General features: G+C 38.1%; 1 long non-coding RNA gene across 1 annotated transcript; it reads left to right on the plus strand.

Moving 5' to 3' along the window:
- The first annotated feature begins 11,162 nt into the window (after positions 1-11,162).
- LOC148107048 (uncharacterized) lies at positions 11,163-144,351 on the plus strand. Its single transcript, XR_015723160.1, has 4 exons — positions 11,163-11,568; positions 11,945-12,027; positions 127,133-127,271; positions 143,935-144,351. It is a non-coding gene; the product is annotated as an uncharacterized LOC148107048 (long non-coding RNA).
- Positions 144,352-288,358: the final 144,007 nt, after the last annotated feature.

Here is a 288,358-nt window from a genome sequence, read left to right on the forward strand (position 1 = left end):
CCTCATAATATTTGCTGTTTGGTTCTATTCAAAGACTCATATCAGCCATGTTTTTATAAACAGAGATTTAGAGTAGGTTCTTAACTGAAAGCTACATTATTATAATTGATTCCAAATTTTTAAAAAATGCACACACACACACATCTAAAACAGCTATAATTAGAGCAAAATGCAACCCCGTCTTCTTTATTGGGGATCCATATTGCTGTCATTATAAATGTCACTTTTCAGCACCATGTCTCTTACCAAACAGAACTCATTTTGAAATGCCAGTTTTTTGTGAAAAACTTTATCCGTTTGTCCAAATGGTATTTGGACAAGACAAGAGGTTTTTTTCCTTTGGGTTCATTTTCAGGTTGTTAGCCTAACCTAAAATAGAGCTTCTTTAAAAGTCTGCCCAAACGTTTACTTAAAACAGAGAAGGGACAGCTGAGTGTTGAGTGGTAGTGTTACATTGAGTGAAGACACGACTGTAAATAACTCTGCAGTTTGGAAATGAATGATGCTTTTGACAGAGACGATTATGTCGTATTGACAACATTGATGTCAAACGTGGAGTGAAAATATGAGATTGACTATCAGCAGTCCCCACCAGTGATCACTTGAAATAGCTTCTCTGAGATAAAGAAACAGTAACAAATGCATTCCTCCCGTTCCCTCTCCTTACACTCTCGCCTTCCCTCAGAGCTAGCTTAGTTCAGTTCCATTATGGGGGAAAGGGGTCTAGTGTTCGCACTTCATCAAAGGAGGATCAAATACTCTTAGCTGTTTCTTTTTAAGTTAATCGTTTCCAGGGCATCATTAGTTCCTTTCCCCTCTCCCCAAAAAGGGAAGCCACAATACCTAAGAAAAAATGTCAAGTCCTGAACTTCTATAGAAGTAATTACCATTTCCAAGTTAGACCTGACATATCTAAAATAAGGTCTTTGTCATGAAAACCTCACATGGGGTTCTGCGCAGGCTTCAAAGTCATTGTTCACATAACGGCTAATGCTGGCTTACGTTTCTGGGTGGAGAATATTCTGCATGGTAAGTTTTCCAGCTTGGAAAAATGTTATATACTGGAGAGTCTTGATGAGCAAATAATTTTTTCCATGCCTATCTCTCCATTTCATTCATTTGTTTTATCATGGAGGCTCTTTGTGTTTTTATTGAATAGAAATTATGCTCTTTTAACATACACTGAAAATGCTTGCATTCTTTAATATTCATATTTAAGCATGTAAAATAATTTTCATATTTATTAAAACTAGGATACAGCGTAAGAATTAATGGACCATATTTACATGGTACAGTCAGACAAATAACATTTTATATGTAAGCTCTCTGAGCCAATAAATCTGGACTTGGTCAGAAGAATTTAGGGAGGAATTTCTGAGGGCATAGAATGTCTGTGAGGAAAACGTTTGGCCCCTCATTCTCAGAAGTTACAATGGGATATTTATCTTGGCACGGAGCAGTGTTATACGCCCTTGTGTTAATCCTGGCATTGTAGCCTCTCTTGCCACCTTGAGGCAATGATGCGGGTCATCCATGGAAGGCACAGTTCTTACAATAGGTATGACCTTTCTTGTCAGGGTGGGGAGACGGATGGGTGACTTTCTGGTTTGTTTTGAAAAACAAATGGTGTGAGCTTTCTGTAAAAGGATATGTGACTTTCACATGGTAAAGAAAGTATCTGAGGCTAGAACCAAATTCTTTAAAGCAAGTACCCCTCTGTGGAAATGTGTGTCAGTTTTTGAAGGCTTCAAGCTTAGTAAGGGATTTATGAGTTCACTGTCAAAATCACTGACAGAGAGATAGTCTCTTCATAGAGTGAAAAATAAAACCCGTCAAGGAGGAAAACCCTAACACATTTTACTTAAATGAAACAAAGTAATTCATTAGTTAAATGACAATAGTTGATACTCTATTTCATTAAAAAGAACGCCCTGAAATATAATTTAATAATTGACCTTTGCCACAAGGTTCTATAAATACGAACGTGTATTTTGTTTGTTTTTTACCACGTCTTAATCTCTTCATGATAGGAGACTGATGGGGTGGAGAAGACAGCTTTCGATGTAAAAGATTATCTAAAGGCTATCTTCTTATAGGACGAGTGTATTTCTTTTCATTTCTAAAGTAGTACTTGTTAACTAGGTTTTGCATTAGCCGCTAGTAAAATAACAAGTATTTTTGCCCTAGACCTGTCTCGTTATACACAAATATGGGAGACCATTCATGCCTGTGGACTTGCTCATTTTACCTCCGCTGCCTGGGTCTCAACTCCCTTCCCGCAAGATGACAGAACCGAACTAACTCACATCCACGGTCCTTCGGGCTCTAAAATGGTATCAATTTATGATCCTTAATGAGAGAACATTTTCGGTATATATTCTCACAGGAATGCTTTTCTGTTCTAAGCGGAATTTGTCATTATTCTTTCACCTAATTTCCTGTTTTGAGAGAGCTAATTTAAAGCTCCCCTCTTTACCAACAATTGCCTCTGTGGAATTTGTCTCCGTTGTGTTTAGATGGTTTTGTTCATGTTCGCAAAGTACGAGAAGATTTTGTGCGCACCTCCTAGGTTGGCATTTTCTTTCAACATCTTCATTGAGCTCTAGTAGGTCAGAGTGATGAGAGAATTTATATTTGTTCAGGTTTATAAAATGGGCGTTTTAAAACGCCTTGGCTGGTATTTCTCTCTCCCCTGTCCTCTATTCTTTCAACTATATTCAAGGACACCCACAAGGGGTCCGGGCTGTGCTTGAATAGACATTACTAAGTGGCAGATAGGAGTTTTTGCCCTTATGCTTACCATGCAGTGTGGATACAAATAAGTTTATAATTATACTAGGAATGACTGGGAGAAGATACAGACAAAGTAAGCATCCTGAGAGAAATTATATTATGGAATTGAGAAATACCTGTTTTAGAAGGTGACCTTAAGTGGACTCTTGGTGAGAGTGTAGGAGTTGGCCAGGCAGATGGTTCAGAGGGAAAGCATTGTTCTTGGAGGCAACAGCATGCGTAAGGACTGAACCAGAAAATGGTTGGTGCCTTCAAGTTGCCTACTGTAGAATAATAGGAGTTGAGATTGGAGTAAATCGTATGGGAATTTTGTGTTTAAGAGTAGGGTGACCATATAATTTATCATCCAAAATGGGATACTTTGAAGAATGAAAGTGGACCCTGCTGATAATTAAGCTAGGACAACAGGCAGAGAACAGGACGTGTCCCCAGAAAACCGGTACAAATTGTTACCACTTTAAGAGAACAGAAACACAATTAAATCCTTTAGGCAGAGGAGTAATACAATTTGATACCTGTTTTTGAAAGATCATCCTGGTTACTGTGTGCAGACTGGATTGGAGGAGGACAGAAATGGAGGCTGACTCTTGCAATTGTCTAGATGAGGAATGAGATGATAAAGAGTGGACAAACTTTAGATATAAGTTGGCAGTACAATTGGTAGATTGGATTGTATGTAGGAAGGGAGAAGAAGGGGGTTGTCAAATGACTCAGGGTTCTATTGCGTATAACTGAGTGAATGGAAGTGTGCTTTATTAAGCTATGATACAATTAAAGAAGCAGATTTGGGGTAGGAATGGGGAAAGATCAAGGGATTATTTGGGAAATCCTTAGTATGAAGTGCCTGATGAATCTCCAAATGGAGGAGTCATGGAATAGCAAGCTACATGGAAGATGAAAATCTATGGGTTGTAAACATTTTGGGTGTCACATACAGTATGAGAATGTCTGAGGATATCAGGAAGGGGTAAGGAAGTGATGAGAAAAGATGGCCCAGGACTGAGTCCTGAGGACCACAAAAATTAAATTATTTAATAGGTAAAGAAAGAAGGAACAGCAAAGTTTTTGGACAATTAAGGGGAAGTGTCCTGTACACTTTTCGGGAGGCCTCAGAGGAATTCATATCCTTACCCCTCTTGCCACACAGATCCCGATAACACACTTCTATTGCTTTTCTTACTCTACTAAGTCCCTAACACCTGCCCCCTTGGATCACCTTTCGAATCAACTATTTGCACACCAGTCCTCACCTTGGGCTCTGCTTTGGGTATGAGAAGGAAGAACTAAAGGAATAGAAATATGACCAGGAGAATATAGGATTGCAGAAGCAAAAAGGCTGTGTCAGGAGGGAAGGGGTGGGAAAGGATTTTGAACACTGCTGAAAGGTTGAGTAATGCAAGAACTAGTTTGATGATAGAAATCGGTGGTGATCTGAGAAGGAGCTGGGATTGTGGGGGTGTAAGCAAGATTGCCTTGGGGAAAGTGGAGTTGAACTTGGGTCTGAAGGGAAGCTGAGAAATTAGATACTAATTGGGGATGTGGAATCAAGGGAATTTGATTTGTTTTGATTCTCCTTTTTTTTTTTTTTTTTTTTAGAACGTAGGAACTGCTGATGAAAATGATCCATTAGAGAGAAGTGGAAGAAATAGGAAAGGGGATGGTTATCTGAGACACGGGACAGATAGGATTCTGAAAGAAAGGTTGGCTCCTCCTTCATAGTAAGAGGGACGATGAGTGGATGGCCGCACATACAGATCTGGTAATGAGGAGGTACTGTGGAATGTATTATGTGGTTTCTACGTCCTCAGGGAACTTTGAAGCAGGTGATGTGCTGAGAACAAAAGAAAGTTGGACAGTAGGAGGCACATGGACAAGGTGCTGACCAGTCGCTGTGGTGGTTAGGGGGGATCACTCTGGTCTCTCAGTGTTGAATGAGCATTTGAGGCTGGTGACCATTAATGAATCAAACTCAAAGCTTCTCTGTTGTAAGATTCTTGTCCAGCAGTGTTTAGCTCCATGGATGCTGGCCTGGAGGAAGCACGTTGCTGGACTCATCAGTGGGGGTTACAAACTGGATGTGATGGAAGGAGAAAGAGCCCAGGGAATTGAGAGTATTTGCAAAAGAGTCATTCTAAAGAAGGGCTCCGGAACGAGGGCTATTGAAGGAGGGAAGTGAATTCCTGAGGGGGTTGGTCGATAGAAATGAAGCAGTAAGGATAGAGGATTGCAGTTCTCTGTGACATCAAAGAATGGCCGTAGTGGGAATGCTCCAGAAGAACAAAGCTGTGATAAGAAAAGAGGACCTTTGAAAGAACGACCCTGCTTGTGGTATGGGTTTTGGTGATGAGCTCTGTTAGGTATTACAATTCTCTCAATTCCTACAAATTCTGTCCTGTGTTGTGATAGGGCCACACAGGGATAATGTACGTTTTATTTTGTCTTTGAAAAACCACCTTTACCTTTTCCTTATTTGTCAAAGGCACTCCTTCAAACTGGGCTTGGATTACCACATTATCTGTTCCTGGAAGGCGTCATGAATCGGATTCGGTTTTTTATGACTCTGGGAGCCATACCTGCCTCCTTCTGCTTTACCCTGAGACTTCAGGGAGAGACTACGTAAAGGAAACCCTGATACTGAAAGCAAATGTCATTATTTCCTCACAGGAGTTTATGATGTTCAATTCCAGCAATATGCTAACTGTCATCTTATGTTCTCTATATGCCAAACTATTGACTTGTATGTAACTGTTATTTTTTTTTCCTTTTCCGTGTGCGGTTGCTGGAAATGGCTTCCCTCTGTTGTCTCATATTCCTCTTTGAAAGATGGTTCAAACCCTGTCCTCTCTGCGCTATCCAACTTGACTTTTCCTGAGCTTCTTCTCAGTCTTGTTAGTCATTCATCCTCTGTGCTGAAATAGAATTTTATACTTTATTTTTGGTCTTACTTTATTATAATAATTTATTTACGTGACTGTCTCTTCACTTGACTGTGAGTTTTTTTTTGAAGGCAGGGAACATGTTTATTCATCTCTGTTTTCTGAATGCCTCGCCTAATTCCTGGCATATTTTAGGTGTTAAGCAAATATTTGTTAAAAAAAATTAAGAAATGAACTGATGAATTCCATTTACCTTTTTATAAAGCATGCAGCCATCACTAACAACCATCATTATATGAAATGGCACACACAGTCATAAGCTTGTTTGCTGACTCTTACATTGTTGACTGTCAGAAGAAAAGTGTCACCAAACACGTTTTCATAATGAAGCAAATCTATAATCTGGCATTTAGAACTGCTGTGCTGCTGTGGACTGAGTGTGGATTAGGAGGTGGAGAGAAAGGGGAGATGATGCAGTTCTTCCCAATTTATTTGAGCGCAGAGGAGCGGAGATTAAAATGCAGAATGGCAGTCAGACTGAAAGGGCTGATGAGATCCTAAATACACCCCTCAGGCCGCAGGAGAGCCCGAGGGAGCCATCTTGGGAGGACTACAGGCCATGAAGGGGAGGGAGAAACTAGGCTTCCCACCACTAAAATAACAGGAGATAAAATGAAACCCACTTATCTGATTTTAGAATTTTATCTGGACATAGAAACCTTCAAATTATTTATTTATACATAGAGATATCAAGCTCTATCTACTTCCACTCCAAAGGGAACTCTTAAATAATCAAATAAAATGTTGAGGTTTCCTGCCTGAGTTACTCAAAGAGGAAGAAGAAGGAAAAAAAAAGACACAATAGGTTTTTGAGATACTCTTTTCCGAACAATATATTCTTAAGTGCGTATCAAGAACTATTCGTTGTTTTATTTTATTCAACATAAAAAAGGCTCACTTTTTACTAAGTCCGTTTCTATGCATCAAATCTATGTATTTTTAGTTTTACACAAGCCTAAATACAAATACTTCCTTTTATCTTTGTGTTGTAGACAATGAGACATTGGCTAAATGAGAAAATCCTTCAAATAGGTCAATTTTCACTCAAAGATGGGGTTTAAATGTTCATTTTAATTTACAATAAAAACATTTTAAATTATTTTAACCACTTATGTTTAGCATACATCTTAGATACTTAAGTAACATGCTTTTAATGGTGCCAATCTTCCAGTCACACCAGCTTTATTTTGACTTTAAAAAGATATTTCCTTTTTAACAGAGTAGCTTAAACTATTAAATCTGTTACCAGCTTCAGAAGAATGATGGGGTAAACGATAGCTATTTTTCTACAGGGGAAACCGAGGGAGACAATTTGAGTTATCAGAGGCCATGGCCAAAACTTGGGAAGTATATAACTAAATTTGGGTTTACAAGACACAAAGGCAAATTAATGATACAAATAGATGTGGATTCCCTGGTGCCCAGACAAGTAGAGTTTTATTTATGGGTCTGTCTTTGCTTCTTTCTTCTTTATAGAGAGTCTAGGTTCGGAGATGAGGGAGAGGTAGCATCTGTGTGGCTTTAGAATATTCAAGAATGATGTCAGATTTACATTCAACAAGGAAGAGGGAGGAAAGAATAAAAGAGAATGACAAAAAGAAACAGGAAGTTAGGATGGTAAGGAGGAAGCAAAGAAAGAAGGACAGTGTGAGGGAGAGATCTATGCATGGTTGGGATTTTAGGGTTCCAGGGTTCACATCCAGATCCCAGTCCAGTTCCTGATCAAATGGGCCCATTTTCAACAAAAGGCAAATAAAATGTCTCCTCATGACAGTCAAATAAACACGTTCGTAAACTGGCTTTATTTGGAGTGTCAAAGAATAATGACAATAATGGCAATATGTACCTATATAGGCCGAAGGACAAAAGGGAAGTTGAGAGCCGACATGAACAATCGCCAGATATTCCAGGCTGAGAGGCAGAAAGTAAACCTCAGAATTGGGTCTATGCGTTGGAAGAGAAGGAAAAGTGAAAACAAAACCAAAACCCAAAACAATGCCTTGAATAGTCTCTCCTGATTCCCGTATTTCTAAGCAGAATAGAGGTTAACTTCCTAAATGTCAAATTGTTGCTTCCATATGGTTGATTTTGTACATTTATTGGGAGATTCCTGTCTGCTTTGGATTGCCATGCCAAACACGTGGTCAGTGTTTCCTCATGGATGTTTTGTACCAATCACCAGGGCACTTGTGTGCATTCATTGCAGGATGAAGCACCATGGAATATTTTTCCACATCAATTCCATTCACCACCCTAGAGGTTTTCCACATTCATGTGGAAGACACATCAGCACCTTTCCTTACCTTCTTCAACCTCAATGATCATCTTTCCTCCTCTTCAGTCACAGTTCATGGCTTAGAACGGCTGTTCAGCCAGCACATGGTGAGGCACTGGGTGCGAAACTCTTTCTGCCCCAATGCTCCCACCACCCCTCTGCCAGTCCCTCCATGCCCAAGACCTCTCCAGAATTCTTCACAGTCCAGATCCCCAGTCCTGGGTGGAGGAACACCAACCGTCTGCTCCAGCCTAAGGGGCGACCGTGCCTCACCTCTCCACAGCGGTCACGAAATGTCTGCACGGCAGTCCCGTCCATGGCCATCCACACAATTTTATCAACATCTGAGACTCCTTTGCCTCTAAGATTATATGCGCTAATTTATACTCTAATCCCCCAGTTCTGTCTTTCCACTTTTTTTTTTTTTAAGATTTTTTATTTATTTATTCGACAGAGATAGAGACAGCCAGCGAGAGAGGGAACACAAGCGGGGGGAGTGGGAGAGGAAGAAGCAGGCTCACAGCGGAAGAGCCTGATGTGGGGCTCGATCCCAGAACGCCGGGATCACGCCCTGAGCCGAAGGCAGATGCTCAACCGCTCTGCCACCCAGGCGCCCCTGTCTTTCCACTTTTCTTATTCCTTTGCTCTTCTTTGTCTGTTCTGAGCCCCCCACTCCCTAGAGTTGGCTCCCGGACATTGGCTTTCATCTACCTTCACTTTTTTCTCTATTAAATCTCCGTCTATTACTTTAACTCCATTTTCTCCAACATCATCCTTTTTTTATTGCCTTGTGCTTCCACTGCATCTGCTCTGTAAAATTTAAATTAAACCCACAATCCATCTTCTCTGATCTTACAACCACCCAAGCTTCAGAAGAAGAGAAAACCTAGTGAGCGTACAGAGCGTGAAGCCTCAGCGCCACTGAGGGGTGGTGTTACAGCCCCTCGTAAACTCCCTTGTCCCTTATTACTCCAAATTCCGACCTCTCCTCTCGTGCCTAACCTGCCTCCCAGTGTAGCAACTTCACTTTCACCAGTGATCTCCCCTATTTTGGGGAGAAACTTAGTGTTCTCTGACAGGAATGCACTCATCTTTGCATTCTGCACCTCCGGTTTCTGGAATTTTGACCACTTCTTTGTGTCCTTCCTTTCAGAGCCAAGGGAAGAAGTTTCCCTCCTTGGTCCAAGGCCAGAACCTGCCTATAGTTTGTGTGTGTGTGTGTGTGTGTGTGTGTGTGTGTGTGTGTTTTGTTTTGGTCTATTTTATCCTTTCTGTTACCTCTCAGTTTCTCCTCCAACAATGACTCTGACTTTCTTCCCCTGCACTGGGTCCTTTCTCTAAGCCTGCAAATGTGGTCATGCACATTCCATTTAAAAAAAGAAAGCCCAGCCCTTCTCTACCTTATGACTCCTCTTGCTACCACAGAGTTTGTCCTTTCACACCATCATTTTCGTTATTCACCCAGCTCCCATTTACTCTGCAACCTCGTAAGTCATTGAAATCATTCTAATTAAGGTCACTCGTTTTCCCACTTGTCAAATACAGTGGACTTATTTTATATTATCTTATTTTGTTTTATTTTATTTTATCCGACCATCTGAAGCATGTGACATTCTTGATAACTTTCTCTACCTCACACCCTTGACCTACAATATCTTCTGCTTTACTTTCTTTCTGTGTGACCACGCGAGTCTTAGCTTCATCCAGTTCATCTGTGAACGAAAGCATTTATATTCCCCTGGACTCTATTAGCCCTTGCTTCTTCAAATGTTTCTGGATGATCTTATCTGTGGCAAAGTTTTAATAATCATCTGGATGATATTTTCATCTGTCTATGGAATATCTCCAGCTAGCTAATGATGATGGCATTACAAATAACAGCAGTTATTAATATCCCTGGTATTTATGAATCACCTCCAGGCACTGTACTAAAGTCTTCTCTTATATTAACTGATATACGTATCAAAATCCCTGAACTTTTCCCCCACTTTTACATCTAAGAGGTAAAGCAACTTGCCACATCACACAGAACGTAAGTGGCAGAGATAGGCTTTAAACCCAGCTTATCTGATCCCAGAGCCCATACTTGTAACTAAAAGCTAATTTTTACTAAACCTGATATATGCAAAATTTAACTTATATTCCCCAAATTGTTCATGTTCCTGTATAAGCTGTTTCAACAAACATAATCATCAGCAGCAGAACTTAAAGCAGAAAACTTGAAGTCATGTTAGATTCCTTCCTTTTCCAAGCAGTAAGCCACTATGTCCTGTTAAACTTTTATACTTCTTCTTTATATTCTCGTCTAATGGTACTCAGTTCAGTGTCTCATTATTTCTGTCCTGCCCCAGTCAAAAAGCTTCCCAATTGGATTATGCACCTCCTTCTAGGCTTCGTCTTCCAATTTATTCTCTAGGAACTATTCATCTTCTCATGTCATATATCTGATTATACCACTGTCCTGATAAATCCCTAATGACTCCCCATATCCTGCAGCCATGTTTCTCAGAGTGAGTTTTGTGTATCCCCTTCCATCAGAATCACCTGGAGAGCTTGTTAGAAAGCAGACACTCAGGGGAAAAAAAAGAAAGAAAGAAAAAAGAAAACAGATGCTGAGGAACCACACCAGGATTTCTGAATTAGAACTGATGGTGGCAGGACCTAGACTGTATTTTTAAAGATTTATTTATTTATTTTAGAGAGGCAGGCAGGAGGTGGGGGTTGGGCAGAGGAAGAGGGAGAGGGAGAGAGAATCTTTGGTAGACTCCCTTCCAAGCGTGGAGCCCCACGAGGGGTGGGGGGTGGGGGGCTGATCCCAGGACCCTGAGATCATGACCTGAGCTGAAATCAAGAGTTGGATCCTCAACCGACTGAGCCGCCCAGGCGCCCCTAGACTCTGTATTTTTTTAAACATATTTTATTTATTTATTTCAGAGAGAGAGGGAGAGAGAGCACACACAAGCAGGTAGAGGGGCAGAGGGAGAGGGAGAAGCAGGCTCCCCACTGAGCAGGGAGTCCGACATGGGACTGGATCCATCCCAGGACCCTGGAATCATGACCTGAGCCGAAGCAGACACTTAACTGACTGAGCTGCCCAGGTGCCCCGTAGACTCTGCATTTTTAACAAGCTCCCCGTGTGATTCTTTGTCACGCTAAAATTTCAGAGATTTGGCCTCTAGATCAGGTGCAAACACTTCAGAATTGCCAATAAATACCTTCTGACGCTACCTTCTCTTCCTCTGTTTCTCCCGGCTCTTTCTGCCCCTGCATCAGACTTGTCGCGTGCTCCCTCTCATGCCAAGCTTTCCGAGGTGTTGGTCACTTCATATTTGTTTTGTCTTCTACCCGAAGGTCCTTTTCCCTGTCTGTCCGGCAATTCATGTGAATGTGTGTGCTGCATACCTTGAGTCCTCATTAGACCGAAGGTGTCTCCCAGGACACTGCAAGCTGTAGAGTTACCAGAACTGTGTGTCCTAAAATCTCCATTTAAAATATACCATTCCAAGTTCAGCTCGTGTGAAAAACCAAAGTATGGCTGAGAACAATGGAATTAATGTGCATTTGGTATGTACTCAGTGTGTAGGTACTTGGATCTTTTAGCAATTTCTCTTCGGCTCGTGACTGACTGTTTGGTTTGTGATTAAGCTTCCTTAAGGGGAATTTCATGTTTGTCGGCTTTTTCTACAAATGAGCGCACCAATGGAAGTGGAAGTCAAAAAACGCTATTTTGATCACCAACCGAAAGCTCTAATTAGAGAAATATTAGGAGTAATTTAATCGAGATCTCTATATGGTTTATGTATATAGCTGTCTCATACCCCTGGAAATACGAATAATCCAGGAGATGGAGAGATGTGGGTAATGATGTTTATGCCCTTGATGCTGAAGTAAGCTTTACTTGTCACAATTTGCCTATAAATGTGTGATCCTCTCTTTACAGATGAGAAGATCGTGGTCAGAGATGCCAAGAGACTCGGAAGAGTCCCCTAGCGAATAGGAGACAGATCTGGAATTCGAATGCAGGTATGTTTATTCCTTCTGTTATACCTGTGTTGTCTTATATTGGAGTACATGTGTATGGAGATTCTGCCTTGGTAAGTAAAACCTTGGACATTTTTTTTTTCCGGTGATGAATGGAAATGTTCTTTTGGGTTTTTCCAGTAAAAGACCATTTTGCTCACATAAATTAGTTTGCTTCTCCAAGTTTTAGAAAACGACATTAAGGATAATATTTTTGTGGACGTTTTTCGAGTGGATCTCTAAGCCTTCAACCAGCACGGGGAAGAGTCCTCCACTGCCCACGCCTCAGTGAGGGCTCCATTTGATGCCATTCTCCATCGGCCAGATTGGCCACCTGACCGGGGGTAACATGGGAAAAACAACCTTAAGGGCTAAAAGCAAGGATTTCCCTACACCCTTCCTTCCCCTCCCGTCTCAGCAACCTCTCCCTTCCCAAACCTCATCTCCAGGAAACTGGGACAGCTGGTGATCCATCTCATTTTCCTCACAGTTTCGTGCTGACTCTGTCACCAAGCTGTGCATTTGCTAGAACAGTTGATTTTCTTTATAAGACTGATGAGGAAGAGAAAGCAAGTCTTATGCATTGTTTCTCTTAAGGTTCATCATGGGGTGTGTGTGTGTGTGTGTGTGTGTCTCCCCCTAAGTGAGGGGAAGCTATTAGGAGAGAGCCAGATCTCTTTAATGAGCCTAGAGGTAATGCAAAATTCATGTGTTTTCACCTGCAGCTGGGTAAAGCCTGGTGCACAAACAGAAAGGGGGAAGGCAGAAAGGGTTGGTTATTTATGATTTTGCTGAAGCAGGTACCCTGGCTGCTACTGGGCATCCTGACCCACTTCTTCATTTTTTAGGAAGAAGTGGATACTTTCAATGGGAGAAACTCAAGCATCAGATTTGCTCCTTGGAGCATTAATAAAAGGGCTCAGTTAGCTTCATCTCATTATTTTACTATGAGTATTGACTTTGGCCTAGAGTCATGTATAGATAAAATGGTGCAAGGGCTTGTCCTAAGTGATTACTCAGAATTACAAATCATTTCACGTGTAACTGAATACTGCAGTCTAGCTGGCACCCTGCCCCTTGCTTCTCCCCCTCCCCTTTCTCTAATAGGAGCGCAAATCCAGCTTTGTCTGAAGAGGCAATTAATCTTATTCACTGAAAGCTGAATTTTAATTCACCACCATGTGGAGGACATATCTGCCTATCACACAGAATTAGTTTAACAGAGAATTTAGAGGAAAAAAAAATATTGGAGGTCTTGGCATTCTTGAGCAGGCAAAATATCTTGTAGGTACATTTCTTCATTAGCCATCTACATGCTATGGATAAGCTGCTTTTTGTACTAATAACTCTATTAGAGTAAACTGGGTTGATTGTGTATTTGAAAATGGCCGGTTACGTTTTATTTCATGTAAAACCAAACAAAACCAAAAAAACCCCGCAAGGTAGGTGTGTTTTGGGAGGAAAATGAACCTAGGTAAGAAAGATAAATTCTAGTTTTCTAGAGATTCTCAAAGGCGATTATTTTTAAGGGCACGGTTTAGAGATGATCTGAAAAATAAAGGGACACATAAAGATCTGAGAAAGCCTGTATTCATCCGCATCAAGCCCTATGCAGTAGTAAGTGGGGTGGTACAAAGTGGCGGGATCGCCCGCGCTGCAAGGGAGGTGCTCGTGTGAAATCTGTTTGGCAAATACGAGGTGTTTCTAGGGCTTCTGCACTATACTTTAGCAATTTTCCACTGAGCAAGACCTCTGTGTTTGGTCTGAGGTTTGTTTCCCATGTAGACGGGATGCGTGTGTGTTTAAACTTCCTGAAACAGTTTCTTAATTCAAGTTTCTTAATTTGGACCAGAATAGGACTTAACACATGCCCCCGCTTAGTTAGATATCAAATCGCCATAAGGTCAGAGAACACATGGGCTCTGGTTTGTACTTCTATGTAACATGGCACTGCTCAAGGCTACCTCGTGGTACAGGCAGATATCAAAACATGTAACTGTCTCCTCCCCAGTGGAAGAGGGGATTTAATAAAGTACAACTGATCTTGTAGAACAAATAATAATTAGTATAGCATAAATCTTAAGAGTTTACTCTAAGGGAATTAAAAAGGTGCTACTGGCTCTTTTTGTGGCTTTCTCTCCACTCATGATGGTCTCCTACCCTTGGAGTTAACCTTCATGATTCCTTCCATTGCCTCTTCCAGAAATGCATGATTGAATACTTACTAACGAGTTAAGGACTCAGGAAACAATGGAACTTTTTTCAAAGCTTGTCCTAATGCTCCAAAAGGTGTGTGTGTGTGTGTGTGTGTGTGTGTTTGTTCTGTCGGTGGGTCTGCAGTGAGAGTGGACCGAGAGCAGGGAATCAATCATATTCAGTGCGCCTAATGGTCACCAAATGTCATGGTGTAACTATTAAAGCCCAGGGCTGGGAAGTCACACAGCTTTATTGCCTTGTCAAACCATGTGTGGTGCTGAAACTGGCAATTATTTTTAAAGGAAACAATTTTAAAATTCAAGGTTTTTACATTATTACCAGAAAATACTGCTTTACGTAGTGTCGGTGCCATAAAGATGGATTTTTGGAATCCCTTGTGTAAACTTTGCATTATCTGTATAACGTTTAGAATTTAAATTACGCAGATTTGGAATTTGGATATGTGAACGCCCAGAAGCACATGTTTGCAAATAAACACTCGCAAATGTTCCAAGACTTAAATGATGCATTGAACGCGTAGCGGTGTTAGTGTTCATCCAGTATTTATTTACTTAATTTTTGGTAAGGTCTGCTACTATACGAGGTGCTTAAGCTTATTTTGAGAGGAGAGGTGGTCTTTTGCATTTTTTTCTGATGACTTTATGGTGAGATTTTCAGTGTTGCCACTATTTGACCTGGAAAAAAAAAGGGGGGGGAGAGAAAATGAAGAGTCCTCCCTTTCAGTATTTCTTGTTGCTCCTCGAGGAATACGAAAATATTCTCTTTCCATTCCTCACAGACATGACATTAAGCCTACACACTTTAAGGGAGCTTCTGGGCGATCTTCAACTTGCCCCCTCATTTCTGCTTGGTGGGGCTCATCAGTAGTGTCCTGTCCAGCACGAAGGTGAAAAAGCCCTCCATCAGCACCTCCTTTTGAGTGGAGGGCTTATTTCTCCTGTCTTTTTCTAAAGATGTGAGTTCGCAGAATTCTTGATGAGATCCCAAATAAGTAGGTATATTTCCATGCAGAATTTTTCCTTCCAGGCCTCTAATTCTCTATCTGGATTGTTCTGAACATTCCCAAATTCTGTCCTTTGGCAGTCTGTTTGTGGAGGCAAAATTGAGGTTTTAATGAATATAAAATAAGTTAACTGCCTTCAGGGCTAAGTAAGTTCCATGTACAACCTTATGAAGCAGGTTCTGTTCTAGGTGGGAAACAGCTCCATGTGTCCTCTATTTTGCTCAAAGTCGAGGGGATAAGATTTGAACAAAGACCTTTTGACTCTAGATCTCATTCTTTAAACTACTTTGCTATCTTGCCTTCTTATAAGCTATAGAAAATAAATTCCAGTGTTTTCATAAAGTGACCAAAATAGAAAGCAAGGAGACTACTAAAGTCAGTAAAGGAATGTCTTTCCATATCTTCAAATTGCTAGATCCCATCTCTGTTGTAGCCGTGAGTGGAGATTTTCAGATGATTCCTGGAGTCTCTCAACAAGAAAGCCTAGGAGTGTAAGGGCCTCCGATAAGGACCAGCCTTCTCTAGTACAGGACAATGGATTGCTGGGTTTATGGGTACAGACTGGGAGTGTTTGTTAAATTCATTTGGAGGAATGTTAGGCTGTTTTGGGTTGGTAATTCATCAGAAAACAAATATCCCAAACAGTATGGGGATTTAAAAAAAAAAATCACTATGTGTATGGTAAGTCTGAGGCTGGGGGATCTCGGGGTTGGGGAATCCAGCAGCTCCACCACACCACTAGATCCAGACCCTATTCTTACTCTGCCATCCTCAGCATGACGACTCTTACTCCTCTGGTTCTCAAGATGACCACTCCTCTCCAAGCATCACATCTCTATACACCAACACCAGAGGCAGAAAATGCAGCTGCCTGTGTCTTGTGTGTTTTTGTTACAGAAATCTTTCCTGGAAGTGCCTCTAGAATATTTTCCCTCCTGTACCATATATTGTCATTTACAACTTGGTTGCCTATCTACCCTAAGACTCATCACTGATAAAGAGATTGGAATGCTTCCCTCTGATTAACTTAAATACAGTTTTAATGATTTCCTAGAGCTCTTGTGTGAAGGGCCCCAGAACAAATCGAATTTCTGCCATCGGAGTGTCCATAGGGGAAATCAGCTCCACTGGGTGTCCCAGACAACCCCAGTGCTGCAAAGGGGGAAGAAATGAAGCTCACGGGAGTCAGGAGACGCTCCTTCCTCTTCTGGTGTCCCTCCAGCACCCTCTACTAACAAAGATGAACCTCGTGCCAGCTGGCAAGGGAGAAATGTTCCAGTATCATAAGCAGGCAATGAAGGGTGGCTTTGGAGCTGAGAGGCAATGAATTGGTAACTGGCACAGTTGGTTTGGCTGTCCAATGCTAGCTCTTTAATAAGGGCCTTCTGAGACACTGACCATGTGAATGCCCAAGGAGGCTTTATGAAAAGAAAATTTAACACACAAAATATTTAGCTGGAGAACTTCTTTCAGAAGTTCTTTTGTGGGTTCTGAGAGCGATAGCTATTTTTTTTTTAACTCCTAGAAATAGATTAGACATCCCTAGGTCTTTTACATGTAAATATATATGAGATGCATAAAATTTCTATGCACATGTATATGTATTATAGGTCTGTAATTTTTTTAAAAGAAGATGAGGAAAAGAGCATGGAGAAATTATTTTCAGTAGGAAAGTGGGTAACTTTATATCAGAGTTCGAATGATATTTCCCGAAGTCTTAATGGTTGAAAAACAAGTTGGAAAGAAGAAAAGACAGAAGGAATATCAATGTGTTCTGGATATTTCATCTGACAGTCTAATAGCCTAAGGTGTGTCCTAACTCCTGTCCCCCTTGTAATGCATCTGTGGAGAGAAGACACGTGGGCACTATGCTAAGGTTGCATCAAATATTTACCAAATGCCTCCATGTGCTGTGCACTGTGTCGGGCGCTGGAGTGAGGAACAGCGGGCGTGAAGAAACAATAGGAGGGAGCAGGAAGGTGAATAAAACTCGAGATGAACTTCTGGGCCTTAGTCCTGGACAAAACACACAGGCTCTGTCAAGATCTGTGAACTGTAATGCACTAATACATAATTTTTTCAGGCGACCCAGCTGGAAATAGTAGGTGGGAGGGGTTCATGGCCTTCATTATTGTTCTACGTTGTCTGTTGCAGTTTCCATAACTGAGTGCTCGTAGGGAGGGGCTTCCCAGTGGAAAAGACCCCTGATCTTTATTTCCTGCCCTTCTTAAAAGATCTTCAAGCCAAGAAAGGACTGTAGAGACAGCTCCCTTTTTTAGATGAGTCTGATTGTCCTCAGTCCTGCAGTTCCTTAAGGCAGATGGAAACCCTGTCTTCTACTACGAGAAGGCAGCTCCTACAAGATCATCTGAGCAGAGCCAGAGTTTTAGTTGAAAGAAGGCTTAGCTCTAAGAATATTTGTATGTAAAAAAGCTTCTGCCTTATGGTGAGATCTAATAAAGCTGTTGTTTATCCCTTCCATTCTCTGGACCATTTTTAAATAAAAAGGACTCAAATTGATACATCTAAATGGCTCTCCAATAAAATGTGCCATAGACCCTGAAGAGAACTTCCCAGGAGAAGTTCCAGGGTTTTAACAGTATCTGTATCGTTGGAAGAAGTAAAGCCTCCTAAAGTGACTATTTTGAATACTCGCCTATACAATTACTCAAAAAGTGATTGACTTAATTTATACTTCAGGGGGACATCTCCTATAAAACAGATTCCCTTTCTCTCTATATCAGTACCTGGTTAATGATCCGGCTGACAGTGGTTAGAATAAAGCTTGTTGGATGCCTGGCATGTAAGGAAATGAAATATGGGGAAATGGGAACTCTGCTAACATGGGCAGTATCCAGAATGAAAAGGAGAATGTGGAGGGAGAGTGGGAGAAGAATAAGAGGAAGAGTGGAGGAGATGAAGAAGATAAGCAGAAGTAGAGAAAAGAAAAAATTATTTTCTGAAGTTCCAATGGGTTATTATGAAAGTTACAAGGATAACGACTGAAAAAGAATTCCAGGTATTTGTATGAAGAGCGAGCCCATGGAGAGAGAACACCTTTGAGAACTGTTGGCAACAGAATTTTAAACGATATTATACTTATCGTGAAATTGCACTGCTTCTACTTATTTCATGGAATATATGCCTTTGGGGAGTCTGGTTAACATAGTTTGGTTGATTATTATGTTGTTTTAACATCCTGTGGTGAAAGCAATCTGGCAAACTAGCCGCATTACAGGACAGATCCTAAGGAAATTTACCAAAAGAAAGCAAGCTGCTCTCAACACCGTTTGTACTTGGTGGCCCAGTTGAGAACATGATTGGAAACCCTTCAAGAGCTTATACTGCGATAATCTGTCAAAATACACTGAACATTCAACTTGTAGGATGCTCAGTACTTGTTATTATCCATTTATAAATATCACGTATGGAACTCTGATTGCCATTTCAGATGTGCCGAATGCAGAGGTTAATAAGGTCTGAATCCTTCTTTCAAGGAACTTAGAATTTGGCATGCCAAATAAACTTTAGGCTTCTGTAAGAGGAGATAAAACCCAAAAGCTATGCTTCTATGGTTATTAAAGAGTCACTGGGTCTTGGAAGTTATTTTTCTCTTAACCTAATAATTCAGTGTGGCATGTGACTTACTAATAGGACTTACTAGTTCGATCCTGTAGAATTTCTCAAGTTCTTAGGCATTGGTTTGAAATAGTCTGACCTGAGACTGGGCAGCAGTAAGTGGAGAGTGAATATGGGGCAGGGAGCTACAAAAGAAATTCTTTTTAGCAATTCTGTTTGACAGACTTTTTGAGGCTTACACATTATGTATCAGTAGTGGATCAGAGACTAGCCCAAGGAATGATGGAGAGTTGGCGAGAGATACCGTGCAGGACTCTGGGAGGAGGGTGTGTGGCCCAGGTGATCTGAGTTAGATCACAGAGATGAGGATTCTCACTAACAAAGACACCATTGCCTCTCTTCAGCGGGCTCAGGTTCTGAAGGCCTCAGAGCTTGGATTCCTAGAAGCAGGGGGAGAAAAGAAAACAACCTTTTTTTTTTTTTTAAGATTTTATTTATTTACTTGAGAGAGAGAGAGTGTGTGTGTGTGTGTGTGTGTGTGTGTGCGCTCGCGCGCAGGGGGAGAGAGGGAGAAGCAAGCTCCCCGCAGAAGGCAAATGCTTAACTGACTGAACCACCCAGGTACCCCACAAACAACTTTTAAAAAGAATTAAAAGTTACTAAAGATGGCCTAGGAGCACCTGGGTGGCTCAGTTAAACATCGGACTCTTGGTTTCAGCTCAGGTCATGGTCTCAGGGTCGTGAAATTGAGCCCCACGTTGGGCTCTGTGCTGAGCTTGGAGCCTGCTTGGGATTTTCTCCGTCTCCCTCTGCTCCTTCCCCCTGCCCACCCTCTCGCCCACGGACCAGGCTCATGTGTGTGCTCGCGCGCGCTCTCTCTCTCTCTGTCCCTTTCTCCCAAATAGATAATAAATAAAATCTTTAAAGATGGCCTAAACAGCTCCTTGAGATGGTGAATGTGTATTTCCAAGTTGCTTGCAGATGTGTTTTTTAAACACATTGTAGGGATCTGTTATTTATGCTAGATTTTTCTATTAATGAATCTGTATTTCATGTTTCTGAACACTGGCATTTTTTCATTGTTACTTGGAATTATGAGGACCATTAATTCTGTACCCAAAAAATCAGATGGTGATGATATAAGTTAAATAAACATAGAGGAGGAAATCTAAATAAATGGATTTCAGATAACACATAGGACAACACAAATGTTTCAACAAAAGAATTTTTTTTTAAATTAGAAGGTGCAAAGCACCCCAAATTTCATTTTTTTCCCCCGTCTCTGTTTTTCTCCATTTCCTTAGAACAAGGTTTAATGTGCTTTCACCCCTGAGTACATTTTTTTTTCCTCCTTTTGCAGGGCCAAAGACAAAACACATGTTAATACAGTAAATATACTTAGAAACTATAACTAACTTTGGTTATTTTTATAGTTCTATTTCTTCAGAAGATTGTATTTTGTGGCAATTCCTTAAGAAAATTAACTGAAGTCCTTAGGAATATTGACTGAGGCTAAGTCTCTATTAGAAAATCGAAGTTTCTTTTATTCCCATCTGTGGAATTCGGGCATAGCATATCCTTGCTGATGGTACGTAGTAGCTATTCTGTAAGTGTATATTGAATTTTCTAAGTTATAATAAGAAAAAAAAAAAGCTCAATCCAAATAGACAGTTTTCTATTTGATAAAAGATAAGAGCTTTTGTGTCGTGGCTGTTGCTCAATTATGTAGATGAGTCCAAATTTGTTCTGTGGCACAGACACTAGATGATTTAAAAAACATGTTTATTTTCTTTTTTATTTGACCTTCTGAGTCAATTAGCCCCACCTAGCTGAGTTATAGTTCAATAAAAGAGAATTCTGAAGATTTTCTTTGTTAGTTTCATGTTTGAAGTAAACACCCTGAACCTTTTGTAAATGTAATGATTTCCTCTTAAAACTCACTAATATCATAACTATACTAATAAAAGCATAATGTATATTATTAGGTCTGAACTCTTGGCCATGAGTATCTGTACATTTTTAGAGATGGTCTGTGCACAAGTGTCATAAATGACCATTTTATAGATAGATAATGTTCTTAATCCATAATTCTTTATTGCTGATGGTTATTGCATTAGATGATGACCCATAGCTATTAAGAGTCAGTTTTTAATATCACAACCATTTAGAAAGGTTAATGGACTCAGTTTTGAGACTTAACCTTTGGATGCTGCAGGTTAAGAGGTTATATTTGTGCACTAAAATGCCAGAAAATATCTACTTATTTTCATTCCTCAATGTACTCTTAGGAGCATGGTTATGTACAGTAACTGTTATTTACCAATCAAGCTGAAAGAAACAGTGTGTGACATATAAGATAACAAGTTTCTAGAGCAGTGAGATTCTTTTAAAATATACATTTCATATTTGGCTTCTATTATTTTTCATTTAGACACAGGAATTGAAATGTGAACAGATGTAACCTAAATCAGTTGAGGAATATTTATTATGGCTGTTCAAAAAAAATAGACGGAGATTATAATTCATAGTTTTCTTGGCTAGTTTGGAAAGTTCACATGCATTGTAATGGGGAACGGGTTGTTTAGGGAAGTCATGAATTCCTTATGGATGATACCTGTCCACAGCCCAGAATTTTTAGAGGAATAAAACAGTGTCTATGTGGATTCAGTTTCATTTCAAAAATCTAATTAGGGTTCCATGGTGACCATTTATCATGTATTTTTGCCACCCATTATCCATTCTTCTTCTTAATGTCACCTTGATTCCCTTTTATTCCATTAATTCATTGTGACTTGGCTTTGTCGGAGGAAGAGTTCAGGCACTTCCCTTCTATTATGGAAGCCAGAAGTGGACTGTGTAAACAGTTACAGTAACGGCCCTCAATGAATTACAGCTTCTCGTATTCAGGCAGTTGAGTCTCCACTCCACGTGGACTCTGGGCTTGACTGTGCGATTGGTCTTGGTCAACAGGGCACAAGCAAAGACCGGAAAAGTGTTTGCACATTAGGCTACCCTCTTTTGCTTGCTGCTTTTGGAACCCATCCACAATATGAACACGCGTGGGCTATGATGGATGAAGAGGGACCCTGAAGTTTGCTTCTTGCAAACTTAATCATCAGACATGGGAGGGAGGCCATCCAGGACCAGTCAGTCCTCGGCTGATCTGCCTGTCCCCGTTCCCAGCTACTTAAATTCTCACTGACTCTCTGAACCTCTTGATGGTTTTCCGAGAAATTGCCTTTTGCTAATTCAGCCGAAATTGGTCACTAATACAACCAAGAATCCTAAATAAGATAGATTCTTAAATTGGGACTTTGAAATGCAAAGGGATTACTTGATAATTATAGAAAGCCACATGAACCTACTTATACGGATTCACTTAGGAGTTAAATCATGGGTGAAGCATATATATATATATATATATATATATATATATATATATATATATTAGTTTTGGTTATCAAATATTCCTTACCAGGGAACAGTTGATAGAACTTGTTGTACGTCTGACAGTGACTTTAACTTTGCCACCTCTGGGTAGGAATCTGAATTTCCATTTCTCGTTTACTGATTGTGTGTGTTGTGTGGACCTCAGTGTGGTAGTTACTCAAAGAACAGCTACACTGTTTCAAGACTTCATGCCCTGAGAAGCATTCTCTCTCCTTCCCCCTCGACTTCATAGATAAAATTGGCATGTAACATTGTATTAGTTTAAGGTGTTCGCGGCATTCTTGTTACTCTCCTACTTTCTTGTCTATTTCCCCCTTTGCAGCACGACTCTACCTTCTGTATCCCCCACTATGGTGGGATTCTGCTCCTGCAAAGTGCCTCCCAATGTTGCTTTAACATTGTCTCTGTGTGTTCTTTTGCATCTGCCTTGAGCTGGTCATCTGCGTGGGTTATGCTACTGGAAACTTCATATAAAGGCCCTATACAGTCCGTGAATTATCCTGAAAGATAGGGCACATTAGTGGGTTCTTTCATCCATAGCTGTCCGTATAAGCTGAACTACATAATTATTGATAAATGTTTGTTTTTACCGCTTCGACAAAAGCCATACCTCCTTCTCATTCTATTGCTTTAGTTCTTCAGTTCTAAGCTGGCGTGGATGGGTGACTAAATTGTGGCATGTGTGGATGCATGCATTTGTAGTGAGAAGAAAAGGACTCTTAAAGCGGATAGCCGTGCTCACTGCTTCATAGATAATGCCCAGTGAATATTAATTGACTTGAAATGAAATGAAGTAATTCTCTAAGATTGGAGAATGGCCCTCATTTTAGAACAAAGGAACCTAGAGTTTCTGATATTATGTAACCACTTCCACAGTAAAAGGGAAAGAAAGTTATTCCCTTTTGATGAACAGATAGGCATTCGGTCACAGGAGATGAGGGGCCATAGGAAGACTGAGAAGAGTGATATGAAATCTATCCAAGAGAAAAGGAGGCCTTGGAGGTTAAGTAACATTTCCTTTTTTTCCCCAGCACCGCTCCACCAAAGCTATCACAATCTAGTCAAAGACTGTAAATTTGGTATTTCGCACATTAGAAGGTGCATTCAACTGACAATGCTAAAAAATCCATTTTTACAACTTAACAGTTTCTGTCAACATTTAAAAAATGTTTTCTGTATCCATTTCTTGGGAGACTCATAAAGCTGGCTTTCCTGAGTGTTCTTGGTTTCTGCTGTTTGTTCATTCTTTAACTATTTTTTCCTTCCATTTCAAGGAAAAGCTGTTGGGCATTTTCTCACCTTCTTTGGCTTCAGCTGTGATGCTAGGTGATTCCAATATAATTAGGTGAGATTTTTATAGGCCCTCAAAGGCTAACAAAATAATAAATGTGGCAGTTCAAATAATAGCAATCAGCAGGTCAAGCAAAAAAAAAAAAATCCTTTGGACTGAGATTGACAAACCCTAATGTTATCAGAGTTTGGAAATGCAACATAATTTCTTGTTTCCTTCTTACTGCTTTTGGCTTTTTTTTTTTACTTTTTTTTTGTGTGTGTGCTGCATAGGGATATTTTCATTCTGCCTGTTACTATTTTTCTCATTTACATTTTCAATGCATATAGAGTCTGCTTACTAAGAAATAAAGACTCCCATATTACTGCAAAACGAATCTTTTTCTTGAGGTTATATTTATTGTAGATTCTCAAAGGACCGCGATTTCTCTAACATTCCTATAAATCAAGACATTAGAAGTAGTTTAAAATGCTTTTTTTATCCTTTCGATTTTAAAAGTAATATGTGTTTATTGCAGAAAATTAAGATACTACAGAAAGGCACAAAGAAGAAAATGACTATCCTTTCTCTAATAATAGCTACTTTTATATCCTTCTAGTCTTTTTTCTGCGACTAGGTGCGTCGTGTATGTAACCTATCTAAGTGAATCATGGTTACGTGATTAAACATTAATACATTTCTTGCCAATTCACACAAGGGTTTATAAAACCTCGAGTATTAAGATTGCAAATGTAGTCCTTTTTATAATTACCACATGACGGTAATCACATTTCTGCAGTGCGGATGGGGGTAAAATGGTGCTTCGGGTATGAATAGCTCTTGCTGTTTTGGTGGGGGCTTGTCATAAAAACTAACGACAGCATATATACGATGAGAAAGATTTCAGGTGGCCTTACAAGTAATGTCCTATAATCTATTTTGATATTTAGTTATTTTCCAAACGACTTTAAGACCGTTCACCTTTCAATCCTCACCTGGCATCTCTTTCTCAGGGAACTCTGCCATTCTCCCTATGCTTAACTGGTTGAAATCAGCAAAAATAAAGCCCACAGAATTTTTCCTTCCTTTCTTTTACTTTTTTTTTTTTTTAAACCAAAGCTTTCTTCAGTTTCTTCCACCAACACTTAGAAATGGGGCTTCTGGAAGCTAACAAGGCATCGTTCCGTAGCATGCCGTAGCCTCCCTGTCTCCCCCACTCACTGCTAACTCTTTTGTTTGTACAATATTCTTTTATTCTGAGCAATATAACATTTTAGTTCTTGTAATAAATGCCTTCACGTGAAGCAGTTCAGCTCGGAGAATGTTATTAGACTGTGCTCCCAGGCAGCACACCTCCACACGATCAATACAAAGCTGGGCCTCAGCTCATTCCCTCTTTGCTTAAATTCCCTGCAAATGTGCAAGAGAAGCAGCAGAGGGTGTCATCAATCACAGGCCACTGTGACATATGCTGAAACCTGACCAGGGCCGAGATGTTTTAATAAGGCATCCATTAAAACCCTCAAATAAATTGCAATTTGAAAACAGAACATAATACCAGCCAAGTTTTCCTCATCCATCTTGTGGCATGTCATGTAATGTAATTGCGTTGCTAATTTATCCAAGAACTTTCTCAGTACACTGTTTCGTTGGCACCGCTTAATTTCCCTGTAGACTATTTGTGTGTGTGTGTGTGTGTGTGTGTGTGTGCGCGCACACACATGTAAGACAGAAAGCAAGAGAACAAGCAACTGGAAGAGAAAAAAAAAAAAAGACAACCCACAGAAACTGCATTTATTTCTCTGTGTTCGTGTGTCTGTGTGTCTGTTGGTTCCTTGGAGGAAATAGTCATGTTTCTGCTTAGCATGGCATTAGAGAGCTAGTCAGCAATTTGAAGTGTTTGACGTTTTGTCAATGACCCCTGAGCATCCGGACACAGCTTCACTGGCTCTGGCCTACAGCGGGACCACCCCCTTCCCCCGTTCAACTTGCCATTGGGTTATACCCCCCCCCCCAGAGTGGATCACTCAGAGTGCCTGTGGATCCTGTCAATAAATATCGATGAAAGTGTTTAGGGGCCACTTAGGATCACCACACAATGACACTCACAGCAGGACGGGACTGATTTTGGTTCCCTAGCTCTTGGGTCATAAGTGAAAAGTTTTGACAAGGGTGAGAAAAGTAAGCAGTTATAAATCAATAGAGAATAAAAAAGTATTGCTCTGGAATAATGTCAGTGGCTGCATATACACACGCACACACACACATATATATAATTTTTTTTGAAAGAGCTTAGAGGAAAGTTATAGGCAGGGGCTCATATAGATTGCTTTGTCTTCTAAGCATCAATCTAAAAATAAGTAATGCAATTCTCCATGTAGGGCTGCATCAGCAGATCCCTCACCTTTATTTATTCTTCTGGGTTTTCCTAATCAATCTGTTCTCTTTTTTTCTCTAAAAGAAGCCATTGGGAAGGCAGAGGGTGAATCCATCCCACACATTCCATCTATATCTAGGATGTCACAGTAACCAGGATGCCAATCAAATATTGGTTTAAAACTGTCAAATGTCTTTAAGCCTACCGTTGTGAAGGATGAGTTGTTGAACTAATGACAGAGGAGAGAAGACAGTGTGACAAAAGGGGAAAAATCCACCACAAATCTACTTGTGTAGCTGCTGTTTTAAGATTATTAATGAAGAGCCAAATAGTTATTTGAGATCCAGTTTAAAAAAAAAAAAAAATTCAATGTCAAGTGTACCAGTCCATAAGCTAACAGCCTCCCTCTTGCAGTAGATCCTTCTGCCTGAAGCTGTGTTGTAAGTTGGCCCGAAGAGCATGGCGACATTCTGATATGCAACCTGCATACAAACCATTCTTCTCCAAGGCTCCAGCTCATCACCATGCAAACTGTTAGACAATCACGGAGTATGAGAGGTGCCAGGGAGAGCCGAATTAGTTTCTGCTTTCTGCTAATGGATGACCTTTCTGATTTGGATTAGGTGCTGAAATTCACTTAGTCCGAAAGGCGGGAGAGAGGGGAAAACACCTAAAATAATTTTCTCTCCCTCCAGAGAAGACGCCTGGCTACCACCTGCCCAATAAATGTCAATTGGGTTATTTCTTAAAAAATAAGCAGCCCGATCCAAAAGCATTGGTGAAGGCTGGGTTGAGAGGGGCAGGGGAGTAGGAGTGAAATTGCTTAAAAATATAAAAGCAACCGAAAGCCGAAACCAAAACATTACAAATTAGACATGAGGATGGTTAGTTCTTTCCTGGGAACTTTAACACCTCAGGGTTCTAAGTAGATTCTTAAAGCTTTACTGAAATTTGAGCTGATTTATTATGCTTAGGAGGAATCATGTTTGGTTTCTTATCGTTGAAAATATTTTGAGGTTTAGCTGAAATTTGTTTGGAATTGGGAGCGTAATACCCCAAGCAACATTCAAGGGATCCGAACCAACAGGAACTGGAATGTACAAAAACACTGTTTCTTTCGCTCCACGTGAGCCTGGTTTGCCAACTTTCACATGCTTCTAATGTTAGCTCAAGCTTTCTGGCAGTCCCATTGTAAGCTCCATTTCACACACATCCTCTGCTGTTTTGGCATTTGAACGTTGGCCTTCTTTTTATTTCCTTGTCCAGAAATACAGTCACTTAAAAAAACAGCATAATTATTATTAGATGTGCATTTTTTTTTTTTTTAAGTTCCAGCTTGAGATGGATTCTCTTATTTTTCCACGATATTTCGCCGCTACCTTGGAAATGCATGGCAGGAATAAAACAGTAAAGACACAGAGGACACGGACCTTTAATTCCTCTCGTGTATTGCAAGGGCATGAATGAAATGTCAGTTCCCAAGCTGATTATATTGCTCACGTTGGCGAGAATGGAATAATTGTGTCCTACCCGTGGTGGCAGAAATGTATACACAGGGAGATAAAATTGTAAGGGGACAGACAATATAGGGTAAGCACATGTACAGCACAAAAGAATTCAATCGGGTGGATGACACAGGTCTTCGGCCTTTGTGGAAATCAATGAACTGCTGTTTAGGTGTCTTTTTCAAAGCACGGGGACGTGGGAAGGATAAAGCCTTGACTCTGATCCACTGAGGCTTGCTCAGTTAACCCTAGGATATTTTTAAGAGAGTTGATTTGTTTTCTTCTTCTTTTTTTTAATTTCCTTTTTCTCTCCGCTCTCTTGAACTGATTTACAATTCCTGCATCTAGTGCTGCCTTTAGCTGTGTGCCATTACTCAGCTACCCTTTTTGTAATTAAATTCTGCTTGAATTGCTTATAGGCCTAACCTCCCTCCTTAACTTTAATCTGTGACCTCCTGTTTCTAAGTTAGTTAGCGACGTTGTATTGGGCGCACCGTGAATAACCTTTCCTGGCCGCTGAAATACCTGGGTCTGAATTCAATTTGAGGTTTCATCTTCGTACAAAATTCCCCGCAAACTCACATGCAAATTCAAAGCCTGATCCATACAAATCTTCTAGCGATATCATTCTAATTTCAGAAGCCTGGTGAGATGAAGCCATGTGTTATGTTATAAACACCCCAACAAAAGAACTGTGATCTTACCATGTTATTTTTTCCCCCAATGTAATTTTGTAAATGTTGTTGATTCTGCCTCAGCATTTGGAGACTCTTGCATGTGTTACTCTTCCAAATTCCCTGCTTTAAATTCCCTAGAGCCCCATAAGTGCTGGGTTTCTTAAAGAAATAGGTTACCGTCACCCCGACCCTCCCACTTCCCACTCCTCCAAAAACAATCCCCGTACAAAAGTGCCAATAAACTAACTCAGCCGCATACAATGATATTGTCAAGAAAACCTCAGGAGAGAACCATTTAAATTTCATGGCATAAATCTGAGCTCTTGGCCAACCTTCCGTTAGCAAGTAGCAAGTACAAGTCTCATGCTAATTCTCCACCAAACCTCGAGTTTTATGAAAGCTACATTTTATCTGTTTGGTTATTTGCAGTCACTCCAGAGTTGGAAAAGGAATATTAGCACCACTCACATTTTATTGTGGGAGTCACAGTACTTGGTTGACCCCCCTTTCAGGTCCTATTGAATTTCCTATACAAAGGAAATGAAAATGTTTTATATTTAATACAGCAGCACATAACAAGAGGCTTAGTTATTACAGAGAGCTGCAATTTTCTGCCTTTGTTTCAGCTATTACTGGGGAGCTGAAATTTCCAAGCACATTTTTTATGATTTGTTTATTACTGGCTTTAGAGATGACAGTGAGGGGGAATGCCACCCTCATGTTACCTACTCCACAGAAAAGGCTTTTGTTTGGACTTTTGTACCCCACGAAAGAGTGGCCCAGCTTTTTAGTGATGGCCCTGTTTCCTGCAGACAGGTCAGTTTTAAGAGTCTATGAAAAAGGAACGTGGCAGATCACAGATGGAACAGAGGGCATTTTCCTGGTTTTACTCCCCTGTGCTCTGGGGTCACAGTGGTGAGAGAGGACTCTGCTTGGGCTCTTGGCCTGTGCCAGGCCCTGGGGCTAAGCACTTCACCTTCATGATCCTACTGCACTATGACAGGGGTGACAGCCGGAGAGCAAGTAGGGACTCTCGTTACTCTCGTTCAGCTCTTTCTGCACATGAGGAAACTGAGGCTTGGGTGTTCTGATTTGTTCAATGTTGTCTAGGTAGTAAAACGTTGGTCGCACAAGTTTGGGGCTCAGGTCTGTCTGATTCCAAAGCCAGCTTCTCCTCCTTCTTTGGACAATACTAATCATGTATTCTGTGTTAATTTTTAAAAAAAATTTTAGAAATTTACTTGCCTTGCTGCTGCTTTATCTTAAGACTGAAATTGATTTTTTTCAAAAGTAATATAACACACATAGCTTTCAGCTAGACTTACCGATTTTGCATATTTGTTTTCTTTCTCCCCCCCTCTGCAAATATGAATACAAATGCATGTATCTGTGTATGTGTTTATTTCAAATGGTTTTTGCTAAGCCATCTGAAAGTAAGTTGCTGTCCTTAGGATACTTTAGCCCTAAAAATAAGAACATTCTCTCATTTAACCAAAGTGCCATTTGCCACATCATAAAAATAAGCGTTCATTCAATAGTGTCAACTACAACAGTCCGTATGCGAGTTTCCCAGATTGCCCCCCACAGTGACTTCTATTACTTCTTCTTTTTTTTTTTTTTTTTTTTTAAGATTTTATTTATTTATTTGACAGAGAGAGAGAGACAGCCAGTGAGAGGGAACACAAGCAGGGGGAGTGGGAGAGGAAGAAGCAGGCTCCTAGCAGAGCAGAGCCTGATGCGGGGCTCGATCATGCCCTGAGCTGAAGGCAGATGCTGAACGACTGAGCCACCCAGGCGCCCCTCGTTACTTATTTCTTGACCAGGGTCCAATTAAGGACGAGCCTTCCCTGTGGACTCCTCTACACACAGCCTCTGCAAAATACTGGATGTAGAGTGAGATCTTCACAAGTTACAATTACAAAGCAATGCCTAAGTATAGCTATTCTTACAATTCATAGAATATCATGCTAGGTCCATGCATGCTTAGGACACTTGCTGCTCTGACATTCTTGGATCTGATGATTCTTTGACACTGGCTATCTAGAATGGAATAATGGAATAGTTCAGGGATTCCCTCAGCCATTCTATAGTCCTTTCCTCTCAGAATTAGTTCTAGCTACCATATTCTGCCTCAATCTATCTTCTTGCTTAAATGAGTCTAAACTCACCTCAGCAAATCCCTTCCTAAACAGGTAACACAAACATTCCAGGATTCAAAAAGTCACTATTGAGGGAGAAGAAAGGGGATGGAGGGGGGAGGGGAGGAGTTAGAAACCAGAAATGGGAGAGAATGTGAAAGAGAAAAACAACCAGAATCGAGTTGATTCAACTTAGAATCACAACAACATGGTAATAATGGCCAAAATATATTGAGTACTTCTCATGCCTGGAGAAATCATGAGATTTTTAAATGTATTTCACTTAGCCTTTATAAATTTGCAAAATAGGTTACTGTTACTTGGTCCCCATTTTACGGAAGAATTACTAAGTATTACAAAGGTTAAGTATCTTGTCTAAGGTCACCTCGATAATAAAATGCAGCTGTGCTCAGGTCCAAACTGGGGGAGGAAAGCAGAGAAGAAGGGGAGCTAAGGCATGGCGACGTTGGCAGAGATCCAGTGGTCATCTTCTTCTCCTACGGTGACCTTTGTTCCCGAAAGTTCTTAGTCAACACCACCTGAGCCTCTGGTCAAGAATCTCATTTTTTCTCTACATCTGCTACCACAGCTTTAGTTTCAGCCAACTCCATCTTTTGACCAGAAGCCTGCAAAACACCTCTCGGTGGATGCCCTGCTGCCAGCCTCTCCCCCCTTAAGCTTCTACACCACAAAACGCTGAGACCGTTTGCTCCTCTCAGTGATCTTTCAAACGTGTCACTCCCTTGTTTGAAATTATTTGACTACCTGTCACTTAGACCAGGGGTTCTAACCCTGCCTGCATGTGAAAATCACTTGGAGAACTTTAAGAGACCCTGGTGGCCAGACACCACCTCAGAGATTCTGATTTGATTATTCTGAAAGGGTGGGCTCCGGGGGAGGGGGGGGTATAAGATAGATAGATAGATACATAGATAGATAGATATGGCACCTAGTCAAACTTGAATTTCAAGTCAACAATAAATACTTTTATTATAAATGTGTTCCAAATTTTGCACTGGACATACTTATAAAAAAAAATTAAAATTCTGATTTCACTGGGTATTCTATATTCTTATTTGCAAAGTCTGGTTATACATTTGTGTGCATTGTGAGGGAGAGAAACCATAAGTATTTGAAAAATTTCCCCAGTTCAGTCATGCGTACCGCTAGGGTGGAAACCACTGGCTCACAGAAAATCATTACAGATGAGATAGTATCTAAATGCCTACTCTTGGCGTAAAAGGCTCTATGGACTTTGGCCTCTACTTCCTTTCCAATCTTACCTCCTCTCTCTCTCCACCCACACACACCCTCCTAAATGCCACATACTTCCTTATCTCCATGTCTGTGTACATTCTATCTCCCGAGGCTGGAATTTCCTTTCTGGACTGTTGGAATGCCCAGTCGTCCTTAAAGACCTGAGTCTAACTTGCATAGGTGAAGGGAATCGTGTGGTCCGGTCTCCACCCGCAGAATTTTGCCTGTGTGTCTGTTGTTCCGCCTATCCCTGCTATTGACAACGGTATGCAAGGTCTACTCCCTTTTTACTAAGCACCATGTTAGTCACTGTACATCGAATATCTCAAACTCTCACAATTAAAGTATAATCATTGGTTCATTTGCATATTCAAGTTAATAACAACTGACTTTGTTGTATGAAAATAGAACCTTTCCAGCAAATGCCAAACATCAATTTTGAGCAGAATCACATGTGTTATGCTCTTAGTATACGCTAAAGTTACATATATTAAATACAGCATGTACTAGAATTGTACATTTTTTACCAAGCTTTTTTTCTCTCCCTCCTACCCACCAGCCAACTGAACAAAACAAAACAACTTGGTCAAACACTTGTCTCCATGGCTTCAGCATTTAAAAACATGTTTGTATTTCTAATCTCCCCAGCTACAACTTCCTAGGGGCACTACAGTTTCCCTCAATAACGTTATAGATGTGTCATGTATTTATGTAAAGCTTAAAATGTTATCATATTTGATACTATATATTTTGATACATTTTCCTTATATCTAACAATGTTAACATGCCTTATAGTAAAATTTCATTATTTTGGATTCTATCAATAATAATAGATTAGAATTTGGTCAGAGGTTGTGTTGTGGTTACTTCTCCCATTCAGTGTTCATTATGTCAAATAACCTCTTTTGGAGTTGGAAACAGAGGGAGAAAGGTAAAAATCTCTGCTGTTTCTTAGTCCTGGAAAACCTAAAACAGATTTCGAGTCGAGTAATGAAGGAAAAACCCAACCGAAGGAGGAGGAAAGTCAGGTGGTCACAGTTACCCCAGATATGTTATTCACATTTGCCTGTTCCTTTTAAAAGTAAGGAGGGCACATATTGCATGGTGCACTGGGTGTTATACACAACTAATGAATCATCGAGCCTTGCATCGGAAACCGGGGATGTACTGTAGGGTGACTAACATAATATAATAAAAAATCATTATAAAAATAAATAAATAAATAAATAAATAAATGGCAAGTGGGGGGAGGGGAGCAAGATGGTGACTTTTCCTAGTTGAGATCTGGGATTTAGAGAAGCTACTGACAAAATTATTGATTTTTTTAAAGATTTATTTATTTTTTAGAGCGAGAGATGGGGCAGAGGGAGAAAATATCCAAGCAGTGGGAGCAGACTCCCAGTGAACACAGAGCCTGATGCGGAGCTCAGTCTCATGACCCATGAGATCAGGACCTGAGCTGAAACTAAGAGTTGGATGCTTCACCGACTGAGCCACCTAGGCGCCCCCAAAATTAGTGATTTTTAGTAGATGTTTTATCAACTGCCATTTGACCTTGTAACATTTCTCACCAACTTAGAAAGCAAACCAAAGTTTGCAATGTAACCCAAAGTTTTGGTTTGTCACAGGGGAAACACATCCTGCTTCACTGAGCTCTTCCCCGTTTTAGATTTCCCTTTTCCCTCTGGTAGTGTATATACGGCCACTTCCCTATAGGTGCTGCCAGGCGGTGTCAGGCTTGTGCTTGAGGTAAGCCTTCCTAATTTTATTTGTTGGTCAAATGCTTGCGTCCTCGTCAGGTGGCTCTCTCCCTAAAGACAGAGACTGCCGTGGGATGTCTGCATGGCTCAGCTGGCTGAGCATCTGCCTCTGGCTCAGGTGGTGATCCTCGGGTCCTGGGATCGAGTCCCACATCTGGCTCCCTGCTCAGCGGGGAGTCTGCCTCTCTCTCTCTTCTCCCGGCTCACGCTTGCTCTGTTTTTCTCTCTCTGACAAATACATAAATCTTAAAAAAAAAAAAAAAAAAAAAAAAAAAAGACTACCATTTATTCTAGTGGCAAGTATCATGCTTACCACAGACCAGGTTTTCAGGATGTTCATTTGTTCAAAAGTTGATACCGGACATTTGTTGGAATATAAGCTACAACTAACAAAGTTGTTATGAATTTGAAATAACAAATCAAAAAAAAAATGGTTACCTTTTAATCATGAGAATTTGAGATATGCAATGTAAAGTACCTGATTAATTGCTTAGCCAAAGAACCCAAAAGAAACAAAAAACCAACACGTGCAATTCGTAGGAGTAGTCAGAACAGTAGAGATGGACATGGAACCCTGCAGGAGTATTGAGGACTGTACATTCACTTTGCCTACGGAAGTCAGATTTGGGTCTTAGAGGATGACTGGCAGTTCACCAAACAGACCAGAAAGGAAATCTCAGGTTTGGGAGACCGCATGTGTGAGGTCATGGAGATTAGAAAGGATCTTGTGTTTCAGAGGGTAGATGTGGAGCACGAGGGATAGAAGAGGCTAAACTTGAAAATGAGGCAGGGACAAAGATACCTAAATGGCTAACGGGCCCATGAAAATGTGCTCAGCATCACTTGTCATCAGGGAAATGCAAATCAAAACCACACTGAGATATCACCTCACACTTGTTAGAATGGCTGTCCTGCAAAAGACCATGAGGGTCGGTGAGAATGTGAAGAAAAGGGAGCCCTCGTGCACTGTTGGTGGGAGTGTGAATTGGTGTAGCCACTGTGGAAATGAGCGTGGAGATTCCTCTTGTTTAAAATAGAGCTACCGTATGACCCGGGAATCCCACCTCTGTATATTTTCAAAGGAAGTAAGAACAAGATCTCAAAGAAAGATCTGCACTCCTGTGTCCTCTGCACATTCATCACAACAGACAAGATCTAGAAATAACGTAAACATCGGTCAACAGATGACTGGGTAATGATACGAGGTATGACTGGATAGGGAAGATGTGGTATATGTGTATGCACATGGACACACACACACACACACACACACACACACACACAACATGGAACTGCCACACCATGGATGGACCTTGAGGGCATTATGCTTGTCAAATAAGTCAGACAAATACTATATGATTTCACTTATATGTCAAATCTAATGAAGCCAAACTCCTAGAAACAGAATAGTGGTTACCAGGGGCTGGTGGGGGAGGGAAATGGGGAGAGATACCCAAAGGACACAAACTTCCAGATGTAAGATGAATAAGTCCTGGGGATCTAATCTACAGCATGGTGATTATAGTGAGCAATACCATACTGTATATTCGAAAGTTACCGAGAGGGTAGATCTTGAACGTTCTCACCACAAAAAGGAAATGTTACTTATGTGATGGTGATGGCGATGTTACCTAATGCCATAGTGATGATTTGTCTATATGTAAATGTATTAAATCTATGCATAATGCATGTTAAAATTATACAATGCTATATGTCAATTATATCTCAAAATAAGAGAAAAAAAGTTATAGGGTCCAAGCTTTGTGAACATTTTATACCATAATAAAGAGTTCAGATATTACTCAATTTTTCCTATAAGCCAGTGGTTTCAACCCTGGATGCACACCTAACTGTATGTGTTGGTTCAGTAAATGATTAAACACTGATCTTTTTCTAGACTGAGAGGTTATTTTCATCTGCCTAATATCCTGACTTATTTGAAGACAAACCTTTTGGAATAATGATGATAAACATCATTTAGGTTTACATAGTCATTTATACCTTTCAGAACAAATAACTTACAAGGAAAAATAAATGTTTCGATCCTCAACATCTTTGTGAAATAGATAGGGAAGGTGTTATAACTACAAATAAAAAAAGTTAAATAACGTGGTTCCATGTAGCAAGCAGGGGTGCTATTAACCATCTCCTGCCTTGTTACCCACTCTATCTATTTAACATGGAATTATAATGCCAATAACAGAGAATATTTTATTTTCTTAGAAGTTGGTCTGAGAATTCCTTGAAAGGGAAAACCCACATTTTTGGGGACACTTTCATGATGAACCTTTTGAGATGAGCCTGAGACTCTTAAAGAATATGCTAAGAACACGAAAAATGGTTTCTAAATTGTTTTCTAAGGTGAGTAGTGTCTGATAGTATCAGGGCTTTGGTTTAATGAACAAAGGTATGCAGTTTCAGGATAGAATTTTGATCCAGATGAGCATTTCTGTACATGATAAAGGGCAGAGGCACTTGGGGTAGGAGATTGTCATGTCTAGGAAGGAAGAAACAAGACCCAACAAGAGCTGATCACTTAGGAAGACAAATCCGTCCCATCTCATGACAAAAAGATCTGAAAACAGGAGCTATGCCTGGCGTGGGTAGCTTGAGCATGTATGATTGGAATCTTCCCTTAATCATCTTCGCTTGTACACACTCCTTCCTCATAATTCTGTGTGGCAGCTAAAAATGAGAATGAAAGAATACCTGGCATTGGGTTGCCGTAACACAGACAAACGGTAGCTGTGTGACCAAGAAGACCTCTGTTGCCTAAAGCGGGGCAATGACACTGAATGCGTGGGATCATTTCAAGGTCTCAAGTAGTGGTAAATTACGTGTGGAAGTTAGACTGAGATTGGAACCCAATAGCATGTTATAAACCAGGACTATAATTATCGATGCAGCTAAGCTATCTGCACTGACCGGTCATAGGAATGTACATACTAAGGTCAAGAGAGCCTTGGAGCTGGCGGCCTCAGCATGTCTGGCCGCAGCCAAAATGAGCAGACTGGCTTCAGTGCTCCATTTGTGTGTCCTTCTCTCCTTCCCCTGCCTTCGATCATTGAGCTCTGCTCTTCTATTTGTAGGCAAGGACTAAAATCTCACGTACGCTAAGGTTTTAAGATACAAGTGGCTTACAAGTTTCAGTGATATCTTTCCAGGGGTTGGAAGAACACTTATGGGTGATGAACGTAAAATGAATTTTTGATAGGGGAATGATGCTAGGCACCAAAAGTTGGGTCAGTGAGAGTGAAAGAAACACCTCGAGCCCTTAAAATCATACCAAGCAGGTAGTCCCTAATCTTGTGCATGAGATCTGCATGGTTCCATTGCTAGGGTTATATTCAAAGGGTCTTGCAGTCACGTTATCAGCCTTCCCATAGCATCCATGTACTTGGGACGTGTGCCTTTCCAAGGTCTGTGTGGCAACCACAGTTTTAAGAAATATCAATAACCTGGTCTTCAGCATCTGTGTGTATTTTGGGCTTGCAATGGGTCTGTGGCTGAAGAAGTATCCTCGTTATTCTTTAATATCTCGTCTTTACAACTGCCCCCTCTGGGGCGCTTGGGTGGCTCAGCTGGTTGAGCATCCGACTCTTGATTTCAGCTCAGGTCGTGGTCTCAGGGTCATGAGGTTGAGCCCCGCGTTGAGCCCATGTAGCGCTCTGCACTGTGTATGGAGTGCACAGATCAAGATTCTCTCTCTACCTCCCCCCACTCGCTCTCTCAAAAATAAAAAATAAAAAATAAAAAATAAATAAAAACTTCTTCTACTTTATAAGAGAAAGTCTTACCCCTCAGCAGCCTGGCCCCCTGTTGTAAAAAGCTCCATCATACCAAATGAAGCAATACTTTTTAATTTTTAATACTGTCATCTGGGAAGCCTCTTGTAGCCAAAGTGACAAAAACCTAAGGTCTTTCTCTTCTTTAAACATATCTTTATTAAGAATGGAGAATGACATTAGAAAGGGGCCCTTTGGCTCAGGATGATATGCTCTAATTCACGTGTATTCGTAAAGTGGGTGGCAGAAGTTCTATTTTCTTCCACGAATCTTTTCATTTTCCTTCAAAGAATGAATGATTCTCATTAGAGAGCCCTTTGGGAACAAAGCAAAGAGAGAGACTGTGAGAAATACAGAGGGGTCAGGAGGTAAGAAATTTATGGCACATCTCCATGCCTGATCTGTCCTTATGCCTACCTACTTACCTACCTCATGTGACTTAGAGCTAGAAATCAGAAGTGAGATGTTGTCACAGTGATGCATCATAACAGCGGGCCTTTTTTCCATCAAAAGGTGATTTTGATTTGATTGGTTGGACAATAAAAATTGGCTTTGCCAAGTAGGTTAAAGGGTGAACGTCTCCCAAAAATGGAATGAGATAAATCTTCAGCTCCATTTTTTTTGAAAAAAAATATTCAAAGCATGTGATAAGATGAAAGCATTTTATTTAAAAACACATTGGCAAAGAGGAATTAAAATTAACGTTTTTATTTTCCCAATCTTTTTTGAGTGTATCCAGACTGAAACAAAGTGCTTCAAGTAAAGGAATAGCAGGAATAATTAACAGTTATTTGATCGATACTGGTAAAGCCTTCTTGGTCTACTTCCCAGAAACTGAGGCAATGAATGTCTCTAATGACTGGGTGACAGAGTCTTTCACAAGGCAAGTTGTTTATAATTCTTTGCTTTCAGTAAAATTAAAGGAGTCAAGTTGTTAGCTGATAGAGCACTAGAAATAACTTTTGATAAGTGACTACATGATATTTTGGCATATAACTCAGAGGAATACTGAGAATTGGGTTACGGTGTTATAATTCCTTCTATTTCCACCCCTCTGTTCAGGTGCACAAGGTTTTTCAGTGTTCATAAGTGAGGAAAGGAATAGAATCGATGTTCAACTCTGTTCCATTCTGGCAGTGATAGTCATCCGTAAATAGAAGAATCAATTGCAAATGAAACCAGACCTGTCCCTCTCATTGATAAATGCATCTCCAGTGAAGTTTATCATATATAATGACTTATCCAGATTTATAACTTACTTCTGCTGTTTTCATTGGTTTACTCATATGAGTATTTGTAATGATAACCAGGTTGGAAATTTTTTTTTTAACTTAGAGCCATACACCAAAGGAAAATAAACATGATTTTGATTTACACACATTTTTATTTTTTATTTTTTTATTTTTTTAAAGATTTTATTTATTTAACAGACAGCCAGCGAGAGAGGGAACGCAGGCAAGGGGAGTGGGAGAGGAAGAAGCAGGCTCCCAGCAGAGGAGCCCGATGTGGGACTCGATCCCAGGACTCCGGGATCACGCCCTGAGCCGAAGGCAGACGCTTAACAACTGAGCTACCCAGGCTCCCCTACACACGTTTTTATTACAGAGAAATAACATAGAGCAATCAAAAAAAAAAAAAAGCCTTCAAGGATAGAAATATATGTGTTAGGATAGAATGTAGTGGGGAAATTAGAATAAACACATAATCAGAGGAGAAATAAGGAAAGCTATAACATTTCTGACTGTTAAAGATAATCTCACTTATGTATTTTTTTTTTTTAAAGATTTTATTTATTCGACAGAGATAGAGACAGCCAGCGAGAGAGGGAACACAGCAGGGGGAGTGGGAGAGGAAGAAGCAGGCTCCTAGCGGAGGAGCCTGATGTGGGGCTCGATCCCAGAACGCCGGGATCACGCCCTGAGCCGCAGGCAGACGCTTAACCGCTGTGCCACCCAGGTGCCCCTCACTTATGTATTTTTAAGGAGGTTATGGTAGATTAAAATCCCAACAGTATTTAGCGATTTTTTGAAGTGTCAATATTCACAGCAAACCAGAAATTTTATGCTCTTTGACTGTTTAACTTGCTATGAGAAGTTTTAGATATCAGCTTAGAAATAGATTTTCACTATTTCAGGGATCAGAAGAGAAAAAAAAAATACCATAAAGGGAAAGAGTTGTGAAACTGAGTTGTCTTCTCCTTTTTCCTATTAAGCGAAGTTCTCAAACTACAGATAGGTCCACACCTAACTGTTTTTGTAAAAGCAAGTGCAACACGTCTCCTGCTATAAGAATGTGCATTAAAAATGCACCTGGGTAGCTATGTACCAGCACATTTTTAGAGGTACCGAGGTTGGACCAAAACCAAAATGTTTTCTGGTGCAATTATTTTACATTACTATGCAAATATTGCTAACAGAATCTTAGTCCCCAAACATTCACTATTTAGAAATAACACACAGTGAGTTCTTCCGAAGATACTTCCCTCCCTGGTTCCCTTATCATTTTTTTCAAGTGGAATACAATGAACATGATTAATATAAAGTTTAATGGGATTTGGCCACGGTCCAAATATATACTAACCAAGGGGAACCAGGGATTTGATAATGTGCTGACTCCACAGAAAATCCCTTTGCTCCTATTAAGAATAGTTGATTCGGGAGTAAAGGATGAGCAGCCAAATTGTATCCAGATGTACTAGGAAATAGCATCTTCATGAATACGGATGCAACTAGAAGTGGTCACCTATAAAGATTTTAAAGACCACATCAAGGTGCATTGACTGAAGACGATAAGACTAAAGCCTTGACTAAAGACAGACGAATGAACCGAAGGGCTGTAATATTAGTATTCTTAACAATAATAGTAGCCAACAGTTTTCTGGCCTCACATTGTGCTTGTCCTAAGTGCTTATCAGATACTATTCTGAATGCATTGGTCACATTAACTGAGGTAACACACACACACACACACACACACACACACACACACCTTGAGTTGGACTAATATCACTTTCCTTTTACTGATGGGGAATCCAAGGCACAGAGAAGTTAAGTAACCTTCCAAAAGTCACCCAGCAAGTAAGTTGGCAGAGCTGGGGTTTGAGCTCAGGCTGCCTGGTTCTAGAGCCCAGCACTCAACTTTTCCACTACATATTACTTTATGGGAGCTCTGCTGCCGTAGACAAAGAGATCTGTACTTCTCGAAGGTGGGTTTTTAAAAAATATGGCAAGGGCAGATGGAGGCGGGGGTTTAGGATAGTTTGGCCCTCTGCCTAGAATTAAACATTCGCTAATTTTCTCTTGCTCTCTCCTGTTTCTAAGTAAATTGCTATACACCCTTATTTTATTATCATTATTTCTATCTGGCATGCTGTGCAAGAACATCACGATTTAAAATATCTTAATAACAACCCAGAGAAAGGGACTCACAAGTAATGTTTAGAGAGAAAACAGATGGCCACCAAGTGCAGATTCTAACTTCTTATATTTTTGTATGGGGAATAGTTGTGGTTGGTAAAAGGTTATGCTAATAAGCAAAATGTTCTTGTATTGTTATGAGCTTATTATTTAAAATCATTTCTGAGATCTGTAAAGTTGTTAAAATAGTAACCAAAGTGGATTCTGGCAAAATACACTCCGTCTTCCTGAGGACGATTGTCTGATTGAAGCAGATCCTTGAGACTCAGTTGAACACCCGAATGGAAGATTAAATGTCACCGATAGGATGGAGCAACCTGCCTTCATTTGGGGCGTGTGTTATTAGCTCATATCTGAAAATACCAGGCTTCTTGTGTAAACCCGGGCCCTATGCTGAAACTAATTTTCAATCCCTGTAAACTTCCTGGGGAAAAGTACCGTAAAGAGGGCCAGGAAACTTGAATCCAGGATCCCGACTCTTGAGGCCTTTCTTGGTCACCTTTGAGCCCAGTCCTGCAGTGTCCCCAGGGCAGCCACCCCTCCCCCACACTTCCCACTGCTGGCTGGAGTCTCCGTCTCCCGCAAGTCCATGCCCTATTTAAGAGCCCCCGATGTCCTTTCCTTCACCCTTTCTGCATGACAACTGTTTCCTTCCTGTCTTAGCTGTGGAAACAGTAATTTTAGATTAAAAAAAAAAAAGATAAGTCATCTCTAAAACCCCCTATACAATTCTACAAGAAAGGATTTATTCCTGTTCCTGATCTGGCCTTGTTGGTGTTATCCGCCTAATCCAGCTGTAGTGATGTATTGTCCTGGCTGCCTGCCACACGCAAAATTCTACCTCGGGACATCCTGCTGGAGGCAAAAGGCCAATCTGGCCTGTTTCTCTGCAGCTGGATTGACAAGCCAACCCCCTAGGATGATGACAACGGTATATGTATATACAGATATTTAGAAATACACATACTGTGTGTTTATCTGTGTGCATGTGTATACAAGCACACATCTATGGTATCTGTGCCATATATGCTGTGAACTGTCTGGGTTGTGTGTACACACACACACACACACACACACACGTGCTCAGATTCCAGATGTTCTGTGAACTTGCTATTTCTGGTCTGATATGAAATTGGTAGCGTCCAACCTTATTTTTTGTCCCTCTCAGTCTGAAAGGACATTGCCCCCTCGACAAGGTACTCTCAGAGCGTTACTCTATCCTTCTCTACTGAGTTGGCGTGTTTTCACTTTGCGAATCTTTCAAGCACTAACACACCTTCTGACGGGCAAGTGGCAAGCGTGACGTTAAACACCAAGCTTTGTGTTTCTGGGCTACCCATTCACATGCCATTTTATTTTTATAAGCGAGGAAAGGAAATACCAGTCTAAATAGATATCGACGTAAACCTTCAACTTCCAGACCTTGAGGTTTAACGTGGATTTGCCTCTACTCTATAAATCACTGTCCTAGATTCTACTAAGTGGAGCTAAGCAAGCTATTTCAATGTTTTGTCTGACAACACAGATGCAGTTTGGAAACAAGTGAAGGAAAAAAAAGGTTACAAGTCCTGGAGATTCTTGGACGTTTCTCTAAATCTCCTATGCAATTAGAGAACGCAAATTTGGATGAATTTTAACAGATTAAAAAGAGAATTGTAATGAAGCCAGGATTTCCTCTTGAAGAATTTTTATTCAAAAAGTGTCTGGGATAACTGTGCACAAAGGCAGCAATGTGTACTTTAAATGAAAACACAGTGGGAAGCAAAAGGTTAGGGCCAGAAAAATGAGAAACATCCGAAATACATCTTCCTTGATAAAAAGATTATTTATGTGTGTAAATATATATTGTAAGTACTTTAAATACCAAAATAAGTCCATTAAGTAACTTTGAATACAGTACGTGGCCCCCACACTGTGCAGTTCGACATGTAGGCTCTCCTCTTAATTATCTTCGTTAAATTTAGCAGCTCTTTCTATTTGAGACTATCATCTGATGATGAGTCATTTTGGAGTTTTTCCTCTAGAAATAATTCACAACAGAATTTTGGCTTTACTGAGGCCCAGTGCTTGTGTTTGAATCTCATCCACGTGACCTGTTTTTTCACTTCAGTGACGAAATGAAAACACCCAGGTTATGATAGCGACCTGCCTTCATTTGGGGCGTGTGTTATTAGCTCATATCTGAAACGGACTTGCATTCCACTAGCATTCAAGGTCACGGTGCCCGGTTGGGGTCAGAACCAGTGTCGGAAACTCTATTTTAGGGAGAAAAACGTGAACCAATTTGAGAAATTGAGCAATGGAAAAATGAAGGTGGAAATAAATACCCATCTGTGAGTAGAGCAGAAACACAAAACCTGGGGCGCCTGGGTGGCTCAGTCATTAAGCATCTGCCTTCGGCTCAGGGAGTGATCCTGACGTTACGGGATCAAGCCCCATGTCAGGCTCCTCCGCTATGAGCCTGCTTCTTCCTCTCCCACTCCCCCTGCTTGTGTTCCCTCTCTCGCTGGCTGTCTCTCTCTGTCAAATGAATAAATAAAATCTTAAAAAAAAAAAATACAAAACCTAAGGACAATCTGAAGAGTAAGGGAGACTTGGAGGATGTGATTGGCCATCGTATCCTAGCGACATCCCTCCTTCACTGTGGCGACTGTCTGTATAATGCACAGTCTCTAATCATATAAGGCGAACTCACATTCCCTCTCCACTGCCAGGCCATGTTTTCTCCCCCAAAAGACATTTTGGACCCTTCAGCAAAGACCTCGTTCCCTCCTCAGTGCTACTTCTGTGCTTTCTGCGTGTACCCGTTGCTGTACTTACCACCCTCTGTGGTCATTTTATTATTTACATGTTGTTTTCCTGTACGTGACTGTGAACACCTCGGGGGTGGAAACTGTGAATCCTAGTACCGTGTCTTACTCAAAATAGATGTTTTATGGATTGATGGATCGATGGGTGGTTGGCGAATAGTAACAATACCAAGCTGAATGCTTGACACTAAGAGTGAAAAGACTGTGCTGAGACATGTCATATCAGCTTTTTCACTATGGCTTCACTCAATTGCCTTTCCCTTCAAGTGGGGTTGAGAGTAATGATTCTGAATGGCACTTCCTTAAAAAGTTCCCTTTTCCCTTTAAGTCAAGTTAGGAGTAAAATTTCAAGATGACATTTCTAAATAACTTTCTTTTAAAAATATGATTACATAAAGCATTGTGAAGTCAGTTAGAGGATTTTATCCTCCTTTTCAAAATAAATCCCTACAATGAGACGAGGGCCCACCAGGGAATGTTCCTGGCCAGGGAAGAGCACTTCATGACCTGCTGAATAGATCTGAGACACATTGTACAGGTGCTATGAACTTCAAACTCTACAAATGATACTTAGACTGTATCACTGTGTTTCCCCTATCTCATATTGTCTATCGTATCTATTATAGCTAAAAAAAACTAATTTCCAACCAAAACTGAATTTTTTTTTTTTGCTCATCTTGGGGGATGATTTCGAAGTGGTACATAAAATACTACAGCATAAAAGAACCTGATTTTGACCTGATTTTTAAAATTTATTTATTTATTAGAGAGTGCACACGAGCAGGCCAGAGGGGGGAGAGGGAGAGGGAGAGAGAATCTCAAGTAGACTGCATTCAGCATGGAGCTTGACGTGGGGCACCGTCTCATGACCCTGAGATCATGACCTGACCTGAAATCGAGAGTCTGATGCTTAACCGACCAAGCCACCCAGGCATCCCTTAACCTCATTTTTTTTTTTTTTTTGAGCTTTAAGTAACTGAACAATTTTTTAGAGTATTTGCAATATCCCTGTAGTTAAAAGTGTACCTTTATTTGGGATACACGGTTTATTTATAAAATATTCCTCTGCAGTTCTCTTTTATATTTGCTGCCAATTGAAAATGAAAAAGGTAAGCATTTTACTTGCAGTATCATGGACTTTCATTACTATTGCAATCGCCACTGATCAGAACAAATATGTCATTCCTATTTATCAAAGAACTCTGTTTCACCCAAAGTTACATAACAGTTAGCTGAAAAATTAGATCCTGAGTCTTCCTCTCCACAAAATATCCTAATATGGGTCATTTGACCTTCAACTATGATTGATGACCGTAAGGATATAGTGAAATCTGCATTTGAATTTTTTGAGATTATTTCCAAATAGAAAAAAAAAATAACAAAAATGTGGGAGTCAGAACTTTATTAGGTTTTCAACACTGCCCACCAGGGTTATTAATTCAGCTTCTATCTTCCTCGAGCCCATACTCCAAAGCCTCTCTTCTCCAAGCACAGCTTCTATTCTGCCAGGCTTATGGGCATGTCATCCCCATCACCTCTCCTATCTTGATGTAAGAAGATCCCATCCTCCTACTCAAGGCTCAGATAGCTAACTACACTGTGTATCCCATGCCTGCCCCGCCCCAGTCTCTAGCTCCCTCGGGACCTCTCTCTGTCATAGTGCAGATCAAACATTTATCTTCGGCCTCCATCTTCCCACCAGCATATCAATGTGTTTATGTCTTTCTAACTTTAAAAAGCCCTCTAGCTACTGCACCACCAGTGTACTTACCTTCACAGTGAAAGTATTTAAAACAACAGCATCTGTCACTTGACCTACTTTACCCTCTCTTTCTTCCTGAGACACATTGCAGTCTGGTTTCTGAGGCCACTAGTCCAAAAAAAAAAAAAAAAAAGGCTTTATCACCTTGGTAGGTACAATGGATGCTTTTCAATTATTTCCCTTACTATGGCTGAACTGGAGAAAATAAGTCACTCAGCCCCTCTTGACGATCATGCTTGCTTTGGCCTCCATGAACGGTGTTCTCCTTCTTCTCAGTTTTCTTTTTTCCTATTTCTCTAGCTATTCCTTTTCAGTATCTCATGTCCTCCTCTGCTCTTATCTATTCCTCAATCCCTGTTTTCCTTCTTGTCTTCTCCTTCTACAAGTCACTCTTCAATGACCATCCACCTCCACTTCCATGGTTTCACGAACTGATTCCACAAATATGTTTATGACAGAGAGTAGGCAAATGAACTCCAAATCTGCATCCCGAGTCCTGACCCCCTTGTTGACCTCCAAACCAATATTCCTATCAAAGTCCTCCTGTTTCACGATACCATAAAAAGGGCCTACAGGCACCTCAAGTTAGGGACCCCTTGATAAATGTAGGTACAGAGCAAGAAATGGGTAACTGATTACTGAAGAAATGATTGAATTTCCCATGACTCTTTTCAGGAATTGCAAGACTCTGAATCAGAGTGGAGGGCAAAGTATAAAAGTAAATGTTCAGTTGTGATGAGCTACTCAAATGAACACTGAAGGGACATATTTCACAGCCTCGCATTTAAACGTATGTCAAGTCCCAGTTCTACGTTTGCCCAGTGAGGTGACCATAAATTTCTTCATGTATTCATTTAGCAAGATTTGATGATGATTATGTGCCTGGCATTGTTTCGGTGCTGGAGGACACATTATTGACCAAAACAGACAATTCCTGACATCATTTTCAACCTCAGTTTTCTTATCTGCAAAAAAAAAAAAAAAAAAAAAAAAAGTGTATAATTTCTACATCAGAATTTTATGAACATGAGAATATGTGCAATTATGTTGGCCCATTAGGCGGGTTCTGAATGCATGTAGGGCTATTGTAAGATTTCACCTGTGTAATTCTGACAATTGGGCTTTAGCCAACAAAATTAATTCTGACCACACCAGGTCCTTAATTATTATTATTATTATTATTATTATTATTAATTTATTTATTTATTTTGGGGGGTCCTTAATTTTTACTGACTTCTGAAGCTCTTATTGGGTGTTAGAGGAAGTTTGTCAATTGAACAAAGTAAGGTGAAGTAGAGGGAGATATGCCACTGGATTTTGCTGGTTGAGACTCCCCAGATGCCTTTTTTTAATGTCTGGCCTAGAATTTCAAATAATAGTAACAGTAATGATGATAATAATGTTCCCTCCTACTTATATACATTCCATGTGTCTTCTCTTTTGTTCAGGTGTCTCTAATACATGAGAGAACCTACAAAGGGGGTAGTACTCTTACTTATTATTACTATTTTATGAAAGAGAAAATTCAGGTTCAAAGAGCTTGGTCAATGAATTAATGGCACATTTAATAGATACAGGGGTAGGATTTTAGTCTGGCTGTTCTGACCCTGAGCCAGTGCTTTTCCCACTGTACATCGCATTGCCCTTGTGACTATTATGCTTCTCTCACACATCTTTACTTTGGCTTGAGGGCCCAGTTCGTTCTAAGACACTCAGTTGCTGACTGCTTTAAACTGTGTGTATGCTAATGGACTTCAGCCAGAAGGCCGAGGTCAGGGCAGATCAAGGTCTACTGGAGTCTCTGTCCTCTAATCTATTTCTAAACCCTCCTTACAGCTCAGGGTGGGATTTTTCCATTTGCTTTAATGTCCTCCAGTAGCCTTCAGAATCCTGTGCCCTTGTGGCTCTGCTTAACTAGACCATGGAAATTCAAGGATAGAAATCCTTCATCTTTTTCCCTATGGCTCCTTCCAGCCATTTTAATGACAGAAAGCACCATCCTAGAGAGACTGGTTCAGGATTGTAACATTAGTCTCTGTTCTGGGCTAAGGCTTGTGCAACGGACTGGCCCCTAGCTCCAAGTGGTGTTCTTAGACCCTGCTTCCTTGAAATTCTCCAGGGCATGTTTCTCCAGGTCCCCGGCTCTCTGAACCCTTGGTTTCCCTGACTGTTGACTCCACGAGGCCTTGACCTCTCTGAATGGTGGTGTCCTGAACTCACTTCCTGGCTATCGGTACACCAACACACACACAGCTTAACCCTTTCACTCCTAATCCATCACTGGTCGACCACGTATGTCACAAATCTGAGAGTTGAAATAGTTTTTCAGAGTCCCAGCGGTTTCATAGTTAAGACATTTTTGCTAAGGTGTAATTTATATGATATTTTGACAAACTGTGTGTGAAAATTAAGATCTTGTATGTGATGACTCAAAACCCTGAGTATTAAGAAAGACCAACTAAATTAGTGCTTATTTTTGTAAGGTGAGTTGTACATGTTTGGTATTCACTTTCCACATTTATGATAACTAAAGTAGAATATTATAACTGCTTGCAGTTTCCTACAAAACTCTCATAGACATTTTCTGTGTTAAGTACCTACAAGTGCTTACTTACAAAGTGCCCCATTAGTGGTCCACTTTGTGGGAGTTTAATTAGTAGGTTTGAAAAGTTAATTAAAATACATATTTTATAAACATAGTTTATAACACAGCACTTCCTGCAATATACGTTGAAGCTTGGCTTCTGCAGACATTTTAGATAACGAAACTACAAGAAGGAGAACCTGAATTTTAAGAACTATGAATGTGTAGTCATGCTGCCCTCTGAGACATCCTTGTGGGTTACAGAAATTTGATGACAAACAGAGAAGTTTTTTTTTTTTTTTTTAAATCCCTGTTAAGAACTAGTGACGTTCAAGAATATTCACCACTTTTTAGTTTGTAATAGTAAAACAAAATTGTCTAAATGCCCGACCCGTGGCGGGGGGAGGTTCAGTTTTTGAGGGTAAGGGGTAGAAGAAGACCTATAGCTGTAATCTTCTGTAGGAAGTCAAAGGAAAACAAGATCTATTTAGATCAAAGACTAGATGTTTGTTAAAAAGCATCTCCATTTGTACAGCAGATGTTCCATATAAAATGTCTCTGCATATATATTTCAACCCCAGCTAGTTATCTGGAATTTAGCCTGAAGTCAGCCGGGACTTGGAGACAAGGTCCAAGATAGTCTCTGTTGAGTGATAAAATAGGCGAATTCAGATGAGACCTAAAAGAAGCAGAAGAACAAGAGAAGTACAGAAGGAGAGAACAGGATGAGTTATGGAAAAGTGAAGAAAAAATAACCAGATGGTGTGGAGGTTGGCAGAATTCACTTGTTTTAAGGACAATATATAGCCTGAACTTTCATTGCCTTTGGTGAGCTCCATTTGGCAGTGCAAGGTTTACTCCAATTTATCAAAAGGTTCCTTTCCTATTGCTTCCAGGAAAGAGTGGCATGCTGTTGTATACTAGTCCCACTTAGGCATGAACTATAGGTAAACCCTACATGTTATAAATAACAGGATTCAGTGAAAGAACACATATCAGGGGTGCCTGGGTGGTGCATTCGGTTAAGTGTCTGACTTGTTTTCAGCTCAGGTCCTGATCTCAGGGTGGTATGTCCGAACCCCGCCTCGGGCTCAGCGCTCAGCAGGGAGTCTGCTTGAGTTTCTCTCGCCCTCTGCCCCTCCCCCCATGCTCACTCACATGCTCGCTCGCTCTCTCTCAAATAAGTAAGTCTTAAAAAAAAAAAGAATGCGTATCATTAGGAAACCTAAATCTTAAAATAAATACAATTTATTAATGAATAAATCAAGCAGAACATTTGTTAAAATCATTTACATTTATTTTTGTGGAGGTTGGGAATCACCACTAACCCCCTTTGCTTTGAAGCAGATAGGACACTGAACAACATTCTACATATCACGGTGATCAAATAAAGCTGAGAGGACTCAGATCTTAGCAACTGTAGGTCTTAACTGCCTCGTACCTGCGGCATAATGTGCATACATCTGTTTCATACACGTGTAAAACGTGAGCACACTTTGAGCACCTGTTTCGTCCGGGAATCTGATAGACTTCCAGTGGCATCTGGGAACATAGGACAGAGACTGAATGGGTGAAGGAAGGGAGAAAAGGAGAAGGAGTTGAGAGGTAAGAATGGACATTTTTTTTGTAGGAATTTTCACATGGAAGGTAAAATATTATTTCCCTGCTAGGATCTCATCATCCTTCCGTGTTACTTAACCCCTCAGTGTGCTCTCGTTGAGTGCCTCTTTGAGGGCTACCCAGAAGCTCTGACCTGGCTGGCAGTGGAGAGAACGGCTGGTTTAGAGGCTGGCTCTGAGAATGTTCCAACAACATGCTCTAGACGGCACCGTGAGGCATTTAGGTCCTTTAAATGGTAAAGATTGCCACACACCGGGCTGGAGTGTGACTAAGCTTTCAGACCTTCATTAGCCTGTCAGCTCACCTGCTCTCTTTATATTGCTATTAATGAGAGACTGTCCCTAACAGAGAGAAATGTTTTCCAGGGCTTGGTATAAGTTAGTACATGCCTTGATTTCTTTTTCTGAACATGATAGAGGTAGTATCGAATGATGCTTCAAAATGCAGCCTCAGGGGCCAGGGTTCAAATCCTGGCTTGGCCAGTTTTAGCTGTGCTTGGACAAAAATTAACCTCTCCATGCCTCTGTTTACTTATGGAACTGGGAATTAGAAGCATAGTATATATTTCTTAGGGGTTTTGTGCAAATGAGCTATTAAATGCAAAGTGCTTGGAACAGTGAGTGATACATGAAGTGTACTCAGTGAACACTGTTACCATCATGCTCCTGTGTCTTCTGTTCTCTCCTGTTCACTTTTATGAACATATTATTCATGAGAGTTAGAAATGCAGTCTGTGGCCATCAGAGTTTCCTCTTTCTAGAAGGCATCATTTAATGAGCACTTTCTCTTCGTCTTTGGTCAGAGCACCAGGTAACCTGAGAATGAGTACATCATTAACATTCTCATGCTGGTTTTCTTTGCCCAAAAACAATTGGATAGAAGTCTTTAGGGAGAAAAACTGAGTATTTGATGAGGTCAAAATGTCACAAGGAAGTAAGATATTTGCTGTGTGTACAGCTTCAGAGGAAGCTGGCCCATTTTGAAGTGAGGTCCTTTAAATGGTCCTTTTAAGAAGGCGTCAGGTCTCAGGAAAGATGGTGCCACCAGCACACCGCCACCACCACCTCCACCGGGAAGCCTCTTTGCAGGCTCACACCTGTGAGGCCATAACCCGTACTGCTGGCAGTCTACAGATTTTTGTCCAGAAAAGAGGTTTCTAAAATTTATCTGCTTTGGAATATCTAATACCTTTTAGTTTTTATGACCTATTACTGTGTTCTTTATCTGTCCTACAATTTATTTGTAATATGTTGTCTACCTATCTTTGTGTGAGCAGTCACAAAATAAAATGGCCCATATCATACCCTTAGAACAGCATACTATTTCTAGCATGTTTGCCAATATAAAGAGAGGATGAAGAGATAGAAGGTAATGTTTGTTTACTGAGGGGTGACCATGTGCCATCTATCCTATTTAATCTTCATAGAACTCAGGGAACTCTCAGGGTCAGAGAAATTAACTGACTTGGCTAAGGTCTTCCCGCTCATAACTAGTCGAGCAAGTTCAGGTGTGCAGGGTTCCAAATCCTTTTTCATCTCTCTGCTCCACCATTGACCTCCTACAGTCTATTCAGGTAGCACGTTAGGAGAACTTCACCTTGAACAGAACAAAAGCCAAAGCCTTTATGCTTGCCTAAGAGATCTGCTAAGTCCCGGACCTCATCTCCTACAGCTCTCTCTGTCATAAGTATTTGTTCTCTTTGTGTTCACTCCGACATGAATATTTTTATAAATAACGTAAATTTGCAGCTATGGGAATAGAAAGATAGAACCTGTGAAAAGATGTTATGAAGGCTCAGTTTCTGATACTAGGATAAGACAGGGGATGGGAATGATATATGCAAGCCTATGTGGGACAGAAGAGAAGGGAGCAACAACTCTCCTACACCTTAAAAGATAGGAGCAGTAAGGATGGTGGGAACGGATACTGTTAGCCTCAAAATAGAGAAAAACAGAAAGATACGAGTTTTTAATCCTTATATTCTATAATCCTTATGTCTGGTGTAATAATGCATGACTTCTTTCTCACTTAATTCAAGTCTGTAATCAAATGGCATCTTCAGAGAGGATTTTTCTCACCATTGTATTGAAAACAGCGTAGCCTGCCATCACTTTTTTGTTTTTTTTTTTGTTTTATTTATTTATTTAGAGGGAGAGAGAGGAAGGGGAAGCTGCCATCACTTTCTAATACCTTTCCTGCTTTATTTTTTAAAGCCCTTTTACTTGATGTTGCATTAACTTTTTTACTTACCCACTTTGTCTCATCACCAGCTCCATGAGACCAGGGATTTGTCGGTATTGCTTCTAATGGATCCCTACTGCCTAGAGGAGTCCCTAGCACATCAAAGGGATTAATAAATATTTGTTGAACGAATAAATGAGTCAAAAGGAATTTGTGGTGGAAGTGAGAGGGACAGTTGAGGCACCAAATGCTGACTTTCACTTAGGCTGAGGGAGCTGCTCACACTCGAATGCTTGCTTGATGGCAGAACGAGGAGCGAAATCCACACCTCCTCAATTCGTGGTGCACTGATCTTCGGGTTGTAACAAGTGGCCTCTCTGTATAATAATTCAGTCTATTTTGAGAACAGTGTACAAAAAAAGAGTCCCAGAAGTCTCTTTTTCAGTAAAATAAGTATTACTCTTATTTTTAGTAGTTAAATCTAAGTGCTCATATTTCGATATTGCACAACTACTCAGAGTACCTTAGAAGAGCAGAATGGAAGATCTGTGGCTCTTCCCCAGGAGTGTTTTCCTAAGAAAACATTAATGTGGATGGACTATATAATGAACAGCAAATTTGGGAGATGCTAGAGGGATGAATGAATCATCTCCTATTAATTGAACACTTATTCGGCACTGAACATGGCACTAGATGCCTGACACATATTTCAATCCTTAGTCCTCACAATCCTGCAGTCTCATTTCATAGGTACAGAAGCTAAGGCTCAGAGAGGACATGTCACAGCTACGAGGTGACAGAACCGTTTTCACATGAAATTCTCTAACTGCAAAGCCTTGATGCATCCCACTATTTCATAAGACAAAAGTCATTTTGGATACGTCCTCTGAGGAACCTCAGTGCCAGCTATACTGTAGATGTTTAAAACGTTCAGAATAAAAAAAGTTGGAAAGAACTTTCAAGATCAATTTTCCCAGGAAGGAATCTATGACTAACCCTTTGGAATATGACTTTAAGAAATCTCTTAGTTCTTTAGAAGCAAAAGTGGACAGAGACTGAGGCCCCTCGTTGCTGGTTGTTCTTTCACTACACCATAGCCCTTCCGTGTTGGTTATTATGAATATGACGCTTCGAAACCTGTTAAATTGTCTATATAATTACATACCTAAGATTGTATCTTGAATGTGCAAATTATTTTTATTTAGTAGCATTCCAATTCAAATTCTTCTTTCACCCAGGTAAACAACAAAGTTAAAGCTTGGTCTGAATAAAAAAAATAATAATAAACAAAATTATTTTAAAATTGTACCTGCATCTAACAAATGAACCCTACAATTTGTACAAAGGGTCAGATGTTGCGGATGTATCTGTTTACATGTTTTATACACATCTGCATGTATGTTATACACAAGCACACACATATAACCTGGCAGTACTCCCTCTGTGATAGAAGGATTACGTAAGCCCAAATGGTGAAGAAACCTACTTAAATCCTCAGGCAAAGTTAACGTTACCGGGGAATTGTGGTGACATTCTAAGTTCATATTTGCTTTCAAAAGACAATCATCCTGGAGACTGTAAAAAAACGCTGTCCCCAACCAAAAGATTATAAACCAGGTAGGGATGCCAAATGCAGTTCACACAAAGCAGTTACAGTAAAAGCTGTGAGTTTTACTACTGCTTGGGGAATACTTTACACATTCACTTTTCCTCTATGAAAGGAACTTGTGCTAAGAAAGCATTGCCTTCTCTATGCACATGGAAAACGTGGGACACCTGAAGAAAGGGTAAAAAGGCAGGTTAATTTCTGCGTGAGCCTGGTCACATCGTTTTAAGGGTCAAACACGTGGGGGGAAAGTAAAGTAAAAGCTTTTTCATTTCTGAACTGGCTCTCCTTCCTTTGCATTTTCTTCCTAGGGTATAATCTGATTCAGAACAGGAACATACAGTACAGTTAACATTCAACTTTAATTGCAACGAGGTGACAACATACTGGGTAATGAGTTGTTTATGAGTTGTAGATGTGTTTACAATGAGTTGACAACGTGTTGGATAAAGTGTTCTTCTAAAGTTGTAGCTCTATTTACAGTGAGCGGTGGGAGATGTTCATTAGTTGTCGATTTGTTTGTTTACATTGTTTTCGATTTGCAATTGCTATGAAACAAATTGCACATTGATGAAGGATGATTGTTTGTGTGCCTTAATGATTTACTGTAGTAGCTTGTCTGAAAAAGTACTTAACTCTGCCTCCTCTGTCAGTTTCCACTGCAAAAGCTGCTCGTCACAATAGTTTTATTAGCACAGCGTGGACCATTTGTAAGAACATTATGCAGCTAAGAAATCTCAGGACTTTGCTATTCAGACCATTGTATTTGAGCCAGCAGACCTGAACTGAATTCTTTCAGCTCGGTACACATTTATATCTTTTTAAGTTATAACATGATTAATAGTTGGTTCTCAAACTCCCAGCTACAGAAAGAATTCTACAGATCCTTTGTTAAAGCAAGGGACTGCTCATTTTCAACCTTAACTTTGAACCACTAAATTCTGTGAAAAGACTTTAACAACAGAATCAGACTAATTTGAGGGTTATAATACAATTTTATGAAATATATTTTAACATACTCTAAGACAAGAACAGTGTGGGCCCTCTGTTTAAAAACTCGTAGTAAGCCAGTCTGAGCTGTATCCATATGTATTACTTCTATATCTTATGTATTGAAAAGCTTGTATTGATAGAAGGGAAGAAATGAGAAAAGGAACTTACTCCACCCACATCTTCACCATCTCAAAATTCACTCTGTCCCTTTCTACATGTACAAGACCCATATGTATTCACATAAGGAAGGCGATGTACACTGTGCTTCATTTAGATTCCATTCAGACATTATGATAAATAAAGCCATCTTGTAATAATTTGAATGGAAAAATTATGAGCCAGAATTCATGGGCCAAGCCAAACTAAAGAACTTGTAGTCTTCAAACCATCAAGAATGAAATACTGTGGTTAATACCTGGGATTAAAAAAAAAAAAAAAGAAAAGAAAAGAAAAAAAGAAAATTAAAGGAGAGAAAAGAAGCCATTAAAAGCAAGAATAGGGGCGCCTGGGTGGCGCAGTCGTTAGGCGTCTGCCTTCGGCTCAGGGCGTGATCCCAGCGTTCTGGGATCGAGCGCCACATCAGGCTTCTCTGCTGGGAGCCTGCTTCTTCCTCTCCCACTCCCCCTGCTTGTGTTCCCTCTCTCGCTGGCTGTCTCTCTCTGTCAAATCAATAAATAAAATCTTTAAAAAAAAAAAAAAAAGCAAGAATAATAGGAGTTCAGTGGATGGTAAATAACATTCACGTTTTCAAGGTATGTAACATACTATCTTGTTTAATCTACATAAGGGCAAAAGTAGATTTTATCCCCATTTTACATATAAAGCGATCGAGACCAGAAGCCTACATTTTTATGCAAAATCTGTGATTTATAAATGCTGGCTTTACTTTTCTTAAATACATGGAACAACAACTTCTTACGGAACGTCCCCATTTAGCATAGAAAGCATGTGATAGAACCTGATGACTGCTTGGAGTCTGACATCTAGAAAGGACAGAGACATAACCCAAATGTTCTGATTCAGATCTGGTGGTGTTATTGTGAGTTCCAGTTCTCTTTTGTTTTTATTATGCTAGAAGTAAATCAAAACATGAGCCAACACTTTTCCTTGTTTAATTCATAGATAGAAATCTAGTGATTTTTTTCTTTCTTTCTCCTACTGGTATGCTATTTGCTGTAATACATTTCCCTCCATTTGGGATTTCTAACTTGGGGAAAAAAATGGGAAATTCGATGAAATTCCACAAAATTGGTGTTCTCCTAAACTCTTGACCCTCACTCTTCAGAAGCACCCTGAACAGAAAGACCTGTTAAGTCTCATTATCATCCTTGTCCCGGAAGAACCTATTTTTGCCTCTAAACCGGAAGTCACCTCTGTAGGCATGATTTTCCATGCCTCATGAGAAAAAGGAAGACATTTTAGTAGTTGAAAATGTTTAAGCTAATAGGTACGCTAAACAATTATTTCTAAAGCTAAAACTCTAAAGGTCCGAAATGCTAACTTAGGCTTTTGAAGACCATGTAAGGGCTCTCCTTGACTAGCCCCATAGTGCCAAAGAAAACAGAAAAGCTTGCATTTCCTCTTTCAGTGTGCCATTTACCACTGTGAGCTTCAAAAAAATAAATTCTTCGTGCTTTCCAACATGCTGACCCTAAAACAAATCTGTCATTGGAATCTAAAGAAAAGGCCCTGGACCCAGTGCTGAGGTGTCGCTTCCAGGGAGTCACGTTAGCATATTCATGTTGGAAAGGATTTCATCTTGGAGGCTTCTGTTCATCTACCCAGATACTTTGCAAGTAAAAATGCATGAAATTTAAACCAGCTTTTCACATGGCCATTTTTTACGGCAGACCATTTCAGCAGTGTAACAGGGGTAGACACCTATAAATGTATAATGTGATGGATTCGATTGTAATGCAGCCTGGATACATATGGAGGTAGTGTTTGCCCTTCAGTGCAAATCCATTTTTATGTCGAAAGGAATCCATTGAAATTAATAGGGCATTATCCAAGCAATAAGTAACATTGTATATACAATGCAAAAATTTCTAGCAGGAAGACAAATTTTCTCTAAATAATGTGAAAAATAACCATGCTAAGAGATAGTAAATTAGCGCATTAAGAAATGGTGAAGCTTTGAGTACTTTTTAAAAGAAAACGGGAGGGCAGATGACTAAGATCTTTAACCTTCAGTGGAATAATACCTATGAGCAAAAGAAAATGCATTATTTTTCTAAACCTACGTTTATTTTGGACACAGGCACACAGGTTTACGATTATTAGTAAATGCACCAATGTCACTGCACGTATTTTGACTCTCTAATGCAGTTTGCTTGGCTGATCAAGCAATTATTTTATTCATTCATATACGTATTAATTTAGGAAATATTTTCAGCATTCCTGTCCTGCACCAAAAAAGCAAGTTAAATGGGGAAGAGAGTAATAAATGCAGCAGGTATGGTCTTTATGTGACTGTGTTAAAGGGTGATCTTGTCCATTACTGAACCTGATTTATAAGCTTTCCTCTGAAGCATTATTTTTAATATTGAATTATTCCTTGAGTCCCTTGACTATTTTTATATTTCATCTTCTTATGCCCAGTGTTTCTTAAAACATGATATGCTCCTATACTTTTGTTCTTAATTTTTATCACTTTATCTAGTTTTTTATTGTTGAGTATATTCGATTTTCTTCCCCCCCGCCCCCTCGCCATCCCCAAGAAGTATTTTCTGACCATAAGGAAGATAGGACACCCAGCCCTCAGCTGGTCCTCTATACTGAGGGTGGGGTGGAAAAATTAATATGTATAAACTACTGGTTGGCTTCTTTCTTTCTTTCTTTCTTTCTTTCTTTCTTTCTTTCTTTCTTTCTTTCTTTCATTCTTTCTTTCAAGATTTTATTGATTTGAGAGTTACAGACAGTGACAGATAATGAGAGAGCGCACAGGTGGGAGGAGAGGGAGAAGCAGGCTCCCCACTGAGCAGGGAGCCCGATGTGGGCTTGATCCCAGGACCCTCAGATCATGACCTGAGCCAAAGGCAGATGCCTAACCCACTGAGCCACCCAGGTGCCCCAAACTACTGATTTCTTAATTCCTCTTGTGCTTTACAGAATTTAATGAAAAACCATTAAAGGGCATTGGGAACTGGAGTTATATTCACATACAAGCAATATTTCTTTACTTTTGCTGTCAATACTAAGTCACTGATAGCCACTGGCCAGATCCGGAATGACCAGACCCAGGCATCACTTGATTAGGACAACTTGGTAAATGGCATCTTTCTAGTGGTCAGGTGCTCAAGAAAAGGAGGGCTACAGACATTTGCAAATGGGAAGGACCAGTGGCTGTAGCTAAGTGCTGAGTCCGGCTTTCTGGGGCATCAGGTAGGGGCACGCAGGAAGCCCAGTACCCATCAGGAGAGCCAAAGCAAGTGAGGAAAAACACAAAATATAAATGGGCACAAACAAGCCACTTGACATAAAACTCTGTACCTGAAGATTCAGAGAAAAGATAAATTCTCTCAAAGCAGGTTGATAAGACATCCAGTGAGTTGGTGGAACAAGGGGAGGGAGAGACAGCAGGGAGTAGGACCCCCCTGCCAAAGAGATTGTAAGCAGCAGGACAATAGGTTATAGCTGAAGCCCACTCAACATTTCTTCCTTCTGAACAAATTATACAGGCTGATGAGTATGACCTGAGGATAGAAGGATCCACCTCACTGCCTTTCTCAAACCCGAAAGAGGGCTCTTCCTTAAGATCTGTGAGGTGAGCACCATCTGGGCCTTAACTGGCTGCTTGAGTCTTGACCTCTTCATTGACCTTCAGGGCAGGCACACAGCAACGAGGAGACTTGGTATCAACATGTCCCTCCCTCGTTAACCTCCTGCAATTTGCACACTCTACAATGTATTTCCAGCTATTTTGTTGTGGGGGGAATTGCTTTTTGGACTCTTTAAGCTACAAAAGTTGTTGAACCAAACATCAGATATTTATTTAGAATCAATAAAACTGATTCTGCACTGGGGAAAGGGTGAAATAAGTACAAGCTTCTTCGAAAAGGCAGTTATGCCACCTGCACTTTTGGGCTTGTGGCCCGCTGACTGAACAACGGGACCGCTGGCTGGTCAGCTAATCCACGCTCACACGGAGCCAAGGATTTGCTCCAGCGCTCAGACCTTTCTCACAAGGCTGTAGAAGAAGTTTATGTGGCACTTCATACACCACGTGGGACAATTGAAAAGAAGAATTATCCACTCGTAATGAGATGTTTTACCAATCCCCCAAATGTTCGTGAGCAGAACGCAGTGTGCAGGGACAGACCCTCTGCAGGAAGCCAAACAAACAAGTCGAGGGTGGGTCATTTTGGAAGAAGGCAACTTGTTTTTTGTTTTGTTTTGTTTTTTGTCTTAAAGCGATGTGAGGAATTGAAGTGATTTTCCTGGTTGATAAGAACGTGGAAAGTTTACTGGGTATGGAGAGAGCGAGGCAGGATCCAGCTCGAGGTGCCCCAGGGGCCAGACCACCTTTCTATGGTACAGAGCTGTGGTTTCCAAAGGTGTGCTTAAGAATCACCTGGAGATTTTCTAAAAATGAGGCATCCTACACTCCACCTTCAGTGATTCTGATTCAGTCGAACTGGATTTTGGTACAAGTATCCGTATTTTTGATAAAATATTTCATGTGCTGCTTTAAGGTAGCACTTAGAGAAATACCAATCTAGAGGCTTGCTGGAGTTGACCCTGATTTCTGCCTGTAAACAATGTGGTGCACACTCGTCAGTAGTTTGTAGAAGTTTCCTGAAAGTCTCACTAATGGACATTGGTATAGAAATATCTCTAGGTCTTTTAGGAAAGGAGCCACTTGTAACCACACAGATCTTCCCAAGTAATTCAGCTCTTCAGTTTCATATTGAAAAGTACAGAGTCAGGCTTCAAGTGATAGCAGGTCTGGACTAGAGAGAAAAAGATGTGCCATCTCCCCTTAGAACAATGGAAACCTCGACAAGTAGAATAAAAAGGCCAAGTAGACGATCCGAGATTTCATTGTGAGAAGAGAAGAGCTATCCAGCAGTAGACCAGACTATTTATCTGAATTTTTCTATACCCTTTAAATATCAGCTTTTTCGATGTTACTTTTCAGAGACTGTGACCTTTTAAGAAGTGAAAAAGCACCAAAATGCTATACAGTATATTGAAGCAGTTTATCAAAATGTCACCCAACAGTTGATGCCAATTGCTAACAAGATATTGTGTTTCCTTATTTACTTGGCCAGCTTACCTAATTATGGCTGTTTTGGGGTATCTATCGATGGGCTCTTTCTGAAGAAAAAGTGTCATTTGAGGCAATCTCATAGAAATATATGAAAAGAGAATATAAAGTAAGGGAACACCCCCAATGAGAATTATGGTAGGTAATAAAATTTGCCTGTTTGCATGGATCCCTAATTTATAGAAACACCTCCATAGCATAGCCAACACAAATCTGGATAATTGCCAATTACCTATGCTGTGGTACCTTCCAGAAGTTATCTTGGTATACAGCTCAACAGAAAAATAGGAAGTGCCTTGGAAATTACTCACAAAATGTGAATACCACATGTCAGAATCGGTGAGCTTTGGAAGAACTATAAAGAGCTTTCATTATTTAGGTCTATGAAAGCAGAGGAAACAGAAATATATCTAATAATGTGAGGCAACGGAACCAGGAAATTTATAAGAAGGTTTAATCTGTGGATTTAACTTAAAATATTGGGCCGTGTTCAAACTGCGACATTAAAAACATTACCTCTGGCTGTAGTCATGATCACTCGGAGGTCAGAAAGAAAAGGGTGTCAAACTTCCCAAGGTTTTTAGACAAAGGACTTTTAATGAGTCCCTTCCCTTAAGCTTTCTTTTTTCTTCTCTTATGCGGACATGAAAGACAAACCTTAACACATTCCACAATCAATGGAGAGGCTGCCCAGCGCCACTTATCTTAAATACTGTATTAATCTTATTTATTACCCCTTGGCTGAGGCTTTAGATAATTAAGTGGGAGTAGGTTAGTCCATGCTCTGTAGGAATGCTAATAAAAAATTCCAAATCACAGCGAATGAAACAGAATGAGACCCAAACTCACGGCTCCGGATATTATCACCGAAGTGTTACTTGGCTTTGGAAGCTACAGAAAATCTGAGGTTTCAAAAAGCATCTTGCGTTCTGTCTACAGTGTTCACTAGGTTTGGAGAACTTCCTGGGGATGAAGTCTGGACACGTCTGGTTTGCCTAGTTTCAGAGATTCCCCAGAGGTTTATACCCAGGGCTTGTTTATACCCGAGAAGAACAGTATCTGCAGGGAAATTGGATCTTGAAGCCTTTAGGACCTACCTACCCAACGGCTACAAACCTCTTGATGAAGGACCCTCTTGAGCAGCAGCTATTCGCGTAATAAAATAGAAGACATTGGTGTGCACTGCAAAGAACGCTATGCCTTAGAAGTCTTGCATTTCAAATCCTCTTTGGATCATAAATTGCCTGAGCTTCTGTGGAATAAATACTGGGTGAATATGCGGAACTCTTCTAGCTTGCTTACGGACGCAGACTTTGCCACCAGGCAGACCTTTGATTTGTCTGAAAAGAGAGAATTCAGGAGCCCTGCTGGGACGGGAAAGTTTTACGCTGGGTTTAGAAACACATGGCGAAAAACCAGAAAACAAACTTGCTAAAGCTACTTCGGATGGCCGTCAAACAACCATAAAAGCTATCCCAGGACTGGTGTCTTAGAATAAATTCTTTAGTCAAATTAACATCTCTTCATCCCTCAGTAGTACTTCTACCTGAAAGTCACTATGAGAGAAATACTCAAGTAGCACTTTAAAACCAGTTCCCCCAAAATCAGATTTGGTATAGTGTAAGGGTGCTCTGAAGTGTCCTGAACATTAATATTTTAGAATAAAACTCTTTAAAATAATAACACATAACACACACACACACACACACACACACACAACCCCCAAACCTTGGGTACCGCTCAACTGCAGGAGCTCAGATCTGTATGTCCTATTGAGCTAAGCTACCACGGTGACACAGTTTCATGCCTGCAACATTTATGGGGCTGAACCCTAGAGGAAATTAAATGAGGTAAACAGAACCAGTCAAAGTCGTTTAAGGTGCTAAATTCACTATAACAAACCCAGCACCTGCTTGGGCACATTTTGGGAGCGGGTGGAGGGATACAACTTGGGCTTGAGATTACTTCCCTTATCTGGAAGGCATGACAGACTCTATGAACTCACACTGTGACTTTTGTCCAAAACTACCTGAAAATGTCAACTGCTACTTTGGAGATCAGCATTTTATTGAACCTATAATTCTTTTCTTTCTATTTCCCTCCATGAGCATAATTGCATTTAGGTTGCAGTAAGAAAGAGAAATACTATTTATTCATTCATTCATATATAAAACCATTTATAAAACTTGAAGAATGTTATAAATACTGTTAAAATGAGCTGATCATTTACATAATTTTGATTCTAAAAATGGTGAATTTATTCAACCTACTTCTTTGAACGTGGTCTGCGTGCAAAATGGCAATTCTAGCTAACAAAAATCTGTAGTAAGGTTCTGTACGGTGTTGCTTCTTTCCTGAGAATGTTGAGAAGGGACGGTGGCTCACTTAATCATTTTCAAATATTCAAATTAACCATGAAAGCAGCTTCAGGATCAGCTATTAGAAAATATAATAGGATGCAAAAAAGAAAAAAAGAAAAGAAGAATAACAATACAGTTAACCTGGCTTACCCACTAGAATGCTAACCTCCTGAGGACCCAGGGAGTGTGAATGAAATGGATTCTATAGGATAGGTGTCAGGTGGTGGTATGGACTGAACTGTGTCCCCTAAACATTCCTTTGTTGATGTCCTAACCCCCAGAGTTGCTGGATTTGGAGATAAGATCTTTATGGAGGTAATTAAAGTTAAATGATAGCATAAGGGTGGGACCCTAATCCTGTAGGACTGGTGTCCTTATAAGAAGAGAGACGTGAAGGATACATACACAGGGAAAAAAAAAAAAAAAGACCATGTGAGGACACAGAGGAGGCCACTTATAAGCCAAGGAGACAGGCATCAGGAGAAATAAAAACTCACCATATCTTGGTCTTGGACTTCCAGCCTCTAGAATCGCAAAAAACCCAAATTTCTGTAGTGTAAGCCACCCAGTCTATGGCATTTTGTGATGGCAACCCAAGCCTACTAAGGTAAAGCCCATGGGTGACCCTGGTATTCTCCCTTGATCCTGCACATGGTACCTCCCTGTCGTGCCTTCCGTTGTAAAAGGTACTCCTTTTTGTGGACATGTGATAACAGCAGATACTCCGGGCTTGTCTCCTGTTGCTCACACTGACTGTTTGCCTATGTAGCTACCGTGAGGGCCTGGGTGATTCTATAGCAGTCAGAAAAATGCCTGTGGGCTGTATTTGGACACCAGAGCCACAGGGGGCCTTCCCGGAACTCTCAGTTTGTTTTTTGAGACACTCCGAACAAACTGACAGTGCCTCACACTTTTTATTTGACTTATTTTTATAATAACCCAACTATCCCCAGAAACCTGCCCCCCAAATTCGAATAAAACTGGAATTTTATTCTTCTAACTTAAGATGCATCTCAGCATAATGTTACAACCAAACAAAATACTGTTCCGAAGCCTTCAAAGTATTGCAAGTATTTTTAAGATACACTTGATGAATAAAATATTAGCTTCAGGTGTACAACAAAGTGATTTGATATTTGTCACAACCACTAGTTACCATCCATCACCACCCAGAATTACAATTTTGTTTCTGTGCTGAGAACTTTTAAGGTCTACTCTCTTAGGAACTAAAATATGCAATACGGTATTACTAACTATAGTCCCATGCTGTACATTAAATCCCCGTAACTTATTTTACAAGTGGACGTTTGTACCTTTTGATCCCCTTCACCGACATTTTACCCACCCGCAGCTTTTTTTTTTTTTTTTTTGGTTTAACCTATAAGTGAGATCATGCAATATTTGTCTTTCTTCAAATTATTTCACTTGGAATAATGTGCACAAGATCCATCCATGTTGTCACAAATGGCGAGGTTTCCTATTCTTTTATGGCTGAATAGTATTCCATTGTGTGTGTGTGTAGCGTCTATGCACATGTATATATTATGTGTGTGTGTATATGTATATACATATGATATATGTAAATATATGTAAATCTTTATCCATTCATTCATTGATAGACACAGATTATTCCCGTATCTGGCTATAATCTGCAATGAACAGAGGGGTGCACATATCTTTTGAGTTAGGGCTTTTGTTTCTTTCAGATAAATACCCAGAAGTAGAATTGCTGGATCACGTGGTAGTTCTATTTTTATTTTTTTGAGAAACTTCCACACTGTTTCCCCATAGTGGCTGAACGAATTTACATTCCCAGCAACAGTGCTCTTCATCCACATTCTGGCCAACACGTGTTATTTCTTGCCTTTTTGATTATAGCTGTTCTAAGAGGTGTAAGTTGATGTCTCATTGGGTTTCCATTTGCATTTCCATGATGATTAATGGTGTTCACAATCTTTTCATGTACCTGTTGTCCATCTGTATGCTTTCTTTGGGAAAATGACTATTCAAATTCTCTACCCATTTTTTAATTGGATTTTTTGCTATTGATTTGTATGAGCTCTCTATATATTATGGATCTTAATATGAGATATCATTTGCAAACATTTTTTCCCCACTCATTAGGTTATCTTTTCATTTAGTTGGTTTCCTTTGCTATGCAGAGGCTGTCTAGTTTGCTCTTAGTCTCATTTATTTTTGCTTTTGTTGCTTTTGCCTTTGGTGTCCAAAGAATTATTATTAAGATTAATGTTAAGGAGCTTATCACCAATGTGTCTTCTGGGAAATTTATGATTTCAGGTTGTACATTCAAGTCTTTCATACATTTTAAGTTAATTTTTGTGTATGATATAAGATAGTGGTCAAGTTTCATTCTTTTGCATGTGGCTGTCCAGTTTTCTCAACACCATTTATTAAAGAGACTGTCCTTTTTCCATTGTATGTTTTTGGCTCCTTTGTTGTAAGTTATGTATAAATCCATATATATATATATATATATACACACACACACACATGGATTTATTTCTTGGCTCTCTATTGCATTGACTTATGTGTCTATGTTTATGCTAATACCATACTGCTTTAATTACTATACCTTTGCAATATAGTTTGAAATTAGAGACTGTGGTGCTTCCAGCTTTGTTCTTTCTCAAGATTGCTTTGGCTATTTAGGATCTTTTGTGGATCCATACAAATTTTAGAGTTCTTTGTTTTATTTCTGTGAAAAACACCATTGGGGTTTTGATAGGGATTGCATTGCATCTGTAGAATGAATATTTTAACAATATTCTTCTAATCCATGAGCACAGAAAATCTTTTCATTTATTTATATCTTCTTGAGTGTATTTCATCAGTGTCTGATAGTTTTCAGTGTACAGGTCTTTCACAACATTGGTTATATTTATTCCTAGGTATTTTATTCTTTTTGATGCAATTGAAAATGAGATGGATTTCTTAATTTCTCTTTCCGATAATTCATTATTAGTATGTAGAAAGGCAGTACATTTTCGTGTATTGATTCTGTATCCTGTAATTTTACTGAATTTGTTTATTCTAACAGTTTTTGGGTCGACTCTTAGGGTTTTCTGTAAGTAATATTATGTCATCTGCAAATAGTGACAGTTTTATTTCTTCCTTTCCTATTTGGATGCCTTTTTTTTTTTCTTGCCTGTTTGTACTCGCTAGGATTTCCAATACTATGTCGAATAAAAGTGGGGAATAAAAATCCTTGTTCATTTCTGATTTTAGAGTAAAAGTTTTGATCTGTTTACCTTTGAATGTAATGTTAGCTGTGAGTTTGTCAGATAAGTTTACTATCTTGAGGAAGCTTCCTCCTATACCCACTTTGTTGAGGGTGTTTATCATAAATGAATGTTGAATTTTGTCAAATATATCTTCTACAGCTATCTAGATAATCATATGATTTTTATCATTCATTTTGTTAAGATGATGTATTACACTGATTTACATGTGTTGGACCATCCTTACTTGCTGGAATAAATTGCACTTGATCATGGTGTGCGATGCTTTTTAATGTATTGTTAAATTCAGGTTGCTAATATTTTGTTGAGAACTCTTGCATCTATGTTCATCAAGGATGTTGGCCTATAATTTTCTTGTGGTGTCCTCATCTGGTTTTGGGATCAGGGTAATGCTGCCCTCATAAGTTTGGAATTGTTCCCTCTTCTATTTTTTGGAAAAGTTTAAAAAATCCTGGTATTCTTAAATGTTTGGTAGAATTCACCAGTGAAACCATCTGGTCTTTGATTTTGTTTATTGGGATGTGTGTGTGTGGCTGATTCAGTTTCCTCACTAGTAATCAGTCTGTACAAATTTTCTATTTCTTCATGATTCAGTCTTGCTAGGTTGTATATTTGTAGGAATTTATCCATGACTTCTAGGTTGTCCAATTTGTTGATATATAGTTGTTCATATTAGTCTTTTAGAATCCCCCTCTTTTATCCCCTGGTAGTAATTGTGGCACCTTTTATTTCATTTCTGATTTTATTTGAATCTTCTTCTTTGTGTGTGTGTGTGTCCAGCTAAAGATTTGTCAATTTTGTTTATCTTTTCAAAAAGCCAGCTCTTAATTTCATTGGTATTTCTTGTCATTTTAGCCTCTCATTTATTTCTGTTCTGACTTTTATTATTTCCTTCCTATATTATTTATTAATTAAATTTAGGCTTAATTTGTAATTTTTTTTTTCTTGTTTCTTGATGTAGGGATTTACTGCTAAGAGCTTCCCTTCTAGAACTGTGTTTGCTGCACCCCATAAATTTTGGTGTGTTATATTTCCATTTTCATTTGTTTCAAGGTATTTTTTGATTCATCTTTTTTTCAGTTATTCTTTGGCCCATTGGTTATTCAGTAACGTGTTGTTTAATATGCACATATTTGTGAATTTTCTAGGTTTTTTCCCTTATATCTAGTTTTGTATCGCTATGGTCACAAAAGATGTTTGATATTATTTCAGTATTATACATTTATTAAGACTTATTTTGTGGCCTAACATACGATTTATCCTGGAAAATGTTCTGTGTGTGTTGGAGCAGAATGTGTGGTCTGTTGCTTTTGGATGGAATGTTCTGTATATGTCTGTTACATCCTCTGGTCTAATGTGTTGTTTAAGGCCAATTTTGATTTTCTGGTTGATTTTCTGTCCAGATGATCTAACCATTGATGAAAGTAGATATTAAATTCCCCTACTATTATCACACTGCTGTTTATTTCTCCCTTTAGCCCCGTTAATATTTGCTTCATATACTGGGTGCTTTTATGCTGGATGCATAAATATTTACAAATGTTGTATCCTCTTGTTGGAATGCCTCCTTTATCATTATGTAATAACCTTCTTTGTCTTTTATTCGAGTTGTCATTTTAAAGTCTATTTTGCCTGATCTAAGTATAGCTACCACATTTCTTTGGTTTCTGTTTGTATGGAATATCTTCTATTCCTTCACTTTCAGTTTGTGTGTGTTCTTACATCTGAAATGAGTCTCTTGTAAGCAGCATATATATGGATTTTGGTTTTATTGTTGTTGCTATTGTTTCTGTTTTTTAACCATTCAGCAACTCTGTCATTTGATGGGAAAAATTAGTGCGTTTACAGTTAAAGTAATTATTGATAGGTATATGCTTGTTATTTTGTTAACTGTGGCTGTTCGTAGTTCATTTCTTCTTTTGCTCTCTTCCTGTGTGAGTTGACGGTTTTCTGTGTGAGTATGCTTAGGTTCTTTTCCTTTTATCTTTTGTGTATCTACCATAGGTTTTTGTATGTGGTTACTATGAGGCTATAAGTCTTTATTTGGACTCTCCTGATGAAGAAAAGAAAATGGGGGGGGGGTTGCATCACTAAATATAATACAAAACTTCCTAAGAATCTTTTTTATCACTTTTGTCCCGGATTTCAATACCATATGGTAAATGCCTTAAGAGTTAGCATAGTAGGCCTGATACTGCTATTCTTAGAAAGGCCTGCTTACAAGATTGGCTTATATCTGTTACCTTGGATATCAGGAAGGCTCGCATCATCTTAACTGATAAAAATGGCTCACTCTGCCTAAACTCATACTGAATAACTGTTTTCTTTTGGGGAGTCTGAAAATTGTGCCAGGCAGAGGATGCCTATGTGACTAGCCACCAGTAGAACCCGGGGCACTGAGTCTCTAATAAGCTTGTCACAATTTGTTGCTGGAGCAATTAAGAGCACACTGTTCAACTCCAGTTAGAAAGGCCTCTGTAATACTTGGGCCTTATTTCCTCTGGATTTGCCTAATGTGCCTCCCCCTTTCCCCTTTTGTTTTGCCTATCTTTACTCTTTAAAAACAATCATTACCACGAGTACAACTCACATACAGCATTCTCTTAGAGAATCATCAAACCCAGGAGTGGTCTTGGGGATGCTGATACACACTCTAATCTCTTTTTTCTCATTTCCCTCCTGAGATTCTAACTGTGCTCTTCAAATTCAAAATACAAATTAATTACCAAAATGGCATTAGAAAAGCTGTGGAGTAGAAAGCCTCAAACTTCCCTTGCAACAAAAGCAGTGATTTGCTCTCTGGAATCCAATCAAGACCTTACCACAACCAGGGGAATGCTCAGTGAAGGAAAAAAAGCTACATTTCAGTAAGAGAACTCTGTGCTGTTTAACTTACCTGCTACCATTACCTACTCTCTAGCAGAATGGATAACAGTGAGATTCAACTATATGGTGTCTATAACAAACTCGCATCAGATACAAAGACACAAATCAGTTGAAAGTCAAAGGATGAGAAAGCACAATAGGCAAAACATAATCCACTTATTCCACTGTCCCACTATTTAGTTGGTATTTTTAGGTAATGCTGAATTTGTGTAGAAACAACCCAAAGTCCATCAACTTATTAATGGATAAACAAAATATCATGTGTCCATACAATGGAATATTATTCAGCCATAAAATGGAACGAAGTTCTGAAGAATGCACAGCATGAACAAACCTTGAAGACATTATGTGAAATGAGAGGGGCCAAATTAAAATGGAATGATATCATATGTTGCTTTTTTTTAAATAAAATATACAGAATTAGTCATATCTGTAGAAATAGCAGATCAGTGGTTGCCAGGAGTTGGGAGTTGAGGGAAGAATGGGGACTGACTGACTACTTGATGACTACTACTAGGTTTCATTTTGGGGTAATGAAAAGTTCTGGAATTGGTTAACTATGATGGTTATACAAGATGGTAGGTATACTACAAGCCATTGAATTGTATATGGTTAAAATGGTGAGTTTTAGGTTACATGAATTTTACCCCAATATAAATAATATAATTTAGCCTCTCTTAGCTTTTTTCAGTTCTCCTCTTCCTCTAATTATGATTCAATAATCACCATGAAGTTTTGGAAAGCAATAACAATAATAACAGCAATAATAACAGCTAACATTTTAGGTTCTTATTTTGAGTCATGTGTTCTTTTTTATTTTATTTATTTTTTTTATAAAACTTTTTTATTATATTATGTTAGTCACCATACAGTACATCCCTGGTTTCTGATGTAAAGTTCGATGATTCATTAGTTGCGTATAACACCCAGTGCACCATGCAATACGTGCCCTCCGTACTACCCATCACCAGCCTATCCCATTCCCCCACCTCCTTCCCCTCTGAAGCCCTCAGTTTGTTTCCCAGAGTCCATAGTCTTCTTTAAATTTTTTATTTTTTAAATTATTTTTTGGAGGAGAAAAGATACAATATAAATTTTCTGAGTATAGTTGACACACAGTGTTACACTACTTTTAGGTGTACAACTTAGTGATTTGGCAAGTTTATACATTATGCTCTGTTCAGCAGAAGTGTAGCTGCCATCTGTCATCCTACGTCACTAGTCCAGTATCAGTGACTATTCCTTATGCTGTGCCTTGCATTCCTGTGACTTATTCATTCTGTAACTGAAAGCCTGTATCTCTTTCTCTGTTCCATCCTTTTTGTCCAACCCCCATCCCCTCCTCTCCGACAGCCATCAGTTTTTTCTCTGTATTTATAGGTCTGATTCTGCTTTTTATTTGTTTGCTTTTTTTTCAAATTCCACTTATGAGTGGAATCATATAGTATTTATCTTTCCCAGTCTGACTTACTTCACTCAATATCCTCTAGGTCCATCCAAGTTTTCTCCAATCACACACAATATTCCTTTGTGTGTGTGTCTGGGGTGGGGGGTGTATGGGTGTATCACATTTTCCTTGCTCATTCCTCTGTTGATGGACACTTAGGTTGTTTCTATATCTTAGCTATTGTAAGTAATGCTGCAATAAATACAGGGGTGCATAAATCTTTTCAAATTGATGTTTTCATTTTCTTTGGGTAAATACACAATAGTGGAATTATTGGACCATATGGTATTTCTACTTTTAATTTTTAAAGAAAATTAAATTAATTAAACTCCATACTGTTTTCCACACTGACTACACCAGTAAACAGTCCCATCAACAGTGCTCAAGGGTTCTTTTTTCTCCACATCCTTGCCAACACTTGTTATTTCTTGTCATTTTGATTGTAGCCATTCTGACTGGTATGAGGTGATATCTCATTGTGGTTTTGATTAGTATTTCCCTTATGATGAATGATGTTGAACATATTTTCATGTATGCTGGCCATGTATATGTCTTCTTTGGAAAAATGTCTATTCATGTTCTCTGCCTGTTTTTTAATTAGGTGGGTTTTTTTTTTTTTGGTGTTGACGTATGTAAGTCCTTTATATATTTTAGATATTAACCTCTTATCAGATACATCATTTGCAAATATCTTCTCCCATTCAGTAAGTTGATTTTTGTTTTGTTGATGGTTTCCCTTGCTGTGCAAAAGCCTTTTATTTTGATGTAGTCCCAATTGTTCATTTTTGCTTTTATTTCCCTTGTCTCAGGAGGCAAGGTCTGACAGCAGGCAAGCAGCAGAATTTGGATTCAAATTAAGGAAAAATTGCATTCTAAACAATTTTTCTTTGTAATACTCTCTTCCTAGACAAAAGGGATACTGGTGAAACTACATGTGTGTGTTTTGATATTTTTTCACACTACAAATTCCTAAGGTTTCATTGAGAGAATGATCTGAGGGATAGGTACAGAGATTTGGTGAAAGTTATCACTACTTTTTGACACCAAAACATCTTTGGAATAAGTTTGTGTACAACCAGTCTGTCACCTCCTCGAGTAAGCTTCCTCCTGCAGTACACATCCTTAGAGTGGGTGGCCTCTGACCAAAAGCTTTAGGATCTCAGTGATCTTACTCCAGTGGACCATGGTAGAAAAGATTGCAGCCATCTGTTATTAAAGATCTTATTGTTTTACCTATGAAGTTTCTGGAATCACCAGGATATAAATCTCCAGAATTTATATTAAGTATACAGAAACCCCCACCACATGCAAATAGATATGCACTTTAGAGAGTGAGTTAAAGAAAAAGTTGGGACATGGGATAGGCAGACAGAAATTGTATTTAAATCTGTATTTAAAAGAAACAAAGATACGCATTCTGTATAAAGAAATTATTTTGTTTTTTAAACATAAATGATCAATTAACAGAAAATACCAGGGCACAGTAAAAAGCAAGTGAGATGTAGACATGGCTGCTGGGGCTGGGATAGAGACCAGGACATTTATGAGCTGCATGATCTTGAGTAATTTATTAACTTGTAAGTTTCCTGATTTATAAACATGGGAGAAACCTACCTCTTAAGCGTGTAAAAATTAGAAGTACTAAGCTCACAGATCTAAACACACTGCCTGGCATAAAGAAGATATTGTCCCTAGGACTGCACATGGCAAAAATCAAACTTGAGAGTAGAAGGCATCACTAACTTATGCCCAAGTTAGACCCTTTTTCAGAGCATGAGGACCTAAGTAGGAGTCTCTGTAATGAATACTTTTTGACATGGAAACACAATGACATAGTTTGAGGGACACTTTATAAACATGCATAAAACTAGTGTTAAGACAAGTGAGAGATGTACAACAAAAAACTCATATACCCAATAAGTGTTCAGAGGAGGAAGACGTCCTATCCAACTGGAGACTCAGGAAGGGCTTCCTGGAAGAAGTGGAGAACCCATAGAAGCCCAAGGTAGTGAGTACTTTAATTGGGGCAGCTACTTGAGCAAATCGTAAGAGGTTGAAGAGCAAGTGGCTTGAGTAGTTGATGTTGGGTAGAACTGAAAATTTGTAAATGAAAGATAAAAAGGGGAAAAAGGAAATGCATATGAGGACAAAATTCTGCAGAGTTGCCTGTTAGGCAAGTATCCAGACTTTATCCAAAAAGCAGAGCTGAGAGTTTGAGCCTTAAGTTGTAGGGAGCTGAGAAATGAGGGTGAAATGAACCAAGGCCTGTATATATAGAACACCCATTCATAAACTCAGGATTCTGTACTTCTGGCCCTACTCAATGAGGATGCCATGAATCAAATCTCTACAGGTCAAAGAATTTTTTTTTTTTTAATGCAATGCTTGACTAAATGTATACTCAGGTTAGAATTCAACATATAAATTGGGTGCTGAGTTAGACAGCACTGAACTGTCTGGACATGGAAATAGTCTCCTCCTTTCCTGAGTTTTGTTTTTTTTTTATCGTGGAAATATTCATAATTGATCTTTCCTTATTTTTATTCATGAGCCACACTTGACACCCATCTGAAGTTCTGGCAATGTCTCTGTCACCCTTAATGTTGCAGCTGAACTGAAACATGTACTTAGTAAAAATCTGTTGTTAAGCTCCCCTCACTGCCGTTCTTGCTTAAAGTGTGTCCACAGGGGGAGAGTATTGCTCCAGGAGGTTGAAGGAAATGACCTGATGGAGTGAAGTTTCTAATTCAGTTTCTCCTGCTTGGACCTCTTTTCTATTTGTTTTCTGTCTGTGCACCCTTCCATATTTGTGCTTGTTCTCTTGATCATTACTAATTTCAGCTTCTGTAATCCTCCCTCTCTTTCATACACATTTTGTAAGCCAGCTCTCCTGATTCCATGCCAGTGGGGGAAAAGTAGAAGTACAAATAACCCAAGGATCATTTCATTTTAGTTTCAGAATGCTATGTTATTTTGTTAAAAGTAGACTCACTACTTTATTTTGCTAAGGAGTATAGAAATATTAATTAGCATTGCCTGCAAAACATCAGCTGGAGAGTAGCACAGCGGAACAAGCAGATTATGCACTCTGCTGTGAGGCAAGGTAGACGACCATGGATTAATAATCTGCTATGAATTAACTGTAAAATAGATAAATGATATTTAAGGATTGATCCAAAATTGATGGGCCAGGAAAAAAAAAAGTTAATTCCTTTGGATTACTATTTTTTTTCCCCAAATAAGTTGTTAAAATACATCTGGGTTTCTTCTCTCTAAATAGAATATAATAGACCTCTAGTTCTGAACCATCACACATAGGGGAGGACTGAGGAGAGACATCCATATGCATCTTCCTAAATGCCTAGAAGATACCTTCACATGAACATTACCTTATCACTTCAAAATCACCTTGTTCTAAACTGAGCAGAGCATTGTACCCCCGGAAGCACTGGCAATCTCATTTTCCCCAATTATCCAAACTTCAGATCACTTTATGTTCTTTTCCCTTTATAGCAATCTGTGTTGAGGGCATTCCTTTTCACAACTAAACTTGAATTCGGAGCCAGCAAATGTCATGTTATAAAATATAAATAAGGATCAGGGTTTCCAATCCCACATGTAAGGAGCTCCATCCTAAATAAGAAGCTGAAAAGATTGAAAAATCAACAACCTTTTTAGGATCTGTAAGAGAGGAGGGGACACAGGGCAAATAGCTGCCCACAAGATTGGCACACCAACAGACAAATATGGAGGATAATAACTTATTGAGGCAGAGACAAGTGGAAATCATTGTAGGAACAGTGCTAGGTTGGAAAACCTGAACTATGAATGATGAATTGCTGGAGGTTCAGTGTGGACAACTCTGCAAGTTAAAAACCCCAAGGGGAGCCCCAAAATTTTATGAGATTTACCACCAGGGGCTAGACCAGGTTCTCAAATATTGGAGAAAAATCCTCTTATGCTTCTGTCAGGAAATGGGAAAAGGGAGCCATTTTTGAAATGCACCAGAGCCCTTTGTTCTTCGTAACAAGTCCTGCCCTCAGGAGAAACTAGTTAATGAGAGCCTGATCTGTTAGGTTATTATCAGAGCCTAACTGATTTGGGGAATGGGAATACTTAGCTCCATTTCACTCTGGCCATCCTGTCCCACTTAAAGGGGGCAGAAAAAATCCTGAGAAACACTTGTGGAGTTCACAGTCTAGAAGTAGAAGCTCCCTAAAGGACTGGGACCCACTCATAGGACTAGAATGTTCTCTCTACCTTCATACCTTACCACCACATTAATAAAGGCCTATTTACAAAAGTTCTTTTTACTCAGTACCTCATGCCATTATTAGGAAAAAAATACAAGACAGAATAAAAGGAAAAAAAAAAGAAAACTTGAAGGGAGAAGACAAACATCAGGACCAGATATCACAGGAATGTTGGAATGATCATACTGGGAACTTAAAACACTTGTGATTAATATGCTGAGGTCTCAATGGATAAAGTAGACAGAATTGTAATTTTATCATCATAGAATGAATTTGGAAGTTTTCTTTCCATTTCTATTTTTTAGAGTAGTTTGGGAAGAATAGGTATTAACTCTTCTTTAAATATTTGGTAGAATTCACCTGTGAAGCCATCTGGCCCTGGACTTTTGTTTGTTGGGAATTTTTTGATTACTGATTCAAATTATTTACTGGTTATCAGTATGTTCAAGTTTTCTATTTCTTTCTGTTTCAGTTTTGGTAGTTTATATATTTTTAGGAATTTATCCATTTGTTCTAGGTTGTACAATTTATTGGCATATACTTTTTCATAATATTCTTTTATAATTGGTTGTATTTCTGTGGTGTTGGTTGTTATTTCTCCTCATTTGTGATTTTTATTTATTTGGGTCCTTTCTCTTTTCTTTTTGATAAGTCTGGGTAGAAGCCTGTAAATTCTATTTTTTCAAAGAACCAGCTCCTGGTTTCATTGATCTATTTTTTTTTTTTTTTTTTTTTAGTTTCTATATTATTTATTTCTGCTCTAATCTTTATTATTTTCTTCCTTCTGCTGCTATAGGCTTTGTTTGTTGTTCTTTTTCTAGCTCTTGTAGGTATAAGTTTAGATTGCTTGAGATTTTCTTGCTTCTTGAGATCGGCCTGTATTTATATGTATTTCCCTCTTAGAACTGCTTTTCCTACATCTCAAAGGTTTTTCACCATTGTGTTTTCATTTTCATTTGTTTCTATGTATTTTTTAATTTCTTTTTTGATTTTCTGGTTGACCCATTCATTGTTTAGTAGCATGTTGTTTAGTCTCCCTGATCCCAAAACCAGATGAAGACTCCACTAACAAAGAGAAATACAAGCCAATATCCCTGAAGAACATGGATGCAAAAATTCTCGATTAAGTGTTAGCTAGCAGCCTGAATGCAACAATACATTAAAAAAATCATACACCATGATCAAGTGGGATTTATTTCTGGGTTGCAAGTATAGTTCAATATTCATGAATCAATCAATGTGATATACCACATTAATAAAAGAAAGGATAAGAACCATATGATCCTTTCAATAGATGCAGAAAAAGCATTTGACAAAGTACAACATCCATTCATGATAAAAACCCTCAACAATAGGGCTAGGGAGAACATACCTTTTTTTTTTTTTAATGTTTTTTTATTATGTTAGTCACCATACAGTACATCCCTGGTTTCTGATGTAAAGTTTGATGATTCATTAGTTGCGTATAATACCCAGTACACCATGCAATATGTGCCCTCCTTAGTACCCATCACCAGTCTATCCCATTCCCCCATCCGCCTCAACCTCTGAAGCCCTCAGTTTGTTTCTCAGAGTCCATAGTCTCTCATGCTTCATTCCCCCTTCTGATTACCCCCCTTTCTTTATCCCTTTCTTCCCCTACCAATCTTCCTAGTTCTTATGTTCCATAGATGAGAGAAACCATATGATAATTGTCTTTCTCTGCTTGACTTATTTCACTTAGCATTATCTCCTCCAGTGCCGTCCATGTTGCAGCAAATGTTGAGAGTTCGTTCTTTCTGATAGCTGAGTAATATTCCATTGTATATATGGACCACAGCTTCTTAATCCAGTCATCTGTTGAAGGGCATCTCAGCTCCTTCCACAATTTAGCTATTGTGGACAATGCTGCTATGAGCATTGGGGTGCATATGGCCCTTCTCTTCACTACATCTGTATCTTTGGGGTAAATACCCAGTAGTGCAATGGCTGGGTCATAGGGTAGCTCAATTTTTAACTTTTTAAGGGACCTCCACACTGTTTTCCAGAGTGGCTGTACCAACTTGTATTCCCACCAACAATGTAGGAGGGATCCCCTTTCTCCACATCCTCTCCAGCAATTGTTGTTTCTTGCCTTGTCAATTTCTGCCATTCTAACTGGCCTAAGGTGGTATCTTAGTGTGCTTTTGATTTGAATTTCCCTGATGGCTAATGATTTTGAACATTTTTTTCATGTGTCTGTTAGCCATTTGTATGTCATCATTGGAAAGTGTCTGTTCATATCTTCTGCCCATTTTATGATTTGTTTGTTTCTCGCATATTGAGTTTGAGAAGTTCTTTGTAGATCTTGGATACCAGTCTCTTATCTGTAGTATCATTTGCAAATATCTTCTCCCATTCCGTGGGCTGCCTCTTAGTTTTTTTGACTGTTTCCTTGGCTGTGCAGAAGCTTTTTATCTTGATGAAGTCCCACAAGTTCATTTTATCTTTTGTTCCTCTTGCCTTTGGAGATGTGTCATGAAAAAGTTTGCTTTGGCCAATGTCGTAGAGGTTGCTGCCTATGTTCTCCTCTAGGATTTTGATGGATTCCTGTCTCACATCGAGGTCTTTCATCCATTTGGAGTTTATTTTTGTGTATGGTGTGAGATAGTGGTCAAGTTTCATTCTTTTGCATGTAGCTGTCCAATTTTCCCAGCACCATTTATTGAAGAGACTGTCTTTTGTCCAACGGACGTTTTTTCCTGCTTTATCAAAGATTAGCTGCCCAAAGAGCCGAGGGTCCATTTCTGGGTTCTCTATTCTGTTCCATTGGTCTATATGTCTGTTTTTGTGCCAGTACCATGCTGTCTTTGTGATCACAGCTTTGTAGTACAGCTCGAAATCCGGCATTGTGATGCCCCAGCTTTGTTTTTCCTTTTCAACAGTTCCTTGGCGATTCAGGGCCTTTTCTGATTCCATACAAATTTAAGGACTATTTGTTCCAGTTCCTTGAAAAATGTCCTTGCTATTTTGATCGGGATAGCATTGAAAGTGTAGATTGCTCTGGGTAGCATGGACATTTTAACTATGTTAATTCTTCCAATTCATGAGCATGCAATATTTTTCCATCTTTTTGTGTCTTCCTCAATGTCTTTCAAGGGTGATTTATAGTTTCTAGAATATAGGTCCTTTACGTCTCTGGTTAAGTTAATTCCAAGGTAATGTATGGTTTTTGGTGCTATTGTAAATGGGATGGATTCCCTAATTTCTCTTTCTTCAGTCACATTATTCATGTATAGAAATGCAACTGATTTCTGAGCATTGATTTTGTATTCCGCCCCATTACTGAATTGCTCTATAACTTCTAATAGTTTGAGAGTGGATTCTTTTGGGTTTTCCATATAGAGTATCATGTCATCTGCGAAGAGAGACATTTTGACTTCTTCTTTGCTGATTTGGATACATTTATCCCTTTTTGTTGTCTGATTGCTGTTGCAAGGACTTCTAGTACTATGTTGAATAATAGTGGCAAGAGTGGGCATCCTTGTCGTGTTCCTGATCTTAAGGAAAAGGCTTCCAGCTTTTCCCCATTGAGAATGATATTTGCTGTAGCTTTTCGTAGATGGTTTTTATGAGATTGAGGAATGTACCCTCTATCCCTACACTCTGAAGGGTTTTAATCAGGAAAGGATGCTGTATTTTGTCAAATGCTTTTTCTGCATCTATTGAGAGAATCATATGATTTCTGAATTTTTCTTTCTGGATAAAATCTAAGACACTGATAGATTTGCGAATGTTGAACCACCCTTGCATCCCAGGGATGAATCCCACTTGGTCATGATGGATAATCCTTTTAATGTACTGTTGGATTCTATTAGCCAGGATCTTGTTGAGGATTTTGGCATCCATATTCATTAGGGAAATCGGTCTGTAATTCTCCTTTTTGATGGAGTCTTTGTCTGGTTTGGGGATCAAGGTAATATTGGCCTCATAGAATGAGTTTGGTAGCTTTCCTTCTGTTTCTATTTTTTGAAATAGCTTTAGGAGAATAGGTATTATTTCTTATTTGAATCTTTGGTAGAATTCCCCGGGAAAACCGTCCGGGCCTGGAGTTTTGTTATTTGGAAGGTTGTTTATCACTGACTCAATCTCTTCATAATTAATTGGCCTGTTTAAAAAATCAATTTCTTCCTGTTTCAGTCTTGGTAGTTTATAGGTTTCCAGAAAGGCCTCCATCTCTTCCAGATTGCTTAATTTACTGGCATAAAGCTGTTGATAAAAGTTTCTAATAATCCTTCCAATTTCATTGGTGTTGGTTGTGACCTCTCCTTTTTTATTCATAATTTTATTAATTTGGGTCCTTTCTCTATTCTTTTGGAGAAGTCTTGCCAGTGGTCTGTCAATTTTATTGATTCTCTCAAAGAACCAGCTTCTAGTTCTGTTGATCTGCTCTACTGTACTCCTGGTTTCTAATTCATTGATTTCTGCTCTAATCTTGGTCAACTTCTTCCTCGTGTGTGGATTAGGTCTGTCCCTGTGTTGCTGTTCCAGCTTCTTGAGGTGAGAATATAAAAACTGCATTTTAGATTTTTCTATTCTTTTGAGTGAGGCTTGGATGACTATGTATTTCCCCCTTAGGACTGCCTTTGCAGTATCCCATAGGTTTTGGACCATTGTGTTTTCATTCTCGTTGGTCTCCATCAATTGTTTAAATTGCTTTTTGATTTCCTGGTTTATTGAATCATTCTTGAGCAGGATGGTTCTTAGTCTCCAAGTGTTTGAGTTTCTTCCAAATTTTTCCTTGTGGTTGAGTTCCAATTTCAGAGCGTTGTGGTCTGAGAATATGCAGGGAATAATTTCAGTCTTTTGGTATCGGTTGAGACCTGTTTTGTGTCCCAGAACATGGTCTATTCTTGAGAGTGTTCCATGGGCATTAGAATAGAATGAGTATTCTTTTGTTCTGGGGTGTAGTGTTCTATATATATCTATGAGGTCCAACTCGTCAAGTATGGCATTCAAAGCCCTTGTTTCTTTGTTGATTTTTTGCATGGGTGTTCTGTCTATTTCTGATAGTGGAGTGTTGAGGTCCCATACTATTAACATAATTTTATCTATATGTCTTTTTATTCTGGTTAAGCGTTGTGTATCTTGCTGCTCCCCTGTTGGGGGCATATATATTTATAATTGTCATATCCACTTGTTGGATACATCCTTTAAGAATAATATAGTGCCCTTCTGTGTCTCTAACTATAGTCTTTAGTTTAAAATCCAATCTATCTGATATGAGAATTGCTACCCCAGCTTTCTTTTGAGGTCCATTTGAGTGAAAGATGGTACTCCATCCCTTTACTGTCAGTCTGAATGTGTCTTTGGGTTCAAAATGAGTTTCTTGTAGACAGCAAATGGATGGGTCATTTCTTTTTATGCAATCTGCAACCCTGTGGTATTTTATGGGAGCATTTAAGCCATTTGCATTGAGACTGATTATTGAGAGATATGATTTTAATGATGCCATGTTGCCAGTAAAGTCTTTGTTTCTATCAATTGTGACTTTCTGTTCTGTATCACTCTTGGGGCCTGTTTACCTTTATAGAACCCCCCTTAATATCTCCTGTAGGCTTGGTTTTGTGGTTACAAAATTGGTCAGTGACTGGCGATTCTGGAAGGTCTATATTTCTCCATCAATTCTGAATGACAGCCTTGCTGGATAAAGGATCCTTGGCTGCATGTTTTTTTCTGAAAGAGCTTTAAAAATGATCCCCCCCCCCCCAGCCCTTTCTCTCATTCCAGGTCTGTGTAGACAGGTCTGACATAATTCTGATACCTTTGCCTTGGTATGTTAGAAATTTCTTTGCCCTGGCCACTTTCAATACTGTATCCTTGGATCTAATATTTGTGAATTGCTCTATGATGTGACGTGGTGTAGGTTTGTTGTGGTTGAGCTTGGGAGAGGTCCTCTCTGCCTCTTGGATACGAATGTTTGTTTCCCTCGCTAGATTAGGGAAGTTTTCTGCTACAATTTGTTCAAATCTCTTCTAGACCTCTGTTTTTCTCCACCCCCTCAGGGATGCCGATGATTCTGATATTGGAACGTTTCATTGAGTCAGTAATCTCCCGTAACCTACATTCCTGAGCGTGGATTTTTTTGAGTCCAGATTCTATTTTAGCTTTTTCTTCTACTAACCCATCCTCCAATTCGCTGATACGTTCTTCTGCCTCATTCACCCTGGCCGTCAGAGCCTCTAGTTTTGACTGCGTTTGGCTCATAGAATTTTTAATTTCTGCCAGGTTTGCTCTCATTTCCACCCTTAGAGATTCTATATTCTCATTAACATTTTCATTAATACTTTTTTCAAGTCTACACATCATCTTGACCATTGTTACTCTGAATTCCATTTCTGATAATTTGGTTATATCCATATCCATTAGTTCCATGGCAGAGGCCACAGACTCATTGTCTTTTCTTTGCTGGGGGGGATTTCTCCTTCTCGTCATTCTGATGAGGAGAGGTTGTGAGGTTGTCCAGAGCCATATTATTGACCGGGACCCAGGCCGTGCGCCCTTGTTTTATAGGGATCTTAGGGATGTGGGCTTCTTGATTTTTCAGCCTGCCTTCTGAGGGAGGGGTGTGCTGCGCCGATACTCAGGCAACCCTGTTTGGGTAGAGTCTCCATGTCCCCTGCGAGGGGGAATGGGGATGGGCACTCCCTGAGCCGGTATTTCCAGGCTTTTGTTCTCTGGCGGCTTTCCCTGGCGGTTTGCTGTGCCTCTTCTGAGAGTCAGAGCAGCAGTGGCCGAATTTCAGCCTCTGTCACACAACAGAGGGGATCGCGGGCCATTCTCCACTGATGTTCTGGCCACTTTAACTCTGTTACTGTTGGTGCTGCTCAACCCTGCAGCGTCCTGGGATGTGCGCCCCACACCCGGCATCCCAGCCCTCACTTCCAGGGCTGGCGCGTCTCTGTCCTTTGTGTTTCTAACACCGCCAGCTGCCAGCCGCCCCCGCGCGCTCCGGAAGCTCCCGGTCTCAGTCTGGTTCCAGTGAGCGCATCGGAGTTCTGTGAGAAGTCTGGTGGCACGCGTTCCCGGCTCACGGTCTCAGTCTGCTCTCTCGTGGGTGCTTGGCTCACGGTCTCAGTCTGCTCTCTCGTGGGTGCTGGTCTGTGAGTGCTCCGCCTGCTCCCCAGTGCAGGTGGCTACCGCTTCCCGGCGCCCGAACGGGGAGGCTCCCTCCCCCTTCCGTTTATCTTCTGATATCTGTGTGCGGCTTCACAGCTCCCCGCTTCGTACTTCAATACTCAGCGCTGGAGATGTTCATTTGTAGAGATCCAGATGCATCTTCCTGCGTCTCAGGCTGATTCTGTGGGTGTTCAGGCTGGACTGGTACCTATCCAGCTCGACTCAGGGGACCGGCTGAAAAAGGGGTCCCCTACTCCTCCGCCATCTTAACTCGTATTCAGGGAGAACATACCTTAATATCATAAAAGCCATATATGAAAACCCCACAACTAATGTCATCTTCAATGGAGAAAAATTGAGAGATTTTCCTTTATGGTCAGGAACAAGACAGGGATGTCCACTTTCACCAATGTTATTTGACATTGTACTGGAAGTCCTAGCCACAGTGATTGGACAACAAAAAGAAATAAAAGGCATCCAAATCAGCAAGGAAGAAGTCAAACTTACACTATTTGTAGATGAAATGACATTCTATATAGAAAACCCAAAAGATTCCACCAGAAAAACTAGAACTATTAAATGAATTCAGTAAAGTTACAGGATACAAAGTCAATGTACAGAAATATGTTGCATTTCTATACACCAATAATGAAGCAGCCGAAAGAGAAATCAAGGGATCAGTCCGATTTATAATTGCACCAAAAACCATACAATACTAGGAATAAACCTAACCAAAGGGGTGAAAGATCTGTACTCTGAAAACTATTAAACACTGATGAAAGAAATTAAAGATAACACAAACAAATGGAAAAATATTCCACGCTCATGGATTGGAGAACAAATATTACTAAAATGTCTATACCACCCAAAGCAGTCTACACATTTAATGCAATCCCTATGAAAATACCATCAGCATTTTTTCACAGAGCTAGAACAACCCTAAAATTCGTATGGAACCACAAAGGACTCTGAATAGCCAAAGCAACCTTGGAAAAGAAAAGCAAAGCTGGAGGCTTCATAATTCCAGACTTTGTGTTATATTACAAAGCTGTAGTGATCCAGACAGTATGGTACTGGCACAAAAATAGACACATAGATCGATGGAACAGAATAGAAAACTCAGAAATGAACCCACAAGTATATGGCCAATTATTTTTTCACAAAGCAGGAAGGAATATCCCATGGGAAAAAGACAGTCCCTTCAAGTAGTGTTGGAAAGCTGGACAGCAACATGCAACTGGACCACTTTCTTTCGCCATGCACAAAAATACCAAATGGATTAAAGGCCTACATGTGAGACAGGAAACCATCAAAATCTAGAGCAGAACACAGGCAGTAACATCTTTGACATCAGCTGTAGCAACTTCTTTCTAGATATGTCTCTGGAGGGAAAGGAAACAAAAGCAAACTGTTGGGACTTCATCAAAATAAAATGCTGCTGCACAGTGAAGGAAACAAGAAAACTAAAAGGCAACCTATGGAATGGGAGAAGATATTTGCAAATAGCATATCTGATAAAAGGTTAGTAGTCAAAATGTATAAAGAATTTATAAAACTCAATACTCCAAAAATGAATAATGCATTTAAAAATGGCAGAAGACACGCATACACATTTTTCCAAAGAAGACATCCAGATGGCCAACAGACACATGAAAAGATCCTCAACATCACTGATCATCAGGGAAATGAAAATCAAAACCACAATGAGATACCACCTCACACCTGTCAGAAGGGCTAAAAAAAAAAACAATATAAGAAACAACAGATAATGGTGAGGATGTGCAGAAAGGGGAACCCTCTTGCACTGTTGCTAGGAATATGCAAACTGGTGCAGTCACTCTGGAAAACAGTATGGAGTTTCCTCAAATAATTAAAAATAGAAGTACACTATGATCTAGTAATTGCACTACTAGGTATTTACACAAAGGATACAAAAATACTTCGGAGGGAGACATGTACTCCAATGTTTATAGCAGCATTATCTACAATAGCCAAATTATGGAAACAGCACAAGTGTCTATCAACTGATGAATGGATAGAGAAGATCTGGTATATATAAACACAATGGAATATTATTCAGCCATAAAAAGAATGAAATCTAGCCACCCACAGTGAGATGGATAGAGCCACAAAGTATTATGCTAAGCTAAGTAAGTCAAAGAAAGATAGATACCATATGATTCCACTCGTGGAATTTAAGAAACAAAACAGATGAATAATGAAAAAAAGCAACAAACCAAGAAACAAGACTCTTGTTAACTATAGAGAAAAAAACAAATGGTTATCAGAGAGGGGGAGTGGGTGGGAGGACAGGCAAAATAGGTGATGGGGATTAAGGAGTGAACTTGGTGTGATGAGCACCAGGTGTTGTATGGAAGTATTGGATCACTACATTGTACACCTGAGACTAGTACTGCACCATATGGTAACTGGAGTCTAAAAAAAAAAAGCTACATTCCAATATATATGTATTAATAAAAAAATTCAGAAAGAAAAATAGCATGCAAAAATAGGTAGGAAATGTAAGTAGAAAGATGGACACCCTAAGAAAGTACCAAAAAGAAATGCCAGAAGTTAAAAAAAAAAAAAACAAACAAAAAACGCTAACAGAAATGAAGAAAGAATGCCTTTGATCACTTCATTAGTAGCTCATTAGCGATGAATAGGGCTGAAGAAAGAATATCTAAACTGAAAGGTATTTCAGTAGAATCATCCCAAACTGGAAAGCAAAGAGTACAAATAATGAAAAAAACAAAACACCCAAGAAACAAAGTGTAAATAAATGAAATCAACGTTAATTAGAATGGGTGGTGAAGTCCTTGAAGAAAATAAGCTGTATAGATCTTAAAAGATAGGTAGCACAAAGAAAACCACCACCAAGTGGAATTAATCCCAGCTATGCAAATCTGGGATTTGATGCAAGTCAACATTTGAAAATTAATGTAATCCGTCACATCAACAGGCTAAAGAAGCAAAATCATGTGATCATATCAGCAGATACAGAAAAAGCACTTGACAATATCCGACACCCATTGACAACAGAAACTCTCATAAGTTAGAGGAGGGAACTTTCTCAACATGATAAATATGTACAAAACCCCCCGTACAGCTAACATCATACTTACTGGTGGGAAACTGGAAGCTTTTTTTCACTAAGAACAAGCACAAGATAAGCACGACCCCTCTCACCACAGTATTTCAACATCATACTCGAAGTCTTCACTGAGGCAGTAAGACAAGAAAAGGAAATAAAAGGAACAGAGGTTGCGAAGGAAGACATAACAGTATCTTTGTCTGCGAATGATCATCTGTGTAGAAAACCTGCAAGAATCAACCAAAAAAGCTCTTGGAACTAATAAATCATTATAGCAAGATTGCAGATACATGGTTAATATACAAAAGTTAATTGCTTTTCTATTTACCAGTAATGGACATATAGAATTTGAAATTGAAAACACAATACCCTTTACATTAGTACCCCCTGCTCTCCAAAATGAAGTACTTAAGTATAAATCCAATAATTTGAATAAGATCTGTATGAGGAAAACTACAAAACTTTGATGAACAAAATCAAACAAAAACTAGTTAAATGGAGAGATGTTCCATGCTCATTAATAGGAAGTCTCAATATTGTCAAGAGGTCTGTTCTTTCCAGCTTGATTCAATGTAGTCCCCGTCAAAATCTGAGCAAGTTATTTTATGAATATGAATAAACTGGTTCTAAAGTTTATATGAGGCAAAAGAACCAGAATGTCCGAAAGAATACTGAAAAACAAACTTGGAAGCCTGACACTACACAACTCAAGACCTACTACAAAGCAACGGGACAATGTGGTGTTGGTGAAAGAATAAATAGACGAATGCAACAGAATAAAGAGCTCAGAAGTAAATCCCATATACATAGTCGAGTGATCTTTGACAGAGAGCAAAAGCAATACAGTGAAGCGAAAATAGTCTCTTCAACAAATGATGCTGGAACAACTGGACATGCACATACAAAAAAAAAAAATCTAGGCAAGGACCTTACACTTTTCACAAAAATTATCTCGCCGTGGATCATAGACCTCAATATAAAGCATAAACCTGTAAAATTCCTGGATGATAACATAGGAGAAAACCTAGATGACCTTGCGTCCCGTGGTGATGACACTTTAAATACATTAAGGACACTTAACATGAAAGAAAGAATTGATAAGCCAGACTTAATTAACATTAAAAACTTCTCCATGAAAGACTATGTAAAGAGAATGAGAAAACAAGCCACAGACTGGGAGAAAATACTTGCAGAAGACATGCAGTGACAAAGGCCTGCTGTGCAAAATGCAAAAAGAACTCTTTAAACTCAGTGGTAAGAAAACAAATTGAAAAATGGGCCAAAGTCCTTAAACACCTCACCAAAGACAACACACAGATGGCAGGTAAGTATATGAAAAGATGCCTCCCATCGCATATTATCAGGGAAGTGCAAACTAAAACAAGCAGATACCATTAGACACCTTTTAGAATGACCCAGATCTAAAACGCTGACAACACCAAATGCTGACACAGATGTGGCGCAACGTGAATTCTCATTCATTACCGGTGGGAAAGCAAAACGGTACACTTTGAAAGTCAGTTTGGTGGTTTCTTAGAAAACTAAACTTATTCTTATGATCTAGTAATCAGTGTTCCTTGGTATTTACCCAAAGGAGTTGGAAACTAACATCTACCCAAAAAACCTGCACCCGGCTGTGAATGGCAACATTATTTATGACTGCCCAAACTTGGAAGCAACCAAGATGTCCTTCTGTAAGTGAGTGGATACATTAACTGTGGTACATCCAGACAATTGAGTCTTGTTCAGCACTAAAAAGAAATGAGCTGCCAAGCCATGAAATGACATGCAGAAACCTTGAATGCATGGTACTAAGCGAAAGAAGCCAATCTGAAAGGGCTACTTACTCTAGGATTCCAACTACATGACATTCTGACAAAGGCAAAACTATAGAGACAGTAAAAAGATCGGTTGTTGCCTGGAGGCGGGGGTGGGGAAGAGATGAATAAGTGGAGGACAGAGGATTTTTAGTGCAGTGAATATACTCTGTATGATGTTATACTGATAAATATGTATCATTATACATTTGTCCAGATCCATCAAATGTACACCACTGAGAGTGAATCCTAAGGTAAACTGTAGACTTTGAGTGATAATGATGTGTCAGTGTAGGTTCCCCAATTGTAACAAATGCACCACTCTGGGGAGATGCTGGTAATGGGGGATGCTATATGCATGTATGGGAGCAGGGAATACAAAGGAAATCTCTGCAATTTCCTCTCAATCATGCTGTGAACCCAAACTGCTCAAAACGCACACGGCCATGTGCGTGCACGCACACACACACACACACACACACACACACACACACAAATACTTTCTAAAAATGTTAGAGGACCAGGGAAAAAATTAAAAAATAAAAATTTGTTTGGTGCTGTCTTCCCAGTCCTTTGTGCAGTGTCTGATACAGAATGAACGTGTATACATTTTTCTCTGAATGACTTGAATGAATGGGTCACTGTCTGGTAAGAGCACACCACACCAAACGTCATAGGCGACAAAATCTCTTAAGACAGAGATTAAAAACCTACGGACATAGTAACATGGAAGTGAGCCTGGTGATTTCTGCTGTAAATTGGAGAAAACGTGGCTCATCTTGAAGATGCCGTTGCTACCTGGCCCAAGATAAATGTCGCTTTCTATACTGAAGACCGCGTTCTAGATATTTTGAATTTTCAGTAACAGTTGGATCTGTGGAGTGTTAAGTAAAGTATCCGAAATCTTTAAGGGTTGGCAATTAACTTAAAAAATATTTAAATACTCGGCAGGCCCATAGCTTTTTCTCACACTCTGTATTTTGTTGTTTTCTGTGATGTCAGCATACTTCTCTATCTCCTGTATTTCCCGACTAGTGGTAGTTAGAGCTAGAGGCTTGACTGGATTCAGTTTTGATTTTCTTTTCCTATAAAAATACTTCAAAAGTGGGGTGCGCCTGGGTGGCTCAGTCCGTTAAGTGTCTGCCTGCAGCTCAGGTCATGATCCCAGCGTCCTGGGATGGAGCCCCGTGTTAGGCACCCTGCTTCGCGGGAAGTTTGCTTCTCCCTCTCCCTCTGCCCCTCCTCCCTGCTTATGCTCTCTCCCAAATAAATAAGACCTTCCAAAAAATACTTCATAAGTGGTAATCTATCTGTACTTCTGTCAGGAGCTACATTATATCTGATTTTTTTCCCTGATGTTTGCATTAGGGATTAAAAATGTTGATATTCTAATTTATCATTTCCTCTGCATTTATTGGCTAAAATACTCCTATCAGGTGGAATTTTCCTTGTCAAATCAAATCATTTTATACAGGGAATGCAGGAAAAATGCTTGTTTATTCCCATTTTTTATCAGTTTTCAAAATAAGAGCTGTTTCCCAGGCATCTTTCAAATATGACAAATTAGTTGTTTTAAAATCATTATTATCTCATCAGTTTAAATGTATTTTTATGTCTTAGTTGTCTTCACATAGTATCCCTTACTGATGATTAAATTGTCCGATGTAGGCCACTGGAGGCTCTTTAGGTTGCTTTCTGAGATTTTTGTTTTGTTTTGACATGAACCTAGTAGTCATTGGGAATTTTCTTATTTTTTGAAGTAATCAGATATTTCAGGCTCAGATTATAAATTTTCGCACTCAGCCCTAAGAACTTCCATGAGAAAATTTGAACATCTTTTCATCTGGTTAAAGTGCCATTTGCATATCATTTCTGCAAACTGTCTGTTCATATCTAAAACTTTTCTTTTTTCTATATGGTTATTTATCTCTTGCTTATCTCTTTTTAGAAAATTAAATTGTTTTTGTCATGTGTAGGCAGTTCATCAAAATATAACTTTTTGGTCCCAAACTGAAAGATAAATTGCCATAACAGATCTTAAAATGATTCAATAGTTTAAGACTATAAAAAGATCATCTAACTAAATGACTCATTCCAATATAGGACTGCTCCAGTAATTTTACTCCACAGAAGAAACTATATTTGGCCCAAGTCAATCATAAAATGTCCACTATTTGATTAAAATCTAAACTGGCTCTGGCTTCAAAGGCTTTAAAGATTTCAAAGGCTTCAACTTTGACATTTTCCTAGAAAATTCTCAAATTAGGTAAGATCCCTATGACTGTTTCTCAATCAGGCTAAGGTTTCATAAAGTCCAGTGGCCCCACGTGGTTTGTCAGTGTGCACCCAAAATAGGACATGTTCTCAGAGACTGATTCAGGCAAGTCAAACCCTTTAAAGATGGACTTCTAGGTTAGAATGAAAGTCCCCTTCTTTGACAATGAGAACACACATACACACCTTTTTTCTTTCTTGTCTTTTGTCTTTTTTCTTTTCTTCCCTTTCCTTCCCTTCCTCTATCATCTATCTATCTATCTATCTATCTATCTATCTATCTATCTATCATCTATCTTCTAAAGAAGAAGAAGCTAAAAAGCCGTCAATAAGTAGGCATGATGTTTATCGGTCAGGGTCCCAGGAAGAAGCAGATGGCACATTCCAAAGTAGGTAATAGAAGAGAATATAGTTAGAGGTTTATTTAGAGAGATGTGATCAGGATTTAGGGATGATGATGGGATGGGAAACCACCCAAGAAGTCTCAACACAATGGTTAGTATACCCAGTGCTTGGCCGAAAAGGCCAAAGGGAGTAGCTGTGACCAGAGCTTGGTGAGAGTGGTAGACTTTGAAGAGAGGCCACCTGACAGGAACTGTGGCTTTAGGTAGAGGACTGCACACTGACCCCTCCTCCTGACCTCCAACCTTCTGTTGGTGCACTCTTACCCTACTCCATTGGCTGAGACCAACTGAAGTTTGAGTTAAAGGAAACCTAACATACAAGCTGAGGAGAGCATCCTCCTGGAACTTGGAGCAAGGCAGGGAAGGCTGGTAACTGGACCTAGTCCGTGGAATCCAAGCCCATGGAAATCCTACATGAAATTTACCAACGATATGGAAAAGCATAGAGAATGGTTCTTTCCTCAGAACGCTCCTATCCTTCCAGGTTCAGTATCTCTCTCACTCTGACAAGTTCACAAATGTTCATCCTCTCCACCTTATCTTTTTTTAGACTTCTTTCAGGCCGACCCATCTGTGCTCAGACCTTTCTTGAGACGGGTTTCAACACAACTGATTCTTTAGTGTCTAACTTTGTCATGTTTCTGGGTTAAAGTTGAGGCTGTACTCTCATTACTTAGATTGATCTTTGGCATTCTTGAGGCTTCCCAGGCATGTGTCACAGTCCCATGGGTGATTTTCTGCAGATAGTTATTAACATTTGAATTTTTAAATTTCACTCTCAGATCCCTATGTTCCTACATGGCGGAAAGGGTCTCCTTATATTCTAATATTCTTCTGATGAAGTCTTTCAGACTTTAACAATTTTCCTTCTTCCCATTAAAAATAAATACACACCCATCTATCTCATGGCATAGGTTAGTCAACAAAAATATTGATTGGGTGAAGAGTAGGTGCTGAACTAACAGGCATCGTTCTTTGTATGAGAGAAATGGAGGAGTTAGCAGTCCAACTGGGAAGTTTAAGGTCACAATACCACACAAAGCTAAATGCAACTTGAAATAATGGAAACCAAGGATGGAAGGGGCTAATTAGAGTACAGACTTAGATTTGGGAAGAGAAGGTGCATATTTGGGAAGAAAGAAAAAAATTGTATATACAAAACCACAAAATTTTATGTATTGAACAACAAAATTCACCTGAAAGAGCATGAAAATGATTAGGCAAGGCCAGACAGAGTAAATTTAATGTTACAAGCACAAATAAGACCATGGAGCACAAGGCAGCTCAAGAAATCTTTTCTAAAGTTGAAAGCTGTATGATTATCCATGTTTGGGTAATGGTTAGGTTCTATGTTACGGTGGGTAATGTGGGGCTGAAAGAAGATTGTGGGTCTCTTGGTTATGTATAGTGCACAGGTGGTGATAAGAATGAGGTGACAGAAATGCCTGTAAGGTCTCAAAGGAAAACAAAAAGATGGTAAAAACATAGAAAATAATGGGAAGCTAAAAAAGAGTGGCAAACTGTGGAGTGTAAGAAAAATGAGAAGTTAATTCCTGAGAAGTCCTCCTTTAGGTTTTGATAGTCAGTATAAACAATACTTTTCAGAAGTCAACTGAAGCTTCGTAACTGTAAGAGGATGTGTTATCAAAACTGAGAGCGGACAGAATAAAGTTGGTAAAGTGTTTCTTCTGAGTATATGAATTCCCTAAAGCAAAAAAAAGCAAAGAGATTCTGTAAATATGCTTAGGAGTTACCATCTCTCATGACAAAGAATAATCGGAGAGTAGCAGTTGGAGAACCAAGGTCTGGAAAGTAATAGATCATGGAAGTCAGGAGTGGAATTGCGATGTCATATGCTCAGAAGAAAAAAAATCATTGGTTTCCAAACAATAGACCATAAATATAATGTAAGCTTTCATTTTTAAAGATTCTGTTCCTTTTTTGTTTCCTGCACTAAATACAGCAATAAGATTTATTAAATATGTTGCATACAAATAAAATAAGTCTACCCAATAATTACTCAGATGATAAATCGATCACAACATTTAATTTGCATTTTGCACCACAAAATCTAGGAAGTACTATGTGGAAGCAATCAAATTATCTTGGATCCTAATAATATGTATTTTTTTCTGATTTAGGAAATGTGATGTTATAATTTGAGAACTTTTAATGTAATTATGATTAAGAAATGAGAGCTTTAACTGGATAATTTGTTCTGTGGTGATTACATGGAATGCTTCATGTAGTTTAACTTCTTTTAAGGCAATGTTGACTATAATTTGTGCATGTACAAAAAGTGTGATGTGTGTGCGTTAGATCATAAAATGAAATATATTAGGATTTCTTTTATTGGTAGAAAGATCTTGAAGATTAAACAGTTGAGATTCCTTACCTAGCCTTTATTCAAAGAATGTGTGTTTTGCATTCAACTTTTTGATGTATATTGTTGTATGTGTGTTCTGAAGGGGAGGGGGCCCCTCATAAAGTTTCCCAGAACCATTTATGTTGCCTTAAATGGTAATAGCGATGTGAGATCAAACTTCATTTGAGAACATCAAAGACCACATCAGGAAGCCAAGTGATGTCAGATTATTATTCAGCATACTAAATAAACATCCATTGTAAAGTCCACTACATGGTCTGGAATTGCTCCTTCACTGAAGGCAGTGTGGGAAAATTAATGACCATCACTGTGTGCAATATGGAAAATAGTCTAAACACAGGGCTGGAGTAAAACTTGTTTCTAGTCAGATTGAACTAATGATAGATCTATGTACCCAAATATAAATTGTGCAATTATGGAGGTAGTTTACATGCTTCTGAATTCAGTCCCTGGTAAATGCCAATCTCTTGCTAGTCTGCAAAAAATAAATCTGGGGAAGTTAGACCATAAGCTACTAAGAAAGGGGCACTTCACATACAATATTATTGTCCCCTTATTTTTTTTATAAATAAAACTAGGCTTTTAGAAGCATAGTTCCAATTCTTTACCTAAAGTTGGTTGTTCTGTTTCACAGATCTTTACGCTCTTCATTACACACTAAAATTGATCTTTTTCTTTTTAAAATTCAAAGATAGGAGCGCCTGGGTGGCTCAGTCGTTAAGCGTCTGCCTTCGGCTCAGGGCATGATCCCAGCGTTATGGGATCGAGCCCCACATCAGGCTCCTCTGCTATGAGCCTGCTTCTTCCTCTCCCACTCCCCCTGCTTGTGTTCCCTCTCTCGCTGGCTGTCTCTATGTCAAATAAATAAATAAAATTTTAAAACAAACAAACAAACAAAAAACAAAGATAAAACACATTTAAAAGAAAACACTTAACATCTGGAAAACTAAGAGGAAAGGTTTTTTTTTTTTTTCATTTTGAAGAGAGTGTGTTTGTAATCTTCAAAAATAAAAGTTGTATTCCTATTTTATATCTATTTTCCATTTTTATTTGTGTTTTCCATAATGAAAGTGGCACTTTTTATTTCTTATTTTTTATTAAGCTAATTTTGATTCCAGTGTAGTTAACATACAGTGTTATATTAGTTTCAGGTGCACACTATAGTGATTCAACAATTCTACACATCATTACTCTGTTCATCGTGATAGTCCCCTTCACCTCTTTCACCCATCCTCCCACCAACGCCCCCTCTGATATGCTTTATTTTAAGCAAGTACCCTCAGTTAAAGTTATTTTTTACTTGAAGCATTCTTCAGAATACATGATCCTAATACATATGTAACATTCCATCCAAGAAAAATAGAATACACATTTTCTTCAAGTACACATGGAAGAGTCCTCTGGTTAGATCATATGAAAAGAGACATAACAAATATTGCAAATTTAAGAAGCCTAACATCATACCAAGCATATTTCCCAATCACAATGGTATAAAATTAAAAATAATAAAACAAAGCTGGAAAATCTACAATGTAAATATTAAATATTTAGTATATAAATATTAAACAACACACTACTCAAGCAATGGGCTAAATAAGAAATCAAACAGCATATCAAAATATATCTTAAAAGAAAAAACAATATTCCAAAACCTATGGGATGCAGCAAAAGCAGATGTTAGAGTGAAATTTATGCTATAAATGCTTGCATTAAGAAAAGATTTTCAAATAACAGTAAACCACAAACTAGAATAAGAAGAAACTTAGCTGAAATTTAGTCGAGGACGGAAATAACAAAGAAGAATCAGAAATAAAATAAAGACCAGAACAAACAATAACATTGAGAGTAATGACCAGTTTTTCCAAAAATATAAACAAAATTGGCAATGCTTTAACTATATTAACTAAGAAAAAAAATCAAAAATAAAAAGCGAAAGCAATGCAACAGATAGGCGCAGAAATGCATAGGTAATTTTTATTTATAAAAAATTGGTATCTTGCTACTGGTATAGAGCAACTGGGCAGTACATCAAGGACTTTAAAAAAGTTAATTCTCCTCGACCCACTAATTCGAATTCTGATAAAGAGTTCTGAGGAAGTAATCCTAAAAATGCAAAATGCTTTATGTGTGGATGTTCATTCTACAGTTGTGAAAAACTCCAGAAATAACAAAAATGGCCAACTATAGAATGGTTAAGAAAATTGCCATATAGACTTGATGGAATTGTATTACTTATGAGTTACTATGGATTTAACTACCAGGCAGTAGCTTGGAAATTCTTATGATTTAGCAATTATAAATGATAAACACCATATAAGCCAGCATCAAAACTAGTGTTTCAATGATGACTGACCGACCGAATTAGCAAATGAAAGGACTGTAGATCTATCCGGCACATTATTATTTCTTCCAAGCACTTCTTATATCAATATGACTTAGAATAATTAAGCATTGACTTACTACATGCCATTTGGGGATAACCACCAAATGAGATTTGCATAAAAAGAGAAAAGATTAGTCAAACATATTTTTTCAGTCTCTAATAAAGTTTTGGCACTGTTTTTCACTCCTGACATAGAATTTTAAAACAACAGTTTTATATACACTCCATAATCAAAAGAAGAAGTCATTCATAACACTAACAATAAAAGGATGAATTCTTTTCCATGTGTATTCTTCCTCTTTATTGAGGCGTAATTGACATACAGCATTGTATTAGTTGCTGGTTCAGCGACCCTACACCCATATACAACACACGATGCTCGTCACATACTCCGCATATGAGTGCTTATCACTGGGTGTTGTATGTAAGCAATGAATCACCAAATTCTACACCAGAAACCAATAAAATGTGGTTTTTGTAGCAAGAAAATATTCTTTGTTCTCATTCCACAGTTCTGGGCACATTAAATTCCTTTACAGGAATTTAAATTCTTGCACTCTGATGCATTGGGAAGCACTTCTACTTTTAACATGTCAAAGAATCTGATTCCTAGGTAAAATCTCATTTTAAGTTTTCTTCTAGTGAAATAAACAAGTTATGTTGTCTCTGAATAGCTGTCATCTACTGGCGTTATTTCACTAGGGAAGTTATTTTTTGTTTCAAGTTTTTATTTAAATTCTAGTTAACACATAGTGTAATACTGGTTTCAGGAGTAGAATGTAATTTCATCACTTACATATCACACCCAATACTCTTCACAGCAAGTGCCATCCTTAATACCCACCACCCATTTAGCCCATCCCCCACTCCTCTCCCCTCCATCAACCCTGTTTCTTCTCCCTTGTTAAGAGTCACTTATGGTTTGCCTTCCTCTCTTTCTTTTCCCCCTTCCCCATGTTCATGTTTTGTTTCTTAAATTCCATATGTGAGTGAAATCACATGGTATTTGTCTTTCTTTGGCTTATTTTGCTTAGTGTAATACAGTCTAGCTCCATCCACATCATTGTAAATGGCAAGATTTCATTCTTTTTGATGGCTGAGTAATATTCATATATATATACACACCCACATATATACACACACACACACACGCCACCTCTTCTTTATTCATTCAACAGTCAATGGACGTTTGGGCTCTTTCCATAGTTTGGCTGTCGTTGATAGTACTGCTGTAAACAGGGTGCATGTATCCCTTCGAATCAGTATTTTTGTATCGTTTAGGTAAATACCCATTAGTGCAATTGCTGGGTCTAGGGTAGTCCTATTTTTAACTTTACGAGGAACCTCCATGCTGCTTTCCAGAGTGGCTCCACCAGTTTGCATTCCCAGCAGAGTGTGAGAGGGTTCCCCTTTTGCCACATTCTCGCCAACATCTGTTGTTTCCCGTGTTGTTAATTTTAGCCATTCTGACCGGTGTGAGGTGGTATCTCATTGTGGTTTTGGTTTGTATTTCCCTGATGCCGAGTGATGTTGAGCATCTCTTCATGTGTCTGTTGGCCATCTGGATGTCTTCTTTAGAAAAATGTTTTTTCATGGCCATTTCTTAACTGGATTATTTGTTTTTTGGGAGTTGAGTTTGATAAATTCTTTGTAGATTTTGGATGCTAACCCTTTATCCAATATGTCATTTGCAAATATCTTTTCTTATTCCATAGACTGCCTTTTAGTTTTGTTGATTGTTTCCTTCACTGTGCAAAAACTTTCATCTTGACAAGTCCCAAGAGTTCATTTTTCCGTTTGTTTCCTTTGCCTCCAGCAACATGTCTAGCCAGAAGTTGCTATGGGGGAGGTCAAAGAGGTTGCTGCCTGTGTTCTCCTCTACGATTTTGATGATTGCCTGTCTCATGTTTAGGTGTTTCATCCATTTTGAATTTATTTTTGTATATGGTGTGAGAAAATGGCCAGTTTCATTCTTCTGCATGTTGCTGTCCAGTTTCTTTCCTGTTTTGTCAGAGATTAGCTGACCATATAGTTGTGTTTCTGGGTTTTCTATTCTGTTCCACTGATCTTTGTGTCTGTTCTTGTGCCAGTACCATACTGTCTTGATGACTACAGCTTTTCAAGTTTGCTTTGGCTATTCAGGGTCTTATATTTTTGGTTGTAGATTCAATATATAAGTAAGATCATATTGTATTTGTCTTTCCCTGTCTTCTCTTACCATAATGTTTTAAAATCCATTTATGTTGTAGCAAATGGCAACATTTCCTTCTTTTTTTATGGCCAAAAATTATTCCATCATGTGTATATGTATTCATACACACATAAGTATGCATGCACACACATACATGCCCACCAGATTTTCTTTATCCATTCAGCTTTTGATGCACATTAATGTCGTTTCCATATCTTGGCTATTATTGCCACAATGACCAAGGGGTACGTAATTTTTTTAAGTTAGGATAAATATCAGAAATAGAATGGCGTACTATTTTTCCATAGTTGTTGTACCAATTTATATTCATACCAACAGTGCACAGTGCTCTCTTTTCTCCATATCCTTTCCAACACTTGTTATTTCTTGTCTTTTTGGTAATAGCCATTCTGAGTGTGGTGATATCTCACTGGGTTTTGATTTGCATTTTCCTGTTGATAACTGACGCTGGTCATCATTTCATGTTTCTGTTGGGGTTTGTTTGTTTCTTTTTGAGAAATAGCTATTCAGATCCTTTGTCCTTTTTTTAAACGAATTATTTGCTTTTTTTTGGTTATTGAGTTGTCTGAGTTCTTTAAATATGTTGGATATTAACCCCTTATCAGGTACACGATTTGTAAAATTTTTTTCTCATTCAGTAGGTTGCCTTTTCATTTTAGTCATGGTTTCCTTTGCTATTTAGAAGCTTTCTAGTTTGGTGTAGTCCTACTTGGTTTTTGGGGGGTGTTTTTGTCTTTGCTTTACGTATCAAAATAAAAAAAAAGTATTACAACGAGTGTCAGGGAGCTTATTGTTTATGTTTTCTTCTAGGAGTTTTATGGTTTCAGATCCTATATTTAAGTCTTCAACCCATTTTGAGTTAATTTTTCTGTATGGTGTAGGATAGTGGTTGACTTTCATTCTTTTCATGTGACTGTCCAGTTTTCCTAACACCGTTTGTTGAAGAGACTGTTCTTTCACCATTGTATATTCTTGGCTCCTTTGTCATAAATTAATGTGATTAATCCACATATATGTGGATTTTTTTTCCCGGGCTCTCTATTTTGTTCCACTGATCTATGTGTCTGTTTTTATGACAATATCATACAATTTTGATTACTATAGTTGTTTTTTTTTTTTAACATGGTTTGAACCAGGGTGTGATTTCTTCACCTTTGTTCTTTCTCAAGATTGCTTGGCTATTCAGAGTCTTTCATAGTTCCATACAAATTTTACAGTTGTTTGTTTTATTTTTTTGTGAAAAATGCCATTTGAATTTTGATAGGGATTACACAGAATTTGTAGATTGCTTTAGGAACTTCTAACAATATTCTACCCATCTATGACCAATTAATATCTCTTGGTTTATTTGTGTCTTCAAACTTTACTTCCTTGGTCACATTTATTTCTAGGTATTTTATTATTTTTGATGCAATTGTAAATGGGATTTTTTCTTAATTTCTCATTCTTAAAGTTCACTACTAGTGTAAAGAAGTGCAAGGGATTTTGCACATTGATTTTGTTACCTGCACCTTTACAAAATTCACTAATTAGTTTGAATAGTTTTTCGGTGGAGTCTTAAGGGTTTTCTATATACAATATGATGTCATCTGCAAATAGTAGCGGTTGTATTTCCTTTCTGACTGAGAAGTCTTTTGTTTCTTTTCTTGATTGACTGTTCTTAGTAGAACATTGAATAGTATGTTGAATAAAAGGAATAAGAGTGGGCATTCTTGCCTTGTTCCTGATTTTAAAAGAAAATCTTGCAGCTTTCACCATTAAGTATAATGCTAGTTGTGGTTTTGCTATATATGGCCTTTATTATGTAGAGGTACGTTCCCTATAAACTCAACGAGAGTTCTTATTGTAGATGGAGTTGAATTTATCACATGCTTTTTTTAATCTATTGAGATGATCACTTAGTTTTTATCCTTCATTTGTTATTGTGGTATATATCACATAGGTGGTATATCACAAAGGACCAGCTCTTAGTTTCATTGATTTTTATTATTGTCTTTTTAGTTCCTATTTCATTTATTTCTGCTCTAATCTTTTTATTTGCTTCCTTCTACCAACTTTGAGTTTTGTTCTTCTTTTTCTAGTTTCTTGAGGTGTTAAGTTAGGTTGAGATTTCTCTTTGTTACTTGAGGTAAGAATTTATTGCTATGAACTTACTTCTTAGAACTGCTTTTGCTACATTCCATATATTTTGATGTGTTGTGTTTCCATTTTTATTTTTCTCAAGGTATTTTTTAAAAATTTCTCCTTATATTTCCTCTTTAAACTGTTGATTGTTTAGTAGTTCAGTAGCATAACATTTAATATCCATATATTTATGAATTTTTCAGTTTTCTTCATTGAATGATTTCTAGTTTCATATCATTGTGGTCAAAAAGATGCTTGATATGATTTCATTCTCTTATTGACTTGTTTTGTGACCTAACATAAGATCTACCTGGAGAATGTTCTGCGTATACTTATTTTCTGTTGCTTTTGTATAGAACGTTCTGCATATATATGTTAAGTCCTCCTGGTCTATGTTTTGTTTAAGGCCAATGTTTCCTTGTTGATTTTCTGTCTGGATGATCTATCCATTGATGAAAGTGGGGCATTATAGTTTCCTACTATTGCTGTATTGCTGTTTATTTGGGTCTGTTAATATTTGCTTTATATACTTATGTGCTCCTATGATGGGTACGTAAATACTTATAAATATTACATCCTCTTGTTGAATTGACTACTATATCGTTACGTAATGCTCTTCTTTGTCTCTTATTGCAGTCCGTTGTAAAGTCTACTTTGTCTGGTAGAGGTATAGCAACCCCAGGTTTCATTTGGTTTACATTTGCATGGAGGATATGTTTTTTCATACCTTCATTTTGTGTGTGTCCTTAAATCCGAAGCGAGTCTCTTATAAGCAGCATATAGTTAGGTTTTGTTTTTTTAATCCATTCAGCCACTCTGTCTTTTGATTGGAAAATATAGTCTGTTTACATTTAGAGTAAATATCGATAAGTATGTGTTTATTGCCACTTTGTTAATTGTTTTTTGACTGTTTTGTTATTTCTCTGTTCCTTTCTTCTCCTGCTCCCTTCCTTGTGGTTTGATGACTTTCTTTTGTTTTATACATAAATTCTTTTATCTTTTGTGTATTGGCTATAGATATTTGTTATGTACTAACCAAGACTTATATATAACAACTTGTATTTGTAATAGTCTATTTTAAGTTGATAACAACTCAAGTGTGAACACATTCTAAAATTCTAAATTTTATTCTCCATCTCCATGTTTTATGCTTTTGATATCATATTTTACATATTTTTAATTTGTGTATTTTTAAATTACTGTAATTATGGTTCTTTTTACTACTTTTCTCTTTTAAATTTCATGCTAACTTTATAAGTGATTAATCTATCACCTTTACTATACATTTACCTTGTCCAGTGAGATTTATACTTTTATATATTGTTTCTAATTAGCACCCTTTCTTTTTAGCTTAAAGTATCTTAAACATTTCTTGTAAGGCTAGTTTAGCAATAATAAACTTTTTAGCTCTTTCTTGTCTGGAAGCTCTTGATTTCTGGAAGTTTTCTCCTTTCAGTACTTTGGGTATATTGTGCCGCTTTCTTCTGGCCTGCAAAATTTCTGCTGAAAAATATGCTGATCATCTTATGGGGGTTCTCTTGTACATAACAAGTTGTTTTTCTCTTGATGCTTTTAAGATTTTCTCCTTGTCTTTAACTTTTGACATTTTAATTATTGTGTGTCTTGGTGTAGGTCCCTTTGGGTTCATCTTATTCTGAATCTCTGAGCTTCCTGGGTCTGGATGTCTTTTTTTTCTTTCCCAGTTTAGTCCAGGTTTTAGCCATTAATTCTTCAAATAAGTTTTCATCCTTTTTTCTCCTCTTTCTGGAACCTCTGTAGTGCAAATGTTGGTCTGCCTGATATTATATCATAGGTCTCTTAAGTTATCTTCACTTGTTTTACTTTTTGCTTTTCTGATTTAATGAGTTCTACTCCCCTGTCTTTGAGTTAATTGATCCTTTCTTCTGTTTCGTTAGTCTGCTATTGAACCCTTCTAGGGCAATTTATTGTTCAGTTACTGTATTCTTCTATTTGCTATGTTCTTATATTTTCTGTCTCTTTGTTGAATTTCTCATGTATTCATCTATTTTTCCAAGTACGTGAGCAATCTTTATGAACGTTATTTTAAACTCTATTAGATAATTCACTTATCTCCATTTTATTTAAGGATTTTTTTCCCCTGAGGTTTTATTTTGTTCTTTTTTGGAACATATTCCTGTTTCTTTATTTTCCTGAACTTTCTGTGTTGGTTTCTATGCATCACATAAAATAACCATCCCTCCCTTCAAGGAGTGGCCACATGTAGGAGATCAACCTTATTGTTTAACCCTGCCCTAGTATCTATTGTCTCTCAAACCCTTGTAATTGTCCAAGCATTCTATTCTATTTTTAATAACTCCCAGTACTTGAGAGTCTTCCAAGACCCATTGTGTCCCAAGGGGAGGATCTCAGTCAGCATCTAGAGGCAGGCTGATTAGAAGCTAGACCCTTAGGCAGTAGGTTTTGAAGTATGCAAATATACACAGTTCTGTGAGGCCACATGTGTAAGCCCCATGGGCCACCAAAGTTGGCATTTGAGAGAGGTCTACTGGCAGCAGCTGCAAAAATTAGGGACACAGAAGAGGGAATAAATTCTTCTGGGACATCCTGCTGATCTGGAGTGTGGCAGAGGAAGAGCACAGAGTGTGTCCACTGGTCACTGTTCCCTAGATGTATATATGTAGATCCCCAGAAGTGTGTCAAACCAGAAGACTGCCCTTCTGGTTGAAACTCCTGGACAAGCAACTAGGCCTCATTCACTGAAAGATTGGAGTGTGTTTCATTCTGCTTTGTATGCAATGCCCTGGTGTTATCAAGAACTGTCTCTCTGATTTTTACAGTCCCATGGAACCCAGAAACACAAGCCCAACTGGCCACCAGACCCATGAGATCAAGGGATATCCTTTTTGGTAGCACCCAATCTGGACAATAGACATAAAACTGGAGCACACGATCTGTGTAAAAGTTCACCTCTAGGAGATAAGTTTCCTCTGGAGCATGGCAGAAGGAGAGTACAAAGATGACAACTGTCCTCCAGGGCCTTAGGAGCTTCCACTCAGGCTGCAGCCATGAAGATAAGCTAGAAGTCTTCTTTCACAGAAAGGCAAGGCTCCTCAGACTGTTGCCTCTTGGTATGCCCTGAGAGGAGTAGTCATTTAATAACTCCTCCATTGGTTATAGTGCTGTGGGACCCTTGAGTTTAAGCTCAACTGGCCCCCAGACTTGGGAAATGTAGAGGTGTCCTGTGGGTGGTAGCTATAAAAATTGGGGCACCAGAGGAGGGAACAAGCTTCTTTCTGGGAGGTATCAGTGATTTGGAGCAAGGCAAAGCGTGAGTGCAAAGATAGCACTGCCTGCCTCCATCCACAGAGGATACCCCAGCAGCCCTCTACATGTGTGCTAAATTAGATGCCTGCCCCTCAGGCCAGTGCTTTAAGATAAGCAAATAAGCCTTTTTCACATAAGGTCTGGGCACGCCTCCATTGGCTGCTTTTATACTAAGCCCCAGTGTGTGAGTCTGAGATTGCAAGTACTTTAAAAGCCATTTCTCAGTTCACTATGGCATTGTGGGTCTTGTGGGCATGAGCCCCACTGTTTTTCAAAGCTCTCTGTCTTGGGGCTCATTTCTTATGTGCGGGTCTTAAAAGTTGGGGTGCCCAAGGCAGGGTTCAGTGTTTTAGTTTTCTCTCAATTGTGGATCTCTGGGCTGGGGTTGGAGTTCATGTGTCTGCCTCCTCTACCCACTTCGATGTGGGTTTTTTTTTTTCCCCCATTTGCCTGATGCACAGGAGTCACTCAGCTAGGTTTTAGGGTTTTTTTTCTTTTCCAGAGGAAATTTTTCCATATGTAGCTACGGTTCAGTGTGTCAATGGAAGGAGGTGAGTTTAGGGTCTTCCTCCATTGCTAGCTTGAACCAGAACTCTATTAGTAAATATATTTTTTAAAAAAATTTCCACAATATTTTAAAAATGTCTTTTATACACCTATTTCCTATAAGAAATGAAAGCAATAAAAATGCTATTTTTAAAATCTAGTGATGGGGCACCTGGGTGGCTCAGTTGGTTAAAACATCTGCCTTCACCTTGGGTCGTGGATCCCAGAGTCCTGAGATTGAACCCCACGTCTGGCTCCCCGCTCAGCAGGGAGACTGCTTCTCCTTCTCCCTCTGCCCTTCCCCCCGCTCATGCTTGCGCTTTTTCTCTCTCTCAAATAAATAAATAAAATTTTAAAAAATCCAATGATAAATTGAAATATTTCCATCAAAGTCATTATAACCTCACAACTGAGCTACGAGGTCTCTAAATACTAGGGTAGGTAGGTCTGTAGAGACCTTAGTATAGGCAGTTTGTGTCCCCTTATAAACAGTTCTCCTTCACTGGCTTTTGCACTCTTCATTATAGTCTTCAGTTGTCTATATCTGTTAAAGTTCCTGACACTCACTGGATGATACATGTATTGGCCTGTTGTGAATAACACTTGTCCAACTGATTCTCGCTCTTGCAAAAACATGAACACATTTGGAAAACTGTCATATAGCTAGCTAGTCTAGGGATTCAAAGAATGTCTGAATGTTCTAGAGTCTATCAATGTTATATCTGAATAGATACTTAGTATAGTTTCTATCAATGGTTACTTTTGCTTTTTGGCATTCTCAATATTAAAATCTGAAATCAGTCTCACAAGAATGATTATGCATCTGACCAACCAAGAACTTTTCTTTCTCTCAGAATTATAACTAGAATAACCATTTAATTTTCCAGCCAAAAAAAAAATTAATTTTAGAGTGAAGGGGAAAACTATTTACAATTATGTAGAGACAAAAATATAAATCCCCATTCATATATATATATATATATATATATATATATATATATATATTATGTTTGCCCTTGCAAACAAGGACATATGGCCCTCTTAGTTGTAACAGTCGATATGAATATCCTTACATAAACTTGTTAGCTTAGTGATTTAAAAAGTTTTTGTTATGGTGATTAATCTTCAATGAAAATAGAACCTTAAAGACTCATCATTTTCTAAGTATATTTCTTATTTAGTTACTTCTTATTTATTGTTATGATGATGATGATGATTCTGTAGGATGCTCTGACAGTATACCAAACTCTACTTATAAGCTAATAAAATTGTTCAAATTATGAGAATACAAATTCACAGAATGAAAGAAAATATCTTAGAGTTTATCTAGTCTAATATTTTTATTTTTCAGATAAGAAAACTAGAATGTAGGAAGGCAAAGTAAGTTGCCCAATGCTCTACAGGAAATAAATTGCAGAGACAGAAATATATCTCAGGTATTCAGTTGCCAATTAACACTTATCGGATTTTTAAGCACATTACTTCGATTAATTTATATCTACTTTTTTTGCTTCTGAAACTACTATTACACTATATGTTAACTGAAATTTAAATAAAGACTTGAAACAAAAATGGTAAATAAATAAGTAAATAAATAAAATGATATTTAGGACAACTATGAAGTAGAATAAAATCACTTGAAGGTGCCTAGATGGCTCAGTCATTTAAGTGTCTGCCTTCAGCTCAGGTCATGATCCAGGGTCCTGGGATGGAGTCCAGCATCAGACTCCTCCACTTCTCCTTCTCCCTCTGCCGCTTCCCCCCGCTCATGTGCTCTCTATCAAATGAATAAAATATTTAAAAAATTAAAATCACTTGAAGGGGACCAACAATCCTATACAAGACAAAGGACCATATGACACCTCCAAACACCAAAGAAGTTTTTTAAAAAAGGCAGGATAAGAAGGTGATCCAGATATTTGCTTTAGCAAAGACTGAAATAACCTATTAATGATGTTTCTTTAAAAAACAAAGAGGAAAAGATAATAAAAGAGATGGAAAATGGATAATTGCACCAGAAGATTAGAACTATTAAACAGAATCAAATGGAAATTCTGGAATTGAAAAATACAACTGAAAGTATTCAATAGATGGATCTAATACAGGTTAAACACAGAAGTCAAGATTAGTGACTTAGTACGTGGATGAATAGAAAAATCCGAACTAAAGCACAAAGAGAAACGCTAATAGAAAAAAATAAAATAAAAGCACAAGAGACACATAGGGCACATTGTGAAATACATAACATATTATAAATTGGAACCCCAGTAGGATTAGAGAGAATGGGGGGAAATACAATACTTGAAGAAATGGTAGTTGAAACATTTTAATTATTTTGTGATTTTAACTTCAAACAATTTTAATTCCAGTATAGTTAACATACAGCATTATATTAGTTTCAGGTGTACAAATTCTATACATTCTATAGATTCTTTACATTACTCAGTGCTCATCATGATGAATATATTCTTAATCTCCTTCACCTATTTCACCCCTGCACCCCTACCCCCCTCTCCTCTGGTAACCATCAGTTCTCTATAGTTAAGAGTCTGTTTTTTGGTTTGTCTCTTTTTTTCATTGTTCATTGTTTTGTTTCTTAAATTCCATCTATGGGTGAAATCGTATGGTATTTGTGTTTCTCTGACTTATTTCACTTAGCATTATACTCCAGATCCATCCATGTTGTTGCAAATGACAAGATTTCATTCTTTTTATGGCTGAGTAATATTTCTTTGTATATATGTACCACATCTTCTTTACTCATTCATCTATCGGTGGACACTTGGGCTGCTTCCATAATTTGGCTATTGTAAATAAAGCTGCAATAAACATAGGGGTGCGTATATCTCTTGGAATTGGTGTTTTTGTATTCTTTTGGTAAATATCCAGTAGTGAAATAAATGGTAGTCCTATTTTTTAATGTGTTGAAGAACGTCCATACTGCTTCTCACAGTGGCCGCACCAGTTTGCATTCCCACCAACAGTATATGAAGGTGCCTTTTTCTCCACATCCTCGCCAACACTTGTTTCTTAGGTTTTGATTTTAGTCATTCTGACAGGTTTGAGGTGATATCTCATTGTGGTTTTGATTTTTATTTCCCTGACGATTGATGTTGAACACCTTTTCATGTGTCTAATGGCCATCTGTATATCTTCTTTGAAGAAATGTGTGTTCAGGTCCTCTGCCCATTTTTTAATCAGATTATTTGGTTTTTTGGTGGTGTGCTGTAGGAGTTCTCTAGATATTTTGGATACTAACGCTTTATCAGATATGCCATTTGCAAATATCTTCTCCCATTCTGTGAGTTGCCCTTTAGTTTTGTTGACTGTTTCCTTTGCTGCCCAGAAGCTATTTATTTTGTCGAAGTCCTAATAGTTTATTTTTACTTTTGTTTCCCTTGCCTCAGGAGACCTACCTAGAAAAAAGTTGTTAGGGTCAATGTCAGGTTACTGCCTGTGTGTTCTTCTAGGATTTTTATGGTTTCAGGTCTTACATTTAGGTCTTTAGTTCATTTTGAGTTTAATTTTGCGTATGGTGTAAGAAACTGGTCCAGTTTCATTCTTCTACATGTTGCTATCCAGTTTTCCCAGCACCATATGTTAAAAAGACTGTCTTTTTTTCCACATCACATATTCTTGCCTCCTTTGTCGGATGAATTGACTATATAATTGTGAGTTTATTTCTGGGCTCTCTATTCTATTCCATTGATCTATGTGTTTATTGTTGTACCAGTGCTACACTGTGTTGATAACTACAGCTTTGTAGCATATCTTGAAAGCTGGGATTGTGGTATCTCCAGTTTTGTTCTTTTTTAAGATTGCTTTGGCCATTTGGGGTCTTCTATGCTTCCATACATATTATAGGATTATTTGCTCTAGTTCCGTGAAAATGCTGTTGGTATTTTGATAGGGGTTGTATTAAATCTGTAGATTGCTTTGGGTAGTATGGACATTTTATCAGTATTTGTTTTTCTAATCCATGAGCTAGGAATATCTTCATATTTGTGTCATGTCAATTTTTTTCATCAATGTTCTGTAGTTTTCAGAATATATGTCTTTCACCTCCTTGGTATTTATTCCTATTTATTCTTAGGTATTTTGTTATTTTTTGTTATTCTTACGTATTTTTGTTATTTTTGGTGCAATTGTAAATGGGATTTTTTAAAATTTCTCTGCTACTTCATTATTAGTGTATAGCAGTATAACATATTTTTGTATATTGATTTAGTATCCTGTGACCTTCCTGAATTCATTTATCAGTTCTAGTAGTTTTTTGGTGGAGACTTTAGGGTTTTCTACATATAGTATCATGTCATCTGCAAATAGTGAAAGTTTTACTTCTTCCTTACCAACTTGGATGCCTTTTATTCCTTTTTCTTTCCTGATTGCTGTGGCTAGGACCTCCAGTGCTATGTTGAATCAAAGTGGTAAGAGTGGACATCCTAGTCTTGTTCCTGATCTTAGAGGAAAAGCTCTCAGTATGAGGTTAGCTGTGTTTTTATTTTTTTTAAATATATGGCCTTTCTTATGTTGATATAAGTTCTTTGTAAATCTACTTTGTTGAGGGTTTGTATCATGAATGGATATTATTCTTTGTCAAATGCTTTTTCTGCATCTGTTGAAAGGTTTTATCTTTCTCTTGTTGATATGATTTATCATGTTGATCATTTTGTGAATATTGAACCACCCTTGCATCCCAGGAATAAATCCCACTTAATCATGATGAATTTTTTTTTTTAATGTGTTATTGAATTTGGTCTGCTAACATTTTGCTGAGGATTTCTGCATCTATAGTCATCAGAGATAGTGGCCTGTAGTTCTCTTTTTTTTGTAGTGTCTTTATCTGGTTTTAGTATCATGGTAATTCTGGCCTTGATGAATGAAGTTGAAAGTTTCCCTTCCTCTTTTATCTTTTGGAACAGTTTGAGAAGGATAGGTATTAACTCTTCTTTAAATGTTTGGTAAAATTTGCCTGTGAAGCCATCTGACCCTGGATTTTGTTAGTTGAGAGTTTTTGATTACTGATTCAGTTTCATTGCTGGTAATCAGTCTCTTCAAATTTTCTATTTATTTCTGCTTCAGTTTTGAGAGGTTAAGTGTTTTTAGCAATTCATCCATTTTTTCTAGGTTGTCCAATTTGTTGGCATATAATTTTTCATAATGTTTATAATCCTTTGGGTTTCTGTGATGTCAGTTATTTCTCTTAATTTCTGATCTTGTTTGAGTTGTCTTATTTTTTTAATGAGTCTGGCTAAAGATTTCTCAATTTTTTTGATCTTTTCAAAGAACCAGCTCCTAGTTTTCTTGAGCTGCTCTAATTATTATTATTATTTATTAGGTTTCCATTTGGTTTGTTTGTGCTCTAATCTTTATTAGAAGGAAATTCTTTTGGTTTTGGGTTTTGTTTGGTTTTCTTTTTCTATCTCCTTTTGGTGTAGGTTAGGTTGTTTGAGGTTTTTCTTCTAACAGTAAGCCTTTATTACTATAAGCTTCCCTCTTAGTACAGCATTTGCTGCATCCCAAAGATTTTGAATCATTGTTTTTTGTTTTCATTTCTCTCCATGTCTTTTTTTTTTAATTTCCTCTTTGATTTCTTGGTTGACACATTCATTGTTTAGTAATGTGTTATTTAACCTTCATGTATTTGTGTTCATTCTGGATTTTTTCTTGTCATTGATTTCTCGTTTCATAGCACTGTAGTTGGAAAAGATGCATGGTAGGACTTCAGTCTTTTTTAATTTGTTGAGACTGGTTTTGTTGCCTAATATATTATCTCCTCTGGAGATTGGTCCATGTGCACTTGAAAAGAACCTATAATCTGCTGTTTTAGGATGGAATGTTCTGAATATATCTGTTAGAGCCTTCTGGTCTAGTGTGTCATTCAAAGCCACCATTTCCTTGTTCATTTTCTGTTTGGTTGATCTATCCATTGATTTAAGTGGGGTGATAAAGTCCCCTACTATTATTTTATTACTGTTGATTATTTCCTTTATGTTTGCTATTAGCTGCTTTATGTATTTGGGTACTCCCACATTGGTTGCATAGAGTTGTTACATTTTCTTGTTGGATTGTTCCTTTTATGATTATATAGTATCGTTTTTTGTTTCTTACTATAGTCTTTGTTTTATTTTTTAATTTTTTTGATTTAAATTAAATTAGCCAACATATAGTACATCAATATTTTCAGATGTAGAGTTCAATAATTCATCAGTTGTATATAATACCCAGTGCTCATCACATCACGTGTCCTCTTTAATGCCCATCACTCAATTACCCAATCTACCCACCCACCTCCCCTCCAGCGACCCTCAGTTTGTTTCTTATAGGTAAGAGTCTTTGCTTTAAAGTCCATTTGTCCAAATAAGTATAACTACCCTCGCTTTCTTTTCACTTCCATTTGCATGATACATGGTTTTCTATTATTTCCCTCTCAATCTTCTTATGTCTTTAGGTCTGAAACGAGTCTTCTTTTGTAGGCAGCACATAGATGGGTCTTGCTTTCTATCCATTCAGTAACCATACATAGTTGATTGGAGCATTTAGAGTACATTTAAAGTAATTATTGATAGGTATGTACTTACTGTCATTTTGTTTCTTGTTTTACAGTTGTTTTTGTAGTTCTTTTGAAGTTCCTTTTGCTCTCTTATCTCACAGTTTGCTGGCTTTCTTTAGGTATATACTTGGATTCCTTGCTTTTTTACTTTTTGTATATCTGTTGCTGGATTTCGATTTTTTGATTGCTGGTTACCATTAAGTTTGTATATAACATCTTATGAACCTAGCAGTCTATATTAAGTTGATGGTCTCTTAATTTTGTTCGCGTTCTTTATTCCTATGCCCCTACCCCCATGTTTCAGGTATATGGTATCGTTCTTTACATCCTTTTATTTTGTGAATCTCTTGACTGATTTTTATAGATAGACTTAATTTTACTGCTTTTGTGCTTCTTACTCTTATTTATGGTCTTTCCTTTCCATTCAAAGAGTCCCCTTTAATATTTCTATTAGGAATGACCCAGTGGTCGTGAATTTCTTTAACTTTGTTTTTCTGGAAACTCTATCTCCTCTTATAGTCTGACTAATAACCTTGCTGGATAGAGTATTCTGGGTTGTAGGGTTTTGTTTGTTTTTTAGTTTTTGTTTTTTGTTTTGTTTTTGTTTTTTCCCCCAGCACTTTGGATATATCTTGCCCCTCTCTTCTGGCCTTTAGTTTTTGTTTTTGTTTTGTTTTTGTTTTTTCCCCCAGCACTTTGGATATATCTTGCCCCTCTCTTCTGGCCCCTTCTCTTTCAGCGAAGTTTCTGCTGAAAAATCAGCTGATATCCTTACAAGGTTTCTCTAATATATAATGATTTTCTCTTGCCATTTTATTTGTTTTTATTTTGAAAGATTTTATTTACTTATTTGAGAGAGAGAGAGATTGAGAGCTCACACAAGTTGTGGGGTGAAGAGGGGCAGAAGGAGAGGGAGAAGCAGGCTCCCTGCTGAGCAGGGAGCCCAATGTGGGGCTCAATCCCAGGACCTGAGATTATGACCTGATCTGAAGGCAGATGCCCAACCGACTGAGTCACCCAGGCACCTCTCTCTTGGCATTTTAAATATTTTCAATTCATCACTAGTTTTTGCCATCTTAATTACTTTGTGTCTTGGTGTGGACCTCCTTGGGTTGAATTTGTTGGGGAAATCCCTGTGCTTCCTGGATCTGGATTTCTGTTTTCTTCCCAAGATTAGGGAAGTGTCCTATTATTTTTTCAAATTGATTTTCTTCCCCCTTTTCTCTTTCCTCTTTCTGGGATCTCTGTAGTGCGAATCATTTTATGCTTGATGGTGTCACTAAGTTCCCTAAATCTATTTTCATCTTTTATTATCTTTTCACTCTTCCTTTCAGTTTGATTGATTTCCATTACTGTGTCTTCTAGGCTGCTGATGTGTTCTGCTTCCTCTAGTGTACTATTTATTCCATCTAGTGTATTTTCAATTTCCATTATTAAGTTCTTCATCTGATTGGTTCTTTATGTTTTCTATCTTTTTGTTAAGGATCTCATTGAGGTCTTCCACTCTTTTCTCATCTAGTGAGTATCTTTATGTTCATTATTTTAAATTCTCTATTACGCATATTATCTCCACTTTGTTTAGCTCTCTTGCTGTGATTTTGTGCTATTCTTTCACTTGGGACATATTCTTCTGTCTCCTCATTTTGTCTAACTCCCTGTGTCTGTTATTACGTTTTAGGAAAGTTAGCTACATCATCTGCTCTTGAAAGTAGGGGCCTTATGAAGAAGAAGTCTTGTAGTGCCCTGTAGTGCATCGTCCCCTGTTCACCAGAACCTAGCACTTCAGGTGTATCTCCCATATGTTTGTGACCTACTGTGGCTGAGCCACATTTGTTTTCAATCCAGTCATCTGCAATGGCTCTCCTTGCCTATTGTGGGCAGGGTTTGGTCCCTGTGTTTTCAGTGACACAGTCTACATCTGCCTTGGGCTTGAGTTGGGTCAGATCAGGCATTTGCCAAAGTTGCTATAGTACCAAACTCCAGGATGCTCTGTTTTCTCTCTTGAGAAGCTTTTTTTGGTGGGTGGGGCCTGCAGTCAGACCAGATGTCTTCCCCCAGCCCACTGTGGGTCTGCATACTGGTGTGTGTAGTTCTCTTTCCCTCTCCCTCGGGAAGGAGTCACTTTGGAGCTGTGCTGGGCCCCATCAGGGCTGCTTGCACGCTGCTAGTCTTGTGGCACCTCTTTGGATGGACACTTGCTAAAGGCTTGCTGGATGGAGTGGGGACACAGGAGAACATGGCGGTGGGGCACATGGTGCCAGCAAGGTCCACACTGGTCTGCTATGGGAAGGGACCTATAACCACCTGGGAAACCTAATGCCAAGGCTGGGATGAAGGTGTGGTTTCACAGAACAGCATGGGATCAGGGTGCACTATTGGCAAGCTAGGTGGAGAGTGTTCATGCTGCGCTGGTTTACAGAGGTCTGTATAACTAGGCTGGGGGGCAGGGTAGAAAAAGGTGCCCCCCAGGCCTTTTGGTCTTGGAGAGGTCTCCCAAAGATCTCTGCCCCTCCAGCACATGCTCTGAGATTAGCAAATACATCTTCCTATATACCCCATGCATTTTTGTACCTGCTGCTTCTGTGCTGTATCTCTTGTGCTGTGCCTTTAAGGGTGTTTGTTGTGCTGTGCCTTTAAGGGTGGGGAATCAGCTTCCTAATGTCCTCTGGCTCTCATAGAGTCGAGCCCACTGATTTTTAGTTTTTGGTGTTAAGCCCCACTGATTGCAAGAACTAGCAGTCTTAGGTTTCTTTGGTTTTCAAAGCCAAATGTTATGGGGACCCGTCTTCCAGTGCAGGTCCCCTGTGCCTGAGGTGGGGTCTGTTCCTTTCCCCCTCTATGGCTGAAGTGTCCCTCCCTCCCTGGGACAGCCCCATGAGTCTGTTTTGCTCCCAAACACATTTCTGCCCTTCCTACCCTCTTTGATGTGGCCTCTTCATTTAGCTGTGGAGAATCTGTTCTGCCAGGCTTCAGGTCATTTTCTGGGTTATTTACATGGATATGGGTGTTACCTAATTGTATGGTGGGACAAGGTGAGGTTCTGATCCTCGTCCTCTGCCATCCCCCTCCGAACCCTGCTCTTCTGCCCATTCAGTAGGTTGTCTTTCTCTTTGTTGATGCTTTCCTTTGTTGTGCAAAACCTTTTATTTTGCTTTAGTTTCAATAATTTATATTTGCTTTTGTTTCCCTTGACTGGGGAGATAGATCTAAAAAAATATTGCTAAGGCCAATGTGAAAAATATTACTACCTAGGTTTTTCTTTAGATTTTGGTTTTCAATCCATTTTGAGTTTATTTTTGTGAAAGGGGTAGGAAAGTGGTCTGGTTTCATTCTTATGCATATCGCTTTGCAGTGTTCACTGCATTATTTATTGAAGAGATTGTCTTTTCCATTTGGTATATTCTTGCCTCCTTTGTTGTAGATTAATTGGCCATATATGCATGGGTTTATTTCTGGGCTCGCTATTCGATTCCATTGATCTATGTATCTGCTTTTATGCCAGTATCATACTGTTTTGATTACTATAGCTTTGTAGTATATTTTGAAACCTAGGATTGTGATACCTCTAGCTTTGTTCTTTCTCAAGATTTCTATGGTTACTTAGGGTGTTTTTCTATTTCCATATAAATTTTAGTATTATTTACTCTAATTCTGTGGAAAATACTCTTGGTACTTTGATAGGGATTACCCAGAATCTCTAGATTGCTTTGGGTGCTATAGACATCTTAACAATATTCTTCCAATCCATGAGCATGGAATATCTTACCATTTGTGTCATTCTTTATTTCTTTCATCAATATGTTATGGTTTTTGGAGTACCGATCTTTTACTTCATTGGTTTATTCCTAGGTACTTCTTTTTGGTGTAATTATATATGAAATTGTTTTCTCAATTTCTTTTTCTGCTACTTTGTTATTAGTGTATAGAAATGCAGCCAATTTCTTAGTATTGATATTTTATCCTACAACTTTACTGAATTCATTTATTACTTCTAGTTGTTTTTGTTGGAATCTTTAGGGCTTTCTATGTATAGTATGTCATCTGCAAATAGCAACAGTTTTACTTCTTCCTTACCAATTTGGGTACTTTTATTTCTTGTCTGATTGCTATGGCTAAGACTTCCAGTACTATGTTGAATAAAGGTGGCAAGAATGGAGGCACCAGGGGGGGCTCAGTCAGTTAAGTAGCCGACTCTTGGTTTTGGCTCAGGTCATGATCTCATGGTTGTGAGATTGAGCCCCACCTCAGGCTCCATGCTCAGTGTGGAATCTGCTTCAGATTCTCTCTCCCTTGCACTCTCTCAAATACAATCTTCATAAAAGAAAAAAAAAAGTGGCAAGAATGGACATCCTTGTATTGTTCCTGATCTTACAGGAAATGCTCTCAGTTTTTCATTATTGAATGTGATATTAGCTATGGTTTTGTTATATATGGTCTTTGTTGAGGTATGTTCCCTTTGAATCCATTTTGAGAGGGTTGGTTTGTTTTTTTTTTATTGTGAATAGATGAATTCTGTTAAATGCTTTTCCTGCATTTGAGATTATTTTTATCCTGCATTTGAGATTATATTATTTTTATCCTTCATTTTGTTAATGTGGTGTATCATGTTGATTGGTTTGTGAATATTAAATCATCCTTGCATCCCTGGAATAAATCCCACTTGATTGTGGTGATTATTTTGAAGTATTGAAGTTGAACGTGGTTTGCTAATATTTTGTTGAGGATTTTTGTGTATATGTTCATCAGGGATATTGGCCTCTATTTTTTTTTTTTTTTTATGACATCCTTGGTTTTGGTGTCAGGGTAATGCTGAGATGTATTTAGAAACTTTTTCTTCTATTTTTTGGAATTTTTTTAAAAAATAAGTATTAACTCTTCTTTAAATGTTTGGTAGAATACACCTGCGAATTCATCTGGTCCTGGAATTTTGTTTCTTGGGAGTTTTTTGATTACTGATTCAATTTTGTTACTAATAATTGGTATGTTCAGATTTTTAATTTTTCTGATTCGGTTTTGAAAGACTGTATGTTTCTAGGAATTTATGCATTTCTTCTAGGTTTTCCAAGTTGTTGGCATATAATTTTTTCTGGTAGTCTCTTATAATCCTTTGTATTTCTTTGGTGTCACTTGTTTTCTTTTGTTTCCAATTTTATTCATTTAGATTTTCTCTTTTTCTGGTGAGTTTGGCTAAAGGTTTATTTATCTTTTCAAGGAACCAGTTCTGGGTTTCATTGATTTTTTTTTTTTTTTTTTTTTTTTGCTCTGATCTTTATTTTCTTCCTTCTACAAACCTCGAGCTATATTCTTTTATTTTCCAGTTCCTTTTCATTATGTAGTGTTTTAGGAAGATTTAATATTGAGAACAAGATGAAGTTATTGTGATAGTTAAGAGATTTGGCAACTGAGCTTGTCTGAATTCCTATCACCAGACCCTGGAGTGACTTAAATACAACGTAGAATGTAGGGTATTAGAAAGGAGCAACTTCATCAAGCTTTAGGAAAAAAAAAAAATTAGATTAATGCACTGATTTTTCTTCTACCCCACTTACCAAGTCATTCTCTATCCTCTGCCCTGCTCAGTGCCCCAGGTGGCTGACCTCTGCAGTCTACATCAGCAACTGGGCTCCCTTGCCCTCTGGCTTTCTGGCTTTCCATCAATAGGAAATAGTAGTTAGAGGAGAACATGTTTGTGGTATTTCTCCCTTGTCTGCTCTCTGCTTTGGGATTTCCCCTTTAGAAATAGCTGCCTCTCTTTTTGACTCTAGCTCTCTCTGAGCTCCAGTAATAGTTTTCCCCTTTGCTTCTTCAGCCTTAGAGGTATTAATGATTTCTTCCATTGCTGGTCTCTAGGTTGATTACCATTATTTATTTGTTCCCTTTCCCTGCTCATACCTCTGTAAGGGATCCTTTCCTAAGAGCCTCTTCATTTGAAGGATCTGGGAAAAACTCCATTTTCTATTGAGAATCAGACTTACACAATGAAACACTAATGGATAAACTAAAGATTTATAGAAAAACCAAATTATCATCTAATGAGTGCTTGTTTCTTTTTAAACATAGCACTAATATTTTTGAGGACAAAAATCTTTGGTGGTTAGCTTGGCCATCTCTTATTTTTAACTATAATGGTTATGCCTTGGATGGGGGGACTCATGGTGTAAAGGACAGACATAGACAAATTCGTGGAAGGGACAGGTGGAACGAGGAGGAAATAGGCATCCAAAGCAAATTTTTGCCTACTTCATCTTCTTCCTCAGTGCCAATTTTGGCCCTGATACTGAGTTTCTCATTTTAGTAGAGAATGAGGGAGAAAATCAGGAAAACATACCATAGTGCCGGGCTAGTATTTGATACCTTGGGGATACTATGTTAAACAATGAACAACGATGCCAATTCTGTCAATTTAATCTAGAAACACACTCTTACATATTTGTCTTTTGCAATTTCTAAGACCCATATTTTTTTGTGCTGACCATTGGACAATTAGAATTAGGTAAGAACTCAGTACTACGTAAGTTTCCCGAAGAGGCCTATTCTAGTTTGTTATAGAACATTGTCATGGCCTCCTCCTCATAGCTTCTTGAGGACCTGGTGGGAATTTTTTGTGTCTATTTCCATTTATCTTCATCCTACACCTTGTGCCAACTTCCTGAACTTGGGAAATCTCTTTAGTAATTCAAACCATGATTAGCAAAGGCCCAGGGTCCCAGTTCAAGTCCTACCATGGAGAGAGGTCACGTTAAATCAGAGACTATCTGGGATGCTTAGAAACTCCTGGCAGAAGTAGTGCAGACCCTCAGGAAACACGGGAATAAGACTAGAATTTTTAGTATCTTCCAGGCATGGAGTAAATGCCTGCTCAAGACCTCTCCAATGCAAAGCTGAAGCTGAGGGCATTTCATGCTCCCAGAAACCTCTGGAGTTGCCTTGGACTCAAAATATATCTTTGGGAGCAAAAGTTGTCCTTAAGTGACTGAATAAAAAGCACTCCTGTGTCCTCCTTTGTCACTTCTCTGCTTCAAACCAGGAATGGACAAGCCATCTTGCTTCAAACTCTCTAATGGCTCTATGTGTGTATTTTTCCATGATCAGCACGGATTTGATCAAATCTGAAAACCCTACATAATGTATGCCAAGCACATTCAGATTCATTTGCATGTAAATCATCACAGATGACGCTTTATAAAGATTTCTAAGATGCCTCTTAATAAGCATTTTCAAGCCTCTTTTATTTTTCTGTAAACACTCTCTTTAATCTCAAGTTCTGGAAGGTTTGAATTTGGTTTGAAATGGCAAGCCCAGGAATTTTGAGCAGATCCTGACAGGCCCCAGTTCTCCCAGTCCTACTTTTCATCCGTCAGAGATTGACTCAGAATCCCTTGGCCAGACGGATGAAGAGTCCCAGCTGTCAACTCACATCTCCCACTGGTACTTTATACTCATTGGCTTTAAAAACAAGAGTGTTTTCATGTTTTAAATGCTCATTTACAAACCGTTTCTCCTCTCTTGAGTCTCTGCAATGTTCCCTCTGAAGCCTCTATGCTCCCAGGGGAATTTTCCCTGGTTTAGGAATAAATAGGAGGAAGGGGGGGTGGGAAGTACAACCCTCTTCTGATAAGCTGTCCCAGCTGACAAGCCCTTCCCCTCAGACCCATCCACTTAGATCAATGAACATTTCACAGACGTAACCAGTTATCTTCATGAGAAGACAAGGCCATTACACAGGCACACATATAAAGAGGTACACAACATTAAAAATGCTTCCCACACATTGCAAGTAGGAAAAGAAATCTAAGTTTCCTGTCTTATGCAACCTCTTCGAAATATCCTTCTCTCATTCAATTGCTCTTTAAACTCCAGTCATTTTGTTACCGTTTCCTTATGATTTCTCCAAAAGCCTTCCATTACCCTTATCAGTGTCGTCATTTGTTCTGTGTATTTTTATATGCCCATATTCTATAATACATAAACATAGATCAACAAATGTGGGATTTGGAAATTTGCTTTTCAGTGACATATTGCAGTACCTTGTGTGAATATCTGAGTTCAACATGGATAAAATGAGTCTGTTTTTTGATCACTGGTTCATCGACCTTTTGTGATACATACTCTGTCAGTATCTTCTACATGTAGTCCACAAATATGTACGAACTGAATGAACGCAAGAATTAAAATGTATGTCTGAACATTAAAGTACGTTAATTTATTGAAGTAAAAGTGACATACGATATCCTATTAGTTTTAGGTATACATCCTGGTAAGTTGATATCTTTATACATTTTGAAATTACCCCACAACAAATCTAGTTATCATTTGTCAACAAAATTATTACAGTATTATTGACTATATTCCCTATGATACACATTACATCCCCATGGATTATTTTATAACTGGAATTTTGTATCTTTCAATCTCCTTCACTGATTTTGTGTGTTCCTCCACCACCAACCACTTCTCACTCTGGCATTTGTTTCCTATATTTACAAATCTGTTTCTGTGTTTTATTTTGTTCATTTGTTTAGATTTCATATATAAATGTAACCATATGGTATTTATCTTTTTCTGACCCATTTCACTTAACATGATACCCTCTAGGTCCATCCATGTTGTTGCAAATAAGTAAGTTTTCATTTTTAATGGCTAAGTAATATTCCATTACACACTCACCCCCCACATCTCTATTCATTCACCCGGTTTTGGATGTTGAGGTTGTTTCCATATCTTGGCTATTATAAATAGTGCTACAAGGAACATAAGGGTGAAAATATCTCTTGAGACTGGTGTTTTCATTTTTTTTTCAGATGAATATGCAGAAGTGGAATTGCTGAGTTGTAGGGTAGTACTATTTCTAATTTTCTGAGGAAACTCCATGCAGTTTTTTACAGTGGCTGCACCAATTTAAATCCCAACAACAGTGTACAAGAGTTCCATTTTCTCTACATCTTTGCCAACACTTTTTTTCAATAGCCAACAGAAGTGTGAGGTGGTATCTCATTTTGGCTTGATTTGCATTTTTCTGATGATGCAGAGCATTTCTTTGTTGGCCGGCTGTATGTCTAAGTTGGACAAAATGCCTATTCAAGTGCTCTGCCCATTTTGTAATTATTTGCTTTTTTGATATTAAGGTGTATGTTTTCTTTATATATTTTGGATATTAACCCCTTATTGATTGTATGATTTGCAAATGTCTTCTCACATTCAGCAGGTTGCCCTTTTGTTTTGTTGTTTTCCCTTGCTGTGCAGAAGCATTTTAGTTTGATATAATCCCATTTATTTAACTTTTGCTGCCCTTGCCTGAAAAGACTGGTCCAAAAATATATTGCTAAGACTGATGTCAAAGAACCTAACTGCTTATAGTTTCTTCTCAAAGTTTTATGGTTTCAAGTCTTACATTCTTTAAATATACTTTTGGGTATATGATAAAATATGTATCAGATGTCTTCTCTCTCTTCTCAACCCTAGTATATTGGTTAGAATACAGGTCAAAATGCTAGAATTAAGACACTCAAATAATGGAGTGGAACAAACAAATTAGAAGCCTATTTCCCTGTCCTATAGCAGTTCAGAGATTAATAGTGCAAGGCTGGAGGCTTCACTTTTTCTCCATAGGATATGCAGTACACAAGCTGCTAGATTCACTCTGTTATCCTCAACCTGCGGTTTTCACCTCTGGGCTCATGGTACTTGCTCCAACTATTGCCATTTTCTAGCCCAGAGAAAAAAGAAGGAAATCACAGTCTTCAAGGTCAACCCTATTGAAACAGCTTAACCACTGAGTCACACCTTACCCTAAGGGAGGCTGGGAAATACGTGTCTAGCTCACTTGTTGCACACCCTGCTGAAACCTAGAGTTAGACTGGAGGGGAGGTTCTATTACTAAAATGAAGGAGCAAATGGACATGCAGAAAATTTGCAGTGTCTGCCACAATTTGGTCAAACTGTATCTGCATACTTGGTGTATATTTCCTTGTCCAAAAGTTGGGATGAGCAGAGGATGTACCTGGAAATAAACTGTTGTAAAAGGAAGCCAAGGGCAAAAATATATTCCTACAGCATTTCTTCCGCCACTGAAAGAAAGGAACAGTCCTAAAGATACCATGTAGTTAGCAACTGGCCCATATTTTCTATCTTAGACTGTAGGCACATGTATCTGAATCTTCAGGAGAGAGAAAGCTAAAAAATTTCACTGACACATTTTTTTCACCTGAAGTCTATAAGACTTGATGATAGAAGAATCATATAGAGTTAGTTGGGTCCAGTCTTCCAGGTGTATAGACAAAGCAGTACTGGGAGGCAGTTTCAATGGTAACACTCACCCAAGCAGTGCTGGGGCAGCATAGGTTGCATCAGGACAAGTGTGGGATTGGAGCCAGCATTAGCAGGCATGGAGACAGAAAGAGGACAGTAGAGGATAGTAGCAGGAGATAACTCAATGGAAGTCACTATTGGTAGGGACAAGGCACTGTAAGCTCAGTCCTAATTCCCAGAACAGTCACTTTGGAAGATGGTTAATTGGAGTCCTTGGGAGAGAAAAGTCGCCTCTCAACTCAGAGTACAAAGTTAGTGTGATGTCATTGGAAAAGTCCATGTATTTATTTTTTAATATAAAAACAGTAAAGTAAATTTTTCTCTCTGCCCCCCAAAATGTTGACATGTGGTTATAGCTTCTGCTTATCTTATGCCTAGGTGTTAATTTTATGAATTCAACAGCCTACAGTCATTAGGTACAGAAAAGTTACAATAGCATTTACTCAAATGACCATTTTTATTATTTAAAGGACAAAGTATAAAATATTCCAACAGGCGAATGCTCAAATACATTCACCAGCAGTGTTTCTCTAAATTACTAATGTAGAACTCAGAATTATCCCTCTAAAGATTTTATAAAAACTAAACAAGATGAAAGCCATTTCCCCTCAATTTCTCTCAATACACAGCAACCCTGTCTTCAAAGTGACAAAAGATGAATCTTTATGTAAATGCTTTGAACTGCCTGTAGCACAGACTTCCACATAAGAGTCAAGTTAAAATTCATCCCGTGTGTTCTGAAAGTATAGTATTCTACCAGATGAGTTTGGGTGGATGCAGAAAGGCTTAGCACATTTGATTTTTCATTGACTTGATGTTTATATTGGGTGTTCAATTGTTTTAAAGCATGACTACAGAGTGAAAAAATGCTATAGAAACTCAGGGGTCCAGAAGAAATCTCTGCTCGGCTGAATCCCCTGAGCTACGTCTATATGCATTTTCTAGACCTATTATTTTTTTCCAAACCTTTTGAGTGTTTTGGGATTGCAGTGATTGAGGAAAGTGGCCATCACGACAATTTTCTATTTAAAAACCTTTCAGCAAAGAAGCTTCTTTCTCTCCCATAGAAATGAAAGATTCCTAAAAAATTCCAAGAGAAAGACGTTGAAGAAGGGTGATTTTCCGTTGAGCAATGAGATGTCTCAGGGATATATTAGTTGACTTTATATTTTTATCTTTCTTCCTTAAAGTTAAGGAAGATTTCTAAATCTTGACAGGACACAAAGTGGGGGCTATGGAATGGGAGGAGAAGTAAGCTTGGCAGTGGGACAGATTCTTAGACGTAATTGGCTTTACTTATGACCTAACTCTGGGGGAAAATGCTGCAGGAGGCTCAAGTTTTACTGCCATTTATTATTATTTTTATTTAATATTGACTTTACCCTTAAAATGTTTAGCCTCTTTCACTTGTCATGATCTTCCCCAGTAAGCAATTGAACACTACTGATCATGTGGTCAGCTTTGGAGAAGACTAAGTATTAAGCTTAGGTTTTCAGTTTCCTCTCCCTTCCACCTCCTCCTGAGACTATGAGGTTCTCACATTATAATTTCAAGATTTCTTCCCTTTTCCCTTTTTTATGCTGGCAAAACCTGCTTTTCACTTGTATTAAAACTGTCAAAACTGCCCAAAGGGAAAAAATATATGTTTTCCCCTTGGTACTGAAAAGAGTGAAGAAGCATATTTTGGCAGTTTCAGTGTAGGTGTGAAATTTTTCACACAGCTCTACAAGGGAGGTACACAAGTCTGGCCCTGTTGGAGCATCTGATATTTCATGGATGGCAATTTCTTTAAAAGGTATGGCCTAGGTCTAAATTAAAAGATGGGGATTTAGACTAGAAATGATAGCATTCCGTTGAAACAATTGTCAATTATGTGAAAGAGGCTGTTGCATATTTAGACAACAAATGGTGCCCCTTTAAATTTTCCCCATGGCAAGTTTTATTGTAAAATAAAGATTTGGAGTTATACATCACAAAATGTATTTTAGCCTATAGAACCCATACTACAAACAATGCAAAAAAATATTCGACTGCGAGGTATTGATTTTACATGAAAGCGTATCAGTTAGTAAAATGCGCAAACTAATAAGGCATCACCATGGCTGGGTAGGAGATCTCTAGACACAATTTATTTTTAAATTAAACCAATTATTGGCTTTGCTGCATTTAAAAAGGTATGGCATATATTCTTGGAAGGTTTTTTTAAAAAAATTCAAATAAATTACATTGATTTCAAATCCCATATTAAACAACAGTCTTACATTAGAGTTGACACATGTTGATCATTACCATAAAATTGCCAAAGCTGGGCTAAATACGCTGTGTTTTTTTTTTTCCTCAAAGATTGGCTGCCCAAACATGAATATTGATTTTTTATTTTAACAGAGGCTGGTCCATTTCTGCTTTTACCTCACAATTTGTTTAATTACCATGGAAATTTATTGAAATAGTGTTCATTAACCATCCTCTGATTCCATCACATTTTTTTAAATGGGGGGTGAGGGGGGAAGAGGGAGGGTCAGAGGGAGTGACAGAGAATCGTAGGCAGGCTCCATGCTCAGTCACCACCCTGAGATCATGACCTGAGTGGAAATCAAGGGTCTGATGCTTAACTGACTGAGCCACCCAGGTGCCCCCAACCACAGTTTAAAAATCTGAGGTTAAAAAACTGATCAGATTCACAGAAAAAAGAATTGTAATTTTTAATCAGAGAGGATTCATATAATCCTTTGAATGTTATTTTAGTGCATTCAGTGTATCTAAACACTCATGATACACACAAGAGCTACTTGTTCCTATTAGAAGATGTCCAAGCTATGTTTTTACAGTTCTTGCCTGTTAAGTGGCGTTGAATCATCTTTTCAGATTTCCTATGTATCCATAACTTCAAATGTAAATCTAATTTTTCTAAGGAAGGAATCCCTCTTACTGTATCACTCAGTCTTTGCTTAATATTTTTCCCCAGTGAGGACAACTATATTTTGTAACTGCTCAAATTTTAAAATTGGATTCTTATGGCTAAATGAACTTCTTTCCTCATGATTTTCATTTAAACTAATTCTGTCTCCAGAGCCACTAATAATACATTCATCCCTTAGGATTATAACTCAGGTATTTATAGACGTACATCATACTTTCCTTTGGCCTTCATTAGGTTTAAAGCCCTCAGTTTCTCATCTTTTATCTGGGACATTCATCAACTCTTCCCTCACCATTTTGTTTCATCTCAATCTTCTTGTTTCCACCTTAAGAGTTTCTCTCCCTTAACGAACATTTCTGTTGTTAGATGCTATTTTCATAAGGATTTAAAAATATTTACTCTGATCAAGAAAACAGGTAAAATTATGGTACAGAATTTTGACATTTGCATGAATCACAATTTGGGTTCCCCGAACACCAAGTTTCCAGAATACTGTAGCCTCTCATCATCGTGCATCGCAGAATTCACCCCATGCAACCATCAAACCGACAGCCTAAGAACCAGGCAGGGAATTTCTCAAATGCTCCAAATAGCTGCACATCACTACAGATTATGACTGCTTGGATTTAGGGAACATTTTTTTGGCTGGGGAAACATTCCAATGGGATAGATTAATCTATGTAAACCACATAGCTCAGCTGAAACTGCTGTTCGGCATTCTAAATTGCCAGCTCCGTCTCCTTTCTGCACAAAAATGCACATTTCTTCCTATAATAAAGATATTTTATAATAGCAATAAGGCAACTCCAGGGTGTGTGGTTATCACGAGATAATCATACCCTAGAGGGATTACAGACACTTGGCTGTGCCTCATAACACCCCATGTGTGTGTTTATCTCATGATAACCACACTCGCTTTTGTATCTTATTGCCTAATTATCCTCTTCTAATGCAAAATACTAATTTTTTGTCTGAAACAATATGTGCAAGGATGCATTGCTAACAATCACAGGAGGACATTGACAAACAATGCTGCTGTTACTCTATACTCACTTCCCAGAAGAAAACTGATACACAAGAAGAAAGTTCTCGGAGTGATAGGTGAACATTATCGTCCGTTTTTGAATGAACTGCTTAAGAGGATGCTATAGAGGCCTGTTTTACCCATTAATGCTATAAGATAGATTACCCATTTTTTTCTCTTTTAGATATTTCTCAATAATAATTGAAAACTAGAGAATGAGTAGGATTTTCAAACCTGAAAAAATAAAAAGACACTAAATTTCATTTACTCCCAGAAAGTTAATGGGAGAAATTTCTTTTGATTTATTGAGTTATCTAATTTAATAAGAATATCTGTATGCTATTCACTTCTCCACATATATTTTAACTGTCAACCTTTCAAGTTGAAAAATGTATTTTAAATGTTGTACCTTACAGTAGTGCAATTCACACAAGTCCATTAATCTTGAATCATTTTACTAATTTTTAAGAAGTGAAATTATTGCCTATATAATTATGCCAATTATACATAGTAATAATTATTTTTATATTACATTATATAGCAATTAAAGCCAATAGTGGTTACATGTACAGATTTCCTATGAATCTGATCTCAGAATTGAACATTTGCAAGTGTTATTTTCTAAAATCTTCTTTGAATATATTTAAGACCCTGCAAATGCCATTAAGGACTCTTGCATTTCATTACTTCAGTTAAATTTAAATTATTCTGAGCAAAAAGAAAATCATTTTTTAAGACTTTTATGAAAAGATAGTGCTATATTCTTAAAATTGTACATTTATGTGTGCGTGTGTGTTTGTGTACGTGTGACTATACATGTGAGTTCGTGTTTGTGTGAGTGTTTGTATATATACGCCACCTGCATTTTTCAAAAGTACTCCTTCAATATGTGCTTCCACAGACCATGACCATTATTCTCAAGGCCACTCCGTATATTTTCTTAACCTTACAAACTCAGTTTCCTCTTCCTGGTTTCTGACTTCATAAATATCACTGGGTCAGATTTGCTTCAATTCAATAAACCTGTTCTTTCTGAACTGTCTGGTTATAGGCCACAAGACAAGTTGTTTGCTCTGTCCCTGGAGTCCTGTTCCAAGGGTACATTCTTGAACTTTGATTTTAGGGATGGATTATTCCCCTGCATTTACTAACAAAGACTGCATTAAATCTCAATCCATAAATGACAGGTAAATACAGCAACAATTATTAGTGACTTGAGGGCATTAGATTGTTGTAAGGAATAAAGGGTGAAAAAAGATACTTCAGAATTCCTAGTCCATTAACAGAGGGAAAATGCAATGTTTACTTAACACTCAATTATTCACTGGCAGGTAATTAATGGGAAATACTATTTTATTGTTTTTAGACACAGGCATATTTTCTTAGAGCTGAAAGGCATCTTAGAGCTCATCTATTCCAATCACCTCTTCATATAGCCAGGAAAATTTGACAACCCCATCTATTCTATTCATTTGTCTTTTTACTAAGAGCTAGGAAAGAAGATCTTTTCAATCAATACACATAATTATCTACACCAGCGTTGGTGTGAGCCTGAAATTAAGCAAAGTTAGCTAAAGCAAATCTTTTTAGACTAATGCTTGGCATCATTCTCTTTTTCCTTAGCATGCAGCTGGAGAACAGAAAGAGCTGAATAGTGTGAATAGGTAAAAATATTGGACAGCATTTCAAACTTTTGAATGCCCTGTATTTTCATTTGACTTTGTGAAATTTCCAAGATGTAGTTGGAGAAGATTCTTAGAGTTTACTAGATATTAAGCAGATATTATGAAAGGCCTTCCTACTAGAAACCAACTAGGTCTTGGATACACTAGGACAATTATGCTTGAATGCACTGGTGAAATCATAAGAGAGAAAGCAAAAATTTCTTAGAATGAATAAATTTAAAGGCGCAGGGAGCTTAAAGTAGAGTAAGTGTAAGATATTAGCAAATAGCATTTACCCCAGGATAGCATTTATTTACCTAACACTAATTCTGGGATGAGGACACTACGCTCTAGGCCCATGCTTTTTTATGACAATCCAATTTCATAAAATAAATATAACAACAACAACATTTTAAAAACATACTTTATATATAACTTATGGTTTAATAAAATAGAATTTGGAGACCAAAAATTTCAAACTAAATGTAATTTAAATACTCTGCAAAATTTATTAAATGCAGCAAAAATGATCATCTGAAGGATATTTACAATCATAAACTATTAAAAAGAATTGCTGATGAATAACAATCAAAGCATCAAATAAGAAAACAAGAAAAGAACAATAAACTTAAATATAGTATAGACCTAAAGCACAAGAAGACTAGAAATAAAAGTTATAAATGAAAAGCAAAAATGCAAAAGAGAGTATCTACAAAGAAGTGATTCTTTGAAGAGAACCCCAAGTAAAATTGACTAAAAAAATGGAAATTATACATAAACAATATTATGAAATGGGAAATATTTGTATAACAGGTTGAAAATTAGAAAAATGTAAAGACTGAAAAACCATGTATTCTGTATTAAAGTATTTAAAAACCAGGACTAGGTGTTTTTACCAGAGAACTCCACCAACCATTCAAGAAACACACCTTTTCAATCCCTTAACTCCCCTGAAGAAGATGGAAGCTTACTCTACCAGATATAAAATTCATCATAAAACTGTGGTAATTCGGGCAGTATGGTACTAGTACAGTCATAGACAAACATCAAGGAACAACTATAAGCAGATACATGCATGTATGGCAACGATATAGGAGAAAGGTGGTATTATAGACTGTGGGAAAATGAGGAACTCTGTATTAAATGGTTCTGTGAAAATGGGGAATCCGGGTAGAAGTATCAATGTAGAGCCTTACAACAAAAAATACAAGAAAACAAAATCCAAACAGATCTAATTAAACATCACAGTCAAAACTGTAAACTTTCAGACTACCTTTTTGGAGACTATCTTAAGAAACTCAGAGTTGAAAAGATTTTCTTAGGCAAGACATACACACGCACTCACACGCACATATAAATGCTAACTAAAGAAGAATAAATCTTAAATACAATTTTATAATTCTCTGTTAAAATCTATGCAGATGAAAAGATAAACCACAAACTGGAAGAACATGTAATCCACAGGAATACCGTAATATCAACACAACCACAGCAAATACAATAGCCTAATAGCAAAAAATGGCAAAATTCACCAAAATGAGGACACTCAAAGAAGAGATTAATTTTAAGAGAAAAATGACAAAAAAAAAAAGGGAAATGAAGTTTTTGGGTCTGTTAATTTTAAAATGATGGCAGAAGTTGTGAATCAAGCTAACCAATAGCCTGCAAATTGGTACAGGAATAAGAAGTGTGTGGGAGGAACATTTGCTTAGCCTGGTGATTGGGGCAGGTGGGATGGAATGTTCAAGAGCTGAATAGATGTTCAGCCAGTCTACTTGCTTCAGCCTCCTCCTGTATCCTGGCTCAGAACTCACTGTTGCCCCTGCCAACCCCTTTCTGCTACATGACTTGACTTGCTTCATAGGGGCCTCGCCCTTCCTTCCCTCATCTCTTGTGGTTATTAAGAGTTCAACCTTTTTTTTTTTTTTAAATTATCTAAGGGACAGCTTTCTCAATGGCTGTCTTTATCTCCCCCACTATCTTTGTCCTTGTGAGCTTGCAATATTTTTTTATCCTCTGTTGTTGATTTAGTGAGGGGAAGAGATAAATTCCTATGTCTAATAGGCCATGATTTACTTGAAATCCTCTGCTTGGAAATTATTGCTGAATTTTCACTCTTCACAATCAGCTCAGGTCTGTAGGTTCTCTGCGTCCCAATTGTGTTTTGTTATAGAAAACTATATTCTCTGGGTATGAATTCGGGTCTAGCACTTACTGTGTTGAGCAGCATGAACTGTTTATTGGGCATAGCACAAAATAGTTTAAGAATAAATCATTTGAGTAAAATTCCAAGGTTATTTAGCACATGTGAGTCATTGTGGCCCATTCCACCTGGTAGAACAGCAGTAATACCCACGGTATGGATCCTTGACTCGAATGGCCTTCCCTAAGGGATATTAGAGAGGATTTCCGTTTTGGTTGGAACTTTGGCCCGAGTGATCATTGGTATTTTCCTCTCGAGATTCCAATTCCACTTTTCTCTCTTGGTTTTTCTGTTATTTTGAGGGTTAGCAGCAGCAGCGTTTGGCCTGAGAAAAGCTTAAATCAAATGAAACTGATCACTGGTCTATTCTTCAAGGACCCCTCTTGGGGACTGCCATAGAATGCCCTACTGAATTTGGCATTGTGGCCTGGATGCCCAACAGTTTGGTGATCTGATCTCAATCTGGTCTTTAACATGCTAAATGTTATATTCTTAATCCCAGCTCACTGCTTCAGTTTCTTTATAGGGAAAAAGAAGGGGAGAGCATAGCCAAGACGGTTTGGTCCAGCCATGAATGAATATGAAATCTTACAGAGAAGGCTGGGCTCATAGTGAGAAAATAATGTTGGCATTAATCCACTTAGAATTGCACAGTGCTCCCACCCCCCCACCTACAATGTGGATTGGTTTAACACCCTTTGTTGGTGTTATTTGGCCATTCCCTTCAAATGCTAATGACCAGCTAGTTTAACACCCTTTATTGGTGTTATTCGGACAGTCCCTTCAAATGTGAATGAATAGCTTGCTTTGTTTCCATAGACAGGGGAGCCAAATAACTACAGGGCCTAGAAGCAAATTATTTCTCTGGTATAGACCCACCCTGAATGACGAATTGGGCTCTATGGTGGCTGTTTCACTGAAGACTGATATTTCCCTACCCATCGCAAACCAGGCCAAAAAAGGAGCTAAACCATTTTCTCCTCATTATCACCTCATTAAGCTCCCCAAGCCAGTGCAGGGCTGGGGTAGAGGCCTGCTACAGGTAGCTTAATGAGTTTCTTATTTATAGGCCCTGTGCTGTTATGCAAAAGCTTGTTATTCCCAGGCTTGGAGTATGGCATTTTCTAAAGGGAGTTAAGAAATGTAATTATCAAGGCATCTTAGTATGGGCATCACACCACTTCTTGGCCACTTGATCAACAATAAGTAAATACATTTGCTAGATTTGTAGAATTTGATTTTGTGCTGTGATGTTTACCCCATTTTTCTCATTTTCTTCTAACAACAGAACAGATGCTGCCCCAGATGTGGAAAATGCAGATGTTTGCCAGCTTCAGGATAACTCCAAATTCGTAACTGTACAAGGCATTCCGCAGATCTCTCAGTTTGCTTTTTGAGGGGAAAAAATCTCCCCTCCCCCAAAAGTGGTAAGTGTTTTTTTCTTGTTTTTTTTTTTTTATGGGACTTGGAGATCACATTTGAGGCGCGAAAAGCAGTCCCAATTTTAGTTCCCATATGAAGGTATTAAAAGTTGCTGATTTCATATGCAAATATACAAGACTAAAATCAGTGTTCCATATCTTGGGTTTATAAAAATACTAAAATTTGAAGCGATGAACATTTATTAAGCACTGACTCTGTATATGTGTCTGGCATTGGGCAAGGTAGTGACAAGATATAAAATGTTAAACATGTAAGTCATTGTCATAGGTTTCAAGAACTTTATCATCTGAAGAAGTCCTAGCAGTCATAACTTAGGCGTATATAGAGATATTACATATGTTTATTCAAGTGTGTGCACATGAATATGTATGTATGGACACATATTTCTCCACAAGGATGGTATATATTGAAGGAAGTAGAGAATAATTTTAAAGGAAAATGAAAGTTGGTCAGTAGAGAACAAGCCAAATAGGTACCTCTGTTCTCACTAATACATAGTGACTTACGATATCAGAGCAAAAGCCACCTAAAAGGGACCCAATTAAAAGGGGAAAGGATCTGGCTGTATTTAAGCAGCAAGTTTAGCAAACACTAATAGTTCAAATATTTGAATGCCTGTGCTGGATGATATGGAGTATATAGAAATCAGTATTATAAACCATCTCTTCATCATGTTTATGAATAAGTAGGGGTAGGGTCGGTACATAAAGCCATATAATGCCATCCAGAATATCGCTCATTAGACAAAGAAAAAGTTAAAGAAGTATCGGGAGGAATTCTTCCAATTAAAAAAATAAAATGGAATGGATGAGTTAGAATTTGAGCTCACACCTAATAGGATGGAAAGGTTTCAAAAGAGTGGTTTCTTCCATATTTTAATGTGGGACAGACTTAGGAGCAATAATTGGTTATCAGGAGCTTTAAAGATAGACCCTTTGTCTTCAAGTTATATTTTCAATACCCGTTCCTGGTGTTTTCTCTTGAGTTTTATATATTTGAGGTGGCTGACACAGACAAAGAAATGGCTAAATCTCATTCCACTCTGTGCTATTTTTGCACAAAAAGCTCACAAAGGTGTAAGGTAGGGGATGGCAGGTTACATTCAGAAAATAGGGATTAATTTATCCTGGTAAGAACTTGGGAATATATGCATAACAGTAGAAGATATAGAACAGAGAAAAAAGTGTAGGTAAAGATAACAGGTGGATCAATAAAGCCAGCTTCGGGGCACCTGGGTGGCTCAGTCAGTGAAGCGTCTGCCTTTGGCTCACGTAATGATCTCAGGGTCCTGGGAGGAAGCCCTGCTTGGGGCTCCCTGCTCAGCAGGAAGTCTGCCTCTCCCTTTACCTCCACCCCTCCCCCCAGCTTGTGCATGTGCTCTCTCGCTCTCTCTCAAATAAAAAAATAAAGCCAGGTTAGGATTTTCAGGCTTTGTTGTTGGCGATAGTAAAGAACATTTATTTTCTAATTTTTTTTTTTCCCCTGAGCAATAGGAAGGAATGATCAGATGGTTTGGAGACACTGCTAAAGGGAAAAACTAGAGTTTGAGAGATCATTTAGGAGCCTAGTCAATAGTCTAAGTTAAGGTGAAAAAAAAAATTTTCTGATAAATCAGAAAGAAAATGAAATCAAGATGAATGTATGCTAGATTAGAGTTGGAATACTAATTTAGCAATTGAAGTCAGAACACTTTCATAGTGAAAAGTTTGTATAATTGAAGATTAAGATTTCAAGGTCGGATAACTGGGGAATGATAATATGTGAAAATCTATATAGGAGCTTTTGGTTTAGAATTTGGCAATGGAATAGATGGTAAAAACTTATTTTAGAATGCTAAGTTGGAAGTTCACACATCTTTTGCAATAGTGTGTCCAGCAGGCAATGGCAAATTTGAAACTGTAGTTTGAAGGAATATTTTCATTTATTCTATAGCAGCAATTATAAAACAGTATAGAAAGAAAATCGAGAGTGGGAAAATCTACTACGTACACTGTATGGAAAGGAGAAATCTGAAGAGAAAACAGGTTAGTTCAGTTTCACAGTTTATATAAGAAGAATATTCAAGATGAAATAGAAAATAGTGTCAAATGTTCTAAAAAAAACCGTTCAATAATTGAGAAAAGGTCATTATAATTGCTGGCCAGATGGTAAGAAATGAACAGTTGAATATTAATCTATAAGTTTTTAGCTTAACAGATGTATACAGAACATTCATCCAAAAGCAATGGAATACAAATTCTTCTTAAGTGCACATGAAACACGCTCCAGGATAAATGATATGTTAGGTCACAAAACAAGTCTAGGAAGATTGAAATCCTATCAAACAAACATCTTTTCAACAGCAGTATGAAACTAGAAATCAATTACAAAAAGAAAACTAGATAATTCACAAATATGTAGAAATTAAACAGCTACTGAATAACCAATGAATGGGTCAAAGAAGAAATTAAAACAAAAAATACTTTGAGACAAATAAACATGGAAATACAATATACCAATACTTAAGATGCAGCAAAAGCAGTTCTAAGAGGAAAGTTCATAGTGATAAATGCCTACATAAAGAAATGAGAAATATCTCAACCTAACTTTATAGCTCAAGTAACTAGAAAAAGAACAAAGCTCAAAATTAATAGAAGGAATGAAATTGAGTTCAGAAAAAGTTTAAATGAAATGCGGACTAGAAAGACAAATTTGACAAACTCATGAAAATAAAAAAGGACTGAAATAATTAGAAATGGAAGAGATGTTATGCCTGATAGCAAAAAAAATAACAGACTACCGTAAACACTTATACATCAACAAAATGGACAACCTAAAAATGGATAATCCTAGAAGCATACACAACCTACCAAGACTAAATCCTGAAGAAAGATAAAATCTGAACAGACTGAACAGTGGGGAGACTGAATTGGTAGCTAGAAACCTAACATACAAACCTAACATACAAAAGTGTATGACCAAATGGATTCAATGGTAAATTCTACCAAACATTTAAAGAGTAATTAATACCTATCCTTCTTGAACTCCTCTTCCAAAAAACAGAGGAGTAAGGAACCCTTCCAAACTTATTTTAAGAGGCCAACATTACCCTGTACGAAAACCAGATAAAAACAAGCCCCCTTCCCCCCACCAAAAAAAGAGTAGGACAGGCCAATATCCCTGATAAACATAGATGCAAAAATCCTCAACAAAATATTAGCAAATCAAATTAAGAAATACACCACGATCAGTGGATTTATTCCTGGCACGCAAGAATGGTTCAACATCCACAAATCAAGCAAGGTGATACGACACATTAACAAAATCAAGACAAAAATTATGAGCAGGAAGGGTCCAAAATGACAGTGTAGAAGACCCTGAACTCACCTCCTCCGCAAATCAAATCTACACCTATTTATGGAGCAATTCCTCCTGACAAAGCACTGAGGACTTACTGAGCAGCTCCTGTGTGACAAAAGACTGAGAGACCACATAGAGAATAAGAGAGATGAGACACAGTAAATAAAGGAACTCCCACCCCCAATGCTGCAAATTCCAGTGGGGAGGGATAGTATGGAGATATTGTGAACAGATTCTTCTGCCCTGGGACATTAAAACAACAACAACAACAACAGCACTGGTGTTTAAAAGAGCAACTGAAGTATAAAGAAACCAGGCCCTGGAACCCCGCCAAACATTCCAAACTGCTGGAACTCTCTCTAGGTCAGAGGGGCTGGCAAATGCCATGGCTTACATTCCCCTTCCACCATGATAATCCAGAGAGGAGCAGAGTCCAGGTGCCATAGGTGGTCTCCTGCCTCAGGAGACCTAGACTCCTAGCCCACACCAGCAGACCCACCAAGGCAGCCCCAGGATGATGAACACTTCTGGCAGTATTCACCATAGCTCCAGCCATCTTGCCAAAATGACATCACCCTGGAATACTCCAGACCTGGACAACTTTGGCTCGAGATGACTTCTCAGAACATCCCTGGTGCAGGGTGCTCAGGGATCACCCATGTTCACCTTGGCTTTGGATGACTTGCCAGGGCACTTCTGCAGAGAGAGGCCTGGGAATACCCTAGCCCAAGCCCACTTCAGCTTCAGCCATCCTGCCAAGGCAGCCCCTGCACAAGGTGCCTTGGGACGTCTCCCCCACCATGCCAGCCAGCCAAAGCTACCAGGCACACCCAGTCTACACAGAGGATGACCATACACAAGACCACTTCTTCAAGTTTAGGAGAGGGACCTGTCCCACCTAATTTACAGAAAAGAAATATAGAAAGTCAAGCAAAACGAGGAGACAGAAATATGCTCCAAATGGAAAAATAAGACAACACCTCAGAAAAAAGAACTACATGAAATGGAGTTAAGCAATATACCTAATAAAGGGTTCAGAGTAATGGTCATAAAGATGCTTACTGGCCTGAAGAGAAGAGTGGACGAACTCAGAACTTCGACAGAAGTTCTTCAATAGAAAATGTTTAAAAAGAGTTGAACAATACAATAAAAAATGAAAAAAAAATATATACTAGATGGAATCAACAGATTAGAGGATCCAGAAAAATAAATCTATGATCTGGAAGATAGGGTAACGGAAAGCATCCAAGTAGAACAGCAAAAAGAAAGAAAAGAATTTAAAAAATGAGAATAGGTTAAGGGATCTTGTCCACAACATCAAGCAAACATTCACATTATAGGGGTCCCCGAAGGGAGAGAGAAAGGGGCAGAAAACTTGTACGAAGAAATAATAGCTGAAAACTTCCCTACCTGGGAAGGAAGCAGAGCTTCAGGTTCAGAAAGCACAGAGAGTTCCACACAAGATGAACTCAAAGAGGTCTGCACCACAACATCTAATAATTAAACTACTGAAGATTAAAGATAGAAAATTTTAAAAAGAAAAAAGCAACGACTAGTTATGTAAAAGGAAAACCTCAGAAGTCTATCAGTTGATTTTATGCAGATAATTTTCAGGCCAGAAGAAAGTGGCATGATATATCAAAGTGCTGAAGGGGAAAAGAACAACAACAACAACAACCCTACAACCAAGAATACCCAGGGAATTAGCATTCGGAATTGAGAGAGAAGTGAAGAGCTTCCCAGAGAAAAGTTAAAGGAGTTCATCACTACTAAACTGGCCTTACAAGAAATGTTAAGCGGACTTCTTTAAGTAGAGAAGAAAAGGCCATGATTAGAAGGAAAAGTATGGAATGAAAATATTTCATGAGTAAAAGCACACATACAGTAACAGTATTAAAGCAATCACTTATAAAACTAGGATGAAGGTTAAAAGACAAAAGTAATAATTTCAATTATATGTAAAAAATAAGGGGACTCACAAAATAAAAAAGATGTAAAATATGACTATACATATACATATATACAGATGTATATATATGTATATATATAAATATGGAGGGGGAATAAAAATGAAGATTTTTAGAACGTGTTTGAATTTAAGTGGCCATCAACTTACGTAGACGGCTCTATACTTAGGATGTTACATGTGAATCACATGTTAACCACAAATCAAAAGCCTGTAATACACAAAAAATAAAGCTAAGAGTAACTCTGAAAATGTCATCAGTGCAAGAGAGCAAGAAGAAAGGAACAGAAGAGAGCTACAAAAACAACTGAGAAACAATTAACAAAGTGGTAATGAGTCTGTACCTGTCAATAGTGATTTTATTTTTCTTTTGAGAGAGTGAGTGAGTGAGTAGGGAGAAGGGAACAAAGGAGAGGAAGGAAGGATCTTTAGCAGGCTTCATGCCCAGCAGGGAGTCTGACATGCGGCTCGATTTCATGGCCCTGAGATCATGACCTGAGCCAGAATCAAGAGTCAGACGCTTAACCAACTGAGCCATCCAGGTGCCCCTCAATTTTTTAAATGAAATTGTCTAAATTCTCTGATTTAAAGACAAAGAGCAACCGGATGGTAAGACCCATCGATATGCTGCTCGCAAGAGACTCTGTTCAAACCTAAAGACACGTATATAGACTGAAAGTGAAGGGATGGAAAGATATTCCATGCAAATGGAAACAAACAAAAAAGCTGGGGTAGCAATACTTTTATCAGACAAAATACAATTTAAAACAAAGAATATAACAAGAGACAAAGAAGGGCGTTACATAGAGAAAAAGGGATCAATCCAACAGGAGGATATAACAATTATAAATATCTATACATACAACATTGGATTATCTAAGTATATAAAACAAAGATTAACAGACATAAAGGGGGAAATTGACAGTAATTTAGTAATAGTAGGGGGCTTTAACATCCTACTAACATCAATGGATAAATCATCCAAGCAGAAAATCAATAAGAAAAGAGTGTCTTTGAATGACACATCAGACCAGATGGATTTAATAGATACATACAAAGCAAACCATCCCAAAACAACAGAATACACATTCTTTTTAAGTACACATTGAACATTAAGGATAGATCACATGTTAGTCATAAAACAAGCCTCAATAAATTTACTACTGAAACCCTATTAAGCATCTTTTCCAGCCAACAGTATGAAACTAGAAATCAATTACAAACAAAACAAAACAAAGAAAAACAAAACAAACCCAAACTGGAAAATACACAAACACATGGAGGCTAAAAAACACCAAATAACCAACAGGCCAATGACCAAATCAAAGAGGAAATTAAAAAAAAATGAAGACAAATTAAAATGAAAATACGACAGTCTGAAAATCTTTGTGACACAGCAAAAGCAATTCTGAGACAGAAATTTATGGTGATGTAGTCCTACCTCAAGAAATAAGAAAAATCTCAAAAAATACAAACTTACACCTAAAGGAATTGGAAAAAGAACAAACAAAGCCCAAAGTTAGTAGAAGAAAGAAAATAATAAAGATCATAGTGGAAATAAATGGAGACTGAAGAAACAATAGAAAAAAAAAATCAAACCCAGAGTTGGTTCTTTGAAAAGATAAAATTGGTAAACCTTTAGCCAGCTTCATCAAGAAAAAAGAAAGAAACCAAATAAATCAAAAATGAAAGAGCAGATATAAGAACTAACACCACAGAAATACAAAGGATTATAAGAGAATATTATGAAAAGTTATGTACCAACAAATTGGGCAAACTAAAAGAAACGGATAAATTCCTAGAAACATACAATCTTCCAAAACTGAGTCAGGAAAAAAACAGAAAATCTGAACAGACCAATTATTGCTAATGATAGAATCAGTACATTAAAAACTTCCAACAAAACTCTAAAGTTAGATTTACAGGTGTATTCTATCAAACATTTAAAGAAGAGTTCATGCCTCTTCTCGATTATTCAAGAAAAATAAAAAAGCTTCCACATATATTCTATGAGGGCAGCATTGATACTAAAACCAGAGGGAGACACCATAAAAAAGAAAACTATAGACCAATATCCCTGATAAACATAAATAAAAAATCCTCAACAAAGTATTAGCAAAGCGCATTCAATGATACATTGAAAGGATCATTCATCAGGATCAAATGGGATTTATTCCAGGGGCAAGGATGGTTCAGTGTTTGCAAATCAATGTGATATGTTACATTACCAAAATAAAAGATAAAAGTCATATCCATAGATGCAGAAAGAGCATTTGACAAAATTCAGTATGCATTCATGCATTCATGATAAAAACAAAATCCGTCTAGAGAGAACATACCTCAACATAATAAAGGTCATATATGATAAAACCACAGCTAACATCATACTTAATAGTAAAAAGGTTTTTTCTAAGTTCAGGAACAAGACGAGGATATCCTCTCACCACTTTTATTCCACTGGAAGTCCTAGCCATAGCAAGCAGACACGAAATAAAAGGCATCCAAACTGGTAAGTAAAAAGTGAAAATGTCATTATTTGCAGATGGCATACTATACATGGAAAACCCTAGGGGCTCCACCAAAATATTAGAATGAATCCAGTAAATTTACAGAATACAAGTTAATATTCAAATATCTATTATATTTCTGTACACTAATAACAAAGTAGCAGAAAGAGACATTAAGAAAATAATTTCATTTGTAGTTAAACCAAAAATAAGACTATACCTAGAAATAAACTTAACCAAGAATGTGAAAGACTTGGACTCTGAAAACTATAAAACACTGATGAAAGAAATCAAAGATGACACAAAAGGTAAGATACTCGATGCTCATGGATTGGAAGAATATTGTTAAAACGTTCATACTACCCGGAGCAATCTAGAGATTCAATGCAATTTCTATGAAAATACCAACAACATTTTCCACAGAACTAGAACAAATAATCCAAAAATGTGTATGGAACCACAAAACACCTTAAATAACCAAGCAATCTTGAAAAAGAAGACCTAAATATGAGGTATCACAATTCCAGATTTCAAGATATTCTACAAAGCTATTGTAATTAAAATAGTATAGTACTGGCACAAAAATGGACGTATCAACGGAACAGAATAGAGATGCTAGAAATAAGCCCATGCTTATATGGTCAGTAATACACAACAAAGAATATAGAATGGGGAAAAGAGGTTTTTTTTTTTTTTTTTTTAATTAATAGTACTGGGAAAAGTAGACTGCTACATGCCAAACAAAGATACAGGTCCACTTTCTTACACTCTATGCAAAAGTAAACTCAAAGTGGATTAAAGACCTAAATGTAAGGCCTGAATCCATAAAAGCACTAGAAGAAAAAGAAAGGCATTAATCTCTCTGACAGTAACCAGAATAACATTTTTCTAGGTGTGTCTCCTCAGGCAAAGGAATCCAAAGCAAAAATAATCTATTGGAAATATACCTAAATAAAAAATGTTTGCACAAAGATACCTATGCACAAAATGAAGAGGCAACCTGCTTAATAGAAGAAGATACTTTGAAATGATATATCTGTTAAGGGGGTAACATCCAAAATACATAAAAGAACTTACAAAGCTAGTATCAAAAATAAACTAATTAAAAATTGAGCAGAGGAACCGAAGAGACATTTTTCCAAATGAGACATACAGATGGCAACAGACACATGAAAAGTTGCTTAACATCACACTCAGGAAATGCAAATTAAAGCCACAATGAGCTATCACCTTACCTCTGTCAGGATAGCTAGTATCGAAAAGACAAGAAATAAGAGGTGTTGGCCAGGATATGGAAATAAAGGAATCCCATGCTCCATTAATAATGAAAATTGGTACAGCCGCTGTGAAAAGCAGTATGGAAGTTCCCCAAAAACTTAAAAATACAAATATTATACAATCCAGTAATTTCACTACTGAGTATTTACCCAAAGAAAGTGAAAAGATTAATTTGAAAAGATAAATGCACTCCTATGTATATAGCAGCATTACTTACCATAGTCAAGATATGGAAGCAAACTAAATGCTTATTGGTAAAGGAATGAGTAATCATGACATGATACACACACTGGAATATTCTGCTTCTATAAAAAATACGAGATCTTGCCATTTGCAACAGCAGAGATGGACCTACAGGGTATTATGCTAAGTGAAATAAGACAAATACAATTACCATATGATTTCATTTATATGTGGAATCTAAAACAAAGCAAATGAACAAAGCAGAAACAGACCCATTAATACAGAGAACAGCCTAGTGACTGCCAGAGGGAAAGGGGGTGTGGGTATGGCCAAAATGCGTGAAGGTGAGGAGAAGATATAGGCTTCCACTTGTGAAATGAGTAAATCACAAAGATGAAAGGTACAGTGTAGGGAATATAGTCAGTGGTATTATAATAGTGTTGGATGGTGACAGATGGGAGCTATACTTGTGAACATAGTATAAAAGTGGTGGTACACCTGAAATTAGTGTAACATTGTGTGTCAACTATACTTGAATAAAAGTAAAAAGATGCAAGCAATTCCACTTTGCTTACTTTGACTCAATCATGCCTTTAAGGAATTATAATTTTCCCTCTATTACTACTTAGACTCTACTAATGCTAAACAAACTATACTCACATATTCCTTTAGCAAGCATTATGCACTAATAAATCATATGATCATCTCAATAGATGTAGAAAAAGCATTTGACAAATTCAACATCCATCTATGATGAAAACTCTCAGCAGTGTGGGTATAGAGGAAACATACCTAAACATAATAAAGGCCATATATGATAAAACTACAGCTAACATACGCAATGGTGAAAGGCTGAAAACTTTCTAAGACCCAGGTCAGGACAAGGATGCCCAATCTGCCACTTTTATTCAACATAGTACTGGAAGTCATAGCCACGCAATGAGGCAAGAAAAATAAATTCAAAGTAGAACAGAGGAAGTGAAACTGTCACTATTGCCAGATGACATATTATATATAGAAAACCTCAAAGATTCCACCAAGAAAAAAAAAAAAAAGAACTAAACAACAAATTGAGTAAAATTGGGGCATACAAAATCAAAGCACAAAAATCTGTTCTATTTCTATACACAGATAATCTAACAAAGAATTTAAGAAAACAATTCCATTTACATATGCATAAAAAAGAATAAAACATCTCGGGATAATTTAACCGATGAGGTGAAAGACCTGTACACTGAAAACTATAAGACATTGGTGAAAAAAAAATGGCGACGACACAAATAAATGGAAAGATATATTGTGCTCATGGATTGGAGGAGTTAATATTGGTAAAATGTCCATACTACACTAAATAATCTGCAGATCCAGTGCAAGTGCTATCCAAATTACAACGGCGTATCTCACAGATATAAAGAAACCCAAAATGTGTATGGAATCACAAAAGACCCTGAATAGCCAAAGCAATCTTGAGAAAGAAGAACAGAGCAGGAGGTCTCATGTTTCCTTTTTTTTTTTTTCCAAACAATAATACAAAGCTATGGTAATCAAAGCAGTATGGTATTAGCATATAAACAGACACATTTCAATGGAACAGGATGGAGAGTCCAGAAATAAACCTATGCACTTATGGTCAATTTATGGCAAAAGAATCAAGAATATACAAAGAGAAAAGGATTGTCTCTTCAATAAATGGTGCTGGAAAAACTGGCCAGCCACGTGCAAAGGTATAAAACTGGACCAATATCTTTCATCATACCCAAAATCAACCCAAATGCACCAAAGATTTGAAAATAATAACTGAAACAATAAGAGTCCTAGAATAAAACTAGGTGGTAAACTTCTTGACATCAGTTTTGGTGATGATTTTTTTAATTCGATGCCCAAAAGAAAAGCAATAAAAAACTCAACGTGGGAGTACATCAAACCACAAAGCTTCTGTACAGCAAAGGACACCATTAGCAAGACAAAAAGGCAACTTAGGGAAGGGGTGAATATCCAAAATATGTAAACTCCTACAACTCAAAAACAAAACAAAAACACCAAAAAACCCCCACAACCTGATTAAAAAATGGGCAGAAGGTCTCAATAGACATTTTTCAAAAGAAGACCTACAGACGGCCAATAGATGCATGAAAAGATGCCCAACATCAGTTATCAGGTAGGTGCCAAGTAAAACCACAATGAGATACCCCCTCGCCTGTTAGAGTAGCTACTATCAAAAAGACCAGAGATAAGAAGTGTTGGCAAGGATGTGGCGGAAAGGGAGCACTTGGGCACTGTTGGTAAATTGGTGCAGCCACCATGGAAAACATCATAGAGGCTCATAAAAAATTAGAAATAGAGTTACTACTCAATCCAGCAATTCCACTTATGGATATTTATCCAAAGAAAATGAAAAGCACTAACTCCAAAAAATATGTGCACCTTCTATTTATTGCAATATTATTTACAATAACCAAGATACAAAACAGTGTCCATCAATGGATAAACAGATAAAATAAATATACATGCAATAGATTACTTAGCCATAGAGGGAAATCTTATCATTTACAACAACATAGATCTTACAGACAGTATGTTAAGTGTAACAAACAAAACAAACACCACGCTCATAGGTAACAGAACAGCCAGGTGGTCGCCAGAAGCAAGCGGTGTGAGATGGGCAAAATGGATGAAGGAGGTCAATAGATACAAATATGGTGAATAACTCAACACATTTGAAAAATTATGTAAGATGAATATATCTTATGAAAAACATATTACCAAAATGGACACAAGTAGAATGAAAAACTGCATTGTCCTATTATTTTAAAGAAATCGAATACTTAATTTAAAATCTTTCCACAGGAGAAACTTCTGGCCCAAATAGCTTCACAGGTAAATTATTCCAAATATCAGAAGAAAAAAAAAATGGCACCAATCCTGCACAATGCTTGCAATGGTCAAAGAGTAGGAATGCTTTCTAACTAATATTAGGAGAATAGTATAAACCCATGTAACCAAAACCTAATAAGAACATTAAAAAAAAAAAAACAGTATTATGGGCCAAACTCTTTTTTTTTTTTTTAAACGCAGACAGAAATATCTTAAGTTATTAGTAAATTCAATCCAGGTCCCTATATAAAAAAGGATAGCACATCAAGTTGGGCTTATTCTAGGAATGCCAGGATGGATTAACATTCAAAAAAAATTAACTGAATTTATCATGTTAAAATATTACAGGAACAAAAGCTTATGATTTCCACAGATCCAGAAAAGTATGTGAAAAAAGGTAATGCCCCTTTAGGACTTAAATACACACACGCATACACAAACCAACTCAGCAAACTGAAGAATCAAGAGAAACTTCTTTAATCAGATAGAAGGCATTTATAATTTTTTTTAAAAACACAAAACTAGAGCAACATTTTGCTTCTCTGAAGTACTTAGAGTTCCTAGCTAATGCAATGCCAAGAAATAGAAATTAAAAAGATGGAGGTCACCAATTTCCAGTTAGAAGTTCTGGGACATAATACAACGATACTGTGTTGAATGTTGCTGAGAGATAGCTCTAGGTGTTCTCACTATAAAAAAAGACAGGATAATTCTGTGAGGCGATGGAAGTGTTAACCCTACTGTGCTAATCATTTTGCAACATATGAGGGTATCAAATTATGTTGTATACCTTGAACTTACACAATGTTATATGTCAATTATATCTCAAAGCTGGAAAGAAAGAAAGGTATGTGGAATGGAAAGGTAAAAATAAAACTAATTATTCAACAGAACACTTGTGCTCCTAAGAACCCCAAAAAAGAACCTAAAAATCCAATAGAATTAATAAGTGAATTTAGCAAAATCCCTGGCTACAAGGTTAATCAATAAATATAAATGAATTGTGTTCTTATGCACTTGCAACAGACATTTAGAAAATGAAAATTAATACCATTTATAAGAACATAAAATCGAATACTAGGAATAAATCTCACAAAAAGGATGCAAGTTGTCTGCACTGAAAATGACAACATTACTGAGAGAAAATAAGGCTAACATGAATGGGATATAGTACATTTATAGATTGAGATTGTATTTTGGGGAAACTGCTATCCAAATTCCTAGAAAATGTTGTGAATATTGACAAACAGATTCTAAAATTTTTATGGAAACAAAAGACAAAGAATAACCAAAATAATCTAAAAGAACGTATCTCAAGGATTTACACTAATAGATACAAGACTTGTAAATCTATAGTAATTAGCAATGTACCAGTAGGTACAAGGACAAATAGACTAATGGAACAGAAGAGTCCGGAAATAGACCCACAAATACGTAAGCACTTGATTGATGAAAGTTACTGACAGAAAAAAAAAAAAAGAAAGAAAACAATTCTAAAGCAATGGCAGCAAAGTTACCATTGTCTTATTAGTGTAGACAATCATTTTGAGTGATACTTACACCATTTTACAGATAAAACTATATATACACACAAATTTTAACTCTTTCAAAGGTAAATCTCCTATTTTCCTAAATATTAAAAAGATTTCAATCTTCTCAAAACTAAAATCAACTTTGGCATGTTTTTCAATTTTCATTTAATAAATTACCATTTTATTACATTTCTTAATTATAGGTAAGTGAGCTTTATCAGCATATTAAAGTAAGGAAATTATAGACTTAACTGATGTAATACCTATTTTAATTTCTAGGACATTGCAAAATCTTATTCTATAAATGTCTACTTTCACATTTGAACTTCAAAGTGTTAAACTTATCTACCTCCAGGGAATGTCTAAGAGGTCAAATCTTCCTAAATAGATGGTTTTCACACATAACACCATCTTGACAACATTTGGACTTCACAGAAGCCACAGGGTAAGGAATAATCCTCAAGACCTAACACAACCACATTCCTATCAGGGTAAAATGATTTTCTAAGAAAACACTTGATCTTTCTGTAACTTCAACGAATATAAATATATCTAAGTCCTGTTCCTAATGTAGCTATCTGATCTTTGTATACTTTGGGGGGAAGATCAGGCAAACATTCTCTCTGGCGATTCAAAAACCTGCTTTTACCCAGAGACAAAATGTCAGGGAGAATTTGATAGGCTGACCAAAGAGACCGCCTTTTGATAGCACGTGGAGTTTGCTGAGTATCAATGGAAATTTAGCAAGTGGAATGGGATTCTTTCCAGGTGATATTTACAAATAGCATCCTTTTCTATCTTCCTGGTGCTTCACAGTAAAGCTAAATTTGAATGTTCATCAGCCAATAAAACATAGTATAGATTACTATAAGACAGCAACAAGAAAATAAAGCTTGTACAATAAGGAAAATAAATTATTAAAACATGAAAAATCAATATGATCATGATATTTAAAAACCCAATCCTACTAAGTCCCATAACAAATTTGCAATCAGATTTTGTGGGGCAATTCCTCTAGAAGAAGCTTCTGATTTTGTGTCACCTTGACCTACACTGAAGTTACAAGCTCGCACCATAAGGGAAACTTGGGCCACGTCTGCAGGTCTGATGTGAGCTTTAGCATTTCCCACTGTGGCAGGTAATTCTCTGCTTGCCAAGAAAGTCACTGGAGACATGTCAGGGCAAAGGACTGACTCAACAGATTTGTAGAAACCAAGGGCAAGATTTTCCATTCAAAGTGAATTGGAACTTGGTGAAAAGCTCACGAGGCAAATGTTTAAAGATAACTGAACTCGAAACTGACACGAGGCAATGGATGTCAAGAAGACCCTTGTGCTGCCCTCGGGGCTGCCAAGCCACACCATACCTGCCAACTCAGTAGGGTTCAGGGATCCAGGCAGGAGCCTCAATCTGAGCTCTTGTTCTACCACTTATTATAGGACCTTGGGTGAGCCACCTTCCCTCTACACCTGTTTTCTTCAAAAGTCAAGATAAATCACCTGTCATAAGATAGGGGAGCACTCTGTGGCCTCTGTCGTCTTTGTAAATATGCACCGTCTTTGTACATGCTTAACGGTATCCGATGGGCTGCTGGAACAGGTTTTGGGGGTGGGGGCCGGGGGGTGGGAAGAACAGGAGTCAAACAGCTCAGTTTAAGTCCTGATACAATTATTAAATAATACCCTGGATTATTTAAAAATAATTATTGAATAGAAAGCATGATGGGTGCTTAGGATGCAAAGATGAAACAACAACAACACCGGGGCTTCAGATTAAAATGAGGACTAGATAATACCCACTAGTACCCAGAGCCGCTTCACGCAAGAGTATGCTTTACTTCCAACCTGTTGTGCTGGACTGGGCTGTGAGGTTTGTTTTAACAATAAAAATAGGGATAATAGGTGTACCTTCTACGCAAAAATGTGAAGCTTCAGTATGTAAGTTGCCTACCACTCTTTTTTCATGCTTCTCACATTGTTCAAGGATGTATTCAGACCTTAAAAAAGCCCCAGTATACAAGTGGGTTGAGCAAGGAATGCATTTTGTTGTTTTTAGAGGCCCTGAAGATTTTTTTTTTCTGCAGAATAATCAAGTTTTTCTTTCCTGATAAAACAATGAGATGATTTTTTTTTTTTTGCATAAAGCTACATTTGTTCAATGTAAAGAACTGGACTTCATTCTGAGTTTATATTCTTCCTACATTCTTATGCTGTGATAAAATATCCTTTTATGAAATGATTATCATTCTGTTAGAGTGGAATTCCAAAACGTGAAGGAATACAATGAGAACGTACCCCATGACTGCCGTGCTTTGGGGAAAAATACTCCTAATAATCGCAAGAGTGTGCCTTCAAAAGATGTGCCCATCAAGCCTTCTGTCCTAGCCTGTCAGCCTTTCCATGTGAGAACACGCATCAAGTTTTGGGTTTCATGTTGGGAACCAAATCTTGATAGCTTTGCGTGACCTTTGAAATAGGATGACTGGTCTCTGAAGGTGCCACTGATCTAATCCCAGATGGCTGAATGAAGTTCCTGGATGAGGGGTGCTCAGTGGCTGCCTTTACCACGGTAGGCATTTCAAGGCCATGCTACAATTCGCCATCTTCAGACATTACCCAGGTATGTGAAGTGGTGTGAAAATGGGTCTGTGGTTGCCTGTATGAATGAAAGGTTTCTGCTCTAACCCCAAACAGTCCAGGACTTAAGCCGGTTTGAAAGAAGATTTAGACTAGAAGATTCAATTTTTAGAAAAATAAAGTAAAATTCTAGGACCAACATCAAAGATTACCGTGGAATGAATAGTGTTATTTAATGAGTGGATTGGAATGGGGTGAAGGAGTGTGGGGAAGGTTGAAAATTATCAAACTGGGTACAAGTTGGCATTTGCCAATTCAGACTTAGGAAGCCCTCCCTGGAGCCCCGCTGTGCCTTTGCACTGCTAATTCCTCGTGTTTTATTTTTCTTTTAGATGCCTTTCCAGTGGAGCTCACGCACACACACAAACAAAAAAACAAAATACAACGGTCTCCAACATACTAAACAGCTGTCTACAAGATCAGAAAGCATCAGAAAAGACCCTAAAGAGTTGTGTAATCCCAGAGGAAGATCTTGTTGAAATGGAGAAGCGCTTGCAGCAGAAACCTTGGAAATTTCAGGGAGTGGGATTTTATTGTCAGAACTTTCAATGAACGGGCAGCCACAGATCCTGGGAGCGTTAAATAAAAATTACCAACAAGCTGTCTTACCTGTGTGCACTCCATTGAAAGGAAGGGCAAACGTGAGCGAGTCGCGCCTGTACGTCAGTCAAAACTCTGACAGCTACCCTGTGAAGTTTGACGAGCTGCCATGTGCTCGACTACCTAAGATACTCTTAACTGAACCATAAAAAGACAAATAAATTAGTAATTGCATCCCTCCTGTCAATGTCCTTTTGCGTGAACTTCTCAAGCTGTTGGTTAACATTGTCTGGAATGATTTATCAATATATTCTTAGCTTTCTTAGAAAAGACAGATGCACTTGATTTTTTTTTTTTCCAAATTGTTTTTCGAATTGATTTAAGCAAATGATACAGATATTGCCAGTTTCTCGACCTCTCCTTTTATTCCCTGTTCTGCCTCCTCCCATTAGGAAATCAAACCAATAAGATTAACATAATCTTTCTTGGAATTGACTGTTCTTTTTAAATAGATCCCATGATAGACATGTGTAAAAATCAATAACAGGCTCCTCATTTGTCAAAGCTAATGACTAAACTCATTTTGAAGTTCAATAGTGGTTACTGAAGAGTGGCCACACATTATATATCTAATCCTGTACGTCTCTTCACTTACTCTGCAGAAAAACAGAACAAGGAGGCTTTGTTGCTTGAGGCACAATATAAAAGCTTGGGTTTCCATTTTATTTCTACATATTCATTTTTCCTCCAAAGTATGACGATTTCTTGATTGTCCGTGCTCATATGTTAAAGGCAATAAAATGAAGAATTAATTCTTCTAACAATTTCTAATACCTTTTCCTCCCCTACCTTTTTAAAAACCAACTGCATTGTAAGCTCCTTCAATTATATCCTTAACTCCTTGAGGTTATGGGCCATGTCTTACATATTTTTAATATCCCCAGAGAGACTAACATAGCAATGGGGTCACAGGTTAGCATAAAATAAAGATTTTGTTGAATTAAACAGAATTAAATTGTCCAATATCGTGGTCCATGGCATAGCAATTATCTTAGGCCAGACATTCACATCCAGAGTAAGGTACAAAAGGTAGAGCTTTCCAGCAGACTCTACTTTGATAACTGGTTTTTCTGCTACCTCCCACAAAACCCTTTCCTGCAACTGCAAAAGGGTGAGAACGGACAGGTTTTAATAAAACCCCCTCCTCCCTTTTAAGCATCCTTTGATTGCAGGTGTATGCCAGCAACCGAGCATCCCGAAATCTAGAATAGAGAGGACATTTTCGCCTCCAACTGATTGACGGCAGATTTTTCAATTATTGTTAACAAAGGCAATAGGTTATATCTGCACGATGCTTTATGCTTTCCATAGTTTCTTCCCATACACTGTCTCATTTTCCAACCCCAAATCAAAACAATATTTCATTTCCCTAGAAATTCCAAATTGTGGCTCGCTGCGGGGTACCCCTTATCACATCCGCGCGTTGCCGTATTCTGGGCTCCGGGTTGTATATTGTATTGCATGCCCATTGGACACGGCCATCTCACGGAATCAATAGGTCAGACACAATTTGAAACTCCCTAGGTAATGGATTTTAAAAACTGCTTGAGGGTGGGGGAGAGAGACAGGAGGAAAAGGAATCCACAGAAACAATAACTGAAGTGGAGTGATGCATTCATGATGGGAGCTGGAGAACTCCTGTTCTTTATAATAGCTTCTCAGGGGAGCAGCCGCCCTTTTCCAGAAGGAGGTGTCCGGGGAATAGCAGAGCCACTGCCATTCCATTCTTTTGATGAACAGAAACCTTATCAGTGCCATTCCCCTTGAGAGTTGCAGGGATAAGGAAGGAGTTTAAAGACTTTTGAAAAATTTGGGTTGCGAGGGGAGCCGAGCACTCGGCTTGTTCATTTGGAATATCTCCTGTGAAAGGGAGAGTATTCTGCCAAATTTAGGACCCTCTCCGAGCTCACAGATACTGACAGCTGATCTAAGCTCAGTGCATGGGTTTATTCTTGCCAGGGGAGAGAGGGAGCAATGAAGTGAAAAGGATGTTGAATGAATTAAATACAAAGTATAAAAACAAAAATGCTCGCCTCCGACTGTAAATACCATGATGGGATCATATTTTCTATTGCAGCGGTGCAATGAGGATGTGAAAGCATCAGTCATTAAATAATAAGGAGCATAAATCATTTGGACTTAGGAATAAGACGCAGATACCTCGCAGTTTTTAATTATTTTTAGAAGCCCAGAGTATTACATGGCTTTGTCTGTCTCATTGTTATAAGACTATGAGGTTGGAAAAATCAAAGAAGTGGGTGAAACTTAAGCCATCTCCTATCATGGCTTGGTGGCATGTATTAGGCAAAATAAGCTTTATTTGTCCCATTTAGAGAATGCTCAAAGCCTTAAGTATCTGGTGGCAGAGGAGGAACCATCTAAAGCCATTTCGTGTCCAACAATAGGCTGTTTCTGTGGTACAAAAAAGTTCAAGTGGCTAATGAAGAACTGCCACGTTATTAATGTCTCTCATTTGTGTTTGTGTATGTGTCTGTGTGTACATGTTTTTAAAATATATTGACGTTTTTCCTCTGGCTTTATCAAATAGTGATTTTTTAAAAATTATTGTTAGGTCGGCAATCTCTCTCCTTGAGGCTTGGAAAATATTTTTTTGAAAGGTGGGGCAAGAAGTCTAAATATTACTCATTCTGAGTACAGGCTGTGTGAGTCTTTATTCTAGTTATAGTTAATCAACTAATTTAGGGTTCATTTAGGGGGATCTGACCCTTCCCAAAGCCCAGGAGCTTGCGCATATAGCTGACCCTTGCAGAACACAGGTTTGAGCTGCGCGGGTCTACTTTGTGCAGATTTTTTTTTTTTTAAATAAATACGGTACAGTGCTCTAAATGTGTTTTCTCTCCCTATGATTTTTTTTTAAAGATTTTATTCATTTACTTGAGAGAGAGACACACACACAGAGAGAGCACAAGACAGGGGGAGGGGCAGAGGGCGAGGGAGAAGCAGGCTCCCCACTAAGCAGGGAGCCCCATGCAGGACTCGATCCCAGGAGCCTTGAGATCATGACCTGAGCTGACAGCAGATGCTCAACCGACTGAGCCACCCAGGTGCCCCTCCCTATGGTTTTCTTAGTAACATTTTCTTTCTCTAATTTACTTTAAGAATACAGTATATAATACATATAAAAATGTGTTGATCGACTATTTATTGGTAAAGCTTCTGGTCAACAGTAGGCTATAAGTTATATTTTTGGGGAGTCAAAAGTTATATGCAGATTTAGTGATGGCACAGGAGCTGGGGTTGAGGTGTGGGGTTAGTGCCCCTAACCCTGCGGGGATAGAACAGAGTAAATGAGAGGAAGGAAACAAGAAGATGTTGGGTAGAGGTGTGGAAAGCCTTGTATAACATGTTAATGTATCTGGATATTATCTTGTAAGTGGAGAGGGGTCAATAAACGTTCTTAAGTGGGGAAGAATCCTGACTGAATCAAAGGTCTCCAACAATAATTCTGGTTAAAACAAGGAGAATAAAATGAGAAATCAGAATTATGATTTATGGGCATACTTCAGAAAAGAGATAAAGGTTCAACTCAGAGCCGTGGCAATGGAAACGAGAATAGGGGTTACCTGGGACCAAAGGCATTTTGAAGGTAGAACCAAAGAGCTTGGTAACCGTAGAAGATGAGGACGGCAGTCGAGAACAATGCGGTGTTCCTAGCAGAGCCTACAGCGTAGAAAGAGATAATGACCGTCCCCCTGAAGACTCCAAGACAAAGGTGAAGCCAGGAAAGGGGGTACCATTAAGGGGTCTTGCATCATAAGAGTTACATGGTTACGACTGAGAATTTTTTTTAGAGAATAAAGAAATGATCTCTTCTAGGTAATTTTCCCTCACAGTAGGCCGCAATCGTTATAATGGCTTAAATATTAGATGAGGTTTATATTGGTATATATATGTAAAGTTTGTAAAAGGTCTGGAAATGACAGTGGGATCGGAATGGTCGAATGGAAATAGCAGATTATAAATCAGAAGTCAGAGTCTCCATGAGCCGCCTGATTGACCTTAAACAAACAACTTGGTCCCTACAGTTGTTCATTTCATAACTTGTGAACTAGGAGTCGTGATGCTTTCTCTTCCCTCCTCTCACCGTGTGTGCGGATCAAGGGACGTGATGCAGTTTTAGGCCGGGCGCGAGCTACAGGGCGCAGCCTAAGTAACTTGGATGCACTTTAACATGTTGTTAGCTTGATAACTAAAAATAAAAACTCTTGACTGCAACTAATTTCTCAAAATATTTTCAGGGAAAGAGATTTAAATTCTATTAAAGGATTTAGTCACAGTGGAGGCTTTTCTCTCTCTCTTTTTTTCAATTTCTGAATACGGCCAGTCTCCCTTTGCCCAAACATTAAATCTATGAGGCTACGAATATAACCTTGCACATAGCATGCATTATAAAAACAAACCCTGAAACATTTGTCTGGGGCAAAATAAAAGAAACTGAAAAATTGAAGATGTCAAGCATTTTTACTTAATGTAAGATATTCCCATTATTTCTTTTCCTTTTAATAAAGTTCACACTTAGTTGCTCTCTTGAAAACCAATTCTTCCTAAAGCTTCTCTCTTCATCTTTAATATGACTCTTCTCTGAAGCTCTCATTTCTATCCAGGCAGTATTATTACGTATCTTACAGAGTCGAGCTTTAGAGATTAATTGCATGTGAAGTACATCTGATGGCTCTGGGGTTTCTCTGGGTAGTAGTGAAGGCTACCCACTGGTGTCATAAAAGCTGTGTAAATTTAATTAAAATGTAGCTATTTCATTGGGTCTGCTATGCAAGTAGGGCCTCTGGTCTTCTGTAAAAAAGAATGATCTTGTATAAAAACTCGCAAAGTTCAAGGAACAGAATACATTGTGGCGAGTGAGAGCCTGTCAGAGCCGCTGGGCACAGGGTGGGGAAGGCTAACAGAGAGGGAAGGTCCCCTATGTAACAGTCACACCTTTCAACCTCACCAAGCCCCTTTCCAAGTGGTTCAAATCTGAAAGAATCTCAAGTGCACTTCCAGCCCTCCCTTGGCTGTTTATTCAGGAAGCCCCAGGGGGTTGTAAGCAGATACTAGTTTACACCATGGTAATCACTAGCGTGTCATTCTCCCAAATAGCTAAATGAGCCTTTCTACCCTGACTTCTTCCCGGCCCCTCCCCGATATTGAATAGACTTGAACAACTGCGAGGGTCAAGTTTAACATCAAGTCTGACCAGGAGACCCACCCACAGTTTATAAGCCTCGTGCTATACGTCTGCAAAGAGTGGGTCGGGACTTTTGATTCTCTGGAGCGAGAACTTTCTTGGAAGGCCCAGTAAATTTGGTCATCTCTTTATGTTGTCAAAAAGTAAGTTCCCAGAGTGCCATCTGAAAATGGAAGGCAGGCGTTCTATAAAATTACTCCTATAAAAGTCGCCCAGGATCTGGGCTAAGCCATTTGGGAGCAGTGTGAAATAACAGTAATAATAATTGCTTCCATTTATTTCATGATACTCTGTGCCAGAAATACACGTGCTGTTTCCAGCTCTCACACCAATCCTGCAGAGAACACATCACCGTATTGTAGTCCAAAGAGCCTGAGTTTTGAAGAGAGACAAAAATGGTTTGAATCCTGGATTGGCTATGCTGGCTCTCAGAATCTGTTTCTTTAGAAGCTAATATTTGGCTGGGAAACTCTAAGTGATGCTTACATGAGTGAAACAAAGACGTATCTTCCTAACACGTTATCTGGCACTCGGTGCAAGTTTTGTAATGTTCATTCCCATCTTAGTCTTCAGCAAGACTCTAGGGGACTCAATATTATTTTCAAAAAATTCTCTAAGGACGGGATTTTGTGATTTCTTGCATAGTACTAGCTTCCACTAAGTGTTTAATTTCATATATCCAACGTAAAAATGTGCATAATCGGAAAGAAATCGTTGTTCTATGCTAGACGAGCATATAGCTTATCTTAGTTGGCATGTCTAGAGAGTATAGGCATACCCTGCACTAGAACGTCTATCTATTCTAGTTACCTTGGTGAGTGTAAAATAGGAAATGCGGTGGTGGGAGAGGGGAAGAAAGGAACTTTTAACCTTTAACTAGGTCTGGATGTTCTGGTTTAAGATGGCAACATAGGGAGACCCTGAACTCACCTCGTCCTACAGATAGCCGCACGTGCAACAATTTCCTCTGAAGAAAATCTAAATACTAGCTAAGCGACTCCGGTACCTCAACCAAATGAGAAAAAATCCACATCCAAAGGGGGTTCATGAAGCTGAGACACAATTTCACCACTACCCCTGGAATGGCGACCCACAGTCAGGAGGGGACTCAAAATCTGGAGCTTTCCCCTGAGGAGCTAAAGGTTTGAACGCCATATTGGACACCCCAACTTTTAAGACCTGCACCTGACAGATGAGCCCCCAAACATCTAGCTTTGAAAACCAACCGAGTGTTTTGTTTTCTTTTGTTTTTTAAGATTTTATATACTTATTTGAGAGAGAGACGGTGATAGCTAGAGAGAACAGGAGCTGGGAGGAGAGGGAGCAGCAGTTTCCCCGGTGAGCAGAGAGCCCAGCTCGGGGCTTAATCCCAGGACCCCAGGATCATGACCTGGGCTGAAGGCAGACATTTAACCGACTGAGCCACCCAGGTGCCCGAAAACCAACAGAGCTTTAACCATGAGACCCACAAGGCTACAGTGAACTGAGAAATAGGTCCTAAAGGGCTTACAGGCTCACACTTACCTGCCCCAGGTACTAGTGGAGAAGCACTGAGAGGCTTAACGACTTTATGTGAAAGAGGCTTATTTTCTTATCTTAAAGCATTGGCCTGAGGGTCGGACATACAATTTGGCACACGTCTAGGGCCTGACGGCGCATCTCTAAGGGCAGAAGTTTATAGACCTCATCCTTGTGCTCTCCCTCTGCATTGTTCTAGCTTTCTGGTACTTCATGGAAAGGAACAGATTCCCCAGTTTTCTGGCTGCCACCTAGGAAATACCCCTTGACAGCCTGGCTCTGGTGGCCAGGGTGGCTTGTGTTTCTGGGTCCCACTGGACTGTAACAATCAGAGAGACAATTCTAGGCCATTGTCACCCCCAGGAAACTCCACAGAGAGCAGACTAAGACCTACCCATCTTTCTGTGAAATAGGCTTATTTGTTTGTCCTGGAGCTACCCGAGGGACAAATATCTGGTTTGGCACAGATCTAGAAATTTACAGACATGCACCCTGGAGCCAGAGGTGGGCGGACGCCATCTTCCTCTGCCTTGGTCCAGCTTGCTTGGATCTCCCAGAAAAGAACTTATACAGTCATGTGGGACCCTGATTTTTATAACTACCATCAAGGGATACCTTGTGTGGCTCTGGTTGCCAATGGGGCTTAAACTTGTGGGTCCCACAGGACTATAAACAATGGACAGAGTTCTTAACTGGCCACTACCCCCAGGGCACAGTCCCTCTATGTAAGAGGCCTACTAGCTTGTCTTCTTAGCAGTGGCATGAGAGACTGGCTTCTTAATTGAATACACATCAAAGAACCCACTGTAATCCTTTCAGAGAACTCAGAAGCTGGTGCTATCTTTGTGCCCCAGAGCCAGAATCTCCTGGAAGGGGAGCTTGTACATGCATCCAATGCCCTGGTTTTTCATCTGGTGCCCAATTACTATGGCAGCAACCAAGAGGATGCCCTTGACTGTTGGCTCTGGTGGCCTATGGGGTTTCCTTTCCTGGGTCGCAGGGGACTATAAGTGACAGAGAGACGGCTCCTGGCAGGCCGCCACCCCCAGAGCACTGCAGAGACACAAGACAAACACATTTCCAGGCTCCCTACGGAGAAGACTTCTTTGTCCTGGACATTAGGCCTGAGGGCAGGCTTCTGGTCTGGCACCCATTTATTGCCCCTCTTAGGCACACTCCAGGGATAGAGGTCGCTGGACACCATGTCTATGCTCTCCCTCTGCCTTACTCCAGCTCACCAGTATCTCCCAGAAAGGAACTAACACTGTCATTTGCGCCCTGATTTTTACAATGCCCACCCAGAGGACACCTCTCGATTGCCTAGCTCTAGTGGCCAGTGGGATTTGGGCTCATGGTCTCACAGGACAATATATATTTGCACACTTTGAAAGCTGCTGCCTTAGGTCTGTCTTTCATCGGCCTAAAACTAGGTGCTGACTATGATCTTCCCTTTGGGACACTGACAGGTCTTGGCACACTCTCGAGTACTGGGAGTCATTAAAAATAAAATACGTTGCTTGGACTACTATGAAAAATTATATGTCGACAAACTGGACAACCTAGAAGAAATGGATACATTCCTAGACACATACAACCTAGCAAAACTGAATCAGGAAGAAATAGAAATACGTACAGACTGATTACTACTAGGGAGATTGAATCAGTAATCAGAAACCTCCTAACAAACAAAATCCAGGACCAGACAGGTGAATTCTACCAATGATTGAAGAAGAATTAATATCATTTCTTCTCAAACTGTCCCAAAAATTTGAAGAGGGAGGAACACTTCTAAATTCACTTTACGAGGACAGCATTACCCTGATACCATAACCGGATAAGGACGCTACAAGAAAAAATTACAGGCCAATACCCTTGATGAATATAGATGCAAAAATCCTAAACAAAAATATTAGCAAACCAATTCAACACCACATTAGAAGGATCAAACAACATATCAAGTGGAATTTATTCTAGGGATGAAGAGATGTTCAACATGCACGTAATCAGTGTGACAGTCCACGTTAACAAAACGAGGATACAAATTACATGATCTTAATAGATGCAGAAAAAGTCTGACAAAATTCAACATCCACTTATGATAAAAAATCTCAACAAAGAGGGTTTAAACACAATAAAAATAAACACACACCTAATATCATACTCAAAGTTGAAAACCTGAAAGCTTTTCTTCTAAGATCAGGAACAATACAAGGATGGCCACTCTCCCAACTTTTATTCAATATAGTATTGGCAGTCCAAGCTGGGGCAATTAGGCAAGAAAAAGAAATAAAAGACATACAAATTAAAATAGAAGTAAAACTGTCACTATCTACAGATGACCTATTATATGTATATAAACCCTAGAGAGTCCACCAAAAAAACTATTAGAACTAATCACAAATTCAGTAAAGTTGAATGAAGCAAAATCAACAAAGAAAAATATATTGTGTTTCTATACCCTAATAACTATCAGAAAGAGAATTTTAAAAATCCCATTTACAACAATATCAAAAATAATAAAATACCTAGGAATAAATGTAACCAAGGAGGTGAAAGACCAGTACACTGAAACCTAAGACATTGATTGATGAAAACTAAAAAAGAATAAATGTAAAGATTTTCTGTGCTCATAGATTGAAAGAATTAATATTATCGAAGTGTCCATACCTCCCAAGGTCATCTACAGATACAGTGCAATCCCTATGAAAACTCCAAAGGCTATTTTCACGTAATAGAACAAACAATCTTAAAATTTGTAAGGAATCACAAAAGACCTCAGATAGCAAAAGTGATCTTCAGAAAGAACAGAGCTGAAGGTATCATGCTTCCTGATTTTACACTATATTACAAAGCTAGGGTAATCAAAACAGTGTGGTATTGGCATAAAAGCAGAAATATAGACCAATAGAACAGAATGGAGAGCTCAGAAATGAACCCATGCATATATGGTCATTTAATTTATAACCTAGGAGGCAAGAATATACAATGGGGAGAGATCAGTCTCATCAATAAATGGTGTGTAAACAATGGACAGCCATATGCAAGACAATGAAATGGGACTACTATCTCACACCATGAATAACTCAAAATGGATTAAATGTTGAACACTTAAACTGAAACCAAACAATTCCCAGTAGAGACATAGGTGGTAGGCTCCTTAATATCATCCTTCGTGATGATTTGCTGGATTTGATGACAAAGGCAAAGACAACAAAGGCAAAACAAACAAGTGGAACTACATCAAACTGAAAAGCTCTGCACAGTAAAGAAAACCATCAACAAAATGAGAGGGCAACTTACTGAATAGAAATAATATTTGCATATCATATCTGATAAGGTGTCCATGCCCAAAATGTATAAAGAATCCCTACAACTCAATTGCAAAAAAAACTCAAAAAAATATGAGTAAAAAATGGGCAGAGGCTCTCAATAGACATTTTTTCTGAAGAAGATATATATATATATATTCTTATAGCTTCCATTCTCAATCCTGACAGGTCTGTATATTCTCCTTTTGTTTTTTATCCATAGGTTTAAGACAGAAACCCTGAGAAATTCGCATTCCATGCAAGGCTAGAAGCTGTCCAAAGCTTTGAAGAGTCTGGAATAAAGGTGCAAGGGAGTAAGGCGAGGTTGGAAAGGAAACACAAGCTTGATTCTCTGTGTTCCTACCACAGCTGCTGACATATTTGTGGAAAAGATAAACTTCCTCAGACTTGTTCTCTGCAATTCTTAATTCTCTATTCTTGGATATTTTATTCCTCAACCTTTTAATAGTCTCATTTACTCTATTGAGATCATTTCTGTTATGTAAACATTAAATACTGGGCGGGTTATTTTTGGAATATCTGAGTCAACAGTGAATATCAAGTGTTTTGATTTGGTTTTAGGATGACATATTTAGAACATAGGAAAGGTTATAGTTATAGCTGTTTCTAAATAAATTAGCAAACTCCAAATTGAGACTCTCTCAGTGCAACCTAGTATTAGAAGGGTACAAAAAAGCAGAACTTCCATCCTTTCCCGCCAAGTTACATATAGAGAAAAAGGACACATATAAGACAAAGAGAAGAAAATAGTTTTCACAAACCTTGCACAAACAACAATTTTCACTAGGCACCATTCCTTTCATTTAAATGAGAATTCAAAAATACATAATTAAAATTTTTTAATTCTATGATTTTATTTAAAATAAGGAGATAAACATTTCGCCATTATAGCACAGTAAAATTATAAATGTTATATTCCCTCTTCCCAAATACATACCAATAGATAAAATATACCAGAAGAGCAAAATACTTAGCCAGCCTAAAAAGTAAAATAAACTTTGCAAAGTGAAAACTAAAAGAAATGCACATAGTAAAATGTTCTGAATACACAAGCTTGCTGTCCTTAAGAAGCAGGTGATAGGAAGCAGAATTTAACATTCTGTATGATAAACAACACTGCTTAAAGACAAGGCTCTCTAGATTATGAAATAGGACTGACAAAAGTTGTTGAACACTATGGCTAAGGCTTTTAGCAAGCTGCAGGCTGGGTGTGGGAAGACAGACATTCTTGCAACAAGGCAATGGTCAAATTAGTCCAGCGGCCAACTGACTGGAACTACATTGTCCCCAACATCATGATGAGATAGGAGCCCCTGAAGGAGAAAGATCTAATGCCATAACAGGTACTGTCAGTGCCCCTTATCTCCTTGTTCTCACTGCTCAAGTGCATGTTGGTCTGACTTTCAACATCTGCATTTCTTGGTTGTAGTTTTCCTGTATGGGCACTGAATCCTGCTTTGCCTACTGGTCTGGTGTACTAAAAGTGATGGAGAACAAATGCCTTTGGGGAGCAGCCTCAAACTGACTAAAGGAAATTGGTGCATAAATACTAGCATGACCCTTGGGTAGGATAACCCTGAGAGATCTCTTCTACGCTGGCTCCCAGAAGTTTCCTTGCAGGATTGACTGCTAGTTACACACAGGGGTAACTGGTTCAGTAATACACCCATTACCGGTCGCTTTCTTCTCTATCCCCCTTGTCCATTCTTCTACTGATTCCTTCACCTCCCAAACAGATTACTTGCACCCATATCCTTTACTCAGGTTCCGTTCCATGGAGAACCCAAACTAAGACAGATGCTGAGAAAGATAGCCAAAAATGTCAGCAGAAGGAAGATAGATTGTCCCAAGGAGAAATTAACATAGTGGAAGTGTCTAAAAAATCTTCGAAATAAATGGGTTTAGTGCTCAAATATAAATGAAGAAGAAGTTATAGTAAAGAAAACCAAGGAGTTATGGAATAAAAATAGGCAGAAATGAAGCAAGACCAAGAAGATATGAAAGAAATATAATTTGAAAATTTGGAAAGGAGATATACAGTCTTCAAAAATCAGAGTTGAGAGGTGTATTAAAACTGGCATTGGACAAAATGGAAGAGTAAATCACTGCATTAAAAGAGAAACTCGCCCAGAATATAGCATGCAAGATAGAAGAGGAAGAAGGAGGAGAAGAAGAAGGAGGAGGAGGAGGAGGAGGAGGAGGAGGAGGAGGAGGAGGAGGAGGAGGAGGAGGAGGAGGAGGAAGAGGAGGAAGAGGAGAAGGGGAAGGGGAAGGGGGAGAAGGAGAAGGAGAAGAAGGAGGCGAAGGCGAAGGCGGCGGGAAGGGTAGAGAGATAATGAAGTTATAGAGCACAGATACACAGGCAGGTTTCTAATTAAACATGCTTCTATGGGCCCACTGTAATCCTCTGCAAAGACCTCAGAGGTCAAGCAAATATGTTTATGTTCCACCTCTGCAGTGACCTAGAGTGCCAGTAGCTCCCTGAAAGGATTTTTTATGTGTGTAGCGTGTTGTTGTTGTTATTATTATTATTTTATGTCTGGTGCCACACACATTGTTTGTACCACCTAAGGGATACCCATTGATAGCCCGAGTCTGGTTGACAGAGGGCTTGTGTTTCTCAGTATCATGAGCTGTAACAATTGAAGAGCTATCACCCCCAGGGGACAGCACAGAGAGCAGAATGAAACACATCCTGAGTTCCTGTGAAAGAGGCATATTTACTTCTCTTGGAACTTGAGCCTGACAGGTACGCTTCTGGGTTATCATATATCTAGAAACCTACTGAGATGCTATCTGGTGAGGGAGGCCAGAGGATGTCATCTTTTTGCTCTCCAATTGCCCTGCTGTAGGACACCTGCATCTTCCTTAAAGGAGAGCATACATTCATCTAGTGTTCTGATGTTTGTGACTGCCTCCTAGGGGACACTTTGAGGTTTCCTGGCTCCGGTGGCCAGTGAGACTTACAACTGTGGTCCCACAGGAATGTGTACATTTGCATACTTTAAGCTGCTACCTGAGGATCTGGCTCCATCGTCATGAGTCTAGGTGCTGACTGAAATCCTCCCCTTTGGGACAATAACAGGTCTTGGCATACCACCAACAACTGAGAGACGTTAAAAATGAAATGGTCTGCCTGGGCAATCACAAAGGTTTGAGAGACAACCAAGAGCTAGGGCAAGTTTGAATGATAAGACTTATCACCTACATGAGATCACTCTTCATGAGTGGGGAGGTGGCTGTTTCAATTAAAGCATAGAAACCACCACAGAAAGTCAGTGAAAGAGAGGAATATGTTCCAAACTAAATAAAAAGAGAAAGCTTCAGAAAAAGTTCCTAATAAGATTGAGATAATGATTTACCTGATAGAGAGTTTAACATCATGTTCATAAAGATGTTTTATCTACTCAGGTGAAAGAGGGATGAATACAGTGAGAACTTAAACTAATAGAAAGCATAAGAAAGTACCAAGTAGAAGTTACAGAGCTAAAGAATAGAACATAATAGAAAATTACGCTAGAGGGGTTCAACAACAGACGAGATAAAGCAGAAGACAGAAACAATGAACTCAAAGACAAGGCAGTGAAACTCACCCAATCAGAGCAGCAAAATGAAAAAAGAGTGAAAAAAGTAAATCAAGCTTAAAGGACTTAAAGGACAATATCAACCCAACCAACATTCACATTATAGGGGTCCCAAAAGGACAAGAGAGAGAGGCAGAAAATTTATTTGAAGAAATAGTGGATAAAAACTTCCCTAACCTGGACAGGGAAATTAGATCCAGAATCCCAGAGACCCCCAAAGAAGGTGAACCTGAAGAGAAACACGCGAAGATACGTTATAATTAAAATGTCAAAAGTTAAAAATAGGGAGAGAATCTTAAAAGCAGCAAGAAAAAACAAACAAACAAACAAACAAACAAACAAACAAACAATGTGTTACATAACACAGGAATCCCAATAGGACAATCAGCAGTTTTCAGCAAAACCTTTGGAGGAAAGAGGGAATGGCATGACATATTCGAAGTGCTGAAAGGAAATAAAAGTCCCATCCAAGAATACACTACCCAGCAAAGAGGTCACTCAGAATCGAAGGAAAGATAAAAGTTTGCAATACAAGCAAAAGCTAAAGGTGTTAATCACTACTTGACTAGCCTTACAATAAATTTAAAGAATTTGTCTAAGCTGAAATGAAATGCACAAATTAGTAACAGAAAGACATGAAAGTCTAAGTCTCATGGATAAAGGTAAATCTAGAGTAAAATTTAAAATAATCTAATGTTGTAAAGGTGATGTAGTAGTCACTTATAAAAATAGTATGAAGGTTAATAGACAAAAGTAGTAAAAATAGCTAACTATAATAATTTGTTAAGAGATATACAAGATAAAATATGTGAATTGTGACATCAAAAACATAAAACGTGGGCAGGGAGAATAAATTGTTGAGTATTAGAATGTGTTCAAATGTAGGTTGTTATCCATTTGAAATAGACAATTGTAAATATAAATGTTATATGTGAGCCTTATGGTACCCAAAAAGCAGACGTCTATACTAGATATACAAAAGATAAAGAGAAAGGAATCTGAACATAGCAGTACCAAAATCATGATTTTTAAAAAGATTTTACTTATTTGACACACAGAGAGAACAAGAGAGTACGAGCAGGGGGAGCAGCAGGCAGAAGGAGAGGGAGAAGCAGGCTCCCCATGGAGCAGGGAGCCCGATGGTTTCATCCCAGGACCCCAGGATCATGACCTGAGCCAAAGGCAGAGGGTTAACTGACTGAGACCCCCAGGCGCCCACTACCAAAATCATTAAATCACAAAGAAAGAAACAGAAGAGCTACAAAACAGCTGGAACATGTTAACAAAATAAAAATAAATACATATCAATAATTACTTTAAATGTAAATAACTTCTCCTTAAAAGATATAAAACCACTGAAAAGATAAAATAAGATACTTCAGATGTAAAGACATACACAAAGGAAAGGGATAGAAAAAATTATTTCATCCAAATGTGAACCAAAAGAAACCAAGCATAGCTATACTTATATCAGACAAAATAGACTTTACAGCAAAGACTATAATAAGAGGCAATGAAGGCCATTACATAATGATAAAAGGAGGCTATAACATTTGTAAACATATATGCACCCAACAGATGATCACCTAAATATATAAAGCAAATGTTAACAGACTTAAAGGGAAATAGACAGCAGCACAATAGTAGTAGGGGACTTCATTATCCCACTTTCATCAATGGATATTGTCCAGACAGAAAAATCCATAAAGAAAGAGTCTTAAAATGACACATTAGACCAGATGAACTTAATTTATATTTATTGTGTGTGTACACACACACATTATATTTATAAATAACACATTCTATCCAAAAGAAACAATATACCTTCATCTCAAGTACACATGGAACATTCTCCAGGATAGAGCATATGTTAGGTTACAGTACAAGACAATAAATTAAAGAAGATTGAAATCATATCAAGATTCTTCTCTATCCACAATGCTATGAAACTAGAAATCATTACATGAATAAAACTGGAAATTCACAAATATGTAGAAATTAAACAACATGCTACTAAATAACCAATGGGTCAAATAAGAGAAATTTTTAAAAAACCTTGAGACAAATGAAAATGGAAATAAAATATACCAAAACTTATGGGATGCAATAAAAGTAAGTCTAAGAGAGAATTACACAGTGATAAATGCCTACTTCAAGAAACAAGACAAATCTCAAATAAAAAACCTAACTTTACACATCAAGGAATCAGAAAAAGAATAAATGAAGTCCAAAGTTAATAAAAGGAAACTAACAAAAATCAGAGCAGAAATAAATGAAATAGTAACAAAAAGACAACTAGAAAGAACATTACAAAAAAAAGAGAGAGAGAGAGAGAGGATTTTTTTTTTCCAAAGATAAATTAAATTGACAGAACTTCAACAAGGCTTGCCAAGGAAAAAAGAGACAGGACTCAGAAATAAAATAAGATGTGGATTAGGAGAGATTACTACTGATAACACAGAAATATGAAAGATCATAGGAGTCTACTATGAAAAATTACACACTAACAAATTGGACAACCTATAGGAAATGAACTCCTAGATACATACAACTTACGAAGACTAGTCATGAAGAAAAAAAATCTAAACAGACCAATTACTAGTAAGGAGATGAAATCAGTATTCAAAAGTCCCTACTAAAGTCCAGGGCCAGATGGCTTCACTGGTGGATTCTACAAATATTCAAATAATTAATACCAATTTTTCTCAAACTATTCCAAAACAAAAAAAAAATTGAAAAAGAATACTCCCAACTTCATTTTATGAGATCAGCATTACTATGATGGCAGAACCAGAAAAAGGACACCACGAAAGGACAGAAAGGACACCACAAAAAAAATCACAGGCCAATATCCCTGACAAATATAGAAGCAAAAGCCCTCAATAAAATATTAGCAAACCGAATGTAACAATAGATTAAAAGATCATATGCCATAATCAAGTGCAATTTATCCTAGGGATGCAATGAAAGTCCAACATATACAAATCAGTCGATATTATATACCATATGATAAAAATCATACGGCCATTTGAATGGATGCAAAAAAAGCCTCTAACAAAAATCAACATCAGTTTATGATAAAAACTCTCAACAGAGTGAATATAGAGGGAACATACCTCAACATAATAAAGGCCGCCATAGACAACATCATTTACAAACATGAAAAGCTCAAAGTTTTTCCTCTAAGATCAGGAACAACACAAGGATGCCCACTATCCCAATTTTTATTCAACATGGTACTGGAAGTCCTAGCCAGAGTAATTCGGCAAAAAAACAAAAGATATTCAAATTAGAACAGAAAAAATAAAACTATTTGCAGACGGTATGATATTATATGTAAAAAAAAAAATTCCTAAAGACCACCAAAAAACTATTAGAACTAATCAACAAATTCAGTAAAGTTGAATGATACAAAAAAAAAACATACAAAAATCTGTTTCTACACATTAATAATGATCTAAAGAGAAATTAAGAAAACCATCCATTTACAATTACATCAAAAGGAATAAAATACCAAGGAATAAATTTAACTGAGAAATTGAAAGACCTGTATATTAAAAACTACAAGACATTGATGAAAGAAATTGAAGAAAACACAAATAAATGGAAAGATATTCCATCCTCATGGACTGGATAATTTGCATTAAATTCTTCATACTACCCAATTCAATCTACAGATTCAACACAATCTTATCAAAATATTAATGATAGTTTTTACAGAAAATAATCCTAAAATTTTTAAGGACCCACAAAAGACCCAAAATAGCTAAGGCAATCTTGAGAAAGAAGAACAAAGCTGGGGGCATCCTGTGCCCTCATTTCAAACTATATTACAAAGCCATGGTACAAGAAACAGTATGGCATTAGTATAAAAAGAGACACATAGTTCAATGAAATAGAATTGAGAGCCCAGAAGTAAACTCATGCATATATGGTCAATTAATTTGTGATAAAAGCACAAAGAATATACAATGAGGAAGTACCATCTCTTCAGTAAATGATATTGGGAAAACTAGACATCCACATTCAAAAGAATGAAACCGGACCACTACCTCACATCATACTTAAAAATTACCCAAATGGATCAAAGATTTAACATAATACCTGAAATCATAAAACTTCTCAAATAAAACATAAACAGTAATGAGTTTTTGGATTTGACACCAAAAGCAGAGACAACATACACAAAAATAAACAAACGGGACTACATCAAACTAAAAAGCTTTTGCATATCAAAGAACCATCGATAAATAAAAAGACAACCTACTGAATGGAGAAAATATTTGCAAATTATCTACGAAGGTGGTAATATCCAAAGAATATAAAGAACTCATATGACTCAGTAGCAAAAATCCCCAAACAATCCAATTAAAAGATGGGCAGAAGTTTGGAATATTTTTTTTCAAAGAAGATACACAGATGGCCCACAGGTACATTAAAAGATGCTCAATATTGCTAATCATCAGGGAAAGGCAAATCGAAACCACAAGATATCACCTCACACCTTTAGAATGGTAATTATAAAAAAGACAAATAAGTCAAGCAGAGAAAGATGATTACCATATGGTTTCACTCATTTATGGAACAGAAAAAGTAGGAAGATTGGTAGGAGAAGAAAGGGAAGAAGAAAGGGGGGGTAAACAGAAGGGGGGAAGCCACGAGAGACTATGGACTCTGGGAAACAAACTGAAGGCTTCAGAGGGGATGGGGGTGGGGGATTGGGATAGGCCGGTGATGGGTAGTAAGGAGGGCACGTATTGCACAGTGCGCTGGGTGTTATACGCAAGTAATGTATCGTGGAACTTTACATCAAAAACTAGGTATGTACTGTATGGTGACTAACATAATAAAAAATATTTAAAAATATAAAAAAATAAACTAAAACAAAAAAATAAATTAAAAAAATTGAATTAACAACCAACTCATTCTCATGTACAAGGGAATTATTTACAGATAGAAGACAAATTGCTTGGAAATGCCACATTTTCTACTTGTAAAGATTCTACTCCTGATTCAAAATATGCAGATTGCTCAAAAAATCACTTCACTCACATCTTTACTTCCTTGCATTTCTTGATCTAGTCCCTCTATTCCCCATGCTCCCAATAGCATGTTTTAAAAACATACAAACCTGTTTATTGGGCACCTTTTTGTGTGTGCAATGTACTGTGCTGAGAACTTAATATATTTTATCTTATTAGCATCATTTTACAAGGGAGCTAAGCTACAAATAAGTTGTCACTTGCTCAAATTTCCAGTGATAATGGGATTTGACATAAGCAGTCTGACTCCACTTCGTCGTTACACAACGATGCCTCCTATAGGTCTTCTATACTATACAAAATATAGTGTAATTATTTCCTTATCTAGCTTTCACTCTAACCATACTGTGAGGCTTTAGTGTATTTATTCATTTAGTTACTGAGTGCTCATCTGTGCCAACCACTGGAATAAAGTAGAAAAGATCTGCACTCACGTAGGTCACCAAGTGGCAAGGGAAGCAAACATGAAGGGTAGGTAGTAGTCACGCACGTGTGCTCTGGAATTATGAAGAGGCTCACAGAGGGGCCATTGTGTGGAGAGTCAGGTAAGGCTTTCTGAGGAAAGTCAGGCCAAAACTGAGTTTTGAAGAATGTGCAGGAGGTAGCTGGTGAAGGACAAGCAAGAGGTGTAAGAAATATCAGGCAGCTGTATTTACCTATCTGAAGGCTGAGAGGTGAGCCCAAGTAGGGAGTTTCATGGACCTGCTAATAGGTAAGTAGAGTTGAAACAGAGAGCACAAGTTGGAAAGCTGGAGCACATGAGTCTGTGAGGAAAGTAGGAGACATGTGGAAAGGGAATGGTCTGACCACATTTGCACTTTGGAAGGACTATTCTAATTACACCAAATATTGATTGGGAATGGTTGGGGAGTGCTCTAGATTGGCATGAGGGGCCCTGCTAGGAGGCCATTATAGTGAAGCAGGAGGAGCTGATGACCCTCTGAATCAAGGGAGCTACATCAAAAACGGACAGAATGGCCAGACCAGACAGGTGTGAAGAATGAATGGTAATTATAATCTTTGGTGAAAGACTGAATTTGGAGGTTGATGAAAAACAAAAATATGGTAGGATATCTAGATTTCCATCTTGTATTATAGGTGGTGGTGAAGGTAGGTGGGGATGCCAATCACTGAGGTATAAGATACTGAGGAATGAACAGTTTTGAAGGAAAAGCTAGTAAGTTTAGTTTGGGACACATTAATTTGAGATTTGTAAGTGACAAATGAGTGGAAATCGAGTAGGTATTCAAGGATGAAATTTGGGAGAAAGATTTGAAGAGAAATCTCTTTAAGGACAGAGATCTTTCATTATTAATATTTTTAACTAAAAGTATTTGGCATATAATGATTGTGCAGTCAATGAATATTGGTTGGATGAGGGAATAAACATTACATTTTTTTCTTTGATAAGGAAATCTTAAGAAAATAATATGACTGGAGTTTGTATTTGTCTAAGGTTAAAAGTAGATTCAAAACAGGAGTCCTGCAGTTGGTATAAACTTGATCTAGGGTTAGTTGTGTAAAGGAAGCGAAAGCTTTGATCTTCACTCACCCAGGCTTGCAGCCTCTTTGAGTTTCAGTTGATCTCCTCACTTCTAATACTGCCGTGTGTCTACCCGAATTTTCTCCAAAGACTGAGTCATAGTAATCAGATGCAGAGTAGATAAGTGAATGAATAAACAATCTGATGAAAAAAATAAATAACTAAATTGTTTAAGACCCCAAATCACATAAATTTTAGAATTGGAAGATTGTTAAACCAGTCATTCATATTTTCATGCACTAAACTAAGATATCAACTCTAGGTTGTTATTCTGCCTTTAGATATTCAGTATATAAGATATTACACTGTATTCAACAAGAGGAAAAGATATTTTTAACACAGTTAAGGTTGTCTTACTCTTAAGATAGCATAGGTTTCCATGTCCTAATATTAAACCAAAGTCGATGTATGTGGATATGCCCACATCATACGTATAGTCTTCCAGATACTACAACACAGTGTTGCACAAAACAGGTCAAGAGCCCTCATTGAGCTTGGAATAGCCATTAACTAAAGAATAACCCAAAGGAATATATACACATAGCTGTGCTTTGAAGGAGAGGCACATGGTCATAGGAAAGTGTATGTTGGTGAGCGCTATGATGGAGAAAGCAAAACTTATCCTTCCTTACCCCATTATGACTAATTACAAATATAATAAGGCAAGACTGCACTTCAAGATAAACCATAGACACACACTCACACACAGAAAGCCTATTTAGTACTAGTCCCCCAAGTAAACAAAGCCTCGGTTCTCTTTGCAGTAAGTTGCTTACTTCTTAATAAAAACAATCACTGTCCTTTTCGTTATTAACATACATGAAAGTGTTGCCCCTTGCAGATGTTATTATGTGAGGGAATGGATCTTTGGGGAACAATGAGAATAATTAATAAACTAAGACTTTTTTCTCTAAAAAAAAAAAAAACTTAAAAAATTTAAAAAAATTAAAAAGACAAGAAATTAAAAGTGTTGGCAAGGATGTGGAGACAAGTTAACCCTTGTTTGTATACACTTGGTGGGAATGTAAATTGGTGCAGTCACTATGGAAAACATTATGTAGGTTCCTATATAACTAAAAATAGAACTACCATATGATTCTTGTTGTACTTGTGGATATTCATCCAAAGAAAAGAAAACACTAATTTGAAAAGCTATATGCACCACCATTTTCATTGCAGCATTATCTACCAAAATGTGAAAGCAACCTACGTGTCCATAGGTAGGTGAATGGATAAAGAAAATGTGGTTTATATGCACTCAGTGGAATATTAATTGGCTATAAAAAATGAAATCTTGGGGGCACCTGGGCAGCTCAGATGGCTAAGTGGCTGACTCTGGGTTTTGGCTCAGGTCAAGATCTCATGGGTCATAAGTTGGAGCCCCGTGTCAGGCTCTATGCTCAATGGGGACTCTGCTTGGGATTCTCTCTCTCTCCCTCTCCTCCTCCCCCCTCACACATGCTTGCTCTCTTTCTCTCTTTCAAATAAATAAATAAATCTTAAAAAAAAAGAATGAAATCTTGCCATTTGTGACAACATGGATGGACCGTAAGGTCATTATGTTAAATGAAATAAGTCTAGCAGAGAAAGACCAACACTATATGATTTCACTTATATGCATTTAAAAAAAACAAAAAACAAAAAACAAAAAGCTCATGGATAGAGATGAATGGTTGCCAGAGGTGGGGTAGGGGTGGATTAGGACATGGGTGAATTGTATGAAGGGGTTTAACAGTACAATCTTCCATCTATATATATATCATGGGATATAACGTTCAGCATGATGATTATAGTTAATAATATTGTGTTGTATATTTGAAAGTTGCTAAGAGTAGATCTTAAAAGTTCTCATCACTAGAAAAAGTGTACCTATGTGTGGTGGTGAATGTTAACTGGACTTATTGTGGTGATCATTTCAACATATATGCAAAATTGAATTATCATGTTGTGCACCTGAAACTAATATGCTAATTACATCTTAAATATACATATGCACAACACTCTCTTTATATATATATAATACTAAAACATACTATAACATATTTTTAGTATGTTAATCAATAAAGCAGTATCTTAATGAATAAAGCAGACCCAAAAAATCAAATATAAAGATTTGAACAAACTTGATTTAACACACATATAGAAAATTTTGTACTACACCAGCAGCAAGTAAATATTCTTTTCAAGCACATATAAAACAGTTATGAAAACTGATCAGAAACATAGCCATAGGGGCGCCTGGGTGGCGCAGTCATTAAGCGTCTGGCTTCAGCTCAGGGCGTGATCCCGGCGTTATAGGATCGAGCCCCACATCAGGCTCCTCCACTATGAGCCTGCTTCTTCCTCTCCCTCTCCCCCTGCTTGTGTTCCCTCTCTCGCTGGCTGTCTCTATCTCTGTCAAATAAATAAATAAAATCTTCAAAAAAAAAAAGAGAAACATAGCCATAAAGAAAATCTTAACACACTCATTTGACCATAATGCAAAAACCTTGGAACTAATAACAATATGATACTAATAAAAAAAAAAGCTGTATTATGTAATCGGAAATTAAGATGCACACTTCCAAATAAGTCATGAGTTCAAGAGATATATATCATAGAAGTTAAAAACATTTAGAATCAAATGATACTGAGAATACCATGTATTAATAAGATACAGCTAATTAATACTTATTCATAAGAGAAAAGAGAAAAGACTCCATCAATGACCTGACACCTATATTAAACAGGAAAAGAAACACATTGGGGACAAATTAGAAGAAGGAACAGTTAGATAGCAATTTAAAAAAAGAACAGAGTACCACTCCTCACAACAATATGGATGAATCTCACAGATATAATGTTGGCTGAAAGAACTCAGACACAAAAGGTTATATGCTGGGGCGCCTGGGTGGCACAGCGGTTAAGCGTCTGCCTTTGGCTCAGGGCGTGATCCCGGCGTTCTGGGATCGAGCCCCACGTCAGGCTCCTCCGCTGGGAGCCTGCTTCTTCCTCTCCCACTCCCCCTGCTTGTGTTCCCTCTCTTGCTGGCTGTCTCTATCTCTGTTGAATAAATAAATAAAAATCTTTATAAAAAAAAAAGGTTATATGCTGTATGATTCCATTTCCTGAATTTCAAGAGCAGACAAAACTAATTGGTAGTGATGAAAATGACGAAGTTTCCTCTGAGGATATTAAGTGGGAAGGGGCACAAGGGAACAGAACTCTTTGAAACATTCTGTATCTTGATCTGGATGGTGGTTTTATAGACACGTATTCATTTGTAAAAGTTCATTCATCTGTATATTTAAGATTTGTACACTTTACAGTATATATGTAACACCTCAACAAAAAACTTACAACATAAATTAAAAAGAAAATAAACATGTAACAGAGACAGCAAAACCAAAAATTGTGTTTTTCTAAATAACGAAATCTATAAATATCCATGTGGATTGATCAAAACAAAACAAATGAGAGAAGAACAACAAACAAATTTACGGTAAAAAGGAGACACAACGTAGATGATACAGAGATTCAAAAGATAACAAGTGAATGTTAAGAATGACTTTACGGCAGTACACTTGAGAATACAGATGAAATTAATTTTTAGAAAAAATAACTTACCACACTAACTGAAGAAAAAGAAAATCTGAAGAATTGTACAGAATTACACCTAAAATTATACTCATTTTGACCAAATGCTAAACTTCTAAGTACTAAAATTAACATTTAACCAAAGGCTAGGCCAAAGCCAAATGAAATCATCACAGAATACATTTCCGAGATATGGTATTTAATAAATTAAAATTTATTTGAAATATTTGTTTATAATAGCAATTATATTTTTTTCTTAAATAGCAAATTATGAAAGTCTGAAGTTATGTTACAAGAATGGTAATTCTTTTCAGTGTCAGTTGCTATACTTCCCCTGGAGCTGTGTTTTCTACTGGGTAGTTGTGATAGAAATCTGCTCTTTTCCATCTGCCATATTTAATAATATCACAAACTTCTTTATGGCTGACTGAATATAATAGAGGAAAATGTTTTTCATAAAATATTTTCTAGTAGTAAATTTGTACTTGGAATTAAAAACTTGGTTAAATCTAAAAAAAAGCTATTAAAGTTGGTTGTGAATTCATAGATGTTATTTTTAACAGGCATTTTTTACATCATTAGCCTTCATAAACTAAAAACTAAGAATCATCTTAAGTTGTTGCCAAGTCCCTTTTTTTCCTCATTTGATTAGCTAGAAAAAAGTCTCTATTATTTTCTTCATACTCTACATTTTTATGTGTACCTCTAATATGACTTATGAATTAAATTTTATATGATATTGGAGGTTTTTTTTTCTTCATGACTTTTTTATCTGATGGCATTGATATTGTATTTATAATCCACTTGTTCCAGATGGGAATTATAGCAAAATAACTTTCCAAATCTACTATTCTCCCTTGTATTAAAACTAAAGTTTTTAAAGACAAAAATAGGCTCAAAAATGATAAAATATTCTTCAGTTAGTCTAGTAGCTAATGTGTTTTCTCATAACATATTAAGGCCAATTAATTTTTTTACTATTTGCCAATCTATATTGATTGTGACTGTTAAATAACTTTCATACTCAGCCATTTTTGCAGACTTTTATCTGTGATAAATATATATTTCCACCTCAACCTACAAGATTTCTTCACTTCCTCACAAGCTCACAAGGAAATTTTCCTCATGTGCTTGAATTTTATTCTAAAGTACCTGTAGAATGCTTATCTAAATGAAGATTTGGATTTTAATAGTAAATCTGAGTATCTGACTTGTTTATATTGACATAGTGTTAGCTTTGCTAGATGTAATGGAAATTATATATTGATTATGTACAAACTGATTGGCAGAAATCTCAAAGTAGCATTTGGCTATTTAGGCTTCCAAAGTTTGAGGAAGAAGCTGAAGCTAAATAGTGGCTTCTAACCAAATATGCAGACTGAAGTCAAATATAGCATATGTCTAAATGATTACTACAATTGGATTGCATTACAAAACAGTCCAACAAATACCAGGCCCAGATGTGTTTTTGGGGGTCTACCTAATAATAAAGAAACAAATCTAAATTTACACAAACAATTCCAGAACAGAGAAAAAGAGGAAAACTCCCCACCTATTTTATGAAACTAAGATAAACTCGATACAGAGCCTGAATAAAATATTATCTGAAGGAATAATTCCAGGCTAAAATCACATGTGAAATTAGATGCAAAACTACTAAACAAAATATTAGCACACCAAATTCTGCCATATGTAAAAAAAAAAAAAAAAAAAAAAAAAAAAACCATGACAAAGTTGGATATATCAAGGATTGCATGGTTAGTATAAGAAAATAAATTTAGATAATTCACTAGTAAAACATTAAAAGGAGAATAAATAACCATTTCAACTGATACAGCAAAAGACTTGATAAAACAACATTATTTATTATTTTAAAAGCTAAGCAAATTATTGTTTTCAGTGTAAAAGTATTCACTTTAATATTTGAAACAAGACAAGGGTGCTAGGTATTGCCACCACTGTTCAGTATTATTCTCCAGTTCTTGGACAATGCAAAAATAAGGAAAAATATATAATAGACATAAGTATTGGAAAGTGGGGAAACCTATACTATTCACAGGTAATTCCATTATTAACATAGAAATCCTAAGGGAATCTACATATGATTTATTAGAATTAAAAAGTATACAGCAAATTTTTGGATACCAAATTAATTTCATTTCTGTTCACAATTACAAAGAATTAAAAGTGCAATTTATAAAATAGCAGCTATTTATAAAGAATAAAAATATAAAATACTTGATAAATGTTACAAAACATACGCAATCTCTCTATGGAGAAAAAAATTTATTGAAAGACATTCTAAAAAGAGAAAGAGATCATGTTCTGAGATTATACTAATGTTGGGAAGATGTCAATCCTCCCCAAATTGATCTATGAATTCAACTTAATCCCAGTCAAAATGCCAACAGAGTGTGAGAGTGTGTGTGTGAGATATATATATATATATATATATATATATATATATATATATATATATATATATATATATATATTTGCAAATAGTAAAAAAATTAATTGGCATATATATATATATATATATATAGAGAGAGAGAGAGAGAGAGAGAAAGAGAGAGAGAGAGATGGATAGGAAAGGGGGGTGTGGGGAGAGGGGGGAACTGACCTAAAATTTATAAGGAAGACATTGCTCCTAAAGAAAATGACTTAGTAGGGGGATTTGTTTTAGTAGGTACCAGTCTTATAATAATAATGTACTTTTCAGACAATGTGGTCCTTTTGCAAGGATATTCCAAATAAAGAGAGTAGAAAATCTGAACATGGAACAGAGATGTAAATATGTGATTAATGGCATACTCTTTAATGTATAAAGAGCATAGAGAAAATAGAGACTTTTTTCTTGATAATCAAATGAGGAATTGCTAATCAAATATTTGATTAATGGCAGATGCAAGAAGTGCTCAATGAAAAGGAAAAATGTTATTTTTTAACAATATGAAAATTGAGAACTCTGGTTCATCAAATTATGCCACCAAAAAGTGAATAGATTTGGAAGAAATACTTGTAGCATGATAATCAAATGATTCAAATTCAGAACATTTAAAGAACTCTAATGAAGAAGAGGCAATCTAATGAAAAATGGACAAAAGATTTAGACAGACACTTCCCTAAATAGGAAACGCAAAAAATCAGTATGCTTATAAAAAGAACAGAGTCATAAGTAACTAGAAAAATGTTGCTTCTGATGTGATTGAAGAGCAAGTTTTATACATTGCTGGTGGGAGTATAAATGTATGCAAGCACTTCAAAAGTAATTTGACATTATTTACTGGAATTGAAAATGACTCAGCTGTGATGTAGAAATTCCATGCCTACATATATATCCTACAGAAAATTTTGTTTATGCCCATTATTAAAACACATGTATCAGAAACATTCACAGCAGCACTACATGTAATAGGCAAAACATCTAGAAGTGGCCAAATATTGAGTTATATTTACACAGAATACACCAGTGAAGCTATGGGTGCCAAGTAAATAAATCAGCAGAATAATGTTGCACAATAGTAAATAATAAAATATTATATAAATACATGTGGTACAATATGCATTTATAGTTATCTGAAGTTCAAAATATGCAAAAACAAATACAATAACAATGAAATAAAATTAAAAATAAATAATATAATTAACAAAATGGCAATATGCGCATACCTACCTGTAATTACTTTAAATGTAAATGGACTAAATTCCCTGATCAAAAGACAGAGTAGCTGAATGGATTAAAAAAAAAAAAAAACAACCCATCTATATGCTGCCTATACAAGACTCACTTTAGATGTAAGGACATACAGACCCAAAGTGAAGGAATGGAAATAAAAATATTCCATACAAATGAAAACCAAAAAAAGATAGAGTAACTATACTTAGACAAAATGGATTTAAAACAAAGACCGTAATAAAAGATAAAGGGTATTACATAAAGGGGCCATCCAACAAGTTATAGCATATGTAAATATTTATGCACCCAACATAAGAGCACCTAAGTATGCAAAGCAAATGTGAACAGACCTAAAGGGAGAAATAGAGAGCAATACAATAATAGTAGGGGATTTTAATACCTCTCTTACATCAATGGATCCAGAAATCAATACAACAGCCTTAAACAACATGTCAGAAACATTAGCCCTAAACAACATATTACACCATATGGACTTAACAGATATTTACAGAATATTCCATCCAAAAGCAATAGAATACACATTCTTCTCAAGTGGACTTGAAACATTTCCCCAGATAGATCAAAACAAGTCTTAATAACTTTAAGAAGACTGAAATCATATCAAACTTCTTTTTTGACCACGATGGTATGAAACGAGAAATTAACTTCATGAAGAAAACTGGAACATTTACAAAAACATAAAGATTAAACAATATGCTATTGAACAACCAATGGGTCAAAGAAGAAAACAGAAGAGAAATTAAACACAATGATACAAATAAAAATGGAAATGTAACATATCAAAATTTTGGGATGCAGCAAAGGCAGTTCTAAGAAGCAAGTTCATAGCAATATATGTCTATCTCAAGAAGTAAGTCCCATATAAACAACTTAATTTTATACCCCAAGGAACTAGAAAATGAAGAAACAAAGTTCAAAGTTAGTTAAAAAAAAAAAAAAAAAAAGAAATAACAAAGATGAGAGCAGAAGTAAATGAAAGGAGCTAAATAGACCATAGAAGAGATTAATGAAACTGAGAGCTGGCTCTTTGAAAAGAAACAAACTTGATAAACCTTTAGCTGGACCCATCAAGGAAAAAAGAGCTAGAACTCAAATGATTAATATAAGAAAAAAGAAAATGTTATAACTGATAGCACAGAAATACAAAGGATTATAAGAGCCTTCTATAAACAATACATCAACAAATTGAACAACCTAGAAGAAATGGACCAGTTCCTAGAAATATACAACCTACAATGACTGAATCATATCATAATAAAAGAGAATATTTCAACAGACTAATTACAAGTGGATTAAATCACTCATCAAAAACTCCCTGAAAACAAAAGCCCAAGACAAGAGGGCTTCACTGGTGAATTCTACCAAACATCGAAAGAAGAATTAACACCAGTCCTTTCAAAAAATAGAAGAGTAAACTTTTCCAAATTCATTTTATAAGGCCAGCATTGCTCTGATACCAAAACTAGGCAAGGAAGCCACAAGAAAATTACATACCTATATCCCGATGAACTTAAATGTAAAAATCCTCAATAAAATATTAGCAAATTGCATTCAATAATACATTGAATGGATCAAACTTTGGGGTGCGTGGATGGTACAGTTGGTTAAGCATCTGACTCCTGATTTTGGCTCAGGTCATGATCTCAGGGTCATGAGATTGAGCACCCTGTCAGGCTCCTCACTCAGCAGGGAGTCTGCTAGAGATTTTCTCTCTTCCTCTCCCTCTGCTCCCCCCCCCCCCACTTTCTCTATCTCTCTCAAATAAATAAATCTTTAAAAAAAGGATCAAACATCATGATCAAGTGGGGTTTATTCTAAGGATGCAAGGATACTTTAATATCCTCAAATAAGGCAATGTGCTACACCACATTAACAAAATAAAGGATACAAAACATGACGATCTCAATAGATGCAGAAAAAGCCTTTGACAAAAATCAGCATACATTTATGAAAAAACCTTTCAACAAATTTGGTATAGAAGAAAATGTACCTAAGTATAATAAAGGCCATATATGACAAGCCCACATCTAACATCATATTCAATGGTGAAAAGCTGAAAGCTTTTTTTTTTTTTTCCCTATGTATAATCAGGAAGAAGACAAGGATTCTCACTCCCATCACTTGTATTCAGTATAGTATTGGAAATTCTAGCCAGAGCAATTAGGCAAGAAAAGTAAATAAAAGGCATCCAAATTGGAAGAGAAAAAGTAAAACTGTCACTATTTGCAGATGACATGATATTATATATAGAAAACTCTAAATACTCCATCAGAAACTGTTAGAATAAACAAATTCAGTAAAATTGCAGGATACAAAAATCAATGCACAAAAATTTGTTGCATTTCTATACAAAAATGAATTGTCAGAAAGAGAAATTAAGAAAACAATCCCATTTACAATTGCATCTCAAAGAAAAAAATGCCTAGGAATAAATTTAACCAAAGAGTTGAAAGACCTGTATGTTGAAAACTACAAAACATTGATGAAACATGCACAGATAGATGGAAAGATAATCCATGCTTATGTATAAAAGAATATGTCCATACTACCCAAAGCATTCGACAGACTCAATGCAATCCCTATCAAAATTCCAATGGCATTTTTCACAGAAATTGAAAAAAAAATCCTAAAATGTGTACTGCAAAAGGCCCTGAATAACCAAAGCGATCTTGAAAAGAACAAAATTAGAGGCATCGCACTCTATTTTCAAGCTATGTTACAAAGCCATAGTAATCAAAACATTATGGTATTTGCATAAAAACAGATCAGTGGAACAGAACTGATAGCCCAGAATTAAACCACACATATATGATCAATTAATTTATGACAAAGGACTCAAGAACATGCAACAAGGAAAGGATGGTCTCTTCAATAATTATTGTTGGGAAAATTGGGCAGCCATATACAAAAAAGAAGAAAGTGGACTACCATTTTACACCATACACACACAAAATGAACTCAAAATGAATTAAAAGACTTGAATGTAAGACCTAAAGCCATAAAACTGCTAGAAGAAAACATAGGCGGTAGGCTCCTTGATTTCAGTCTTGGTGATAATTTTTTGAATCTGACACCAAAAGTCAAAGTGAAAAGGCAAAAATAAACAAATGGGATTACATTAAGCTAAAAGCCTCTGCACAGCAAAGGGAACCATCAACGAAATAAAACGGCAACCTACTGAACAAGAGAAAATATTCGCAAATCATGTATCTCACAAGGGGTTAATATAGAAAATACACGAAGATGCATATAACTCAAGCTAAAGACAAACAATCCAATTAAAATTAGGTAGAAGATCTGAATAAATATTATTGTAAAGAAGACATACAGGTGGGAAACAGGTACTTGAAGAGATGCTCTACATCATTAATTATCAGAGAAGTGAAAACCGAAACCACAACGAGATATGCTTCACAACTGTCAGAATGGCTAAAATCAAAAAGAAATAAGTGTTGGTGAAGATGTGGGGGAAAAAAACCCTCATACACTGTTGGTGGGAATGTAAATTGGTGCAGCCACTATGGAGAACAGTATGGAGGTTCCTCAAAAAATTAAAAATAGAACTACCATATGATTTAGTAATTTCACTTCTTGGTATTTATCCAAAGAAAACAAAAACACCAAATTGATAGAGTATATGCACTCCCAGGTTACAATAGCCAACGTAGGGAAACAACTTAAGTGTCCATCAATGGATAAATGGATAAAAAAAAAATATGATACTCCCCACCCCCATAATGGAATATTATTCAGCCATAAAAAATACTGAAATCTTACCATTTGAGACAACATGACGGAACTTGAGGGTTTTCTGCCCAGTCAAACAAGTCGGAAAGAAAAAGACAAATACTGTATGATCTCTTACATGTGGAATCTTCAACAACAACAATAGAAAAAGAAACTCACAGATACAGGGAACAGTTTGGTGGTTGGCAGAGGCAGGGGGTGGAGAGGTGGGAAAAATGGGTAAACTGTTTTCATTTTTTTAGCTTAAATAAATTGCACAAAAATACATTATTTAGGTTAGTGATACATATTGTAAAAATCATAAAAACTGAATAAATGCCAAATGAAGGAGAGAGTAGTTACTTCTGGGTTAGTAGGATCTGAATTAATGGAGGAACACAGAGTATCACCCAAAAGGACCCACAACAGCCTTTGAAGAACATAATATTGTTCCCTGTACTCAATTGCTCAAAACAGATATGATAAAATAAAATACTGATAAGGTTGAATTCATACTTTTTAAAAAACCATTTTCATACAAAAATTAATATAAACAGAAACCACTCTCAGAATGGAAAATAATATCTGCAATATACATCACAAGAATTGATATCCCCAATATTTAAGGAAATATTTAAAAAAGAGGAAAAAAGACTAAAAAATAGACAGCCAAAAATATAAAGATAATTTTTTAAAATATATTAAAATAGTCCCCAAGTGTATGGATGGATATTCAATCCCTCTCACAAGAGAAAATATATTAAAATAATAAGGAGACACCATTTTTTTACCAGATTAGCAAAAATTTAAAAAGTAGAACCTTATTTTCTGAGAAAAGCTGTGAAGAAGCAGGACTCTCATCATTTGCTATTGGAAATGTCAATCTCTCTCACGGAGGGGAATTTTGCACTATCAAAACTATCTTTTTTGTTTACATATTAATATATTTATAATATATAATATATATGTATTGCTCAGTTAGCTATAACAAAGACTATTTACCTTTAACCCAGCAATGCCACTGCTGGGATCTAGCTTACAGTTACGTGCATATGCATATTTACTATGCATATGTAAATACACACAAAGCTGTTTTTTTTAGCATTGTTTGTAATTTCAAAGCATCATAAATACTGTGAATGCCTGTACATAGACACACTGGTTGAATACATACAATTGTACAGTCTCTCAATGGATTACGACGCAACCGTTCAACAGAATGAGGAATATCTGTATTACTTTCTTTTATGACACTACTGTAAGCAATAAAAATAATCTGACAAAGAAAGGTGTGTAATGAAGAAGGTGAAACGAGAAAATATGCCTGCATCTGCTCCTATGTGAAGAAAGGAAGGGTAAATCAGAAACTAAGGAGATGAATTATCTACGTGGGGTAGCTGGGAATGGGCTCCACTGGCATGAAAGAAATGGAGGGAAGATGACAAATCCTTCCTGGAGTATACATTTTTTGGTATGGTTTTAACTTTTGGAACTATATTCAAAATATAATCAACAACAAAAAAATATAATCGAAAAGGACGAGGGTAAAAATCCTCAAAATGGAATATAAACAAAACCAAATGAACCAAACTCAATTTCAATTGAGTAGCATAACCACAGTGAAAGGGAGGGGGTGACATAAGTATTTTTGCAATAGCATTTGTATTATATACCCTCAAACTAAAGACAAAAAGAATTGTAAACAAATGTTGAACTCTGATTGTGATTTTTTTCCATACAGAGGAATGAGTAAATAGTTTTGAAGTTACATTCTATACAATCTAGGATTTAGTAAAATAATAAAAATTTTGTGGACAATGAAATACAGATTGCTCATTGTCCAAAAGGGAACTACAAATGTAGAAAGGAACTAGGGAAGCTAGAATGAACCTTGTGGAATTAGATGGGAACTGAAATTACCTCAATGAACTCATGATTACATGACACACATATACTCATAATGTATATATACACATATGAGATATATGTGTATATATACACACTGGGCCATATACATATATATGTGCATATATATTAACCCATATACATCTACATCTATTTTTCTATCCATCTATATATGTACCATTTACCTACCCGCTATATATGTAGATTGATGTAAAAATAGGTACAGATGTATGTGGGTACATAGGGAGAAAGAGGCATGTGTAGGTGGAAATGTATTTGCATATGTGTGAGTATACATGCATGTATTTTCTAGCTCTATCCACTGAGAGACCTAGCAGTAATTGGTAGCAATGAGTATACGTTGTACTCAGACCTTTGTTTCTAAGTATTATCCTTCACTAAAGGAAAGCGGCCCTCCTTGGGAAAATGGCTGATTCTAGTGCTGAGAACGTGCAAAATGAGCCTAAATATCTTATTGGGTCAGAGAACAAGGAAGTGCTCAAAAATGATGGAGACATATCAGAAAAGCATACACATAACACAGTTGAACATGGGAAGTTCTCAGCATTTCAAAAATGATTTAACTACCCAAATTTCCAATTTTGAAGTATTATAAATCCAAAATATTTTCATAACTTCTTCTACCTCTTACCAAGGGGTCTTGACACAGATTTGAGACTGACAGACATTAGAACTGAACAGATATGACAAACCTAGTGGAAATAGCTTTAATTACCAAATGAAAACTAGAATTATGATTTTAGCATTGAGAACTAATCTAGGAAATTATCCTTCTTAATTGTCACACAAAAATCATTGGTACCTCAGAAATCATTGATGCCCCAGAATTACCTGGGGAGTTGTTGGTTTTAATACACATATCCATCCTCCCAATTTCCAGCACTCTCCACTGATCGCAATAACTCCCACTGCCCACTCCCCTCAACACCACCATTTTAAAGAAGTTGCTATATTTGACATTCATATCACTAGTTTATGTCAGAGCCATAATCAGAAGGGAAATCTACAAAAACTGGGAAACAATACCTCCCTCACTTGAGCCCATTACTAAGAAGCTTATTTGATTACTACTACTTCCAATACTTCTGTTTCATCACTGATTACCCAATATAGAAAGCCACCAAAGGTGGAAGATGAAATAGAGCTGATAAAGGAATTTGAAGATGATTATGTCTGCCCCTCACCACTCAAAGTTGTAAAGTGACTAGTATACAGTAGGTGCTTAGGAAAAGAAGTTAATTTTCTCTTTATACTTCCCCCTTGACCCTCTTCCAATAGCCTTGTAAAAATGTTAGCTTTGGACAGTGGTTTTTTTTTTTTTTTCAGATTTTATTTATTTGAGAGAGAAAGAGCAAGAGAGGGAGAGAGCACACAAGAGCAAGAGTCGGGGGTGGGGGCAGAGGGAAAGGGAGAAGGACTTCCACTAAGCAGGGAGTCTGATGTGGGCCTCAATCCCAGGGCCCTGAGATCCTGACCTGAGCTGAAGGCAGACGCTTAACTGACTGAGCCACCCAGGCGCCCCTGGAGAGTGGTTTTTTGAAAGGAGTCTAAAACTAAACCATCAACAACCTAACGAAAGATTTAAAACACTGAACTTCTTTCCCTGCATTTCCTTACATTTCAAGACTTTGTTTTGTCTTCATGTCTCTTCCCATTTCCCTAAACTAGAATCTTTTTGCCATCTGGGAGCTAATAAATTTATGAACATACCCAAAATATTGCTGAGAAATTGTAATATATACTATGTTCCTTGAGTATGGACCAGAAAAGGGACCTAGTACATTGTACAAGCACCACTATTTTGTGTTTCCCTAAAAATCAAGAAATTCTAATTTATCTGAGATCTCTTTTATTCATATAGTTCATTACTATGTGTCTGGGAGCACCAGTTAAAAAAAACAACAAAAAACCCCATTTAGCGTCAGAGCCCCAAATTGTTTATTACAGAAATTTCAGGAAAGAACCATTTACACAAAAACAATCCTACTGAAGTCCTCTTTATGATAATAAGATTATTTTCCCTCAGCAAGGCTAATAAGTTAATACCATCAATATTTCCCCAGTTCAACATTAGATTAAAGTATCTTTATCTTCCAATTAACCTGCAATTATGTGTCTTAATATCTGACATTCTCTTGGATTTTGGTTAATCCATACAATGCCAATATTTAAAGATAAGGTCCCCAGGTCAATCAGCTAGAAACCATTCCCAGAAGTTGAGGCTAATCAAATTTGTTCATGCAATTCAGTGACTATATTGCCATGATAAGTTTTAGAACAGATGTTTGACACGAAAGAAAGCTCTTTATGGTAGAATTTAAATCCCTTTTGTTCAGTAATGACAAAGGTTATTAAAATACACTTTTTGGGGGGTGACCTAATTAAGGCACTCGATCAAAAACAATCAAAACAGCAACCCTCCCCTCCCCGTCGCCTCCCCAAGTATGAGATTTCTCAGCCTCTCAATGTAGCCACGATGAAAGCACAGCATGAGGAATGGATAAAATTATGATCTCGCCTGAGAAATTAGCCGTAAGCACTTGTTAATAAAGGCAAATAGAATTTTACAAACCAACATATAAACTTTGCAAGGTTATTTTATTGCTTTCTGCACCAAGGTAAAGTAGATTGATATAATTACCTCCCTTATATTCTTATTTAATTCATTTTTTAAAATCTTGGTTGATGATGGGAGGTCTAAAAATTAGAACAGATTGAATCTGGCTATTCTTTTAGCTTGAAGCTGCTTGATCCTTGATTAAACAGGTTTTTCTCCCGAAAGAAATCCAAATATCCTGCACTTCCCATGCTCATTATTTCCCCGCAATAAAAAAATTATATTGGTTTTCCTAGAAAATTGCTGTTTTGAGGTAAATGGTGGAAAATACACACACACACACACACACACACACACACACACACACACACACACACACCTTTCCTTAATGCCCAAAATTCATCATTCTACTGAGCTAGCCATTTCATGTTTAAAGTAGGCATTGAAATATTAACTGCAAAACAGTTAAATTTAAATGTTTTTCTCACCTAATCAAAAACTGGAAAAAAGGAACATTGAAGAAACGGCCTGAAAAACTATCTTTCCACAAAGCTAGATTTTCCCTTAGACCATTTAGAGTACGGGATTCTACCTTATTTCTTTTCATCTTAAAAAATGTCCCAATCCATTTTCATTTAGAAATTGCCAGTGCTGATAAGCATATTTCGTGCACCATTATGATGAAGTGGACGTGTGTGTTCATTCGGTCTCTAGGCTGGGCATTTTGAATATATTTATAAAACAACTTCAGGTTTGAATATTGTTATTTGTTAATCAGAAAGTTTCCTGGTACAGTTAGCCTGTTTATTGTTGTTTCTAATGATGTAGAAATTTAGACTAAGAAAATCACTATAAAATTATCATCAGCCTAATCAAAGCTCCTCATAGCATTTAGTAATTACTAATACCAGTCACGATGTTGTCCTTGCAGACTAACTCTTCTGACCACATACGAACTAAAGTTTCCTGACATGCTTCAGGTCCTTTCAACCAGGTCTGAAATGCTCTCATATAGAAATAGTTCAGTGACAATCTTCGTGATTCTTGCAGAGAAAACCAAATTCATGTTTTCACTTAACAAGCCCTCAACGAAACCTCTCTATCCCTCCACTATCTCCTGTACAGATTCTAAACCAGAACCACTTAAGCAAAGCTATCAGGACGTGTGTGAAAGCGCTGCTCTCCTAGGACATCTGTGAAAAGTTAAAATAGGCTGTATCAATTAAAGACTCACGACCACAGGTCACAATATTTTACTCCCAAATAGAGCTAAAGCTGATCTTTCCTTTTAAGGTTATTAATGAGACAAGTGTACCAATCAAATTCAGTACTAGTTTATGTATATTAAATGAAAAGCTCAAAATAAGCATGAAATCTATGTTGTTAGTTAAAACAAATCTTGTAAAAAACAATCTTGTAAATGAGCTGTAGCTTTAAAAACATACCATCATCGAATCCAAAAAGGGACCTTCCCAAGATCAGAGGCCTATTGAAAACCAGCAACGTTAGACATCTGTTGCTGTGTTGCATGAAGGCAAACACCGAGATATATTAGTACCATATGTGAAAGAACAGGATTCCAAAATCCAGCTTTGCTGGTATTTCCCAAAGTAAGTTGCCAGTTTACAGAATAAATACAATCAAAGATGAACGGCTTAAAAAAATCCTATCTTAAAAATTAAGCAATTCTTCTAATACAAAATAATATATCTTGATATATGTAACCTGTTACATCAATGTTTCACAAGTGGCTTCTTGAAGCAGATGGCAATCACAGGTGAGGTACGACTTACATTCGAAGAGAAGTATGCAAGAAAACTCCTTTAGGAAAAAGTGACTCCTGGGTGAGATGCTTGGGAAATGACAGGGAGGTAGGGATTATCTGACTGAAAGGGGATCTCACCTTGTTGGCTAATATACTAGCAGTTCCTGATCCTGTTTTGAGTTCAAGGGCAATCAAAATTTGCCACAAAAGGCCACAATTCACTCTGTGGTGCCCCCATTCTAGGCCAGAAGATGGAATATCATTAACTAGCTATAGTGTTGGTTCTGCCCTAGGAGACCTCTCTGCTTGGATTGTGACAGTTTAACAATGGAAAAGGGGCGGGGGGGGGGCTTCTAATGACCAAAGGAAAGCCCTGAGGTCTGAGGAATTGGGTCCATTCTTTGGACACAGTAACTGTAATCAATTCTTTCAGGACAGAATAAGGAAAATATCAATGTTCCCATTCTCAACTTGGGGCAGCAAAGAGGGTGGTAGCGACATTTAGTAATGAGAATTGGATCTTCCTAGGGAGGAAAAAAAAAAAAAAAGGCAAACCACCGTTGAATTATCCCGGCAGTGGTCAAAATGAGGAAATAGCGAAAGCACTATCTAATTTTAGAGAGCTCACTAACCTTGTAAAGCATTGATTAATCTAACTAATCTTTGTGTAATCACGTTGTTTCTGAAGTAATAAGTAAGCCTATCTTTAAGAAAAGAGAGGGTGGTTTTCTTAATCAGTTTATAGCTATAATTTCCAAACAGGAAAAGAGTCTTAAGGGGCAAATATCTCAGGGAGTAGATACAGTAACTAGATCTAGAGTCAGTAGAAGCAAGAAGTCTATACTCATGAAATTAAAGCCCATATATTACCAAGGAACTGTTCTGGAAATGAGGGACAAAAGGAAGAACGGCTGTCTTCCTGGACTGGTTTGCAATAAATCCTCTCAGAAGGAAAGAGAAGGCTTGCTGAGGAAGCGTCTGTCCTCAGGACTTCACGACCATCTCATCTACCCCTAGAACGTGGACTAGTCTCTACTGTTGTGGGGAAACTTGTAGAACATAACTTGCAAAGAATCTGAAAGAGACGTGCAGAAGCAATGCCTAAGGCCAGGTGGCCAGCATCCTGTTTCTAAGGATGGGAAAGGATGCCTAAGTTTCTTTTAGTATAAGTTCACATGGGGGATATACAAGATAAATTTTAATTTGGGTTTAGCGGAACCAGGTATAGACGGAAAATGACAAAAAAGAAGAAACAGACCTCTTCTCTTTCATCTTCAGTGGATTTTCTTGGCACTTAACTTGGCAAACAAGTCTGCTTTTCTAGGTCCCACTGAGGTAACCAAATACTCAACTCTCAGAGACTTCCAACAGCAGAAGTTTAGCGATTGCTTAGGTGAAATTATGGAGACAGCTGGCTATCGCTAGGCAGCGACACTTTCTCAGAGCTGTGTAGCTGTCCCCCGCTTTTCGAAAATATGTGATGCCCACATCGTATACTTTGCTTTTACAAAAGACCTATATTACTACCTATTTTCACTCGCAGAAAGAAATCCAAAGAGGATTTTCACTTTCACAGAAAAAAAAAAAAAGGCAGAAACAAAAATAGTGTTTAGTGTTTGTTTTGCGCTGAGTCTGCGATAACACACAAGCGAGCCGAGATGGGCCCGCCGAGCTCCTTCCCCGGGAACGACTCTCAGCATCTCAGCGTCAAGCCACTACAGCTTTGCACTGTCTCTGAGCATCTGTGCCTTATCTCGTGCATCTGATTTTGCGCATCCGTGAGCAAGATGTATCCTGAGGTATCAGAAAAGCCTAGGAGAGGTTATTTCTTGGGTCCGGGAATGCTGAAATATTTTCCCATACAAACTAATGGTACTTGCTGCTTCTCCTTATGTCATTTCAGTTTACAGAGTTTTCATAGGGATACTCTACTTCCAGGTAGCCAGGGAAACTTGGATCTTCTTTCTGGGTCGGTGGTGAAAAAAGAGCTTCTCCCTGGGGTCTGCCTTCTTGTTCAGTGGGCTAGCAAAACCTTGTTGGCTCTTAAGGCTTCTGCTTCCACGTCATTGTCTAGGTAAGTCATATGGGCGCATCTGATTTCAGTTACGTGGGAAGTACCCTCATCCCTACAATAGGCACTGGGTATCATATGGCAATGGACAGGGATGGAGAAAGCTTTCACCAGATGGATAGAAAATATATGGGAACGGTAATACAATCTACCACAGTGGGAACTTTAAGTGTGATCAAGAAAGAATAATCTTTTTTTTCCTTTGGCAAGTTTTTATTGAAATTCCAGTTAACAGACAGTGTAATATTGGTTTCAGATGTACAACCTGGGGAGTCGTCACTTACATACAACAGCCAGTGCTCATCACAAGTGCCCTCCTCAATCCCCATCACCCGTTTTTTTCTTGACTTTCTTAACTGGCCAAAGAAATTTCAAAACAGATAACACTTTCAGCTATACTGGAAACTTAATAGAATTATTTCTTAGACCAACGGAGACATCAGAGACAACTATTTTTTTTAATATTCTAAAACAAAAAAAATATCTGAGGAATATATGAGTAAGTTTTTCTTGCTGTTGAGAATTAGGTCATTTAAAGAGTACTTCTAAGAGTGAAAATACAGATAAGAAAGTTCAGGCAAGTATAGATGAGTTGTCACCATGGCAGGCCACTGATTTAACCTAGTCAGGTTCAATGGCACAGGTCCATACTCTAGGTTAGGATGACAGTAAGAGATTAAAATATATAACAGAAAATTAATTAGCTAGAATCCAATGAATTGGAATAGTGAAGAAACTGGTATATTTTATTCTACTTGAATTTCAGGAGAAAAAAAAAACCCAATAGCAGTAAAACAAATATATTGAAAGAGCTGGCATATTTTCTTAGTTTTTTAGTAATTCACCTAAATCTCTTCCATCTACACTTAAGTAGATGATACCTAAGAGTGCTGCCAAAAAAAAAAAAAAACAAAAAAAAACAAAACCACACACACACACAAAACAAAAACAAAACACAAACAAACGACCTTCAGTAATTATATGTTCAATCTCTATTATTTAAAAAAAGAAAGTTAAGTATGGCTCTACTCTAGAAAATTTGAAACCAATTTTTTAAAATTATTTTTAAGCATTAATCATAAAATTCAGTGAACTACTCCATGCCCTGAATGTGTAGTTAACATAACTTTATGTTTTTAAGCCCTAACAGGAATAGGTTAGCTCATATTCATATAACTGTGAAAGAGATTCCATTCTTTTACTCACATCAGTCATCTGGCCTTTCATCATCACAAAGCTGTTTAAGACCCTACCTAACCTGTTAGCCTCAGTTTGCTTCTTTGTAAAAGGAAATTAGTTCTTGTGAGCACTAAATGAGATAATTATGCAAAGATTTAGGATAGGATCCAGCACCCAGCAAATGCTTGATAAATATTGGTTATTATTTTATAATTTATTCACCCATTTAACAAACAGGAAAACAGGGTCATTTAGTCAGCCAGGCCAGTGGTCGGAAGAGCAGTGAGGATAATAGAATGAACAAGAACCTTGAGTCAAGTACAATAGAACTTTCTGTTCCCTTTGTAATTGTCCCTTCTCAATGGCATAACATTTCTTAATTTGAGCAACTAATAATCTTAATCTTAAATAAAATGTTTTTAAAAAAGAATCATCAGAAAATTTTGTTAAATAGATAGAAATAAAAACTAAGCCTCGTGTATAAATACCACTTTAATTCCCTAACCATTTCCAAGCAGATAACAGATGCTCCGCTCCACTGTTTCAAGAAATGCTTATTTTCATTAAGAAAGAAAAAGCACACTTAAGCAGTAAAAGGCAAATGCCTTTAACCAAAATTGTAAGGAGTACATTTTCATGTCTGAAGTGATTCTTCTCTCATCTAGATTCAGTTGATGGCCTGAGTTGACTGCCTACCTACTTCTGCTGGAGGCATAGCCAGAGGTCACCACGGTCAATAAGGCACCAGTCCTTCCTTCAGGAGGCTTACCATCTAGTCCGTGGGTCAGTTTTGGTATGCAAATGGCTAGAGTAGAGCATGAAACTTCTTGCAATTCTCTGCACCATCCATGTTCTCTCACAATCAGTGGTCTCCTAGCTAACTTGCTTTCTCAAAACAAACCGATAACCCTGATTTATAAATGGTTGCTTCTATCCAATGTATAAATACTCCTAGCACAGCTGATGTCAAGTTATCAACAGTTGAACAACTGGCTCTTCAAATTCCTGAGTATTTAACAGTCCAGCCTCTTGGGGCAACACAACCCAGCTCAGCTTCCTACTGCTCCATCTCTACGGCCTCTGCACTAACTTACCTTAAAATCCCCCCTTTCCTCCTGGCCTGGTGATTTTCTATACAAATTTCACATTCCCACTCATGCCATTTGCTTCAGGAAGTCTTCCCCAAATCATCTGTCTGAGATTTGGTTTTCTCCCTTTCTTCCTTATTTCTCCTCTGGTGTTCTGGACTTAACACGATACATATCACCCTGTATTGAGAGCATCTGTGTGCTTATCCTAACCTTTGCCAGGCAATTGTGAAAACCTTAAGTTAGAGTTTATGACTTATCTCTAACTCCTCATTGCTTGGCACACTTCCCTTTCTTGTTAAAACAGAATCAACACATGCATGAAAATAAACGCCATGGGACAAGTGCTACGTATGTACCCTGGAGTTCAAATAAGGGGAAACAAAAAAAAAGTGATCAACGTAGGTCTTGTGGAACAGAGGACGCTTGAGGATAGACTGGAAGATGGGTAGAATATCCACAAGGAGACTGGAAAGTGAGAAGAATGCTCCACGCAGACAAAAGGGCATGAACACAAATTTCAAGGATAAGACTATGGGGCATATTCAGCGGGGAAACAAATCATCTATTAAGGGAGGAACATGAGTTACATGTTGGAAAGAATAGTAGAAAATCAGTCTGGATGGGGTTATAGCGTCCAGGATTCTAAAGACTGGGTGAGGAATCTGCGTTTAAGCGGGGGGAGAGGGCGGATTATTCAAGTTTTTTGAGGCAGGAAGTTATACAGATACATCTAAGCTTTAGGATGACTATCTGACAGGAGAAGGAAGGAGAGACCATTACAAGGAAAGGAGGCAGAAAAACATGAAAATTAGAAAAATCAAAACTAAGGTTTCTTGGTGTCTTTTTTTTTTTTTTTTTTGAGAGAGAGTGCAAGTGGGGAGGGCAGGGGCAGAGGGAGAAAGAGAGAATCTTAAGTAAGCTCCATGCCCAGCGTGGAGCCCTACAGGGGGCTCAATCTCATGACCCTGAGATCATGAACCCAGCCAAAATCAAGCGTTGGACACTTAACCAATTAAGCCACCAGGCACCCCAAAACTAAGGGATTTTAATGAGGGTGTAAATTGGGGGTGGCAAATTTTAGAGCACAAATTAGTTGCACTTTCCCCCTTCAAATACAAATAAATTGTAAGCAGACGGATCCAACAGAAACCGTGAACTTGTATAGTTCCTTGGCCTTCAAATTATCTTCTCTCTCTCCCTTTCTCTCTTCCTTTTCAGTATTAATAAGCCTTTTTAAGCTCTGTATCAGAAATGAAATATTCTCTCTCTACCACAGGAGATGTAAAGATAGTAATAACCAATACTATTCTTTACTTCCAATATTTCTGCCAAAGAACCATGTATATTCTCATTAATACAAGATTTTTACATTTTAAAAAAACGCATACACAGCCATCATGCTTTGCATATTTCCAGTACCATGAAATAAATTTTTCCATCAGCTTTTTAAAAACATTATGTGAAACAATATATCATTATATATTGGTGAATCTAAAAATAAGTTTATAGGGGCGCCTGAGTGGCACTGCAGTTAAGCGTCTGCCTTCGGCTCAGGGCGTGATCCTGGCGTTATGGGATCGAGCCCCACATCAGGCTCCTCCGCTATGAGCCTGCTTCTTCCTCTCCCACTCCCCCTGCTTGTGTTCCCTCTCTCGCTGGCTGTCTCTATCTCTGTCGAATCAATAAATAAAATCTTTAAAAAAATAATAAAATAAAAAAATAAAAATAAGTTTATAAACAAAAATCAGAATCATGCATCCAAATCTGGGTTATAAAAGTCAGATGACATAAGTAATAATTCTCCTGTAGCATACCGTGTAATTACTAGCAAACTCTCCCCCTTGACTTGATCATAAACTTGCTCTTCAAAGAAAATTTGCATGCTTTGTTTAAATCTTTAATGGCTAGGTAAATTACAAGAATCCCAAACAAGATGTACTCTACCTCACTTCTCATCACAGACATTTTTGGTTTAGATACTATCAGTATAGGTAGGCTGCCTTTCACATACTTCCTCTTGTTAATTATTAATTTTTCCAGTGTAGGGCTATGGAGAGCTCACAGACAGTGACGAATTTATGATGTTATAGAACAAAGATGTAGATTATATGGATTTTCTTGGTGGAGCTCTATATTAAATAAAAGGACTTCAATAAATTATTAAGGCAGAAAGCATTTATACAAATCACAAAATTCTGGATAAACAGATAATTACAGCCCATTGGTGGTAGTGTAAGTTCTACCAGGTTCTTTACTTCCTGAGTTGGAAGAAAATGAGATTAATCGTGGGTCCCCTCCTGGCCCAAGTCCTCTGCAGCTATCACCTTCCTTGTAAATTTTTTTTATTAAGCTTACTTTAGTTGTATATCAATATGGATAAAAATATTCTACGTATCATACTGCATTGAAATGATTTGTTTATATGTTGGTCTTCCCTTGAAAATGGAAGGGAAATTGTCTTTCATTTTTGTATACCCCCATGCCCTAAACGGTGCAGAACCTAGCACACAGTAGGTCCTCTATAAGTGCTTGTCAAAATGAACTGGTGTGTCCTACACTGAATTTTTGCTGTTTCGCATTTATGCGTGTATAAAATACAGCCACTTTTGTAACCCATTTATCCACAACTTCGAAGCAAGAAATATTAGCCATTTCATTATGAAACCACAAGTGCTCATTAGTAGACTGGAGGACACTTAGAATACAACAGTGTGAAGTGTCGCAATAAATCGACTTCATCATCCTGACTGCATAGCCCAGACGTAGAATTTGAGAATTTTGAGGTTAGACCCCTTTTATTGTATATGGACGTAATATCAATGGAAAGGAAATGTGCTGATACTTTAAAAATTCAATGAAAAATGTAACTGTGTTACATTGCTGCTGCAAACCACTGCTGGATAAAAGTAAAAGTTTCAACCTGTATCAGCCTATCAAAAGACAGGTCCTCGTGCGAGGACGATTCTGAAGGCTATGCTTTTAATCATGAAAGATTGGAGTACAGCGATATTGTTCAATTAGCAGGACAAAAGCATAATGCTCTCCAACAGGGAGGTTGACTATAAAGCCCAAGAAGGAACCCAAGGAATAAATTGGGACAGTTAATTCAGTAAATGCATACCTGCTGAGAGATGAGCAACCCTGAGATCAAGTGTATAAAGATATCACCTCCTAAATGGGTTTTAAGGTTTCCAATAGCTAATACAATAGATGCTATTTCCCCTTCAATTAAGCTACAGCGTAACTGATGATCCTGTTCAGAAGGCAACCACGTTATCCAATGGTTATCATTCAAAGGAAGGCTGAGGAAAGGACCTTCCTTCCTGGGTACAGCTTCTATATGGCAGTTCATTTATGTGACACATATTCACTCAAGGCTGGTATTCAAATCACCATCCTTAATTAGAATTGTTGGCTGCAGTGAATAATCTGTGGATGGTTTTGAGTTGTTGCCAAAGATAATACATCTTGGGTGGGGTGGGGGACGGCTAAGCTTTATGGGAAGAGAAGCTCTTTTCCCATAAATGATGAATCAATCCATTATATTTGTGATAATCAATGCCCTGGATCCTCTTCATGTCATGGTAGGGGGAGGCAAAACCTTAGTGGCCAATCATTATTAATTCATTCATTGCAGTAAAATTAATCACGAGGAGCTAATGTGATATTAATGTGACTATAATGTAGACTTCGGCAAGAATTTCACTTGAATAGAAACATGGTATAGATTTTGTTTTCTAACTTCGTTACCTAACAAGTGCTTTTTAAAGATTTTAAGGGAAGAAGGAAAGCTCTGACATGCTTTCTACTTGCGTACAGAACTAGGGAGAATTATATTTAGGGCTCACCCATAAATTTCCTGGTTGGCCCAAGGGTTGTCTGAGTCAGTCAGCACTTCTGACAGTGAAATGTTCTTCCAGGAAATACGTATTGCTGAAACTGCTGGGGCAGGAGTGGCAGCAGAGGCAGGTTTCTGGGAATAGAATCTAATTTCTAATGGTGCCTGTCAGTTTTTTGAAAGGGGTTTGAGAGGAATGAACAAGGAGGGCAATAAAGCCTACGTTTTAATCTTGGATTTGAGAACTTTTACGGAATGACTTTAAAATGCAATCTCTTCAAATGTTTAATGGGACTCATTTCTGAAGACTTTGAGGGAAAAACAATCTCGGTTCAACAGATTCAGTGTTTCAACAGTCAAGAAAAGAGTGGTCAATGTCCATGCCTGCTGGCTTAGCCCTTGCGCAGACCACCATCTTGCTGGAATAACTCAACAGCTGGGTGATCCCACAAACTCTTGAGGCTAAAGAAAAGCCTTAGACAGGCTGTAGCGGCAAGAAGGTCCTTACATCCGACTCTGCTGGCTTATGCTGCCCACTTGTCCGTTACTGCTCATGTCCGGTAGATCAGTTCAGAATCCTTACATGAACCATTGTTTCTCACCTTCTTGCATTGTTCATGTCAACTTCTGTCTAGAACGTCCTTCCTTTCCATCCTCAGACTAGCTTCTTCCTTATGTTTTAAGGTTCAAGTCAAGCATCACTTCCTCCAGGAAGTTCTCCCTGTTATTTCCTTCCCCTCACTCATTTCTGTGGTCTTTGAAATTTCTGGGCACATGTCAATTGGGGTACTTGCCATGGAGTTCAAATGACTGTTTTACCATCCTTCCACTAAACCATGAATTTCTCAACACTTAGGTGTGTTTCTTACTCATTTACCTATCCTCAGCACTTAACAGAGTACCGGCCACATAGTAGAAAACTAAAAAAGCTAAATGAATAAATAATTTAAATATATGAACAAATATGTAAATATGTTAGCAACATGTTTGAATACAGGCCTTTTATTTTTAAGTTGTCTTTGGTCCTACTAGGCACATCATTTGTTTCCTGCATATTTTTCCAGTATACTTCAATTTGTTGACTGTTTTATAATTTATTCATGTTTTTTTCCTTAGTAATCACCAATGTCACCTTTTCGTAATTCAGCCAAGTCTCTTTTGTCCAGTCTAAGGTTACACTACGATTTCATCCTTTCAAAACAAACAAACAAACAAACAAAAAAAACAAGCTTCTTTTGTTGATTACGTTTGCGTATATTTGGAAGAAAGATCTTGGGATGTATCTTACTGACATAATCCATTATTTCTCCATCTATAAAACTAAAAAAAAAAAAAAATTAGCTCCAAGTCTTGTGGTTACAAATGACATGATAGATAAATGTTGTTATATAAAGCCGTGCTAATAAATGCCGGGCCTCTTCCCTTTCTAGGTCTCTGATAGATTTTGATACACCTTGGAGCAAAGAAAGGGATGAAACATCTTCCTCCTTTGGGTCAGTGCTCTTCTAATGTCCAATTATATATGCACCTAACTTCCCACAAGTTTATAATTTCATGGATCTTCTTCAGGCTCCTCACATTTGACACCTCTGAAAAATAACTGGAGCTCCTCGCACATATTTCCTCTGTTCCCCATGGAAGTGTGTTGCATTAGCACTCTCGCGGTGACCGGAGGCTGCGAGTCCTAGTCAGGGACGGCTTCCTTTCCCTCCCCACGCTGGGTCAGTCACCTTGTGCTCAATGTTATCACTTTAACTGCCAAATTATCTCCTGAGACTTTCCCTTCTTTACCCCTTCAGGGTCTCTGTCTTAGTTTGGGACGTTTTGTCCAGCCTATACAGTAGCCCCCGATTCAGCCCCTGCCTTCCAAGCTCCCCCCATTATATCCTCCCCACTTTAAATGACTCTGTATGGGATTAACTCTAAAGTCCTCAGCGAGTACACAAGGCCTTTTCCAATACATCCCCCAAACACACTTCCAAGTTCATCCCATGCCATCCAAAGCTCGTTTTCTTCTGGTCACACGCAGCGTTAGAGCAGAGTGTTTTATTTTATTTTATTTTTTTTTTTTTTTAAAGATTTTATTTATTTATTCGACAGAGACAGAGACAGCCAGCGAGAGAGGGAACACAAGCAGGGGGAGTGGGAGAGGAAGAAGCAGGCTCATAGCGGAGGAGCCTGACGTGGGGCTCGATCCCATAACGCCGGGATCACGCCCTGAGCCGAAGGCAGACGCTTAACCGCTGTGCCACCCAGGCGCCCCCAGAGTGTTTTATATTAAGAATAGGCTGGGAAGGCAGGAACGAAATCTTGTTAAAGGGCCAAAGGTTCTGCTAGGCTCTTGTGTTTGTTATCTCCTTTCAGCCTCTCAAGAACCCCATGAAGAGGCTATCATTAAACCAATTTTTAAAATGAAATTACAACAGCCCCTGGCCCAGAGGAGCTCCATTCTAGATTCCTACATGGTAGAGCAGGCATTCAACCTGGGATCCGTCCACCTCAAAGGTCATCCCATGACATCCTGATTGGTGTTCCTCAAAAGTGCTTTCTGTCTGTCCCTACATGGTCTTTCAAGGGAAGTTAATTCCGAAAAACTCTTGTCCCTTTTACCCTACTCTACCTGATCATCTATTTAGGTTTTAAAAACCAAATTTAATATCAGGTCTTCTATGAAATGTGCACCATTTTGCTGTCTTGATGCTTCACACGTGAATCTGCTCTACTGCTTATTGCAAACTTGCCATCTTCCAATGACAAGAAAATCTTATGCATATTTATTTGTAATCCCAGCTCCTTATGTAATATCTGGCACATAATAGGACCTCTGAACATCCTTTAAGGGATGGACTGAATGAATGTGTTCCTAAAATGAAGGTGCCAGGTAATATCTTTCTCCGAAAATTCAGGTGTGAAGTATATATTGAATTCCTTATCTTTTTAATCAAATTTAGCCAAATCTCACCCCAGGTCTTCATCCTAATGAGTTCATGGTAACTTCAGTTGCATCATTTTGGAAGGCCTCAAATCTGGAAATCTCATGTGGTACCAAAGTCCGCAGCAAGGGTAAGGACCCTGGTTTGAACTCCACCGTGGCTATCTTAGGTTCTTCTTCCTTTTTTTTTTTTTTTAAGATTTTATTTATTTATTTGACAGAGAGAGACAGCCAGCAAGAGAGGGAACACAAGCAGGGGGAGTGGGAGAGGAAGAAGCAGGCTCCTATTGGAGGAGCCTGATGTGGGCTCGATCCCGGAACGCCGGGATCACGCCCTGAGCCGAAGGCAGACGCTTAACGACTGAGCCACCCAGGCGCCCCAATCTTAGGTTCTTCTACCGTCTAGCCTACGTGTTCTCATGGGCAGGGGTCCTGCTCCTCTTGCCATGCCTGCCCAGGACATCTCTGCTGATGCTTAGAGACGAGTGCCCACAGTCTCGCCTTTTCTTGCCTTTCTTCATTCACCACCTGGCCACCACTCTGAGGTTCTGCCTTCTCCCTTACAGAGCTCTTGGTCTCGGGGAATATCCACACTCTCTCCGGTCACTTCCACGGCCCCCTTTCCTCCCCAACATAACTAGATCTTGCCTCTGCCCCTTACCCGAACATAATCCTTTCATAGGGTGGATGAGCTGAAGCTGTCCTAAAAAGGAATCAAGAGTGAAGCTTTGCTCAGCTGACTTGTGCTTCAGGTTGTGGAACACAACCACAACTGAGGGAAGCAAATACAAAGGCCTTAGCTCCTTTCTCGGAGAGGAAGGCAATAGGACAGGGAATCAAAGCCTGACAGTGCTGCTGCTTTCTGATCCCTCTCAACCGTGAAAACGGAACACAAATTAACACCTTAAAAACGTACCTTGCCCTAATTGTCTATGCACCTGTTCTGGATTTTACCTTGTCTATTATTCTGGGGGCAGAGTAGCAGTGCAGTGTGAATGCATGATCTCTAGAGCCAGAACGCTTCAGGTTCCGCAGTTCCATTACTGAACTGGCCTGTCTCTTTGTGTCTTTCTTTACTCTCCTGTACAATAGAAATAATAATCGCACCTTCACGAGGTGAGTGATTATTGAATTAGTTACTGTATGTACAGTACTTCGAATAATGCCTGGCAACAGTAAGTTCCATAGATAGGTTAATTACGTCTATGTCCCGTGTTCTTCAGCTACCTAACCCACTATTTTGCCTTCATCTCTTTGTGGGTGACTCCTACAAAGATTTTTTATTTCTGGTATCTCTCCTAAACACCAGTTCTGAATATCCAAAAGGATGTTGAATAATGTTCTTAGATACTTGCTGACATGAAAACCAAAACTATCAATCCACCTAGGCACCTCTATTCTCATTAACTTTGTTTCCATCTTCTCCTGTGGCCCTCAAAGCAAGTCGGTAGGTCCTACTGAATCTCCTTCCCTTTCACTGGCAGCACTGGCCCAGATCTATTCACCTATGTCTGGACAAACACAATAGCATATGAACTGCCTCAAATTGCCAAGTATTTTAAGCTGAATGTAAAACACAATATTGTAAAAATTTGTGGGATGGCATTTAAGCAGTGCGGAGGGGAGAATGTGTAGCACTAACTGCCTGTATTAAAAAAGGAAGGTCTCAAATCAACGACCGCATCTTTTACCTTAAGAACCACAAAAAGAGCAAATTAAACCACAGTAAGCAGGAAAAAAGAGAGAGAGAGAGAGCAAGACATAATAAAGACCAAAGCAGAAATCAATTTAAATAGAAAAGAAAAACATCAATGAAACCAAATTCTCTTTCTGTGGGATCAATAACATTGATAAACTTTGAGTCAGGCTGAACAGGAAAAAGAGAAGACACAAGTGACCAATACTAAGAATAAGAGAGACGTCTTCACTACAGGTTTGAAGATATTCAAAGGATAAGAAGGAATATTGTAAATGATTCTATGCCAATAAATTTGACAACTTAGAGGAAATAAGCAAATTCTTTGAGAAATACAAACTAACAAACTCACACAAGAAAAAATAAATAAAGATAACCTAAATACCTGTATATCCATTTTTAAAAGTTGATTTTTTCTGTTAAAAACAAACAAAACAAAAACCTTCTGCAAATTCTTCCAGAAAATTGAAGGAGAAACAGGACGTCCTAACTTATTCTAGGAGTCTAGCATTGCCCTAATATCAAAACCAGAGACATTACAAGAAAACTATCTTCCAATAGTCCTCATTTAAATATAGATATATTAAAATTGCACAAATCTAAAATTCAGATAGATATGAAAATACTCTAAACACAAACTTTAATAATCAAATCCAAAAATATGAAAAAAGAATGCATTATACAAGGTGGGGCTTATTTCAGGAATACAAGAGTGGTTTAACACTAAAAATCAATATAATTCACCCTATTAACAGACTAAAAGTGAAAAACCATATCCATAGGGTTTTCTTAAAAGGCATTGAAAAAGTTTTTGACAAAAATCCAACATCCATTTATGAAAGAAAAACAAAACCAAACAAACAAAAACAAAGCTTCCAGCAAAAATAGGAGTAGAAAGTACCTTCCTCGGTCTGATAAAGGTTACATAAAAAAACAAATACCATAGCCAACATCAGACTTACTGGGGAGAGACTACATGTTTTCCCCCGAAGATCAGACACAAGACAATGATGTCTTTTATCACTTTATTCAACATTGTTTTAGAGGTTCTAGCTAGTATAATAAGGTAAGAAAAGCTATCTAGATTTGAAAGGGAAAAGTAACACTGTCTTTATTCACAGATGACATGACCGTCTAGGTAGAAAATCCACTGGAATATATGAAAAGGCTACTAGCATAATAAGCAAGTTTAGCAAAGTTACAGTTCACAAGGTCAATATTCAAGAATCAGTTTTATTTCCATGTATTAGCAACGAACAACTGGGAATTGAGTTTAAAAACACCATTTACAAGAGCATTAAAAACTAAATTTAGCGATAAATCAGACAAAAGATGTGCGCGATCTATGGCCTGAAAATTGTAAAAACACTGCTAAGAGAAATTAAAGAGGACTTAGACAAATATATTTGTTCAAGGATAGGAAAATCCAGTTGCTAAGATGTCAGTTCTGCCCAAACTGACCCACAGATTATTTGTATCGCGATCAGTTTTTACTGTTTTTGACTAGGAGACTCATGTCACGTGTCCCATTGACGTAGGTCAAAACTTAAATTTCACACTTCAAATAGGTGAAACTCCTTTGCATGACAAGTATACCTTACTGAATACAGCTGTTAAAAATAAAACCACAAAACCCTCTTCAATGGCTCCCCAAAGCTTTCATGGGGTAAAATTCAAGGTTTCGGTGGGGAAAATACAGGCTTTACGATTTTCCTACCCCTAACTCTCAAGAAAATCATTTCACCTCTTTGAGTGAGGGTCCTCCTACCTATAGAACAGAAATGATAAAGTCTGGCTGAAATGGTTGTGGTTAGGAATAATTATAACATCTTATTTAAAGCGCCTCAGATGGCGCCTGACACTTGGCATTTGCAAAGCCTTCAATTTGAGGTAACAAGTCTGAACAGTGGTCAGCTATTGCCTTAGGAATCGGTCGCTGTTTTAGAAAGAAGAGAGGAGGACAGAAAGCAACTATCCCTTAGTTCACATTGTGCCCAGGGCTCATCCTGAGTTTGTGTCATTGAATAATTCATAGAACTTTATGTCCTACAATTAAAAAACAATTGCAGAGAATCAAAATGGATACCACCATTTGTTACCAATACTTGAATTTTGATACATTTTTGTTTGCAAAAAAAAATTGTTTATACAATCACAGCCTTAATACATTAGCGAGAACCTTTTTCCCATTGACATTTTAAAAATTGATGAATTTAACCTCAAGCAATTTTGATAAACCATATGTACCATTTGAAATGTATAATTTTTCAGTACATTCGTATCTTTGGGGTAAATATCTAGTAGTGCAATTGCTGGGTCATAGGGTAGCTCTATTTGTAATGTCTTGAGGAACCTCCAAACTGTTTTCCAGAATGATGTACTATATGTAGGCTAACGGAACATTTAAAAAAAAATGTATAATTATCTTTTCTCTAAAACAAACAGCAAAAACTTAATATTTATGAACTTTAAGTAGTGAATGTAACTAGTTTGAGGACCATGGGCAAGTCAATAACATTTCTAGATCTCAGTTTCTTCATTTTTATAGAGTAAGGCTTAGATTATAGGACTTCCAAGATCTTTGCCTGCTTCAAAATTGTACTGCTGGGAAAATGTGTGGAATTATTTTAATTCTTTTTGAAGGTGATGAATTAAACAATCCTGATTATTTGAAAGCATATTGTTGAATATTTAAGATAATTTTATCGCTATCACTTTCTATTTTATCATAGCACATTATTATAAAATTATGGATATTTTTCTTGGATAATTTGGATCAACAGAGAATCTGGAGTTCTCTAGATTGAAGAAAAAAAACTGACTAGATTCACGGATACCAATTCCATAATAAAGGATACCATGGTTTTAAAATGAAGGTCAATGAATGGGGCCAGAGGGTGGCGTGGTTGGATAATTATATTAATTATTAAAGTTTTTTTTTTTCAAGTAGGCACAGAGATTTATTTTTTCTAGTCTGGCACACCTGGAATGTTTACTTCAGAATACTCAGCTTCATTCCCTTTCAGAGGGAGACAGAATAAAAACGTACTCCTATTATGGCTGGACTTCTCACTAGCCTGTATTTTATTTGGGGTTATAAAACTTGGAAATGACAGAGAATATAGGTAAGTAGGATTGATTTGTGCAGGTGTGCACAGACATGTGCACAGGTCGGTGTTATTGCTAAGATTTAAGAAGAAAATCGGTAATGACTGGCGATTTTCTTGTTCATTTGCCTCATTGATAAAGTTTTATCTTTAAAAGTCATTGCTCGTTCCCTACTTGCCCATGTCATGTTTGCGCACATGTGTTTGTAAGCCCATACACACATGTTTTGCTGAACAAAATGCTATAGAATTTAGGAGAGGAAATTTCAACTTAACGGTGTCTAATACTTTAAGAATATTAGGGATCATGAACACGTACGTGTATTAGGAAACAAAAATACTTTTATATATACACATTTGTGTGTCTATTTGTGTGTGTATAGAGAGGCACAGAGACATACACATCCAAGCATATTTTAAAAGAAACTTGTCAAAAATAACAGAAGTTGAAGAGAGCACTTCACAAAAATCTCCAAACCTCTAGAGGATACCCAGAATCATTTTTTTTTAGAAATGGAAAAATAATTATAAAATATATTGTGTTAATAAATCAGAAAAGGCGCTTGAAATAATCTCATAAAATGTTATAGCTTAAATAATGCCCTTCATCAGTATTCTTTGTTTAACATTTTATGTTTATTGATAAATGAAGATGCATTTAAATAATTCAAAGAAAACATTAGCTGCAAGCAAGGAATTAATAATTGATAGGACTGGAAGGACTCTTTTCACTTGGGAAATAGATAATATTAGCTTAATGTGGGGCTGTAGGAACAGAGGAAATGTAATGGATCTGCCTGCTTTAAACTGATGATGGTTATTGTGGTCTAAAAGTTGCTACAAAGGCAAAAGCGGGACAGCTCGGCAAGCGCAATAGATTTCACTCACAGGAGCTGACAGTGCAAACTGTGGTCTGATGCGCCAGATTTATACATGGTAGGAGACCTAATGACCATGACATATAATAAGGAGATGAGAAAAAAATAAATGCAAGTTAACCATAATTGGAAAATGGAAAGAAAAACCCTTTGAACACATCAAGATGATAAAAATAAAGAGATTTTACTTTTCTCCTTCATTGTGCTTGAGGCCAGAGGCCAGTTAGAAAACGACTACCTTGCTTTTGATGAGAAACACCCATCATGAGGTTTTGGTTATATTCTTGCTGTTCAGGCAGCGGCTTCAGCTGCACATGTGGCAATGCCAACATCTTTGGGGAGTTGTGGAGGAGGAATGCCCCCAGATAGAGGGGATACATATGTTGGCTATTTCATCTCACCTGTATTTGTCCTTCTCCAAATATGAAAGAACATGGAGTCCTACACATCTGGAAGTTGCAGAGGTCATTCGTTTTGTCCTGCCTTCTCTATCTCCTTCACTCCCACTCCCTGGGCAATGGAATTGTTCTTGAAAGCACCAAGGAATGTTCAAATCACTCCTTGGTAAAGTCATCTTTGCCATTGGAGGAACTCTCTAATTTCTAATCTGGCGTAATTTAAATATATGTCTTTAATAGTTCCGTTTAACCCGTCTTGGTCAAAAAGAGCCTTGAAATACTAATAACCATTTCATAGGTCATCCCTCAAATTTGTCACTTTTGCCTTAGAATGTGAATTTCCAAAAAAAAAAAAAAAAAGCAGATATGGAACTAGTTTCAGAAAACTTACTTTTTTGCTAAAATTTCAGCCACTTGGAATGTCTGCTAATTCTGCAACCTACCCTTTTGGTGTGAGTGTGGAATTCCAATGCTTATATACATTCAACTCTAAGGGAATAGTAATACAGGACCTTCCTTTTGGTTAAATATTACAGATCAATATCCTTCCCTCGCCCCCCCACCTGCCTTTCACACAAAACGCACAAAAGAGCATTTAAGGACAGAAAGGCAAAATAAATCCCTTTTTTCCCCCAAAGTTCTGTTTCCTCCTCCTTCGAAGAAAAGAACAGTGACTAGAATGGAGTCGCAACGTCAGAGACCTTCTAAGGCTGGAGGCAGGCACAAGGAACTGCTGTAGGGAGCTAGATGAAGGGGAAAAACGTCCAAAAAGAGGAAAGCGTGAGCAACTCATGGTGCCAAAGAGCTCTAGAGTGTTGACGCCACGCACAAATATGGATTAGGTGCTGCCATACATTCCACTTTCAAGAGAAACCAGAAATGGGATTTTGTGTATCTCACAAGCTTAAAATGTCAGACTACATTCAAATGAACCTTGCTTGAATGGGTCCATGTTGTGCAGACCAAATAAATGTGTCTGCATGACCAGAGGGAGTTGGAGTGAGTCCAGTCGGAGACCCTGGATGCATCCCAAGCTCCCTTCCTACCTTCCCACGAAGGCATGAACTTACTTCCACCAGGAAGTCTCTCATCCATGCAGACTAAAAGTTGACTGTTTGATCACTCCTTTACTTTGTAAGCCAGTCTTCATGAGGTCAACGGATACCATACTATTTAGAACTTAATGGTAATTTTAAGATTAAATTTGAAAATGCAGAGGAACTTAAACTCTCATGAAGAATTCGTGCTTGTTATAGAAAGCATAGAAATTACCCATAATTCCGGCATCTGAAAGCAACCAGTGTCACTAGTTTCGTGTACCGCCTTCTCTTTCATTTTACTATACAATATAAACTTTATATGTATATGAAGTAAAATCTTATGTATATTTAGTTCCGTTGAGACACTTTTAGTGTTAGGAGTTCTATTGTGTGGACTAAAGCACTTTTAGAGAAGGAAATTATTATTTGCATAGCTTTTAAAAATATTTTTCTCCTAAGACTTAGATTTGATCCTTTAATAACTGTCTTTGTTGAGAACAAACGTTTTATGCTAGCCAACAAGGAAACAAGTTAGAATTTAGGTCAGTAAAGGCATGTTATAAATAACTAGCTTACAGATGTATAAGGAAAATGTCATCATCAGTTAGGAGATTGTTATTAATCAGCAACTAACCTTCATCCTGAGTTTTCCAATGTTCTAAGAATGTACTTATTAATTCATTTATTTTTTCGTATGCATATTCCTTCATTTAGCTTTATTTTTAAGCTTGCTCTCGGTGTTCTAATTGTGCTCTATGCTGGCGATACAGAGACAAATGACCACAAACCCCCAAATTTTACCAACTGTTTTAGTAGGAAACTTAAGGAAATAGGCAACTAAAATCTCATAGAAGACTGTTATAGAACACTGAAGAGGCCGGAAGACCTGAAGCCCCAAACGTGAATGGGGGTCTAGAGTGTCTAAGTGGACCACAGCACATTAGTACTTTCTAACAATTCCCACTCCTTCCACTGTCCACGTAGGGCATCTGGATTGTTCCTGGCCATGGTTGTGTATCATTTAAAATTCTACATGATACTCTATCTGCTTTTGTAGCTTATTTTGACACTCTAATCTTTTTTTTGCTTTTATCTAGATGAATTATGTTCTTTCTTTTTATGTATTTTTTCAGTGTGTGAACGCAATTCTATAATTTTTCTTCTGTAGTTATTAGTTTTTGAAAGTTACTATTCACCTCTTGATTGTGTATGGTCTCAAGTATTAAAAAAAATTTATAAGAACCACAGTAATATACACCTTATAGGACATCCATCGTCTTTATGCTCAAAGAATCTGCATTTTAAATAATAGAGTTGCTAAATGGTACTGAGTCTAAGGTCAACTCCTCTACGCTCTTAGGATTTCCAAATCAATCTTAAGTGTATTATAAAATAATTAAATGACCAATGGACATCATTTTGTAACATATTTGATTTTCCATCCTAGTTAAGTATCTTAGCCTGTACTGGTAAGAGAGGGGAGTGCATGCTTTCCAACTGGGAGCAAACACAGGTGACAGTTTGAAAGTCTGCACCCTAGAACCTGTTACTGGATATCAAGATTGGCAATTGTCTAAACTGGGGTAGGCTAGAGGTAGAAGCCTGCATTAGTCTGTTCAGGCTGCTCCCCCAATATAACACAGTCTGGGTGGCTTATATACAACAAAAACTTCTCTCTCTCGTTCTGGAGGCTAGAAGTCTGGGATCAGAGTACCAGCACGGTCCAGTTCTGTGAAGTTCCTTTCCTGGGTGGCAGACTGCCAACTTCTCAACTTCTGTGTCCTCACATGGTGGAAAGGGGCTACGGAGCTCTGTGGGGTCTCCTTCAGAAGAGTGCTAATCCCGTTCAGGAGGGCTCCCTCTCAGAACTGAAGTTCCTTTCAAAGGCCCACCTCCCAATACCATCACACTGGGCATTAAGATTTCAACATAGGATTTTGAGGGAGATACACACTCATACTGTAGTAGAACCAAAGCAGACACGGTGAGACAATCAAGTTTAAGAGAGGAAATCAGCCAGATCTGACCAGGGAGCATGGTGGATTCTGTAGAGCAGCAAAGGCATGTACTTTCCAGAACACAGACAAAACTCTGTCTGATCACTCTGTATTACCCCTACTGATTTTTTATTTCAGCTTCCAAGGCTTTCTGTCCCATGCCATCGAAAGAACATTCTGGCTTCTGGTTCGAGAACTGTCCAACTATTGACTATCCAGTAAACTTAGGATATCAAATATGATCTACAGATGCAGATTTCAAAAGCTCACACATTCACTGTATCTATTTATTTATAAAACAGAGTATTTCATAAGAACTAGTTATGATCTGTGAAGAGCTCTTATCAATACTTGAGTTCAATATTAAAATAGCTTAAAATATTAAACACATCTTAGTTATTAATCAAGAGTATATTCAGAAAAAAAATTCACACATACATGGTCAATTACCTTATGACAAAGGAGCCAAGAATATACAGGGGGAAATTACAGTCTCTTCAATAAATGGTGTAGGGAAAAATGGACAACCAGATGCAAAAGAATGAAACTGGACCACTATCTTACACCATACACAAAAGTTAATTCAAAATGGGTTAAAGACTTGAATGGTAGACCTGAAATCATAAAAATCCTAGAAGAAAACATGAGCAGTAAGCTCCTTGATATTCGTCTTGGCAATGATTTTCCCCCTTTGGATTGGACCCCCAAAACAAAGGCACGAAAGCAAAAATAGCCAAGTGGGACTACTTCAACCAAAAAACTCTGCACAACAAAGGAAACCATGGGAGAAAATATTTACAAATCACGTATCTGCTGGGGAGTTAATATCCAAACTATGTAAGAATGCATACAACTTAAGAGCAGAAAACAATCTAATTAAAAAATGGGCAGAAGATCTGAACAGACATTTTTCCAAGAACACAAAGATGACCACTAGGTATATGTAAAGATGCTCAGCATCACTGAACATCAAGGAAACGCAAAGGAGATACCACCTCACACCTGTTAGAATGGCTATTATCACAAAGAGCAAGAAATAACAAGTATTGACGAGGATGCGGAGAAAGGGGAACCCGTGCGCACGGTTAGTAGGAATGTAAATTGATACAGCCACTATGGAAAACAGTATGGAAGTTGCTAAAAAATTAAAACCAGAATTACCATATCATCCAGCTATTCTACTTCCAGGTATCCAAAGAACATGAAAACACTAACTTGAAAAGATATATGCACCCCATGTTCATTGTAACATTATTTATAGTAGCCAAGATATGAAAGCAACTTAAGTGTCCACTGATGGATGAATGGATAAAGAAAATGTGGTGTGTATACACGCACCCACCCACACACAGGAATATTATTCAGCCATCAAAAAGAAGGAAATCCTGCCATCTGCAACAACATGGATGGAACTTCATGGCATTATGCTAAGTGAAATAAATCAGACAAGACAAATACTGTATGATCTCACTTATATGTGTAATTAAAAAAAAAAAAAAACCTACTACCACCACAAACTGAGCTCATGGATACAAAGAACTGTGGTTGCCAGAGGGGGGGAGCAGGGATGCAAAAATGGGTGAAGGGTATCAAGAAGCGCAAACTTCCAGGTACAAAATAAGTCACGGGGATGTAATGTACAGCATAGTGACTTCAGTAAATAATACTTTATCATATACCTGATGGTTGTGAAGGAGTAGATACTAAGAGTTCTCATCACAAGGAAAATAATTTTGTAAACTATGTGTGATGACAGACTTACTGTCATTATTTCACAGTATATACGGATATTGAATCATTCTACTGTACACATGAAACTAATGTTATATGTCAATTATATCTCAATTTCTAAAAGAGTATAGGCCCTCTGAAAGTACTGTGAATGATGGATAGTAAACAGCCTTTGCCTTCCTCTCACCTCCAGACTTACTGATAAGAAAAGACATACATCTGTGAAAAAAACCCTGGAAAACAATACGAGAAGAAATTGCCTCATTAGGGCTCAATACCTCTTACCACTCATTGGAACTTCCACTACAGAGAATTTGGGGGCAGGAATAAAGCAAAACAAAAGCAAACAATCCTTCCATTCTCATCTGGTCAAAGTAAACATCTGAACGTGGTGAAGTTGTGAGAATAATTTCCCCTCAGGGCTCTAAGAAGCTTTCAAACTGCTTGTCTCTGGCCTCTTCAACATTTAATGAAACTCACATTTCTCAGATTCTCCAGCTTGGACCGCTAGCTTTGCCTAATGGGTCAAATCAGGACCTATTAAGTTAATTAATTATTGCTGGCAAAGAGGGGAGAAAGAGGAGGGAGGATATACTACAGCTGAAAAGCAGGATTCGAAGTGAGTCAGAAATAACTGATCAAGGAGAACCCAGGGAACCAGCCGTTGGAGGTGAATCTCCTGCAGACGTGAAGATTCCTCAGATGGCACATACAAAGGGCGGGCTAATGCAGCAGGGGTCTCCTGCATTTGAAATTTCATGTCCCTTAAATTCTGGCTCACAGTTGCTCACCACACTCCTGTGGAGGTTTCCATAGGCAAGTACATAACGTTGGGCCTGCGGAATTGCAGTGGAAGCAAGCAGTGTTTCCCCCCAGCAACTGTAGCTCCACTCGGAAAACCTCTGAGCTACGTGAGCTGGCAGTGACGGTAGACACATGCTTGGGATTCTTTTTCAACTTTATGTAGGATTTTAGCGGCATAATTACAGCTGTTCAGTAAGTAATGCCGCTAAGCTGAGGACTGCAGTGAGAAACAGCCCAGCCAAGAGAACCGGGAGGAACAACTTCTTCGTGTTATTGCCGGTGAGTGGGGATAGAACACATGGTCACTTTACAAAGGTGAGTTCCCAACAAACAAGAATCCCAGCCAAATGGTTCCCAGCTAGATTTCTTCTTTTAAATTAATTTATGCATTTTGTCCAATTTTTCTTCTCACTTATTTTGAATTACTCTGTTTTATTAAATTAAGGGTGCATTATAGGTGGAAACTCATTTGCAACCAGAACTATAACGGAAGAAATAAATGGTCAGAGTTACACCCTGCCGGTAACTTATGGATGATGAAGAAACTCAAGAAGGAGGAATTATTATTGTTATGAACCTTCAAGGGGCATGTCTTTGCTTTCCGGGTGACAACATAGAGCCAGAGAGAAGTTTGACTGTAGGAGACCTGGAAGTGAATTCAAATTACAGTTTCCTCGTCCCTGAATCAGAGAGAGCTTCTTGAGACAACCAGCCCCATCATTCCTCCTTCTGTGGGACAATGGCCCCATCCCTCTCCTGGTAGGGAAGGAAGAGGTAGACCACGCTTACCTTGGTGGCAGCTCAGTCAATCCAGCCTTTGCCGTTGACGTTCATCGGTACCGACCTTTCCAAGTGGTTGGGAGAGTCAGAGAGAAAGAAAGACTGGGTAAGGGTTTTTATTTACGACGTCACTGATGACCCAACTCACTACAGCTGCACACCTGCCTGGCATGCTATTTCCAGCTGCCTCTGCTTGTCCTCCTCCCCAACTGGAACCTTTCTAGATTCTTTAATCTATTTAGAATCTATGCCTGTATCACTGTTTTCCACCTCTGTTAACATATCTTTAACGATGTTCTGTTATAAAACTGATTAAACATAACTCAAATTACAAAAAAAAAAATGACGTGTGTGTGTGAGAGAGACAGAGACCGCTTATTCTTTGTGAAAAGGTTGAACAAATTCAAAAACGTCCTGATCCAGCCCTGCGCCACAGGCTCCTGGCCATGCCTCCGCCTCCCACCTCCACCCCTCTCCATGCCCCTTGTTAAAAAAGGAAATGATTTGAAGGAAATTCATATGTATTAATTATACTAAAAGTGTACATTAAACAAGACAAATTTAGCAGAACTGTCAACACCATTCACCCCATGCGCTTCACCGGTCACTTCCTCCCACCCCCAATATCCCTCTCCTCTGACTGCTCCCCTCACGTCTCTTACTCTCCCAAGTCCCCAGTACCATGACCACCTGTGGTGGCCCGAGGAGACTTCCAGTTGATGCACTGAGTGAGGGAGAGGGAGAGGACACTGGTAGAATGGGCTGAGGGGTGGGGAGATCAGGAAGTGAGGGGCTAGCCTGACAAGACTCACCCAGGCACTAAGATTACCAGGGATCACACAAAATAATAATGGGAAGTACATTTCATGTTTTAGTACAATTTAGTACAATTCATGTTTTATAAGTAATATTTAGCCAACAGATCAATGTATCACATCACATTTTCTGAAAGTGAGCTTTAGTTCATGCGTGAATGTGTGATATAGATACGAGGAAAAGAAAGCTAAAACCATAAAAACCCTGTAATATTTTGAGTAAAATCACGACGTGGAGAACCTCGCTATGAAGAATTTCATAGTACTATTGTTCTTCTCTCGTGATCATATTGCAGTCTAGATAGGCAAAATAGTAGAAAAGAAAAATATAAATATATTTGTTTCTGTTATTCAGTGTTGCTACCAAGGAGACAGACACACACACACACACACACACACACACAACAAGGTAAAATATAAAAAATGGTGACGAAATCAGGGTGAAGGAAATATCAGAGTAGAAAAGAAGTGTAATTAGCTTATGGAACATACTCTGTAGTTTTTTGCCCTGGTCTTGGAGACCACAGGTTTTATTCTGAACTTGTATTGTTATAATAGAGCAGGGCAGCTAGGTTTAGCTCATCTGGAATTATTCTCACCTCTGCAGAGTCATCATCACTAGAGTTTGAAGTTTCAAAGCAAATAAGACCACATTTCCAACACAGAACACAAGCTACATCGTTTCTGTTTTTTTGGTTGAAGACTTCATGATGCTTAGCTAAACATATTCTGCATCCAATAGAAAAGTTAGGCTGCATCCAGGCAGGAATGCGTGCCCAGATGCTTGTGATTGGCAGAAGGGGTGATATGAGAGATAACTGAGCTTGGCCAACTGGAGAACACCCCCCAACTGCCGCTCAGCCCCAGCCTATCCTGCCCTGTGGAAATGTGGATGTGGGCCCAGTGTGGCCAGCATCTCTTTGTCAGTCCTTCCATATCTGGGGATTACTCAGTCCAACTTCTCAGATCCACTTGTTTACCGGGCAATAGGCCTAATCAAAAAAATATGTACAAAAATATAGAAGATGATGAGAAAGTCAACATTCCAAACAGAAGAAGAAACTGGCAGTTCTGTGTAAAAGAGAGAAGTTAAATCAAAACCGTTTTTGAGAATGCTCTCTTACTTGACAAAATTACTAATGAGACCACTTGTCTTAAAAGGTCATGCAAAATCCATGGCATAGCTGTGTTTATCTTAATTAAAAAACAAGCCAAACTCAAAACAATTTCAACTCTCCTACAAAATCTTATAATAAGAACTGATGCTCTCGGGAGAGGTAATGTTTTTGTCCTGTGGTTTCAAGGACCTGTCGACACGCTAAGCATGCCCCAGGAGTACGTGTGGCCCGTTGGAGAGTCAGCCACTGCATAAATCCCTCCAAATCTCCTAATAGCCTTTCTGTGCAAGATGAGTAAACGTTCTCATATCACAGGTGTAGAAAGCGAGGCTTAAGAAATGAAAGGCTTCACTCCCGCTTCTAGTTAGGGATGACTCTGGACCTAAAATCCAGGTCCTTTAATTTCATAACTTGTTTCCCATTTGGAACCTCCAAATTCAGCTTCTAAAAACCTTGAATTTATGCTTTGTATGAATGCTATCATAACTTTAGGTCATCTTCCAAAACCTGGAGATGAAAAGGTTACCTAAAGAATTCCAGGGATCTAGACAATTTTGTTGATGCTGATTCATTTTCGAATGATTTCTTTTTGTTCCTGATGCAAGATAGCCAACATACTGTATGTCGGGCATTTGATGTGCGGAGAAGTTCTGCTTTGCCATGTATTTGCTCTCTGCTGATTTTGTTCACAAACATGTAAGCAAAGGAACAATCTTCCCTTTCTTTCTTGTTGCAGTGGCTGTGTTATAGATTTTTGGCGATAGGTGATGAAAATTGGCACTACTCTTTCCGATGGCTGGTATTAAATGGAACAGCCTTTGAGAGGTGCCAATTCTTCATAACTAATGGTGATCTTTTGAAAGAGGTTTTTCCAAATGTGTTTGCCTTATGAAAGAGTAGTGGTTGGGGGCAGTCCATTACCCTTTCCAATAGGGAAGATGGATTAGTTTTGACTGACTCTGTGTAAAAAGCTTGGTTCTTGTCCAGTTGGCAAGGGCATAAAGCAAAGTAATTACTTGAAAGTAAAAGGAAAGAAAAGAAAAAGATAAATATTGTATCTAGTATCCTGCCTGGTTACTTGGGATTCTGGCTTTCTTTCCCATTAAAAAAAAATAATAATTAGCTTTTTAGGGCCAAGGAAAAAAAAATCCATAGTATCCCAGTGGAAAATCTCATTCAAGAGTGGTTTTGGGTGTTTATAGTGGTGATCATTTTTTTTTTCTTTTGAAAACCTTTATCTGAATCAGATTAATTAGTTTTGTGCCAGAGTCCCAAAATCTATATGGAATCATGTGTAAGATAAGTGAAAGCATTAACTAAAATGGAAAATATGAAGCGTAGTCCATTTTTTGAGATAACCACTATTTAATATATAAGCTATCTTCAACCTATAGCATTTTTTATGGTGAGGAGAGTCTAGAGAAAAAGTTGTTTGTAAGCACATCTATCTATCTATCTATCTATCTATCTATCTATCTATCTATCTATCATCTATCTATCATCTATCTATCTATATCTATCTATCATCCATCTATCATCTCTCTCTCTCTCTGTATATTTAGTGTTGAACTGACATAAAATACAAATTTTTCATAGTTTGAAGGGAGCAGAAGAGCAAAAGAATAGCTTAAGATTTCAAAACATTTTAGTTATGTGATTTAATTCTTCATATAAATATCCTTGATGATTCAATGACATCACAGACTGATCATTCCTAATTTAAAACCATCAGAAGTAAGACAGAAAGGTCTCATCCCTTGTTCAAATGATGCATCATAGGTTTATCTAACAATAATGCTAGAGTAGGCTTTTTCATACACTACTGAAAATTTGAGAATTTGCTGGAACTCAAAAAAGTTAGAAAAATGAAGGGACGCTGATACTAAAAGAAGAAGAAGGGAAAAAAAAAAAACAACCCTTCAAATGTATCAGTTTTTGTTTCAGTGATTTCCCTTCCCCCAGTTCTTCAGGATTAAAAATTTAAAAAGTATTTTCCTTTGTCAAATAACTCATCCAAACTGTTTAATCCCACCAAAAACACTTCTTAGAAAACAGGTCTTGAGAAACTACGCTTCCCCATTTTTAAATTGCTCTTCATAATGCACTGTAATTTAGGTTATTAAAACCTTTCCAGTGGTGAGCTCTAGTCAGCAGGCACGGAGCTGGCGAGGGAGGCCACTTCGCCCACAGTTAGACAAAGGGGCTTATCGGTGGTTGAGAGCTGCGTGAAACAGGACTTCAGAGGGCGTACATCTGTGTTTGAACACACAACATGACAGATACGCTTCTGCCTGTGACATAGAATCTGGGAGTGAAACAGGTCATTTCTGTATAGTCCTATACCCTCACTACCCACTTTTCAAAGCTTATAACTTTCCAGAAATCACAGTACCAAATATTATAATAGGACTGTAGGAAGAGTGTGCTGGGGAGGGGAGGGAAATTACTTAGCAACCAGTACAGCACAGGCACTGACCAATTGTACTAAATGGCAGCTAGAGGCAGGCAGGTCAGGAGGACCTTTGGTGGCTCAGGCTTCAATCCTTTAGTGTCCGGATTGTGGGACGTCTGAGAGTCTTCAGGGTAATAGCAGTGGAAAGTCAGGGCAAAGCAGTGGCTATTTAGCAAGTATATAATAATATTTCAATGTCCTGGCAACTAGAATAATTGTATCAGTTCATATCACCGAATATCAGCCCTGGTATGATCAGGAGAGTAATTCAGTTTCGAATTTGGTGAATTTGGAATCTAATTTTAAGCTTTCAGTGGGAAAATGCATTCTGAGTTCTATTTACTCTTTATAAATGTTATCTTACTACGTACAAATGAACTTTTGAAACACAAACTAATTTTGTATTGTACACTGTCTGTAATATTGATACTATGTCTTACTATCTCTGGTATTCACAAGAGATACGTTCTGGATAGTGATATTAATCTTTCTCCGGCTCTCCACCTAGCCAAATGATAACCAAGGATCGACATAGCTTTGTAATTATAACGTCTACTTCTTAAGCTTTAAAAGTGAATTCTATATTTAGCTGTTTCGGGTTTTCAAATTCTAGAATTCTCTCTAACTTATAAATCCTCCTCAGATAAGTAAGGCAGATATGAGGCTCAGGTAGAGACGGCCATCCCGTGGCAGAAGATGATGGACAAAGGGTCTTAGGAGCTTGGCCACATGCTCCTACCCCACTGAAAACCGCAGGCCTAGTATGTACAACTGACATTGTTCGGAGCTGCGCTGTCCAGTACAGTAGCCACTGGCCACATGCAGGGATTTAAATTCAAATTTAAATGAGATAAAATTAAATCAACTTAAAAATTTGGTTCTCTAGTCACATTAGCCACGTGCCAAGTATTCCATAGCTACGTATGGCTCATGGCTAATATTGACAGTACAGACACAGTTCCGGTCCCCTGCAGAAAGTTATATTGGACGGTTCCGGTCCAGAAGTTTATTATATCTTATTTTAATTTCTCTCAAAAAAAAGTAAAAACACCTCATCTGTTTCTGTCTCCAGAGGAGAAAGAAATAGTTTGGCTTATCAGTCAAAAATTATTTCCAGGCTTCTCAAAATGATTCTTGTCATGCTTTTTGCTTCTGTGCTCTTCACCAGCCAAATGCACAAAAGGACCACTCTAGTTCCTTTTATTTCAACCTATGGTGATATCTCTCAAAATCTAAAGTTTTCTGTGCCTTTATTTTATATTTTAATTTAGGAACGGCATATAATTCTGTAGTATGGATTCAATGTTGAGTATGTCGTATTTGGCACTAGAAATTTCCCCCAGATGATTTTCTACTAAAAATAAGAAAACAATGGCTTTTTAAAAAGACTATTTATTTGAGAGAGAGAGCGAACACTCACAGAGGGGCAGAGGGGCAGAGAAGCAGACTCCCCACTGAGCACAGAGCCCACTCTCAAGACCCTGAGATCATGACCTGAGCCTACACCAAGAGTCAGACACTTAATTGGCTGAGCCACCCAGGCGCCCCAAGACAATGGTTTTCTAACCACTCCCCTGCCTACAAAAAAAGATTTGTCTTAATTCTTATTAGCAGTCTATCAATGTTATTTGAGGTCAAAACTAATATTCAGGTAACTTTCTTATGTTGCCCGAATGTAGCCTCACCTAGAATAAGGAGAGAAGGCTTTCAGATTAAATCCAAGTTTTCCCTTCTGTATTTGGGAAAACTAGTTTGTGTGGGCAGACATCTCTAACATTTTCATGGGCATCAACCTGAATGCTGAATATAATTTCTTTGTGCCCCAGTGACTTTTTACTGGACTATAGCACACTAAACCAACCAGATGAAGACTAGGGAGAACATTCCACCCACTGTTTGACCTGCATGATGCCAAGCTCAGGTGGGATCAATTGCTTCGCTGGATTGACCGATTCTGTCGGCATCATCTATCTGTCTGTGAAGATGAGAAATTTGGGAACCAGTCGTATCTCAGTTTTCCCATTTGTATCACCAGACAGTGCACGTGAGAACAGATTCCTCCCTTGGCAGTGGTTTTGTAAGTGTCCCCTGGTTTATCAGCTGCCTTGGAAGGAGCTATCTCTCAAGAAAAGTTTGCAGAGTGCTAATTCAAATCCTCGTGTCCTCAGACCCCAGCAGACAGGACTGCAGACGAGGGTGCGTTTGTATAGTTTCGCCCTTGGCTCTAATGGCAGTGGTGCGGCAATGGCCTTGGGAATGCTGTTGGAAGGATGTTTCCGCCAAGCTGGCTGGCACTTGGTATGCTTGTATTGTATTGAGACGGTATTTGCACTGGCATCCTTATTTTTTAAATGTTGACATTAGGAGTGCAAATTTTTGCTTATTTTTCACTGTTAGAAGAGAAGAATAAAAATTTCCTGATACTTAATCAACAGGATGTGGTTTGCCAGGGTAAATTTCTTAAGCTGATTTCCTCTTGAAAATATTTGAGTTTTTATTTTAAAAAAAAGAAGTTATAACTCCTCATTGTTTACATTCACTCATGCTTAAAATGAAGACCGGGAGGTAGGAGAGCTTTCTATCCATTCTACCAACTCAATCTCTGGCATGTAACAAGTTTAGATAAACCAGGCTTTTTAATTTGGTTTCATCTTGCTTTGTTTGTGACTTAAAAAAAAAAAAAAAATCTCTTACTTCCAAAGGTTTTTTTTTGAAGTGCCAGAAAATCTTTATTTTAATCCTTCAGGTTTCTTCTCAAGCCGAAGATCAAACACAGCCATACTGCTCCTGAAATACATCCATCACGGGTCTCATCAGGTCTTTTTTTAGTATAATTGTGTTTATAGAAAGTGGTGAAGACAACTATTTAATCATTTTTTCCCATGTTTTGAAAAGCAAATAAATTGAGCTTGTGGGACTACAAGGGACAAACCATTGCCAACACATGTCAACAAATCCACTGCCACGTTTCATGATCTCTCCTGCTGCAATTCTCATTTATAAGTCTGTTTTCCATTCTTCTATTATCTTTTTCCTGGAGCATTATAACCATCTCCTAAATATTCTTCCTGAGCGGCTTCCTGTATTCATCTGCCTTTGGGATTCATATTGCCACATGGACTCCTGTCTAAAACATTAAAAGGTTGTGTATTGTGCAAATCTCTCTTAAGTCTGATTCAAAGCTCCCCACGGTCTGGCCTCAAATAGCTTCTCCTAGGTCCTTAAGGGCAAGCCCAAGTTTTATCCGGCCTACCTGGTATGCAGGATTGCTTGGGAAATTTGTTGAAATTCCCTAAGCCACCTATAGCTGTCAACTGAACAAGACTCCATTCCCATGGTCATATCGTTACATGACGTGAGAGTCTTACAGTGTTCTCCCACATAAATTCCTTCTTTTCTTCTCTCTCCTGTTTCTATCTTCCAGCCCCCTTTTTGAAGACTTACCTCAAATGTTTACTTTCCCAGAAATTCTCTCTGATTTTGAAGACTAAATGTACCCTTCCTCTGAAGTTCCTTTCAGAGATTTTATAGCAGGCACTACATTCCATATTACGGTACGCCTATTTGTCAATTGTTTTAACCACCCTACTAGATTCACAGTTCCTTTGGGACTGGGAATTGTGTTATAATCATTGCTGTTTTACCCACAGTGCCTAATAAAATGTTATGAATCAGGCAATGAGCAAACTGTACCATTTCGAGACTAATCATGTAAGAGGTTTATTATATAACAAATAACCCAGTAGAATTAATCAAAAGAAATTCTACCTTATACACTTAATAATGCCTTTCAAATGTTTATATTCCCTCACATTACAATATTATAATACCTTAAATGAAGCGCTTTCTAAGGACATTAAATAGGAATAAACTAGATGAGCCAAAATAACAAATAATTTTCCGGACAAAAATTTATTAAACTCAAGAAAATATCAATTAATTCTTTATACTATATGTAGAGATCTCATTTTATCATTAATTTTTCCTTGCTAGGAAAAGATGTTTCTTTTCTAGTCACCTTAGGAGTCAAGTCCTGATCCACCTCCTTGTCTTCCTTCCTTTCTTTCTTTTTTTTTCTCTCTTCTTGATTTACATCCTTGACCTTACTGATCAGTGATATCTCAGGTGCCCTCTGGGTTTACTTACCAGCCAACTGCTGTAGTGCACAGGCTTTATGTTCTTAACTCCATAAAACGCAAATTTGTGGCTCTTCTTGTGTCATAGTCTCTGCTATTTCTCTTTACAATTAAACAACTCATAGATTGTCAAACTTACTCTTGAAAAGAGTTCATTTCCAGGCATTCCATTTGGAAGGCAGGCCGTTCCAGGGATCTAGTCTGACCAGGAAAAAAAACAAAACAAAACCATGTTGAGATGGAAAAATGAAGTGAACAGAGGGATAACTCAGAATATAGTGGTAGGAAATTTGTATTTATTTCAATAAGTAACAGGTCCATAATATAGGTCCCCGAAGAGGGTGGCAGACGGTATTAAAAGTCATACGTTAGAGAGCAGCATGCAGGGGAGTTTGAGGTAGGGAGAGACTGAGGCTAGGAGCTCTTGAATGTGGCAAGAATGTAGCCACGGTGACCACTAGGATGCTGATCATGGGAACGGAGAGGTAGAAAGGTAGTATTCAATTAGATTGGCATTGACAAGGAAAAATCAACAGGACTGGGCAACTTCTGGGATATGGGAGAGGTATGGACAGGTCAGATAAGACCTATAGAGAATAATGGCTTCATAAATAGGAATTGACACAATGGGAAACACAATTATTTTTGTAATGGGACATGTCTTAGTCTGTTTGGGATGTTATAACAAAATAGACTGGGTGGCTTATATAAAAAATGGACATTTATTTCTCACATTTCTGGAGGCTGGGAAGACCAAGACCAGGGTGTTGGCAGATTTGGTGTCTGATGAGAGCACAGTTCCTGGTTCACAGGCAACAATGAATTTGGGGGAAACACCAGCATTTGGCATATAGCAGGATACTAAGTTCAGCTTTAGATAACAGTTGCCATGAGTTGCAATGAGATGATGTATAATGAATATTACTTAGGTCTGAAATGGAGAAATCTCTAGCCAGAATTAGGTTTTAGGTCACTCCAAAAGAAAAGAACATGGTGGGATAAGTACTGGCAACCCAGCTTTGCTTACTCCACAGTTTTGATTCAGATCTGCTTTAATTTTTGAACCTTTCTAAACTACAGTGTAGGCATTAGGCTTGTTAAAACCCCTCTCTTGAAAGCGCTTGTCATCCATTTACTAGTTCATTAACATTCATAGCACCAAGTAGCATAATAATGGGGAATGAAAGCAGGGTCACCCACATTCCCAGAGTCAAAGAGGGCTCTGTCAATTTCTGAGTAAATTGCTACCCTTAGATGCCAATGTGCTCGATTTTGCTAAATCACGTCCACAATGAAGCCAAAGTCAATAGAGGGTAGGTCCAGTTAGAGCAGTGATTCTCAGCTGGGGGTGATTTTGCCCTCCCCCCACCCCCATCAGGAGACAACTGGGGGAGGAGTAGAGGCCAGGGATTCTGCTAAACTATATACAATGCACAGGATAGCACCACAACGAACCATCGTCTGGCCCAAAATGCCAACGGTGCTGATATTGAGAAAGCCTAGATTAGAGCGCCTTTCAAGGAATTTACTCTGTTAGGTTATGTCCTAGATTTCCTTATACACACAATGTACTTTGTGAAGTATTTGTTCATTTTTGATGTATTGATTGATTTACCAAAATAAGGTCAGCATAAGATGTATTTGCCCTAAAGGTTTTCCCATGGCAGGGTTGCCAAGGCAGCATTTACCCTGCTTCTGATTCTGCAAATTGGCAATGTCGAATGAAAGACCAAGGCAGACTCTCTTTTCCACCCTTAAGTGCAAAACCAATATTCTTGTGCCTACTTTCTTTAGTCAACAGGTTTACATTTTTTTTAAAAAGAAAATAAAAATCTTACCAATTTTTAGACTCTTATAAAGAATGCTGCGCCCTGAATTCTATTGATGAAAAGGAGGGAAAAAGAAAGAAAGAAAGAAAGAGATTCAGAATGTCAGTTTGCCCTTAAGTGATGTATTAGCTACAAGAAATCTCATTACAATTCGATGCCTGAATCCCTTGAAGGAAAGATCTTATATTGTGAAGGTAGCATATGTGTCATGTGATGTAAGTACTTACTTTTATTGAATAGGTAAGTATATAATAGCTAAAAGCCCCATAAATCAGCTAAATGTTCTCTCAATTTATAGAGAATATTTGATCTGAGAACATTACTGTCTGGTGAACGACGGGGAGGAAAAGGAGACACGGAATGCAATAGAGATGGATACGGTGGGTAATTCCTTTGGATTCAGAGTATCAGATTTCAAGTCACAAACGGACAGCCTGCACCATTTCTGTCCTGTCCATAGACCGCTCGGGCAATTTTAAAAATGTAAGACTTGCATATTAGACTTGGCGAACGGGGAGTTACATGTATATAACCCAATCAGTCCAGAGGGACATCCAAAAATAACGGAGAGGATGGATGCAGCACAGACATGTTCGAGGAAGTCATTTTTCATTGGACTTTTTATTTAAGCAAATTGAATGGTGATGAAAGAAAAAAAGCAACTATATTTGGTCAATATCTGTCAGAGAGCCTTGTTCATCAGCAGAGCTAGGAAATGCTCTGTCTGGCAGGCTAGGAATAAAGGACAGATTTAAATAGCCTAGCCCAGAGAGTGACCTGACATTTGCCTACAGGTCAGAGGAATGAACTGGATTATTCTGTCTTCCCCTATAGCAGGAGGAGGGGGACAGTTTCTTGCCAACCGTGGAAATGTTTCAACTCCTTCCTCTGCAACGTTTTACTTTCTAACACGTGGAGCAGGTTCTTACGCATTAAAAAATCTCATCCTTTGACCTTTTACAATTAGTGTCTTACTTCCTTTCTATTTTCTGCTGCCGAAGACTTGAATGAGAGCTAGAGCTACTGTCCTCATTTCCTTATCAACCTCCTAACCCCTCTGCAAACTAACGTTCATCCCCACGACTGATCCCACTTTCTAGGCACAACCAGTCTCTTTTCAGGCAATAGAGGCATTGCACAGCATGGGTAGCCTTCGTCCCCCACTAACTCGACCCAAACATAACTGCCTTTTCTTGTTCTTCAGCTTTATAGAGCACTCTGAGTCCCTGAACAGTGTTGAAAATCCTCCTGGTTCTCCAAATCCTCTGACCACTCCTTTCTCCTACTCTAGTTTCTTTTGGACTTCCTGACCCAAACTAACTTTTTTTTTTTAAAGATTTTATTTATTTATTTGACAGAGATAGAGACAGCCAGCAAGAGAGGGAACATAAGCAGGGGGAGTGGGAGAGGAAGAAGCAGGCTCATAGCAGAGGAGCCTGATGTGGGTCTCGATCCCATAACACTGGGATCACGCCCTGAGCCGAAGGCAGACGCTTAACCGCTGTGCCACCCAGGCGCCCCCCAAACTAACTTTTAGAGCCTAGTCCCTTGCCATCCATCAACACACACAGGCCCTGAGTTCATTTATTAAGGGCCTTCAGACACAGTGCTTGCCCTCAAACAGTTTATGATCTAATTAGGGAGAGAGGTCTACTATATGAAGTCTACATACAAGTCCGTATAAAAATAATAAATAAATAAATAATCTATATACAAGTCCGTATATAAAACGGTGCCGGATCTCCAGGGAACTCCCATAGCCTTCATTAGAACCATATCTAACAAGGGATAGAGAGATGGGAAGATGGCTCTGGATGGACAGATGGATAAATGAGGGAATAATTGCGGAGAAGGAGCCAAGTTAGTGCTGGAGAACAGAGAAGATAGCAGGAAAGTATGTGAAAAAGACTTAAATGGGTCTTGAAAGAAAAGAAGAGAGTAGTGGATTGAAAGAGGGGCAACTTTCCAGGCCAAAGCAACAGAATAAGCAAAGCTTTGGAGATAAAGATAAGCATAGATTGTCTTTGGCGCTCTCTCATCGATAGTTGTCTCCTTTGTACGATGGGGTGGATCATAGAAACCACTTTATAAGACTGTTAAATGACTTAGTGTTTACGAAATGTTTCTGCAGTGCCAGGCACAGACAAAGCATTCAATAAGTGTTCCATTGTATTTATCATCCTTGAAGGAACTGCGATCTAAAAATCTGTTTACGATAAAATACACCAAGCAGCTATCTGCTAATAGGAAAGCGTATATAGTTTCATTATGTATCGCTCTGAGGAATATTTGAAAAGTGCCGAAGCATTTCAGAAAACAAGAGAATACTTCAAATACAATACCCTGTTCTTACCTGTTGATGCTCACCTCCAATAATTTAAAGTATATATTATTTAAAAATGCTTCTCATGTAGTAACCTTTACTATGATAAATTTGGGTATTAGCTGCTTCTGAACTTTTGAACCTGTTGTGGGATTGAATCCACAACCAATACAGAAATGTTTCGTGTCATTTTATAATTCATGAAGTTAAAAACCTTTGCTTGCTATGGTTATTGAGGGAAAAGGTATTGAATTGGTAGGCCTAAACTCCAAATGGATCTTTCATATACCTAGAAAATGTTGATTTGTGAAAGCTCTGTTGTACATCTTGGGTTTATCACCGAGTGAGATTTATATTTGTGGCGAAAGTTACAGCACAGCCCAGGCCTGCCCTCTGATTCCGAGGCTTCGGCTGTTGGCTGGGCCTGTTTGCTGCTTTTTATTTCTTTTCCCTGGGTTACTCCTTCCAGCAAGGATAATAACACATTCACCTCCAAATCTTTAGAAATTACATTTCCTCAATTCACGTTTTATTCCAAAAGTTCCCGAGATCTCACTTAGCATTAATTCATCCATTGAAAACATATTCTATAAGAGCCGTGGTCCTGGGTGTGTAAAAATACTCAGGCAACTCTAACGTGGCCTCTAATTTCCAGGACACACTCTCCTGTATGGCGGGGGGGGGGGCAAATTAAACAACATGGTCAACCACTAGAGCAGAGACGCTGGCATTACTCGCACTTGGGGAAACCAGGGAAGACGTCACAGACGGGCTGACATTTGAGCAGAGGCTGAAGGATGGCAGGTGGAGAGAGACATGTGAGTAAAGGACCTCGAAGGGAGGGCAACACCTTCAGTGTGGTCTGGAAGAGAGTAGAAAGAAATGAGGTTTTAGAGATGGGTAGGAATTGGGATGGCCGGGGCGGGGGTGGGGGGCGGCGCAGGAGGCACATGGTAAAGGATCTTGCCTGCCTGGCCAAGAAATAAGAAATTTTACAAAAAATTTATTATATATTTTTTCCAAACTGCTTTTTCTATACATGACACTTGGATAACTTTTTGCCTATACTTGGCACATTTATTGTTCAGATTCTGTAAGTACTTCATAAGTTGCATAGAGTATAACTGTGTGTTTTTAAAAATTTCTTTATGCTTCTATTACTCGGTTGTTATCTCTTAAGAGATTTTTTTAATGTTTTTTTAATTACATTATGTTAGTCACCATACAGTACATCCCTGGTTTCTGATGCAAGTTTCGATGATTCATTAGTTGCGTATAACACCCAGTGCACCATGCAATACGTGCCCTCCTTACTACCCATCACCAATCTATCCCATTCCCCCACCCCCTCCCCTCTGAGGCCCTCAGTTTGTTTCTCAGAGTCCATAGTCTCCCATGATTCACTCCCCCTTCTGATTACCCCCCCTTTCTTTATCCCTTTCTTCCCCTACCGATCTTCCTAGTTCTTATGTTCCATAGATGAGAGAAACCATATGATAATTGTCTTTCTCTGCTTGACTTATTTCACTTAGCATTATCTCCTCCAGTGCCGTCCATGTTGCAGCAAACGTTGAGAACTCATTCTTTCTGATAGCTGAGTAATATTCCATTGTATATATGGACCACAGCTTCTTAATCCAGTCATCTGTTGAAGGGCATCTCGGCTCCTTCCACGATTTAGCTATTGTAGACATTGCTGCTATGAACATTGGGGTGCATATGGCCCTTCTCTTCACTACGTCTGTATCTTTGGGGTAAATACCCAGTATTGCAATGGCTGGGTCATAGGGTAGCTCCATTTTTAACTTTTTAAGGGACCTCCACACTGTTTTCCAGAGTGGCTGCACCAACCTGCATTCCCACCATCATGACCAAGTGGGATTCATCCCTGGGATGCAGGGGTGATACAACATTTGCAAATCTATCAGTGTCTTAGATTTTATTCAGAAAAAAAATTCAGAAATCATATGATTCTCTCAATTGATGCAGAAAAGCATTTGACAAAATACAGCATCCTTTCCTGATTAAAACCCTTCAGAGTGTAGGAATAGAGGGTTCATTTCTCAAGCTCATAAAAGCCATCTATGAAAAGCCTACAGCAAATATTATTCTCAACGGGGAAAAGCTGGAAGCCTTTCCCTTAAGATCCGGAACACGACAAGGATGCCCACTCTCGCCACTATTATTCAACATAGTACTAGAAGTCCTTGCAACAGCAATCAGACAACAAAAAGGGATAAAAGGTATCCAAATCGGCAAAGAAGAAGTCAAACTGTCTCTCTTCGCAGATGACATGATACTCTATATGGAAAACCCAAAAGAATCCACTCCCAAACTATTAGAAGTTATAGAGCAATTCAGTAATGTGGTGGGATACAAAATCAATGTTCAGAAATCAGTTGCATTTCTATACATGAATAATGAGACTGAAGAAAGAGAAATTAGGGAATCCATCCCATTTACAATAGCACCAAAAACCATACGTTACCTTGGAATTAACTTAACCAGAGACGTAAAGGACCTATATTCTAGAAACTATAAATCACTCTTGAAAGACATCGAGGAAGACACAAAAAGATGGAAAAATATTCCACACTCATGGATCGGAAGAATTAACATAGTTAAAATGTCCATGCTACCCAGAGCAATCTACACTTTCAATGCTATCCCGATGAAAATACCGAGGACATTTTTCAAGGAACTGGAAAAAATAGTCTTTAAATTTGTATGGAACCAGAAAAGGCCCTGAATCGCCAAGGAACTGTTGAAAAGGAAAAACAAAGCTGGGGGCATCTTAAGAGATTTTAATCGGTAAATGTGGTTGAACTTGAATATTACATCATTGCTGCTCTCAATAACATCCCATTTCCTTCATGACCTATTAGAACAATTCTGTAATCACCTTAACCTATATTTCAGCACTTAATATGGTTAGGGCCAGAAAAAAAAAATGTACGTAAGTAAAAACTGAGATTCTATTAACCTACGGTCACTAATGTTCTAATGCCTACTTCCACTTAAACCCAACTTAGCTTTACAGATCTTTTTTTTCCCCAGCCATGTAATATTCTTTTCAACTCCAATGTTTCTTATTTTTCTCATTTCCCAATTCCTTCTTGGACTTTACACGCAGCCGTTTGAACTACGCTCATCCGTATATTAGCATACCCTTTACTGAGCGCCCGCCGTGCAGGAAGCACAGCTAGGTTCTGAAGTACTAAAGTCACTTAGGTATCCTTGAAGCTGCCTTCACGTTGCTTATGGTTCAGTGGGGAGGCAGACGTGAACAACTGACCACAATGCAAGTGATGCAAGGTCTACGCACAGGGAAAAGCATCTGGGTTGCAACATGAGTCATGGTAGGAGGAGACTTTTGAGTGCAGTTTTAAAGGATAGCTTTAAAAATGCTGGGGGTGCAGGTAATGGGGTATGATTAGTTCAACAGGCCCAGGAAGAAGGATGAGGCTCTTCTCCGCTAGCCTCTAATTGTTCGGTTAGATCCAGAGCAAATATGACTGGAACAAAGATCATGACAAAATTCCGAATTAGTTTACTTTTAAATCGTATTTCAACTTTTAAATCTTCCTACACAAAAAGTACCCTCCAGGTTTCCAAAGGGACACAAAGGAGAAAAGAAGCAAAATCATATTAATGGTCACAGTTCATTTTCAGCTGTTTCTATAGTGCTCGGAATAGCCTGTCTACCAGACCATGAACAAATAAGGGAGGAGGTAGGTTAGAGTAAGTTGAATAATGCTCCCTAAAGCAAACTGTCTTTGTTTGTATGCGTTAGCTCATTGCTTTGAGACCAGAGATACATAGGATCTCATGTAATGCAGATTGCCTTTGTCAAGTCACGGGGCTCTCGGGGTCTTAGCTCATAGGCCTTCAGATTTCCTTCTCTCCAGCATCAATCTGTCTTAAATTTCTCTTATAGAGGGGAAAAAAAAACCCTAGAAATAGTAATATTCTCCAAAATGCCTTTAAAATAAATTAAAATCACTTTAAATAAAAAGTCAAAGTTGCAAAGAGCAAGAGCAATCATTCTGTGAGCTTATAGCAGAAAGAAAACTGAATTTAAGTTCTTCGGCATTTTACATAGACTACAAGGAAGAATTAAGAACCGTTTCATAACATTTAATCAAAGAACAATGTTTATAGGAGTTTAGGATTTTTCATGCTTTAGTGTTTTTGAGGATTTATTATATGCCAGGTACTTGAATAAGTTTTTTTCCTGTACAATCTCCTTCAGTCTCATAATACTTTTATCCTAATGGGGAAACAGAGGCTCAGTTAGGTTGAGAATTTTGACCAAGGGCTTATGGCCAATAAGTGGCAGAATTGGGAGCTCTGTTTAAGGGTCTTGTTATTATTATTATTATTTTTAAAGATTTTATTTATTTATCTGACAGAGATAGAGACAGCCAGCGAAAGGGGGAACACAAGCAGGGGATGTGGGAGAGGAAGACGCAGGCTCATAGCGGAGGAGCCTGATGTGGGGCTCGATCCCATAACGCTGGGATCACGCCCTGAGCCGAAGGCAGACGCTTAACTGCTGTGCCACCCAGGCGCCCCAAGGGTATTATTATTTTTAATTGAAGTATAGTTGACACACATTACATTAATTTTAGATGTACAACAATTCTATATGTTATGCTCTCCACAAAGGTAGCCACCATCTGTCACCATACAGCGCTGTTACGGTACCATTGACTGTATTCCCTATGCTGTACCTTTCATCCCTGTGACTTATTCATTTCATAATGGGAAGCCTATATCTGTCACTGCCCTTCACCCATTTTATCCATCCGCCCCACCCTTTATTATTTTTAAACACCTTTTCTTCAATCCTTGCCAACTCCCTCTACCGTTTACTTACAGCATTTGACATAGTGTATTTCAATTTTGAGTTTACCATTTTGCTCTTAAATCTGCACATCTTCACTAACTAAAGAACATAAATTAACAAAATCAGAACTTGATAATTTCATTTAATTATCTTGAGGAACCTTTCAAAAAGGCAAATGTATTTTGGACAGCTAAGTAAAATGGATTAGGTATGTACAAAATATCAAGAAACATACAGGGGGAAAAGTAGTAAGGAATTCCTTTAATAACAAATGAAGTAATTTTCAAATTACCTGGAGCCCGAGGAAGTAGGCAGCGATGAAAGATGAGATCGCCTCCCTGCAAACTCCATGGGGCATCCAGGTGATGACCTTCTTGCTCCTTGGCTGGATGCCACCCCCTTGGCAAGAGACTGGGCCGTAAGTTCTGAAAATCCTAGAGGACCAGGTTTTGTCGGCAAGCCCATACTTCACATTTCTAAACCTATGCTCCAACTACTCAGTGCTAAAAATACATTTGGATCATACCAAGAATGAGTTTGGAGCACTGCTATGCTTTCATTTCCACAGTCAAACTAAGAGTGACGAGTCCATAAGAATGGATGTCATGGATGTCTTGGAAGTGAAAAGTCTGATCAAGAACGTAGCAAGGGAGGGGCGCCTGGGTGGCACAGCGGTTAAGCGTCTGCCTTCGGCTCAGGGCGTGATCCCGGCGTTATGGGATCGAGCCCCGCATCAGGCTCCTCCGCTATGAGCCTGCTTCTTCCTCTCCCACTCCCCCTGCTTGTGTTCCCTCTCTCGCTGGCTGTCTCTATCTGTGTTAAATAAATAAATAAAATCTTAAAAAAAAAAAAAAAGAATGTAGCAAGGGAACGAAAGGCAGCAACGTGAATTTGGGGTTCAGTGCATGTCCCTAAGACACAAAATTGTGTGTGAATCTAAGAAAACATATATCTTTACAAAAGGAAACTTACAAAAGACATTCATGAAGAGTGGTTCTTTGCATGACAAAACAGATCTACAGCTAAGATTTTTTAGATACTTGTCCCATTTTAGTTAATCTATCACTGTCAGCTGCAACTCCCTCTGCTCTGTGATACTGCTTCTGGGACCCTATACACTGAAACTCTATAAACCTCATTCCTTAGGTTTTGGTAATAAGGGGCACCAGAGGAGAGTTTGAAGACAGGGGGATGGGGAAGAGACTTCATCTTTCTGTTTTACTTGGGAGAGCTCCCTAAGTCCCCTGAGCAATGGCCCTTCATTCTGGAAACGTGCTTTAGAACCAGCCAGCTGTACAGCACACCCCCAGAGCCGCCAGCTCCACGCAGGTAGCCCCCTCCCGCAGCGACTTAGCCGGAGCTCTGTAGGCCCCTCCTATAAGCTCCTGAGGTGGGCAGCACTTCCTGTTTAGAGCGGAAACCCCTCCATCTAATGACCCTTCCTTCACTGTGTCGCAGCGCCTCACCTTCCTGAGGTTCTAAAAGCTCTGTCTGCTCCCTGACCAGCCCCCCAAGGCCTAGGGTCAATAGCTGCTTCACACACTCATTGTCTCTGTGTTACATTTGTGGTCCCTTTTTCCTTTTGCTGCTTTCCAAAATCTCAGTAACTGAGTCCCACCATAAATCTCTCCAGTGGAGTCATTAGTATGGTTTTTATTTTATTTTTGTTAGATACTGACAGATATATATCCTTAGTGAGTTTTAAAGAAAATTTCCTCTATTTAAATTCAATGTATTAAAGAAAAGTATTCGGAAATTCCATGTTAGATTTGGTCCATCGCAAAGATAAACATAACTTTTGGATGAGTGGTGTTAACTTATAATATATAGTATATATAGAGAGAAGGGTATTACATGTACTGTTTAAAGTAACTGAAGCCTAGAGCTTTCCATTTGATAGACAATCTCTTTTTACTATCAGTTGTAGTTGAAGTATTATAATCAAGACCGTTCATATTTAGAATCTGCTATGATTATTATTTAAGTTGGAGTAAAAGTTAAACTTTCTAAGAACAACTTAATTTATTTGTGACCAAGGGAGGTTTCTTCTATATTTAAAAATGAAGAGTCCAATAAATTTCTAGACATTAACGTATGTCAACAAAATACTGCGTGGATGAATTAAGTGTAAGCAAGGACAAAAGACATGTACTGTGTTCTCTTTAAATTTCAGTTAGGTTGAGAAAGAAAGGACTAAGAAGTACCAGGGCCAAAATGTGTTTGATTGCCAAATCCAAAGGACTGGGGGAAATAGGGGTGATGGGTTGGATTCACTAAAGTTGTTATGTGAAAACAAATCACAAATGAGCCCAAATGTATCTAATGGCTACTTTAGCTCAGTTCTTCCCATGATCCTTCAAAAGAATAAAATAAATAATGAGCAATGTAGATCATCTATCTGATACGGTCTGTTGGCAAGGACTCCGTGGCAGAAGTAGGGAACAGATGTTTACCTCCGATGCACGTCACTAGCAGGGCAAGCCTTCGATAGGCAGGTTGTTTTTTTTTTTTAATGATTTTTTATTATATTATGTTAGTCACCATACAGTACATCCCCGGTTTCCGATGTAAGGCTCGATGATTCATTAGTTGCGTATAACACCCAGTGCACCATGCAATACGTGCCCTCCTTACTACCCATCACCGGCCTATCCCATTCCCCCACCCTCCTCCCCTCTGAAGCCCTCAGTTTGTTTCTCAGAGTCCATAGTCTCTCATGCTTCATTCCCCCTTCTGATTAACCCCCTTTCTTTATCCCTTTCTTCCCCTACCGATCATCCTAGTTCTTATGTTCCATAGATGAGAGAAATCATATGATAGTTGTCTTTCTCTGCTTGACTTATTTCACTTAGCATTATCTCCTCCAGTGTCGATAGGCAGGTTTTACCATCAGCTCTGTCCCCGAGGTTGAAGAAACATGCGTATTGCCTCCTTGCCATGTGATAAAAAGGTGGAAGATTTTAATTTAGTATTTTAATAAGTAAGAGTTGTTTTTTTCTTCAAATATAGCTAAGTGTCCACTAGATTCTTAAATACAACAAAAAAGATTTTTATTCCGGTAGTAAAATTTTAGCAGGAAGTATTGTCAGTAAATCCATAGAGAGCCATATAGGATTTGCATTTTTCAAAATGAATAATATATTTCTTTAACCTGTTTATAAGCCATTAATCATCCGCTTTTTGACATATATTGCTTTTTCAAATAAAATCATAAAGTATTTCCATTAAGATTTGATAGCAGTCATATCAATAAACATTTAGATTAATTACTACTGAAAAATTTTTCTGTAGGGAGGATCACGGTAATGAGGCCGAGAAAATAAACTACATAGAAATGGTTACATACCAATATTAAATTGAAAACATGTTAAAGTAAAATAACCAACAAAAGAAAAATATAAATCAGTTAATATTCCAAATGCATGCCAACTTTACGTGCCATATTGAATTTTTCTACTTGAGTTTCACTTTCCAACATAAAGTGACCTAACAGGGATTACTAGATTTTAGGTTGAAGAGGGACTTTCAGGACTTTGATTTTAGCTTGTAGTCCCAAATGGTCCTGGCTAACTCTATCGGGCCTTAGTCCTAATAGCAAATCTGCAACTTGTGTGCTTCTAAGAGAAGATAGCATGCAAACTGTAAAAAGAAATACTGTCCTAGACAATATGTTTTTCTAGACAAGTCTTATTTTTCTTATAGCCAAATATCAAGAAGATGAAGAAGAGGCTAATAGATTCCCTAAGTCTGTGGTAATAACTAAACTATAAATACTCGAAGATAATCTTTAATCCCTTCGCTCCCCAAAGCAATGTGATGGATTGCTTCATATCCCCGTCAGTTAAGGGCCAGCAATAAGAGAAAGATCGCTTTGACATAATTAGTACCAAATTTTAACTCTTCTCACATTTACCTAATGTAATGAAAAAGATGTTAGGGTCGAAATGAGGGTAGGAGAGCAAACACGAAGAAACTGCAGTCATTTATTCAATCCGTTCATTTATCTGTGTATTCTATGAAATGTTGGGGAACACCTTCCACGAAATGCAAAAAGCTCTCTTTTTGTAAGCATTATTTATTAAGCACTTTCTATATGCAGGCACCTTGCTACAAAACGGCACACAAGAAAGCTAATGAGCCCTGCTTACAAGGTCACAGTCTGGTGAACTTTTCCTTCTACTGGCTCTTAGTTTTTGCCCTTTGTCATACATCCTACCGAGAGTCACCATGACAATAAAGGAAGCCATCCATGCCATGATTTCATTATGCACTATCTCCGAAGGAAGACCGGTTAGGCTCAACAGCCATGAATAAAACCCCATAACTAGGGAGCACTGATCACCTAACAGATAGTCAATGAATACTGGTAGGTTGTTTAAAAATGGAAAGAAATATAGTCCTTGTAGGGGAATACTCCTTAGTCCAAGAGGAAGAGACTGTAAAGGAAAACAAAAACGAAAACAACATGAGAAGTCAAAAAATTGAAAAAGGGTTTAAAAACAAAAGAAAGATGAAGAGGGGGAAACAAAATGAAAAATCACAAGTGGAAGGGTAATGCAGATGAATTTTATGTACTCAGACTGGAATGATATTAAAGCTCCCACAAAAGAACTGGAAGACCATTCTACCTCACTCCATCATACCTCAAGTTTAACTTATGCACAAGCATAAAATAATAAGTCTTATTCCGTTTCCATCATGAAAAACCTAGGGTAGCTGCTGCATTATACAGTCCTCATCCGTCACTGACATGGCCCTCAAGTAAATAATGATCTCTTGTTCAGTGTGACGCTGCTTCCGGTAATGAGCATATAATAGTGATATATTAGCATGTTAAATAACGACATGCAAAGTTACAGTAGATGTGTTGATGCCATGTCGCTGCTAACCTGCAACTTGCACTAAATTTGTCATTCTCAACCTAATTTGTTGTTCCAGATGGAAAATTTAATTTTGTCTTGATTCCTCCACTCACTTCCAGCTCTATCCACATGAGCTCAAAGCTCTTTTGGGCTCTCCACTTTCTCCCTCTTTTTGCCACACCTTTTCATCATTTTATTGCTAAGAAAACCAGACACGTAGCTGGCAGTGGGCACACAGATGGACAAAGGAGAAGTCTTCTGCTGGAGACCTTACGCTTGCTTTGAAGTGCTCATCTGGGAGAAATCCAGGTCCAGAACCATATTTATATTTGTTATGCAGGCAAGGCAGCAAAAGAAGTTAGAGTGCAGGGATGGAGAAACATATGGGAAGGCTGGCTCTTCTGCGTCCCTTGTGGGGTGGTGAGTATCTCGGATGGAATGAGCTTTCAAAATCTTCAGGAACTACAACACAAGCAGTGTGCCACATGACACCATCTGGAAAAAGGGCTTCAAAGTTCAAAAGAAAGGAAAACAACTTAGCATTCAATCCACGGTCCGCAACTAGACTTTAGACGATCATGAAAAGTTACATGCTTCAGTTAACCATTGTGTGGTCAAAACTGCCACGTGGAATCTTTCATTGAAAGATAGTTTCAGGGCTATAAACCTATGAGTACAACACAAACTGCCTAGACTAGATGAGGTTTGATTCTTATTTGTAACTAATATTATTATTCAGCTTATCACTTTATTTCATCCTCGCAACAATGACATGAGTTGGGGTTTTTCTATTTACTTTAGTGATGAGAGAAATGAAGGTAAGTGTCATAGTGATAGTTATTGAAAGAGGGGGACCCAGGGGGGCCTGTGTCTTGGCTTAGTTTTCTTTCTTTTGCACTATTTGATTTTGTTTCTTTAGAAATTGCTGCACGGATGATTGTAAGCAAAGAGCACTTATAAGGCGGTATATATTAGAAACCAAGTTTTACATAAATCCCCACGCAGTACACAAGGTCCTTCTCTCAAGGGGCAAAATAACTTGTGCTAAGAGCAACTCCCTTATGATTTCGAGTCACCCTGTTTTCAATAAGGCAACTATTACGAATCACCAAAGACAAAATTCTTTTCGTTGTATATTTTTGACTAAAGGAGCCAGTCAATTGTCCAGAATGTACAGCTTAGTGTTTCTCAAAATGTAAGAAGTGTCCAATTATGCTAAAGTATGTAACAAGTGTGATTGTGTTTGATAGCATGCAGACTTGGTATTAAATCGTGGCTGTTACAGTAATAAATTTATTTCATTTTTGCTTATTTTTCAATCTGTCAAGTTATATCAAGTACAAAATCTCAGTTTGGTTATAGGTTTAAAATCTCTCTGTTGGGGCACCTGGGTGGCACAGTCATTAAGCGTCTGCCTTCGGCTCAGGGCATGATCCCAGGGTCCTGGGATTGAGCCCCGTATCAGGCTCTGCTGCTGGGAGCCTGCTTCTTCCTCTCCCACTCCCCCTGCTTGTGTTCCCTCTCTCGCTAGCTGTCTCTCTCTCTGTCAAATAAATAAATAAAATCTTTAATAAAAAAATTAAAAAAAAATCTCTCTGTAAGTTCAAGGCTTCCTTTAAAACAAAGAGAGATCAGGCTTCCACCTCTGAACCTTCAACAGACAAAGTCATCCAGCTAGAATTCATTATGTCTACTTTATTTTATTTCATGTTATTTTTATCTCCTATTTTGAATAATTTTAATATCCATTACAATCATGATTTGAAGTTTTGTTATAAAATATATTCATATGATGGAAATGGTTTAAAATATTAGGTTAATTATACAATGTGATACTGAATGAAGTTTGGGAAATCTTGATGTTGGTACAATTTTGTCAGGAGTTAAACTCGAAATAACAGGTTAGGAATGCCTCCTTGATCTGTAAGACAATGAGAATCTGAGAGAGGAAAGCAGCCCCTGGCGGCTGGGAGCTGGTCTCAATAGTACCAGGAGCTGGCCTGGCCCTCGGAGCCAGGCTGTGGCGTTCTCCCATCGAACATAAACAATTTCACAGAATACCGACATCAGACAAGGCCACTCTGTGACCATAATGGATCAGGACAAGAAGAAAACTTTTCACACAAGACTAAAGCCACAAAAGTAATCAAGAATCTCCCTAATCTAGCTAATATGATTGACTGTCCTTTAGACTTGCTTTAGGCCTTCTACCACCCATTCAGGATTTATTTTAATAAATCCCAATCATAGGGACGCCTGGGTGGCTCAGTCAGTTAAGCACCTGCCTTCAGCTCAGGTCATGGTCCTGGCTCCTTGCTCAGCGGGGAGTCTGCTTCTCCCTCTGCAGCTGCTCCGATTGCTTGTGCTCTGTCTCTCTCTCTCTGACAAATAAATACATAATATCTTAGGGAAATAATAAGAAAATAAAATGCCCAATTATAGAATTACTACCACTTCCTAATAGCATCCAATCCAATCCAAAGCCCCGCCTGCCTCAACCTGCCCTCAAGTCACCTCCAGTCCCAGGAGTCCTTCCTAATGCCATCATTCTTAGACATCCACGGTGCGCTCTCCCTCATTGCAATGGGCCAATAAATCAAACTCTGTTTTACTGGAGGTGTGTTCCTTCTGTTCTTTGGCCACGGGGCATTGACATATTACAGTATTCGTGTTCAACGATCAGTGTTGAAATATTATTCCCTCTCAAAAATAAATCAAAATTGGAAATTCTCTCTAAGCAGAAAAATAATATTTAGGATTTAGAATTAGTCACAACTGCAATCTCTCTTTAGTCCCTCTAGTGAACCGATGACTGTTTCGCACCACTACTTTGGAGTGGACCTCACACTCTGGCCCCTGCTGGTTCCTTCTCCCTCTCAAAACATTTCTGTTGAGAATACGAATGATGTGACCATAGCTAGCAAAATAATAAGATAATAATGACTACCGTTTTTGCCTGCCAACATATCAAACTCTGTGATACATGCATCTTATCTCATCTAGTATTTATCACAATCCTCTGAAATAGCTGCTATTATCCCTACTTAACAGACAGGGTAACAGAGATGGGGAGGATTAAGCCATCTACCCCAAATGACTCACCCAATAAAGAGATAAAGCAAGATTAGGGGCGCCTGGGTGGCACAGCGGTTAAGCGTCTGCCTTCGGCTCAGGGCGTGATCCCGGCGTTACGGGATCGAGCCCCATGTCAGGCTCCTCCGCTATGAGCCTGCTTCTTCCTCTCCCAGTCCCCCTGCTTGTGTTCCCTCTCTCGCTGGCTGTCTCTATCTCTGTCGAATAAATAAATAAAATCTTTAAAAAAAAAAAAAAAGAGATAAAGCAAGATTAGATCCAAGATCTGGCTGACCTCAAGGTTTACGCTTGTTCCATTCACCTTTTCTGTCTCATAACCAGGGTGGTCAAGTTCAAACTCCGAAACTGACTAAGAGTAGGAAAAACAATTACAGTTGGACCTAAATGTTTGGTATTGTTACTATTCTTCTTTTGAATTGTTTAACAAAAAGAGATGAACATTGCTTGTGAGACACAACACTAGAGGCCTGTAAGTAAAATAGTATATAAACTGTGTTAACAGAGAAATTTGTTGCTTATAGTTGGTAGAAACGTTACTGAAAACATAACCCAAGTTAAAGGATAACTGATGGCAGAGGTTTGGATCGACTGCCTAGCGAAAAAGAGAGCTTCTTCGGTCCTCCGCTACCCTTAACTTGGTGACCCTTCCTTAGTAGTTTCAAGGAACTGTCAGTTAACCTGAATCATCTGCGATTCCCAGCTTACAGGACTGCTTCTCCCAAGAATAGTTTTATCTTAACAGAGAATTCATGAACACCCAATAAAATACTCCCCTATGACCCTAAACATCAGTCTTAAAACGTGAGGCGTTCTTTTGTCTCCAAACACGTGTGGAATAATTCTTCTGTTTCAGGTCTAAACCGGTTTACCTACAAGTTTATTTTCCCCCAATCCCTGTGATACAGGTAATAAGATACCCATTATAGAGCGTTCAAACATTAAGTAATCTACCCAAGTTCCCACAGATGGTAGATGGCAAAGCCAGGAGTTGAAACCAAAATTTCAGATAAGCTGCAGGGTGCAAGAGTGGGGAAGGTCCCCAAAGCCAGTCCTCTACTGACCGATATTTTAGGTTGATCCTGACCAGGTGATGTGCGGAGAATACATGAGAGGAGACCCAAACGTGTCTTAGGACGTCTTACTTACACCGTATGACCTCACTGTACTTAGGGTTGTCTAGCTGATGTGTAGCAGAGGAAATGTGGAGGGAAGGACGACGTGAAAGTACGCAGTGCAAAGCTCAGTGGAAAGGCTCCACGAGTCCTAGTTCCCTTAACCCTGACATATGGGAACTATATGTCTTCGTGCTGACTCGCTTGTCTGTCTCAATGCCAGGAAACCGGACTGTGCTTGCATTCCAGAATGTATTTGGATACATTGCAAACAAATGTCAGAGCAGGCATTATGCCCCCCACTAATGTACATTTGCGGGTCAAGAGGGTGACGCTGGAAAAGATTAATCCCTTGCTGAGTATTATCCATCAGAATGCTTTTAAATGTTGGCATATAGGCAGGTAATAGATTATATACCATAAACACAGCTGTTGGGAAAAAAAAACGGCATTTCACAAGTCATACAATTAAAATCTCTAATCTCCAAAGTACCAAAATAAAGAGAAGGGGGAGGGGCAAGGAAGGGTGAAAACAGAGCTTCTTTACTCGGAAATGGCTGTCTGTCTCCTGGACGGAACTCCCGGGAAAGGGCTGCCTCTAGATGAGAAAGTGAGGCAAAAGGAAGAGGGATCTGGGAAGGGACGGAAAAAGCAACTCAGCTCAGACTTGTATTTTTCTCCATTAATAGATACAGATTGTGTGCTTGTTTGCATATTCACAAATAGCACTCGGAACAACAAAAGGCTGTCCATGCTGTGTTTTTTATTGTCTTCTGTAACAATTATAAAGAATTGCAAAGAAATGTCAGTAATGCAATTCTATCCTTCAGAAGTAAAAATACAACATTTTGTTATATACCTTTCAATTTTTCTAAGTGTTTGTACATATATACATGTTTCCCCACCAATTGTGATCGTACAATATACGCTCTTCTACACAACATGATATTATAGGGCTGCAGAGTATTTTCTCACTTGGATGTAGCAGAATTTATGTAACAAATTCTGTTACATATTCTGGGGTTTTCTAATTTTCAAAAGGATAAGCAAATATCCTTGCACGCAAATCCATGTGGGCATCTTTGATTATTTAAGATATATTTCTAGAATAGGATTCCTGGAGAAAACAAAATGACAATTTTAAAACTATATTTATTCCTAATGAAGTTCCTAATGAATATAGCTTTAAATTATTACTAATGAACACTCATGTTGGAATTTCAAACAATATAGAAAAGTACAAAAATTACAAGTCACCCTAAATTCCATTGCTACTACTGTTGTAGTCTATATTATCATTTTGTTCAGTATTTTTCTAGACTTCGGATGACTAGACTTTTCGATGTGCGTGTATGTTTAGGGTGGTGCACGTGTGAGATCATACCTCACCTGCCCTTTTTAACCCGGTTTGTTCGTTTCACAATTTATCATGGAAATCTTTCTATAATGTTAAATAGAAAGGTATCACATGTTTAATGGATGAAGACAATTCCATTTTACAAATGGAGAATAATTTATTTAACCGATCTCAACTGAACTTTTACTTTACTTCTAATTATCCTCTCATAAATAATGCTGCATATATATATATATATATATATATATATATATACACATATATATAGATTTGGATATTTGATCAATTGTGTTTTTGTAATAAATTCTTTATAGCTTTACTGAGCTAAAGAATATATACATATATGTGTGTGTTTACTGAACTAAAGGATACATGTAATTACATAATATATCATATTTATATATGTATTTAAATTACTTATATACTATATATGGAATTTACATTCTGTTAGATGGAAAATATCTCCAGTGTATTAAAGTGAAATTTGCTAAAACTTTAACCAAAGCTTTATATTATCAATATTTTAAATTTTTACTATTTTGGTAGCTATTAGTCTTTTACAGTTATTGGAATTTGTGTAATGTTAAAAAAAATTCTTCCCTCTAAGATTATAAAGTACATTTATCAATATTTTCTTCCAATACTTTTTAACATTAAAAACTGATCACAGATGTAATTGAATTCAGTATGAGGAACGAGGCAAATATCCAATTTATTTCTCCACATGGCTAGTTAGTTATCTCAGCATTTATTGATAGTCCATTCTTTTTCAACTCTATTAGTTTTATAAGGCCACCATAACAAAGGACAACAAACTGGCTGGCCGAAACAACAGAAATGTGTTGTCTCAAGGTTCCAGAAACTAGAAGTCTGAGATCAAGGAACTAGGTTGGTTCCTTCTGAGGGCTCTGAGGAAGTCTGTTCCACGCCTCTCCCCTACTTTCTGCTGGTTTTCTGGCATTCCTTGGCTTGTAGAAGCAGCACATCCCTCTCTGCCTTCATCTTTTTCTCTCTGGGTGTGTCTGTGTCCAAATTTCTCCTTCTTATAAGGTTACCACTCATATTAGGAGCTTACCCTACTCCAGCATGACCACACCCTAACTTAACTAATTATATCTGCAACGACCCTATTTCCAAGTGAATTCACATTCTGAGGTATTGGGGGGTAAGTATTTAAATATATGAGTTTTTTGGTGGGGGGAGACACAGTTCATCCCATAACACCAAATAATCTAAAGTATCACAAATCCCATTCCTTTGATCAGTTTTCCAGCAATAATACATTTTTTCAGTGACTAAAATTTTTACATGTATCTTAATATTTGATAGGCTAAGTCCTTCCATTACTCATTCTCCTGAAGAATTTCGTAATACAGTCTATGCTTTTTTTCCCATATGAATATCAGGATGACTTAGTAAAGTTTGTAAAACGTTATATCATTGAGATTTTTTTGGAAGGGAGGGAGGAATATGGTTGAATTTATTGGTAAATATAGGGAGTAGTTGCATGTTGATAATGTTGATTCCTCTTATATAAGGAAATGGTATCTCCCTATTCATGTTTTTGTTCACGTTCCTCAGCTGAGTTAGTTCTCGTCATATAAACCCTGTACAGGTATTAAATTTATTTCTATTCATTTGAAGTTGTTGTAAAAAGGGTGTTTTTTCATTTTGTTTTCTAGGTGGTTATTGCTGGTATATAAGAAAGTTACTGGAGCTGTTTTCTTGTCTTTTTTTTTTATGTATATTGATATTGTTATTAGTCTTATACTGAACTCTGTTATGGGCTTTCTTTGATTTTCCAGATACACAATTATACCACCTGCATTACCAAGAATTTCACATTAATTCTAGGTTTTACTTTTCTATTTTCCTTACATTTTCAAGTAACCTACATTTATATCTTCGGCGGGGGGGCTGTGCGCGTGTGTGTGCACGCACCCTGTTTTTATTAATGTGTTTGCGTTTGGGGTGGCAGACCATCCTGAGTAATTCTTTGAAAATTAGTTTGTGGGTGGTAAAACTTCTAAGTCCTCGGACACCTAAAAGTGTGTTCATTTTTCATACACACTTGACTTAGTTCATCTAAGTATAGAATTCTAGGTTGACCATCATCTAGCATTGCCAATGTGATGCCTGACGTCCATCTGATTTTCATTCCTTTGAGATATGAAAGCTGTTCGGGAACTTTTAGAATTTTATCTTTGTCCTTGAAATTTTGAACTGTGGACAAAGTATGTGTCAGTGTGTGAGTCAATTTAATTCATTCTGTTTTACGTTTGGTAGGTCCTTTCAACCTAAAGATGAGTGAGTTCTAACTTAGTTCCAGATTTTCATTCTGTTTATTCCTTGACTATAGCATACGTGTGTGTATGTACACACACACACACACACGTGTATATATGTAAGTTCACCTAAATACAAAGTTGAACATTCATGTAATTTTGAATGTATATGTACATACTTATGATGTCTATATATGGATATTGAATATGGATATAATTCTTTTATACTGAAGTTTAATTTATATGTTTAAATGCATAGATTTAAGTGTATGCTTTGAAGAGTTTTGAAAAATGCACTCTGGCAAGATACAGTATTTCTGCTATGGACTGAATTGTGTCCCCTCAAAATTCATATATATTGAAGCCCTAATTCCCAATGGGATGGTATTTAAAGGTAATTAGGAGGTAATTAGATTTAGATGAGGGCAGGAGAGTGGGGCCCTCATGATGGGATTAGTGTCCTTATAAGAGATACCAGAGAGCCTCTTCCCTGGCCCCCCACCCAAACACATCAAGCTAATACAACGTGGGACACAGTAAAAAGGACAGCAGTCTGCCCAGGAGTACAGCTGCCTTAAGACTGTTCAGTATTATTACCTATATACCACATCTATGCTGTCCTCTCAGCCACTTCTAAAGCCAAATTCTAAAGCCTTTCTTAGCCACCTCATTCTTACCATACTCTCAACCATTCATCAACCAATGAGAACCTATTTTACTAAGTCTATAATGCATTGAGATAAGTGCTACAGAGACAAAGAAAGACAAATATACATGATCATAAGCAACGGATCACCTGGTTGGGGAGAAAAATATGTGTAGGGAAATGGTAGCCAAAACTGTCTGATTATTAGAATCGCCTGCAATGGTTGTTTAAAATAGTTTTCTAGGGGCGCCTGGTTGGCTCTGTCGGTGAAGTGTCTGCCTTCAGCTCAGGTCATGATTCCGGAGTCCTGGGATCAAGCCCCATGTTGGGCTCCCTGCTCCGTGGGGAGCCTGCTTCTCCCTCTCCTTCTGCCTGCTTCTCCCTCTCCTTCTGCCTGCTTCTCCCTCTGCTTGTGTTCTCTCTCTCTCTCTCTGTCAAATAAATAAATAAAATCTTTAAAAAAAAATGCAGTTTTCCAGGTTCTACTCCTAGAGGTTCTAATTCATTTGGGGGAAGGGAGGCAGGGGCCAAAACACTTGGTGTTTCTCAACAACATCTCTATATGCATAGAATCACCAGGTGAACTTTTATTATGCATCAATGCTTTGGCCCTACTGCAGACCAATAAAATCAGGAGTCTGGAGGCATGACTTAGGGCAGGCACTGAAATCATACATTTGGGCTCGAATCCTGGTTCCACCATTTAATATAGTGTCATTAAACAAGTTATTTAACTTCTGAAAATTACAGTTTTGCTTTGTTTTAATCTTCAAATGGGAATAATAATGCCCACTTCATTGGTTATTGTAGTTAAATGTGATAAGGTATACAATGCTTTATGTATAGTAAATAGCTAATAATAGTGGCCAACATTTTTCAAACATTTCCTACGTGTCTGACACCTTACATGAACTAAAACAACTGGTATATTTTTATCCTCATTTTGTCAATAAAGGAACAGATGCATGGAATAGTAAAGATACAGTTACATAATTAGTAAACAGCAAAACCAGTGCTTGTGACTATCATACTATATACCTCAGTACTATCATACTACATACCTTTTTATATGCTATTATCATGGAAGAGTAACTAATTTTCAGAAAATCCATAGTAAATGCCATATGAACAGAGCTGATATTAAATATGACATGAGTTTTGAGTTTTACGATTTGAGTTGGGCCCCTTTCTTCTAGGCTTTGTCATAGGAAACCTTTCAAAATCAAATACCTGATAAAGAATGGCTATTTTTCCCCCAATACTTTTTAGATAAAGAAACAGGCTTAGGAAGATAAGGAAATTGCCAAGGGTTACATAGCTGGGAAGTAAGAGAAGGTGGGATTTGAACCCATGTTTGTCTGAATGAACTTCTCCCTTCAGATGAAAAGCAGTTGACTCCAAGATGCTGATATAAGTCTACCCATGTGTTTGGTGTTTTCCAGGAGATGGTGGAGGGCCACTGAAGCATTTTGAGTGGCAAAGTAGCAAAAATGAAATTCACAGATCACTTCACCGTATTTACTCTGTTTATAATGGCAAGTGTCTGACAATAATCATCACGACGTGACGGATTGGATGGATTTCCTTTCCACTTACAATCGAAACTCAGAATTAAGCTTCAGTTCAGATTTTTTTTTTCTATGTTGCATTCCTTTATCCTATAAACAATGAGATAGACTCTTACATTTTCATCAACACAGTAAAGACCACTGCAGAAGAGCTCCATGCCAAAACTCATTCCGATCGGGGGTTACATCTGATCACTCATGTATTCACTCCACAAACGTAATCAAAATGCTACACTAGGTTCAGTGATTGATTCAAAGACGTGGCCCTTGCTCTCCAGCGCTCATGTTCTAGAGTAACTTAAGTACGATTAGGCAGACCTTAGTGGACCTCCACCCTCTTTATGATTTTAGTCACTCGATGAAGTCCAATCAATTTTTCTTGTTTCAAAAGAGATTGCACAACTCTGTGGAATGCTGTTTACTCTTGGTTGACAGCAAAATCAAGCCTGAGCTGCCAGATGGAACTTGGCACCGTTTAAAGGTACCAAGTAGGCCAAAGGTTCTCTGCCACAAGACCTGGTCTTTGCAATTCTTTTCACATTTTTCGACATCTATTGTAGTCTTAAAAATAGAAACACATGCCTCTGCCAGTCCCCCATGGGATCCCAGATGAGAAAGCTCTGAAGGAGAATAACAAAATGCAATTTGAATCAAAGTGTGTGAGGCTTCCCAGACACGCCCAGCCAGAGCTAGGAAACAGCTGGGAAGATGCTGACAGCCCACCAGCAATGAGACCACAGGATCTGTTGCTGGGAGGGCTTCTGCTGTCATCCTCCACTTACCAGACTTCTCCCTTCTCTTTGTTTTCCACACAGTTTCCCCACACTAGGATTTGCCCTAAATGAAAAGAGGCTTTGGAGATGGTTTCGACAAAACAGTGTAGCCACCCCTTACTCAAAACTCAGCGCCATTTTTCCCTGTAGCTTTGGCTCTGGACTGTCTACTTTGAGTAGAGCTAGAGTGGGCTGATCCATAGGATTGGAGGGAGAGAGACAACAAAAAGTTGTGAAGCTTTCTCTCTTCTGTGATGTGAGGTTGCCCTCTCCCTCTACCTTTGGGTTTCCTGCTTTTTTAAAGCTGCCCTCAGGGAAGAAGCTAACAATTGCTATTACATTCACTGTTAGCCTCTTTCAGAGGTAAGGGGAAACTTCTGGTGTGGTATTTCAAAAATCGGTAAGATAGCGAAGGCTGTTTTTTCAGCATTCCTGAAATCATAGTATGTGAGCAGTTCTGATGGAAGTGAACGCAAACTGTGTTTTCACTGTGATTTACCTTTACTCTATTTACACATACGAGAGGTTCTGCTGATGAAACTTGGTCCTTAGTTGTGATATTATCTATTTATAGGAATTAACAGAAAATAAAATACCGATCATGTAATGACATTTAAACCCTTAACAACCTGATCCTGGAGTACTTTTCCAACTCTGTCTATCGCTACTTCCTGAAATTCAGTCAACCCCTCAATTGTTTATTCCCCATGCTTGTTCCTAGGTTGTTGCAATCCTATGCCTTTACTCAAAATGACAGTCAGCCTGGGATAATGGAAAGAGCATTTAACTCAGATAGGCCTGAGTAGGAAACATGCTTAAACCGGTGAAGTGACTTATGCTATGCGATATTTATGGAATTTGGGGCCTTTAGCTTAATCATCTGTACACTGAAGCGTCCCAACCGGCAATGTTCTTAGAAAGGTAATGTAGGATATGGAAGGACCGTTCACAGATAAGACACTCAGTAAAGTCATTCTATCTTTTCTGAATATGCAAATCTTATTCATCCCTCAAGATGTAGCTCAGATAACACCTTTGGCATAAAGTGTCCACAGATTGCCTCCACCGGGATACGATCTTTCCCTCTTCTAAACTCCTATCTCACCTCACCCTTGTCTATCATATGGTGAAAATAGCTTTCCATTTGTGCAGTGCAGGGCATCAAACAGAGGTTCATATGTGGCATATGTCGAAATAAAGGGCAGGGGACTCCCCTGGGGGTCTATGTGCATGGGTTGCTCTGCCTATGTTTGGCTCATGTTTGGACAGAAAGAAGAGTAACCTTGGGCCCCTTCTAATTCCCTGTATGTAATTTTGTGTTCTTACATTCTTTCTCTCAAAGAGGTCCCCAGATTGTATGGGTGTTGGTCCCCACAAAGCCTGATTAGTATCTGGGAAGAAGAAGGGATATGAGGACAGTAGAGGGACCCAGAGCTGAAGGAGTTATGTTGATGAAAGACATCATGAGATTGGGAATGAGTGGGCTATTTGGAGTTTGGATAACAAAGTGTGGCAAAAATGGGAGTGTGTCCACAATCGATGACTATTCTGGCAATATGAGGATTAGCAGTGATGGGAACAGGTACCCACGCTACTCTGGACAGGGCAATTGGTATTTTCTTGATAGACATTGACATTATCAGCAACTTCTCATTGGAGAGGCCTGCTCTCATCCCCTTTTCTAACACCCTCCACCAGCCTCAGTCTTGTTTACCTTTACTTGAAGCTCTTGTCACTATCCGAAAACATCTTATTTGCCTTTCTTTACCACCAACCTCCCCCACCAGACACACACACACACACACACACACACACACACACACACGCTCTAAGTCAGGGGCTTTTCCTGTTGTGTCCATCTCTTAGTCACCAGAAGAAGCAGATAACACTTTTGAATGAGGAATGAATGAATGTAAAGACTTCTCAAGAAGCTTCATAAAAGAAGAAAATGATAAAGAGAACCTAACATAAGAGAAAAAGTTTTGTAGATGACTCATAATAACTCAATCTGACACCCAGTTTGTGAACACACAGGAAGCACCCTTTCGGCTTTCCTAGCAATGCTTGAAGGGATGCTGAGTCTAGAATCCCCGCGGAAGCAGGTGGGAGATTTCAGTCCTCTTTGGCCAGAGAGGACTGGGAGCAATTAGGTTATATGTGTTCTTCAGTTATTTGTATGGATCTTATCTTCCCTCTTACGCTCTTAGGAGAAGTTTGGAGACCTCCTCAAACTGCCTGTAGAACCTAATATAGGGCCTTGCAAAAATTAAAGAATTGCATTTAAATTAATTGATGAATAAAGAATAAGAGGTGATTTGATCTTGTTCCATATAAACAGCATGTGTATTACAAAAAAAAAACAAAAACTAAAACATAATAAGCCAGAAATGTTCAGCCATTAAAAGCATTGGAAATTTTTAGTTTCTTATATGGTATAAAAGATTTCTATAGGAAACGCCTAAGAAGGCATCCATTAGAAGGGTAGGAAGTCCCTTGCTGTGAAGTCTAAAACATCTCTTTTTGCCACAAAATGACATGGTCCACAAACTCAAGTAAGTATAGCTGGTAACTTAGCAACCACAAATATTTACAAATATACAAGTCAGGGCCTGTCAAAATAGCAAGGCAATTATTGGCAAATTGTATACCATGAACACGCTTTGCAACCACACAAAATGAGCCCTGTTGTGGGTAGTTGCCACGATTGCTCTTAACTGCTGCCTCGAAGTGTCTCTCAGTCTCCTGGGTTTTGTTGGGTTGGATTGATGTGACATAAAATTACACTGCAGGCCTAGTGACCGTGTAGTTTGCGTTATCACTCTACCACCAGTCTTCCACTTGGGTGTCATGCTGGGTTAGCCAAGTTAACAAGCTGCAGAAATCAGAATTATTTACTAGATGGTCTCCCTCAAAAGACAGCCAATAACTTTAAAAAAGAAAGAAAGAAAGAAAGAAAGAAAGAAAGAAAGAAAGAAAGAAAGAAAGAAAGAAAGAAAGAAAGAAAGAAAGAAAAAGAAAGGCAGGAAATCTGGAAATTTGTGGTAGTCTAGAAATTTTTAAAAATTCACTTTTATGAACTACTTTTATAAAGGGGTTTTATATGATACACCTTTAACGTTTTTCAGAATTAGTCTCAAAGGTTCTCTTAACATCTGTCTGAAAGTGAATGTATGTGCTTTTTTAAAAGGAAAACAGGAGGGAAGGAGAGGGAGAAAAAGAGAGAGAAAGAGAAAGAGGGAGAGAGAGAACCAGAAAGGCAAAAAGATTAAGCATATGGGCACAACGAGTAAGAGTTGGTGGAAAAAGTAATACTAAATGACTCGTCCTTTAGTTTGTGAATCTGAATGATGCCAAAACGGGCAGGCAAAATAATTGCATGATGTTCCAATTAATACTTGAACTAGAGACAAAGGGATCAACTGAGTTTCCTACGGGCCTGATTGAGAGAAAAAAAAAATCCTCAGATTGCATTACAGTTAGATTTGAATGCAATTTTATACTCCCTACCCCTTACAAAAAGTTTAAATTTAATCTCTAGAAGATCTCAAAAATAAGATGCATTCTAATTCTCCTTCTGCTCTCTTGCCTCTGCTGTACAATAGAGCTTACAGTTGGAGCCAATTTATTTTGCCTTTCACAGTATTTCAGATTCTTGGAGAGAAGAGGTTTTTTCTGCCAAGTTTCACACCAAAGCAACTTGATAGTCTTGCCCAAGAAGGATTGAATGTGAAAGTAGACGGCAGTGAAAATTGTGCAATGTGCCCTTCTCTGCAGCCAGTCAAGTGCAAAGAAATCTGCGCTGTTGCACTTGTGAGGCTTTTCAAATGTTCAGAGAAAACAGGCAAGCACGGGGCTTCTGGCCTGCAGCGCCGCCCCACTAACCGTTTGTTTTCTCATCTAAAACTCTAGGGGGAGAAAGAAAAGGCAAACACAGCCATCCCACCCTTCCTTTTAAATGGGGTAACCATGCCAGATATTCTGAGTAATTTATTCAGCCCAAGGCTAATAAGCTGAACAACTTGTTTTGGCTAGACATTCCCCATCTCCATATGGAATTGCTTGTGTGAGTTTTTGGACTATTATGTGGTCAAAGGGAGGATGTTAGACGAAAAAAAATTCTCAGCACTTTCCTTTTCTCTCCTATAAATCCACTTTCAAGGCTGAAGTAAACTGTATGAATCGCCCAAATCCTTAGGCGGAACATCACAGAATATCACATACGTACCATCTTTAATAGATTTGAAGGCATGCCTCTTAAATTGGGCTAAATTTGCTAATAAATCCACCATATCTAACCTTGCCTACTCTGAACCTAGCCTGGGGCCTTCTATATAAAGAAGGCATATTTTCACTGAACCAAAGTAAATCTTAATTACATATTTGCTTACCACGGAAAGCTATTTGGCTTCTGAACGGGAGTCTGTAACTGACAAAAGGTAGAAAGCGGGCTGGTGTGGTATATTTTACAGAAATCTATCAGAAGATACACATAAAAAGGAAAAAAGGAATCCCAAATTTTCAGATAAGTTTAGTTCATTTTGAGATTAGCAGACTTGGCTATTTGCCATTCTTGATACCTCATGTCAGACCAGAGAAATGTATCGAGATATTCTCCGACCCTTCTTAAAATAGCCGGGGGGGGGGGTGCTGCTACCCCAACAAACTAATTTATTAGTTCTTGGGTGAGACTCAGTTTTCCCTTGTTTCTTAAGGGTCCATATATGATTCTGAAAGTTACTTCAAAGTCCAAAGAGGTGAAGGTTATTATTTCTTGATATTTATTTATAGTTTTCTAACAAGGGGTTAATCTGCACGGAGGCTGTGCAGTGAGTCAGCAGGCTTCAGTAAGAGGCACTGTCCCTTCACTCAACTTATGTCATCATCCATTCAGAAGACAACTGTAAGCAGTTTTTACACGCTAGTCCCTGAGCCAGGTGCTGGAGATATAAATATGCATAATTACTGCACTCATGGCATCATAAGGTCCATTCTTAGCGTGTGGTTGCTTTGACAACTCAGGCTGAGTAACTGCTCGGGATACCAACTTCTTCGAGAGATTTCAGAGTCAAAAGGCCCCTGCCATACATTTCGTCTTCCGGTAAAGCTCAGAAAAAGTGCGAGTGAACATGCGAGTCATGAGTCAGTGCCTAAACAACTCATTTTTTGCTTTACTTTTCAAATTGCTTGTGTGAAATATAATCTACATAGAGGAAAAAGTACAAAAATAGGTAGACAAGTTAACAAATAATTTTAAAGCAAACACACATAAACTCCACATCGGTTAAGGGAGAACATGACAAATGCCATAGAAACATCCTCTCCCCGTGTCCCTTCAGGATCAAAAGCCCTTTCTTCCTCCGGAAATAGTCACGACCCTGACTTTTGAACTTGACGTGAATGAAATCATACTGTAAAGTGTCTTTTGTATTTGCCACTTTTTGCTTAATATTCTATTTTAAAAATTAATCCATAACATTGCCTATGGTTCTAGTTTGTTTGTTTTCATTGCTGTAGAGTATTCCGTTGTGTAAACGTAAACCACGACTCTTTTATTCACTCTACTATTGATGGGGATTCGGGTTTGCTTCTGGTTTTCTGGCTATTGTAAGTGTTACTACTAACTGTGGAACTGTTGGGTTTTAGAGTATGCTTGTAGTCAACTTTAATATATATTACCAAACTGTATTCCAAACTGGAGGAAAAAAATTTACACTCTGACAAGCAGCCTGAGAGTTCCTATTGCTTCATGTGCTCCCCAACCAACCTGAACAGTGCAATTTCATTCTCTTCCAGCACCTTCAAAGGTTACATGGTTTTATCATTCATATTTAGTTCTCTAATGCTTTGCAAGTTTATTATGATATGAGAAAGGGTCCGATTTTATTTTTTATATGGCTATTCAATTCCCAAAGTGCCATTTACAGAAAGGCCTTTATTTCTCCACTGATCTGCTATGCCATATCTGTCACATATCAAGTGTCCAGGTACCCGTGAATCCCTTTCTCCTGCCTCTTCTTTCCCGCGATGCCAATTCGCAGTTGGTGTAGATTTATTTTCAATTTTGATATCTAGACTACCAAGTCCTACTACCTGGTTTTCCTTCTTCGAAATCTTAGTTACTCTTAGCCCTTTATATTTCCATATGCATTTTAGAATTAGCTGTCGAGCACTAAAACAATCCTACTGGGATTTAATTGAGATTACATTTGATACAACTGACGTACATTGGTTTGTCCAACTCAGGACAAACCTAGAAGCCCACCTCCACTGAAGAACTCCCTATAGGGATTGGCCAAGGACTTTGTGGTGGCTGTCCTACGGTTCACCCTGTCCTTTCCATTCTCATTCCTTCAGTCTCCCATAGGTGATGATCCCAAGAGCACTCCTCAATCAACGTGCTACGTACAAATTTGTTTCGGAATCTACTTCCCACAGAATCCAATCCATGACATAGATTAGACACTTAATCTGGATTGGAGTCTTTTCCAGGCTGCCATGCTATATCTAACTCTGGAGCCTGTGGAGTTTCTGAACACGTACGCTCCCTCAGGATATGCTACACAATATTGATCCTGAATGAGGAGCAAACTTTGCAACAAAATAAGATGCACCATGGGCTACATTCCATGGGCCTCGCTAACTTTATTACCTATCTTATTGCACAGAGACTGCTTACACAGAACAGAAATGTATGCTCCAAGCCAGAGACAATATATGACGCTGTCTCTCTGATAGCCATATCCAAGCATCTGGAAACCAAGCAATGGACATAGAAGTTGTGGCTCTTGTCTGTCCAAGTGACGACTCATTAACAACCTTTTACCCCATCCTTCTAACTCTCGGTTCTACTGGTTTAGAGGCTTAGTGCCTCTGAGATGTATGCTTCTACCATGAAGGATCAACAACTTAATCAGAAGCTAAGACTGCAGTCTAGCAATGTTGGAGCCTTCGTGCCAAAAGGCGAAGAACAACAATTAAGGATTACAATATTGGCGAGGATGATAATCCTAGCTATGAAGGGAAATGTTCTGTAATTGCCATACAATGGAAAGTGTTTGGATCGGACCGGCAGATTTCAGAAATGCCTCTCCTATGACAACATCTGGTGATAAGAAGTCAGTGAAAGTTACTACAACTCTAAACAAGCAGGACTATCATACTACAACATCCTTTAAACATATACTTTTTCTGCTCAAGTATTCCGGGGTCGCTCTTTGTTGCTTGGAACAAAAATTTTGACCACTACAGAAATGTGCATACTAGCAGGAGAATGTAACGGTTTACTGGGCCCAAAATATGACAGTGATATAAACTTTCCCTACGTAACTCATAAAATAAAACTCTGTAGGTTAAATATATTCTATGTGCCAGAAAGGTTGAGGTTAAAGTTACTATTCTGACCCTCTTTCGCATAACCTTCCCACTCTACATACGGTCTCCAGAGCTTTACAATTTGCCCAAATTCCCTTCTATCCTCAAGCATTCTCTAACATGTCTAAGTGAAATCCAAGATAATAGATTCTCTTTTTTAAAAATCCTTTCTGTAAATTGACCAGTACTTGACTTTCTAACTTCTCCTATGCCTTTATCTGGTAATTAGAGTGTACAGTAGAGTATATTTAAATGGAAAATAAGTCAGCAACCAAACGTGAGTGAATAAAAACTTCATTTTTTTTCTCAGTGGCAAAGGTTTGCTCAGTATTTACAGAAACATGTAGATATCAGATAACTGTCTCATGTCCAATAACCATCAGCAAGTCGATTATCCCTGTGCTAATCATTCTATTCCCAGCCAAATGGTTTGTTAATTTACCTGATGGCCAGTGTTCTGATTATGATCTCTTGACATATGCTTGAATTTAGCGAAATTCTAATCACCGTTATACATTAGTTAATGTACTAAACATGCTGTTATAAAATTTCCCACGCTAAAGCTCTATTTTCGAGTTGGTAGGTCATAGGTTTAAGGTCTGATATTGGTAGTAGATAGTCTAAATTTAAACCAAATTGACAGACTGTATGTTGATAAATCACCAGGATCAAGTGACCTTCGTCTAACAACTTTGGGGAAAAAATTCACGGTGAAATTATTCAACTCGTGGCTAGATCTATAAGCTGTCTCATTCTAAAGTCTCTGGGCCAGAGGTCAGTCAGATTGTTAATGTAACTCACACCTTCCAGTGCATTCTGGAATGTTAGAACTAATAAGTGATTTCATTAATGGGACTGTTTATAAAATAAATACCCGAAAATTAAGCAGTCTCCTACTGTGTCATTAATAACCAGGTACTCTATTTAATAGGGGTCATATCATCAACAACAGCGACCACTTGAAAATAAAACAAACAAAAGAAAAACCTGATGGTCCAAGGAATTAATAGGAAGATTATAGACAAAATTATACATATTTCCTGAGAGATAAATGTCATTTAGAAAACAAAACCATGTTTCCAGATGTCAGTTTTGAAACTAATATATAAATATAGATCAATTCCAAACAAAACAGAGTAATAATTTCTGATGAACTTTTCAGGGTGGATTCTTTTCTCGTAATAATTTTACTGGCATGTATTTTGCATATAAGTTCACTCATTTCAAGTGCACAATCCAACGATGTTTAGTAATCTCACTGCACGGTGAAGCCATCAACCTAAATCTGCGGAAAATACTTTCATCACGCCAATAACGTCTCTCATGCCCATTTGCAGTAAATCCCCCTTCCCACCTCAGCCTCCAGAGAACCACTAATCCACTGTCTTTTTAATTTTGCCTCATCTAGACATATCATGTAACTGGAACCGTACGGCTGTGTCTGGCTCTTTAACTTAACCTGTTTTTGAGGTTCATCCTCGGTGTGGCCTCCTGTCAGTACTTTGATCCTTTTTTTTATTGCTAACTAGTATTCCACTGCATGAACGTAGCTGCCAAAATAACTGTGAGGTTACTCAGGGAATGAATATGCCCAAAGAGCCAAAACTTTTTGAAATTGTGAAAGACGATGGAGTCTGATCCAAATGACATTATAAATCTACAATAAAATAAAATGCGATGTTATTACAAGAAGTGACAGACATATCAGTGGAGAAAATTACAGTAGTTAGACCTAAAATGCAGGATTTACAAGAACTTAATATATGGTAAGAGTGACACCTCAAATCAGCGAGGAAGAGAATTCATTATCTAATGAATAGGGTTTAGACAACTGGCCAAACATAAAAATAATCTTAAATTCTAACTGCACATCTGATACCATACAATGAAATTAATCCCAAATGGTTTAAAGAGTCAAATGTATAAAGTGAAACCATAAACATACGAGGTGAATATTTATAGCTTTTAGCCTCACAGGAAAAGTAGAAACCATAAAGAAAAAGGCTTAATATATCAAATTTTTGAAACTTATTCATGACCTAAATCATATAAAGTAAATTACAAATGACAAAAAGGGGAAATATTTACAGAATATAAATGCCTAATAAATGGTTCATATTTCAATATATAGCATTTAAAAAGTACTTGCAACACACTGAGAAATTCAACCCTAATGCAAAATGTATCAAACAACCATGAAAGTAAGTGAGCAAGAAATGACAGAGAAAGAGCCACTAGCAATAATATTACAGTAAAAGTGCAAAGTCGGACTATAATGAAGTATGAAACAAACAAATTGATATTCGCAAGGATTTTTTTTTTTAAAGATTTTATTTATTTATTTGACAGAGATAGAGACAGCCAGCGAGAGAGGGAACACAAGCAGGGGGAGTGGGAGAGGAAGAAGCAGGCTCATAGCAGAGGAGCCTGATGTGGGGCTCGATCCCATAATGCTGGGATCACGCCCTGAGCCGAAGGCAGACGCTTAACCGCTGTGCCACCCAGGTGCCCCTCGCAAGGATTTTTTAATGCTAATCCCTACAACCAGCCAGGGTGTGGGCAACAACTGTTCCCGTATTCTCGTGGTGATAGTGTAAACTGACACAACCGCTATGGAGAACCATCAGGAAAAACTTTACAAAAGCCATAAAATGATGCATTTTCTGACTCAGCAATTACTTCCTAGTAGTCTAAGGACAGTCATAGATGGTTGGTTACAATATAAAAATCTAAAAGCACTGAAATATCTAATAGTAAGCGATTACTCGATAAATTATAATAAATATATACAATTTAATTCTCTGCAGCAAGTAAAATGATGAGACAATTCTGTGGAATGACATGAAAAGTTGCTAAAAAATATTGTTTAAGAAACAGATTTTAGAATAAATTTAGAATAGCTTGATATATGATCCCATTTTTGTTTTACAAAAAGGAATAAAACTTTTCAAAATATAAATGGTAGAGGGAGACTGGTTCAGTGGTGATTACAATCATCATAATTCCTACTGAGCTTGAATAATGAATATATTTAGAATGAACTTAAAATACAAAGTTATTTGGCTCATCTATATTTTCCAAATTTTCTACAAGAACCATGTATTGTATCAACAATTATTATTGTTGTTGTTGCTATTGTTGTTGTTTTTCACCCATTTCACTAGTCCTAGTGTTTTTGGTGTCCCTACACCAAAACTCCATGTCCCGCAATTGGCCAATTCCTGACCCACCTTGCTTTTACTCAGGAGTCTTGGCAACAAGTCAGAGGAAGTCTCTACCCTTCCTCCCTGTTGTCCTTGCACACAAAGGCCAGAGTTTTTCCAGAGCGCATCTGTGGATCGGTGAGGTGGGCTGAGAGCAAGAGACAGTGGGTTTGGCTGCACCCTGTGGTCTGGACTTGGGCAGGACTCCCCCGTGTGAGGGAGAAGCCTCATCAGATTTGCTCTTCTCTGTCCTGCAGTTGGAACTCTCAGGGCAAATTTCCAGGGCTCTCCTAAATTAGAAGGCAAACCCTGATTCCACCTCCCAGGTATCCAGCCCATTTCCATCATTAGCGATTGCGGAAGTTGACTACACCGTTTTCCCCAGCACATAAGGCTATGTGTGATTTAGAAGCTGCAGTTCCACTGTATATTCGTTCTATGTTTTCCCATTTATAGTCCAATGTCCAAACCCTCTTCAATGGACTGGAAGGAACCCATCGCACTAGACAGAAGCACCCTCTTCAGACTATGTATATTACCCTCTTAGCAATGATGGCCTGAATGATTGGATAAAGGGTTTGACTGATGCTTCCCTGCTCGTCTCATGATGAATGCAAGAAATAAAATCAAAATGTTGTTCCTTGTCTGGACAAGAAGTAATCTCTGACTTCCAATCACATCAGTGCTCCTGTAATATTTACAAAATGACCTCAGATCAGCTGGGACAATGGCCTCTACCCAATGCATGAGTCAATGAAAGCCAAGAGGTTAATGATTCCTGGTGTCACACAGTTATTTGGTGACAGAAGTGGGACTGGAACTCAGTCTCAACTCCCAGGCCACAGCTGTTACACTGCACCATGCTCGTCCCTTATGATACCAGCCTTATCAAAATATGGCAATTTATTTAACTCTGCGATCCACACGCACTCTGGGGACATTAGGTTTTGAGGCAAATGGTCTTCTTGACCTTATGCAATACTGAATTTTGCTGCTTACCCTAACCTGGCTTATTCTCCCAGCACATGAAGAAACTTTATGCTAGTGTTGCTCTGAGAATCATTTTTTAAATTTTTAAAAAAGTTTTTATTATTTATTTATTTATTTTAAAGATTTTATTTATTTGTTTTACACAGAGAGATAGAGGGAGAGATCACAAGCAGGGGGAGGAGAGAGAGAAGCAGGCTCCCCTCTGAGTAGGGAGCTCAATCCCAGGATCCTGGGATCATGACCTGAGCTGAGGCAGACACAACCAACTGAGCCACCCATACGCCCCCTTTTATTAAGTTTTTAATTTTAATTCCAGTATAGTTAACATACAGTGTTATATTAGTTTCAGGTGTACAATACAGTGATTCAACACTTCTATACATTACTCAGTGCGCACCAAGATAAGTGTACTCTTTAATCCCCATCACCTATTTCCCCCATCCCCCCACCGACCTCCCCTCTGGTAACCATCAGTTTGTTCTCTATAGTTAAGAGTCTGTTTCTTGGTCTCTCTTTTTCCTTTGTTTGTTTGTTTCGTTTCTTAAATTCCACACGAGGGGCACCTGGTGATAAATACATATATATATATATATATATATAAAAACATCTTTTTTATCCATTCATCTATTGATGGCACTTGGGCTGCTCCCATAATTTGGCTATTGTAAATAATGCTGCAGTAAACACAGGGGTGCATATATCCCTTTGAATTAGTGTTTTTGTATTTTGGGGGTAAATTTGGGGGTAAATTCCCAGTAGTGCAATTACTGGATTGTAGGATAGTTCTATTTTAACTTTTTGGGGAACCTCCATAGTGTTTTCCACAATGGCTACACCAATTTGCATTCTCACCAACAGTGCAAGAGGGTTTCTTTTTCTCCACATCATCACCTACACTTGTTTCTTGTGGTGTTGATGTTAGCCATTCTGACAAGGGTGAGGTGATATTTCATTGTAGTTTTGAATTGCATTTCCCTAATGAATTTGAGCATCTTTTCATGTGTCTGTTGGCCATTTGTACTTCTTCTTTGGAGAAATGTCTGTTCATGTCTTCTGCCCATTTTTTAAATTGAGTTATTTGGTTTTTGGAACAATTATTGTTTTTAACAAAATATTATTTAAAAGCATCCTATCTTGCAGAAGTCATTGGAATCATAATAAATAATAAGCCTAATGAGAGTTGGATTAGAAGTCAAAGGAAAGCCTTCCACTGGATATCTTATAGGGTATAAATAGACATAGAAAAGGAGATTTATTTAAATTTAAAAAGATTGAAATAGAATTGTACATCCGTGATCTTGTTCTCATCTCTTTTTGGTTCTTCCCATAACTGGCCTCTACAACCCCCCCCCCTTGTAGTTTTACTGTATTCTCTCCATCATTTCTTTGCCCTCAGTTTACCAGTGACTAATTCAATTTCCTCACTGAGAAAGTGGATAAGAAGAAAATCTTTCAACCCCTATTTCTCTTAGATTACTGCCCTCTCTCTTGTTCTTTTCATCAAACTTCTTGGAAGAATGTGCTATACATTCTGCTGACTTCTGCGGCTTGAATGTATTCTCAGCCCCTGGACATCTGGCTTTAACCCAAATACTCTGATCCAACTTTTGTCACCAAGCTTATAAATGCTCTTCGAAATGCCGAATATGTTCAAAACACTCTATCCGGGCCTCCAGAGTAGAGACCTTCTCTTACACATTTCAAGTCCCCCCGAGCCCCAAGCACAGTCTTTTCCTTTCTGGGAAATCCACATCTGGGGCCAGGCACTGTTCTAGTTACCAGAGATAGAAACCACTAACAGAGTAAGAAAGAGAAAGTGTCCTTGCTCCCATGGGTACTTCCTACTTAGCTCTCGCACAGCTCTTTTGTTTTCCTGGAATTGCCTGAAACTATCCTGTTGTCCAGAGGATTAAATGAGATAAAGTATATAAGCACTTAGCATGCAGACTATGATTCAACCTAAGAGCTCAATAAATGGTAGCGAATATTCAAGTCCTAGATGTTCGGTGGATGCTATACCCCACGGTGAGTTTGCTTCTCAGGAACTGAAAGTACGTTTGCATTTCAAAAATATGTTTTACAGTGGGAATCACACTTTGTTGCCCCTTCATGATTGGCCCTTCGTATTTTGGTTTCAGATCTTATTAAGTCAAGGTTTTCTTATATTTCAGCACAGAGTCAGATACCGGAGCTGGAGAAATGAATGATAGATGATCCTTGTGCTCAATGGGCTCACTGTCACGTTGATGGCAAACATAGAATTAGAATGAAGTGTAAGACACGTGATTCTGAAGTTATTCATCTTGCAGACATGAGCTGATGCTTAAGCTTTTTTTAAAAAATATTTTTTAAAAGATTTATTTATTTATTTATTTATTTGAGAAAGAGAAAGAAAGAGCACAAGCAGGGGGAAGGGCAGCAGGAAAGGGAGAAGCAGACTCCCCGCTGAGCAGGGAGCCCGATGAGGGGCCCAATCCCAGGACCCCGAGATCATGACCTGAGCTGAAGGCAGACGCTTAACTGACTGAGCCACCCAGGTGCCCTGCTGACGCTTAAGCTCTTAAAATCAAATGGCCCCCACCCCACACCCCAATACACACATACACAGATAAGCCATTGTAACTATGTAAATAGTCATAGACATGATGTGAGCTAAAGACTGTACATAGTCCAGCATCTTCAAATAATATTTGGGGGGCGCCTGAGTGGCTCAGTCATTAAGCATCTGCCTTCAGCTCAGGTCATGATCCCAGGGTCCTGGGATCGAGCCCCGCATCAGGCTCCCTGCTCAGCGTGAAGCCTGCTTCTCCCTCTCCTACTCCCCCTGCTCGTGTTCCCTCTCTTGTTGTGTCTCTGTCGAATAAATAAAATCTTTAAAAAAATATTTGGAAGAATCCAAGGTATAAACAAATGTACTTCTCAAACATTTCCACATAAATACACTTCTCTCCTGGAAGAGCAAAAGAAATTTTTATCTAGGATATTGGGTTACTAATACTGAAAACAGCTAGTTTTTTTTATTCAAAATTGCAATTCAGAAGATATATTTAGAAAGACTACGAAAAATCACAAAAAAAATCCATGTACATATTTGTGGGATTTGAGATACCCTGGTTCCTTCAGTTTTTTAAGGTTTTAGAGAAGCAGAATTGAGGAGGATTCTGTCTGCTATGTTTGTATTCAAAGTGAAACATTAGAACCTTTTTAACACCTAAACAAAAGTGATATTTTGAGACCTGAATAATTGAAGACACATAAACCTAAGTTGTTTTTTAGTTTTTTTTGTTTTTTGGTTTTGTTTTTTTTCAGTAGGTTCAATACTATTTGTTCTAAAGGGAAAAGGGAATTCTTTCTCAAATCCTCATGACTATTTTATATCTGGTCAGAGAAATCTGTTACTTTCTGGGCCTAAGGCTGAAAATAAGTTTTTTTTCACACTCTGACCACCAGATGACAAGTAGACAAACAAGGCTGTCATTTGGCAGATAAAACACTTTGGCAATATATATGTGCGTGCAAGTGTACACACGAGCACATATGTGGGGGAGCACATGCAAGTGTGCCCTAAGTAATAAGGTCCCTGAAGGCAGAGGCTGGGTCTTATTTTTTCTTATATCCTCAGTACTTCCTCAAAGTAGGCACGCACTGAAAGGGAATCCGTAGATGAGCAGGTGGACAGCTAACAGAAGAATATACAGCTGGGGTGTGTGGTGAGCAAGAGAGAGGACTCCGTAACTTCGATCTGAAGTAATTAAACCACATGTGGGTTTCTTAATGAAAGACATAGGCCAAAGAATTTTAAAAGAGAGAGAGAAAAACAAGAAATGTTTGTGTTGCCTCCAGGAGTTTCTTCAAGTTTGCGACACCGATTAAATCAAGCATTGCCTTTCATACAATCAGTTATAATTCTGGGATGACTCTTAACCTAGTTTAAATACGGTACCATCATCGGTTTCCATGAGTACGGTTTGAAAACAAGCAAGCCTTTTTGTTGAACAGATTTTAGTTTTCACCACGGTTTCCCTTTTCTCTGTGTTTGAACCTTTCTCTCTTGTCCATACTCCTTACTTTACAGAGATGGGCAGAAATTTAAAAAATAAATTTGTAAAAACAAATAAAAAATTGTTTACTATCATCCGTGTAAATTAACTTTTTTTAAAAAAACACTAATTCATTGACCATTGAGCCTAACAACTAAAGCTAGTTTCAACTTGATTGTCGTCACTTAGAAGAGAACTTTCCAGAAGCAATGGCTAGAAATGAGGAGGAGGGAGGACAAGAAAGATATGAAGGGCTGTGGACAAGAAAAAGTGGGAAATGCCTTGAGCATTACCCAGTGCCCGTCTGTGGAGCCCGGCTCAGTGAGATGCATGAAAACACGTGCAGCTCAGGGTCATTAACGAGAAAGCAGTGGCTCTCTCAGACCCCAGCCATAAGCAGCATGGAAGAGCCTGCCTCACTGTGCAGCTTCCAGTGATCATTCGCACAAAATACGAGGCTTTTAAAACACTCAGATGCCAGTGGGGATTTTCAAGATTTACTTGAGAAGTAGAAGCATGGAGGTAGTCCGTTCGCAACGACTCCCAAATCCAGCGAGTCAGGGTTTAGAGTTCCACACGCTCTGTCTACAAAGCTTGCTTGCAGCGCCGTTTCTGCCCTGGTGGGCTACAGCTGTCACAAAGCCCCGTGACATGTCACTGTCTTCTGTTCCATCCTTGCTCTACAGCCTGCGTCCCTGTATCTCAAACCACCTTCTCTGTTTGCCAACATGGTCATCAGGATAGGCGGTGTTGCTTTAGTATCTCTTTTGAACCAAAGGGAGAGAGGGAACCCAAGCCATTACACATAAACGTTTTGGCTTGGATACAAAACACCAGGTCAAATAAAATGTCACTGCAAATAGCACAAATCGTTGCAAACAAATACTGCCTCCGCGCCTGGTGTAAAACATCCACAGATAAGACTAAGACCATCAAATGCTGCTTTGGGACATGCTTTTGTCTCCTTCATCTTTAAGCTCAGAGCTCAATCCAATTAGCCACGAATTTAGGTTCTGTTCCTGATTTATGTACACTAGGCTTGGAGGGTTGTTGTTTTAAAAATATTTTTGGTATGACAAGTTGAAAATTTTAGCTCATAAGCTAAGATTACCTCAAAATAAATATGTTAAATTAAATCCACAATATATGAATGCAAGCACTCTTGGCATACGAGGAAGTTAAAATATAATTCTTCAGAAGGAATTGACATTATTCATAAGATTCTTTACATTCTCTCTCACCATTTATTTTGAGAATGTCCAATTTGTGCATTTTTCATCCACTTACACTGTTAAGTGTAAAGTGTTTCCCCAGAAAAAAAAGGATTCCTGAAAGAGTCTTGAAATTACCTTCTGTAGTTTCCTTCCTCACTGTAGCTAACTATAAAACCCTTACACTGTGTAACTAAGATGCTAGATTCTTTCCATAATTCATATTGATTTTTGCATAAAATGCCTATTCTGAGCTCAGAACTACATAATCAAACACAACCATCAGTTTCTGATGCTAAACAAAATTATCCCTTTGGGGGGATTTATTCGCACCTTCTCTGGAGATAAAGGGGAAAATAATCCTCTAACTTCCTGAAACATTATAGTTTTACATTAGATAAAGCAGACACCTCTATCTGGAGTCAATTTCCATGTCAGGTAAATCAAATAGTCATAGCTCCATAGTGAAGAACTAAATTTCATCTGTAAGTCAAATTTCCAGACAGTTCCTGAGGCTTTTAAACCTTCATATACTCAGAGGAGGTGGTCATGAAAGGGCTTAGGAAAAGTGATATTTTTTTCCGGGGAATTTTTATCTAGTACTAGCCAGACATGTCACCCTTCATGTTTGTCCCTCCTCAAAACAAATTAAGACTGCCAGATTAATTTTTGGCAGAGTTCACCTTCTGAGAAGGGGCAACCCTAAAACCCTATCACTCTTTCCTTTCACACGCAAACCTGTTTGGAGAGCAGTAGGCAGGCCCATCTCCTCCCCCACCACTCACCCCCTCCTCCTCCCCGGGCGCACCCACATTGCCCTTTTCTCCTCTTCTGGGTCCTTGCTTGGCTACTTGCTGTGGTTTCCTCTTCCTGAAAAGTTTTGTCCGCATACATTCTGACAGGGCTTTGTCCTATTGTTCAAGTCTCAGCTCAGACGGCCCCCTCCCCGAGAGGCCTTCCCGAGCCGCCCGACAAAAGTGGCTTCATCAGAGATTCTGTCTCATCCCTTTGTTTCACTGACTTTGTAATATTCTCATGATCTGAAACAAATTTGCCTATTTCTTTGTTAATTGTCTGGCCTCGTAAGTTCCCATTGGAATATGCGTTCTAGGAGAACGGGGTTTTTACCTGTCCTCTGTCGCATTCTAAGTCACCAGCGGTGCACTGTATATGTTTAATAGACCTGAGATAAAGGCAGATTCTGTTGTGTCTGGGAGAAAAATATCATATCCTTAGGCTAAGTCTCCTTCTCCCCAACCTCTTTACTTCCTCACCCAGATCAGGAATTTTTATCTCTTTCGCTAGCTGAATTGCTCAGACATCCTCAAACCACCTGACTCTCATTTAGTCTCCGCAAAATGAATACGCCATCCCAACCATGCATTCCATCACTTCCCCACCAAATTGATATTCCCCAATTCCCCGAGGAATTTTCCCCTCCTTTCAAGAAGCGCGCAGTGCCTGCAAGGTTACTAAATATGAATGCAAGCACCATCACTGATGACTTCTAAATATGGCATCACAACAGCCCCAGTGACTTGTCTACGTGATATCATATCTCTCGGCGGCTGGATTTGGGTTTGTTAACTTTAAAATGAGAGGCAGGTTTAAAGATTAACAATTTGCTTGGATAAAGGAAAAAGGAAAAATATAATTAATCATTTGCCTGTCCCCCAACACTAGTTTACAAAACCATGGTGCAACTTTATTGAGCTCAAAATTGAAGGGTGGCAAGGTTAATATGTAGCTTTAGACCTCACGGTTTCATTAACAAACACATTACAGGCTGTAAAGCTGAGCTGACATTAATGCTAGGCCCAAACAAAGTAAATAATTACTGGCTTGGCAAACGAGGAAGTACTTGCAGAGTTTGTTTACATTGGGTTTTTGGAAAATTCATGTTGGCAACAAGTCAAATACAGTTTGACTAGTAATTGTGACAATTGCTCACAGATGCTGTTGGAAGAACAACAAAAGAATGGATTTATGGCTTTTCTCTCCCCCTACATTTTACCCCTTTGTTGCCTTTTATTTTTTTTCTTTACCATTTTGGATCAATAAAGAACTTGCAGCCACAAAGATAAGTGGGTTACATGGCAGATGGGCCTTGGAATGTTTAAAAATCTCATGTTGCATTTTGTCTCTTGGCCGTAGATTGGAAAAGACACAGCTGCATTCAAGCTGCAGTCATAAAATCCATGCTCCTTGAAAATGCTGATGGGTCCCCTTCATAGAACACAGTGGAGATGAAGCCCGCTTAGAAATTTTCCAATAGAAACACTGGTTTGTTTTGTGCTGGGGCACTGTTAACAAGCCACCGAGTTCATAAGACTTAAGGACAGAGTTCTGGCTGAATAGGATCCATTTCATTTTCCCTTGCTGGATTGGAAAAGCATAAACAGGAATCAAGGAATAAAACAACTCACCAAACTGGAAAATAGTTCTGCAGAGCAATTGAGGTCTGCGACATATAATTTGAAACAATTTTGGTTTCCCTCATCAAAGATCAGTATTTTGCCAACTAAAAGCTAATATTACACACACACACACACACACACACACACACACACACACATTCTAGACCTTCTAAACACTTGAATCTAAATCTATTCTTGGAAGATAGAATTTCAATGATTTTAAGTATAAATACAAAGCCTAGATCTTTCTAATTCCATTTCTACTAACTTCAAGTGGTAAACGCCAGAATATCCTGGGATTTTATAGTGCTTAACTGAATCGTTCAACAAGAGAATCTAAAGCCTTCATTATTATTTAAGTGCCTTATCTAGCTCCATGATCTTTGTGATATCAAAGCCATATCTATTGTCTGTTCCAGCACGTTGTTCGATCATTCTTTGAATCATGTTTCTCTTAATACTCCTTTGGGTGATCATTGCATAAAACCTAATAAAAGTACATCATTATCTGTTAAATAACTAAAGTAGAAAGGAATATATGCCCCAATAGGCCTTCTAACCACTTAAACACTGTGTTCATCTATCAATACATACTCGATTCACATCATCCAAGTGTTCAGATTTTTCTTATTCCTAACCTTGAAGCCATAAATATTTCTTAGAAGGGAAAGCACTTGCTGTGAAACTTACCAGACTTCAGGTGAAACACCAATAGTCATAATATTTTAAACTCAAAAGTTTCCTAACTCCGGATTTTCTCATTGCCGAGACTTCTCAGACCTTGGAATTTGGAGGCCAAGGGCAAGACACGGGGAGAGGTTGGCTGGCAGCAAAATTCTTCAGATTTTGCACCAAAATCTTTGACTCATGTCTGATTATCGTTGGCTATTAACTCACAGCCAGGGACAAAACTTCTCTGATGTCCCTAACTACACATGACCTAACAATTACCAGTGAAACTTTCTGATATTTTTTTTTAATTATAGGCTAATTATCAATGGTAATAATTCAGGGTAACATTCCACTAAATAATGTGTCTGTCATACACGACTGAGATCATTACAACAGCCTCTTCACTGGCTTGTTTGCCTCTAACTTTTCACTTTTCAAATCTTTCTCCCACATTGCAGTCGACCAAAGATTTGATCGTGCCATACCATCACTCAGAATTCTTTGAAGTCATCTTATTGCCTACAGGGTGAAGACCAAACAGCCAAAGATGTCTTTGAATGCTGACACAATCTGACCCCAACTTAACTTTAAGTATTTCCAATCCTAACCCGTTGCTCTGTTGGCTTGTGCTCTCTTCAGGTCTTCTTGGCATTTTCTGAAGAATCCCAGCGCTCTGCCTAACCGAAGACTCCCAGGCAAGACAGTGACTGCTCTTGAAGGCTCATTTTTGAGTCTTTCATCATTGGCCTTCTTTTGCTACCACAAAAGAATGACGTCCTTTTACTCAAGAACTGATAGGCCACTTAAAAGATTTTGAACATGATTCCAGCAAAACACCTGGACCTTTAAGTTTGTACTTGCATCGTAAAGCCAGATCATAAGTTACAAAACAAAACAACAAAACAACAGCAAAAAACAAACCAAAAAAGCCCAAAAAACCCCAAAGAACAACACATTAAAAAATCCTGAATTTTTTTTAAAAAGAGCAGTTCTACAGATGTGAAAATACGCTGACCCAATCTCATCTGCTGCTTGGTCACTTACCTGAAGCAATAACAGGACGAGACTAGAAAATCGAACCCAATATTTATATATGTGACAACCATAAAATCAGAGAATGTTACCTGTCTCCCAGGGTAACATTTGTTGAGTCATAAAACTGACTCACTGACTATATTGAACTTACACTGTTGAATAACACGCATGAAGGGAAACCAGAATTACAAGCACACGTAAGAATGGATACATTAGAGGTGGATTTTGGAAGATGAAAGAAAGAAATAGAAGGAAGTTATAAGGGGAGCACTTAAAAGTAGGTATGAATGGTTTACACTATTGATTAAAGTATTTTTGAAATCCAAATACTTTGCACCAAGTAGCTTTCAGAAACCTTAAGAAAGACCATTTGGTTCAGTTCAAAGGTCAGAGCCTCTGTCCCAACAGGTAAAGAAAGTGGTTCCATTTCCATTTTAAAAGAACAAAGTACCTCCAAGTTCAGAGTCTAAAATGTGTGAATGATCTGTTCTAGTCAATTTTTTTTTTTTGAAGAAGCTATATTCGGAAAAATGTAGTATCTAAAGTAATGTTAAAATTACGATACCTTTTCATTGTATTTATTTTATTACCTATCTCATATCTTCTATCAAATTGTAAACTCCTTAAGAGATCTTTGTATCACATAAATCCAAAATTTAATACTATATCCCTGGTACAAAGTAGGCCAACAATGCATATTTTGAGTTGGACTATATTCATTCAAGAAGTCTTTTTTAGATCTTCTCAAACTTTCTGTCGTCATCTTGCATTTCCCCCTTTCAACTAAAGAACATGTTTCAGAGGTGAGCTATTAACGGCTACATGGATGTCTCTCAATCATGCTGCTGGGAACCTATTTGTGATAGCTCTACCATATCCATTTGACAACAAACAAGTCAAGCACAAGAACTCTACTTCCTTTTTAATTTCCCACAGAGCATGTTTAACACACACTCTTCTGACTCATAGATTTAACTCACACAAGTCACTACCAGGACTGGCCTTGCAATGAGCAGAGACTGACGGGTTAATAAAAAGACGTATCAGGGGAGAAGAGTGGCAGAAGCTTCCTGCCCTAAATCTATTTTAAAGACTAGCTACATGGTTGTAAAGAACATTAAAATGAGAGCTTGCCTGTTACCTAATTTGGGCTGAAACCCTAGAGTTAAGAAATCTCAGTACTCCTACATTTAAAATAGCATGCTGGGCCCTCACAGGCATTCACCGATGAAGGAAGCCAGCTTGGTGACTCCTAGGCATGACCCACCCCAAGAAAAGCTTGTACCTCTGGAGCTGGTTGAAGGAAGGCAATGGATGATTGCTGTAGTAAGATGTGACCTCAACGAAGATGTGGGTTGTCTTGCATGCTGCCTGAGAGGAACATCAGAAGGACCAAGTCAACTCAACAAATAAATTCATGTGAGTGAACTCAGGAACCAAGTCCCAAGCATCAGAGGATGCAGTACGTATGCTGGAAAAACTCAGCAAGAAGGCTTGGGAAACGTGCGAAAGTGTGTGTATGTGAACGCGTATGTGCATGAATCTCCAAAAAGATCCACAAAAGATGCATGAAAGAAGAAAATAATTGTTTTAAATTTTTCATTTAAATTCAGTTTAGTTCATGTATAGTATAGTATTAGTTTCAGGGGTAGAATTTAGTGATTCATCAGTTGCATACAACATCCAGTGCTCATTACATCAAGCGCCCTCCTTAATGCCCATCACCCACTTACCCCATCCCCCACCCACCACCCCTCCAGCAACCCTCAGTTTGTTCCCTAAAGTTAAGTGTTTCTTATGGTTTGCCTCCCTCTCGGTTTTTATCTTATTTTATTTGAATGAAATTCAATGAAACTCAAAGGGTACCAATGCTAGTTTACCAACTGTGCCAGTCAAGTGAGACACTTTCAGTCTCTCACCTCTCTCCCCATTGTCAAATCCTGGAGAGGCCAAAATCACCATAGGGTGTTGGGAACAAAGTGTGGAAAGGTGAGCTGAAACAGTTCAAAGCTGAACTGTGTCTAGCCTGAGCTGAGGAAACAGAGAGGTTAAAAAAAAAAAAAAATCTTAATTTGCATGAGAGTTTGAGTATTTAATATTAGAATGTTGTTTTATGAATTATTGTGCAAAGAAAAATAGTTATTTCCAATCAGAGTGGTTCCTGACCACATGGGGATCATGTGCTCTTCCAGCCATGTTTGTAGGATTAACAGTGTGCAAAGAGATTGGGTAACCCAGGCTTCTACATGTAGTCTTTTTTTTTTTTTTTTTAACTGTACAGTTTTTATTAACTTTTCTACTTGGTTAAAACCTTGGGAATATATTTTGGTGCATGTGTATAGAGCACGTATTTTACCTTTAGTCTCAGACACCAATATGGCTCAGCAAAGTGCTGTAGATCGGTAAACACTCGGTCAAGGACACCATGAGATGTAGGGATCATGGATTCCGTAGGAACTGGAGTTTCTAGTTTTCTCCTTAAGTTAGTGCTACACAAGGGCATTTACTTCCGGGGTCTCCTAGGCAGGACCCATGACATCATCCAGAGGCCCTGAGAGAATATGGCATCTAGGACATCAAGTTATCATGAAAGGGAAGTATAAAGAGATCAAGCCTGATCAGCAGGACTGTAGACACCTTCGGCCACCCTAAGCAGCTCAGCTTATTAAATTCCTAAAAAGCGGAAGGCAGCAGTAACTCCAAAAATGGAAGGAGGAAGACGAAGTGCGGAAAATAATTTTGCCTAGGTCTCAGTTTAGCTTATGGTCTTCCGTGCTAATTCCTTCCACTGCAAAGGTAGCTTTTCATTTGTCTGTTTGTTTGTTGATAAACTGACAATTCCTGCACAGACATTTTTAACATCATTTCAAATTTTGATCTTTTTTTAAATTTTTATTTTGCATTTCCTTTGTGGAGGCCGGGATGCATTTCATTGAAAGAAATTAAGAATATGTTGGTTTCTTATTTGTTTTCCAGACTGGAAAAAGCCCATACTCTTACAATACAAAAGCATCTTTAAAAAAACCCACCACTCAGATATAAATTACATCTGCTGGATCAGCAGCCTGTTGCTATGTAGTTGATAGACAGAAGCTGACTTTGCCACACATGGTGATGTCTCTTCAAATGCTAGCTCTGTACCCCAAAGCCGTGCAATATGTATAGATGCTAATAGGACTTCTTTTGTATCTGTTGAGTCAGCTCTTAAAAAACTCTCCTCTTTGGTGAACACTACATGGTGAAGCATAGGATCATTTGGTCCACCTTTTTTCCAAATGGAAGGGGGCCTGAGCATGGTGACGAAAAGAACTTTCATGTAATCCATGTCGTAAATGACAACATATATACCATATATACCAGCTTCCTCTGCAGCAGCTCAGCCCTGACATCTATGTTCTCAGCTTTCCCATATGGAACAGATCTCTTCTCCAGCAAATGTCAAATCCATAATAATTAGGTCAGTGCTGTTCATTTCTTCTCCCAACCCATACTGACCTCTTGCTGGGTAGATTGAGAACTAGCTCTAATTTTAGGTGTCCGTGAAACCTTCCCTCAGCTTCTTTTATGCTCCTCTGACCTCTTTAGTATTCCAAAACGTCCATAGCAGAAATGCTCCTGCAGCTTCAGGGATTGACACATTTTTTTTCTTAAAAGGGCCAGATAATAAATATTTTAGGCTTTGTGGGTAATTTAGCCTCTGTAGCAACTACTCAATGTGGCCATTGAAGTGCAAAAGCAATATAAAATTATTGAGTATAACTGTGTTTCAATAAAACTTTATTTGTGAAAATAGGCAGACAAGGTGGATTTGACCCCTGGCGGGGGGGGGGGGGGGGTAGTGTGCTGTTCCCTGCTTTAGTTTATGGCTCTAAACTTGGTTAAAATGAAGAGGCTCATGGAAGAATTCTCTTTAACTACCAACCAATTTTATTTTCTTTACCAAGAACTGATTTTGACAAGGAGATGGCCATCCAGAAGGTATTGGACATTGCGGAAAGAATTTTTTACCTTTCTTTTTAAAAAAGCTCTATACTTTGCCTGCTATAAATTGTCTACAAGTGAATTTTTGGTTGTCATTTCTTAGGACGATGCTTTGTAATTTTCTAGATGAAAACAGTAAACCAGAGGTAGAAAAAATTGTAAAGACTCATTCAACTGAAAGTTTTGAGATGAGTTGCAATGGACAAAATAGCTGATAAAATAGTACATGGTACTAAAACATGGTGTCTAAAGTTTGGGAAGTGATAGTCCCTACATATTTACAACTATTGAGCCTTTAATTCAGTTCAGGGTGTCAAGAGTTTGAGTACCACTGACAAACTAAAACAGGTTTGGAAGACAGAAAAAGTTGAGTGACTTGCAACATTGTGTGAAGAACAAAGAAAATTAGGTTGTTCGGTCAAAAAAAGAGAAGACTCAGGGAAAACAGTACTTTTCTTCACATATTTGAAGGGCTGCATTTAGAATAGGGAGTATGTTTCTTTAGTATGATCTCAGAAGTAAAAACCAAAATGATTAATTTTCAAGAAAATCTCAGCTAAATTTTTAAAAAGAATTTTCTAAGAAAATCGAGAATGGAAAGGACTATGTTAAAAGTGATAACATTTCTTTTTTTTTTTTTTTTTTTTTTTTTTAGGGATGTTTAACCTTAGTATGGTGGGCATATAGGCATATAATTCAGGGAATTCAAGAATCAGATGGGTCAATTGATTAGGTCAATGATCCCTGAACATAAATTTCATGGAAAGTGAAAAAATGCTAACTTTTTGTAATGCCAAGTAAAGACCTTCAAACCAAAATCAATGACCAGTATCATTTCATAAAATAAATTATATTTTAAATGAAAACATAAGAACATGTAATATTGAAATTAAAGGCAGTCTGCAAAAATATACAAAAATTGTAAAAGGCATAGGTCCTAACTTAATTGGACAAAATTTTAGCTAGCTAAATCAAGGGATGACATGAGTTTTATTTTTCTCATTTTGATACAAAATGGCAAAACCCATTATGGATTAGCATGAGTCCCTTGATCATCATTTGGGAATTACTGAACCTTTAAAGTCCCTTCCGATTTTAAGACTCTGAATCTTTGAGTGTATATAACAATACCAAAGTATGAATTTAGTTCTTCTTCCAGGCACATAAGAGAGGTAAAAGCTATCTTCAAAATGTACCGCCGTGTGAACTGACTATTCTAAATGACTTCGTTTATGTACAAGTGGCAAAATCCTATACCATGAGCAAAGCACAGCATTTACAGTGGGTTTTGCCATCCCGTGGTAATGAAACTAAAATACAAAGCACCATAATTTGATAAATAATAGTTACATACTAGTTGTTATGGGTTAAATTATGCCCCTGGCACCCCTCCCCTCACCAGAAAAAAAAAAGGCTTAGCAAATAATACATTAACTTTGATAATTTTAGAAGCAAAAAGAAAAATCCAATGGCAATATGAAATGAACAGTGGGCTTATCCAGGAAATTTTCTAATAAAACTTAGTCTTTCAAGATAACTTAACTAGGTGCCTGAATGGCTCAGTCGGTAAGTGTCCAACTCTTGATTTTGGCTCAGGTCATGATCTCAGGGTTGTGAGATCAAGCCCCACATCAGATTCCACACTGGGTGTGGAGCCTGCTTAAGATTCTCCCCATCTGTCTGCCCCTACCCCCTTCTCTCTCTACCTCTTAAATAATAATAATAATAATAATAATAATAATAATAATAATAATAACTTAACCAAATTATATAATCAGCTAAAATTCTAAGAGAAGTTAAAAATAATGTTCAAACGATCCAGCCTCTCATAAAACTCTGCCTCGAGTGATTTTGTCCCTTTCCTTCAATTTTCCTTTAATGGACATACATTGTATGACTCTTCGTACAAATGATTTTGAGAAACATTTTTGTGAATTCAATGCATAGCTGGATTTTGTTTTATTAACGATCAAACGTGTGTGTGCGCACACACACACACACACACTCACACTAGCCCTGGTAAGAGTGAGGCATAGTCACTAGTGAGGGGGCAAACACTATACCAGCTTCTACTCACAGCTATGTCGATGCACATAAATTCTAATTTGTAACACCCCTGCAGTTCCATTGTATGGCTCTATTAGTCTATGCATGAATTATTCACACAAGATACATCATAATGGCATCAGAACCATTCGTGATATCAATTCATACTATTATAAAAAGGTAATCTTCAACTGTCCAACACAACATGTGTTAATTAGATCTCCAAGAAACTTTGCTAGTCAATCACCTTCTTACAGCCCAGCTCTGGCCTCACCTCCTCCAATGAGCCTTTCAATCACTCCATCCTACATCCATACCTTTCATTTTTATACTATCCATGGAATACGTGACACAGTTTAGTAGTTTAGACTACATTTCTTTGTGGTGTTCTTTTCATTGCTTTGCAGATTTAACTCTTGTGTCCCTGAGTGGATTATTTGATTCTTGGAAACCACAATTTTTGTTCTTTTGTAACTTCTGCAATACTTAGCAATTGACCTATTTAACTGCCATGCAAACAGACACAATTCACAAATTTTTAGATGCTGGGCTACTTGGTTTAGCAGATTTCAACCTTTTGAATAATCACACAAGTTTTGGTGGTATGGTTTATAATTTTGTTATGAAATGTTTTGTCCTTTTTATGACTCTTAATTCTGAAGACGTAAACTGTGTTTTGTATAATATTATTAAAAGCAGGATTGTTATGAAGTTAGGAGAAATATATGTTAATTGTCATGGCATGGTAAGTGATACATAAACAATGTATCATCACTATTATTATTTTTCCATTCTCTAATACTTCAGGGCATGTAACAGTGGGCAATTATTAGCGGAGTACTTATAATAGAAAAGTAATTCATAAGCAATTCACATAGCTCAGTCCCACGCATTCAATAGGTACTTAATAGTTCACAATTTAACTCTTTATAATATACATACAGGAAAGTGCACGATCAGCATCCCAAAAGCCCGTCTTGTGCACCCTCCAAGTCCATACCCATCCCCCCTATCAAGTATAACCAGTATCCTGCCTTCTTATGGGATTGATTAATTTTACTTGTTTTTAAACTTCACATAAGCGGAGTTATATGATAGGTACTCTTTCAGGGCTGGTTTTTTTTCTCCCCACTCTATTGGTGTTGATGAGATCAATGTGTACCACTGCAAAGAGCTGTGGGGTTTGTTTTATTTTTATTGTTTTATTTTATTTATTTATTTATTAAAAAATAAATACTATCATATTATTCTATTCTATTATATATATATAAATAAATACTATTATATTATTCTATTGTATTATACTATATATATACTATATATATACTATATATATATTCTATTATATTATACTATTATATTATATTATAATACTATTTATTATTCCACTCTATAAATATACTACAATTTACTTATTCATTCTATAGTATGTGGGTTGTTATAAATAGTACTGTTTTGAATATTATTATGTCTTTGGGTGAACTTATATATACATCTCTGCTGAGTATAAACTTGGGGAAATTGCTGATTATTATATTCCTATTTACTAGATAATGTGATTTACTAGGTTTAGTTTTAGAAGAAATTGCCAAACAGGTTTTCAGTTTGCTTTACCAATTTACACTGTTATCAGCAGTGAATAAGAATTGGTATTTGTCCACATCGTCACCAATTCTTAACATGACCTTTTTGTTCAATTTCAGCCATCCTGGAGTACGGGTAGTGGTAGCAAATGGTAATTTACATTTCCATGGTGACTAGTAAAACTGAGAACTTTTCACATCTATTGGCCATTAAGTAATCCTCTTTTGTGAGTGGCTAGTCAAATATTTTGCTTATTTTTCTACTGGGTTGTATCCCTTTCTTAAAGATTTATAGATATTCTTTGTGTGTAATGTAATCACTGATCTACTAAAATTTACATCTACTATTCTGTTATTTGTTTTCCATCTGACTGACCTGTTTCACATTTATTTTTTTCTTCTTCCCTTTTGGTTAATAAAAAAAATTATTATTTATCTTACTCCATCAATTTCTTAGTTATGCATTCTTTTATTATCCTTTGTGATGTTAAGAGATTACAATATACATCCTTGACTTAGGACAGACTACTACAAATTACTGTTCTTATCTCTTCCCCAATAATGCTAGAACTCTGGAATACTTTAGTTAATCTCCCTCTTCTGCATTTTTACATTTGCCTCTGGGGCATTTTGTTAAAGAACTTCCTTTAGTATTTGTTTTAGTGAAGTTCTGCTGGTGACAAAATCTCTCAGCTTCCATTGTCCTGAGAAAACATTTCACTAACGATCAGACTATCTTTTTAACTTAATTTTCACTGCTTTCTTTTCACTTACTGATGGCTAGTGTGTTCTATTTTATCTTTTAATGCACTATTGCTGGATAACTTCATACGTTCTTCTTCTGGCACTTTCGATTTTCTATCAGCTTTCATCATTTATGTTGAGGAGGTTAACTGTGACCTTATTATGTAGTGTCGTCTTTCTCTGGATACTTTTAAGATTTTTCTCTTTGTTTTTGGTTGTCAACCATCTAACTATAATATTTCCAAATCTTGTTTTCTTTGTATTATTCTGCCTGGAATTCACTGAGCTTCTTGAATTGGTCATTATCTCTTACCTATTTTGGAAAATTCTCCCCCATTAGCTCTTCAAGCGCATCCTCATTCTCATTCTTTCTCGCCTTAGAGAACTCCAATTACGTGTATGCTAGAGCTTTGGATATTGTTCTACTTATTTCTTGTGCTCTTTTCTGTATTTTCAATCATTTTTCTTTTCCAGTTTGGATATTTTCTAGGAAGCCGTCTTCTGGTTTTCAAATCGTCTTCTGCTGTTGAATATGTGGATGAATGTAGTTATTGAGTCAATTTTGGATATTGTATTTTCAGATTTAAAATATATATTTATTTTACAGATTCTAAATTATCTAGTAAAATTCCTCATCTTTCATCCATATTTTTTCATCTTTTACCTACTTCTTAAAACTATTCATCCTTGGGGCGCCTGGGTGGCACAGCGGTTAGGCACCTGCCTTCGGCTCAGGGCGTGATCCCGGCGTTATGGGATCCAGCCCCACATCAGGCTCCTCCACTATGAGCCTGCTTCTTCCTCTCCCACTCCTCCTGCTTGTGTTCCCTCTCTCGCTGGCTATCTCTGTTAAATAAATAAATAAAATCTTTAAAAAAAAAAAACTATTCATCTTTGCCAACTTTAAAGTTTATGTCTGCTACCTTCAATATATGGATTACCTTTGGGTTTCTTATATTCTTACATACTGATTATTCTCTCGAGTTTTAGACTCATGGTCCTATCTTTTGGCAGCCCTAATAACTTCAGATTTAATGCCATCAATTTGCATCTAGACATGGTAGGGGCTATGGATGAGCTCATTCTCCGGAGTTATTTAACCCTTTCCTCAGCTAAGCAATGTGGAGACTTATCAACAAGATCCAATTAGGGAGTAAGCTGAATTCATTCTAATTTTAATTCACACTTTTTCTGTATATGGCATAGTTCACCAGGGCTCTCAATGATAGCCTTGAGTTACCAGAGCCCCTTTCCCTTGAGAGACATGAAGTTTTTGTCTCCTTACTGTAAGAAGGAAGAAAACTCTACTCTGCTTTTCTATTTTCTACCTACCTATTTATTTCCCCACACCCAAAATTTCAAAATTCAGCAAATGTCTTAAGGGGGAAACTGACCATGAACTTGAGGTCTTGCAAGTTTCTAATTTTGTTAATGCAGTCTTGCAAGCCTGCCAAATGCCCTGTTGACTTTTCAGTTTGGCAGCAGCTGGTCTCTGCCTGGGCAAAGCCCAGGAACTCAGTTTCTTGCTCATACCCCAAGTTTGTGAATATAACCAGAGTAAAACTACGAAATGTCAGCCCACTACTCCATGGCACTTCCCTTTCCATATTCTTTTTTTTTTTTTTTAAAGATTTTATTTATTTATTCGACAGAGATAGAGACAGCCAGCGAGAGAGGGAACACAAGCAGGGGGAGTGGGAGAGGAAGAAGCAGGCTCATAGCGGAGGAGCCTGATGTGGGGCTCGATCCCAGATCGCCGGGATCATGCCCTGAGCCGAAGGCAGACGCTTAACCGCTGTGCCACCCAGGCCCCCCCCCTTTCCGTATTCTTGATCCTCCTGTTCTTCATTGCTTCAGTAGCTATCTCCTACTTTTAAACATATGATCCTTTAGTTAATCTATCTTTTTTAGCTGTTCTCAATGGGAGCTTTGGTATGGCAAAAACTATTCCATCTTACTCTCATATGAAAATCCATGTAATGATGTTTTGATTGGATTAAAAGTTCTCTTTATTGAAATGTGCAATTTTATTTGAAAATTTGGCAGGTAATTTCAGCCTGGTGAAAATAAAATGTTGATGTAAAATGTACAGTGATAGCAAAGTATTTTCTTTTTTTAACCAAAAATAATTTGCTTTAAAAATGAAGGAATATTAAAAATGAGTATGATGAAGACCATATCTCAAATTTTTAATTCTATCTTTACCACCCACTTATACAATAGTAGCAAGAGCTTTTGTAGAGGTAAATGATTACTTGGTGGGAAGACTATCTTCTGAATATGTCAGCAATTCAGCTTTCCTGGGTATTTACTAAGCTGTAGGGTGTGACGAACTGGGCATTCTTAAGCAATAATTGAATGGCTACAGAGACATTTTTCAGACTGGGATAGAAGTCTCAATGGAAGACTATTAATTTATTATTTTTAAAAAACACGTTAGCTACGGCTCAATGTAACTCAAGGGCATATGGATCTTTGCTTCCTGATTTTTTCCCAATATTTGTGTAAGGCCCTCGTTAAATTTTATATTATGATCTTAAACTAAATTTGAATAGGTTACATACAACTTCAATGGCAAAAGTTCTGAGATCCACATCATGTGGTTAATGACATGATGGTGGTATCTGATAGTTGATTCAAATTTATTAGAATACCACGTCAGTCCTGATAAATAAACAAGTAAAATGTTACGTATTTATTTTCCTAAAAATCTCAGGCAGATTATGAAGGGTACAAGTTGGACATTCAAGATTTAGTGAATAATTCACATGTAACTGCTGAAACCAATGGATCCTTAGCTAGATCCAAAGATTAATTAGTGATCAACTTTTTCTTGGACTGCCTGTACCAATAAACTCCTCTTCTCACACAACTGAATTTGCTTTGAGTTTCTGTCACGTAAAACAAGCAAGCAAAACAAGAGGTGATACAAGAAAAATCGCCATCAAATAACCAAGGAGAAAAAAGAAACTATATATCAGAACGTAGAGACCAATTACAAATAATCAGGAAAAAGCTATGTAACTTCCAGAATCCAGAAGGCCTTGGACCACAGGTAGATGAACTGGGTTTGCCTGTAACTGAAAGAGAGCGTGGGACCTGTTGAGGTATGGATTCAGGGACTGCTGACCTCCAAACTTCGTTCCGTCGAAGGACATTTCCTCTCCCAGAACTGAGAATCCTCTCTGACTGTAACAAGAATTTATTCAGAGGTGGGGCGCCTGGGTGGCACAGCGGTTAAGCGTCTGCCTTCGGCTCTGGGCGTGATCCCGGCGTTATGGGATCAAGACCCACATCAGGCTCCTCCGCTATGAGCCTGCTTCTTCCTCTCCCACTCCCCCTGCTTGTGTTCCCTCTCTCGCTGGCTGTCTCTATTTCTGTCAAATAAATAAATAAAATCTTTAAAAAAAAAAATTTATTCAGAGGGCATTTTGTCTAGCTATTAATTCAGTTTTGGTTAGCATTTGCTGCATTGCATAATCTTCTTAACCTTAGCCTGATTGCTGGCAGAAAATTCTAGAAGGGTAGGGAAAAGGAAGGGGGATAGACATGGTGGGAATCAACATTTTGTTGAAAACATTTTGGTGCTCTTAAAGACCACAAAATCATTGGTTCTACTGTTTTCATTTTCTCTCTCAAAATATTATTTTGTGACTGTTACATAGATAGAAGATCCAAAGCAGAAACACAAAGATTCTAAAGAGAGAAACATTTTCATTGCTCTATTAAGATTATTCTAACTCAAGCTTAAAAAAAATAAAAAAGAATTTTCTAGAAAGTTAATTTAATATCCCCAAATGAGCCTATTGTAGAATTGGCAATGAAAACTTGAACTCCCACATCAAAATGGACCTTTAAAAACTATTTTCCCATAAAATGTTCACCAAATATTTGACTTTTTATTGCATTAAGATATTCATACTAAACCATTATTTCTTCATACCGTAGCTTCTCCAAAAGCACACAGAGTAAACAGAGTAGGAGATATTATAGTGTAAAGATTACTGTGTTCTACTTTTGCTCTGCCAGGGATTAGATCTCTGGCCTCAGATAGGTTATTTAATCTCTCCAAGTCTTAGTGTCCTCTTCTAAATGATGAAGAATTTGATGCCTGCTCCAAAGTTATTTTAGAGATTATTTGAGTTAACAAGCCTAAGGTATTAATCCAAGACTACAGGTAACATATGTGCAATTACACTGTCCCCTTGCCTTTTTCCAAAAACACACTGAGATAGCTTAATAAATATATAAATACAAGAAAACCCCCATTAAAAATGTGTTTTATTGCTCTTTAGGTAAAAAATTCATATATTTGTAAAATTTTGACATATTATCTAGCAACACAACAACTATAAGGAAGAGAAGAGAAGATTTGGGAAATAAGACAGTTTTCAAAAGTAACCTACCCATCGGAAGGTCTACAGGTCCTACATAAATGCTGTGTGCCGTTCATATCTATGGCTTTCTAAATTATAACAGTAAGAGCAGAATGTGTATTGTGTGTCAAGCACTGTGCTATGCCCTTTGGTTATATTAGCTCATTTAATACTTAATGCTCTGAAGAAAGTGTTAACTAATCACATATTACAAATGAAGAAACTGAGCTTCAGAAATGGTAAATAATTTCCCAACATCCCACAGCCGGTAAGTAAGTAGCAGAGCCTGGGTTCTAATCGAGGCAGTTCTGCCTTCAGGGTCTAGTGTTCTTTGCATGGTGCCACTGCCCATAGACAGCAAATCCTGGATCTCCCCAGATGCCATCCCCAAAGCCCTGGCTGACACCCGCACCTTTGCTCCTGCTTGCTAGCTGCACAAGCCATGTATGTGGTGGCATTAAGTCCTCAAATCCTCTCACAAGAGAAGATTTCAGAAGATACCCGTAGGAAAAATGAGAGCCCTGGGAGCCTGAGAGGAGAAAAAGCAGGTACAAAACAAAGGTGTGAAAAGGACAGAAAATGCAGGGCTTGCTTCCCACAGCATCATGACATTTTGAAGTGAGGGAAAATCCTGAGGCCCCAGAGAGGTTAAGAACATGGTCCAAAGTCATGCAGCATCAGAAATAACATCTATGAGTTTGGTATATTCCACTTGGAAGTCTTCAAGCAGTCAGATCCATGCAGTTTAGAGGAGAAGGTGAATCCTGAGCATAGCGGAATACCCAGCTTTCTAAGAATGAGGACTGTATATTAATGGACCGTGTTTACTTCAGTGATAGAAGAAAAATCCCTGGCAAGTCCCCAGTAACTTTCAGGTCGGATAAAATCCAATTAAAGGAAAGCAGAGACAGGTTTTAACTACAAGAAGTAAGATTTAAACACAGTTTCAGAACTGTTAGTTTGAGACCGGAGTAAAGGAAGGACTGGAGTATGGTGCATTTAACGATGTTCTTAGACTCTGCTTGCGGTGAGCTAGGGAAGTGGTGAGGGTTTATGATAGAAACCGATTAACTGAGCAGAGGAATAGTCTACTAGACCTATCAAATAAATAATGCTTTTTAAACCTGGGAAGTATAAGTAAACTTGGGGAAATCTGAATAAGATCAGTGGCTTGCATCAATGTCAATATTCTGGGGTGATAGTATCCTAGAATTTTATAAGATGTTTACCAATAGGGGAAACAGGGCAAAGGGTGTACGGATATCTCTGCATTATTTCTTCTAACTGTATATGAATCTACAATTATTTCCAAATAAAATGTTCAATTAGAAAAGTACAGGTTCCTCGGGGCTCCTGGGTGGCGCAGTCGTTAAGTGTCTGCCTTCGGCTCAGGGCGTGATCCTGGCGTTACGGGATCGAGCCCCACATCAGGCTCCTCCGCTATGAGCCTGCTTCTTCCTCTCCCACTCCCCCTGCTTGTGTTCCCTCTCTCGCTGGCTGTCTCTCTCTCTGTCGAATGAATAAATAAATAAATCTTCAAAAAAAAAAAAAAAAGAAAAGAAAAGTACAGGTTCCTGAATTGAAGTATAAGATTCTAATACTTAGCACAGCGATAAATATTAGCGGAATGAATGAGTGAAAGGACAACTGTCAGGTTACTTTGCGTTAAGCTTTAAGGTCACCCTGTAAAACTGCTTCTCCTCATCTTCCCTTTAGCATCATTCCTGGGCTACTGGAATAGCTCTCAAATTGATCTCATTATTTGCAATGCTTGCTTTGCACAGGACTACCAGATTTCTCATTGTAAAACACAATTTTGATGACTCTCCCTATCTCTAAAAGCACCAATAATTCCTCATTGTCTACAGAACAAAAATTACTTTAACCTAGCATTCAGGCTTTCTATCTTTCTAGGCCCCTACCCCAATATTTTTTTTTTTTATGATTATCTACTCCAGACAAGTAAATCAACTTCCTGTTACCAGTGTATGCCCTAAGCTTCCTTGCTTCTGTAAGCTTTCCATTCCAACACACCTTCATTCTTCACCGACTCATTCCTCATGTTGGCCCTTATCTGCTAAGTGATCTCAGGGAAGCCCCTTGTTCTTCCAGTCTTAGTTTATTCACCAAAAAAATGGGTGTAATTACAATTACTTCTCGAGCTTCACAAGGAATGAGATAATATATTCAAAATTCCTAACACAATGCCTGGTACTTAATATGATTTGGGGAAATAGTCATTTCCTTACTACCATTTGCCTTGTAATAAAACTGACCACTACTCTTTTCTGCCCACTGGGGTCTTTTCTCCGTGTATTTTATATTCCATCTTCCAATAACTTCTCTAAATTGCCTTTCTCTTTTTAAATCATTTATTTAGGAAAAAAATGTTGTTAGAGAAAGAATGTTCTTCGAAGCATTTTGGCACCATCTTCTTCTGCAGTAAAGCATTGTACAGCTCAACCTCACACCCACACTATGACAATCCATAAGTGAAAAGTGCTAGTACCCCCCTTGAATTGGATTCCGATGGGAACAGAAACCACATATTGGTGTGTTTTCTCAAGCAGGTTGTGGTTGCTGAATGAATAGCACAAAACAAACATTGAGAGAGCTACTCAGCCTTCTAATACTATCCTGCAGCCTACTTTGGGGCTCTTTCAAGAGATAACAAGGAGAGATGACCTGCATAAATCCAAAGAACAGTTCAAAAATAAATGGTGCCTGAATGAATGAAGGAACTGAGATCTCCTAATGCAGGAGCTATAAATCTAGATAAGTAAAATAACATTCAACTGTCCTCTTTTGAAGACAGGCCTAAGACAGATGGTCCTCCCCTCTGTTCCCCTTTCCAGATTCTCATGCTCACGTACTTTCTTCTCTCCTGTGCAAGATGGAAGAAGGATCCATCTCACTGTTGTGAGCTTCCAACCTAGACACCCTGTGGCTTTCTGGAAGGCTGAAATCAAGAGGAGTATAAAAGGCACGGAGGAACAAAAATGCCTCCAGAGGGGTTTATGTTATTTTTTAAAAAGCCATTTATTTATGATGTCCTGTAACCCAGGGATGGAGAGATGGACTGTGCTTCTGGGAGGAACACTCTGCAGTAAAAAGGTTTTGACTAGCGGTTGAGAGGTCTGTGTTCTACCACTGGCTTTGCCATTTCCTGACTCCATAGCCCCAGGCATTTCACTTCTCCTCTCTGGGTCTCAGTTCCTTCCCTCACAGAGTCAGAGAATCGGACCAGCTCACCTCAAGGCTTTCCACTTTGACATTCTCTGCCTCAAAGTTTGGTCCTTTGATTTTTTGCCTATATTACCTGAAAGGTCAATTCTAGTTCATGTGAGAGAAAAATAAGGAATTCCTCATAATCTTAGTTCCAAATGTATCAGTTGGAAACTGAACTGAAAACATGAAGAGTAGGCAAAAAGGAGACACATAATAGTGTGGGGTAGGCATGGAATGGCGCAAAATGGAGTACAATTACCTGCAAGTGTTAGAACCTAAGAATACATGTTCCTCTCTCAGAGTCAGAGGGCTTCTCCGACAGCAGGATGAGACAAACAGAGATATGTTTACCGTCTTGGAAGAGGAGACAGGCTCTCTTCCCAAAGCATTAGAATGTGACTAGGACGAGAAACGGCCTTGAGCCTAGGGAGCTGACTGAAGCCAAGTTAAACTGTGATCAGAGGATCTGGGTGACTTTTCCCTCCCTGTGATGTCCAGGAAGAGCCTGACTCTATTGATCTCTCATTTACTTGGTCACATTTTGAGAGTGTGTTTTCTCCATCAAGGCATTTGGAAAAAGAAGGTAAGTCATGATGTTTGATTCCTTTATGATCTTCAGTGCAGCCCTCGCTCAAAAGTAACAAGCTCCCCATCCTTTCATATAACTCAGTTTTGTTGTCAGTTTTCTCTTTTCTTTTCTTTCTTTTTCTTTTCAAAACATCTTGGTGAGAACTGTGGGAAAAAGATTATCCAAAGGAACAGTGGATGGCAGTATTGGTTTGCATCTCTAAAGCAGAAAGCAATGGAAAGTACTATTTTTTTCAAGAAGAAAAGGAGCATGTACTCAGTCTATTGAACGAGCCTCACGTGGGTGTGGGTCTAAAACCATGAAAAGTTTGTGTTTGCAGTTTCAAAACCTGATTAGGCAACTGTATCAGATGATTTGAGAGTATTGCATGGAAGAAACGTGGACGGGAAAAAGGACGGCCCAGAAAGAAGCAATGGCCTCTTTTAATTCAAAGGTTTACATAACCATCCTCACAGTAACTAAACAGTAGTTAACATCGAGAACTAGCCAGTCAATAGCCTATGACCAAGAAACACAAAGGGCATTCAAAAGCACAATAGCAATCATATGCTGTATGCTGCGTTAGAAGAATTTAGATTAAAAGAGTGAGAGGTCAGGATGAGAAGGAGAGTAGGATGTAGTACAGACAGGCAGTTTATTGTGAATTTCATTTTTAGTGAAGAGTATGCATGTTTCAGTACTTACATAGCACCTGTTACCTGAGGAATGCAGATTATTCTCGTTGCCTAATTCTCCTTTTGAGTGCCTCACATGTACCTTTGTGCACTGCTTTGAACACTGATTTATTCATGCACGTATTCCATCATTCATTAACAAATTTCTTTGAGCATGTATGAAATGCAAGGTACTAGGGATACAGGTGCCCTAGGAGGGGAAATAGACATGTAAATAGAAAAGTGTCATGCAATATGGTAATAGCTAAGTGGTGTATTGAATTGTTGTCTCAGAGGGGTGGGCGATGACATGATATACTTTTCTTTCTTACGCCCATGGCCCCTTGCACTGTGTCAATTCTCCCTATCTTGTGCATATATACTAAGTCATGTCTTAGATCTCAAAATCTCTCAAGCGCTTCTAGTTATTAAAGTTGCAATTTTTCATTTTCAATTGTTACCCACTTTAAAACTCATTTTTCCGTCACATTTATTTCTTTTAAGATTATTTGTTTAGATTTTAGAGTGAGCAGGGGGAGGGGCATAGGGGGAGAGAGAGAATCTCAAGCAGACTCTGTGTTCAGTGTGGACCATCCGACCCAGGGCTCCATCAAATGACCCCGAGATCATGACTTGAGCTGAAATCAGGAGTCTGACACTCAACCAACCGAGCCACGCAGGAGCCCCTCCATCACATTTAAAGATAGTCATTTACCAAGTTTAGGCCAGCTTTGTGGCTTCAGGGACCTAAAGAAGGAAAGAGAAAGTCCTTCATCTTCTTCCCCCTCCCTGATCTTATTGTGGGGGTTGTAGGATGCTTGTCATCTGCTCTGGGACACATCCTGCACCCTCCATTTTCCAGGCCTAATTCTATAGCCATCTGTCTGGGCTGCCTATCTCTGTTCTTCTGGCTGTTGTGAATCTCTTTGTGCAGTCATCATCCTCTTCCCAATCTTCCAGCTTCTGCTCCTATCAAAATACCACACAACCTCTTTTTGAGTCCTCTGTCCAGCCTCTAATCCTTTGTGATGCCCAGTGATCTGTAGGGAACACATACGCTTTTGTGTCTGCTAGAGGCTGCCTTGCCCCTGTGCACCTGGTCTGTCATCTCTCCCTATTTACTTTTGTCCTGCCCATGTAGATGGAGGGCAAATGACCAAGCCAGCTGCCCAGCCTAATGACTAACTGAGGAATAAGATTCCAATCTCCCTTCTTGCAAGCATCCTCAATCTTTGGAACACCACTTACGCAGCTTTACTTTATAAAGACTGTTTCTCCAGAAATGATGGTAGGATATAAAGTGGAATGAGAGGTATAAAGTGAGGCTATGACAATGAGAATGGTGGCCTACTGGATGAGGAATAAGAAAGATGAAGAGGCTGGGGCTGCCTCCGATGTTTCTAGCAGTGGAGATGTAGGCGATAATGACATCATTCTCAAGAGAGGGAAGAGGGCACAGGAACAGGTTGGAATGGGAAGGTAAGACATTTAGCTCTGGACATAAGATGATGGACATCCAGATAAAGGTGAACTAAGTCAAATGTTAATTAGATAAATGCAAATTACAGCATAAGTTAGAAGAGATTCCAAACCTGAATGGAGAACCTAAGCTTTAATGAGTATGCAATGAAGAAAATGCAAAAGGAATAAAGTGGGTAGAATACTGTTTCTGAAAGATCTTCTTGGGATGTCCATGGACTAAATGAAACATGAAAACTGGCAAACAAGATCAAACTCAAAAGTAAGGCATTCCATATGGGGAGAGATCAGGAAACAAGTTTTTTTGAAGTGTTTTCATTTCAGCAGTCCAAAAATAGTAGGAGAAAAGGGTGGTTCAAATAATAAAAGAAATAAGAGAAGAAACTCCTCATTCCAAAATAGCCGATATTCAGACTTTTTTAAAGATTTTATGTTTTTAAGTAATCTTTACACCCAATGTGGGGCTCAAATTCACAAACCCCAGATCAAGAGTCGCATGATCCACCGACTAAGCCAGCCAGATGCCCCTAGACTTTTTTAAAAACAGCAACAAACACAAGATTGGGCAATCAAAACAAAAACAAACAGTAAACATACTATAAAAAAATAGCTTCAAATACCAATGAGCAAAGAAATGCTTGGGAGAATATACAACTTACAGATCACTGGCAGTCAAAAAAACCCTTGGGATCTGAAGGTATTTTACAAATCTAATTCAATGTCTTCACGGGATAGATGCAAAGTTCCAGCCCCAGGCGGCGGACACAAATTACACAGTGAGTCCAGGGCCAGCTTGCTTCCATTAGCCATCAGCGTCACCTCTACTCACCAATTAAAGTATCACTAAAGGCCCCTCTTGGACACCTATGAGGCATCTTTGAGAAGAACCAGTGCAATAGCTTCTTCTTTTCTTTTTTTAAGACTTTTTTTAAAGAGTAGTGTACGTTTACAACAAAATGAAGAGGGAGGTACAGAAGCTCCTGCCCTCACCCATGCATAGCCTCCCCCTTAGCAACATCCACTTACCAGGATGGTCCACTTGTTTGTCTTATCAAAGATGAGCCTACATCACAATCACCCCAAATCCATAGTTTATCTTAGAGTTCCCTCTTGGTATTGCACATGCTATGGGTTTGAACAAAGGTATAATGATACATGTCCATCATTATAATGTCATAACGAGTGTATTTCATTCCCACAAAAACCCTCTGTGCTCTGCCTGTTCATTTCTCCCCTGCCACTCCCACCTTTGGCAACCATTGATTTTTTTAATGATTTCTTTATTTATTTGAGAGAGCAGGGGGAGGAGCAGAGGGAGAGAGAGAAAATCTCCAGCAGACTCCCTGCTTGGCACAAAACCCACAGGGGACTCTTACCTCATGACGCGGAGATCATGACCTAAGCTGGAATCAAGAGTCAGAGGCTTAACTGACTGAGTCGCCTGGGTACCCCACCACTATCTTTTTATTGTCTCCATAGTTTTGTCTTTTCCAGAATGTCATATGATTGGAGTCATATAGCATGTAGCGTTTTCAGATTGGCTTCTCTCACTTAGTAATATGCATTTAAGGTTTCCAGAGGCTTCCTTATTAAAGAAAGAGTGAAGCAATCTACAGTCTTCCCAACCACACCCGTCCTGGATTCTCCATGACATTAGGAATTCTGAATAATGTCACCGGCCTAATGACTTGATTAAATAGAAAACTTCGCTCAAGACTGCAGTCCTCAGGAAGTCCAAACGGTCATTTTTTGAACTACTTCTACGTTATGACTAGTTTCTATTCCTATTTATTTAAAATTATATTTCTAAGAAAAATGGAGAGTCTGACTGCCGCAGAGGCGTTCACAATTTTCCTTGTATATACTGGTATCATTTAATACAGGAAAGAGCTCTCCATAATTATTGACGAGATTGTGACTTGGAAAGGGAACAGTAGCGTGGTCCAGACCCTTAAGGTTACCATTAATTCTGTCAATAATTTTCTGTATTTAAACACCAACTAAAAGAGCAAAATACTTAAGAATGCTCCAAGTGGCTGCTTCCCATGATTTTTGTATGTCTAGTAATTCAATTCTACAATGTAAATAGCTGGCAGCAGCCGTGTTGTGTGCTAAATATCTCATTACAAAATGCTAGAAAACTAGAGAATTACTGACAATTAAGGGTTGGTACACACAAGTGGCCAAAATTGCAGTTTACGAAAGAATGATAATTGCTCAAGAAGATAGAATTGATGCATATAATTGGATTTGGTCATTTTACTTTTATCATGCATTTGCATTACCTCGAATGGGTGAATGCAGTTGCTATATGAATTAACAGGCATCATTGTGTACACAGCTTTCCTTTCCACACCGCTGCCCCGCAACCTTCAGCCTCAACATCAGAGCTTTTACTCTCTATTTTGACTTCCGTCAGTGCTTTCTTTTCTTTGTGCACCCTGGGATAGCATGGGCAACAGAGTTAGACAGTAAATTTCCCAACGCAAAAGACCTATCAATATTTGAATTAATATCCACAGAATGGAACAATGGTTGATTGTATCTCACTGCTGACCAGTGGCAAAACCAAACTTCAGAGAGTGGTCTGAGGACCACAGGTTGGATTAATATTTGTATGTTTATTCTTTTATGAGTGTCCTCCATTCACTGTTGCTTCATTTGTTCCCACAGAAAGCATCATTGTTCATAGCATTCACTCTGGTCAGCAGACCCCACGGTTTTCAAGAAGAAACATAAATGACTGCCCATGTGGCAAATCTAAGGGGTGCCCTAGACAGCATATTACAGACATATAACAAAACAAAATTTGGAGAAGGCCCGAGTTATCAGGACAAGATAATGATTGGTCTCTCAAAAAAGTTGATCCTCATAGGTTTTTCCTTGCTACTATTTTCTACCATGAAGAAAATATTTCAGTGTTGGGAAATTGGAAAATCCTGTCATACTTGCCAAATTGCATAACTGGTTTCGTGTAGTTAGATCAGTTCTATCACATTTCTGACAATTACAAAATATTTTCCAATTATATCTGGGATTTTGAACATTTAGAAGACAACTGACATTTGGATGGGCTAGGTGAATTGACTCTACCCCTAGGAACCTTGGAATGATCTATGCAAATAACATCTTGTTTAAAAGTATCTTCTGTACACCTGAAACCTTGAAGTCTTTTTATCTGTGGGATCTTGTTAAAATTTGAACTTTGCTTGAATGGATAAAATCTTACTCCCTTAAAAGCCAACTGCAAAGACAAGTTTGGAGAAGATGCAGCTGAGGAGGAAGAAAGAACAAAAGATAGAGAGAGGATAGGAGATTGTTGATTTGAGCTTTGGGTGGTGTAAGTGGACCACAGAGACCCTTGTCCTCCACAAACACTTATTTTTATGTTCTAAGTCTTCATTCCTAAGTGAAGGGCATATCCTCCTCCAAACTGCTCCATCCTCATGGTTCCCCATCACAAACCTTACCTGCTTTCAATTACTTTATTCCAACAGCACCAGCATTTATGCACCAGCATTCTTTTTGCCTGGAAACGAAAGAAAATCAACTTTGATGTCAAATGGTTTTGCCACTTCATCTCAAGATTCTATGATTCTATGAACACAAGATAATGACAATTTAAGTCATTTATGATTTTTATTTTAAGATTGCATTTTCAGAGACAGTGTTATGCTTCTATTTTTTTGTTAAGTGTATATTTATGCTATGTTCACTTTTATAATTTAAATATAGTTGAATTAGTTACTAAGATTACAAAAGACAGCTCAGAGGAACAAAGATGAACAATATAAAATTCTCGTTCTACTTGGCAAACCTGGCATAACCAAGAAAAGTTACACAGGTAGAGGGAATAGAGATCCCTTGAGATTTATCCTGAAAAATTCAAAGTATATGGATCTTCAGAAGGAAGAGATGCAACAAATCGTTAATTCTGAAAAGTTTTGGTATGTGATTTTCCTGGGCATCACAATTTGGGCTACATTAGTAGAGATTTGATGTTTACAAGCTAGAAAAGCCTCTTGCTTCACATCATTTAAAGAACATAATTAAAACACCATTGCAGATTTACCAAAACAACAAAAATAGAAGTTAAAAATGAGAAAAAAATAAATAATACTTTTGATTAGAGGAATGGAACCATAATGAAAACACAAAGAACTAAATGTAGCTTGAATGGATGGAAACTGAGGGTGGGTATGACTAGTCAACTGGTTTTTGAAGGGAACACACAAGAAAAGGGGCAATTGGATGCAATCGAGCGAGGAAATATTTGGGCTGTGTATTAAGAAGTATTTTCTAACACAGATGTTGGTTGGACTCTGGAAAAGTTACCCTTTCAAGGGAAATGGTGAAACCCTTTTTCTTACTTCATTTAAATTGGATTGGATCAAGCTTTCCCTCTAGGCGTATAGGCCTATTTGGACAGATTCTAATAAATCGTTTTGACTCCTGATTTCTGTGAACCAAAAAGTTTAGGGCATCTGGCCATTGATTCTAAAAATAAATTCTTCCCCCTCCAATACATTAACTCTTTTTCCTCTTCCCCCAACCCTATGATCTACATATAAAGGACATGTAGTACCATTTCATTATTTTCCAAAGTAAGATGAACTAACTAAATAAAAGTATTTGAAAGCGGTCTACTTTGGGTTTGGAACACTCTTGGAATGGAAATTACATCTATTAAATAAGAACTAGCCATTTGACTCTTGTTAGGAAAATGTTTACCATGAATGTCGAAATTCTGAGGTAATGTACAATTTAGTTCTATTTATAAAGTTGACCTATTAAAACAATCCCCTAAAATGACCACCATCCAAAAGCTATTGTCATTATATAGAATTTGCGGTGTGGCCTAAAATTTTAATTCACATACTTAATAAAAGCACATTATTTATATAATTATATTTACAACTAATATAAGCATAATATATAAAATACATTTATCTTCTCTGTAAGCACTATATATTGTTTGTATAATAATAATTTCCACATATGACACACTAAGGTGTTATCAATGTCCTGGTTGCAAAAACATGATTTCTTTCTTTATAAATGCTTAATAAAATGGCATAGCTTTTCTATATGGACAGTAGGAAACTTTCAGAGACAAAAAAAAATGTGTTTGCTTTGGAAGGGATTGCAAATTCTGAAAATAGCGAGTAGTATTCCTACATTTGCCCTTCAACCTAAATGTCAGTGCTATGGTGTGTGAGAAAGGAGATGTCTCAAATATGAATGAGAAGTGGTCACCTTATCTCCTTCCAGGTAAGATGTGTGATTTTGATGGGGTCGGCATCACCAAAAATAACTCGGACCCCAAGTGAAAGATCACGTCTTATAACTAGACAATAACTGACTGATGTTTAACATCCATTTGTGTGGCTGCTCGGAAATTGTCTGGAAGCCACCGTCCGTATCTTCTCGTTGACCGGCCTGAACCAAGAACATTTGATCATTCTAGGCAAAGAGCAGGCTTATTGACATAAAATGTTTTTTTATAGAGCTGAGCACAATGACACTCTTTGCCTCCTCCTTAAAATGAAATGCTCAGTAATCTAGGGGGCTTCTAATCTGTTTACCAGCTGTACTGATGAGCTGGATTTATTTAACTGTTATCACCACCCTGACCTATGTTACAGTGACAAATAATGTTTCAATGAACAAAAGTAGCATCCCTCTCAGGCTTTTCTTTTCTATGAAAAGAGCAATTTATGTTCAAAGATTCCACTTTTCCCTACTCTTTAAATGTAAATATGTCAGAGATATATTAAAATGGCATTCGATATAGACTACTATTTTTAAAACAAAGTCGTCATTTGACTCCTGGTGAATTGCTCGTAAATTCAGGACTGAATAAAGAGATCAGATTACATTAAATGCATTTTGGTATCTATAACTTTCTGCAATGAATTAAAACTGGCTGATCGTGTCTCCAGTGCATTTCATTTTCTGTTCATTCGTGTACTGTAATATAACCTTCAAAATTCCCTTATGCCAACAAACTCACTCGGATATGCTGAGCGCAGGAGGAGATTAAAGTGGCTGTAAGATTGAAAACTGTACGAAGGCATCAGATAATGCAGTAGAGGTATAATGGAAGTGTAAACAAAGCCGGTAAATGTAGAAATTACCGTTCATATAATCCACTGTTGAATTCAACGGAGAGTTTAGCTCCCTGCCAAATATATATTAATACCAAACAAATTGGCAAGATCAAGACACCAGGCCTGTTTCATTCTTATTAAAGTATTTTTCTCTTTGAGACGAAGCATAAGTAAGGCACGCCACTCTCCTTTGGAAAATGTAATATTTCCCCAACAGGAATTTAGCATTCAGGTAGACTCAGACTCTCAGCTCTGAGAAACTCACATCTGATGATTTTCCTCCACTCTTTAACATTGAAGTCCCTTACAGAAATAACCTTTCGCATTTTCCTGGGCAGTAGCTTTTTGCTTCTGCACTGTGGAAGCCAATCCATCCTTTAAAGGCTCTTTAAGCTGGGGGTTGGGGGGAGCATTATTACTGAGCTAGGAGCCTCTATTGTTTCAGTAGTAGCGAGAGCTATGGATGAATGCTTTCAACAGAAGTTAAAAGAGATAATGAGTCTTTAATGATACAAAATCAGAGCCTTGTGTGCCTAGTGAAGCCTGACACAAGCTCCAGCTTGCAGCTAGCAAAGAAAGCTCATCCGCTGTTTTATAGGCTAAAAATACCCAAAGCCCCCTCTTGGAAAATTGTGTATCCCTGAAGATAGGATCATTGGTATTTGTTAGGTTAAACTGTTCTGAGATGCAAAACAAAATCGGACGAAAAGCCTATATTCTATCCTTCCCTATACATCTCGTTAAAGCTTACGGTAAGCACATCTCCATCTTCAAAGCAGAATCTTCTATTTTATTCCAGACTTTTTCAAGAGCAACTTCCTTTTGTGTGTATATTTATTTTGCTTTCTCTCCACCAAAACTACAAACGAGAAACTCCAGTGTCACCTGCCTGGGCACACCCTCTGCTATGCTGACGAGATCACTTGGCTCAACTGAGAGAGATTTTTGTCCACCAAGTATTGGGAAACTGGTTTGAATTTCAGCTGTGTAAATGTGTTAAGTACCAACGAAAACTTCTGGAGGGCAGTGGGAGAAAAACTTCATGAACACAAGCCAGGCTCCTTGATGTTAAATCAGATTTGCTTCTGAAAGGATTGGCATGTCTGATATGATTAGGAAGCTTCAGTTGTGCTGATTATAAATTAAAATTAAGAAAAACAGATTGATCTGGAAAATAAGAAACATAAGGGCACATTGCTACACTCTACTCTTTGCAATGATGCTTTAAAACTGATGGATATGGGAATTATTTATTGTAGGAATCCTAAGTAGGTTATTGTATAAAGATTTGCATGCTATCATCATTGCATTAAGGTGCCAGAATCAGTTACAGAATTGAAGAAAGGAAAACATCAACACAACTTGACTTGGTATATATTCGGCATGCATTCTTCTTTCATTTTCTTTTTTCTTTTCTTTTCTTTTTTTTTTAAGATTTTATTTATTTATTCGACAGAGATAGAGACAGCCGGCGAGAGAGGGAACACAAGCAGGGGGAGTGGGAGAAGAAGGAGCAGGCTCATAGCGGAGGAGCCTGATGTGGGGCTCGATCCCAGAACGCCAGGATCACGCCCTGAGCCGAAGGCAGACGCTTAACCGCTGTGCCACCCAGGCGCCCCTCTTCTTTCATTTTCAAAAAATGTTCATGAGTGTGAGTGAAGTGGGGAGTCGGGGGAAGGTGGGATTAAATAGGCAGATAGTCCATAATCCATTGGAAACAACTAAATTATTCTGCTGGGTTTTTTTAGGAGAGAAATTTATTTAATTTTTTCTCCTTTTTCATTCATTTCCCCCATCCCCATTTTGAGCCATTCACCTCTTCTTCCACACTGGTACCAGGGAAAAATAATCATTCAAGTTGCAAATAGAGAGGGATTTTTAAAAGAGTTAAAAGAGTGGAGAGCAGGGGAAAAGGAAGGCAGAAGTATATTTTTTACCCCAAATTACTATTTTGAACCATGTTCTTACTGACACAAAGAAGCAATAATTGTTGATAATGTGGACATAATTTTAACAACTGATTAATTTTATTTTTTTAGATTTTATTTATTTGAGTGAGAGAGAGAGCATGAGCAGATTTTATTTATTTATTTGAGTGAGAGAGAGAGAGCATGAGCAGGGGAGGGGTAGAGGGAGAAGAAGACTCCCCACTGAGCAGGGAGCCCAGACTAGGGGCTCTATCCCAGGACCCCCAGGATCATGACCTGAGCCCAAGGCAGACACTTAACCAACTGAGCCACCCAGGTGCCCCAAGAACGGATTAATTTTAATTTTATGATGGTGAGGTTTCTCATCCATTACCTGCCATTAATACAAAAGTACAACTCTAAGTCAGTTAGTGTATTCTTAGAAAACCTTCTATCATCACCAAATGATTAAATGTTCCTCCTCACAGAAAACCCTTATTGGTGAACAGGAGAATCGTCATAATTATGCCCACCATCCTAGCCCATGACATTTCTGGGAATACAGAAAATACCAGGTGAGTACATAGAAACTCTAGGTCTGGAAAGAGCGATAATTTATTTTCCCCACTCTCTCCCTCAGATTTTCTCAAGGATATTGGACAATAGATAATGGCTTTTGAACTGCTGCCTTTTACCAGTAGGCAGAGTATATGAGATATAGTTAGTTTTCTTAAACTCAGTTCATGAGTCAAGGCCCACAGACAACCTCCCCTGAAAAACGGACAACTCTGTTTTCTTCTGAAGAAGTCTTTTACTTCTACAGAACATAAAGTATCTAAAACAGAACTTCTGAATTCTGAATGCAATACTTTGCAAAAGCATATAAGCCTATAGAGATGCAACTGTAGCACTGCTTTGTAAAACTAATATATTCCTACTCTCTGAACAAGCAAAACCTGGGTGCAATCTATACCTAAAAACACTGTCCAGAAATAAATCTTCAATCACAGGAATAATTTAATAAATTCATTCAAGAAATATTTACCAAGCGCTTACTATATTCATCACTCTGACAATTTTTTTTTCTATTATGTCATTCACTGTTCTACATACTAGGGACATAGCAGCAAGCAAAGCAGACAAAGATCCCTTCCTTACATTCCAGTCTCTAGACAAGATGCTGGGAACACAGCAGTGAGTAAGATCAAAGAATCCATGGCTTCGTGACACTTAGTGGAGATGAGAGCCAAAAAGCAAGTAAATACATATGTACACTTACATACGTACATATGTAAAGCAGAGAGAGAATGTAAACAATGGTGCAGAATATGTGATAGAGACACAGAGGAAGTTGATGTGGAGAATCTAGATTACATTCTTCTTTCATTTAAACAAAATGTTCATGAGTGTGAATGAATCAGGGAGTTTAGATGGATTAGATGGAAAGACAAATCTTTTTGGAGATAGAATGATAAGACTTTTGGAATCTTCTTGAGACTTCGCTCTTATAACCAACTTTTCAAAGGAAATACCTTTGAAATGTAATTCTATCTCATTATTTTTCCAGAGTAAAATGAATCAAATAAGAACACTTCAAAGAGATGGATAAATTTTCTGAGAATATCTATAAGGAGCTTTCTTTTTGATAACACACCCACACAGGTGAACATAGTGAGGTAGCATTTATCCAAACAATGTAGAGGGTTAAGCTGATTGTCTAGATGATTCCAGAACTAAATACTGTTTGAAGGGAAAAATAGGATTAAAATCTTGGGATTGAAAGAATCAGATTATTGGTCTATATTAATCACACACTTTACATAGATTTTCAACTACTTATTTCATCTTAGTCGTATATGTGCAGCACTATATGAAATAATTCTACAAGCTCAGGAGCCATGTCAACGGTGCTGCTTCTAGTGTTCTGAATACGTTTTCTTATCTATACTGTAAAATGTTAATAGTAGCTTGGAAACAAACTAGTTAAAGCCTGTTGTAAATAAGGTATAGCAATCCACGTAAACCATTTGAACGATACCACAAAATTCAAAGATGGGAAGACAGTTGGTTTGGTCATTTTGCCATTCTCTTCTGATGCTAATTTTTCATAACATTTATTCCTTAAAGGTTTTTTTCTAGTCTAATTTTACATGACCAAGACAGTAGTGTTTCTAACATCTTTCTTGAAAAAAGGACTGTGTTATCAAATATATTCCACTGTTATTCTTTTTTCTTGACTTATTACATTTTAAATAATATAGACATGCAAACAATGGAGAAGTTGTATTG

This window comes from Ursus americanus, chromosome 36, assembly GCF_024610735.1.
Source record: "Ursus americanus isolate L20-20 chromosome 36, mUrsAme1.1.p, whole genome shotgun sequence".
Classification (NCBI taxonomy): domain Eukaryota; kingdom Metazoa; phylum Chordata; class Mammalia; order Carnivora; family Ursidae; genus Ursus; species Ursus americanus.